Source organism: Balaenoptera ricei, chromosome 11, assembly GCF_028023285.1.
Source record: "Balaenoptera ricei isolate mBalRic1 chromosome 11, mBalRic1.hap2, whole genome shotgun sequence".
NCBI classification, from domain to species: Eukaryota; Metazoa; Chordata; class Mammalia; order Artiodactyla; family Balaenopteridae; genus Balaenoptera; species Balaenoptera ricei.
In genome coordinates this window covers 2,538,074-2,821,411 of record NC_082649.1, presented here as the reverse complement: position 1 = coordinate 2,821,411, position 283,338 = coordinate 2,538,074, and the positions used below count along the sequence as shown (strand labels likewise).

Sequence of the window (283,338 nt, the reverse complement as noted above, 5' to 3'; positions counted from 1 at the left end):
ATTATGCGGCTGCAGGATGTACAACCACCAGTGGATGGAAACTGCAGACTCAGATTTCTGTTGAACACAAATCTTTGTGCTTGGAAAATTAAGTCTGTTTGAGCATAGACTGGGGTAGGAGACGTCTGCTCCAGATGGCTTTGCAAGCGGCCTCTTTGAGGGGTGCCCTAACCCCTAGGCTCCAAACACACATCAGTGGCAGACAAAGCAAAATCAGAAAAGTTGCCATGAGACAGCATCTCTCAAAATCAAGAAAACCTTTCCCTGGACTAGAACCCAAACAGAGCCAGTCGTGCCGGGCTCTGATCCTCAGGCAGGTGACACAGACAGAAATGCTTCATCTGGGGAGCGGGACCAAGCCGGCCTGTGTGCTATGGGAAAGGGCAGCCTGGTCTGAGCGCTTCCCATGCTCACAGCCAACAAGCCACTGCACCCGGTCCACGGCTACGGAGCTGCCGCTTGATGCCCGCACCTGGTCCAGGCCACTCGTTGGTTCCGTGACCGCATCCACCTCCAGTGTCACGTGCAGTGGGAGCTGGGGGAAGGGGATGCGGGGCGGAGGGGGAGCAGGCCTCACAAAGCTGCTCACCCTCGTAAGAGGAGCGAGCACAGAGAGGAAGCAGGCAGACCAGACCTTCCCGCCACCCTCCCCAAGGATGAAGGCAGAGATAACTGCCTCCCGGTCTTCTAACTGGTCTTGCCTCCACCCTTGCCCAACTCAGCCTATTTTAAACAGATAGTCAGAGGGATGCTGGTAAAATGGGTGCATTTCTCTGCTAGAGTTTTCCATGGCTCCCGTTTCTTTCGGCAGAAAATCACAGCCTCTCCCGTGGACCGCACGCGCCTCCGGGGCCTGGCCCTGCTCATCGCTGCTCCCGCCTCATCTCCTCCCCCACTCAGAGCGAGGCCAGACTCTCACCCCCTGCAACCTCCCCCCCACTACGTGCTGCGCTCACCTTCATACTCTGCATTAAAGGTGTGCTTCCAGGACGGCACGTGAGCATTCCTGGGCGCTCTGAGGCCCCGCCCAGACCTACTGAACCTGAGTCTGCATTGAACAAGGCCCCCGGGGATCTGCAGGCACGCTGAGGTTTGAGAAGCACGATTCCAGCAGGCAACATAATTTACTTCTTTGTGATATTTGTTGTTCACGGCCCTAACTCCCTGTACTAGAATGTTGGTTCCACAGGTTAGAGATTTGGGTCTGCTTTATTCACGAAAACTCTCAGAGGCAAAAACAGGGCCTGGCACAAACGTAGGGTGAGTGAGGGTTTTCCTATAAATATTTGGAAACGCATTTCTTTCCACATTACCTGTAGGAGCCAGACATCAGATTAGTAGTTTTAGATTTAAGTCTGGTGGAGAACAGTGTAAAGTTAAGAATTTATTTTTTTATTTCTTTACTTCTGGGCATTCAAAAATATCAGCTCACCGAAGAATATGTTCAAAGGATAAAGCACGAGGAGGGGTTGGGAGGGGAACAAATGTGAAACCGTCTAAGACCGTAGAAATGTACGGAAGAAAAAGAAGCGGAGAAACACGGACAGCCTGTAGCGTCTGTCCTCGACGTGTCCCCGTGTCTGCAGCTGCTGTCCCCTTGGTGGGGCAGCGGGAGGAACCCTTCGTCCTCACCTGTCTGCGCAGTGAGCCCAGCGGAGCCAGAGTCTCTGGGGCCCCCTTGTTCCGCGTCCTGGGAATCCACCCTGCCGTCATCCTGTGAGACCCTCACGCTCACCACTTGGGGGTGAGGCCCAAACCAAGGAAGGCAGACGTACGGGGACCTACTAGGTGCTCACGCTGTGGCCCAGGCTGTCCAGAGGGCTCTGCTGCGTGACCCTAGCTTTGCGGGCTGTTCAGTGACGTCATTGGGAGAAAAGTTTTCGGATCTAACGAATTTGGGAAGCACTGAGTTAAGTCAAGTTGTATGTGTTTCTTTTACGTAGTGCTTCTCAGAGTCTTATGCAAATGTGCCTAGGAATTTCCAAAGAAGACAATATAATGTCAGGCAGCTCCCGTACTTATTTGGCCATGCACCTCCTTTTTATAAAGAATTATATTTTGTGCAAATCCAAACTACGATAAGAGATGCCTGTCACACCAGTCAGAATGGCCATCATTAAAAAGCCTACATATAATAAATGCTGGAGAGGGTGTGGAGAAAAGGGAACCCTCCTGCACTGTTGGTGGGAATGTAAATTGGTGCAGCCACTATGGAGAACAGTATGGAGGTTCCTTAAAAAACTAAAAATAGAGAGCTACCATATATGATCCTGCAATCCACTCATGGGCATATATCCAGAGAAAGCGCTAATTCAAAAAAATACATGCACCCCTATGTTCATAGCAGCACTATTTGCAATAGCCAAGACATGGAAGCAACCTAGGTGTCCACCGACAGATGAATTGATAAAGAAGATGTGGTACATATACACAATGGAGTATTACTCAGCCATAAAAAAGAATGAAATATTGCCATTTGCAGCAACATGGATGGACCTAGAGATGATCATACTAAGTGAAGTAAGTCAGAAGGAGACAAATGCCATATGATATCACTTATATGTGGCATCTAAAATATGACACAAATGAACTTATTTACAAAACAGAAGCAGACTCACAGACATAGAAAAGAAACCTATGTTTACCAAAGGAGAAAGAGGGAAGAGGTAAATCAGGAATTTAGGATTAGCAGATACAAACTACTAAATATAAAGTAGATAAACAACAAGGACCTACTGTATAGCAAAGGGAACTATATTCAGTATCCTGTAATAAACCATAATGGTAAAGAATATGAAAAAGAATATGTACATATGTATAATTGATTCACTTTGTTGTACACCAAAAACTAACACAACATTATAAATCAGCTATACTTCAATAAAAAAAAAAAAAAAAAAAGAATTGTATTTTGGAAAATACCTCACAAGTGCAGGATGCAGAATCACTGGCCACTTGGCCCGGCCCATCATTTCACAGAAGCGGACCTGGGGCCTGAGAGAGGTGAAGTCACCTGCTCCAGGGTCCCACAGCTGACACTATCTCAGCTGAAGTAAAAGGCAAATTATTTTTCAGGTATTTAGTTGACCGTTAATTCACCTTAACCAGTGATTTTCATAGAGAGACACAGACTTGAGGGCAAAAACAAGAACGTGAGAAAAGGGGCTTTCAGGTAACGAGCTTTCTAACAGCTAAATATATGCTATTATTCTAATCCCAGTGAAGAAATACATTAGAGAAAAAATCTTCACATATATTGTACTATCAAGTTTGAGGGTTATGTTTCTTATCAAGATAAATAAAATTGAGGAAACAGAAAAAAATAATAAACACAATTATTAATTGTAAATTTTCTCTAAGAGTTATGATTCGGTCTAAAGCATAATTATAATCTTTACCAACCTCCTAAGAGTTGATAAAATTTAGAGTAAATTGTATAATAATTTGGTTTATTATCCTGATATTTTTTAAAGCGAGATATAATATTTTGACCATTATACATGTGCTGACAGGACAGTTTTTAATCCCACCACTTTTACACTTAATGGTAAAAAATTAAAATGTTGAATCATCTCCTGGCTACTGTATAGCACAGATAACTCTACTCAATAGTATGTAACAGCCTAAATGGGAAAAGAATTTGCAAAAGAATAGATACATGTATATGTAGAAGTGAATCACTTTGCTGTACACCCGAAACTAACACAATTTTGTTAATAAACTGTACTCCAATATAAAATAAAAAGTTAAAAAAAATTAAAAAAATCATCTCCTGGCCAAATTATCAGAAATTCAGAATTAGTGGAAATTGTACTCTATGTACACCTACTGTGGGAAGAGGGAGGCAACAATTTTTTTGTGTGGGGTCCCTACTATATAAACAATATGAGTCACTCAAAGCCAGCCTGCTGGCATCATTTGGCTGCCCGATTTCATGTGATGCCATGAAAGAAGTTGGGTACCAGCCGGTGAGAGATTGTCAGGAAACCCTCCAGGATGACCTTGCTGTGCAAGACCCAGAGCTCTGGGCATCTGGTCAACCCTAGGCTGAGGACGGAGGGTAGTGGGCTGGAGAGACTGTCCCAAAGGTAGAAATGAGGTCTGGGACCCACACGGTCTCAGACCAGGCTCAGGGTACCCTGCCATCCCCAGCCTCCACAGGCGGGAGCCAGCTTGCCTGGATCAAAGGGTGGTACTGACTTTATACATCAAGGATGTAAGGGAAATGAATATATGAAAATTCAATATACTCACAACTTTCCAGGACTATCTCTCTGGGCAGTAATTAAACTTGGAATTGAAAATCAAAAGAGAAAGGACTTCCATTCCTGTCAAACCTTCGTTTTGAATCTCTTTGATGTGAACCACTTGCATTTCCTGTCTCATTCACCACTGTGATGTTTCCTAAGAACTCTCTGTGCTGCATTGCTGAAGACACGTTTCTAACGGAAGGTAAGGCAACAACTGGCCTTTTTCCGTCACCGCAGGAATTTTTTAAAGCATATCTTTCAAGTTAGGCACAGCAGCGAGCCAAGCTCTGAGGATCCATTTTTCCACCCGTGGTGACATTAAGGACCATGGTAATTGGAACTTGATGGAACAGCACCTGGTGTCTATGCTCGAGGGTAGGTGGGTACCCAGGCCACAGGCCTGTAAAGTCACCCTTCTCCTTCGTGCGACTACACCGGCATCTGTGGGCCCTGCAGCGAGTTCTGAGTAATGCAGGACGTGGAAAGGGCTGCGCCCTCCGGCCACACAGCAAAGAGGGGGCATGATGAAACTCGGTGCCTGGCCCTAAAATTCCACCCCAGTGCCCCCACCGTGCCAAGCAGCTGTCCCCAAGGCTGATTTCCTGTGGGCAGAGCACCATCTGGCAGCCAGCCTGACCCGGCAGGCGGCAGGCTCAGCGCATCTGTGTGTGTTTCGATACCAAATGTACAGAGCGATCCCGCCCATAAAAACAAACATTGGCTGTTGGGTCACCCGTCTTCAGAACAGGATCAGACCCCAGGACCCCAGGCTCTGCCACACTAAGGTTCCAGGCCAGTGGGGTGGCCGGGGCGTCTTCTGTCAGGTGTGTTTGCTGGTTTTTCCTATTTCCTTGTGGTCCATCCTTTGTGTCTGTCTGCCTGGATCCCAGGGGCGTTTCTGTTGGCCGTCCCGGCCCCCGTCCTGGTCCCTGGCCTTGCCGACTGTGAGGGTTTGCTGGGAAGGCTGCTCTGGCGGTAAAACCAGCAAGCCCAGAAGCAGCCTCGCCCGTGTCCCTCTCTGCCTTTGTGGACACCAGCGTCACCCAAGTCACCCCGAGACAGCTCATCCACATCAGTCCCAGGGAGGCCGCAGGTCGCCTTGAAAGGATGTGTTTCTAAATCCCATTCAATATGAGCAGCTGACTCATGTCAGCAAAGCCTACCAAGAAAGTAGAAGAACTTCTAGATGTTTCCCTGGCAGGAAGCCTCATCCCCATGCTGCTTCGAGAGAGCTATTCCCTGTGAGTAGGAAGGAAAATCTCTGGAGAGAAAATCTGCTTCCCTCCTCGCCTTACAGACCATAACCTGGTACCTCTTTCAAGCCTGCGCTCATCTCTCTCCCCTAGTGAGGCCTAGCCTGACCTCCGCTCCACTGCCCCCAGCACATGCACACTGGACCCCCCGCCCCAGCCCCTCCCCGCTCTGCTTCGTCCTTTTAGCATTTATCTCCTTAAAAATGTCCCTATTTACCAAGCCCGTCGTTTCGTTTACCGTTTGCTAAGGTGAGGGGGCGCAGTCTGCTTTGTCCCCTGATGTATCACCACAACCCACGACCCCATCTGCCCCTAAGAAGATGCTGGTGGATATTGGTGCCATGGCTCTCAGACGGAGAAAAAGTGAAATTAGATTGTGATGGGGTTTTTAACTAGTTAAGACGTCCTACGTCCAGATTTTTTAAAATAAAATACCCAAACAGAAGCACGGGATCATATCCTATTTTATCCTATTTTAATGAACAATTTACTTATTCAGACTCCATATCATGCAGACTCTATTCTGGATACAAGGAAATAGAGAGGAAATGGTGTGTGTGTGTGTGTGTGTGTGTGTGCGCGTGTGTAGGGGATGGAGATGAAACCAGAGGGCAGATCCAGAAGATGGGTCCCTTCATATCAACCATGAGCCTGAGGCTGCTCTGCTGTAGCTAACCCTAATCCTTCAGACCAGAGCTCTCGTCCCCTGCTACTGATGATGTGAAAACCTCCCATGGGGTCTGGAATTGCCCCAGAGCTGGAATCACCACGTATCACGCATTATTTGGTCCATAAAAATGAATCTCTGGGGGCAGGACATTTCACAAAACTTATTGAAGGTGACAGCTGCCTTGGGCAAGGGTCCTGGGGCCACTTCCTCAGGTGTGGCGTGGCCACTGGGGTTAAGGTTTTGTACATCAAAGCCCGTCATCAAGAGAGACACCCTCAGCCTTCCCTAAATGACAGTTAGTCTCCTAAAAGAGGAAACCAACGCCAGCTTCCATTTGTTTAAAACAACCATAGGGGAACCAGAAAGTTATTTAGAGCTCAAATGCTTTCACCCCTTTCCTCCTGGTTTAGCTGTTCCACGTGCAGGGTGAGGAAGAACCTATGATACAGTGAGACGAGTCCAGATTTTAGAAGCAGGGGCCTGTCCTATAACTCTACCACCACACCAGCAGTTACCTGGAGCGAGTCATTTAACGTCTCTGGTTCTCTCATCTCTGAAATGAGGCTGCCTGGAGCTAACCCATGAGTTCTGCTTCTCCTACAGCGAGTCCCTCAACCTCAGTCTCCTCATCTGTAAAATGGGACCAGTGCCTTCTTCACACAGCACGATGCTGGCCTGGAGCAGGCACACAGTTGTCTGTGTTTCCCTTTCGCACTTCCCGTCCCTGCTTTTCCCAGTGTGACGGTGCTCCTGACGCTGGTGTCCATTCCCTCCCTCGCCTTCCTGACTGTCGGGAGCCTCCTAATGGAAACTCTGCAGGGGGTAGAAAAATACTGAGAAAAGCTACATCCAAGGCTCCCCACACCCTGCATTCCCAGAGGCTGGGATTCAGGAGAAAAGTCCCTGGGGACCTATTCATAGAGACACCCACCCCCCAGTGAGCTCCTTCCGCAGCCCCCGGCTGCATCATCGAAGCCCCATGACAGCCTCATACTCCAGACGGATGCTTTTCCCCCCTCCTGTGGGTTCAGGGAGGCTGCACAAGCCTTCAGTTACGGGGGCCGGATTCTGACCCAGGCGTGCTTGACTCCAAAGCCCACGTTCTTTCTTTGGCTCCCCAGCTACACAGCAAAGGTGGCTCTGCCTTTAAGCCAGGCCGCCAAATAAAAAAGCCCCCTCCGCCACTGAGCCGGCTGCTGGAAGGTGCCCTCTGACCCTGTGCGGGTCCCGTGGGGATGGCCAGCCCCCCCCACCCCCGGCGGCCTCGCTGTCTCCCAAACACCCAGCAGGGGCAGCAGCGTCACTTGGGAACCGGTTGGAAGTGCAAATTCTCAGCCCCATCCCAGACCTGCCGAATCAGAACCTCTGGGGTAGGCCCCGATCTGTCTTCACAACCCTCCAGGGGGCTCTGAGGGGCTCAGGTCTGAGAACCACGGGTGCATGACACCAGGCCCTGTGTAACTTAGCTCCAGGCTGTCGGAACAGGGACTTGAGCTCAGAAGCCTGACATTCTGAAACACCTCGGACCACCCACCTTGGTGGGGAGCCCTGACCATCGGCCTACAGTATGCGCGGGGTTAGGGGGGCACAGGGGCCTGAGGACAAGCTTCTGTTCCCAGCAAGAAAAGACGTTGCCTCCCCCAGAATCAGTGCCCAGCCAGAGGGACCAGCCAAGTGAGGCCCGGTCCCTGGGGGAGGGTCAAACATGGGGAGCTCGTGGGCAAACACCAAATGCAGAGGACCAGAGAGGGTCAAGGTGAGAGCCATGGGCCATGAGAGCAGAGTGGAGGTGTCTAGAGGGGCCACGAGCACAGCTGGAGAGAGACCCCGGCCACCTGCTGCTTAGGAGGTGGACGCAGGGCACACGGGGTGTCCGGAGCTGAGGTGGACCCCAGCTAGGCAGGCAGGACGCTTGCCAAGCTGGCTCAAGGCAGGAATGAGTGGCCAGGTGTCTCCTTGATTATTCTCCTGTCCAGTCCTTCCCTGGTCCAAGGTCAGCACACAGGTGGGGAGGGGCAGCGCTGGGAGGGGGGGTGGAGGTGGAGGTGAGGGATGAGTCCCTTTGCCAGAATTCCTCAAACCGGGATGATAATCAGAAATGTCACTTTCAGTGGACATAGCTGCTGGGATAATGAAACGCATGATATTTGCCGTGAGATGTAACGTTCAGATCAAACAATAAAACACACACGAGCATTTTTATTTCTCAACATAATGCAGTGAAAGAAACCGTATTTTCAGCCGATGCTCATCATAAGCCAGAGGTCAACCAACCCCTTTCTATGCTTTTCTGGAATCACGTGATTCAGTCCACATCTCAGGCCAAGACAGGGGAGAGAGTGGTGACAGCCCTGGGATTAGGAGAGGAGGACGGTGCCAAAACCAATTGGAAAGCTTTTATCTGGGACTACCAATTCTTTGTCATTTCCCCCTTACAAAATGTGTCACCACGCAACGTGAGATTAGAGCAAAATTACAGATTACAATGAGAACATGGTCCAGGCAAGGAGTTTCTCACTGGCAATACTCTTTTTTTTCATTTTATGAAAAATAAAAATTTTTCATTTTATGAAAAAAAAGCCCTATATTAATAAATTAAATTATTTTAATATTTGGTACCTCATTGCTATGTTAAATATCATTTATTAAAACGCCTTTAACTCAGGAAATGTTAAAATGAAACGTGAGCCCCCGTGCAAATCAAATTTAGATCATTAATTCTGACGTTAGTGGAGAAGCATTGCCAGGGAGACGGCGCTGGAATGTTTTTATCACAATAAGCGCAGCATCTGCGGGTGGAGGCAAGGAGGCCAAGAGAAGAGGCAGAAGACGGTCGGTAGAGGGGACACAAGGGGGCGGCCTCCGGGCACAGGGAAAGCGGGAGGGCTGACTGGAGTGAGGAAGCCGGTGGTGGAAGGTCTGAAGCCCCTTAGCGTCCCGAGTGACTCAAGGATGGTCCTGGGTGCCTAGACTGTTCCTGGGGGTGGGCACTGCAGGGGATGAGGCTGGACGAGCAGAGAGCTGGAGGCCGAGCTGGTCTCCTCCGTCCTCCAAAGTGCTGCCCCCCAAACCACTCTCCACCCTCAGCCAGACCATCCTTCATCCCTACGTCCCTCCTCATGTCACGTCGAGGGTGACATCCTTCACGAGGCTGAACGGCCACTGACCTGGTCCAGACCTCCCTCCAGCCCCGTCTCCACCCACCCACTCCTCGGCTGCAGCCTCCCCGACTTCTCGAAGGACCACAGACCGTCCGCAGGCCTCCTGCCCCTGGAGCGCCTGGCCTGCGGCCTCCCTCCTCCCCTCCCGCTGTGCGCTCTCCCTCCTCCGCAGCGGTCCGCTCAGACGCCCCTCCTCACGAAAGCAGCTCCTCAGCGCGGGTCACACGCCCCCTGCCCTGTGCCACGCTCCTCACGATTAGGCGTGAAGTCCGTGTCTGTGGACCGAGGGCAGGAACCCACTCCCGCCTTGCACCCCCTCACCCCCCAGGGTCCCAGCAGGTGCTCCGTCTGTGGTGAAGGAAGCGGGGGAGGAACAGCGGAAGCCCCTTTGGTCCAGTCCTGGGCTCTCCATCCTTCCACCCCCGCAACTGGCCCATTACCACAGCCTCTCCTTCTGAGGCAGGTGCCCCCTCCATGACGAGCTCTGCTTCTGGGGTCAGAAGCCCGAGATTCAGACCTTCTGGCCCCACCTGTTACCAGGTGACCTTGGGCTGGTAATGAGTTCCTTCCAAACTCATCTCGCCATCTATAAAATGGGCTCGCAACCCCTCCTCACTCACCCAGCTGTGGGGATTCCGTGAAATGCACTCAACCACGTGGACAGAAAATACTGACATTTATTGAGAATTTGCTATTTGCCAGGAACTATTGTGAATTTTCTGCATGTATCGTCCCATTTAATTCCCACGGCAACCTAACTTCCCCGGTGGGGAAACTGAGGCTCACAGTCACGGCAGCACGTGGGGGACAAGCACGACCCCAGCGGCCACTCTGCCCTCGGAGTCCTGAGCCCACGCGCTGTTTACAGAGTCAGGGAACTTCTTAGAATAACCACAAAATATGAAGATCAGCAACACCCAGAGGAGTTTCCCGCTTCACTTCTCACATCAAGGCGCCAGCTCCCTGGACACCCGAATGACTGTGGACACAGCTCCCGGGGGCTCCGGGAACAAGCGCTCCCGCTAAGAGGTGAGGAGACAGCCGTGACCTCCCCACGCTCTAACCAGCCTCGGGGAACTGGTATGCTCCTCAGAAAAGGCCAAGGAGGAACTCGGTCAGGCCAGCAGGAATGCCTTCCAAGGGAGGCTGTCCTAGTGCTTTTCTGGGACCCGCCTCTTCCCAGCAAGAGGGCCCAGACTTCATCCCACCATGTCCCTGCTGAGTGTCCGTGTGGCTGGCTGGGAGTGAGAGGCTCTGGAGGGACAAAGTAATTGGAGTACAGAAATCTATTCTTCAGCAATACTTGCTGGAGAATGAAAGAATGAACAGTCAGTCAGTCGAGAGCTGATCAGGGGACCATTTTTAACACGATGGAAACAATGAGATCGGATGCCTGTCCCGCTGCTGCATTTGGACGAGGCTCACAAGCACGTGAGTCTTTTCCACTTTCCTTTGTCTTTCTTTCTCCAAAGTTTCTTTTCAATACATCTAGACTGACCCAAATGTCACCTGTAAGCCAAATTCTATTGACAATTTTTCTTATTGGCTTTATAGTTTATTATGATATTTCAACCCAGCATCATCAAGTGTATCAAGAGGAGAGCAGGCTTTTATTAAATAAGAATCTGCGTTGCCTATGGACACTTCGGTTGCTTCCATGTCTTGACTATTGTAAATAGTGCTGCAATGAACATTGGGGCGCATGTATCTTTTCAAATTAGAGCTTCCATCCTTTCCAGAGTATGCCCAGGAGTGGGATTGCTGGGTCATACGGTAACTCTATTTTTAGTTTTTAAAGGAACCTCCATACTGTTCTCCATAGTGGCTGCACCAGTTTACATTCCCACCCACAGTGTATCGACAGATGAGTGGATAAAGAAGATGTGGTACATATACACAATGGAATATTACTCAGCCATAAAAAAGAATGAAATAATGCCATTTGCAGCAACATGGATGGACCTAGAGATGATCATACTAAGTAAGTCAGACAAAGACAAATATCATATGATATCGCTTATATGTGGAATCTAAAAGAAATGATACAAATGAACTTATTTACAAAACAGAAATAGAGTCACAGATGTAGAAAACAAACTTATGGTTACCAGGGGGGAAGGGAGGGAGGGATAAACTGGGAGATTGGGACTGACTTATACACGCTACTACATATAAAATAGGTAACTAATAAGGACCTGCTGTGTAGCACAGGGAACTCTACTCAGTATTCTGTAATGACCTACATGGGAAAAGAATCTAAAAAAGGGTGGATATAGGTATGCGTATTACTGATTCACTTTGCTATACAGCAGAAACTAGCACAACATTGTAAATCAACTATACTCCAAAAAAATTTTTTTAAAATATGATACAAATGAACTTATTCACAAAACAGAAACAGACTCACAGACATAGAAAAAAAATTTATGGCTACCGAAGGGGAAAGGGGGGAATAAATTGGGAGTTTGGGATTAAAATATACACACTATTATATACAAAATAGGTAAACAACAAGGACCGACTGTATAGCACAGGGAACTATACTCAGTATTTTGTACTAACCTATAATGGAAGAGAATGTAAAAAGAATATATATATTTATATACATATGTATAACTGAATCACTTTGCTGTACATCTGAAACTAACACAACATTGTAAATCAACTATATTTCAATAAAATTTTTTTAAAAGGAATTTGTATTGCTCAGACTTGTCTTTTAAGCCTATTCTGGGAGGTAAATCATGAATCAAGTAGAAGAAAGGCCAGTGTATTGTCATCTTTTCTAAAACATTAAATACTGAGACCTCATTTACCAAAAGTTATCCTTGCATATATAACTCCCAGTCATTTCTCATATAAAGTTTTATTAAATTCTATAATTCAGTGCCATTTTCTCTTGAAGGAAGATTTATATTTTTGTAGACTGTGATGGATAAGGTAGTAGTTAAGAGACCCCGACATCGCACGGTGCATTTATGACCTCGGGCAAATTACTTTACTCCCTTGGTCTTGGGTCTCCATCACCATGAAATAAGGAAGAAAAATAATGAGTCCACCTCACAGCACAGTGTAGGGCATATTAGAAGCACACAATAAATGGTAGCTGTCATTATTTTTACTTCAGCTTTATTTTTCTGTAAATTGGAAAACAGTGCGAAAAATGATGGGGAAGTTTTTATACCAAAATTTTTTTATACCTAAAAACACTTTTTTCTTCTGGTCTTGGGAATTAAGAACTCATGGAGAACAAATAAGTTAGGAGAGGAGACAACTTCTTCCTTCAAGCCTATAAATAAACAAATCCTTATTTAACGGCTGTTGAATTTAGATTTTTCATTCTTCCCAAGGAGTCCAACTTCAGTTTTCTGAGAATACAAAAGGCAAGGACTCACTATAAATCCATGTGGAATGACATGAGATGTAAATGTGAGGGTTATTCTCTGATGATGCCTTATCTTTCTGATGGTTTTTGAACAGAATCAGTGTCTATTATGGTTGTTAGGGAGGAAATAATCAGCTAGAGCCCATCTAGATCTTCCCCCAGACATTTATTTGTGTTCTATTCAGGCTCAAGCCTTACCTCATTAATATAAATGAAAACCACTGAAAAAATCAGAAAAATATTCTGCAGGATTTATTATGCTCATTGGGAAATGTTTCTGATCATGCCTCATCCTCAGGAGTATTTTAATTCCAGCTTCTGTTGAGCGTCCAGCATCTGTCACCCACAGACCTCTCTGGGTACCTCCTACCTGAACAGACCTGTGCCACATACTGGGCATGAAAGGACGAGTATGAATCAGCCCCTCAGAGCAGGGTCATGGCAGTCAGGCTCCGAGGTGACCCCCCATGAAGCTGACTCCTGGCATTCGCATCCTTGTGTGCTCCTTCCCACACTCTGGCAGGGTTGGTCTGTGTGACCAAAAGTACAGAAGTGACGGTGAGTCCCCCAGAGTCCAGGGTATTAAAGTCATTGGCTCTGCCTTGCTCTCGTGGACCCCTCACTCACGGAAGGGGCTGCACATTGCACTGTGGAGACCCCCCACTCCATCAGGAACGGGGAGGATCTGAGGCCGCGGCATCTCCGGACACAGCCCAGGGACTGAGCTTGGAAGCAGCTTCTCCAGCCTCAGTCATGCCTTCAGATGAGACAGTCTTGCTGACGGCTTGACTGCAACCTCGTGAGAGACCCTGGGCCAGACTTTCTTTGGAAAGAGAGAGAACTTTAAGTACTGATAACTTTCCTTCCCCAGAGCAGATCCCATAGGTTTCTTTTGGCAAATACATTTTAAGGCATCCTTTTCTGGCCCTGCCTCCACGGCATATAGAATTAGACCGTGATTATAAACCCAAGAAACAAAAACTGTTCAAAAATGAGTGCTTAAAAACAAAACAAAACAACATCTGTCCCTCTGCCTGTCCCCCGTGGGGAAGGAGGGTGGATACAGGGTCACAATAGCACAGTTATGAAAATTTTGCTTTTTTACTGAAGGAAAGTTTGACCATGGAAAACAAATTACAAATTTCATCCCAAATCATTAAAACTATTAACTCCGAGCAATTAAAAACATTTTTTTAATTAAAAAGAAAAACACCTGCCCAAGGAGGACCACGTTGAGTTGCGTTCTCAAGAACGCCAATCCGAGGCCTAACCCTGATGCTCTCCGAGGTCCCTCTAAACAGCAGAGAACAGTAGGTTCTCATGAGCTGCCCGCAGCTCGGGTTGAGAAGGACGCCGAGGCCACTTGTGGTTCATGGTCTCTGCGGTGGCAGAATAGCTCCTCCACCGAGAGGCAGAGGCTGCCCTCAGGACACCTGCTTGGGCTGCTCTGGCAGCATCACCCCTGCCCCATGCGACCTACAGCTTCTAACCTGCCATGGGAAACGGAGTGACCATGTTTGCAACTAAAATGCGGGCGCGCAGCCTCTGGGTGAGGCCCTCCCGTGGGTGAAATTCTTCGGTGCTTCCACGTCTGTACTCTCTGGCCCCCAGAAATCCAGACGGGGTTCCCACTTGTGCCGGAGCAGCCTTGACAGTGACCTTCCCCCAGGCGGGGCCGTTTGTACACACAGCAGCCGGTCCCTGAGACCTCAGACAGTCTTCTCTGTACTGGTGACGAATCCTTCCCCCCACCTGCCTGCCCACCTGCTGTTCGATGCATGGGAAGGTGATGCCAGGACCTCAGCCACGGAAGTCTACGACATCCTGGCGTTAGCAGTGAGATCTGGTAAGATCTAGGCCTGCCTCGGCATCACATTGTACAAAGTTATTTAATAAAAAGGCAGGGCTTCCCTGGTGGCGCAGTGGTTGAGAATCTGCCTGCCAATGCAGGGAACACGGGTTCGGGCCCTGGTCTGGGAAGATCCCACATGCCGCGGAGCAACTGGGCCCGTGAGCCACAACTACTGAGCCTGCGCGTCTGGAGCCTGTGCTCCGCAACAAGAGAGGCCGCGACGGTGAGAGGCCCGCGCACCGCGATGAAGAGTGGCCCCCGTTCGCCGCAACTGGAGAAAGCCCTCGCACAGAAACGAAGACCCAACACAGCCAAAAATAAATATAAATAAATAAATAAATGTATAAAAGATAAATAATAAATAAAAAGGCAAAATTTCACATTCATTCATTTGACAAATATCTGGTGACCACCTACTGTGTACAAATGCTTGAAGAGTAGGGGACAAAATGAACCTGGAGCCCTTCCCAGAAAAACGACAAGATCAGCGTGAACTCCGATATTAGAACTGAAAAAATAAACAATGAGATAAAAGCAGATGAGACTCTGTTCCTTACACAGCCACGCTCCGCCTGTCCTGGTCTTCGGTCGCTAACACAGACGTTGTGTCTATGTGTCCTGGGGGCCTTAGTCTCCTCCAAACCCACCTGCAGGAGCGAGAGGAGAGGCACCAGCCCCCGTTGTCAGGAGCCGGGAGTGCTCACTTGCTTCTTTTTAGACTTCAGGGTTTGTTTTATGAAACACACACTTACATACACACACTCACCACTTCTCTGAATAGCAGCTAAATCTATAGCCTGCTCCATTTGGGAAAAACAAGAAAATGCCAGGTTCGCTGGAGTTTGCAGATTACAGAGCAGGGCTAAAATAGCTGCTTTCACCACTAGAGCAAAAATCGATGGGCCACCTGTGCTCTTCCCACAATGGAAGCCTTTAGCTTTCCAACAGCATGTGAAGCCTAGCGCCTGCAAGCTTAAAGTGTGTTGCCAGCAGCTGCAAGCTACCTTCAAGGCTGGGAAATATCTCTAAATACAGTTACCTGTGCTCTGCTGAGCAGGGAACGGTCACAGACAGAGGGACTGTGGAATTCAACATCAACATGTTTTTAATGATGAGGATAAAGCAGACCACATTACAGGGAACAGGAGAGGCCTGCAAATTTCAGTACTGTGGAAATTAGATACCACAAAAATATAGGATTAATAGCTAGAGCATAATGAGAGGAGACGGGCTTTCTCAAAACATAGCAAGAGGAGACGGGCTTGGAAATTTGCATGTGTCACCTTCCCTACCCCGATTAATATTGATGGAGGAGTTTGTGAGGGAGAACCACGGGTCTAGATGGTACCAGTTGCAAGGGAGGTGCAGATTCTAGAGCTGTGTGGACAGCGTGGGAATCCTGACACCGCTACTTACTAACTGGGTGACATTTAAAAATGACATAAGTTCTCCATGACTCACGGTCCCCTGTAAAATGGGCATACTCGTCGTGTTATACTATTAGAGCGTTGGGAGAAGTAAATAATGCAGCTTCTGGGAAGCACAGTACTGTTCTGTCTCCTATGGTAGAATCAGAATCCTCCCCATTCTCCCAGGTCCTTCCCCTCACCTGGAAAGACCCTGCAGAAGATTGTGTTTCCAAAGACAGCTACACCATGTCTCCCCTTCCAAATGCTCTTTTGCACTGCGACCACATTACTAATTATTCCAGACAACCAAATCGCTCTTTCTAAACATTGTTTTGCAAAGGTACTATCATTCCAACTTGAGATGCCAGGAATACACTCACCCTGGTGCAGCCTCGGCAATAAATCCAGGACTCCCGCTGCCCGCCCAGGAACCCAGAGTGTGGGGGGTTAGGGGTAGAGGGGTGACCAGGTGTCCTAGGAGTTGCAAGAGGGGAGGGGATTTGCACGGCTTGGGCAGCTGTTCCCAGGTGGCAGGAATTTGTTCCGAGTGCCTCTAGAGGATTTGCGGGAGTCGATATGAAGTAAGTATTGTAACCAAATGTAGGGTAGAAAAACCATAGCAGGAAAAATTAAGATGTGTATACTTTCGAGATGGTGTCTGACAACCCATCAGGACTGTGTACCTAGTGACGTGGCTTATTTCTAACAGTAGCCACAGTGTATCCCAATAAGTGATGGCTGCAGGTCCGTGTTGAGGAAGGTGAAATCATCTTACTCCGTATTAGTAATGCCATCCTTGCTGTGGGTGTTCCCTAGACAAGCCCGTGCCTTGACTAGATCACCCGCCCTGCCCCGGCACGACTCCACCTTGAGTGTCCCAGCCTCCACCTGAGACGCAGGGAACTGCTGAGCTGGCCCTGCTTGGAATGATTGTTCCTGTTGCGTAATTGGAAGTACATTTACATACAAATTAGCTTCTGAAGGCCATGTGTTACCTGTGGGAATCTGCACCACGATTGTCAGTGGCCATTTCGAACTCGAGAGCCATTGACTGGAAGAGCTTTGTGATGCAATTCCAGCAACCAGGCGACGCTGGGAGGGGAGCTGGCAGCAGTATCCCAGACGTGGCCGGGGAGGGGACGGTGTCGTCACTCAGCTCATGTAGGGAGTAGTGAGCCGGCTGCCATTACTTTCCAATGGCTCTGTTTGGACCGGCCAGCAACTTAATTTAAATGGCCGTTGTGCCTTTAAATTTAAATATCATACTTGTGATGAATTATTAAGCAGGAATTCTTTCCAGTTACTGGTTTTCCTGGTCCTCCTCTACCCGCTTTTCCTCCTTCTCCTCCTTTTCCTCTTCTTCTTCTTTTAGTATTTTATTTTTATATTCGTGTGCATAGGTCCATATCTGGCTATGGATCCCTGCTGAATGAAGGAACGAGTAATCTTGGTGGGATGCAAGGTGTTTGAATAATCTACCTTCATTTAACAGATAAGAAAATTGAAACCGATTTCATGATCTCATGATTTCAGTCATTAAAAGGTATTTAAATATACAGAAAGGTACATTTAGTCTGTTAAAAATTTGGGGGAGACTTCTGAGAATGATAATGATATTGCCTATGATTTTAAAAAAAGAAACGTAAAAAACCTCCCCAAAGGAATCTTAAGAGTTATAACTACACTGGAACTGAGGAAATCTTCTGTGTCATTTTTCCCAACTTGAAGAACTATCAGCAGGATTGAATACAGTTTGGGTTGAATTAAATGCCATCCTGATTCACTGAAAGACAACGATGTAATACGTTGAATGAATCTGCTGGGGGATGGGCTGGGGAGGGGGCCGGGAGCCATTGGGACCCCTCAAAGTCTCTCAAGCAAAGCAGCTGGTTGCCCTCCTCGATTCCAGAACATTCTCCGGTTAGCACCTTCCCTGGGTGGGAGCGGAAGTACAGATGAGCATGCTCTACTTTGGGATCGGGAATTACACACTAACCCATCCTAGAGGCTGAGGGTGCCCTACCAGCCCCGACTGCAACTTATAAATACGATCACACAAAGGCAATTCACTAGACTCTGGAGGAAGATGAGGAATAGCACAAATGGCTCCCAATTAAAAAGATGCAGAAAACAGAAGAGAATCTTTTGTAGATTCTGATTCGTGTTCACAGTGACGTCCAAGAGGATAAAACCACCACCAAAGGCTCCCGTGGAAAAGAACCCCCTAGAGACATGGAAAATAGTTGTAGAAAGAAAACAATAATTAAAGAAGTACAATATTTAATCCAGGAACCAAGCCGCAGAAAGAACACTGTTGAAAATACAATTCTGGAGTTGATCGAGGAACTGAAGAAGGTGCCCCCCAGGATAAAGAGGCAAAGGGGTAGAAACTGTGAGGGGGAGACAGGAAAAGAGCTCCGAGGATACGTCTCACAGAGTCAGCAGCCAGCTCTTTGAAAGCAGCTGCAGAAACAAAAAATATACACAACGAGCAAAGCCAGTATTCAGAAATACTGAACGATCGACAGTAAAAACTTTTATTTCCTTTGAGATGGCCCTACCCAACCCCAAACTTTATGTTGCATGCTCACGGGCCAGTGAAGACAATCCGAATCACCCACAGGGCTTTCTCCCGAACACCTGGGCATTCCACCCTAAAGAACCGTGTTGCGACAGCTCTGCTCCAAAACAGTTAGCTCTGTGTGCCAGACCCAGTCACTCCTTCCATGTGACACGGAGAGGAAATCAGCGTCGCCCAAAACCCAAGCCATAGACCAACCGCGCCCTGAGCAAGCAGCCTGTAGGAAGAAGTCCTCATCCCCCGAGAACAAGCACTGGTCTCACCACGGGTCAGCCTTTATCCAGATTCACAAAAATTCACTATACTGAGCAAGACCCTTGACATCAGTCCGAAGCAGCTGCACTTGGGTTACTTTCCCCAAGTAGATGAGTAGATGCTTTTCTTACATGACAAAAGTGTTCACCGAAACGTACTTTCAAATAAAGAGCGGTGCACCCTCCCAAATCCTTTTCTTCTCCTTCCTAAAACATTGAAACTGCGGCAACTGCCAGTCTTCACCTTTACATGTAATGTTCACAATTAATGAGTTTGAAACTATTTTTGGATCTGTCTCTTTTTCGAATTTCTTTGGAAATATAGTTGATTTACAATGTTGTGAGTTTTAAAGTATTTTTAAAGGAAAGAATGGGAGAGGGAGAAATATGAAGAAAATTCCAGATTACTTAACAAAAACCAGGCGATAAGAGAGGGAAAAGGGAAGTAAATGCATGTTCAAAATCTTGACTATGTGAAGGCTGGTGGTTATGAATAATGTCTAATTCTTGGCTTTGAGAGAAGAAAGTAGGATAAAATATGTTTGTAATAATTTAAGGGTAACCACTATTGGGATAACATTTAGATGTAATTTTTCACACCACTAGAGGAGAAAAAAAGACATAAAATGATCAAACAAGGAAGAGGCAGGAAAGGTGGAAAAAAAGGAAGCAACACGACATCACAATGAACATAAAACATAAAATAAGATGGCAGGAGAAAGATTGAATGTATCATTAACACAGTAAATAATATGCATGGATAAAATTATTCTCCTTGCTCTGTCTTACATTTCAGAAGAAAAGAACAGATTAAGTGAAAGAGAAAAAAATCAGCTAGCTGCTATTTTTAAGGTGCATACCGACAACAAATGATAAAGGAAAAAGGTAGGAATAAAGAAGTGAGCAAGAATATATCAGGAAAATGCTAACAATGGCAAATGGCAAAAATATTAACATGATACAAGGTACACTTTAAGGTCAAAACATCAAATAAGGCACAGAGGAATTTTAGTGATGAAAGATATTATCCCTAAAGAAATTGTAACAGCCATAAACATTTACACACTAAACTACATTGCATGGAAATACTTGAAACAAAAAAAATTTTAGGAATTCAAGAGTATTTTGACAAGATCACGATGAGCTTTAAGATTTTATATCAAAATTTAACAAATCTAGTAGAAAAAGGCTTAACATGATTAGAGTACTTGAATTACATAAGCTTTATTTAATACAAATACTATGTTTGTATAAAACAGAAAATCTTTTTAAAATGCTCCTGGACTGTTTACGAAAATTGTTTAGAGACTGTGCCATAAAGAAAATCTTGACAAATTCATGTTTTGTCCCCCTTTCCAGAATTCATGTTGACGTCCTAACCCTCAGTACCTCGAAATGTGACTGTGTTTGGATACAGGGCCTTTAGGAGTTAATTAAAGTTAAATGAGGTCGTTAGGGTGGGCTTTAATCCATTCTGACTGGTGTCCCTAGAAGAAGAGGAGATTTATACACATGAAGAGTCTCCAGAGGGATGACCTTGTGAGGACACAGGCAGGAGGTGGCGTCCACAGCCCAGGAGAGAGGCCTCAGGAGAACCAGCCCCATGACACCTTGATCTGGGACGTCTAGTCCCAGGGGCCAGGTCTTTGGTGATGTGAGGCTCTCCCCAAACCAGTGGGGATGTGTGTAGTTCACACGACTCTGCCCCCATAGAAGGCCATCCACTCCCCAGCACCCAAGCGGAAGCAGAGAGATGAGATCCAGCGACGGAAGAAAACGGTCTGTGTGGAGCTCACAGAGCCCAGCGCTCTGCACAGAGCACTTCACTGTCCACTTCAGGCATTTTCTCCAGCAAGTTTGTCTACGTGCCATTTGAGCCCAATAGGCTACTTTAGAGCTTAATCTTTACCTCAGCTGTCGCTCAACAGGACAGCCGGGGCATCAAGTTTGGAGCTGACAGAGAAATGCACAGAAAGGTCTCCAGAAACAGAAATGAACGTGTGTGTGCGTGTGTGTGCACGCGTGCGTGCACGTGTTCACTTTGTGGACTGAGAGTTCCCAGCCCCACAGCTCAGCCCTCCTACTTGGAGACTCCTCCCCCGACCCCCTAACTTACATCCAACAGCAAAAGAAGCAACAAAAAATTACCATCAGTAACTGAGCAGGACGGGAGCTGGCCCTGCTGCCGGGGCTGTGCTGTCCGTGGAGTCCGCCTGACGGGTCCACACGGCCGGGGTCCACATGGCTGGCGTCCACACAGCCAGGGTCTACACGGCCAGGGTCTACACAGCCAGGGTCCACACGGCCAGGGTCTACACAGCCAGGGTCTACACAGCCAGGGTCCACATGGCCAGGGTCTACACGGCCAGGGTCTACACAGCCAGGGTCTACACGGCCAGGGTCTACACAGCCGGGGTCCACACGGCTGGTGTCCACACGGCCAGGGTCTACACAGCCAGGGTCCACACAGCCAGGGTCCACACGGCCGGGGTCCACATGGCTGGCGTCCATACGGCCAGGGTCCACACAGCCGGGGCCCACACGGCCGGCGTCCACACAGCCAGGGTCCCCACAGTTGACGTCCATACAGCCAGGGTCCACCTCAGCCAGGGTCCACACGGCCAGGGTCTACAAAGCCGGGCTCTACACGGCCGTGGTCTACAAAGCCGGGCTCTACACGGCCGGGGTCCACACAGCCGGGGTCCGCCTCAGCGACACGCAGACCTGGCCCCTGAGGGCCACCTGTGGGCTCTTGCCCCTCCCCGAGGACGCTGACCGACAGGGAGGCGAGGAGACGAGAGATGGGCCGGGAGCCCAGGAGGGAAGGGACAGGGGTGTCACCTACATGGCAGCGAGCCAGGGGATTGGCTTGAAGGAGGACCTTCTGCTGTTCCTGTCCCCTCAGAGCTGTCTTGCGTTGTGCAGAAGAGGCGCCTTTGCTTTCCCCCTACAGGGCCGAGCCCTGGGTTCGCTGGTGGGATGTGTGTGATGCGGGGGGGGTGGCTTCGGCCCAGAGAAGACGAGGTGCTTTGGGTAAAGGAGGGAACACAGAGCACAGGGGGCCCTTACTTCTGCTGCCTGTCTCGGTCTCCGAAAAGCGCTCCCGGCCTATAGCTGCCACGGCCCACCTCGGGGTGGCCACATCTACCTGCGGGACAGCCGGGCAGGGCAGAGGCGGCCCTGGGTGGCCGCAGTGTCAGAGGGGCGCGGACCCTGCATGGACGGACACCCACGGGCCAGCCGCAGGCCTGTCGTGGCCACTTGCAAGGATCCCACAGCAGAGCCCAGGGGAGCAGTTGAGGGGCCTGGACGCAGAGAGAGCTCTGGGGCCTGCAGCCGTGGCAGGCGAGGCTCCCTCTGCCAGGGGGACACCAGTGGGAGGCCGGAGGAGACCGACCCCAGCACAGCGTCCACTGCAAATGCCAGAGGACAGCGTCAGTGGGGGCGTGGGACGTCCCCCGGCAGATGACGCGGCCCAGGAGGGCCAGGTGGAGGGCCAAGGTCATTGATAGCCCCCATTTTCTACCTGTTGGACAAGGAGAGAGGCAGGAAGGGGGAGGGAAGTCAGTCTGAAAGTCTGGGCATACCTGCCCAGAAAAAGAGAATTATCCCAAGAAATCGTTTACATTTTCAGATCAAAACTGGAATCACACTGGACATTAATTTACATTTTTAATTTAAAAATAGAGCTTAATTTTAAATGTTTCCCCTGCTAACCAGTGGGTAGGGCTCAGAAGGAAGACCAAATTAGATGTAGATAAAGACATGAACCTAATTTTCTCAGCACCACTGAGCCGCAGTGTGAGGTAAAGGTCTAATAAGATACCCAGACCTTTACCTCTGGGAAGCAGGCTGGGTCCCAGGGAATGGAGGCCCGAGGGCGCGTGGGCTGAGGGATGTTTTCCCTCCCACTTTGTACACCCTTTACTCTTAAAATAATTGTTCAGATCTGGAGAGGCATAAAAAGAAACACCTGACAAATGCTTGGAAAGGCAATTTCTCTCTTTTGTACGTTTTCCCCATTCCACACTTCCTGGGGTCCCACCACCGTTTCCTTTCACAGGCCCTGTAATTAACAACCAATGTTCAGTTTCTAACTTTTCTCTCAATGATCAGTCCGACAAGAAACTGAAACTTCAGTTTTCTTTTCCTTCTTTTTAATCTTTAAAGTCTCTTTTTTTTGAAAGTTTGTTTCTTTTAAAGTTCCTTTTGCACAAGGAACTCCCAGTTTTCCCTTCTTTTCCACCGCATTTCCTAAGATCTACCCATCACTCTTCACCGGCAGCAAGTGACCACAAAGAAAAGCAGGGGAGTGTTCCTGTGTTTGTTCCACCCAGCATTTTGCTCCTGGCAATTGTTTACTAGGGGAGAAATCTTATTTAAAAGATATTTGGGGTAAAGGGGTTTCCCTGGTGGTGCAGTGGTTAAGAATCCACCTGCCAGTGCAGGGGACATGGGTTCGAGCCCTGGTCTGGGAAGATCCCACATGCCGTGGAGCAACTGAGCCCGTGCACCACAACTACTGAGCCTGCGCTCTAGAGCCCGTGAGCCACAACTACTGAGCCCATGTGCCACAACTATTGAAGCCCGCGCACCTAGAGCCCCGTGCTCCACAACAAGAGAAGCCACCGCAATGAGAGGCACGCGCACCGCGACGAAGAGTGGCCCCCGCTCGCTGCAACTAGAGAAAGCCCACGCGCAGCAGTGAAGACCCAACGCAGTCAAAAATAAAATAAATAAATAAATATTTGGGGTAAAGGACAAAAATAAACAAGCAGGCCCCCCGGGCCCCCCGCCCGCCTCGCCCTCCTGTCTTGGGTTTGGGCTTCGAGCCTGTGCACTGCTCACCACTGGCCCCGGGGGGGCGGGTCTGGGAATCGCTGGGAATCACGCAAGTCAGGGTGAGCATGCGTCTCCCTCCACACCTTGGGCTCCTGAGGGGCTAGGGAACCCGTGTCCCTCTGGGGAGGGCGTGGGGAGGGAGCGGAGGGAAGGCGAGGGGAAGGAGGAGAAGGAGATCTTCATTTAGCGCCGTCTACCTTGTACGTGCGTGCCAGGTGTCACCCCAGGTAAGTGTTTTCACACAATGTATCTCAATTAATTTTTTAAGGTGGATTTTATTTTTTTATTTATTCCTTAGCAGCTCTACTGAGGTTTATCCCAAACTTTTACATCCCATCCCCAGAGCAGATAAAGAAATGAGGCTCCAATTTTTTTTAAAAAGGAAATGAGGTTCAGAGAAGTTGAGCAACTTCCCCACTGTCACACAGCTTTTAAGCCAGGAGCAGGGATTTGATGCAGTTCCCTGACTCCACCACTTCCACCACCAGAGAGGGAAGGAAATGTGTTCCCAGCTGGATCCGAATGGCTTCTGTGGGGAAACCATTAACAGGAATGTGAGTAGGGCTCAGGCACACTGCTGCCTCCTTTTGATCAAAAACATTGTCAAACCATGTGATTTCCCTTCACACTGGATTAAAATCCTACCCCGCCTGACAGCTGCCTGCTTGGAACCCTTGTCCATAATCCGAACACTTTACTTCCTGAAAACAGTGGCCTGAAATAGCAAAGATCAAAGGGCACTCCTTCCGCGCTGTGTGTCCCCTGCATGTGCGTTTCCCGTCTGACTGTACTGTCCCAGCAGCCCCCAGCCAGCATTCGTTTGGGGGCCTGCCCTGCTTTGGGGTCCCCTTCAGCAATCATGGCTTTGCGGCCACTTGCCTGGAGAACGTGAAACAAACACCCTTACCCTCTGCATCCATGTGGTCATGAATGCCCACGTCCCGCCACTGCCAGCCCGTGGGCTTGGACCCTTGGCACACCCTCGGGTGGGGTCCTGGAGACCCTCTGGACCATGGGGTTTCCCACTCTCCTCTGGAAACTCATGGACACCTTTGGGGGACCATGTCAGCCACCGGTCGTTCAGGTGGGGGTTTGGGGTGATTCCACCTCCGTCCGAATGCCTCACTGATTCATTTATTCACCCACCCAGCACTTTGAGCCCTTTATTCATCCAGCACAGATTCATGGAGCCCCCATAATACACCTAGGTTCTCGTATCGATCTCTGCTCTCCGTAGATACTGCTCCAAGGCCAAGGGTTAGACGTCAAGGAGACGACAGATATAGAAAAATATAAAACAATATATTTCCTTGAAGAGTCCAGAAAAGACTTATACTGTAATAATTTGTACACACTCTGTAGTGAGAGTGAGGGGTGTTTTTCTTTCTCCTGCCTTTGAAACAAGGACCACAAAGGAGTGCAGACCGAGACTCGAGGTCAGAACGAGGTTGCCAGTCCAGCCCCTCGGTCCAGGCTGTGCCAGCTCCCCCGCGGCCGATGAGAACTGGGGATCTGGAGTCCCCAGGGGCACCTAAAATGCTAGTCTTCATCATGGCCCTTGTTCTGAAGCCTCCACTAAATATCACCTGTCACCCTCCACAGCGACAAGCAGAGCTCAGGAGCCCCGCTTTTTACAACAGTTGTGAAAACCACACATTGAAAATTAAAAAAGGTAATTCACATGACCCCTGAGCTCAAAGGCTGGGTCTTTTTCTACAACTATTGTCTGGATCAGGGGCTGATACTGTAACCAACTCCCCTGATCCTGGGATGTGCCACCCCCCGCCCGGGGTGGGTGGGAAATAGTAACAACAGCTAACTTTGTGGGCGCCCTACCGTGTGCCGGTCCCTGAGTCCTCAGCATCCGATCCCTCGCTCACGACTCTGAGCTAGAAGCCACTGCTATTCCCGTGTCAGACAGGAGGCGCCTGAGGCACGGAGAGGTGTGTTAACTTGCCTGCGGTCCCATAGCAGAGCCAGGATTCTAACCCAGGCTGTCGAGCACCGGAATCTATGTGCCTCTAAGAAAGAAAAAAAGAGCACTTAATTCCCAGCTTTAGGCCCCTGTAAGATGCTCGTGTGCCCCAGTGACCTGTGAACTTAGGTTAATGATAGAACAAGGGGGCTTATTCTGCAATTCAACCCATCTTCCTGACCTAAGAACTCAAAGAGTAGTCACTTTTCTTTAAATTTGTTTCCAAACTCAAATGGGGCCATCTTCTTTTGATATTAAACTTTGATCTTGTATTCTGAATAATAAATTATAATCTCTTAGAATCATACAACCTGAGATATGGTTTCATCCTCCCACCCCCAAGGAATACGATGTGGTTACTGATTATTCAGATTCTGCTGCCTGCGTCCTCTCTTGGGTCTTGGAGGGCCGGGCAGTTTCTGGAGACCGTGGCGGGCATACATTTTGGGATATTCCACACTAAAGTGAAGAGGAGGAACTCTTTGGAATACTTGAATAACTCCCTTCAAGGCTCTCCTGAATGTCTATTTTTTAATTGATTGTATCTGAAAAGAAACATGATGGTGAAGGTAGTAAATATACAGCCTAATGCTCCCAGATGGGAAACAGAGCTGAGCCCCGCCCTCCCTCAGTGGTCTGGCTTCCCCAGAGGGCACACTCCCACCACAGGTGCGCCCTCGGTGACTGCAGAAAGCAAAGGTGGCCCCGGGGGACCCGACTCACCAGAGCCCAGCAAGTGCAGCTTCCCGGAGAACCCAGCCCAAAGCCTGACCCCTTACACTAGAAATGGCTGTTTGGCTTTTCTTCCAGGATTGGAAGAAATTGCAAGAAATTGACCACTCTGAGCTCCACGTTCACTCCTGGGAAATCAAAGCTGAAAAAGCCCTTTTCTGCACTTAGGGGTTGGTCAGAATGACGCTGTCATCACTTCGGGATGACTGATAACACCCCGACAGATGATTAACGTTCAGCAAAGCCAGCTTGCCTCCTAGCTTTGGGCGGGGGGACCCATTGCATTGCCGCCGTGGGAACCCTGGTGGCCTCCGCTACGACGCGCACCTTAGGGAGGGGAACAGGGCACAGGGGCGTTAACGCACCTCCACCAAGCTAATTGCCTCCCTAATCCTCGTTGCCATGCGGAGGTTCAGACAGACGGTATGAAGTCTAGGTATTTCTAACTAAAACAAAATGAAGACAGTAAATTTTAGGTCACTAAGTGTGGAGTCTGCTGGTAGAATTGGGACCTGACGTGACAGAGGGACACAAACCCACCAAGTTCACAGACACAGAGCAGGGTGCGGGGCCGTGAGGCTTGTCTCTGGGCCTCTGCCAGCCTCCCGTCCCCGCAAATATTGAAGATAAAATGACTTAACTCTGGACGTTCCTAAGCCGTGGCTGCTTTGGAGCTGGGCTACTGTTCGGAACTTGCCATTTGACGGGAAGGACCGCTTCTCGGGCCTCAGATTCATAACCTTTCTCAGCTGAATCCCCCCGAGGACAGAGGCACGCATTTTCCCGGGTGGCCCTTGGCTGAGTCCCCTCCAGGAATTGCCTACCACCAAAGAGAGTCACTTGACTGAGGTCACACCACCGTCCTGGGGCGGCCACAGGCCACGGCTGATCACACGTGCCACAGCTCCCGAGGGCCATCGGCTCCAGAGTCCCCCGTGGCAACTAAGCGTCCTGTGGTGATGGACACTCCTTACCAAACTCTGCCAGACTCCTTGGAGCCCTCTTCCCAGCCCGGCCTCGGCCTTGGCCTGAAAACACGTGAACAAACAGTGACGTCATTTCTAACAGCTCAAGGCTGCATCCGCAGGGGACATGAGGCCCCCTCCAAGTGCCTGCCTCAGAAAACTCAAGTCCGCCAAAGAACTGACCCTTTGTTCCAGCCACACCTGAAGATGCATCCCGTCTCCCGGTCTCTGCGGGAACCTAACTTCTATAAACGCCAATTAGCAACCCCAGGTGGTGTCACTTGGACCCACCTCCCCTTGTAGATTTTCACTCCCCGACTCTGCTGAGCCCTATCACCCCTCCTTGTCCCCTACCTCTCCATGTGAAGCGCCATCCCCTCTGTCCACCTCTGTACAAAGTCGTGTTCATGCTGGACTCTTCTCCCTATGGCAATATTTATTCCTGATTAAAGGCCGTCCTTCCCACTTGAACTCGAGCCCGACTCTGTGTATCTTTGACAGTCACTGTGGCATCTCAGTTCAGCCTCCCCTGAACTGCCAGCCTCCCCGCTCTTGCCTGAGTACGTAATCATCAGCACCCTTCCATCACGGTCACCACCCCATCTCTCCACCCGGAATTCTCCAGGGCCCCTTTGACCCTAAATCCAAGTTTAGCTCCAGGCCAACTCTTGTCGCCTCCCCGGCCTCAAACCCACATATTCCTCATCTAAGAAATAGCTGATCATCCATGTGGACTCCCTAGCGTCCACTATGTCAGCTCCTAAGTAACTCAAGTGCAGGTGCCTATCCCCACCTGCTCTGCAGCACTGCTCTGGTTGAGCTGCCATCCTCTCCGCCTGCCCCACGTCCTCCCTGGTGCTTTCTCTGCAGCGTTAGTGGACAGAGTCTTCTTTACATGCAAATCTGATGATGTCACTTCTCCCTGTAGCCCTGGGGACAAAGTTCAGCCTCGGTTCCCTGGCTCCCGAGACCCTGTGTGGTTCACCCCCCACTCCTCTCCCGCTCACCCCTCACCCCTGGACCCAGAATCTGATGCTTCAGGAATCAATGCTTCTTTTCTGTTGCTCAGATTCACACCGTTTCCTCTTCACTGGGATGGTCCCTTTCCTCCTCTGCAACTCTCCTCCCTGGACAGCCTGGCCAATGTGTGCTCTTCCTTCCAGCCACAGCTCTGAGGCCACTTCCTCCAGGAAGTCTTCCCTGATCTCTCAAGTCTGGGTGGAGAGTCCTCTGCTCTTGTCACCCCTTAGATGACCCCACTCAGGGCTTTTCATACCGGGTGTCCTGGCCTGTTCATTTCCCTGTATCCTCCACTAGATATGCCTGTAAACTACATGAAGAGAGGATTTGACTTTGATTCACTATGATACGTCCATGAAAACCTCAGTAATAGGCACTCAACAAAAATCTGCCAAATGAATCTGCCCATTGGGAGGACTCAATCAAGTAATTCAAAAAGAGAGTGTGTCTGAAAGAACCTGCCCCCACTTAAGACCCTGCAGGCCAAATCCGGCCCACGGCTTGTGTTTGTAAATAAAGTTTTATTGGCACATGGCCATACGCATAGGTTTACTATTGTCTGTGGCTGCTTTCCTGCTACAACGGCAGAGTTGAGCTGTTGTGACAGAGGCCATCTGGCCCATGAAGACTAAAATATTTACTATCTAGCCCTTCATGGAAAAAACTTGCCTCTCCCTGGTCTAGATCTCAGCATAAATAAGCCTGATTCCAAAATGAGAAAAAATGTTTATTAGCCAGGGCTCTGCGTGGGGAATCGAAGCACAATCCAGTTAATTCACCACCCTAGCAAGGGCTTCCTTTATCTGTATTATCCAGATAATCTTATCAACCACCCCCTTCCTAAGATCCTTGGCAATAGACCTCTCCCCTACAAAGAGTTAATTAACTCTTTCAGGCTCTGCAATGGCATCGAGAAGCCCCTTGTCTGGGGTCTAATTGCTCTCTGGGGGCCATAAAAGGTTTAATTCACCCTTAAAAAGTAGAAAATTTTGACCTATTTCGTTGTCAGCAGGTTCTGAATCACCAGGCCAGCTGTGTGGGCTCACAGATTCAAAGGTAGTTCCTTAACTAGAGGCCCCTGGAGGCCTCTGGAACCTGTGGTGAACTCACAGCTGAGGGCGGGTTAAGAGCAGTTAACCTCATACCTGGGGCCCCAGGACCAGGTGCCCCAGGTGCATCCTGTTTCTAGATTCACACTCACCCCTGCCATAGAACCACAAGGAGGGCGCATGTTCCCAGCCAGAGCCCTGGGTAGGTGTCCAAGTTTCCCTCCCGAGAAGTCCTGCCCTCGGGAAGTTTTGCTTTGTAATGTGAGCAAGTCCTCTTCAGCTGGGCAGTGACCTCTGAGTCCAGAAGGATTGCTTAGCAAATAGCCTCTGAAGTGAGGTCAGTAAATGTCACAGGCATAGAGGAGCAAACGACGGTCCCCCATCGAGGCTTTGAGGAGCACGCATCCCGTTGATGCAAAGATAAAGGAGACCCCATGTGACCCCTGTGACAAAAAGGACACACACCGAGGTGCAATTTCACCGTTACTGACACTCAGGAAGACAGGGTTTCCCAAGCCTGAGGGACGAGCATCACCCCTCACAGCAGAGCAGGTTACGTCCGGGTTCTGGGTGGGGAGGGAGAATTAACGTCCAAGTGCCAGCTCATTCCTGTAAGGATGCTTTTTGTTTGTTTGTTTGTTTTACTATTTGTCTGTTTCGTATTTCCCAAAACTATTCTTACTTTTTTGCAGTTGGTGTTTTTTCCCATGGATGGGCTCAGATAATCAAGATAGTGATTAAGGTACTATTTCTGGGAATAACAAAATGTTAGGTGGCAGGAAAGCATATGTGGTCCCTTTAGCAAGTAGACAGCATCCTCTCAGTCAGATGGAAAGAAATGCTCGGTTAGGGCCCCCGCTGTGCGAAATGCGTTATAGGTGTCACCTCCTGGGGTCCTGTGAGCTGCCTGATGGTGACACACACACCCATAATACAGATGAGGAAACCAAGGCCCAGGTAAGTGAGGTGCACAAGGTAACTTCCTTAGGCTGGGCTCCCTCCCAAGCAGAGCCTGAGACAGACTTGGGTGCAAGTAGGTGACTTCGGCATCAGAGCCCAGGAATTCGGGCAGGGGACTGGGTAGGGAAGGAGGAAGTGAACGGAAGCTCATGTTGTTAACTGTTGAAATGCAGGCAGGATGCCTCCGAGAACCGAGCGGGGGAAGTGTGGCCTCTCCAGGGCAGAGAGCAAGCAGGCCTGCAGGACATGCCCAAGGCAAAACTTATCAGATGGTCCTGAGCTGTGATCCGGGGGCTAAGGGTGGGATTTGAGACCACAGGTGCCTGTTCTCGTAGCAAGCCAGGAAGAATCCACGTCTGGCGTCTCTGTCTGGAGATCACCCTCCACACCATCTTCCCACGCTGCAGGCCCTGGTCAGCAGAGTATCACCTGGGCTGTCAGGAGGACAGGGGCCTTGCCTGGCGTGGGCTGGCTGGCCACCTACCTCCTTGGTACCTCACTTCCCTGTGTCGTGAGGAAAGAGGCACACGGCCCTGCTGGCCTGCTGAAGGCATCCCGCCTGGATGAAACCAGACACACAGCAGCCCGAAGCCACGTGGGGTCCTGCGGGCTGAGCCCTACAAGGCCCTGGAGAGCACGATTCCCGTGCGGCCTGAGCGCCTGGTGCCCCCGCTGGCGTGCAGAGGGCACCGGGTAATTGCGCACAGTGGCCTGCACCCAGCACTTCCAGTGTCACCTGCTGTCAGGTGCTCTGGGCTACCTGCTCTCCAATGGGCCCGTTAGCCAGCTGACCACACACTTGCACCTTTGAGATCCTCAGCGCATCCTTGCATCTCGTTGGCCCCGCTCCCCTTAGAGGCCGGTGCCCCCGTTCACCCCCCATGTGCTGAGGAGACCTGGTCACTTCTGAATGAAGGCCAAGTGACCACCTAACGCAGACAGGGACCCTCCGCTGAGGACCGTGAGGGTTTCCAGGCCCGGCAGGGTTGAGTCAGCTTCTCATGGGGAGGAGCCGCTGCCCCCTCCTCACAGCCAGCATTGGAAATGGGCTCCATTGTCACAAAGCAGGGCGGGGGCGGGGAGGAGTCAGGGGACAGAACCCTGCTCTCCAGCGGCTGCACTTTCCTGCAACCCTGGTCTGAGACCACAGACCACCTGCCCTCTTCTCTCAGAAACACGATCACGATGGTCCAGGACCCGTCCAGGGTTTCATAGGAACCTGAAAATTGCGCCCCGAATGCCAAGTTTTGTACTTTGAGTAAAAGGCGTTCCTAAGAGATTTTTCTGAAAGAGAAAATTAAAAGCTCCTGCTAAAAACACTTCTGTGCTTTTTCTTTTTTCCTGCAAAATTGCAGCTGAGCAATCTATGTGAGCTCGCTGGTAGGGAACAAATGTGCACTTCATGGAAGCCTAGAATTTGTGGGACTCGGCTCCGCAGTCCATCCAAACCTTCTCCTGGACACTCATGCCTCACAGATTGGCTGATCATCCTAAAAATATTCAGAGACACTGTGGATATTCATTTTCATGTAAAAGGATATTCACTCGCCATTCCTCGAAGGCCTGGCACTGCCCTGATGCAAAGGTGAAGAGACCCAAGCCCTACCTTTAGGGGCTCACAGCTGAGGGGCAGGGGGACAGGGGACAAACAGTATATAATAGTTACAACACAGTGGGGCAAGTACTATAACTGAAGAGAGTTTTGTTTTAAGTGAAGCACAGAGGAAGGGCCGTGCTAATCCCACCTGGGAAAATCAGGAAAAGAATGAGTTACAGAGGGGACATTCCAGTTGGGTCTTGAAGGATGAGTATGAGTTTTCCAACAGGTGGGGTGGAAGGGGGCATGTCAAGCAGAACAGGAAGTAGAGGCAAAAGTTTAGAGGTTTAAAGCACTGTGGCATATTCGGAGGGCTTAAATAGTTTTCTGTGACTGGAGCATGGGGTACAGGAGGCGAGGGATGAGAAATCAGGCTGCTGCATGAGCTGAGGCTGGAAAAGTCAGCTGGGACCCCACTGCGATGATAGCTTTGGGATGCTTCTCCCGGGGACACTGCCGGCTGTGTTAATTATTATATGGAGACCAGGATTAAACTAAAGGAAGTGCTTAGATTAACCAAAAATGCAGTTTCTACCTCACCTCCCTAACAATAAAAGGAGGCAGAGATTTAAGAAGCAAGGGACTCTTCACCCCAAATATCTTCTCTACCAACCTGACCCAAGACCGGAAATGTCACCATCTGAGGCCAACCCTTTGGGTCAGAAAGCTTTTTGGTCTTTGATATCCTTAATAAAAATGCAAGTATCCTGGAGGAGAAAGTACCTGAATCTTTGTGGTTTATTCTGCGTTTCCCTGATCACTGGTCTGGGAGCATCTTGTTCTGTTATTGGCCATTCACGGTTCCACTTCTGTGAAATGCCTCTTCAGTGCACTTCCTAATTTTTCTGTTGGGTTGTTTCTCATTGATCTCTGGTCATTCTATGTGTCCTCTGGTTGCTAATCCTTATCAGTTACACGAGTGGCCAATATCTTCCCCCAGACCGGTGGCTCATCTTTCATGAACACCTGTATCTCTCCATTAACACCTCACCTGCGATCATGGACTTCTGTGCCTGACCGATGCTCAAGAGCTAGCTTAGGGCTCAAGACAGAGTCCCTGGCCTGGAGGGAAAGGCAGGCCTGGCAGAGAGAGGATAAAGCCCGGGAGCCTGATGCAGCCCTGCTCGCCACTTTGGGGCCTGGCATCTGCTCGCTCTCTGCCAGGCTCGGCTCCTGCGCCCGGAGGCTCAAGCCTCGGGAACCTTTTCTGATCTCTGAATGCACCGGCGCTCTCGCTGCCCCAGGGTTTCCCATGCTGTTCCCTTGCCAGAGCCCCTGTCAGACTCCGCCCCCAGCCCACTCTGCCGGAAGGTCCCGCTGGTCCATCACTCCTCCCCCCGAGTCTCACCCCAACCCGGTTAGGGTCCCTCCCGTGGGCCCCTGGAGGAAACTGACTCACCCCTGCAGAGACTCACTTTTATTCCCTGCACGTTGATCTCCCCACATGGATTCTTCACTTCCGTGGGCAACGCCTTCTACCTCTTCTGCATCTCACACCATATAGCACAGGACTCCACACGTGATAACTAGTTAATACATTTCTTTAAAGAACAGAATGACTCGATAAAGGTAATTTGGAATGTAATGATACTTTTTCATTAGGCTTCTCTGATCACTGCTTTAAATCAACGTTTGCATTGTAAGTCTAACATTTTTTATAAAGACCCAAGATAGTTTCAGTGGAAGTTGGAACTTTCATCATCCCTGTTTGACCCTGGAGGTGGCCTTCCGTCAGGGATGACCTGGGTGGTGCAGTGACAGAAGCAGCCCAGACCGAGTCGCCATTGGAGGAGAGCTACCCTGGACCCACGCTGGACTTGGATGTGATTGCAAGACGAACCACTGTGGTGTTAAGCCTTTACGGCAGCCAGGGCTCACTTAATTTCCCTGGCCAAAGAAAATCTCGTTTTGGAATTGCCTTTGAAATTTACTTGGAATATTGTCACTGCTATCAAATCATCATCCTTTGAATATGAATGAATTCATTGATACAAGTCAGTTCAGCAAGTATGTACTGAGCACCTCATGTGTTTGGGAGAGAATGACGGGGCCAGAAAGACACCTCTGCAGCAGCTACACCTGGAAGGCCAGTGGAGGGCGTGGCCAGGAAGACATGGAGGCGAGGGCTGGAGTTTTAAGCCCTAAAGCTGTTTCCTTGGAAAACACCGTATGGAAATGAGAGCCATTCAAATCACAATGTCGAATAGCCTTATTCCCTGCTCGAGGGGTCCTGCTCCCCTGGCTTTGGGTGGGCGCCCACCCAACAGGCCGTGCAGCCTGCAAGGGAACTTGATGGCTTGAGACCCTTCCCATCCCAGGAGGGACATCTGCAGGTTGAGTTGTTCAGACGTGCCGTTGTTGGGTGGCCACTGACCACTGTTGTGCCTCTGTTTCCCCACGGACGACCCAAAGAAGAGGATAGACCGCTTTCTGCTGTATCATCGGGCCACGTGAGGATAAGGAGGGAATGTCAGACGAGGGCTCTGGGCTCGGAAGGCTTGTTGTGATGAATAAATCATGGCAGGTATCGATGCGTGACTGATGAGGGCTGCGCTCCCAGCCCTCCCCAGACTGCTTTTTCAAAAAATTCCTCCCCCAAAGGTCGTATTTAGTAAGAGCGAAAAGATAAAATTCATGGAGAAATGGGGGGACATGAAGACTGCTTCGCTGGGGTAAATAAAACAGTTTACACAAATAGAATAACCCAACGATGAGTGACCCGAGATCCTCAGATCCTGGCAGCACGGCCGGCCCTGACAACTAGGGTCACTTGAGGAGGCCGTGCAGACTGGCCCAGCTCTCTGTCTCACAAAGTACCCTGCATGGTGGTGAGATCTATAACTTTGCTATAACAGACCTCATAATTCCATTCTGGACACCACGCACAAATGCTATTACCCTACCCTCTCCTTGGAGGCAGGTAGGCTGAACTTTTCTGGGATCCAGTTTCATTGTTCCATCTAATATATAAGAAAGGATCCGACTGACTCTGAGATACCTTCCAGCTCAAGCCTTCTAAAATTCCAGTCATAAAGCTCATAACTTTCACTTATTATCTCCTTTCAACCTCACAACTAGCCCTGGTGCTAGTTCTTTTCATTCCCATCTTACAGATGAGGAAACTATGGCACAGAGAGTTTAAGTAAGCTAAGAGAAGGCCACACAGCATGTGAATAGCAGAGCCAAAAATTCAAACCTGTGTCTTTCTGACCCCGGGATCTAAATTCTTAGCTATTCTGCTGAATACTGGCTGTCATGGTTCATCTGATGCGTCAACTTGACTAGGTTACAAGTCGCCCAGGTACCTGGTTAAATGTTATTCTGGGTATTTCTGTGAGGGTGTTTCCAGAAGAGGTTGGCATTTGAATCCATAAACTGAGTAAAGCAGATTGTCCTCCTCGGTGTGGGTGGGCCACATCCAATCCACTGAAGGCCTGAAGAGAAAAAATGGGGGGAAGGGGGCGTTCTCTATCTCTCTCTCTGCCTGACTGTTGAGCTGGGACATGGATCTCCTCCTGTCCTGGGCCTCAGAATGGGACTCACACCATTGATTTCTCTGGTTCTTGGGCCTTTGAGTTTATGGGACTTCTCGGCCTCCATCATCAGATGAGCTAATTTCTCATAATAAACCTCTCTGTAGGTGATAGAAAGAAGGAAGGAAGGAGGGAAGGAGGGAAGGAAGGAAGGGAGGGAGGGAGGAAGGAAAGAGAGAGAGAGAAAGAAAAAGAGACAAGGAAAGAAAGAAAGGAAGGAAGGAAGGAGGAAAAAGGTATAGAGAAAAATAGACAAATAGATATAGGTATAGATATGGATAAAGATATAGATATAGAGATATAGATATATAGACATAGATCCTATTGGTTCTGTTTCTCTGGAGAGCCCTAATATACTGCCTCTCAAACAAAAATCATCCCTGGTGGTCCTTTTCCTCTTCGCCAAGTCCCTAGGATAAGGATGATGGGATTAGAAGTCTGAGTAACAATACCTTCATCCATCTACCCAGTCAGCATTAGTTGCTGTTATTATTATATTAGCTGCTATTATGTCAAACATCAGTTCAACGTAAGTTCACTATTAAAAATGAGATGGCTTTACAGAATTTCCCGTCCCAATTTTCAATAAAAATAAGAAAAAAAAATTTAAGCTGGCAAAAAAAAAAAAAAAATAGAGAATTTCCCAGCAGCACCAAGGAGAAAAAGAGTATAACCCAAAAAAGTACATTTAAAAAACTGGAAGCCAAGGAAGGGCGGCTTCCGGAGTGGAGCACAGGGCATAGACCCAGCAGGGCCATCTTCACAGCCCCCGTCCTGGAAGCCACACTGGAGGGTCCACCAAGCTGAGAGGAGGGCTGTCTCTCTCCTCTGAGCGGGTGGAATCAGTTGTGAGAGAGAAACGGGTAAAATAGGGAGGAGGGTGAGCGAGGGCTGCGGTCAGGCTGCAGGAGAGCACGCTGCCCGAGGGAAACGCCCCGGATCCCGGGGTCCTTCCCCATGGGAACAGGGCGCACTCTGCTGTGAGGTAGAGCAGGTCCCCTGGTTCATGAAGGAAAGGCCAGACAGTCCAACAAATATACCCGATCATGTCAATCCAAGCCCTTCCCTCCACCCATGCAATTCTCCACGGCAACAGGAAGAGAAACAGACTTCAAACTGCTTGTAGAGAAAAACAACCTAGTCTCAGAGAAGGAAGGAGTCATGTCAAGTCACTGCTTTAATTCGGGGCAAACAGAATGTCTGGAGGGAGCTCCTCAAGCAGGTGTCAGATGAAAAGGACCCGCTGAGCAGCTATGCCAGCATCTGGCACAGAGGGAGGGAGGGAAGGGGGAGAGGGAGGGGGAGGGTGGAAGGGGAGAGGGGGGACAGGGAGGGGGGAGGAAGGGAGGGGAGGAAGGGAGGAGGGGAGGCAGGGGAAAGGAATTCACCAAGAGTCCAAAGATGAGGAGATAACTGCGGAGAGAAAAGGGAGAGCACGCAGCTAAAGGCACAGGTGGCGAACAGTGAATCTGTTTAAAGATAAAGCGTATGTCACACACCATAAGAACTATCGTTACCAAACAGGCTGTGATTGATGTAAACCTGGACAATGTAAAAATGACTGTATTAGTCTCCCGGGGCTGCCATAGCAAAGTACCACGAACTGGGTACAACAGAAATTTCTTGTGTCACAGTCCTGGGTGCTAGAAGTCCAAGATCAAGGTGATGGCAGGGTTTGCTCCTTCTGGGGGCTCCGAGGGGATCTGTCCCAGGCCCCGCTCCCCGCTTCTGGTAGCTGCCCGCAGCCCCTGGCGTTCCAAGGCTTGTAAACGTCCCGCTGCGACCTCAGCCTCTGTCTCCACGCAGCTTTCTTTCCTCTGTGTGTCTGTGTCAAAATGTCCCTCTCGTTGTAAGGACACCAATCACTGGATTAGAGCCCACTACTTACAATCCAATATGACCTCATTTTAACGTGATTACATCTGCAAATACCCTATTTCCAAGGGAAGTCACATTCACAGGTACCAGGGGTTAGGACTCGGGCATGTCTTTTGGGGGAACTCAATTCAACCAACAATAATAATATATAATATATAATATAATAAATAATATTTATTATTTTCTTCAATAAAATGAAGAGGAAGAAGAGAGAAAATGGAAGCAGCATTTGGAAGGAGACGATTGATACTACCTAAAGTCCAGACATACAGTATAGACCACTATAGATGTGTATGCACGTGTGCTCAGTTTTCTGTAATCTCTTATACTAAGAGGAATAATCTCTTTTGTGGTAAAGAAACATTTAAGTCTCAACAACTTTATTTTTGTCTTTTTATGAAATAAATAAATTTTAAATGTAATGATTCGTATTCTTTCAAAGACCCCAGTGACTGCGTCAGAGGTTGTTCCATTAAGCAATTCTAATACTAAGTTCCTCCCTGACAACCATCAAAACCATCAGAAAGTGTATCAATAAGCCAGAGCCCTAGTTATATTTGAAGCCCTCGCAGCTAGCAGCATGCCGGGTACATAGCTGCTGCTTAATGTTTGCTAAATTGGATTATTTTTTTGCTAATTATGCAGCCATGTTGTACCGGATAACATACAACAAAGCCAGTGCCCATATGCCCTCTGGAATCTTGCACCCTTGGAGGTACATGGTGTCCAGTTTCCAAGGACTACATTGTTTCATTTGTCTTTTGCACCCAACAGTCTGACTCTGGGAGGTTAATTCCAGACAGAGCTGACGGGGAGAGGGCACATCGGTCCACAGCTGGGCTGAACCCTGTGCAGAAAAGGAAAATGAATCCCTTCTTCTTCCCTGGAGTGTATTTCATGTCCCCTGATTTAAAGTCGTATTCTCTGGCAATATAGTGATTTCATCCCTGGACCAGAGAATCTGCTTGTAAAAAGCCGGGGGTGATACCCACCAGCTCCTGGGGCTCAGTCCCTTCCATGCAGATGTATCCTTGCTCTGTTGAGTGCAGCCTGGCTCAGAAGTAAGCAGATGCTGCTGCTGACAGAGGCCACCAGGCGCCCTGGACATCCACAGACGGTGACCCGCCGTGATGTCCACTGTCCTCCCTCCCCTCCCACGCCAGCTCACCTCCAACCTACTCGGAAGGCAGCGCAGGGGACTCAGGTTTAGCACGGAGCTGGCCTTAGCTGTTACTAACAGGCCCTTGGGAAGGAAAGCCGGGGCTGCATGCCTCATGTCTTTTGATCTGCATCCGTCGGGTGTGAATGGCTCTCTCCCTCCCTCCCTACCCCAGTGCAGTCGATGTTCTGCTCAATTACAGATCCGGGGCCTGACAGGTTGTGTCTGCCGTCCCTGTGCTGACTCATCCACCAAGCCCATCAGGACCCAAGTGCTCCCTCCTGCCTGAAAAGCCACTCTCTGGGACGTCCAGCTCTGGCCCATCTTTGCTCCGATCCCCGCAATGTCACGTCTGTCATCTCCCAGAGGGGTGTTAACGCAGCAGGCACGGAGGTTGCAGAACTCTGGTGGAAGGTGGGCAGGAAGCAGCTGTGTCCCTCGTGAGTATCAGGATCATTTGCTCAGGAGAGGGAAGCACAGACCCTGGTGACCAAGGTCGAGGGCTGGAGCCAATACATGCTCTCCAAATAGCTTGATCCCGGGGTGGGATTTTGTGTCCAGGTTTGGTTTGATTTCCTAATTTTCTAACCTAACTAAGAAGAACTGCGGGGAGGGTGGAGAAAAATACATACTCATTTAAACTCTTCCCTAGTTGTCAAGTGACCAGCTTCGAGCTGGCTGGACCTCAGAGATCACTGTGCCCAGCGCTCTCTCCACGGAGGAGAAGACAGAGGGATGCCCAGATGGGCCATGGCTTCCCCAAGGAAGGTCCCACGGTGGGACAGTGTCCTGTTCCAGTCCGGGGCTATTTTTTTGCCTCCTTGGAGAGTGGTCCCTGCGCATAACCATCCGAATTCGTGATGCTGTCAAGTGCTTTACTTTGCAATGTCTAAGGTGTGAACCGTCAGCTGATAGTGATGCCAGCGGAGCCCTGTTTGGGAAGGGAAGGCTCACTTCCTTCCACACGTTGGCTGTGGGTGGTCACACTGCAGCCAGGGCGCCCCGGGTAGGGCCGGGGACGGCGCAGGAGCTTCGTCGTGGAGGACTCCCTGGGGATTACGGGAGCGGAGGCTCTTATCTGACTCCCAGTTATGGTTCAGAGGCAGAGGACGGACAAACCGGCCCCAGTGGAGATTTTGAACGAAGGGAAGGAGCAATTTGGCATCCTGCATCTTGAGGTCACAGAGCACCATGATCTCTTCTGAAAAGTTCTCTGTCTGGTCTGTGGAACTCTCTGCAGAAAGGCGGTGCTTGGCTCCTATTAGTTCTGTTCCCTCGGTTTGCAGTGAAGTTGGGAGGAAGGGGGACGACAGGGAGTAAGGGGAGATACAGGGTAGCCTGTGGGGAGGTAACGGGAAGGAGGTGATGGGGAGGGAGGGGGATGGGGAGGGAGGGGAGGGGGGAGGGGAGGGGGAGGGATGGGGAGGGGGAGGGGAGGGGAGGGAGGAGGAGGGAGGGGGAGGGAGGGGGAGGGAGGGCGGGGGTGAAGGGGATGGAGGCAGTGGGGAGGCAGTGGGGAGGCAGGGGGAGGGGAGGGAGGGGGAGGGGAGATGATGGGGAGTGGGGAACTTCCCTCAGCAGGCCTGGCTGTTGCACTGTGACCCTGAAGAAACAACAGGTTTAATCAAGCTGAAGTTTGGGGTTTCAGGGGACACTGGCTCACAAACTAAGGGGAGAAGGTGGGTGTCAGGGACTCACAAAGCCAAACTGCTCCTTCAGGGTGAGTCAGCCCAGGTTCTCTCAAAGGAGAATGCAGATAGGCTATTTGGTGGATCCGTGGGCAGGAAGTAATAACGTGAGGGAGGAAATGGAAGACCTCCCAGGTACTGTCTTTAAGGTGTGCAATCGCAGGACCATGGACCTCAGAGCTGAGAGCCACCTGCCTTAGAGGCCATCCGCCCATCCGAGCACCCCGGGTAAGACTCTGCTCCACCCTCCCCCTTTCAACAGTTCCGAGAGAGCTGGTCTCCTTGCGGATGGACCCCCGTTTCATTTGGGGGAGCTCTGATTGTTAGAGCATCATCTTCATACGGAGCGGGACGGGCTACCCCACGTCTTCTAGCCTTTACTCTCATCCTTGCATGCAGTTCTCAGAAGTCAGATTATTACACTGCTGTGACACAGTTTGGAGACTCTGTGTGTGTGTGTGTGTGTGTGTGTGTGTGTGTGCGCGCGCGCGCACGCGCACGGGGAGGGGGAACTCCCACATCGTTTAGACGTATAATCTTGGCAATCCCGGAGAAGTAGCAAGCAAGCCAGTGATTTATTCAGTTAGAGGCTATCAATGACTAATTGTAAATGATTTCATAGTCTATTTGAATTTATAAATCCTGAATTTCACACCAGGGAAACAAGCTCTTCCAACATTTCAATGCTAACATTGGAAATATTAAAATCAACCTCAGAAGAGTGATTCACACCTGTGTGGATTGTCCTCTGCTCAGACACGAGCTCAGCTACATCATAGTGTGTTTGTTGAACTCTTTAGTTGAACGTCATTTATCCTGTTAATTCGCTCTTGATACGGAAGTCCCACCAGGGCTTCCCTGGTGGCGCAGTGGTTAGGAATCTGCCTGCCAATGCAGGGGACACAGGTTCATGCCCCGGTCCGGGAAGATCCCACATGCCGCGGAGCAACTAGGCCCGTGAGCCACAACTACTGAGCCTGCGCGTCTGGAGCCTGTGCTCCGCAACAAGAGAGGCCAGATAGTGAGAGGCCCGCGCACCGCGATGAAGAGTGGCCCCCGCTCGCCGCAGCTGGAGAAAGCCCTCGCATAGAAACGAAGACCCAACACAGCCAAAAATAAATTAATTAATTAAAAAAAAAAAAAAAAGAAGTCCCACCAGAGCTCAGACTTAAGATGCAGGGAGGACGGGGCTGACGTGGGAGGGCCCGGCTCCTGTGTCAACCTTGTAAAGAACATTCTGGTGCTTCTCAGACCTACAGAGCCCAGACCATTGCCAGGACGGCGCCAGACGCCCAGCTGTGACTTGTCCCACATGGTCGTGGAGCACCACCGTCACGTCTGGCTCCACCGTCTGACGCTCAGGATGCGAGGACAGGGACCAGCACCTCCGCCAGCCACGCCCCTCTCCGTCCTGGCAGCCTCTGCCCTTCCTGGCTGCTCTTCAGAGGGCACAGCAGAAAGCCCTCCTCTTTCTCACCGGGAAGCAGGGTCAGCTGGAGGCTCCTGTGGGCCCCGAGAGAGCTGACATTTCAGTGAAATTGAATATGATTCCCCGTCTATTCCGAGGCAGAGCCGAGTGCCGCTTCCAGCCCCCCTCCCAGCCGCCCCTCCAGGCGAAGCTCGAACTCGACACCAGCTCTCCTGGAACTGTTGAAAGGAGGCTGGTAGAGCAGAGTCTTACCCAGGATGCTCAGCTGGGCAGGGACCTCTGCAAGGTGACTCCCAGAAGGCGTTGTCTGTGATTCTAAAACATGTGGAAACTGCCGAGTGGCCGGATCCGAGGACCTGGCTAAGTAAACCGATGACTTTCCCAACCTGGTGGAATCGCCTGTCCCTGTGAGAAGGAATGAGGAAGCTCCCTGAGAACTAAAATCATAATATTTCCCGGACACATCGCTGAGTAATGACAGAATAAGTGCAAAGTCTGGTATAATTTGGTGTGCTGACTTTGGGGTAAGAAAGTAGGAAACAAGAACACGCATTTCTAAGTTCCTGTTTTTGCAAAGAGAAAGGAGCCCAAAGGCAGCAGGAAGCAGGGTTGAGGAGCGTGGTGCCAGGCGGGTAGGAGGGAGACATCTCAACGCCGGCCCTCCCTTCTGCTTCCCTCTATGACTGCGGTGCTTGTTCCAAAGGATGGAGAATAAAAGATACGAGGATGAAGGGGAGGCGGAGAAATGGACCATGGTGCTGAGCCCGAGGGCACAGAGAGCCCTCCTCCATACGGGTGTCCGGGTCGCAGCCTCGGCGGCCAGGGGCAAAGAGCCCGGGGTTCGCCATAAAGCAGACCTCGGATTGAACCTCAGTGTTTCTGCCTTCCCACTGGACAATGACGTGACCTCTCTGAGCCTCAGGGGGCATGCCAGGGGAACGGGGGTCTTCTCAGCACTGATGTCACCGTGTTATGAGGATGGATTAGGTCGCTGCCATCCTTAGAAAGTGCTGGCTCATAGGAAAGACAAGACATTGCTGTTTGCATAGCTTTTAGGCAGGTATGTTGAAAGGTAAGAATTTAACGGCCCACGTCAACTCTTTGTACAGAAAATTCTCCCTGGAAAATGAAATTACTGTCTTTGAAATAAATACCGAGACTTCTGTTTTGAGATGCGGGCTCTTTGCTCAGCTGTGGCTCCATCATTTAACAAGCACGACCAGGAGTCGGGAGGGGGGCACACGCCACGCTGGGCCCGCCCTGCCCCGGGGTCCCCTCCTCACTCACCCTCTCCTCGTCTCTCGTGTCCCTTCCTCCCCATCGGCCTTCCTTCCCCTTGGCCTCGGCAGTCACAAATGACCCGAAAGCTAAAACCAGGGGTGACCTCCGGAGACCATCCGTTGAATCCACTCAGGTCGCAGACGCACAAACCAAGGTCCAGCAAGTCTGGGTCTGCCCCCGGCCACCGCCGCCAGGGTCGCAGACCAGGACCGGAGCCAGCTTCCCGTAACGGGCCCTCTGCGCTCGGCTCCCGGACGCCAGCTGACCCCAGAGACCCCAGGCCCTATATGGGAGGGAAGCGTCATCTCTTCACTCCTCATTCGCGTTCAGAAAGCAGCCAGGTCCGGAATCACGTCGTCATTTGGGGTTTAAGCGAGATCAGTGCCCCATGCCTGCAACTCAGTGGCCGCCTGACCGTCAGCGGTAGAGACGGAGCCCATCACAGAGAGGCCCTGGGGTCCTGCCCGCACGTGGGAGGGTGTGGGCAGCGGGGGCCCCGCGGGACCCCCCGGCGTGTGGCCCAGCCAACCGACGTCTTCCTCCACGTACCGTTTCCCCTCCGGAGAGGCCTGGCAGCTGCGGAACAAGAACCGAGCTCTAGAGCGGACGGAGCGAAGCCCAGGCAGGGCGGCCACCCCTCCGCCCAGGGGGACGGAGACCCCCTGCCAGCTGCTGTGCGGGGGCGAGGGGTCCACAAACAGACAGAACTGTGGCAGCACACGGAGCTCAGGTGCGCAGGACGGGCCGCACTGTCCTCTTCCTCAGTCTCGTCTCTCCCTCGAGTCTCCGCTCTGCTTGGAGGCCAAAACCTCAGCCCCCAGGACCCCTCGCTCATTCCACAGGAAACGCAGTCCACGCTGGGGGGCCCGTGGCCTCCTCCACAAGCGGGCCTCTCGGGCGCTGGCGGGCTGGGGGTCTGTCTGAGGCCACACTGCCCGCTCCCAAGCGCACCGCCTCTCCCTGCGGGCCCTGGGCGTCGGGCTCAACCCCAGCGGCCCCTCCCGCTCAATCCGAGGGCCCTGCGCTCCCTCCCCGGCTTGGCCACACACTCTGTTTTCCTTCCCCAGCGCTGAGGCCCCTGGGGCTTCAGTAACTCTCTCGGGCTTCTTTCCTCTTGGGGCTCGTGAAGAGATGGCACTTCCCATCCCCTGGACACTGGGGGACCCTGGGGCATGTCAATGAAATGAGAGCAGACCTGCCGTCCGTCACTTCCAGGTGGAGACTTAGAAGAGCCCGGGAGCCGGTCACCCCCTCGCTGTACCTCGGTCGTCAGAAATGCTTCACGCGGCGGCCTTTCCATCCCTCCGGGTCTTGGGGTGACGACCGGGTGAAGCAGACACACCCCTTCTCAGGAGGGACGTGCAGCCTGAGCAAGAGATGAAACTTCATCACTTTAAGCCACTGGGATGCGGGGTGTTACCATCACACACCTAGCCATCCTGACTAACACAGGGGGATGGAGGTTCAGGGCCAGGAGGTAAGGGGGGTGCTCGGGGGCCTCGTGCAGCCAGCACGCTTGGCTGTCACCTGCCCTCTGCTGCTGCCACAGTCCACACCGCAATGGGCTGGGGTCTTCTCTACAAGGCTTGCTGTGACCCCAGATTTCTCCTGGGAGTGGGGCACGAGGCCCTCCTACTCTCAAATTCCCAAACTTTTTGGAGGCGTCTATTGTCATTTCCCACCAGAGGTCTGGCCCACAGAGTGGAAAGTCGAGCGTAGTGCTGCCTCTAGCGAGCCCGCCCTCCCCGGGCCCTGCCCTGGACGCTGGTCTAGTTCCGAGGCCAGGGCGCTGCTGGCCGTCCGCCCCTCCGAGGCACTGTTCGCGGCCTTCGCTTCACGCCTGGATGCTTCAGCGCCTAAACTTTTCAGTTCTGCGGCACACGCTCTTGCAGACCAAAAGCTCTTTTCTCAACAAGACCATCGCCTCTGAGTTTCCTTTTTCTTTTTAAAAATTATCAAAGTGATACATCTACACAATTAAAATCAAACAGAACCACAAGTCTCGTGATGAAACACGGCACCTCTAACGTTTCTATTCCACTGTTTACGGCAGTAATTCTAAATGTTATCATTAGACCATTACTTTCTGATTTATTGATCTTAGACATTATCCACTGACTTCCTGTCATGAAAAATGAGGGGTTTGTCCCCGCCATCACCTGGCCTGCAGTGCCTCCCATCATGGGACAGATCACCTTATGAAAACCAGGAACACGTGATTTAATTCATTCCTTACACATCTTTTTAACTCTTGCCCCTGGATCTAATGATAGTTGTCATTTTGGGGTTAATCATTTTTGTTTGCTTTGTTAATTCCGCCTCCAACAGCATCATGAAAGTCCTCTGAATACTATTGTTTGCCTACGTGGCCAAACACAGCAGACATCTAACTGACCAGCTCCAGTTTTCCTAGGATCCGTTCCTCCTAAACCCTCCCTCCCGGTCCTCCACCGCAATCCACACGGGATCGCGCTCGGCCTCCGCGGCCCTGCCAGCCTCAGCCTGGACGCTCTCTGCCTCTGTCCGGTTTTAGATGCTTTGTTCTCTGGAGCCCATGCCTTCCTCATTCTCTGTTTTGGTAGCACAGCCTCTAATAACTCACAAGAAAGGGTGCGTGACATGTCAATATTTTTAGACCATGAATATCTGATAAATGCCTTTACTCTACCCTCCCTCTGGATGGATGCTTGGGTACGTTGAGAATCATGTCTCCCTGGTCCTCTGGCTTCCATTACGGCTTTTGAGAAACCCTCCTAAAATTTGCATACTCTTGTCTTTGTATGTGACCTTTTTTTTTTTCCCCCTCTCTGGAAGATTTTAGGGTCTTCTCTTCCTCCCGGTGTTTTAATATCTCAGCAAGGTGCCTTAATAAGGGTGTCTTTCCATTCATTGTGTGGCTCAGTTTTTGGACCTTTCAGTTTAGAAATGTGTGTATTTCGTGGTTGAGCTGTACACTTACAATTTGTGTACTTTGTTACATCTCAATAAAAATTTTAAGAACAGGAAAAGAAGAGTCCGTTTTGGAGCTCAGAAGCTGAGACGGGAACTCTTCAGCATCTGTGTTCCCTCCCTGTGTCAATTCGTGCCTCTGGAGGCGAGGACCCAGGCCGTGAGGAATTACGTTCACCAAGGGGCATGTGTGTGGGAGAAACGGCCCCGTGTCCCAGAACTTGGTCTCGCCTCTCTGTCCTGGCTCATTGAGGCCTTACGGTTGCCCGCGAGGTAGGTGTGATTATCCCCATTTTACTGATGAGAACATTTAAGTAACTTCCCTGAGATCCCGCGAACTCAGACTTGAACCTGATGTGGAGTCTTGCTGACCCCACCGCTCACCTTCTTAATCGTGATGCTCGAGGACCTCCCTGGGGAATTATCCAAGGGCAGGGAGGAAAGAAGGGAGAACAGACCACCAGCTGCTGCCAGGAAACGCCTGTGCACCTCCATCAAGCCTGGACTCCGGATCGTCTGCTTTTTATTTTCTCTCTTTCTCTCCCTTAGGGAGAGGGTGAGTGTCCCAGGTAGACTCAAATAAAAATCCAAGCTCCCTGAGGCCAGAGAACAGGATTTCCGGACGCTTTGTTTCCTCCGTAGAATCCAGCAAAGATTAGTGATGTGTAGAATGTATTCTGCAATACATTCTTAGGGGACTAAACAGTCTAATCATTCTCCTTCCCACGTGATTCTAAGGTTAGGGTTCATGGGCTCTGAGCACATCCCCATAAACTCGGAGTCAGAGAATGCCCTGTTGGCCCCTTTCCTGTTCAAGGGTAGGTTTCTTTTTTTTTTAACTGCAGTACAGTTGATTTCCAACGTTGTGCCTATCTCTGCTGTACAGCAAAGTGACTCAGTTATACACACACGTACATTCTTTTTTTTTATATTCTTTTCCATTATGGTTTATCACAGGATATCGAATATAGTTCCCTGTGCTCTACAGTAGGTCCTTGTAGTTCATCCATTGTAAATGTTAGTTTGCATCTACCAACCCCAAACTCCGAGTCCCTCCCTCTCCCTCCCCTGCTTCCCCTTGGCAACCGCAGATCTGTTCTCTATGTCTGTGAGTCTGTTTCAAAAACAGATTTCTTTTGAGGGTGACCTGGGCTTCCTTCATAGAAACATGAAGTGTAAGAAACAAACAACTGGGTCCCTGTGGGTTTTCCCCATCAGACTGGGAATCTTTCTAGCTGATCCCAGCTAATCTGCCCATTTCTTCTCCAGTTCCGTGTTGCAAAGGTAAATGAAGCACTTTGGTTTCTCTGGTGACACAAAGTCTCAATGAAGAGGACCACTCACTGCTGGAATAGAAATCTGCAGAGAAAGGAGGTAAATATTTCCCTGATAAATGAAATCTTCAACTGGATTTTCTTTCTGCAGTTATATTTGCTAGCTTTGCAACATAGTGATTAAGACATGAAACCAATTAAACTCTGGGTAACTAGTCACATTTGCTTGCATATGTTTTTTAGAAGCGCACACACAGAATTAGTCTGAACCAAAGGTGTAATTTATTTGTCTGCCATCTGAGTCACCAAGTTCCCTCAGGGTATCTTTGAACTTGTTCTTTCTAAATCTCTTTGGAAACACAACAATGTAAAGCAATTATACTCCAATAAAGATGTTTTTAAAAAAAATCTCTGTGGAGTATTTTTTTTTCAAAACATGTGATTTATTCAGACATAGAAAACAAACTTATGGTTACCAAAGCTGAAAGGGAGGGGGGGGGGGATAAATTAGGAGTTTGGGATTAACAGATACAAACTACTATATATAAAATAGATAAACAGCAAGGACCTACTGTATAGCACAGGGAACTATATTCAATATCCTGTAATAAACCATAATGGAAAAGAATCTGAAAAAAATACATATATATGCACATATATATGTATAACTGAATCACTTTTGTTGTATACCTGAAACACTGTAAATTAAATGTACTTTAATAAAAATAAATAATTAAAAGACAAAATACCCATGTGGTTTTCTAGAAACAGGCTGCCCAACCCAGAACCCAACCTGTTCCATATTCTCTATTTCAGAATTCGCTCACGTGACTTAAGAAACGTTCAGACCACGTGCTCTGTGCCTTTACGGCTCCGAGTCGGTGCGCAGCGGTGACTTGTTAGCCTGGCTGCTTTATCACAGAAATCCGAAACGGCCACCCTCCCTAGAAGTGCCTGTCAATACTGGACGGTTGAAGCCAGGAGGCTGGATAGACTGTTTCCACACACCGTTCAAAGCTCTTGAATTCTATGGCTCTTACAGCAATGGGCAATATTTTACCTACAGTTCAAAAGAGGTTTTCTTCTTCAACGTTTATGCAGCTTTCAGCCTCGAGCCGAAAGAGCATCAGAGACGGACACAATGATTAGAACCCAGGTACGAGACCACAGTTTTCTTCCACACCAACAACGCTTCTGGAATATTCGTGAAGCTCTATGTTGTGTGGCCAAGAAGACAGCAGAGCTGAAGCTGCGGGTGGGCTACCACTGAGCACGTGACGGGGGGGTGAGTTACCCCACCTGGGCCTCAGCTTCTGCAGGTGTGAGACGGGGAAACACCTGTTTGGCCCTCAGGAAGCTGTGTTTGGTTTCGAGTGATGGCATGCCTGGTGGAAGCCTTTGTAGGGTGTGAGGCTGTCCGGACACAGAACGCTGTCACGAGACCTTTTATTACTGCTCTTGCCTGGTCTGCACAGAGAGGTCTGCAAAGGGACCCATCGTGGTGCAGGAAGAGAATGTCAGGGCGCCTGGAATGCTTTACTCCCAAGCTTTACATTTCATTTCTTCTTTGGGCGCATTTGTGGAGCGGGGCGCTGTGCGTCTGAGGGGACCCTCTCTGGCTCTGTTCCAACCTCCTGGCTTGACTTCCTTACCTGCCGAGGCTGGAAAGCTCCAAATCCACACCTCCCGGGCCCCTGTGCTGCCAGCAGCAATGTCTGTGCATCAGCCGCGTTTCAAGCTGCTGTCAACTGGACGCTGTCACGTCTGTCCTACACACGTGTCCCAGACAGGCACCCGGTGACGGGCCTGAGTCACCCGGCCCGGGCCTCCTGCCCTCCTTGTCACCCTTGCCCCGCCCCCCCTCCCCCAGAGTGCACACCCCAGCCCTCCTCTGTGGGCTCTCACAGTCCGGCCACTGGGGAAGTCACCGGAGGGAGGGCTCCACCCACCAGCGCTGGGGAAGTTTCCCTCGGGCAGCCAGACCGTCGGTGGAGGGGCAACGGCCCTGGGTCCAGGGAGAGAAGGCCCTTCGTCTTGCAAAGGGCATCACTCTGGTCCAATCAGGAGGGAGAACCACGCAGCAATTTGAAACAGGCGAACTTTCATAAAAAGAACTATTAACTGTACCAGGGGAAGGTAGTAATGAGGGATTGGCTAGGAAGAAGTAAAGGGAGCTCCAGAAAGTACAGGAAAAGCAGATGCAAAGAGCAGCGATGACCCCCCCAGGGCTGACAGGGGGCCAGGAAGCAGCTCATACCCCACCCCGGGCTGAGACCTTCTCCCCGCTGGCCAGGTCCCGGCCGTGGCTCAGCCAGTGGCGGAGAAGGGGCTGGGGTGCTTCACTGGTGGAACTTGCTGGTAGTCTGTCCTCGAAGGTGCCCCAGAAGGCTGATCATGGGGCTGTCTCACTGGAGTTACTCCATGTGAAACCTCCAGGAGCGGTGCTGGGGACTTGCTGACCTTCGGTGCTGCCGGCTGCAGGACCAGCCCAAGCTCCCGGTCACAGAGCAGCTCCAAGGAGGGAGGCTTTGATGCAATAATTGGGTCTCGGTAACAGTCCACCCCTTTGGCCCTTTGGCTTCCGTATTCCCTCTCACACACACTTGAACTTGTGTAGAACTCTGTTTCCACCTAGCGAGACACGGCTATCCTTCATGCGAGTGAGGAAGCCCTCACTCCCCCCAGCAAACGAGGAGGTACACGGCCCCGGGAGCCATTGTACCCACGGCCAGACAAGCTCATTACTACTCAAGTCACAATCCCGCTGACCATTCTGTCACCTGAAGCCTAAACAGTAAAGTTAATCTGTATATGAAATAATAATAAGGGAAAGAGGGGAAGAAAATGGTTGTGTAAAGGCACACACATCCAAGCAAGGAGAACGTAGGCAAGGCTCTCAGTCCTCCTGTAACTGGCCAGGGTGGGGATTGAGACAAGAGACCCAGTGGGAGCTTCCTGACCCCATGACCTCTTGTCTGTGGCGGGGCCGGAAGCTCCTTCGCCCGGCCGTCCTGCGGTGTTTTTCTAGAAGTCGTCTCTCGGACTCTGCAGCTTGTTCTTCCAGATATTTGTGAGCATCTAATTTCCCGTATTAAATCCCTTCTGTTGAACTTTCTCTCATCTGCAACTAAACCCTGTGCATCACGTTTTGTAATTAACATATTTGCACAATAGTGTAAATATAAATATATTTGAGGCACCTGCTTAGTTTCTTTCAACTGATGGATATATATGATTTAAGAGTTTTTAGAGACTTGTGCTAGAGAGCGTGCAATGGTTCCTGGTTGGCATAACAAGTTTTGTGGAACTCCTGGAGCATGGTAATGGTCATCACAAAATGACACAAGGGGCTTCCCTGGTGGCGCAGTGGTTGAGAATCTGCCTGCTAATGCAGGGGACGCGGGTTCGAGCCCTGGTCTGGGAAGATCCCACATGCTGCGGAGCAACTGGGCCCGTGAGCCACAACTACTGAGCCTGCGCGTCTGGAGCCTGTGCTCCGCAACAAGAGAAGCCACGCTAGTGAGAGGCCCGCGCACCGTGATGAAGAGTGGCCCCCGCTCGCCGCAACTAGAGAAAGCCCTCGCACAGAAATGACGATCCAACACAGCCAAAAATAAATAAATAAATAAAAATTAAAAAAAAAAAAATGACCCAAGCTCAAATTTGCTGTAGGCTGATGAAGCGTGTATCACAGCCCTCTGCCACGGCCATGAGTGATGGGTCAGATCCATAGGTGTGACCAGGTGTTTGAAGAAGTTGCCCTCATAGGGAAAAATACCTTGAAGTGGCTTTTTTTCTTTCAGTTCACCCCTGGATCAAATCTCTCTTTCCCATGCCGAGATTATACATCTCAGACATGTCTTAACCTTTTTGATTTCAGTGAATGGTCTTCTGGTACAAAAAGTCTGGTGGGATCTAAATCAAGTCTTTTGTGTCAATTTCAGTCTTTTGCAGGAGGAAGGAAGGAAGAAAGGAAGGAAGGAGGAAAGGAAAGGGAAAAGGAAAAGAGAGAGAGAGAGAGAAAAGAAAAAGAAAACAGAGACACAAGGCACCTGGCACTTGAGCAGGCCAGCTTCCTAGAGTTTCACCACCTCACCACCCAGAGCCCTTTTTTCTCTCCCACAAACGTGGCCTCCATCCAGGAAGCCTTTCCCAGCAGAGATCTATTGCTTTCAGGCTAGCTTTGTGTGGAAAACAAATAACTTAAGGGCACCATAAAAGCTTATTGATTATCAATGGTCCACTCTGTGGTAGGTACTTAGACAAGAGGAAAAATGAAAAATAAAAATAAGCCCCAAGTTTACTTCTGCAGAAAGAAATGGACCAAATACCAATACGGCACCTTCCCAGCCCAGACCTTTTCTTGCGCTCATTAAAATTCAAAAGCAGTGACCCAAGTGTGTCCTGGAGGGGACATCCCAACCTCCCCTGACCTCTCTAGCCTCCTCTCGACCTCCAGCAAGGGGCCTCCAGGGGAAGAAGGGAAAGGAAGGCAGTGGTTCCAAGCTTGAGCATCAGAACTCGCTGGAGGGCTTGCAGGGTCCACCCCAGAAGATCTGGACCAGCATCAATGCCCTGCGTCTGGAATCAGCTCCCAGGTGAGGCTGAGTTGCTGGTCCAGGGACCACTCTTGGAGAACCAGTGGTTTTCAGGCAGTAAAGCAGAGTGGTGAAGAACACAGACTCTGAAAGTCAGACTCTGCCTCGGTCCAAATTCTCGCTCCACCCTCACTGTGGGACCCGGGACAATTACTTACTGAGCCTTGGTTTCCCCACCTCTAGAACAGGCATCATGGCAGTATGTGCTTCACAAGGTCATCAGGAGAACTGAGTTAATAGAGACAAAGCACTTAGCACGGCACCTGACCCGGGCACAAGTAGGAGCTCATACAAACTTCTAATTTTGACGATCACTGTTTGTCCTATGACCCCAGTCTGGCCCCGAGGGTCCTGTGTGTGAGCCTTCATCCTCCTCAGCCCCGCCAGTGTCTGGGCCCCAGTTTCCTCTCCCATAAAATGGGGGGGTGGGTTAGTTGACTTTCAAGGTTCCTTTTCATAGAAAGACAAAACAACTTCTGAAGCTTACAGGAAGCCCTCTGAATGTTCCCACACTCTGACTACACCGGGCATACCTTCTTGTTTAATTTTCATACGTAACAAGCACGTGAGCCCCGCTCAGCTTAGTGTGACGGAGCTGATTGTGTGTGAACCAGCCCTTGTGTGTTTCTTCTCTTTCTCGGGGTGTCACCGGCCTCCCTGCTCGGTCACGGCCGAGGGGAAGGGAGGGAGCTGAGCCGGGGGCTGCACCCCTGCTCGTGTGTTCCTTGGGGCAGCCCTGCAAGGTGGTGGCCTTGTCCCATTTTCCAGATGAGGAAACCAAGCTCAGGAAGGCGATGAAACCTGCTCAAGGTGACCCAGCTGGCGGGCAACGACGCTAGGACCTGAGCCCCACTCAGAGGCGGGTGTGAGGCGCTGGGGCTGGAGAGGTGGGAGTGCAGACACACACAGACCAATAAGCCAGAGCCCCAGGGGGTCCAAGGAATCAGCGTGGGCCTCTCAGCGCAGCTGCCCGACCGGGTCCCAGGTCTACCTGACACGGCCCCAGCATCACCCGTTCTGGGCGGGGTAACGGCACCCTCATCTCTGCCCCAAAGCTGCACGGGAGGGCAGGGCAGGGGTGACCAGCTGCCCCTCCCTGCTCTTCCCTCCGCCCAGCTACTCCCCCACCCGAGGCTGGGAAGCTCCTCCGCCTCTCCCACCCGCCCCTCTGCCCGCAGGTGAGGTTCCTCACCTCTGAAGGCCTGGCCGTCACCTCTGCGGGGCCCCTGAGACCTGCGCCCACCCCGCAGTGACCACCATCCCAGCGCCCACAGGTCTCTACCTTGGCCCCTGGGACTTAAAGCACCGTTTCCCTCCACTACCTGAGCCCCTATCGTGGGCTGAATTGTGTCCCCCTGCCCCCAGATTCACATGTTGAAGCCCTAACCCCAGGAGGTAATTAAGGTTAGATGAGGTCGTATGGGTGGGCCCTAGTCTACCACGATAGGTGTCTTTATAAGAAGAAGAGATGAAGACACAGACCCATCTACCAGCCAAAGAGAGAGCCCTCAGGAGAAACCACCCTCTGACACCTTGATCTTGCACTTCCAGCCTCCAGACTGTGAGGGAATGAACTGTCGTTTAAGCCCCCAGCCAGTGGTCTTCATTACAGCAGCCCTAGCAGACAAGGTACCTCGGCTTCCCAGCCCTGAAACCCCGCCCCCCAACAAAGGCAATGAACACCTTGGCCTCTTGGGGATTGGCTGCTGGTCATCCCAGAACTCCTCACACCCGGGGAGGCCCCAGTTCTTAGGAGGCCTTGGTGGACAGGCGTGCCCTGAATCAGTGGATGAGTGTCAGATACGAGCTGCCTGATACCTCGTCCTAAAGCCCCTCTGCCTGCCCCTCACCCAATACACGAGATGCCCTGCCCAGAGCCGTGCTTAAAAAACAACAGGCAAAGGGACTGCCTGGAAACCCACAGGTGTGTCTTGCGCTGAAAGATGCTTTAACGAGCTGACCCTGCCACCAGTGGCTGGCCTGGCCGTGCTGTTCTATTGGATACCAATCCCTGATGTCGCGGTAAAATGAAACGAAGCAAAGCCACTTCGTAATTTCACCTAAGCACAGACAAAAACAAGGTCACTGTGACACCCACAGAAACCCTTTGTCAGCTAAAGCGAGTAACTGCTACTTTGCCAATTACAGCGTTATCTTCAGTCTCGCCTCCTTAGGAAGGCTGGTTGAGATGCCTGGACAAAGACACGCTCCCACTCTTGCAACAGCATCTAACCTCCAGTCTAGACCAGTGGCAGCTTCCTAGATGCCCCCAATCACCCACCTCCTGCAGCGGGTCCCTTCCAGCCCCCTCCCCAAGATACCCGCCATTCCCGTGGTGACGTTCCCCCTCGGGGCAGCTGGTCACGACCCCGCCTGTCCGAGCACAGATGTGCCCAGGGGTCTCGGCCTGCAGCTCCTGGACAGTGCCGTCCCCTGGCTGTAGTTTGATGGGATAGAATATGCTAACTGCCAGATCTGGGGGAAGGGGTGTCGAGAGGAAGGTACGGTGGGGAGCTAAAGACTGAGAAGAGGTTTGGCAGTTTCCAGAGGGGAGAGGAGTCTGCAGACTCCGGTCGGCTGCCGCTCTGCGGGCATCACTAGCCTCTCCTCCACCTCCCAAGAAAAGCTTCGGGAACGTCCATGTTATTTGTCGAGCTCTATCAAGTTGGGTTTGGGTTCGGGGCCGAGCGGGGCTGATCTCTCAGTAACTGGCTGGAGAGACTGGGCTGTGAGGGACCCTCAGGAGAGGCAGGACGACCCCGAGGGGAATTGCTGACCATCCTCCGTGGTTCCTTGAGTCCCGGGAACGCAAGGCAGCCGTTCTCAGCCCTCCCAGCGCCTTAGAATCGCCCAGGGAGCTCAAGAAAGGTCCTCACGGCGCCACCTCTGGGCCCAGGTGAGCTGGCCTAGGCTGGGCCTCCCAGCTGTTTCCACCCTCACCTTCGGGAATCCTTTCCGCGGGTCCTGGAGCCACATTTCAACAGATGCGCTTGTTTAAAAAGCGGCCTTAATTGCGAGGATTTCAACCACCAGTTTCAACGGTGGGAAAATATTTGTGGACAGACGTGTGTCTTTTGTTCTCTAAATAACAACAGAATGAGGTCATTTTGGGGCTTTGTAAGATCTTACCAGAAAGTACGGGGGTGGAGCCGTGGGCCGCGGTGTCTGTTCCCTTATTCAGGACAGAGAAATGCATCGAGTTGTGTTCCAGGTGAGACCCGGCTCCCACCCCGTGCACGACCTGTAGCACCCTCAGGGGGCAGCAGAGAGGCATTCTGGTGTCGCGGGTGCTTTAGCAGAGCAAGGCGGCCCGGAGGGGGGCCTTCCACTCCCGGTCCTTTGGGCGCAAGACCCGCTAGGACATTCCCAAGACCCGGTGCTTGAAAATCCTCAGCTACATCCACTCGAGCACCAGCCTCTGACGGCCTCCCGCGCTGGCAGTGAGGGCAAGAAGCCTGGGATCCGGTAAATGGGAGAATGGCATTTCCACAATTCGGTAAAGAGTGTTTTTTTTTTTTAAGTAATTAATTAATTTATTTATTTATGGCTGTGTTGGGTCTTCGTTTCTGTGCGAGGGCTTTCTCTAGTTGCGGCGAGCGGGGGCCTCTCCTCATCGCGGTGCGCGGGCCTCTCACTGTCGCGGCCTCTCTTGTTGCGGAGCACAGGCTCCAGACGCGCAGGCTCAGTAGTTGCGGCTCACGGGCCCAGTTGCTCCGCCGCATGTGGGATCTTCCCGGACCAGGGCTCGAACCCGTGTCCCCTGCATCGGCAGGCAGACTCTCAACCGCTGAACCACCAGGGAAGCCCGAGTGTTTTTTTAATCAGATAGGATTTGAAAAAACAAAGCAAAGATGAAACGTGCCCCCATTGAACAGTTTTACTTTTGTCTCTGTCGAGGTGTGACAGGTGAGCACAGGGCCCGAGCGCCTTGCTGCTGGGAACGCGCGTCACACGCCGCGTTGGACCTGCCTGCCGACTGCGATCCCCTCCCTCCACCGTGAGCCCTTCGTGTCCATCAGAGCGTCTCAGGGTCTAGCACCAGGCCTGGCACACGGCAGCATCTCGGCCGTGAGACGAGGTATAAGCCCCCGGGAGGGCCGGGCGTCTGGTCTGTAGGGTTCGCTCTCTGCCAGCACCTGGCACAGAGGAGCTAAGCCACAGGTGACGGAGGAACACCAGGGCATTGAGGACGCCAAAGTCAGGTTCTCACCACCGAGAGGCGCGCCCGTGATTTTTCATTTACCCAGACTGATGCAGCTTTAGCAGGAGGGGGGGTGGGGAGGAGCGGGGAGTGTGGGAGGATGGCAGTGGGGAGAGAATGAGGGAGGATGGGGAGGGCGAGTGGTGGTGGCCGTGGGAGGCTGGGCGGCTTCGACCTGGACCTTCACCCTCCCCTGGAGACAGACCGGCCCGGCAGCCCCTGCACCACTGAGGTCTGAGGGTCGCAATCCGAGCTGCCCTCCTGCGGAGGCTGCTTCTGCAGGGATGACTGACGCGTCCTCTTGGCAGCTCCTATGTCTCACGCATTTCGGCTCCTTCCCACGCAGTCCCCTGATGCTCCCAGCCTTGCCCTCAGGTGACCTGAGAGCCGCCTTCTCCCTAACCAGGAGCCCCAGCTCATTGTTGCCACTGGCAGACACCCCGGGCCAGGACTGCACATCCTAAATAGGTTTAAAATAGCGGAGCTGATATTCTGGAAACTGATTAATAACCTGCTGTTTGCTCAGCTCAACTGCCTAAGTTGAAATCTATTCCTCTCAATCGACTGGTGCCTGTGGAACACCTGCTGGGAGTTTGGGGCAAAAGAAGCACAAAGTGGTCCACGTCGGGAAGCAGCTTCCTCCCTACCTGGGGAGGCTCCAGGGACGCTGAGGACGGCAGCTAGGGCTTCAAGGTGTGACGTGGATGCTGAAGGTGACAGCAGTGGAGGGGTCTGGGGATGACTGGGGGCAGGCATCAGGTGGGGGAAGGTAGGTGGAGCACAGAAAGGGGGGCACAGGGGCGGGGGTGACTGTGGGAGCAGAAGATGGAGGGCAAAGGGTCTGGACAGGGGCGCGTGCTGGGACCACTGGTGGACAGGGTAACCAGCTGCCAGCGGACGTGGAGAGGCAGGTGATTCAGAGAAATCAACCTGCTCAGCAGGCAGAATAGAGTCCAGACCAGAGGCTGCAGGAACACTGAGCAGAGAGGAGCAGGGCAGGCACGAGGCGGAGCAGGCTGGGCGGGGGCAGCAGGACGGGGACGGGAGAGAAGGACAACTCGCAGGGAAGACAACAGGACGAGGTAACAGGCTGCATGCAGAGGGTGAAGAAATGAGAGCCTTTCAGGCCCCAGGAGGCGAGCGATGTAAAAGGGTCAGGGCACATTTTAGTGGAATGAGAATTCGCTGGAGAGTTTTCTTCTTTCTTTGTTTTAAAAATATTTTTATTAGTTTTAAAAACTGTGAAACATACATAACATAAAATTTACCATTTTAACCATTTATGTGTCCAGGGCAGCACATCACATTCACAAGCACATTCACAGTGATGTATAACTGTCACCACCATCCATCTCCCACAATGATGCTCTGTCCCCATTAAACACTGACTCCCCATTCCCGCCCTCTCAGCTCCTGGCGGCCCCCATTCCGCCTTCTGTCTTTGTGAATCTGACAACTGCTGGAACCTCATATAAGTGGAATCATCCAGTATTTGCCCTTTTGTATCTGGCTTATTTCACTGGACATAATGTCCTCAAGGTCCATCCATATTGTGGCCTGTGTCAGAATTTCCTTCCTTCTTTTGGCTGGATCATATTCCATTGTGTGTATGGACCACATTTGTTTATCCATCATGCATCAATGGACACCTGGGTTGCTTCCACCTCTGGGCTATCGTGAAGGATGCTGGTATGAACATGGGTGTGCAAATATCTGTTCCAGCCCCTGCTTTTAATTTCTCTCTCTCCTCTCAAATTTTACTCTAAGCGAACCAAGCCACCCCTTCATTCGGCTTAGAAATCTCCTCAGCTAAACATCCAAGTTCATCACTTGCAAGTTCCACCTTCCACTCAACCCTAGAACACAGGCCAGCCAAGCTCCTTGTCACTGTTTAACCAGTTGCCAATATCACACTCCTCGTTTCCATGTGAGCCTCCTGAGAACGGCCTTTAACATCCGCGTTTCTACCAATATTCTGAACAAATGAAGTGTGTTCCCCGGTTCCATCCAGGCAGCGTGTCCCACAGCCCTCGCTGTGGGTGGCTGTGACTTCCTGGAATGAGCTCCTGACTCAGTCCGGCCACCTCTGCTCCCATCCTGGCCCTGCCTGCTCGGGAAGCCGTTTAACCACGATGGGTCTCAGTGCTGCCGTGGTGGGGCGTGGGGATGGCGGGACGTGACCTTTTCCCAGGCTTGTCGCAAGGGTGAAACCAGCCACGAGTGCGGAGGCATTTCAGTGCCCGCACACCTAAGGGGTTCCTAGTCATGCTTCCGGGGCCTACGTGGCCGGACAGTCAAACCACCAAAGCCCACGTCTGTGCTCAGCCGTACTGGCCTCTTGCCTGATAGTAAGTGAGGGAGGAGTGGCATTCTCTTTCGGGGCAGGGGGATCTTTTTTAGAACAGAGACCAAGGATGGCAAATACTGGGTTCCAAAGGAGTCTCAGCTGTGTCCGGTCTCCACCTGACAGGGTGATGGTGTCCACCAAAGGCATCGGGGGGAAGAGGCCAGACTTAGCCCAGACCCCCCGGGGCTCCGCTGGCCAGTCACCGGGCTCCTGTTTTTCAATTTTCTAGGCTCTCAGAGACCCCACCACCACCCTCCAGTGCGGGGATTTGTCGTCCAAAGGTACAGAATCATGATGGCACAATGTGGTAACTACCGCTTAATGATTAAACCAAAGCCGACCGCCGTGTCCGTCCTCAGTATCCGCAGAAACGAGCAGAGAGCCTCACGTCAAGCGAGTGTTTGATGAGTGAATTCCCGCTAACAGGCGCGAAGCACCGCCAGCCTTCACACCACCAGCCTTCACACCACCAGCATCCGTGCCCTGAGTTACAAAGCAAAGAGCACAGGAGACCGCCACACCTCAGCCAAGGCAAAGGCCAAGATCGTTAAACCCATAACCAGTTACAAGCAGACTTCCCTGTGTTCCTCACTGCTCTGTGCTCTGACGGCCCTTCTTCACCCGTGCTGAGCACTCCCCACGTAGCACGGTAATGACATAATTCTGCTTTGTCCCTCTCCCTAGACAGGGAAGCCCTTGTGGCCCAGGAGCCCTTATTAGTCTGCGTTGCCAAAGCCTGGCGCACCCTCTCCAGACCTTAGAGGAACAAGGAGGGTGTTGTCAAGCTTCCAGAGCGGGAGATGCCAGCGACATCTTCCTCTTCTCATTCCTTCCCCCCGAGTCTCATCACCTAAGGGTACCAAAGCTGCCCTGCTTGATTTATTTTGGTCTTTGTGTCTGCAAATGCATACATTAGCTGGCTTTTGAAAAAGAGGTGGCTATTCCAGAGGCTGGAATTAGATGTTGCTTTAGATGTTTGCAGAGCGAATTGTGGGATTAGAAAAATGCCTTTATCCGGAACAGGAATTGTGATGCTTCCTATTGTTTAATGTAAAACATGAAGTAAACATAATTCACAGTCATTTTTAATGTCCTGGTGCATTTCAGAGCCCCATTTAAGATAAATGATTTTCAAATGCCTGATGAGTCTGGTTTGAAAGCCTCTGTGGAATTGATGTACTATAATGTACTCAGATCATTTTAAATCCAGGCCCTGCTTTGATATTTGCCTCTCGTTGCCATCATGGATGGAAAACGTAGACATCAGGACCAGAAGAGGGTTCTGCTGAGGAGGGGTGTGGGTGGGATGAGGGAGAAGCGGGAAGGGAGAGCGTATCTTTACAAAGCCACCAGGCACATACGTCAACATTTGTAAAATCACGGTGGTACAGGCTTATATTATTCCCTGTACTTTTCTGAATGTTTGAAACATTTCAGAGACAGAGAGAGAGACTCTTCCAGGGGTCTGGAGCAAGGCCACCCTGAGCCCCTCTCCGAGCCCCAGAAAGCCAGAGCTACTCAAAGTGGGGTCGGCCAGCAGCTTTGCAGAAATGCAGACTCTCAGGTCCCGCCCAGCCCCAAAGATTCAGAGTCTGCATTTTAACCAGCCCCAGATGACTCCTAGACACGTGAAAGTGCTCCTGTTGCCTCTTCTCTCCTGCCCTGCCCATCACCTCCCAAACTCCTAAAGCTCGGAAGTAGTTCAAGGATATTTTAAGATATCCTTGAACCCCTGCCTAGGTCAGGAGTTCTGTGATGCCCTACACCTGCTTTTCTCAAAACATCTGGCACTATCCCCAGCTGCTACCCAGACTGTGAACTCCCCAGCGGTCCCTTCAGCCTTTGGGCAGTTGTCCTGTCACAGCATATGGCACGTGGCGTTCGGTTCAACGAGTGCTTTATGAATGAACAAGAATACACAGTTTTAGATATACCCGTCAGGCCATCAACCAAACTGCAAACGGTTCATCCAGGGAAGGGAAGTGCCTGGTCCTAGAGCACATTAATGCATGGAATTAATTTCTTACCATCTTTTTTGGTGCTAAATCTAAAATAAATTAACTCACTTTAAAATTACCCGCATTTTTTTTAAAGTGCACGGTTAAAATTTTGTAGCAAAGTGCGATTTTTTCATGGCACATCTCAGTAAACTGACATTAAAAAGACCTCTACTTCGCGAACTCAATCTTTCGAGATGTCTTGGCCCCATTTGAAAGCCTGAGGAAAGATGGGAACTTCTCCTCAGATAAATGCACACAATTGGCATATAATTCCGGGTCCACCGACCCCAAGTAAAGAGCTCTTGCCCTAAGTCGACAAGGCCAGGTCCGCCGCCCTCACCTGGCGCCGTCCTGGAGTTTCCCACTGTCATTGGAACAAGACGTGTCCGTAGACATCCCCCCACGTGACACTCTGGGAAGACACCTCGTTTCTCTGGCTGGGAAAATAACACGGGCAACACACTGCAAATCATGACCACCTTAAAAGCTCTTCCCATCGCTGGCTGATAAAGGGATGCTTTGAAGGGTTTTACGTTTGGTTTAATCCCACAGTTTCCCCCTGTAGGTCTAGGAGACAGGAAGTTGCCACGGGGATCAACATTTACTGGACAGAGGCCACCACGGGGACCAGACAGTATTTTATCAAGTGGCTTTTTTTCTTTAGAGACATCAAAAGGGGCTTGGAAGCCATCAGCAAGGCAGTGGAAATATTTGATTCTATTCACAAGCACCATCTAACCAGCACGTGGTTTATGCGTAATAAACAAGTAACACCCAAAGGAATAGAGAGATGGGAGGAGCCATCGCTGAGACTCTGATGATGTAAGGAGCCCAGATCCTAAGGTCTCACCACTCCAAGCTGTGCTCATTTCCCGCAAAGAAAAGTCCAATGCCGCCCCTCTTAGCAAGAAACTGCCAGTTCCTTCAGAAAGTCATTTCCCCTGACATTCAGTCACTGCACCTGTACTTTAGTAGAATAAGAATAACATTGATCAATTGAATGATAATTCAGTAATAATTGCCTAGTATTGAATAAGAATAATAACATCGCATGGAGAAACCTGAACGAACTTTTTGGCCAGCCCAACAACATCATGGGTATTTGCACCGCATTTAACTTTGCAAAGCTCTTTCACTTTGTGTCGGTCCAGCAATTTAATTATTTTGCCAGAAAGAAAGAGGAACTTCTTCTTCCCCTCAGGCCCACAGCCCCTGACATGTCCACACAGCCCCCGACAAGCGCCCACAGAAACCAAGACCCGCGCGGCTGTGAGCTGGTGTTGAGCCTCAGAGCCTGTTTATTGCCTTATTAGCGTCTCCGATGTTTGTGACAGAAGTCAGCTCTCCCAGGACTCTGAGTGCTGAGGTCAGAGGTTGATTGAAAAAGACTCAGAAGCTTTGAAAAGGTTTAGAAATCTCAAGCAGGGCAGAGTTCATAAGAGAGGCTGGCCTTTCCAGAAGAATTGCCTTTCTTTGGGGGCTTTGTATAATTAAGCTCAGGAGATAAAGTGAAACGTTGGGTGAGTAGCATTTTTATTTTGGATTTTAATTTAAGTATTGCACTGATGTTTTTAAAAGAAGCCAACTTCCTCAAAATATCAGGGGGAAAGGTTGTGGCAGTTACTTAATGGCTGGTTAACCAAACTCATTGGCATTACCAGGAGAGCCGCGGGGATCCTGGTTGGGACAGCTGATTTGCCTGGTTTTATTCATCCCTTCATTCCCCATTTACTGAGCCCCTACTAGGTTCAAACGATGAAGGATACACCGTCGAATCTTCAGAGAGCTTCAAGGTTCAGGGAGCAACTCAGAGAGACCTTATTTTAATACATTCAAGCTATCTGTTTCCAGAGAAATGAGGTTGGAGGGAGATCAGGGAAAGTGCCCTATTGATTGTGTGTCAGTCGTTTTACAATTGACCCCGGTCGTCCTACACAAACTCAGTTTCTAAGGAGCAGCGCCCAGGATGTGTTCACTGGGAATCAGACCTGAGCCCTAGTCCCGGGTTGGCCTCCGATGGAATCTTCGGTTTGGTCAAAGGAGTTGATTTCCCTGGGCCTCAGTTTCCTCTCCCAGAAATCGAGAGCCTTAGAGTCAGAAGGCTGGAGGGTCCGCTTAGCTTCCTCGTGTGTTATCATCCAAAACTATATCCCTCGCCCGGGATGGGGAGAAGGTATTGATTTTTTTGTTTTCTTGGAAGAAAACCAGCCACGATGCACGGGCAAACACATTAACCAGCTCGCCCCTGAAAGAGCTGCTTCTTCCTTCTTCCCTCTTCCGTTTGCTGGGGGCAGGGGCACGGGCGGCTATTTGCAAAGCTTCTGAGAGGCCTTAATTGGTGAGCTCACACTTGGGTTTAATGCAAAAGAGCCTCTCTTGGCAACAGAGAGCTTCAAACAGTGAGGCCCAGCGCCAGTGTAGATGCTGCTGGGATCAGCATTGAGCCCAGAACCCACGGGGCTTGGGTGGTGAGAAGTGGGCTGGAAACACCTGAGTCACCCTCCCGCCTGGCCTGAACGGCGACCAGCAGGTGAACCTGAAGCTACTGAAGATCCCTAGCAGACTCTCTCGATGAAGGTGCTTTGTGTGGAAACTTGCCAGGCAGGATCGGCAGGACCTCACACCCTGAGATCTCATTAGTTGGGGACATGGACGGTGCCCATCACATGTGTTCTCCTTTGAAAGGGAAAAAACTGAAAATCGGAGAAGAGAGACCCCAGAGGAATCCTTTCATCTGCCCAGTTGGAAAGCTGGGCTGAGTGAGAGCAACTAAGAAACTGCCTTTTTGTGGAGGACACAAAACCGCCTTTTTGTGCTCGAGGGATGATTTAAATTCTTCTCCACTTCCTCCCTGGGTTTGGACACGGTGTCACCCTCATTAAATGAAAACGTGAGGGATAAACGCTCAGCAAAGATCAAAAGGGAGTGTGGTGCTTTCGAGTGAGGATGGAGCAGACGGGAAGGCCTTCAGTGGGACGGCCAAGCCTGTCACCGTCACCATCACCATTGCTGGGGAAAGGCCTCCCCTCCCTGACAGCCTCCTGGGCCTCAGAAGAAATTCACGACCCTCAGAGCCACGTAGGACCACACAGGAAACTCCCTCCTTACTTCATAGTCAAAGTCATTTCAAGCTCCACAGGATGCTTCTCAGGTTAATCACTTTACTTGGTTTCAATGGACTTTCAGCCACTTAAAATCAAGAGTGTAAAAAAATTTTTCACAATTGAGAAAATTCAAAGAATGTGCTGCTCCAAATGCAATTTCAGGAAATGAGGCGGAAAGTTTCGAACAATAGCAGCACCTTCCTCACAGGTCCATTGTTCTCTGGGAAGAGGAACGACTCGTGTGCTCATGTTCTGATCATTTAAAAACATGTTTCTAAATGGGACCTAATTAAATTCAAAAGCTTTTGCACAGCAAAGGAAACCATACACAAAACAAAAAGACAACCCACAGAACGGGAGAAAATATGATGTGACCTACAAGGGATTAATCTCCAAAATTTACAAACAGCTTATGTGGCTCGATACCAAAATAACAAAAAACCCAATCAAAAAATGGGCAGAAGACCTAAACAGACATTTCTCAAAAGAAGACATACAGATGGCCAAGAGGCACATGAAAAGGTGCTCAACATCACTAATTATTAGAGACATGTAAATCAAAACTACAGTGAGATATCACCTCACACCAGTCAGAATGGCCATTATCAAAAAGTCCACAAACAATAAATGCTGGAGAGGGTGTGGAGAAAAGGGAACCCCCCTACACTGTTGGTGGGAATGTAAGTTGGTGCAGCCACTATGGAAAACATATGGAAGTTCTTTAAAAAACTAGAAATAGAGCTACCATATGACCCAGCAATCCTACTCCTGGGCATATATCTGGAGAAAAACTTGCTTCGAAAGGATACGGGCACCCCAGTGTTCATTGCAGCACTATTTACAATAGCCAAGTCATGAAAGCAGCCTAAATGTCTACCGACAGAGGAATGGATAAAGAAGATGTGGCATACACACACACACACACACACACACACACACACACACACACACACACACACACACAATGGAATATTACTCAGCCATAAAAAAGAATGAAATAATGCCATTTGCAGCAACATGGGTGGACCTGGAGATTATCATATCATGTCTGAAGTGAGTCAGACAGAGAATAACAAATATCATATGATATCGCTTATATGTGGAATCCAAAAAAATGATACAAATGAACTTATTTACAAAACAGAAATAGACTCACAGACTTAGAGAATGAATTTATGGTTACTGGGGGGAAGGGTGTGGGGGGAGGGATAGACTGGGAGATTGGGATTGACATGTATACACTGCTATATTTAAAATAGATAACCAATAAGGACCTACTGTATAGCACAGGGAACTCTGCTCAGTATTCTGTAATAACCTAAATAGGAAAAGAATTTGAAAAAGAATAGATACATATATATGTTTAACCGAATCACTTTGCTGTACACCTGAAACTAACACAACATTATTAATCAACTATACTACAATATAAAATGAAAAAATTTTTAAATAAAATAAAAATATCTGTTTCTATATGTAAAAGTCTCATCTGATGCAAGGCATTAAGGTCATTTTTTAAAATGAACTAGGTGGGGAAAAAGGTAAAAACATAAAATAGAATTGTAGGCAATGGAGTTTAGATTCTCATTTTTTGGATCTTTTCTGCAGAAAGGGTCCTCCAGCATCTTGAGGGCGATACCCGGTTCCCTTGACCACTCAGCCCAGCTCAGGCTCCAGCCCAAGAGGGCAAATCCCTCCAGAACCTCCAGGGAAGGGTGAGGGATTGAAGAAGTTCACCTGTGCTTCTGTTTAGTTCCGTGTCCCTCCAGCCCAAGAGGGCAAATCCCTCCAGAACCTCCAGGGAAGGGTGAGGGATTGAAGGAGTTCACCTGTGCTTCTGTTTAGTTCCGTGTCCAACAGTGGGATTTTCTGAGCATCTCACACACAGAAGACGGAGGGGAAGACACAAAATTTTGTACTCCAGAGACTTTTCAGTGGGAGAATGTTTCTGAACCCAAAACAAGGGGGAATCAGGCACGTTTCTAAGAAGCCTTCACCGTCTAGGGCTCTATTTTGTTCACTGACTAAGGGTTGATGCTGAAATGACTAGATAAATGATTCCTGAGAGATTAAGGGCTCAGAGATGTCCCCCAGGGAGGGCGGTGGGTGACAGTGCTGGCCTGAGGAGCTATACTTACTACAGGGCATTTTCCTGTAGGGGAGCAATTTGGGGTTTCCCAAGGTCACCAGTACTGGGGCAGAGAGGAAGCCGGCTCCAGGAACAAAGGCAGGGGTCAAGGAGGCCCCTGGCATGACTTTCTGTTGAGAGGACAGGAGCGGAGCAGGGCAGGTGCTGAGCGCAGCGGGCTGGCTTCCTGAGTCTGGCAGGAGAACAGTCTGAGCTTTGGAGTCCTGGCTTGCGTACCATGTGACCTCGGGCAAGTTACTCAACACCCTTGAAGCCTGCTGTCCTCACCTCCACAGTGGCCTTCACAGGGGTGCAGGTGCTTCAAGTGAGGCAGCACACGGGGAAGGGTGGCAGTGATTGGGGTGGCTCTTGAGTTTGTTAGGAGCACGTCCTATCTCTGGTTCTGTCAAAGATGCAGAGCGACAGGGCAGGCAGGGTGCAGCGGGGCCAGGACCAGGCTTTAGCTCCACCAGGGGATAAAATCGGGACCAGGGAAGCCTGGCCGGGGCTGCTCCTGGGCGGGGTGGGGAGGTGGACGCGACCCTGGACGGCGGGGTGTGGCGGTCCTCCACACTTGGTGATGTGGATTTAGCCCCATCGACAAGATTGAGGACCGGGTGGCCTGCCCCTGGGCAAAGAGGCCACTGGAGATTTGGGACTTTACCCAGAGGTCAGGCCCAGAGTCATCCGCTACCAGGAAGTCTGACCGCAGGCAGCAAACTCCAGCTCTGTGTCTATCAGGCCCGGCTGCAGAATTATTTAGCAGAGCTAATGGAATGAACTGTCCTGGGGATTCCAACCTCTTTTCTCTGTTTGACTGATGTTGGATCCGACCCCAGTTTGTGGGGATGCGCAATCAGATAAGCTCCTTCTGGATCTCTCAAGGGGCTGGGGTCAAGATGACCACTTCTGACGGCACCTAAATAATCCTGGATATTGTACAATTGTTCACTCGTCCAAGTTCCCCGCTCACATGATCACATGTGTACCTCGCAACAGCCCTATGTGACAGGTGATTGGTAGGTAAGGCAGGTGTTATGATTATTCCCACTTTACTGATGAGGAAAGTAAGGCTCACACAGGTGATGAGACCAGTTCAAGGTCACACAGCCGGAAGGTGTGAGGTCCGGAGAAAACGTCAGGAGGTCTGACTTCAGATGCTCTGCTTTCTCCATGACGGGATCCTGCCAAGCGTTTGGGGGGCTTGAAACCTTTACGCTCCTTGACTTAGGCTTTGACGCCTGGAAGCAGACCCTGGAATGAGGACGCAGGCAAAAGGGGGCGGGGGCCTCACTGCCCCCCACTCACCTGTCCCAGGTTAAGGGGAACTGAATTCCCAGGGCTTCCTGCTGACTTGGTCCATGGGTTCCAGGCGTCCAAGAGCAACGCTTTGAGGAAAAGTCTCCGCTGGGGTTATGGGGATATATGTATATGTATAGCTGATTCACTTTGTTATAAAGCAGAAACTAACACACCATTGTAAAGCAATTATACTCCAATAAAGATGTTAAAAAAAAAAGAAAAGTCTCCACTGGGGGCTGATGGGATGAACATCCTTTAAAGCCCGCCTCCTTTCCCCAACCCCAAGCCCTCCCAACAAAACTAGTTACAAGGGTCCTGTGGGGTCTGGGCAAAGCATCCCTCTAGCCAGGAGGCCTTGGAAGGTCCTGCATCCCAATCACGTGATGCCGGCCACGTGAGTAGCACTCCCCCACATGCTTTAGGGGAAAGTGGAGTTTAGTACCTGGGAGTCACTGGTGCTCTGTGGGTGGTAGTTCCCTCTAATTTATTTGATGAGTTATCCCGAAAAGTGGAGGATTCTCTCCTGACAACTTGTAACTAATGTCTCATCCATTTTCTTTCTCAGATTAAGGAGCCTGAGTGACATCAATATATTTAAAAATCTAGAGTTTGCACAACGTTTCTAACAAGCACAGAAATGGCCATCGTTGTTTCTGCTTCTGGTAACTGCGCCTGGGAATCCTGCTACTCCCCGCTCAGGCCTGCGGTTCAGACCAGGCTAAGGCCACCTCCACACATGTGACCAAGCCTGGCCAGAGCCTCACAGCCTGGGTGCCATGGTGATGGGCTCAGAAAGAGCACGGGACCCGCCAGCAACAGTCAGAGCTGACAAGACTGGCTGGGATGTTGTTGGGATGTTTTAGAGAAGAGCTGCCTCTTTCTGTGGGAGCTGCCAGGGTGAGTGAGCAGGGGACACGCCACGTGGAGCCTGAGAATGAAGGTGACAGAGAAGAAAGCAACCTGGAGGTGGAGACAGAGCAGGATTCAGCCATGTCTAAAGCCATGTCACCCTTGGTCTTTTTGGTTACATAAGCTAGTAAAGTCTCTTTTTTTGCATAAGTCAGTTTGCCTTGGGTGTATAGTTTTCATATGAAAAAAATACTAATGCACTCGCAGTATTGGTCATTTCCTGTCGATGTCTTGCTATGTAAGCAAGTATGAGACCCTGATATGCTGCCTAAAATGAGTCCACTTCCAGATACTGACGTGTAAAGTATTCACTTCAGCTCAGACGTACCAACCAGCATATTCAGTGCCATCTCCCCATTGTCACTTGTGTCCTCAAAGAATACGAGCATTATTCTAATCTAAGAACGTAAGCTGTTCCATGCCAGCTCGGATGATGCTCTATCCAGCCTGGGTTCTTTGTTCAAATAGTGGCTATAAGGACACTGTTTGTGAGTTAATGACCCAAAAGGTATCATTTTCAAAAGTAAGATATGACTTATCGTATAACCCACCAATGCTGCTCCTAGATACTTACCCAAGAGAAATGAAAACATGTGTCTACACAAAGAACTGTATCTGAGGGTTCAGAGCAGCTTTATTCCAAGTGGCCCCAACTGGACACAACCCAAACGCCCATGAACAGAGCAATGGATAACAAGTCCTGCGGTATTCATACAATGGAACACCACTCAGCAGTAAATACAAAGGAATAAAGTACCAATACGGGCGACATGGGTGAGTCTCCTAAGTGTTATGCTGAGTGAAAGAAGCCGGACACAGGACAGCCTGTGCCTGGTTCCATTTACTCGAAGCTGAGAATAGGAAAGACTCACCTGCAGTGAGAGAAGCGGGCCAGTCACTGTCTAGGGAGGTGAGGGGGCCGGGGATTGTCTGCAAAGAGGCTCAGCAGAACTTCTCTGGGTGATGTCTGTATCTGGATGGGGGTGAGGGCTTCGCAGGTGTATACATCCCTGGACTGTGCATTTAAAATGTGTGTATGTAAAGTATACCTCAATAAAGCCATTTTCTAAAGTGAGGTATTTCCCTAGGATTTTCTTAACGTCCTTTCAAAACTCCTAATGTTGATATTTAAAATAGTCTTTTTTAAAAAATAAAATTTTATTTATTTATTTTTGGCTGCATTGTGTCTTCATTGCTGTGTGCAGGCTTTCTCTAGTTGCAATGAGCGGGGGCTACTCTTCCTTGCGGTGCACGGGCTTCTCATTGCGGTGGCTTCTCTTGTTGCGGAGCGCAGGCTCTAGGCACGCGGGCTCAGTACTTGTGGCACACGGGCTTCAGTAGTTGTGGCTCGCGGGCTCAGTAGTTGTGGCTCGTGGGCTTAGTTGCTCCGCGGTATGTGGGATCTTCCCCGACCAGGGCTCAAACCCGTGACCCCTGCGTTGGCAGATGGATTCTTAACCACTGTGCCACCAGGGAAGCCCCTAAAATAGTCTTTTGGAAAGTGCAGTTTTTTCCTCCCCACGCTCTTCCCTACTGTGTCTTTCTCACCTGTGAGTCTCCTCTGCTGCTCACGGAAAACACTTCACCTCCGGTCACCACATGTGGGAGGTTTTCTCCCACATCAAGCAAGTCTCTGTGACACCAGCTGGGGGTCCTACACTTTAATTCAATTCAGACACTACTGACCCAGAGTTATCTTCGGATCCCACCGATTAGGGCTCCGTCCCACAAGACGGCACCCCTCCCCACACTGCAGATGCCAGCTATCAGCCCAGGCCGCCCGCCACCTGTGCTTCTGACCCACCAGCTACAGCAGGGGCCCCCAACCCCCGGGCCACGGGCTGGTTGTTAGGAACCGGGCCGCACAGCAGGAGGTGAGTGGAGGGGGAGCAAGCGAAGCTTCATCTGCCTCTCCCCGTCGCTCCCTAATGCTCCCCAATGCTCCCCGTCACTCCCCATCGCTCACATTACCACCTGAACCATCTCCCCACCGCGGCCCCAGTCCGTGGAAAAACTGTCTTCCACGAAACCAGTCCCTGGTGCCATAAAGGGTGGGGACCGCTGAGCTACAGAGCGGAGGTTGCAATGACCTCCTTCTTGAGTTTGATTAACTTGCTAGAGGGGCTCACAGATGTGGAAAGGCTTACTTACCTTTACCAGTTTATTAAAGGATATAGTAAAGGATACTGATGAACAGCCAGATGAAGAGATGCACAGGGCGAGGTCTGGGAGGGTCCTGAGTGCAGGAGCCTCTGTCCCCCTGGAGTTGGGGTGCGTCACCCTCCCCGTGTGGCTGTGCTCACCCACCTGGGAGCCCTCTGAACCCCACACTAGCGGGATTTTCCCCACAGAGTCTTCCGCACGTGGGCATGATGGGTCATTAACTCCACTTCCGGCCCCTTTTCCCTCTAGAGAAACGCGGAGGGTGGCTTGACATTCCAAGCTTCTCGTCCTGGCTCGGTGTTTCTGGAGACCAGCCACTTCCAGGAGCCCACCCAGTCACATCATCAGAACAAGAGATGCTCCCAGGGTTCTCGTCACTTAGGAAATTACAAGGGTTTTAGGAGCCCTGTGCCGGGAACCAGGGGCAGAGACCCATAGATATATTTCTTATTATTTCACAAAGAGTATCGTCAAATTTTATTCTATAAATGCCATAATTAAATCATAAGATGGAAATGCCATGAGGTCCCTACACCTTCACAAACGTGTAATTCTCCCTGTACCTCGGTGCCTTCCTTCCTGCTGTTCCTTCGGCTGTTCCCTCTTCTCTTTCTGGCAAAATCCTATCTATCACCCCACTCTTCATCCATTCCAAAAATATTTACTGAGTGCCAGGCGCTGTGACAGCCAGGGGGGCTCCTGAGGCATATACATCAGGGCTCTGTCCTTTAGGGACATACACTAGAAAATGCAGTTTTACTTGAATGCCCTTAAATTTATATTCCCAGCATTTTCTGGTTGATGGAAACACTCTTGTCAAAGACCAATAACCTGGAGGCTACGGCCGCTCTATTCTGTTCGCTAAAAGCGGCTGCTTATTCCACACCCATGAATTTTGCAGCCTCCCTGAAGGATCTATGTTAACTTTAAAGAAACGGAATCTTTGAGGTTAACAAGGCAGCAGGAAAAAATACTGAAAAATTAAAGGAAAACTTGGATATAAGTGCATTTCTGGGTCAATGATCAAAACTTGATAAAAGATGGAAATGTAAACTAGAATGAAAACAGGAGAATCTGAGCAGTTAGTCGTCATGACCCTCAGACTGGGCTCAAGGCTCATCCTCTACGCCGCCAGCCTTGCAGACAGACCAGAGACTGGACCACAGCAGGCACATTTAGTGCTGTTGGTGTCTTTTTAACATTTTGGAGTCGTTTAAAAAATCACTTACTAAAACAAGCTTTTTATTAAAATTTATTTTTCTTTTTTTTGTTTTTTTCTTCTGCTCCCCCATCGACTTTGAGTTCCGAACCATGAAATCTTTGATTAAAAATATCATCACAAATTGTAAATCAACTATATGTCAATAAAATTTTTAAAAATGTATTATCGCAAAGATAGAACCTATTCAGAGGGAAATTACTGATTTAGAGCTTAAAATGAAATCGTGTTTGGAAAGAGTATTAAATCACCGTTTTTAAAACACTAAAATTTTTATTTTAGAATATTTTTAGGCTTATAGAAAAAGATTACAAGGATAGTACAGAGAGGGTCCATATACCCTAGGCCTAATGTCCCTGTTATTAACATCTTACATTAGTCTGGTATATTGGTCACAACGAATGAGCCAATACTGATACATTTTTATTCATTAAAGTCTATAGTTCACTCAGATTTTCTTATTGTTGACAGAATGTCCTTTTTCTCTTCCAGGATCCCATCCCACTTGATCTTCACGTCTCCTTGGGCTCCTCTGGGCTGTGACGGTTTCTCACACTTGCCTTGTTTTTGATGAGCTGGGCAGTTTTCAGTTCTGGTCAGGTATTTTATAGAACCTCTCAGCTGGGATTCGCCTGGTGTTTTCCTCCTGCTTAGAGTGGGGTTACGGGTTTGGGGGAGGAAGACCCCAGAGGTAAAGGCCCTTCTCATCACACCAGGTCAAGGCTACACGCTCTCAAGATGACTTGTCCCTGCCGATGTTGTCCTCTTCGGACGGAAACACTGTGGGCAGCCCACACTTCATGAGTGTTGAGTCAATGCTCCACCTTCTTGAGGGTCATGTGCGTACACACAGTATCTACAGTTCTTCCACAGGGGAGATTTATCTCTTCTTCCCCATTTCTTTCGTTCTTTATTCAATCATTTGTTTATATCAGCATGGATCTGGGGATAGTTCTTTTATACTTTGGGTTATTAACCAACACGACTTTATTTATTTTGTTGCTCAAATCAGGAGCTTATCCCTTTGACACAGCCCCATGGTTGTTGTGTTAATTTCTCCTGTACAGCGAAGTGACTCTTACACACACACACACACACACACACACACATTCTTTTTCATATTCTTTTCCATTATGGTTATCACAGGATATTGAATATAGTTCCCTGTGCTCTACAGTAGGACCTTGTTGTTTATTCATCCTGTGTATACTAGTTTGCCTCTGCTACTCCCAAACTCCCATTCCTTTCCTCCCCATCCCCTCCCCCTTGGCAACCACAAGTCTGTTTTCTATATCTGTGAGTCTGTTTTTGCTTCATAGATATGTTGATTTGTATCATATTTCAGATTCTACATATAAGTGATATCACAATGAACATTCTTAACCACAATAAGGCAAACGTGACATCTGTGATTTTTAGCAAACAAAAGCCAGCCTCCAATTCTAGATCAATTTGTTATACTAATTGTTTTTAAACTCAATAAAAGCATTCAAAATTAAATTTTAACCAAGCTTTTAATTCGGCCCTATCAATCACATTTACAATTGAATAGCTTTTTGCATAAAAGTCTTATCTTCACTTTGTTAATTCTTTTCACTTGGTCTTTCGATCAGGAAGAATGAATTGGCTTGTACTCCACGAGTAAGTAGTTTTTCTCAAGATATTACCTGTAGTTCTTTTTTTGGCGGGGGGGGGGGGGGGTAGATTTTGACATTTTTATTACTTCTTCGACAAAACAAAAATAGCTTTTGCATTTTCATTTATGATAGGTTTTGTAAATGTCAAATTCCTTGTTAGTCAAAGTTAACATTCCAAAAGGCAAAGAATGATGTAAATAATGTTCAAGTGTACACGAGTTTGAAGTAATTTCATATCACTTTCTCCCATCCTCCAAAAATCAAGATAACCCACTTTTCAAATAGCTATTTGAAAGAAATCAAACTGCAGTAAAAAAAAGAAAAAGGACATGATATTTTTAAATATATCTATCCATATTTCAAGTATAAAGAAAAAACATGAGCATACAGGTAAAAAAACCAATGTGAAATCCATTTGCTTTGATTGCTTTGTACATTTTAAGTTAATTAACCCTGACACCAATTCCTTGAAACTAACTCTTACAGAATTATGGAGGATTTAAAATTAGATTTCTGTCAACTTTAGAAGTAAGCTACATATTTTTTTTCCTCCTGCTATCTCCAAGGAAATAAAATTGTTCAAGTGCAAAGGTGATTTGTTTGTATCTTTTATTTCTTCTTGTTACTTTCTCAATTTTAAGAAAATTACAAACAGACAGATTATTTAACATGCTTTCAAAGGGAGAGAAATGGAGATCAGTGAGTTCGGGATACTAACATAAATTTAGGGTCACAGTCTCAGATGTTCTCCGGGGCCAGACAAATGACGTGTACTCACATCCCTGTGTGCCCAGCAGAAACAAGGCGAGCTGGAGAACTCCTGTCCTTCCATTGCCTTCCAAGAAAACACGGCATGACAAGGGCCAGGACTTCTGCGATGTACTTAAAAAATGTTCAATCTCCCGATTTTCAAATGTTGGCAGTTATTTTTCTGGAAGCATCATGTGTAGTCTGTGAGCTGCTTTTGGCCTACAAACCGTCCATCTGCAGACTGATAACTGCCCACAAGAACTTCACATTGGGAGCTAATCCACCAACCACAATAACTTCCACTAAGACATAGAATTGTCAAGATCATGTGAATTCTCCTGCTGGCTGATCTGAGCACTATATTTGAGAGACTAAACAAACATGAAAAGGTTGCTTGGTGACTTAAGAAGCAAAGTAAACAGAGATGGAGGATCCCAACAGATAACATCACTCCGTGATAGTAACTGGATATACTCATTTATTCAGCAAATACATATTGCCTTGCGTGTGCCAGGCCCCAGAAATACAGCTGAGTACAGGAACAGTCTAGAGGTAGGAGGCAGTAGATAAATAAGTAAACAAGAAAACTAGCACTTGGTGAAAACTACAGTGCAGGAAAGTAGACTAGGGTAATGTGATAGCAGGTGCCTGAGTGGCTGCCGTATAGGAGCCAGTGAACCTGGCGGCCATCAGAGTTTCCAGTTCTTTCTCTTTGCTCTTTTGGCTCTAGGTCCCTCCGTGAGGTCACTTTTTGTGGTATATCTTAATAAATTAAAGGCCAGTTTAACTGCTACCTTTTAATCTTCCTGACTAGATTTGGGGGGCATATTGATCCAAGAGGGATTTAGGGAAACCCCTAATCTAATCAGCAATTTAATTACAATGCCTGGGTCAGTGCTGCAGCTGTCTAATTCCAAACATCTTATGTGGCTTCCTTTTAGCTTGAGTTTTAAAGGGTACCATTTCGAGTGTGTCCCCAAATCTTAGGAATGTACCATTTGAGGATTTTTATCACCTTTTTGAGACAAGAACTAATAACAGCTTGGCAATGAAACTCCCCCCCCAGGGCTAGGGCTTCTCCCACCTAAAAATGCATATTGACAAATGTCTTTTAAAACTCTTTCCTATGATTTTTTCGCTGTTTTTTTGCTTGCTTTGTTGAGGTTTTGTTGTTGTTGTTGTTTACCCTGCCTTTTGAAACGGAGAAATCCTGGAGTGTAAAGTCAGAAGATCTGGTTCCAAGCCAGAAGTTTGGCTCTGCTGTGGGCAACGCCCTAACCCTACAGCTTCATCTTGAAGACCCACCTCTTGGGGGTCCCATGAGGACTGAGTGAGCGCTGTGTATCAGAAAGCCAACCCTGCAAACTTCAATCTTTACCGAAATACTGAACGCTAACAAGTGCTTACTGTTAAAATACGTGCAGGTTTTGAGACCCATCTCTCGGAGGTTTGGTGTTTCCTGCGCCCCTGCCCCTGCGTATCTAATCTCCCCTTCTCAGCCACACCCGAGTCCACGACCTCCCCCGCCTCCAAGGCCCGGGGCGCTAGAAGGCTTTTTAAAGAATTCTCTCTCTGGTGTGCAAGTATTTTAAATTGTAAGTACGTGTTGCCCATAACAAAAAAGAACTGCAGGTTAAAAATGTAAGCAAATAATGGAAATGCAAGAGTACGTTCAGTATATGCAGCTTAGAGTGTATTCTTTTGGAAAGCAAAAGCATTTCTCCCACTCCCCCCCCCACCCCGCCCCAAACAAGGCTGGAAATGGATTGCTCTATCTGAGACACCCATTAATAAACTTCTCAGAACGTCAAGGGTCCTATCACTGGGCACGCCTGGTGAAGGGGCCCGCCGGCCCGGGCGCGGGAGGAAACCTGCGAAGGCGGCCGGTTGCCGCAGGGCGCTGTTGTTCACACGGCGCTGCCCAGCGCGGTCTGCGCGGGAGTGCGGGCGAGGAGGGGAGTCCGGCCGCCGCGTGTGCGCCTGTGCGCTCCGCCGGAGACCGGAATGCATCTTGGGGAGGGGGTGGGGAACACCAGCACCGTTCACGGTCATGTACATATAACTCGGTGTTGGCAATATATCCTTCCGGCCTCGTGCTTACATAGCATTCCTCTGGGAGTGGGGCGAGAAATGGCGATTTGGGAGTGGGTGCTGCGGTCGGTCGCGGGTGACCCGACGCTGCGGGTCACCCACGACCTGAAATTGGCAAATGCGCCCCCTCGACTCGAAAATCAACCGGGTCGGCGCCTCGAAACAGCGCAAGAGGGTTGCTCCCGAACGCTGGCGACCCTTGGCCTCGGGACCTGGCGTGGGGTGCGGGCAGCTGGTGGCGGGCACTTGGGAAGAGAACAGAGGTCACCGAGAGCCGGCGCCGCGGGAGCCGAGCCTGAGGACCACCCGGTCACCCGCTCAGCGCGCGCCGCCCCCTCCGGGCCCCCAGCCTCACGAGCCCGCGGTCGTGGCGCCTCCTCCTCTCCCTGCCGGGGGCGGAGCGGGGCCTGGCGGGGATCCTCGCGCCCTGCGGCCGGGCATCCTGTTTCCCCGCCCCTCCCCGGCTGCTGCGGCGGCGGCGGCGGCGGCGGCGGCGGCGGCGGCGCGGCGGGCCGGAGGGGGCGCTCGCGCGCAGGAGCCGGCGCAGCAGGTGCCGCGTTACCTCCACCGCGCGGGGGGAGAGGGGGCGGGCCGGGGCGCGGGAGGCGGAGGGAGGCTGGGGAGCCGAGCCGGGGATCGCGGCCGGCGCGGCAGGCTGGTATCGAGCTCGCGGCTTCCGGGAGGCGCCGGGGTCGGATAAATACATCCCGGGCGCGCGGGGAGCGCGGAGCCGCCCGCGCCACGCTCCGCAGGGCTCCCGCCGGCACAGGCACAGGCACAGGCGCGGCGCCGCTCCTCCTCCTCCTCCTCGCGCGCCGGGCGCGGAGCCGCGGAGAGCGGCGGGCTCGGCCGCCGGCGCCCGGGCCTCTGAGCCGATGAGCGGCGGCGGCTGAGGGCCGCGGCCTCTGCCCGCCCTCCGCCCGGCACCCGCCGGGGCCGCAGCCGGGGCGCGGGTGGCCGGCCATGGGGGCGCAGTGACGCGCGCGGTGGCCGAGCGTCCCTGCGAGCGGCGGGCCCTCCTCGGCGGCGGCGGCGGCGGCGGGCCCGCGCGCTCTGCCCGGGGCCCCGCGGGAGCCTCCGCCGCGCTCTATGCGCCTCTGCGGGCGCCGCGGACCCGGGCCATGGCGATAGACCGGCGGCGCGAGGCGGCGGGCGGCGTCCCTGGGCGGCTGCCGCCCGCGGCCGAGGAGAACGGCGCCCTGCCGCCCGGGGACGCGGCGGCCTCGGCGCCCCTCGGGGGGCGCGCGGGCCCGGGCGGCGGCGGCGACATCCAGCCGCTGCCCGCCCCGCACGCCGCCGGCGGCCCGCACCCGAGCCTCCTGTTGCTGGACTACGACGGGTCGGTGCTGCCCTTCCTCGGGGGCCTGGGCGGCGGCTACCAGAAGACCCTTGTGCTGCTCACCTGGATCCCGGCGCTCTTCATCGGCTTCAGCCAGTTCTCGGACTCCTTCCTCTTGGACCAGCCCAACTTCTGGTGCCGCGGGGACAGCAAGGGCGCCGAGCCAGCGGGGGTCACGGCCACGGGCCGGTGGGGCGGCGGCGACCTGGCCAACTGGACCACCCCCCCGACCACCCCCTTCTCCACCGCCGCCTGGGGGACGGCGGGCCCCCTCGGCAACGGCAGCGGCGCGGAAGGGGGCGACGCGCCGCCCCTGCCGTCCCCTCCGGACAAGGGGGACAACGCCTCCAACTGTGATTGCCACGCGTGGAACTACGGCATCCGCACAGGCCTGGTCCAAAACGTGGTCAGCAAGGTAAGAGCCGCGACCGCCCCGGCCCCGCGTCCCCCTCCCGAGCGCTGTGCCCTCCGCGGTCCTCGGGCCCTTCCCCGCGCCCTCGTGCAGACCCGGGTCCCCGCAGTGGTGCGAGCCCGCGTGTCCTCGCACCTCACGTGGGCTTGCTGTCCTTCCATCCCCCAAACAGATGTGTTTGCCCGGGTGTGAAGCCGGGCTCCGGCAGCCCTCTGCGGTGGCCCTGCCTACCTACGCCAAGGGGCACCTTAGCCTTCCGAGTTGGCACCCAAACTCCTGTCCCAAAGCACACACGAAAGGGGCGCCTCTCTCTCTGCAAAGGCTGGAGCTTCCCTCCCCCACCCTCGAGCTGTCACTTCGTTCAGGCAGGGGTGGCCCGCAGAGGGCAAGGCCTGATGTGTCACCAGCTGGCCCTGGAGGATGCCCCTCTCAAGGTCTGCCCGCTGGAGCCTGGCCCCGGGCTCTGCCCTTTGCTGGGCCAGCTGTCCCCAAGTCTCCCACAAAGAAATAGCCTCTGCCAGAATAGTCCCTATTCCCAGGTGTTCTTCCGGGCACGCCTCAGCCATCCAGTGCTGGCTTTGGAAACAGACTAAAGCTGACTAAAGAGCTCAAATTGTAGCCGGAGAAGCAAACAGCTTTTGAAGATTCCCTTTCGGTTTCCCCAAGCTCAGTCCTCCCCAGAGGTCGGCGTATTTCACGTTGGACTTCGCCACCCCAGTGTTCCCTCAGGTGCCTTCTCGGGACTGTAGCAAACACCATTGGAGTATAGGAAGGATGCTAAGAATTTGTGGTGTTTCGGGACCACCCCTGCTGTCACACAGCAGCCCTTTTGTCCAGGCGTTGAGGTCAGATCCTGGCCAGCTTTACCTGGATATCTGACTTGCTCCAGCCCAGGGGGGCCCTCTAGCAGAGGTGCTGCATCCTGGGAAATGGAGTAGGAGTGTTTGCGAGAGATATGTGGCCATCATAAAGGTGGAGAAGGGGCAGTGCTAGAAAATCAATGCCTAAGACATCTACAGTTTTCTGGATTTCTTAACATACAAGAGAGATTGTATGCCAGTGTGTCAAACAACTTGTGTTATTGTGCCCCTTCTGTGTTTTAAATAACTAATTTGCCTTTCAAAGTAAGTGTAGACCTTTCTCCCACTTCTGGGCAGTTCTGGGCAGAGTTCGAAATGCTTTGTTTAAATGCCAGACTGAAATTTGACAGTTTATAATAATCTATGTGCATGTATCTCCCCCCCACCCCAAACGTGTGTTAGTAAACAGCTGTGCCTCATGGATATGTAAGATGAAACTCTTACATCATCATGACCCTTGTCTTCAGCTTGTACCAGCCTGGCGAGAAATGAGCTGGCCTCCGGGAACTCTCTGGATTAGCTGTTAATGGGGAGATGCTTCTAGCTTGGTTCACCTTGATCCCGTCAGTCAGCCTGTCCTTTGCCAAGGCGTTTCTGTGACTGTTTCCCATCGATGGAGGTCAATGTCTGGTTGTTGTTTACCACACGGAAAACTTAAGAACAGTGACTCTCTTAATACTGTTTGTATGTCTGTGAAAGTAAGGATTTGCAACGTGTCAAATACTTTGAGCCTCTTTCTAAAGTACAGGAGGAATGATGTAGATCGAAGCAGATGTGTGTAGAGGGTACTCTGTTCTGGGGTCACAGGGGAGGCCAACTTGGAAGTTAGGAGTGGGTCAGAGCATCATCGTCCCAGTGGTGGGGACCGTGCCGTGGATGGTGGGAGGAGAAGGCTAGAACAGTTCTTGAAAGCAGGCTATGGAGGCGCCTTGGAGAGCTGGACAGGTGTTCCAAGTAAGCACTCGAGGGGGTCAAAAATGGCACGAGGGTGTGCAGCATGGCTTGGGGTGCGTCAGTTATATACAGCTGACAAGGCAGTCCGGGAGGTGAACACTTGGGGGCAATAGGTAGAGACGCATTTTCCTGTAAGATAAAGACTAAAAAGGACATATTGATTCTCAAGCACAAATAAGATCTAAATAAAGGACTGTTCTGTTCCATTAACCAATGCTTTCAAAAGCTTTTTAAGCACATTTTGGCAGGTACTGAGGCCAGCTTTCTCCTCTGATGGCGGTGCCCGCTGGATCCTGTATCAGATGTACAGACGTGGAATGCATATTGTGATGGGTGCTGATTCCAGAGGTCAGGTGCCTGTCAGCTTGGCTTGCAAGTGGAAGCAGAAGTGGCAGGCTTCTCCTTCTGTCCGTGGATGAAAGTTCAGGGTCTGAGAAGTTGCCTTTTGTACCCTCTTCCCCCACTGAGCGCCGCGACCTTCCCCTCACAAGGAAGCGCCCCGTGCAATATCTTTATCATCAGACTTCCTCCAGCAGGTGTGTGCCTCCCTGCGATAGAGGGCCTGTTCTCTCCCCAGGTATTAGATGGGGAGGGGGATACAGAAGAACCACCAGGCACATATTACATTATATTAAATATATGTTCTAGATATATATCATTAATATCTATATCATATATTGTATAGTCTAGTATACAGGCTATAATAGCACTTACACACATGAAACTGCCAAGGCAGATAGAGTCCCAGGTCGTTATAGTTAAAAGGGGTCTTGGAACTGACAAGAGTCTCTCCCCTCCTGGGTGGCATCCCTGGCGTGGCTGTGCCTTGCACGGAACCCCATTAGCTGGTTAGTCTTCCGTGCAGAGAGTCGTGCTTTTTGGTGGACATAACTCGGGTCATCTCATGCCTGTTTGTGCAGCTCTCTCCTCCGAATGATTCTTTTTCCTTCATATAATACATGCTCAGATATCTGAGGATACCCAAGTACTGGTTTCTTCCCTGGCTAAGAAATCGCCAGCTCCTTCAGTCCTTCCATACGGGACAGAATTCGCCATTCTGATGGTTCCACGTGGCATATGTATCTCTTAAGCATGGCACCCAGAACACAATAGGCACGGCCTGTGTGTTCTGATCAGAAGAGAAGACATTGGTCACTTCACTAATGAAGCTTACAGTCGATCATTAAGGCTTTCCATAGACATGTCATCTGTCTGCCTCGGGGCCTCGATGGGATCCCGTTATGTCAGGGCTTTCTCAGCCTGTGCTTGTGTGACGTGGGGTACCATGTAGGTTTCATCTTGCTAGTTTTGGGTTGTTAGATCTCTCCTGTTAGGATCTTTTTTATTTCTATTTTTTGCCTTGGTCCCTGGTATTTGTTGATCAGAATTTGCAATGCCTTCGAAATCGTAATAATGATGATGACGCCACCTTTCTTTTGTGCTGCCCTATAAAGTTTTCAAAACATTTTCACCTGTTATTTCCTTTGATTAAGAATGTTGAGCCGTCCGAGGCAGTCTTAACACTGAGTGTTGTCTTGATTTTAAGTCCGTTCACCAGCCTTGAGTGGACCAGAAAGTTGGTCCTCAACTTCCAAATGCTGTTCATTGCTCTGCGTTTTATCCCCAGCCGCGTAGAAAGATCATCAGTGCTTAACATAACTCTGCTGACTTATACTCCTCCCAGTAATATGCATGGTTTATCCTGCATTGTTCAGAGTGAACCCTTGTTGGTTTCTAATGCTCTCCACTTCCTTGAATAACCCCTAGAATTTTGCCTACCATCAATGTTAGCAACACTCTCTTTCTGTACGTGAAATTTAAGATGTTTGTTTATCTCCAGTCTTCTAATATTTTTTCTGTTCGCCAAGAATTCTCACAGATTGCTGGCCTTTATCCTGTAAGTAACCTGAGAGTTGTTTAAATACCCCAGGAAGTAATTTGAATTCTTTTTCTGGGGCTCAAGATGAGAAGTTATTTAAAGTGACTCAGTACGATTTAATTAGGGTGAAAAATAATTACAATGTCATCGCAATAGGAATATCTTTAGAAAGAACTCACCTGTAGGTCATCCTAGTGTGGTTTTATTTCGTGTGTCTACTATATACAACACAACAGTGAACATCTTTGTGCAGTGACTGTGTTTAGAAACTGACTGAAATAGACAATGCATCACATGGGACCAAAAGCAAACAGTAAAAGTAACATTTCTCGCCATCTCTGCCTCCAGTTTCCCTCTTTGGAAGCAGCCATGGTTACCAGTTCCTTATGTATCCTTCCAGAAATATTCCAAGCATATTTTCATTTATATGTTTTTCTCTCACAAGCTGCTCGTATACACTGTTTCAGGCCTTTTGTTCACCTGTGTTGGGGATGGGTGCTATCAGTACAGGGAGCCCCTCGCTCTTTTCTGTGTAATAATTTAACAAGTCACCCTTCAAGCGGGCATTCCGGTTGTTTCCAGTCTTTGTTATTACATGATATACAATGAAACTCCCGCACACATGAAACTTCTAGAAGTGGAGGGTCACACTGGGCTACATTTTAATTCTGACAGATGTCAAAGTGCTCTCCATAGAGATCTTATTGCCCTTTCACGCTTCCATCCATAAGGTGTGAGGCCCCACTCCCACACCCTCCCTGACCCAGGGGGTTGTCATACTTTTAAATGTCTCCTGGTTTGACATGTGAGAAATTGTATTTGGTCGTTGTTGTCATTTGCATTCTCTTGTTAGGAGGGAGGTTAAATATCTCTGAAATTTTTTGAGCCACTTGTGTTTCCTTTTCTTTGAACTGTCTCTTTGCATCCTTTGCCTTCTTGTGTGTATATTGGGGGGGGGCATTATTTTCTTACTGATTTATAGGGGTACTTTATGCATAAAGTAAATTAAGCATTTTGGATGTTTTGTAAATGTTTTTCCCTGGTTTGTTGTTTGTCTTTTGATTTTGTTTATGGTATTTTTGTCACGCAGAGACTTTTGGTTTGGATAGGGTCAAGTGAATCTTTTATGGTTTCTGGGTTTTGTGGTAGATTTAGGGCTTCTATAATCCTGGAATATTAGGGAAAAAACACACATTTTCTTTGAATATTTTTAGGATCTCAGTACCTTTTTGATTTGGTGTTGTAGGTGTCAGATTTGCTTCTATTGAGGTATTAGGATGAATTGCTAGGAAGGGAAATAAATGTTAGGTCAGTGGGCATAACAGCATTTCTCACAGGCTTTGACTTGCTCATGACGAGCTCCTAAGCGTAGAATCTGGTGTGGTCGTCACTGATGGAGACACCGAAAGTTGCACAGTTGCTAAGCAGCTCTTCCATCTTTTGGGGGACAGTGTTCGTCCCCAGGTCTCACCTTTCCTTCATCTTCTTGCTCTGGACCAGCTGCAAAACCTCTTGTCTTTAGCATTGTTTTGCAAGTCTCAGTTCATTCTGGCCTTCAGTCCCAGGCAGGATCGAGTCAAAAGTTGATGTCACTTAAAAACACGTTGGGCACCAAATGTCAGTCCTGGTGCGGGAGCCGGCTGGGCCACACATTCAGGATGCAGGGCTGGCAGCTGGGAGCCGGCTACGGTGAGAGCATTTACACCATGGAAATCTGCAAACACCGCACACCTGGGTCTGTTTTTCTTCCGAGAAACAGTTGTTAGGCAATCATCACGCCACTGAGTGTGAGCCTGGGCCACTCCTCTGTTTTTTCCTAACCTCTCCTCCCCTCCCTCCTCCCTCTCTCAGACGTGAGTGCGGATTCTGGGCCAGGCTTTGTGCTTCCTGTTGGGAATGCAGCGCTAGGCTGAGACAGCGCAGCACCCACCGAGCTGATGGACTAACAAGCGAGGCACACCTTAACTAATCATCATCACTTTTTAATTACAAACTGAGTTAAGTGAGTGGAAAGAATGGGAAATGAGAGAGAACAGAGAGCCTGGCCCAGACGGACTGGCCTCAGTGATGAGACTGAGGCCTGAGCAGGAGAGAGGCAGAGGAGGGGGTGGGGGGGGGTGTCTTTCCCTCCGAGAGGGAGTGGCATCTGCAGGGCCTTGTGGCCTGCGGGAGCCTGGGGTTGAAGCGTGCAGGGTGGCTGGGAGCACGGGGATGGGGTGACTCATAGCCATGAGACGATGAACTCAGCCAGCCGAGGGATGGGTAGGGAACGGGGGCGCCCAGGGAGAGCCCGTGGGGTGAGGACGGGGCTGGCGCTGACCCTGCTTGGGGCCCCACGGATGGGCAGGGGGGAAGCCGGGCCTGCTTCTGCCGGAAGGAGGCCACTGGCCCGAGGGGGGGGGGGGGCCTGAGGAGGAGCCGTGGAGAAGCCCACTGGCCAGCAGGTTCGGACCAGGCCTTGGGCAAGTGGGTCTGACCCTGTTCCCGGGCTGCTGATTGGAGAAGCACCGGCCCTGGAGGGTTCTAGCATCTTCTCTTGCCCTCTGGCTCAAAAGGGGAGGGTGCTAATTAAATTTCCATGGGGCCAGAGGACCCTGAAATGGGAAGCCATCGGCTAGAACTGACTTCATTCAACCAGCTTCACCTGTGCCCAGCACCCAGTGTAGGTAAAAGTGTGCCCTGGGCACAGCGAGCTGTGGTGTTACCTTCGAGTCCAGAGTTCAGTTCAGGGAGGAGAACGAGGCTGGGGGTCACTGACGTGTCCAGAGCCGTAGCTGTAGGGTTAGAATTGCTCACCTGCTCACCCTGCAGGGTGTTTTTGCCTCCGCCCCAGGGGCCCCGCCCGGGGGAGGGGGGATGGGGGGGACCTGCCCTTTCTCTTCATCTTTACTGGCCAATCAGAGATGGTCCTGCTGCTGCCTGAGGATGGGCGTGGCCGTGTGCTGTTACCTGCGGCTTCTGTGGTGGGCTGTGCAGGCCTCTCGGGCAGTTTCCCTAATCGTTGCTCCTTCTGCCTTCTGAGCCCACTTCCTGGAACCCTTTTGTCCTTCCTTCTACTTGCTGGTCCCTGTTCATCCTTCAGGTCCGCACGCAGTGCCCCCAGCACTGGCTGTGTGTCTGTCCCTCTCCCCAGTGGAGGTGTGCCCTTTACCCACCGAGTCCTCACCAGAAGTGTCTGAGCTCACCTGCGTTGATGTCATGAGAAGAGCGGAGCTCTTTAGCTTGGCAGGTGTGGGTTATGACCCGTTCATCTGCAGGCACCTCGCGGGGAAAGTGGGCTCAGGGCTCCCCTCCCCTCCCCTCCAGGGCGGCTGTGGGGCGGAATGGGAGCGCACACCCCCCTCCAGGAGACACCTGGAAATCTCAGATTCCTTTCTTCCTCTTCTGTGGGGTAAGGACTGGCTGAACGAGTCAGGTCAGAAATGCTTAGATGGGGAGGACCTGATAGGCCACACCTGGAAGGGTGGTTGATTCCATGGCCGTTCCGAGGTGTCTCTTGCCTTTGCCCAGAAACTGATGACCTGGGAAGCCAGGTGTGCCCTTCAGGTGGGACGCTGCAATGCAGGTGGCCTGAGGGGTCCCGCCAAGGTTGACCTCCAGGGGGTTTGTCTGAAAGACCCTTGAAGGGGTTGGCTGGTTTTCAGAGTTCTCCTGTGAAAACAGAGCAGGTCTCTGGCCGCAGGGCTCAGGGATCTGAAAAGGAAAGGGGCTTCCTGGCCGGCGGGGCCCAGGATGAGGTGGGGTACTCTGTCAGTTGCTCCTCCACCTCCACCGAGGTCGTGGGCCAGACATCTGAGTCCGTGCCCTTCGATGGAGGACCGTCTACCGAGTTAGAAGTCTGGATTAGCTGTGCTGGGGGGAAGCGGATTGGAGAGAAAGTGGAATTGTAAAGGGGGGCAGAGGGTAACCCGAGCCTTGACCGCAGGCATCAGGGAGCTGCCTTCAGGGCAGGTACAAACGGGGGAAGGGCCAGGCTCTGTAGAGAGGCCTCTGCCCACCTGGAGTGTTGTCCCTGCTGGGTCTGTAGGAGGCATTGACCCTGACCTCCGTGGTCCACAGACTTGGCTCTGTGGTCTCTGCTTCTCTCAACGTTTACCCAGCGCTGGTCATTACATACGGGCTGACCACCCCTGAGACAAGTGGCCTAGAGATTCACAAGCCTGCATTTCTGGGAAAGGGGGCAGGGTTATGGGCTGATTTAAGTGGATTTCCCCTACAACAAGTCGTTGTGAAATAGAACACCGCCAGCGGGCTCTCAGGTCATCACTTGCACTGTATGACATGCTGTCAAACCCTCTCTTCTCAGGACTCGTTTGGTTGCAAGTAATGAAAACAAATTCCAAATTACATTAATTAACAAAAATAGAAAAGAAATTGACAGGAAAGATGCAGGGATGGCTCAGGAAACCTAGGCTGGGATCTGAGACCAGAAAGTGGGACGGGTTGTTTCAGAGCCCTTTTGGAAGCCGCATCAGTTTCTCTTGAGATCAGCTTCCCCACCCCCGTCCAGACTGGCTTTTGCTCACCTGGTCCCTGGTCAGGCAGAGGCCAGCACCCCTCTGTCCAACACCAGATTCCTGGGCGCAATTCCGATGTCCAGCTGGGGCAGGGCAGGCGGGTTTCAGAGCACAGCGTGTAGTTACCCAGGGCGGGGGGACCCCTGCAGACCATGGGGTGGGGGGCAGCAGTAGCTGTTTTTCAATGGGGGGTGGAAGAGACTAGAGATGGATCTTTTTGGCAGTTAATGGAGGATAAATGAATATTGATGATTTAACCCTTAAATGCTTTAGACAAAGTACTCTTTTTCTTCTCAAAGACTCAGGGTGGAACTTACCCGGCTCCTTAAGCTTAGTGTGGAATTGGCAGGAACACCCCTCCTGAGGCTTCTTTTCTGGAAATAGGTATAGATGCCCTCAGCTATTAGCTCCAGATCAGAGGGGGCTTGGAGCGAGCCCCTGGGCAGACGCTGAAACACGCAGCAAAGCGTTGCCCCACCCCCTGCCCCACTCAGGGCGGGTCTCCTGGTCTCTCCAAACCTTTCTTCCAGTCAGGACCAGCCACGAAACTTGTGGTACCCCAGTGCAAGATGAAAATGCAGGGCCCCTTGTTCGTAAATGATTCCCAAGATCGAGACGGCAGCCGCAGAGCGTTAAGCCACATGCGGCCCTTCTGAGCTGGGCCCTGTTCCTGGGGACCGCCCCCCGCTGCCTGTCACCGTTCACAGAGCCGGTGTCACCACTGCAAAGCTCAGCAAGTGTTCCCCGCGCCTTTCTGCGTCTTCTTCCCGATTTCACGTCCTTCTGCTTCTCCACTCCTTTGCTGTGTCTTTTTCTCGGTTCCTTGCAGTGAAAGTATAACTCACTTTTGCAGGGCCTGTTTTGCAGAGGCACAGCCCTAACCGGTTTAGTTCTGGGTGTATAGTTAGATTAGGACCTGCAGTGGCACCAAGGAGCCAGGAGGCTTCTTACATTGGAAACCCTGCTCCAGAAATGAGACAGTTTTCTTATCTGAGCAGTGAACCCATAGCTGAGTCACAGGAGCCTGTGGGAAGGAATGTCAAGTCATAAGAATGCTGGTTAAGTGTTTATCAGCCTTTTTTTTTTTTTTTTTTTTTTAAGTGGGGAAGAGGGTCAGTCTTTGTATAACTTAATCCTCCTGCTAGCGTGATAGTCACACTTTATTTCTTAGCAAAATTTAAAGACTAAGTGTAGGGCTTCCCTGGTGGCGCAGTGGTTGGGAATCCACCTGCCAATGCAGGGGACAAGGGTTCGAGCCCTGGCCTGGGAAGATCCCACGTGCCACAGAGCAACTAAGCCCATGCGCCACAACTACTGAGCCTGCGCTCTAGAGCCCGTGAGCCACAACTGCTGAGCCTGTGTGCCACAACTACTGAGCCTGTGCTCTAGAGCCTGCGAGCCACAGGCAGAGCATTAAGCCACATGCCGCCCTTCTGAGCTGGGCCCTGCTCCTGGGGACCGCCACCCACTGCCTGTCACTACTCCTTCAGTAGTTGTGAGCCCACGTGCCACAACTACTGAAGCCCAGGCACCTAGAGCCCGTGCTCCGCAACAAGAGAAGCCACCGCAATGAGAAGCCCATGCACCGCAACGAAGAGTAGCCCCCGCTCGCTGCAACTAGAGAAAGCCTGCGTGCAGCAATGAAGACCCAATGCAGCCAAAACTAAAACTTAAAAAAAATAAAGAATAAGCGCAAAGGAGACAGTGTGCTGTAAACCAGCCAGAAGCCTCCCAGGGGTCATATTAAATTATGGATGCTTAGGCACTCAGCCCCATAATTTGCACTACAGACTGTTTCCTCCCAGATTAGATTAAAAGCTGCTTTTCCTGTGTGTTTAAAAGATGCTTTACAAATTGGGCACCCTTGATTGCTTCATCCTAAGGAACTCCACTGTTCCCAAATGGATATAGATGAGCATTTGCAGCAAACACAAAGTTTTTGTCCATCTTAAAAAAATGTTTGTGTAACTGTGGTAAAGTATACATAACATGAAACTGACCATTTTAAGCATTTGTAAGTGCACAGCTCAGCAGGATTAAGTACATTCTCAGCGTTGTGCAACCATCACCTCCATCCTTTCCAGAACTTTTCCATCTTCCCAAACTGAACCTCTGTCCCCATTAAACACTAACTCCCCTTCTCCCCCACCCCGGCCCCCAGCCCGCACCATCTAGTTTCTGTCTCTGTGAGTTTGACTACTTTCAACCCCTCCTATAAGTGAAACCATTTTTTGTCCTTTTGTGACCGGCTTAGTTCACTGAGCCTCATGTGGTTCATCCACGCTGTAGCCCGTGTCCAGATTTCCTTCCTTTTTACGACTGAACAGTAATATTCCATTGTGTTTACACCACTTTTGTTTGTCCATCATCCGTCAGTGGACACTTGGGTGGCTCCCTCCTTGAGGTTCTTGTCACAGGGCTGCTGTGAACATAGCTGCTGCCCTACGCTTTGAGGACAGTGACACACAGCCCCTCCCCATCGGGCGACCCCACACCGCCTGTGTTGAGCCTGCCCTGCTTCCGCTCTCGGGACATCTGCTCCGTGGCAGGCCTTGCTCCGGCCCGGGGAGTGACCCAGGTGGACGGAAGCTCGTCTGTGCCCAGAGAAGGAGCTCCTGGTACAGCCGAGACCAGTGTCAGATGGAGGGCTCTGGGCGTGCTGTGGGGCGGGAGCTGAGGCATGGGGCACAGAGGTGAACACACCTGGGGAGGCCTGTGCTCACCGTCCGGGGGGCCGGGGAGCAGTGCCGCCCAGCTATCCACGCCGCGTCCTCGGGGTCCCCCAGCCCTTCCATCCGTCCTCCACCCTCGAAAACCATGGCCGTGGCCCCTCCCAGGGCTTCTGACCAAGGGCCTGTCCCTCTCGACGTGTCTGCCCTTGGGAGGTGCCGGCTCTGCCTGGTCCCCGCCTCGCCCGGGCCTCGGGGTCTCGGTGCCACAGCCGAGTCAGGCTGGTGATACCAGATCCGCAGACGGCTTCAGGGACGTCAGGCGACCTGTCTGTGGCCTTAGCGGTGGCCATTCAGTCCTCAGCTGTATCAGGACAGGTGCGCTGCCTGGACTTCCCATCTGTCTCCTAGCGGCTCTCCTCCTGGTCTCCTGCGAGAATCCTTTTCATCACTCACCCGTTAAGGTCGTTCCCCGCTGTCTTAGCTCCTTATGGGCCGAGAAACAAGCCCCACAGACGGGGCGGCTAAAGCAACACACATTTATCCCCACAGTCTGGGGGCTGGACGTCCAAGATCAAGGCGGTAGCGGGGCTGGTTCCTCCGAGGCCCCTCTCCTGGGCTTGTAGACACCACCTCTTCCCTGTGTCCTCACACGGTCATCTCTCTGTGTCTGTGTCCTCATCCCCTCCTTACAAGGACAGCCCTGTTCAATCAGGGTCCACCTCAGTGACCTCATTTTGAGTGAATTACCCCTGGAAGGGCCCATCTCCAAAGAGTCACATCTGAGGTGCTGGGGGTCAGAACTTCAACACAGGAGAGTCTCTTGGGGGGTGAGGGGACACAGTTCAGCCCGTTAACAGCTGAGTTCCAGCACACAGCCTGAGGAGGGCGGCCCCAGAGCTCTGCCTGTTCCTGGATATCTCCGCAAGGCTCCAGGCCTGCATGATCCATCACCAGCAAGACTGGCCGTGTCCTCTGGTCTCTGATCTCCTCCACCCCCCTTGCCTCAAACCCCAGCACTTTTGTCCTAAGTCGTAGCTGATTGGCTCTTTCGACCCCCCTGCTCAGTTTTCGCTGTGCTCCCTGGCCTTTAGGGCGGAGTTGGGCCTGGTTGGCGGGTTTTCGCGCCCGCCGCCTGCCTCTCCGGCCACTGTCCCCACCGCCCAGCACCGGGACCCTGCGCTCTGGCCCCGTCCCTTCCTCAGGCAGCCTCAGCCTTTGCACACGGTGTTCTCCCTCCCGGAGTCCGCCTCCTGGTCACCCCACCCCTTCTCCAGGCCTTTCCCTGTGCCTGGGTACCTGGCCCTGGTACGTGCTCGCCGCGGCGAAGGTGGCCGGGGGCTGTGGCCCTGCCGGTGTGGGGTGTTAGCCGATTTAATTCTAGGACGGCAAGAATAGAAAGAGGACAGAATCACAGGTCAACTCAGGCCTGAAGCCCAGGTTCAAGGAGCTGCTGAGGACCATGAAGGGTGGTGTGATGTATCTCAAGTAGCAGCTCTTCAAACTGGAATTCATCCTGGGCTCTGGAGCACATTATGTCTTTAAGCCAGTGTTTTTCAGAACTTTTAGTCACAGAGTCTTTCCTTCTAATGAAAGCTGCGTATCGACAGAATTGGTCTTTCTGGATCTAGGACTGGGGGCGGGGGTGGTGTCTGGAAAACCTAGACTCGCTTGGGGAACTCGGGGAAATACCTGTAGGACCCAGGCACCAGCTGTTTAAAAAAGTTCTAGGATATCCCCACGTGGTGCGGTTCTTCCCCAGCGGACACGTGGCCGTGTCTGGAAACATTGTGGTTGTCACGCGGACGAAGGGGTGCTGCTGACGTCTGGTGAGCAGGGACCAGGGATGCTGCCGTACGTGGTACGACATGGGACCGCCACCCCCCGCGGCAAAGGGTGATCCAGCCCCAAATGTCCGGAGCGCCAGGTCTGAGACGTCCTGGTCTGAGCTAGTGTAGACGTTCGTTGTGTTTCCTGACCCCACCCAACAGATGGCCAGGGCTCAGCCCGTCTGAGACCGAGGCTCCCCTGTGAGCCGGGCAGGGGCTGCAGAGTTGCCAGGAATGACCACTCGGCTGGGCGCTCTGCCCCGTGGAAGGAGGGTCTGCGGAGCGCACGAGTGCCGTCAGCCGAGCCTCCGCCCGCCCGCCCGCGGCCAGGCTTCCGGGGCAGGCACATCACATCCTGAAGCACCAATCCGTGCGGTCTACCTGCGAATGGATGTTGCTGATGACCCCGTCACTTGTTAAATAGGCCCTTTGAACCTCTGCTTAGAATAATGGTTCATTACTTGAAAGGGAAACATTTATTTGCAAGTAAAAGTTATTTATCTTCTAAATGGCTCTAATTCGGACTAGCCTTTTCCATAATTCCCATTAAGGTGGTTTGATAGTGTTTTCAGGGACAGGCAACGAGAGCTGCCCTGTGGGACAGAGACGCCGAGCGCTCGGGGCCGGAACGGAGCGTGAGCGCTGTTTACGGTATCAGAGTAACTGATCAGGGCGACCCCCCTCGGTGCAGACGGTGAACCTGCAGTGGTCCTAGTGTGACATCCCCCATGACACGTGTGCCTCCGAAAGTCAGCCTGTTGGGGGGCGGTCACTGCAACTGCTGGCCTGGGGCCTGTCCACTCACCAGAGCCGACCCCGGGCCCCACCTGCCCGTCTTCCCCAACCAGCGAGATCTTTCCCTCCTTAGATGCTCACAGCGCCATCTGTCTGTCTGTCCCACTCGCTGTCCTCCTTCTCAGGGGTCTGTGCTCGGCCCCCTGGTGTCCCTAGGAAAGAACTATCCAAGGCTGCGAGCGGGGAGACCTCGCCGAGTGTTCTGGGGCTGCGGAGTGTCTTAGCTGGCTCTCAGAAGTAACGTTCACATGGGAAATAAAGATGCCTCAACCAGCGGTCACCCAGTGAGAGGTAGAGAAAAGTGAGAAGGTGACGCATCTTGTTGGGGCCTGTGCACAGCTTGGAAGCTTCTGGAGCTGTCGCATGGTGGGCCAGTTGTCAAATCTTCTGGGTTCCAGGGTAGGGTTTTGTGTTATTTCATTGTAAAAGAAGATTTATTTTTAATCTTTTTTTCTGGAAAGTCCCAGAAGAAGCTGCTTTTCAAAAATGGATATCATCAAGGTTATGAGAGTATTTTGAGGTTTTTTTTGGTTTTTGTGTGTCTGCTGATAACAGGTTTGAATTGAATTGTGGTTTAAGTATAAGCAGTGGTTTCTCTCCTTAGTTTCTCACCTGCCATCTTGTTTTTCCCCATTTGTAGCTCTAGTCCTCTTTTGACTAGAGTTTTGACTAGGGTCTCAGACAAGTGATTAAAGGGAGGGTGGCGAAAAAAGAAAAACTAGAGCCTTGGTTGTAGGTCTCGCTCCAGCAGCAGTTTGGGGGAAACTGAAATGACCTGAGCAGGCAGAGGGTGACCAGAATTTAAAGGCTCAGTTTACTATACCAAGAGTAGGTTTTTCAGTCTCCAAAAGGCAATTTCTCCTGTTGAGGGGGAGGCCGTGATCCACAGTCTGATGGAATCTGTGCGTAGAGCGGAGGTGGTGGCCTAACTCATCTGGTTCCCGTTCACGTGGGGAGGAGACCACAGGAGCAAAGTCCAGAGGGTATGTCGTTCACATGTTTGCTGGGCAGCTCTGTTTGCAGAGTGCCGTGTTGAGAGCCTCTGAGTCACGCCCTGAGGATCAGGTGGTCCCGGGAGACCGAGGAGAAGGAGAGCAGTGTGGGCAGGGGGGAGCCTGAGCAGGGGGTGGCAGTGGGGAGGGGTGGAGTGTGTGTGTCGGGGGTCAGTCCTGGGTGGCAGGAAGTGGGAAGGAGCTCTTGTTTAAACCAGGAGGAGATAAGGCGCAGAGCTGTGAAGGTTTGAAACCTTGGGCATCAGTAGGCATGCTGTCGCTGCAAACAGCAGAAAACCTCAGAGCACACTGAGTTCTGAAATACGCAGGACAACTTAAGACATTCCGGAGGTCAGGGATGGGCCAGGCCCCAGTCCACAGTCTTTTCTGCGTCTCTTCCTGGCCTTCGTCAGTGCTGGTTCATCCTAACACTGTGCAGTGAGAGGCTACTACTACTTGGGCTGCCGTGACAGAGCACCACAGACTGGGGCTGAAACAGCAGGATTTCTTCCGTCACAGTCTGGGGGCTGGAGGGCCAAGATCAAGGTGTTGGCAGGGTGGTTTCTACTGAGGCCTCTCTCAGCTTGTAGATGCCACCTCCTGCTTGTGTCCTCACAGGGTCATCTCTCTGTGCGTCTGTGTCCTGATCTTTTCTTCTAAAGACACTGGTCGTATTGGGTTGTGTCCCACCCTAACGACCCGTTTTAACTTAATCACCTCTTGAAAGCCTTGTGTCCAAATTCAGCCACATCTGAGGTGCTGGAGGTCAGGGCTTCAACAGATGGCTTTTGAGGGGACACGATCCAGCCCGTGGCCAAGTGCCGAGGTCCTCGTGTTGGCAAGGTGACGCCCCCGACGGTGGCTCTCTGAGGCCCCAGCCCCCTCCTGGCCTGGGAAAGAGGGAATGACAGCGTCTCCTTGCAGCCTGGAGCGTGGGTCCTCCTCTCTTACCTGCACCCCCTCAGGTCGCATACCTGCCCTGGACTCACTGGGGGTGCTCTGTGCGCGCCGGGGACGCCCCTTCCCCGAGTCACGTGGGGCGGGCACCTGCACAAAACTGGGTTCAAGAGGAGTGGGATCGGGGAGAAGAGGGGCTGTATGCATGTGTGCAGAGGACCCCAGACCGTCTCTGGCGGGTGAGCAGAGGGTGGAAGGTTTCTGAGCCAGGTCGTGGCAACATGTCCCGGCCGTGGTCTGGCCACTCACTTCTCCCTGTTATCAGCGTCTGATAGGTGAGGGACCCCAGGCTTAGAGGCCAAGGGGCTTGGCCAGGGGCGCGGCGTTCCTAATCCACGAAGCCGGCATCCCAGACACGTCAGTCCCACTCCGCCACCTGTGCTCCCTCCACAACACCAGCACCCCCCCCCACCGCCCCCGTTTCTAGAAGACAGACCGTGTGCCGGCGGAGAGGAGGGCCGGGGCCACCAGCGTCTGTGCTGTGGGTGATGGCGCCCGGCCACACGGGGTGGGCAAGGGGCAGACCAGACTCACTCGCGTATCAGGTGACAGGAGGGGGCCGGCCCGGAGCCTCAGAAAGTCCGACGGAAAGTCCGGGGCGTCAGCAGGCTTGGCTCCCCCCGGGGGCTCTGAGGGAGGGTCCGTCCAGGCCTCTGGAGCGGCCTCGGTCCCTGGCGTCCTGGGCGGGGAGGCACCAGTCCAGTCCTCCATCTCCACCTGGTCTCCCCGTGTGTCTTCACGTCATCGTTCCTCTACCTGTGTCTCTGCGTCCACGTTTCCGCGTTTTCCAAGGGCACCAGCCGTGCTGGATGAGGACCCACGCTGATGACGTCATTTAGCTTCATCTTCTCTGTGAGGACCCTTCCTCCCTCCCACACTCACGTCCTGAGCCGCCGGGGTGAGGAGTCACTTCGCCAGCTCTTACTGGGGCGACGCAGCTCCGCCCACGATGGCGTCCTTGCAGGAAGACAGAGCTTCTTATCGCTGCAACACGGGTGGTTCTGTCCTTCACGTCAGTTTTGCAAGAAGAGTGCTTTCCGGCCCATTGGGTCTGTTGTCGAGTGATGGATCTGCAAGCAGGTGGCTGCAGCGGCTGGCATCCAGGTGGTGACAGAGGGGGCGGGTAACAGGTGGCTGCAGATGGTGGCGGGAGCGCCTGTGGGCGCTGTTCACGGTGAGGGAGAAGGGGGAGGGGCCCTGGAATAAACAGCACCTGTGCGAGTCGCTCACTCCGCCCTGAGCACTTGGCCTGGAGGTCGTCTCCTTGAGCAGAAGGGAAGGTACAAACAAACGCCTTCGCTCCGGGAGGGTCAGCCAGCCCTCTGGGCTCCGTCACAGCCCCTGCATCTCCTTCCCCGTCGCCGCCTGTCACCAGAGAGCTGCCGGAGGGGGGAGGAGACGGAAGCCCCGTCAGCTCTGGGTGCTGCTTCCTCATCTTTGGGGACCCGTTTAAAACAGTTTCCCAGATATTTTAAAATGGAGATACAATTAACATACAGTAAAATGGGCAGATTTTAAGTGTATAGTTCAGTGGGTTTGGACCCATTTATCTGCCCCTTAACCACCACCTAAATTAAGCGGCAGCGCGTACCCCCGCCACGGAGAACTCCCCCTGCGCACCTCCCATCGCCTCCCCCCAAGCGGCCTGCGTGCTACTTTCCCCCAGCACAGCCGGTGCCGCCTGGTGCGGAACGTGGCAGACACGGACCCGTGCAGGACGGGGCCTGGGCGTCTGCCGCTCGCACCCGGCGTCACCTGTGAGGTTTGTCCACGTTCCCACCTGCGTCAGTAGTCGCTCCTCCTCGTGCGGCTGGTCCGCCCTCCATCGCTCGTGTGCCCCGCGTTCGGGTTCTCCCCTCACCTGTCGGTGGACTTCGGGGCGTTTCCTGTTTGGGGCCGTTACGCGTAGATTGCCATGACAGTGAAATTCAGTACTTCGTAAGCCATTCCTACTCCTCGTTACCTTTCAGTTCTAAGACGTCCAAGTGGACAGAATCGGAGCAGCTAGTGGGAGGCCCTGACTTACTTGTAATCTGGGTAGGTTTCCCTCTTTCCCTTTTCTTCCTGGGGTTCGGAAGCAGGAGCGACAGGGTGCCTGTGGGGGAGGAGCTGTGGCCTCCGAGACGCAGGAGTCCAGATGCAGTTTCCAGGGCCCGAGAGTGATGAGGAGGCCGGAGGAGTGGGGCCGGGGGCGGGGACGCACGTGGGCGGGATTGCGCGTGGGCGGGAGGAGCCACACCTGGACCGGCCGCGGCCAGGACCCCAGGGCGGGTACCAGGAGTGCTGTGGTTTTTCACCCCGTCCCCGGGGAGCTTGGAGCAGCAGGGCCTCCTGCCGCATGTGGGAACCGAGCTGGGAGCCCCGCACCCCTCCTGGCTCAGGAAGACCTGGGTAAGCCTGGTGAGGGCCGACGGCTCTGGGGTTAAAGAAGCTTGGGAGCGAGAGGCCAAACAAAACAGCCGGTGTGTCCGCCATCTCCCGGCCACGGCTGAACACAGAGCGGCGGCCCCGTGTGTAGGGACACTCGTAGGGAAGGGCAAGGGGAGCTCTCTTCCGATGGACCTGCCCGGCAGCATCCTGCTTCAGGGGAAGGAGGGGGCTAGGGCAGTGTTTCCCAGCAGGGCTGGGGCGTGGGAGGGGAAATCATCCCTCCCAATCTCTCCCTTCCGCCTACAGACCTTAAAGGAAGCAACGAAGTGCAGGCAGACAGTTCCCACCATTTTTGAACCTCGAAAAACGTGGCGTTTTCCCCAGGGTTTTCACGTTTGTCCGTGCTTGCGTGTCGCTGGGCATTTCGTCGGGCAGAGTGTTTGCGTCCGTGCCTGCGCGTCGTCCAAGATGATCTGCACTCGTGTTGAAGCAGGTGAAGGCACCACTGATGCACTTGTGTTGAGGCAGCAGTTTAGGGACTGGAGGCCCCGCCGTGTTCAGCAGAGAGAATGCGTTTATCCCGATGGCTGTGGAAGTTACTGAGCCGAAGGGGAAAGCGAGAGGCGGCTTTCCTGGGCTTGGGTAGGTGGCGTTCTGAACGGCACTTGTGCACAGTAGCCAGGAAGCTCGGTTCCTTTAGGTTTTGTAAACGCAGTCCCATGATTTGAAAAAAAAACAAAAGACCTTGTGAAAAATGATTTTACACGTGGCTTTTTCACAGTCTCGACTTGACCACAAGCACCGCGTGGTTGTAAGAACCGGGGCTGATCCAGCAGTGACACGGTCCCGTGCTCGGGGGCTGTGCTGAGTGCAGCAGGGCGGAGGGAAGGCCCTAGGCTCGGGCAGGAGACCTGGGTCTCCATCCTGGGCTCCTCACCACTTTTCCACTCAGACCTCCAGCTCCTGGAATTACTTGGCCTCCTGGACCCTAATTTCCGAGGTGGAGATGCCGCTCATTGCGTAGGCTTTGCAGGGATGAAAGGAAACGACCCACATGCAGGCTCCATCTCCACAGGGTGTGAGCTCTGAGACCCGTGCTTCCTCCGAGCCCTTTTCTCGAGGAGCCCCCACTGGGGCTGGGAGGGCAGCTGCTCTGACGCGTCGTACGAAGCGCCGCAGTTTCCCAGCCGTTAACTCAACACGTTTAAAACAAGACGTCTGGAAGGTCTCAGGACAAAATTACGATCAGCCCTGGCAAATGAGCCTTCATGGCACGTGGGGACCCTGCCTTCTCACCTTAAGAAAACGTCTGGGCAGCTGGTCTCGGCTAAGAGGTAAAGCAGCTCACGCCAAGGTACATGTGATGATAGAGCTCATCCTTCTCCTCGGGGCTCATCCGTATCCTGCAGCCTGTTCATCAGTGGTGGATGTGTGGCCTGCACCCTCGTGCCCACCCATCGGTGCGTCTGTAGACAGGCTGGAGCCTGCTTGGTCCACGCCCCACCCCCTGGTCACTCTCTCCCTTTCTCTCCTCCCCCATCCCCTGAACAGCGGACTCGGGGATTTGGTCCCCTTCCTCTGAAAGGCTGCCAGGCTGGATCAGGGTGTTTCTAACAAGAGCAGCATCAAGCAAGAGCCAACATGAGGTTTGATTTCAGTTGACATTTGAAGTCCATTTAAAGGTTGGTTTTGATGCATTTCCCCTCTGTAACGTGGGGTTCAGGGCCTCCGGGTCTGCCCCTGCCCCACCTTCTCCGCTCACCTCCTGACCCCCTGCCCGGCCAAGAGGGAGAGTCCTAACTAAACAGAGCCCCAGGCCCTCTGATGTGCTCGCACAGCGCCTTAAGTTCAGCTGTATTTCATTTCTTACTCACGGCCTGTTTTCCACCCTTAGACCCTCGACAGCAAGGACAGCACTTTGCACTGTTATTTCCTGGGGTCTGGCACACAATAGTGACCAGTAAACAGCCATTAAATATGGAAGCTGTGCCGCCCTCTGAATACGCAGATGAGTCCCCGATGGGCCTGGACCAGGGTGCTGGCCGCGGGCGGGGACGCAAAGGGAGGAACCTGATTGCATGAGGACAGAGCCTAAGCGCCGGGAGCCTGGCTTGAGCATCGTGGGAAGTGAAGCCCAGGGGAGGAAGCAGGCGAGTGTGAGGGGCGGGAGGACTGTCACGCTTCCTTTGCTGACGTCTCCCTGCAGGGAATGGTCTGGGCCTTGGAGAAGGTTGTCCTGAGACTCTAACGCGTAGGACTGAGGATCTGCAAGCAGGAAGTGGCTGTCCCCGTGCTTCCTGCTCTTCGAGGGGGCGTCCTCTGTGTGTAAGCCAGACAGAACCCTGACTAGTCACACCTTGGGTTTGTCATTGTTAGAACAGGAACGCAATTTTATCTCACTTTTTTTTTTGGGGGGGTAAGATATGTATAAAATAAAACTTAGCATTTTAACCATTTTTAAGTATATAGTTCACTAGCATTAAGTATCTTCACAGTATGGTGCAACCATCACCACCATCCATTTCCAGAACTTTTTCATCATCCCAAACGGAAACTCTGTCCCCATTAAACACTAACTGCCCCTCCCCCCTCCCTCTGCCCCAGCATCCACCCTTCTACTTTCTGTCTCTGTGAATCTGACGGCTCCAGTGATCTCATATAAGTGGAATCAGACAGTACTTTGTCTTTTTGTGACTGGCTCATTTCTTTGAGTGTAATGTCCTCAAGCTCATCCATGGTGTAGCCTGTGTCAGGATTTCCTTCCTTTTTAGGGCTGAATAGTATTCCATTCTGTGTATACACCACATTTTGTGTAGCCATTCATGTGTCTATGGACCCTTGGGTTGCTTCAACTTTTTGGCTATTGTGAATAACGCTGCTTTGCACATGGACGTACACATACCTGTTTGTGTCCCTGCTTTCACTTCTGTTGGGTACGTAGACTACGTCTTAAAGGGTCCATAAGCACCACTGGACTTGGGCTGACTGAGCGTCCTCCTGCAAGAGAGGCGGCAGCGTCCAGTGCAGGTACATGTCCTTTCGAGGAGGGTGAATTGTACACAGTGAGTGCTTTTTGCTGTCATTGACCTACATATCGTTTCCTAAGAGTAGTGAATGTTTGTCCATCTGTTACCAATTAGCCTTTATAATCTCTTGCAAAGACAGAGAAACATAGTTATCGTTTTTATTTTCTCTGATCAAAGGTAGAAAACAAATTCCTCAGCTTACTTTGAATATCCTTTGACACATATGAATAGCAGCCCTCCTCCCCTCATGTAGATGCAGGCGTAACCAAAGTGTCTTACCCCAGGCTCAAAATCCCAGAACTGTCATATTATAACTGGCGTTGTGATCGTCTGTTAGGTCGTAGGGCAAACAAAATATGCATGGCAACATCTCTTATTCTGCAGTTCAAAAATATGCCCTTCAAAGTGTGTTTGTGGGGTGTCCAAGGCCTCCTGAGTTTGGGAAGCGCAGCCGCAGAGCCCCCTGTGCAGGACCCATGGCGCGCAGTAACGGTGAAGGCTCTGAGAAGTCCTGCAGGGGAGACGCCATCTTCCCTCTGACTGACTGTTACTGCAGATGAACACCTGTTGGTGCCCTTTCAAGCACCTTCAGAAAACGCCTCAGCTGCTGACTTAGAAGTGAATGCGTCTTAAAGATGCAGCCCCACAGGGGAGCACAGCCCAGTTGAAGGTTTCGTTTATGGACCGTTCCCTCCTCTCCTGCTTCCCCTGTGCCTTAGAGAGAGGGGAAGGAGTGGAGAGTGCCCAGTGGGTGGCCTTGATGGCCCTGCGACGAGCTTTGTAAAATCCGCTCTTGAATCAGTGGTTGATGGAGGGTTTTCACTTGGCAGTCTGTGAAGGGCACCTTTCCAGAGCATGCCTTAGGCTGGGATGGAATTCAGCTGCCCTGGCTTAATCAGCAAGGCCACGCCCACCAAGCCCTGAACACAAGGCAGTTAATACTGTTGCAAGAAAGAGCCTGGTTTCCAAAGGTTCACGGAAGGGGCTGCCGCACAAGTTCCTGCGTGCTGTACTTCCAAATGCATCCGTAGCAGAAGACACTGTCCCAGGTCCGTCCCCAGTATGAAAGCCCATGTGGTTCTGACCGGGCTGGCGGGTGAGGAGGGTGAGAACATCCACACAGCCGTGGGGGGGCCTGTGAGGGAGGCCACCTGAGGCCCAGTCTGGCCACTCGCAGCCGCTTCGGCCCAAGGGGTCTCTGCCCCCTCCTTCCCCTTCCAGCTGAGTCTGTTACCCGCTTCCCTCTCCCACCCGGCCGGGCCTGATGTGGGTCCCTGGGGTCTGTCCTCAGGAGAACTGGCTCACGGCAGTGCGTGGTGCCCCTCGAGGAGCTGATTCTGGCTTTGGCTTAAGAATGCTTTGAGTTTTATTCGAGGAAAATCTTGGAGAACTGTCTGTCCTCTGTTAACTTGTCCCTCGGGATGTCGGAGGCCCCTGGAGTGGGTGGCAGGGGTCCTTCCTCGGGCCTGTATCTGCACATCCATGTCCCGCTGAGCCCCGGGCAGCCGGAAACAAACTGCACTGTCACCTTTGGCTGTCACATTGCCAATTCTGCTCAATGTTCTGGGGAGATTAATAGTTGGCTCAAGGGAAAAAAACGTAAACACCCTTTTGGGTATAATAGTGTCGCTAGCTGTTGAGAACCAACCTCCTTTTTCTCCTTTGGGTCAGAGAAACAGTATATTTAATGACTGTTGGTAGGATGTCTGGGACTTGGGGCTGATGTTGTCCCGTCTGCAGCTGATGAGATCGAAGCGAAGGGCGTCGCATCCGAGCTCTGGGGAAGGACGTGAACGGCGTGTAGACCCCGTGTGGAAGGGTGCCGGCTCCCCGTCCAGTCCCTCCCCACTGTGGACACAACTGTGCCCTGGGGGCATTTTCTGTGCTTGCCTCTCCCACTTTCTGTTCTGGTGCCAGCTGTGCAGACAGGATGTACAGCTAGAAAATACCCCTTCATTTGGATCAGTTAGGGTCAGCCTCGGTGAATAACGCAGACTCTCAATATCAAAACCCTTTTTGAAAGTAGTTTTATTAGCTCTCCTTCAAGTGTTACCAACAGACATAAGCCCCGAAGGAGCTGCTTAAATGACAGACAGAATTAATGAGTAATAATCACCAGGCACATGCTTTATATTAATTTTGACTCATAAAAAACCTATACTGCAAGTTTTATGACTCCTATATCATAGACGTTGCAACTGAGGCCCCAAGGGGTGAGGTAACTCACCCGGGTCACGTGACTAGAATCGAAACTCGGATCCATCAGCTGGAAATCTGTGCTCTCACCTCGGTGCCCGGCTGCTCCCGGCTGCTCCTGGCTGCTCCTGGCCCAGCCCCCGTGGTGGTCTCTGAATTCCAGGCCTCCTGCAGGCTCTTGTTTATCTGATGATGCGCTTCTGCGGATACCCTGGTAAACTACAGCCCGGCCCAAGAACAACGGAGGAAAAGGCCAAATTGGTAAAAATTCCCCAACTAGTGTTCTACTGGACCTTTTGTGAGTTCAGCAGCTGAGAGTTCTGTGTACCTTGTTTTAGCAGGTTGGTGTCAGCTGTCTTTGTGGAAAAGGTGACCATTTAGATTCACATTTGTACTGGCTCTTTTTTTGTTTTTTAATTTTATTTATTTATTTATTTTTGGCTGTGTTGGGTCTTCGTTTCTGTGCGAGGGCTTTCTCTAGTTGCGGCAAGCAGGGGCCACTCTTCATCGCGGTGCGCGGGCCTCTCACTGTCGCGGCCTCTCTTGTTGCGGAGCACAGGCTCCAGACGCGCAGGCTCAGTAGTTGTGGCTCACGGGCCTAGTTGCTCCGCGGCGTGTGGGATCCTCCCAGACCAGGGCTCGAACCCGTGTCCCCTGCATTGGCAGGCAGATTCTCAACCACTGCGCCACCAGGGAAGCCCCTGTACTGGCTTTTAATTTGAGTCAGACAGAGCAAACAACATCCTTGTTTGAAGAGGCCGTTTCGCCTAATATTATTCACGTCCTTTCAAGATGGTGAGACCAATGTTGAAACAGGGAGAAAACTGGTTTAGCTTCTCAACTGCTCTGATTTATTATTTAAAAAAAAAAAAAAAAAAAAGTGACTGTTGGACAAGAAGCCCAAGAGTTGGTCTCAATTAGAATGTTGAGATAATTTTTAGAAATTCTTTATGTTTAAGGGCTTTGGACCAGAGTGAACGTGGTGCCGACAGATGACCATGAGGTTGGGAGCTGGACCACACACCTCTGTCCTGCTCGGCAGTGATGGACTTGGGCGGTTTGCATCAGGGCCACCTATGAGGAAGTGAGATCTTCCACAGCAGCCTGGGCTGGGGTCCAGCAGCCCCAGGCTTTTTTTTTTTTTTTTGCCGCGCCGCGCGGCATGCAAGATCCTAGGTCCCAGACCAGGGATCGAACCCGTGCCCTCTGCAGTGGAAGCAAGGAGTGCTCTGGACCGCCAGGGAAGTCCCCAAGATTTTTTTATTTTGAGCAAGTTACGTCATTTCTCTGGGCTTCAGGCTTTTCATTTCTAAAATTAGGAGGTTGACCTTGACTTTTCCCAGTATTTTGATACTAAAATTCTATGAAAAATAAGATACTGGGATATTATTTTTAATAGATGCCTTTGAGTACATACCTGCTATTCACAGGGACTTTACCAGCTATTTTTGTTTAGTCATTGTAACAATGAAGTAACAGCAAAGGTTGTCCTGCTTCCACAGTCATGCTTTGCTTCCTTGTACCTGAGGTCTTCTGAATACCAGGCAAGACAAATGCTGCAACCGATAACAATTTAATATAAACCACAGAATTGTTTATATTTGCATGAACAAGGGCTGTTTCTTTGAGTTTATTGGGGTGGGGGAAGAACATGAGTTTTAATCAGACATGGATTGATAATCTTCTACTGAAAAACCATTTGACTTTGGACTAGTTGATTCCCCTCTGCCTCAATTTCCTCATCTGTAAAATGGACTCACTGGTCATAAGCCCATGTTGTAGGGCTGTTTCGATGCCTGAATAAGATGCTTAGTCAAAGCAGCCAGCAGAGCCCCAAGACCATGGCAGGTGCTTAACAAATGTTGAGACAATATTTAATTTATATAACAGATTTGTTCTGTTAAGAGAGAAATTATTCATTGTTTTAAATAAATTTCTCATACCCTGTATTCTGTGGGCTTTTATAATAAAACTAGAATTCTCTTTCCCTTGCGGAAAATTACTAATGGTGAAAAGTATGGCAGAAACACTTAAAACTATATTGCCTGTATAAATGTTGAATAATACGTAATTATGTATTAATTATTTAAATCCTGTTTGAAGAAATAATCACGGAGAGAAAGAGGGTTGAGAAGATGCATGGCACAGTGAACACAGGCAAACACAGAGCATGTCCACTTCCAGAGTGGCAGCTCCACGTGCTGTCCTGCCCCGTCCCAGACATCAGCTTAGAGACTGAGGACGTGGTCCCTTTCTTCAGGGACTCACGGTCGAGTGCTGGGGTCGGCAGACTTTCCCTGTGAAGCGCTGAATAGTAGACGTTTTCTGCTTTGCAGGCCGTGTGTTCTATGTTGTCACCTCTGTGCTCGGCACACGCACTTGTGCACCAGCAGAGACGGTGCCCCATCAAACTCAACGTGCAGAACAGGGGGCAGGGCCACATCGGGCCTGCAGGCTGTAGTTTGCCAACCCCTGAGCTGGTGAAAGAAAGATTTGTAAGCAGCAGGCAATTATGATATGTTCTGATAAATAGTCTGGGTGTTTATCCTGAGTACAGGTTGTTATAGGAGTACAGAACAGGGGCACTAGGAAGAGGAGAGCTTCTCAATTGACTTGATTAAATATGTGGAAATGTATTCTTTGTATCTTTCTAATTTTCTACCCCTTGTAATTAATTGTGTGCTTACAAAGCTACTATACGCCCATTGAAAGGAATAATGCCAGGAGTACAGAAAGGCTGCCATTCTCCAACCTGCAGGTGATCTACAATGTTAAATAATTTTGGTTGAAATGAGTTTTATCCATTGAGCCAGGAAAATCGGGGTGTGCATGGATATTGTAGGACAGGCAAAGGGCCCTGCGGCTTTTGGGGAGCTGGGGGTTCCCTGGCGTGGCTGGACCCTGGCAGGGCAGGGAGGTGAGGAATGACTTGGCCCAGAGGCACTTCTCGGGGCTGAGAGAAGTCAGGGTCACAGCTGCCAGGCAGAGGGGAGGGACGAGGCATTTGTTTCCGCAGGTAAAAGATAATTTTCCTTCTGCCTCCGAGTTCTTCCCGATTGATCACCTGGTCATCACATTCTTCTCATTCCAAGGATTCCCTGACCCTGCTGTCCAAAGGTCTCCACACTTTGCTCCTTTCCAGAATTAGTGTGGCTCTTTTAAATGTTCGAGTCCAGTTTTGTTCCTGCGCAATACTAAAAGATCTCTTCTAGTAACACATGTAGCAACTGTGTAATTTCTCGCTAAGAATCTTTCAGTTACTTAATATCAATTACGTGGGAGAAGCCGGTGTGTTGAATTCACTTAAGGCGTGAATAGTTCCCTGGGGTTGAATGTTTAGGGCGGTGGAGTTTTTTGTTTTTTTTTCTTTCTTTCTGGTTTTGCAATAGTCCTCTTTAATGTATAGGGTTTACTATCAATTTCCCTTCTTAGAGGTAGTAAAATAGGCATTGCAGGATTTGGAAAGACTCTCCAAGGTTTTGGTTGATAGAAGGTCGTTGCTTATTTACCGTCTCTGCTGCCTGTGGAATATAGATTCAGCACCACCCCCCAGTGCCATAGTGGACATCGTGGCACATTCATAAGGACGTTTACTAACGTAAACCTCTGCTCAGAACTGTACAGTGTTCCTTGTTTCCTTTCAGAAAAAGTAAAGGAAAATTGAGAGCCTCGTGTTACCTCGCAGAGATGGTCCTACATCCACTACTCAGGGCCTGTTTAGGTGGTGAATTTTCTGTTTCCTTTTTAAGTTAGCTTTTTAAATTTTTATTTATTTATTTTTAAATTTGAAGTATAGTTGATTTACAATGTTGTGTTAGTTTCAGGTGTACGGCAAAGTGATTCAGTTATACATAATATATATGTATATATCATTATATTCTTTCTTTCATTCTTTTCCATTATAGTTTTTTACAAGATACTGAATATAGTTCCCTGTGCTATAAGTAAGAGGTTTTATACTTCCAGCCCTTTAAAAATGGTCAAATTCAGTAAGAACCGGGAAAGCCCCCGAAGGAGACCGTTTGAAGCAGTTGTCACGTCCGTCTCTCTTCCTCCACACCAAGGTGGTACTACAGCCAAAGGGCAGCAGGCGTAAGAGTCGTCACTGGAAGGAAAACAGAACAAGACCGATCACTGAGTAAGGGTTAGGGTGAGTCTAAAATTACTACACTAGTCCAGAACGGGGCTACGTGAGGTTGAAGAAGTTCACCAGCTTTGACACTGTGGCTTTGGACCGGTTTCCTTTGCACGAGGAGAGAGCGGGTTTGCTGGTCTCTTCCGTGGAGCACCAGCAGGCTTGCAGTAGATTTTTGGTTCAACTGTTTCCCTGAGCGTGCTGTGTTTGGGTTTTTGGCACCAAGTTGGTTGGGGAAAAAGAAAGTGGAGGAGCCATTTGAGCAGCAGTTAATGAAAAACAGGGAAACAAAACTAAAAAGAAACCCAAAAACCTCCCAGAGTATCTGGCAAGGTCGTTCATTATGTCATTTAAGGAAGCTCGAGAGAGTGCCAGCCCTAATTGGCAGTTATGTTGGCTGCTGTGAATCTCCTAAAATTGGAGGATGAACTTAGAGGCAAAAAGCAGAGAATAATTTGGGGTTTTCAAAATATGCAGTATTTCTTGAGTTTTGATAACGTCTTTAGCAAAAAAAAAATCCAAATGCTACTAGATTAAAAAAAACAAAAACAGGGCTTCCCTGGTGGTACAGTGGTTAAGAATCCGCCTGCCAATGCAGGGGACACGCGTTCGAGCCCTGATCCGGGAAGATCCCACATGCCGCAGAGTAACTAAGCCCGTGCGCCACAACTACTGAGCCTGCGCTCCAGAGCCTGCGAGCCACAACTCCTGAAGCACAGGCGCCTAGATCCTGTGCTCCGCAACAAGAGAAGCCACCGCAATGAGAAGCCCCCGCACCGCAATGAAGAGTATCCCCCGCTCGCCGCAAACAGAGAAAGCCCGTGCGCAGCTACGAAGACCCAACACAGCCAAAAATAAATAAATTAAATAAATCCATTAAAAAAAAAAAAAGAACCGCTGAATAACACAGACCCGCATAGGCTGCCTCAGTGTTGAGCAGCTGATTGTAGCTAATGTGCTTCATGGGTCCAGCTTATGTGGCCAGCCTTCCAGGGTGTGTGAGTGTGTGTGTGTGTCAGGGGGGGTATTCTTGCCACTTCTATTGTCTCCAGTTAAGAACACAGAGCAGGGCAAATCCTCGGTGTATCAAACAGTGGTTCATGAGGGTCTGCTGAAATACCACCTTAGGGGGAAAAAAAGGTTGCAGAAGAATGCTGACCCTGCATTTCTGTAAATTCCTCCACCTGAGTCAGGAATTTTGTTTTATTTAAGCTTTTGAAGTTTTAAGCAGTGTTATCCCCTTTGCAGTCTGAGCAGAAACTTTTCCGTTTATCTCTACTGACTCCTCAGGGTTAGAACAGATGTGCGTTGTGACTGGTAAAACCCTCGTGGCTTCTAATGGAACAGCCTCAGATGGGGATCTCCGGCACAAAAGATGAAACTTGGGGGAAATTTTTCACTTAGTTTGCTAAAAAATGTTTTTGGCTTTAGTCAGTGAATATTAACATCATCAGTACTCTTCAGGCTCCAAAGATGTAGTTTGTTTTTAGTCATTTTCCCAACAGGCTTCCGCTAGGCCTGAGTGTTTAGATTGTGTTAAAATGCATATTCCTGAAAAGGTGAAAAGGTTTGTTTTTTTTTTAATGATTTGGTCTCACCCTAACTACGATCACTTCCACCTACCACTGTGGGTGGGAGTCTACATTACTTTTACCTCTACTTTTTTTCTTTCATTATAAGGCTTATAGATTAACTGTAGAAAGTTTGGAAAAGTCAAGAAAAGTATAAAATCGAAAATAAAACTCAACTCTCCACAGAGATAGTCACTTTAAATATTTTGGAATATCTTCTTCTAATTTCCCCTGTGTACACAAATATCTCCTCTATTCATGGTTTTTTATTCTGAGCCTTTCTCGTACCGTTATATCATGAGCATTTTTCTCAATCATTTGCTTTCAAAAGCAAACATTTGGGGCTTCCCTGGTGGCGCAGTGGTTGAGAATCTGCCTGCCAATGCAGGGGACACGTCGAGCCCTGGTCTGGGAAGATCCCACATGCCACGGAGCAACTAGGCCCGTGAGCCACAACTACTGAGCCTGCACGTCTGGAGCCTGTGCTCCGCAACAAGAGAGGCCGCGACGGTGAGAGGCCCACGCACCGCGATGAAGAGTGGCCCCCGCTTGCCGCAACTAGAGAAAGCCCTTGCACAGAAACAAAGACCCAACACAGCCAAAAGCAAACATTTTCATGCTGTATAGTCTTGCTGGATGTCAGGCAGGTTCCCATTTCTTACAAGTTACAAACACTGAGCACCGTTGCACCAGGACATCTGTGGGCATCAGTCATAGCCTCCTTGGGAAAAACTTCCAAGAAAGGGAATTGCTGGGATAAAGAGTGTTCACGATTTCAAGTCACGGGACGCATGTTACCAGACGGCCTTGCAGAAATGCAGTGCTTCGTTTACACGCCCAGCACAGATTTGGTCCTCTTGGTTTCTCCTGCGTTTTTGGGAAACTAAAAAAAAAATTTTTTTTGAAAATAAAATATTGAGCTTTGATTTTAATGAGTGGAATTGAGCATTTCCCAGGTGTTTTTTTAAACCATTTGTTTCATATTTTGTTAATTTGCCTGGTGCTTTACCCATTTCTAGTAGGAGTATCAGTCTATATTGTTATGGAAATACTTACTAAGGATAGTAACCCTTTGGCTGTTGTAGGGGAGGAGAAAACCTTTTTCCTCTCCCCTCCTAGGTTCTGTGGCTGGGGCCCTGGGAACTAGACTGAAGGCAGCTGAACAGGAGGGAACCAGGGTTCATTGCCAAGTGCAGCTGGGCACACAGGAGCGCTTGGTGACCAGTAACTCAAAGGGGTGGTCGGAACTTGGGCTCACATCTTAACAGAAGGACAGTCCGTTTGTACAGAAGTGAGGAGATAGAGGAAAAGGGGTTGAGGCTTTTAGGGGTGGCAAACTTGGGAAGGAAATATATGGGGGGAACTAACGGAAGACGAGGGTTGTTTCAGTGAGGTGGTTTTTAATTTTTATCTTATATTGGAGTACAGTTGATTTACAATGTTGTGTTAGTTTCAGGTGTACAGCAAAGTGATTCAGTTATACATATTTTTCAAATTCTTTTCCCATTTAGGTTATTACAGAATATTGAGTAGAGTTCCCTGTGCTTTATAGTAGGTCCTTGTTGATGATCTATTTTATATATAGTAGTGTGTACATGTTAATCCCAAACTCCTAATTTGTCAGTGAGGCTGTTTGCAGATGCATCTTGGTGCCGACTTTGTCTTCATGGCCATAGGACTCCCCCGGGAGAGGGGGTTTATGGCCTTCTTCATTTCTCAGAAGTCTCTGCTTTTAGGCAGATAGGGATGCCCTGAGAAGGCTTCTTTCTGAATCTGCTGATTCTCATTTGCTCCAGCTCAAAATCATCCTCAGGCCAAAGTGGCATTTTTGGGGGGGTGACACATTCTGATCCCCCTTCCAATATATTTTACAAATTTATCTCTTTATAATTTTGTTTATGGTATTTTGTTTATGCATGGAGGTTTCAAATAATAAGTAAAATGAATAATAATTAAGGAGTAACAGATAAACTGTTATAAAATCCATCATCTTTTCCTTAGGTAGTTTTATTTCTCTTAGTTTTTATCCTTAGGGAGTCTCTCTCCACTTCAAAATTGGATAAGTAATCTGTTTTCTTCCAGTTTTTTTATGTTCTTGTTTTGCATTTTACTTTATCATAGTATTCATTATTGCTGAAAATAAGATTATCTTCCTCATCTCCCATTTATCTTCCATCTTCTTTAGAAACTTCATTAGTTTCCTTGATGAATATTTCTCCCCTCTGGCAAGTCAAGCAATTAGATTATTCCTTTGAAAATAGTATAAATTTTATTTCTTTTAACTTATCTTTAAAATATATAGGTAGGAAAACAGTCTACCAGATTTTCTGTAACCACGGCCTTTTTTAAAAAAACAGAACGTGTGCAGCTAAGATTGAGATCACATTCTAGGGTCAGTTCCCTCACCGTGCATCGTCACAGTGGACCATCCCCGGTCCTGGAACAACGGCAAGGGAGGCAGGCGTCAGACTATGTAATGGGGCCATGACTTCTCCGCTTTTGCGATCTTGTTAAACCTGCTGACGAAGTGCTTGACTAGAGGGCCGTTCTCATTGTTGTGAAGGGAATGGATTTGAGGGGTTAATGCATGGAGACCCCTGTGTTAGTTCAGTGGGGAGGCCCCCTCTCCTCTTGCCCTGCACACTCCTTCCCAGGGAGATCTGGTCATAAAATCAGCACTCGCCCGATTGCAGGAGCGGCTGAGGGCTGACTGAGCCTCCTGAAGGGTGCCTGGAGCAGCTCCCGAGAACTGGCCGCTCCCGGGACCGGGTCACAGTTAGGAGGCTGGGGATTCAGGAGGTCACTGTCCAACCCAGGCTCTGGGATCACACCTGGGCCACCTGCAGACCAAGCCCTGCCTGATGTGACCACCAAACGGATGTCCCACCTAGTCCCGGCTTAAGGCTCTTCCTAATTCAAGTCACCCTGGAAATTAGATCGAGGCTGTGCGCTGCAAGTTAAGTGCAGACGACGGGCAGAACCTCAGTCACATGTGAGAGCTTAGCGGTAAGGGAGCCCGGAAGTGGTGTTTTCCAGCCCACACTGCAGGAACCCACACCAAAAGGGTGATGAGTGAACCCCTACGCGTCCCCATAAATCAGGCTGTCCGTGGCAGAGGTGGAGTGGGGGATGGGTGCCGGGTACGCTAGGAAGGTACCCTCTGGCGTCGGTGGTTGATGGGTGTGAGAAGAGGGAGGTGACAGGTGATGATGTCAGAGACAGAACCTGTGCCGCTGAGTCCTGGCTGTGCACAGGTTAGGTTTCTTAACGTCCCTTCGCCTTTGCTTAGTGAAATGACCGATTGCCATGTCTTATCGATAGTGGGACAGATTTCGACAGCGAGGTGATCTCAAAGTGTCCTCATACTTCTGAAATTCTTCTGGAGGTTGTACGACATCTGAGCATATTTTATTTTCATCAGAAGTGGGGCGATCGGACAAGGGCTGCTGTCCCCGTGGATTCCCAGCCCTACCTCACCTTGTTTATGGAGTGGACCTCAGGGGGCCTCCAGGCTTTAGGGGTGTCCAGCAGGCCCCGAGCAGGAGGAACTTTATCTTGGGGAGCCTGCTGGGGTCTGGAGTGGTTTTCTTGTTGACTCAGAGATGCTGTCTGCTCCGGCGCCTGATTGAAGGGTTAAGGCGCCAGGTGGCTGCCTTGTCCTGGATCCTCCCCCCACCCCGCCCCCCAGGCTGGGGACCGCGGGGCCAGCAGGCGCTGCTCACCAGGCTGCCTCTCCCTCCTGGCCGTGGGAGCGGCTCTGTCTCCTTCAGCTGTTTCAGTTTTCCACTCCCGCCTTGTTAATTGATAGAGGTTGCCCTGAACATCTGACTAGGTAGCAGCTGCATTGGGTCCTGGCTGCCCAAGGCCAGGGCGAGTTATCGTTCAGGGGCCTGAACTCACAGCGGTGTGGGCAACCCGCTCCGCCCCAGATGCCTTTAGGAACATCTCTTCTGTCTCCTGGCCATCTCGTATAAGCAGAATGTGCTCCTTGGCCGCACTTAACCAACCTCAAGTAAGCTCATCAGTGAGAAGTCTGGGTGGAGACAGGAGTGACTGATTCTTGGGCCACAGAGCCAGCCGCTGGTCCCCCTTCCTCCCCTCTCCCTTCCCCCTCCCCCTGGCAGCAACCTGGGACCGGGCGTGTCCTTCTCCTGCCGGGAACATGCCAGGCTGAGGTGCAGGAGGGTGTGATGTGATTGGGATTGTAACGATTATAGGTGGTGTAAGCACCTCCTCGCCCGGAGGAACCAGATAGGCTGGTAGATGTAGCTCTTAGCCTTGGAATCAGTTACTTTGTGGGCAGAGTCCTGTGCTAGGCAGAGTGGAGAGAAAACAATTCAGGAACAGCCTCAGAATGTACAAACCAGGCTGGGGAGACGGAATATGTGCACACTGGTACTTCCGTGAGTGTTGGTTTTCCAGGCTGGCCTCCAAAAGGCCCCTTAGCTCACACTCTAGTTTCTGAGCCGGCATTTGCCGCACGAAGCACTGACCAGCCCTGCTGTGCATGTTTCGTGCGGCCTTTGGCCTCACCATGCTCTTGGGGGTTGACTGTTTGAGCCCTGGCCCAGGCCTGGGAAGCTCATTCACTGTATTCAAAATAGCAGAGAAATGGCAGGCCAGGGCGGCGGTGTTGTCACCTGGACAGCTTGTTAAACCGCTTGCTGTGCTTCCTCCAGAACTTCCCGTTCGGGGTCTGCCACGGGCCCGAGAATGTGCATTTCTGACGCCTTCCCAGGTGATGCTGGTGCCGCCGGTCCCTGGGCAGACATAGGGGGGTGTCACCCCTGTAAAGAACTCCTGTATCTGAATTGTTAATGATGAGGTTACGTGCAGCCAGCAGTGCTGGCCCTGGATGTGTCCCAGGGAGTCCAGGGAATGACGTGGCGGGCAGCTGCCTTCCTGCTCTGTCCAGGCCGGCCCCTCCGTCCGCAGTGGCTGGTGCAGAAGCTCGGCTTGTCCCAAAGCCCGTGGAAGCCGAGACCCCATTTGTTTGCCCCTCGGGCCCAGACGTCAGTTGCTTGCGGATTGAGGGCTGTGTCTTCACGTGTGCTCCACTTGGACACACGTCACTTCGAGGGAACAGATGTGCATTTCTCTCTCACTTCTGCAAAAGGAGGAAGGAAAAATTGGAGGGTTATTTTTATTTATTTTGCTAAATAATAAAGCTTAATTGTAAAAATAGTCTAAATGTTGTATTCACCGATTGATTGGCTTTCTCTCCAAGTGGAGCAGGTAGCTTTAGGATGTAATGTGGGAAAACACAAGGGACATTGATGAGGAAAAAAAGTAAGAATGCTTAGTTAAAGTTGATATTTCAGTATTTACTGCTAACCCTCTTATTTTAAGACGACTTATAAAGTTTGGGGAGTTTTTTGGGATGGAAACACAGAGGTTGCTTTTAATTTCCTCGTGTTACTGTGATACCCCGTGCAAAAAGCTGGCAGGGGCTTTCCACCTGCAGGGCCGCGTGACAGCTGTGCCAGTGATGGGGGATGCCCGGCCTGTGGTGGCAGGATGGAGGAAAGACTCATCCACAGATGTCATGGGGGGTGTGAGACCCTGCAGACTTTTATCCTCTGTCCCGGGCTAAAACATTACACCGCCTTCTGTGGGCAGATTATATTTCTCATTGTTGGATTTTCAAAAACATTGAAGAGACTCTTAGCGGTATGTGTGACACAGCCTGTAAAGGGTATCATGACCCTGAGCGCAGTTATGTGTTGCCCTTATGATTGACAAGTGGCCTCTGTGTGTGTTTCTCTCTGATCTGTTTTCTATTTGCCCCTCTCTAGTGGGATCTTGTGTGTGATAATGCCTGGAAGGTCCATGTCGCTAAGTTCTCCTTACTGGTTGGATTAATCTTTGGCTACCTGATAACTGGATGCGTTGCTGACTGGTAAGTACCCACACGCCCGCCGCACAAACCCGGGAGCCACAGCGAGCCTCTGCTGCCTCACGGGGCACGGTCGGTGTGAGCTCACCGTGACCGAGGCTCTCCTCTGCCCTGGTGCTGGTGCCACAGCAGAAGCCTGTAGCTGCCACCTGCAGAATTCAGAATGAAAAGAATTGGCCGGTGCACAGAGCAGACCCTTTTGAAGTGAGAATTTAAATTCATTGCAATTCCCCGGCTGCTAGAATCTAGCAAAACCAGCTCGCAGCCTGCAAGCCCATCTCCTCCTGACCGTCAGAGTGCGGTTAGGAAGAGCCTGGGGACGTGGCTTCGAGGCTTTATGGGCTGGGCCCTGAGCGGGTGGGTATACAAGAGGCGTCAAAAGATGGGGAGAGGACACGCCGGACTCTCTTGACCCCTGAGAACTGGACGGTGGGGCTGTGCCCGTGAGCGCCCTGAATGCCGCACAGATCTTAGAGAGGGGCAGTCCTTGTAGTCGGCTTGGCCAGCAGATGCCTGTGCGGGTCCACGGGGAGCTGGACCTTGAAAAGTGGGCAGCATGTGGGTAATGGCTGGGCGGTGCAGGCAGAGGGGCGGTGACCAGAGGCGAGAATGAATACGCTTTACTTGGGTGGGTCAGGGGCCAGGTGTGTGGTTCAGGGTGAAGTGACAGGTTGGTCGGAGGGCGATGGGGGGTAGTCATGGTAATAATAACAGCGACAGTGGTAGCACCCCTCACTTACTGACTGCCTGCCGTTGCCGGGCACTGTGCTGAGTGTCTCCGTGGATTAGGACATCCCATCCTCACAGCACCCCGTTAGGAAGGTACTGTTGTTACCCCTGTCTCACGGTGGAGAAACGGAAGCACGGACGTTTAAGTAAAATCCCCAGGTTCACTCGGCTTTTAGGTCGGAGAGCCAGGATTTGAGACTAAGCTGGTGGTGGCCCCAGAGCCCGGCTCCACGGGTGTAGACAGCTGGCTGGTGCCCCAGAGAGCGCCTGCGGGGGCAGAGCGGCGGGGGAGCCCAGGGAGGCCCCTTTCAGGTTCTAGAACTTTCTTCCCCAAAGCTAGCGCCTGTTTGGGAGTTCCTTGCATTAACATGAAGTGTGATTTCCTGAGTGTTCAGAATTTGCTTAATCATCGTTTGGAAGTGCTTCTTAAGGACATACTCCCTGGAGATGGTAACAGAGACGCTGTCAGTGATCTCCGGAAACCCACAGCCCGCCCTCGCATGGGGTTTGGTGGTGGCTTTTCTTGGGGGGTGGAGGCGGGGAAAGGGCGAGGGTTTGGGGTTTGTTTTTTTTTAAACCAAATACTTGAGCTTAAAGGTCTTCAGAGTGAGCTGTACTGACCTAAAAGATACTCTAATCCCAGTGTTTTAACCACAAGGACTTTTGTTTCCTAGAAACCTGCATTGAAATAGGTGGGGAAAGCTATAGTAATATAACCATGTCACTTCTTTCTAAAAACACGGACTTGACGGAGGTTTTAGTGTCCTGATTCCTGAGAGATTTAATAGGGGAAGTAAATACGGACTTCGACCAACAGATCTGTGATGGTTTAAATTGTTTAGACGTGGTTTTGTGGTTTCTTACTTCTTGCCCATCCATGCCGTTTGGCCTCCCTGACCGCACGCCAGGCCTGGGGACAGAAGACAGGAGAGTTTGGGGTCTTCCTTGGCGAGCAGCCAGAGTCTGATGCCGTGGCCGCTTCACCAAGGTCGCGGTGGGTGGGCAAGGGGCACCGGGAGGTCAGGGCAGGCAGCTTGTGCTGGGGCTTTCTGCACATGTTGAGTGGGCCTCAGTTCCAGTTTGAAAGTTTGGTGTTTTCCACCCTTGCCTGATTTATTTTTGGCATTTTACTCCCTGCTAGAGCCTTGCTTCAAAGGAGATAAACACATGTAGAGGGAAGTCCAGATTTCACAGCCCTTGGCACCGTTTCACGGCCGTGTAGGGAAGTTGATCAAGTCGTAGGTTAAGCTAAGACCGCAGTCAGCGTCTAAGAAAACTTTATAAAGTGACTGTTTTCCGCACACGTTCTATCTGGGACTGGACAGTATGTGCTGTCACGTCACGCGATAGTTTAGATGGAAGAGGAGGACTGGCCCGGTCAGGGTCAGCGGCTCTCGCCCGATGACCTCGTCCCCGCTCCTTACTGGGTCTTTTGCTGGACATCCTGAATTTCTCATCCAGCCGGTCCCGGGAGGCTGCCTTTATGGGCTGCACCGCAGGCCTTCTTGCCCTCTGGCTCCCGGCTGAGCCTGGCCAGCGGGGCGGAGGGCGGGGGTGGCGGAGGGCGGGGGGGGAGCACCGGCTGGAGATCTGAGGGAGGGGACAGCGAGGGGACGGCATTTCCCTCCCCTGCTTGGTCTCTGTAGAGTTACCATCAGTCAGGGGCCCCCTGCACCCCGTCTCTGAGCTCCGGACTGTCCTTCCCCCCGCTCCCTGCTGTCAGGAGCCCCAGCTTTCTCTCCCAGCTTGCCCACCCTTTTGTGAATAATCCCTCCATTAAAATCTCCTTGGAGTCCTCCGTTTGAGCGGGACACCTGTGTCCCGTTGAGACCCCGTCGTATTTCTCTGGGGCTGCTGTCACAGTTACCAGGCACTTGGTGGCTTGGCTGAGCTAACTTACGGTCCTGTAGTTGGCGCCAGGCTGAACTCAGGGTGCCCGCAGGGCTGCAGTACCCCTCTGGGGGTGCTAGGAGAGAATTCACTTCCTTGCTTTCTCCACCTTCTCGCGTTCCTTGGCTCCCGGCCCACTTCTAGTTTCCGAGCCCGAGGTGGCTGGTCAGGTCCTTTTCACAAGGTCATCTCTCTGGTTCCCTGCAAGGACAGGCTCTCCGGGTCCTTAGATTGGACCCACCTGGACAGTCACCTCACCTCAGGCCCTTCACCTTCGTCACGTCTGTGCAGCCCCTTTTGCCGTGAGAGGTGACACAGTCACAGGGTCTGAGGATTAGGACCGGGGCACCCCCGAGGCCGTTATTCTGCGCATCACAGATCCTGACTGCAAAGGCTCTGCATCACAGATCTGGGGGTGCGATTTTACCGGTCATCTGGTGGGGGAGGGCCCCAGCTCTGGGGCAGCCGGTGCGCACTTGAACTCCAGTGCTTTCTAAATCACTTGCACGTGTCTGTACCCGACGGCCCTTCCTGAAGAAAGCACAAGGCTTGTTTGACGGAGGCTGGTCTTCCTCAAGATTCCATCCTTCCTCAGGGAGCCTGGATTCGGGGCCGGGGGCTCTGGCTCTGAGGACCATGTTTGTCCCACAGTTCCTAATCCTAATTAATTCGCTTAATGATTTTAGCAACCATTTGGGAGGGAAAGATTTAGAATCATTTCTACAAGTTAAAAGAAAAAATCCAGGATCTTTCCTAAAGTGTCAGGACAGGGCAGACCATGTCTGGTGGGCGACAGGGACGCAGGACGCGGGAAGGGGACCCACGAGCTGCTTGGTGCCCTGTCCGTCATCCCTGTTAGTGATCCCAACACACTGCGATGCAGGACGGTTAGCCCCATGTTACAGAGAAGGGAAGTCGAGGTAAACAAGAACGGGTAAGTTAGACTTTGTTTTCCTTCATTTCAGGAGACCCAACTAAGCCATGCTTAAATTTATTTCTGTAAACGGGTTGGGTTTGGACCAAACTACCTATAGAGTCTTTGCTGATAAGGGCTTAGTGACCCCAGCACAAGTCAAGGGAGGTAATGGCTAAATCTCGATAAGAAGGTTGACTTGCGTTGCGTTGAGCTCGCAGCCTTGGCCCCCTTTCTCTAAACCAAAGTGACTGATGCAGATGCCCAGAAGCCTAAGGGATTCTGAATGAAATTGTGTCCTGTGGTTCCAGCCCCCAGAGTTTCTAGAAATTACATCCATCTCCTGCACAGGGCAAGGCCGTGCACTGCTGAGTATTGCTTTTTTCAAAAGCAGCTTTATTGAGAGATAATTTACATACCATAAAGCTCCCCCATTTTAAGTCCCCAATTCAGTGAGTTTTAGTATATTTGCAGGGTTATGCAGTCACACCACATGCTGAGTCTACAACATTTCCATCTCCTGCCCATTTGTCGTCACTGCCATTCTCACCCCAGCCCTAGACAACCACGAATCTACTCTCCATTTCTCTCCGTTTGCCCTTTCTGGGCATTTTGCTCCTAGGTGGGTGCCTTGTCCTAAGTCTAGGTGTTTGGGGTACCAGGCGTGGACTTTGTTCCCTTGGCAGATGGGGTCCAGTTGCTCTGTGAGCTTTCCTTCCAGTTCACTCTGGCTGTGTCACATTCATCTGTGTGGTGGAGGGTTCTGCTTTATTTGGGACACGTGGCAGGTTAGCTTGGGAGGGATGGAGAACAAGGGCCTCCCCGTCCCAATGGGCCACCGCTCCCCGCTCCCCCCCGGGCCACGCCTAGAAGCACATCGCCCCTGGTGGTCACCGAGCTCTCACCGGCTGGCGCTGCGGCCCACCAGCCCAGGCTGCGCGCTGCCCTTTCCCGAGATGCAGAGGATGGGCCCCTGGGGGCTTCACTTTCGGGTCCGCACCCCTTGTGTACAGGCCAGGCTACCTTAGTTTAGCCTGTGATCCCTTAAATTTTCTTCTCATCATATAGTTGAAACCAGTCGGCAGCCGGCTTGGCCCTTGGCTCCACCGGGCCACGGGTAAGGTCGGGCCAGGCTAGTTAACAGCCCAGAGAAACGACTTGAAGCCACTTGCCCGGGGTCTGTGTTGACCCTGGAGCCACTTCCAAAGGTCAGCAGCTTCTGAAGACATTGAATGTTGGGCGTGTCAAGGTTGGTGTGTGGGGAAGGTATTATTGATTGTGTTGAATTATCTCCCATGTACTTGGGAACAGACTCGACAACAGGACGTGGTTCCCGTCCCTCGTCTGTTGTTGTGCGGTACTCTTGACCTGTGTTCCCTAATCGACAAGTCGAGCGGGTGCGTGCATATCCCCCGGGGACCTTCTACCCCTGGGCCTCCCCGGGTGGGTCCAGGAGGGATACAGACTCGGTGCGGTGCTCATCCAGCACCCAGCGAGCGCCGGCGGTCCCAGGGATGCCGTGGCGTCCGCCCTGCGGCCCCACCCGGCGGTGACGGCTAACCGTGTCCCTGTCCGCGTGCAGGTTCGGCCGGCGGCCCGTGCTGCTCTTCTCCGTCATCTTCATCCTCGTCTTTGGACTGACCGTGGCGCTGTCTGTGAACGTGACCATGTTCAGCACACTCAGGTTCTTTGAAGGATTCTGCCTGGCTGGAGTGATTCTCACCCTGTACGCACTACGTAAGTAGGAGCCTTCACGGCGGGTCTTGAAGAAATGAGGGGACGTGTGGCCGCTGAGTGCTGCGATGCGGGGAGGCGGGGGGGCGGGCTGTGGAGGCAGCAGCTTCTGGAGGTGCGGACCACAGGCCTCATCTGCTGTGAAAACACTTGTTCCCACGTTGCGTCTCTAACCCTCCCTTCAGCCCGAGCTCCAGCTCAGGCTCAGGGCCCGTCGGAGGACGTGGGGGGCTGCATCGTGGCCCGGAGAAGTGGGGATCGGCCCGCAGTGGGCATGGACGGGCTTCTGCTTTCCCCCGGGATGTTCTGTGCTCACGTTCCGTGCACTGCCAAACCTGGACGTATCTGGGCATCCCTGCGCTTGGTTCCAGAAGAGCATACCAAGTGCCTGCTCCAGTTTGGTCCGGGCTCAGTGTTCTGAGGGACTCCTCAAGAGTGTTTCTTGTCTTTTTGTCTTTAAGACTGCGCCAGGTCCAGGCTTCTCACCTCCCCATGTGGCTTAAGTGCTCTGGACCTGAACCCTAAACACTGGTGCTGGGAGAGCAAACGGCAGTCTCTTCAGGGTGAAGAAAATTTCCATCGTGTTTGTGGCCCTTTTAACTCTCCTGTCAAGGATGGTTGTCTCACTTCTTTGTAGTTGGTGGTTCCTAGCACAGGGCCACAAGCCCACAAGAAGAAGGAAGGTTTTAGGTGTTTACTTATTTTCTAGTTTTATACTTTTTAATCACAGTGTGGAAAGAACTGTTAGGACTAATGTAAGATGATTTATGACATGTTTTCTTTTTCTTTCTCTTTGACAACATAGGCAGGATAGACTAAGTAGCAGTTTCCAGTGGGGTCAATAAGGATAGCTCTGATTATCTTACAGTACGGCTCTCTTAGTTTAGTCTATGATCCCTTTAAATAACACTTTTAGATAGCCTCGATTTTGTTCCCTCACTGTAGAGAACAGAACTATAGTCGATTATGACGTAGCTTTATAACCACAGAGAATAAAAGGGCTACAGACGTGTTCTCCTAAAGTCACTGTTGACAGTTCTGTTATCTTCTTCTGACACTGAATTGAATTGTGGTTTCCTAGAAATCACCGTTTCCAGGTTATTTGCATTTATTTTGGAACCCTTGCTCTTGGGGGTTCTTAAGGAACGTACGTGTTCCAGGGCAGTGGGTCGAGGTGATGTCTGTTCGGAGGGTGTGTTTCTTTGAACAGACGTCATGGGCGGGGTGGGCCTGAGCGCTTCCACTCAAGGAGCCTGGGCCGTTCTCCATCCCTGCCCACCCGTCCGTCTGTGCAGAGCAGCGGCTCTCGCGCTCGTTCTGGAGGAGGGTCTGGGCCCTGCTCTCAGGCCCCCTGGCCCCATGTTGGTTCAGGTGCGTGGGCGTCTGCTCTCCAGGCCGCCATCCCCGCGGGGCTCCGGTTCCCCCAGGAGGACATCCGTCCTTTGCTTCCTCGAGGACGCTGTTCCCAGGGACGGCTCTGCACGCTGGCAGAATGGAACAGCTGCGCTTCAGACACTTAGCAGAGAAATAACCTCCATCTCACCACCCCGGTACTTAACCACATTCCGTGGAGAGAATGTTCACGGAAAAGAGCCTTAAAGCAAAGCTGACATATCGGTTTTATCTTGCATGCCAACTGCTGGCAGAGACCTCAGAGGACCTGGCGGGACCCTTGGGGCCCAGCGGGAGAGGAGCCTGACCTGTTAACCCTGCCGGCCTGTGATAAGGAAGGAGGGCAGGGGGTGGCCGGCCCTGGCCATCTCTGCAGACTCCCCTGAACTCAGCCAGACCTGGAGAGAATTTCCCCCAAACGGCATCATTTCAGCCTCACATAGAATCGCCATTGTCCCTGTGAAATCTGTTGCTGTATGTACTGTGAAAAATGAAGCTAAGGCTGTTTTTTCATGAGTTTACACAGTGAGCTCTTTATAGTAGAACGTTCTCTGACATACTTCAGAACCATACGAAGAGCGTGCTTATCCCGGGAGACGGCTTTGCTGTTATCTTACCGGCACAGATCATGTAACCCAGGCATCTGCAAACTTTTTTCTGTAAAGGGACAGGTAGTAAATATTTTATTCTGTTGCAGCTACTCAGATCTGCCGTCGTATCCTGAAAGCAGCCATAAGTAATATGTAAATGATTAGATGTGGCCATGTTCCAGTAGGACTTTGTTTAGAGGCAGATGGTGGCCAGATTTGACCAGTGGGCTGTCATATTTTAGCCACTGATAAGTGATTCTCTCTCTTTCCACTGACGCTGGGAAGCTTGGAAAGCTTAGAATCTGATCTAGTATGTGTGTGGGCTTGACAAGCTGAGCTTTAAATGCTGGCCTCTCTCCTAGTTTTATTTGAAATTTTCTGTTTTCATTTCTCCTTTGTCCCATTTTCCTGTCTCCATAATTTAAGTATTATTTTATTATATGGATTTCTGCACACAGTCTTAAGTTTTCTTGGAAATGAAGCAAGGCGTAAATAAATAGTTATGTTTTCTTAGATTGGGATTATGAGTCAAACGTCAGAACGAATACCATTGCAATGAAAATTTCCAAATATCCACCAGTGGCCCGTTGTCCGAGTTAATAACGATATCTGATATAGCAAAATTAAAATAAAGCAAAACGATATAAATGATTACTTGGAGTTCGTTGAGATAATATTTAAACAGCGTAAATCAGGAAAGCTAAGTTTGGGAAAGGAGACTCATAAAAGGAAATAGAGTTGTAACGGGCAGACAGCATTGGGGTGGGTGTGCTGTGTGCTGGGCTGGGGTAGCCCCTCTGGCTCTGGCAATCTTGGGAGAAGGCAGGCTGGTGACGAGAATTTAAGAGACCAGCTCTCAGTCCGTAGCGCAGGTGACTCTGAATTTCCTGATTAGTGTGCTTGCTAACATGTTATACACTAGTATATATGCTTAGTGAATGCTTGGGAATTTGTTTTGCTTAAAGGAAATTCTTCATAACCCTGGTCACAGGGTCGAAGTATTTCTTGACTCTAAAGAAAAGTTTTTACGTTGGGGAGGTTGATTATTTGGAAGATACATTTTTTACGGTCCTGACATTTTCTCCCCCTTCAACTGGCAGGTTTTTAGCTTACTTAATGCATCTGCTGGAAAGGTCTGAATTTTCTCAGAAGAGACCTGGATATCGTTGTTTTTTCAGCCTTGCAGGTTCTTGGCATTGTAAGAAGGGAGAGTCATGATTTTTGCCGACTTCGTTTCTTGCGGAGCTTGCCATGAAGGTGGACTCTTCTTTTTGAGACGTGATACTGACATGTGAAGGTTTTGTGCTTTTACGTGCAAGGCCGCTTAAGGTTTTTCCTGTTTTGGAATTTGTCTAAGGTACATTCCAGTGAAAGACTCTCTCCTTGAAACTTTAGTTTCCTTCGGCTCACCAGAAGGAGATGTGGTTGTGTAATTAGGACATAAACTGGAGACGGTTGGCATCTTCCCAGGAGTCTGTACCTGTAAGCATGTTGGCAGGAGCCAGAGACAGCGAGCCATGCTGAATGGTTAGTGGCAGCTACAGCCGAGCTTCCTGCCGCCTCTGAGGCCCCACGAGACACTGAAATAATTAAACACACTTGGGCCACCCTGGTGGCTTCATTGTAGCCCTTTAGCTCTGGACCCGAAAAAAAAAAAAAAAAAAAAGGTAGAAGGTCTTGACTTAGCTGGGCCAGCAGCAGGGAACCACAGACAGAGAAAAGAAGCGAGCATCACATTTCCTTATTCGTTTATGAAAAATAAAGTCTTGTCAGAGACTAAAGAAATAGACTCTTTTCAACACGGGCAGGTGTGATTTGTTGTGGTGTGAATTCTTTTTCCAACAAGGATTCCTAACCTCACAGACACGGTGATGCAGCTTTTGTAAAGGTGTGTCCTTGTTTAAAAGAAGCCCCGAGAGGTTATAGCTTTTTGAGTTGACTTGATATCAGATGTAAAAAGTCCTGGGGGAGAGGAATGATTTTAGCATACTTTTTTGAGTTTCTCTCCTCGTTTGATCTCTGTCTTCCCCGCCCCACTTTTAGCAACCTCCCCCGACCCTGAGCGCAAGTAATGAGCCCTGCTTTTTGCCAGCAGAGACCATGCCTTACTGACGGTGGGTGAATGAACATTACTTTTTTGTTTTTGTTTTGTTAGGCCTAACTGTTGTTAGGCCAAAAAACAAAACAATTGTTTTGTTTTGTTTGAACAATTTCCTTGAAAAATTAAAAGCTTCATGTTCTCATTATAATAACCCTCCTCAAACCCAGACAGCATACATAATTGGACGAATTTTACACATAATCAAGGAGTGACCAGAAATTTCACAGGTGACTAAGTTACTGATTACTTTGCAAAATGAGGAGCCAAGTCTTAACTGGTAAATAATCTCTGAGAACCTTGAGTTTGCTCTGGGTGGGGTGATGTTCTGTTCTCACGAGCTCGTGAGATAGATGACGGATCTGGACTGAGGCTGCGTAATTTCCATCGTGCTGCGTGACTGTCTTCCTCGCGATTGTCTGTGTTCCTATAATTTGATGTTCTTCTGAACTAATATTCCTTGGGTCGTATCTCAGTCGACAGGGTTTCTGAGCATCAGAGCTGTGCTGTACGTTAAGAAGACAGTCCACTGAACCGTGGCACCAGGGAGTGAGTCACTGAGCTGTGTGGTCAAGTATAGGTGACCCCAGCTGGCTGATGAGCAAATATTGGCACTGAGTTTGGGTGAAGGGTCAGTTTCAGTGTAAGTGACCCCAGCTGGCTGATGAGCAAATATTTGCACTGAGTTTGGGTGAAGGGACAGTTTCAGTGTAAGTGACCCCAGCTGGCTGATGAGCAAATATTTGCACTGCGTTGGGGTGAAGGGACAGTTTCAGTGTAAGTGACCCCAGCTGGCTGATGAGCAAATATTGGCACTGCGTTGGGGTGAAGGGACAGTTTCAGTGTAAGTGACCTCAGCTGGCTGATGAGCAAATATTTGCACTGAGTTGGGGTGAAGGGACAGTTTCAGTATAAGTGACCTCAGCTGGCTGATGAGCAAATATTTGCACTGCGTTGGGGTGAAGGGACAGTTTCAGTATAAGTGACCCCAGCTGGCTGATGAGCAAATATTGGCACTGCGTTGGGGTGAAGGGACAGTTTCAGTGTAAGTGACCTCAGCTGGCTGATGAGCAAATATTGGCACTGCGTTGGGGTGAAGGGACAGTTTCAGTATAAGTGACCTCAGCTGGCTGATGAGCAAATATTGGCACTGCGTTGGGGTGAAGGGACAGTTTCAGTATAAGTGACCCCAGCTGGCTGATGAGCAAATATTGGCACTGCGTTGGGGTGAAGGGACAGTTTCAGTATAAGTGACCCCAGCTGGCTGATGAGCAAATATTGGCACTGCGTTGGGGTGAAGGGACAGTTTCAGTGTAAGTGACCTCAGCTGGCTGATGAGCAAATATTGGCACTGCGTTGGGGTGAAGGGACAGTTTCAGTATAAGTGACCCCAGCTGGCTGATGAGCAAATATTGGCACTGCGTTGGGGTGAAGGGACAGTTTCAGTATAAGTGACCCCAGCTGGCTGATGAGCAAATATTTGCACTGAGTTGGGGTGAAGGGACAGTTTCAGTATAAGTGACCTCAGCTGGCTGATGAGCTAATATTGGCACTGCGTTTGGGTGAAGGGACAGTTTCTCGTGAACGTGTGCCTGGCCATCGTCATCTGTTGCCTCTTTCTTCCCCCCCCCCGCCCCGTCTTCGGACGCCTGGGTCTTCCCCGCCGCCACCCTCGGAGCCACTGCCCCGTTCTGGTGGGACCAGCTCTACCTACAGGGCTTTGTCCACCAAGGAAGTGAGTCAGAGTTTACCCAGCGCCTTTGACAAACATTTATTTTTAAACTTCAGAAGAGTTTTGGTTCGATCCAGGTTCAAGACGGCATGGTTGGGAAATCAGAACGGACTTAGGTTTCCCCATCTGTCTTTTTCTTCACGGGAAACACTTTCCTAACCCACAGGCAGACTGTGACGAGGGAGGGAGCAGATGTATGAGAGAAAGGTAACGAGGCCTTGGTCCCCTCACCTGCCTTCCCCGTCAAGCCTCCCAGGAACCCCAGCGCTCTCGGGATGCTGCCGTAGGGCAGAGGTTCCGGCAGGTTGGTCCCATCCTCCCGAGGGGTTGAGGTGGCACAGCTTGGGGCCCTGTGGCTGGTCTGAGACTGGAGGGCCGAGTCGTCCAGCAGGGAACCAGGAAGCGCCGCCGAGGACGGTGTTTCTCGGAGTAGTGGCAGTTCTGCAAATAAAAATGATGAAACCTCTCTCCCGCTTCTCACGTACTAGCCGCTACTTGCATTTATATGGAGACTTTTCTCTGAAGAAAGTGCAAATGTCTGTGTGTCTCTAGGGCATGTGAGGATATGTTGTGTCACCTGCATGTCAAAGGTGGAAATACGAGGGCAGAGGAAGGGTATGCAGCTGGTGGCATCACTGAGGCCCAGATGCCCAGTCTTCTGCTGGAAGTTGGGACAGAGGTTCGTGTGAGTGGGCGTCAAGTGCATATTCCTTTGGGTGTTTCGAATTTGGTGAAGAGAGTCCTGTCTCAAAATCAGCGGAAAAAATAGAAAATATTTAGGTATCTGGCGTTCTAAAATGAGAGTATTTGGATGCCTTTTCCCCCCCGCAGTGGAGGATGTTATTAACGCTGTGTCCATCCCTGAGGACTGGGTGTTTCCCAGACTGGGATTCTGGTGGTGCGTGAGGGCTTCGTTTGAAACAAGCTGCTCACACACTAAAAGGGGAAGGAGAGAGATGTGGAGATCAGGAGATCCAGGTGTAGCATGAGCTCCATGGTGGACCGACCCTGTGCCTGCAGCAAACTGCTTTATCTCTAAGCTTCTGTCTCCCTCTCTCTCAAGTCAGGGCACAGGTTTCAAAGCGTGTCCCGTGGAACCATTTGTGGAGAAAATGGGTAGAAAACAAAAACAAGTGGATTCTAGGTGTTAACATTGACTACCGCTGTCAAGATAAGGCCACGACAAAACCAAGTGGAAACCACCGCTGCCCCCGTGCTTTCCTGCTTAAGCATTCCATGGCTTTTCATTCTAAGCTCAGCCAGGAGCCCCTCCCGGTGCTGAGGGTTTCATAGCCCTCAACAGGGGCCACGAAGGGCAGGAACCCGGCGATGCTAGGCCCTGAATGGTGTCCTTCTCCGGCCCGCGCTGGCAGCCTGAGTCGCTGCTCTCTGGAGGCTGCAGCGCTGAGGGGCTGAGGCCAGAGGTGACGTGGGAGGTGAGTGGGGGGGGGGGGCAAGCTTAGCAGTTGACTGCGTCCCCGTCCCTGTGGCTCTTGGCCCTGCCTTCTAGGCCACAGCTCCACCCCCCCCCCACCCCCGCCACTTCTGGGAAAGCCTTTCTTGCCCACTGCACCCTCCTTTCTCGCCACACATTTGCCAGGTGGGCTCACAGGTCTGTTCCAGGGATCCCGTTAGACGCCACAGGGTTTTCTTCTCTCGTCTGGAAAGACAGGAAGGGACACAGTGCTGGAAGCTGTGCCGACTGGAAGAGGGGGTTGAGGAGAAGTAAGAGAGCGGTGTTAGACGGACTTTGTTTTGTTTTTCACTCTTGAAACAAAAGGGAGGAAATGAACGTCACCTGGAAAGCAAGTGAAAAAGACCAGGCTTCTTTAAAAACGTCCAAACGGATCTGTGGGAGATGAAATCGTGACTGGTTTGCCCAGACTCCTGTTGACAAAAAAAACCCATAATCTTGGCTGAGAGAATAGAGAGAAACGCAACTCCCGTGACGCAGAGCCCTGAAGGCTTGCTCTCAGCGACCGTGTGCCTCTGTGTCACGCCAGAGCAACTCAGCTTCAGGGAGTCTCGGTTTTGTTTTGGTGGCTCTCGTGAAAACAGGACTGCTTTCTCCTCACTTATGCACTCAGCAAGCATTCGAGGGCTTACTAGGTGCCAGGGGACCGTGATTAACTTGAGCACTTACCGGGTACCTAAGTCAGGGGCTGAGCACGCAAAGGCAGACACACCTTCCTGCCCACCGGGACTCAGAGTTTAGTGAGGGAGATGCAGGGCCAGGCCCCGGCTGCACTGAGAGTGTCGGAAAGCAAGCCCGAGCTGTGAATTTGCTAGGGTCAGGGGGAGTAGGTGTTAGCTATTTGCAGTGGATACTCAGAGGCCAGAGGAGCCTAGAGCATTCTGGGTACTGTGGGTGATCAGGGACCAGCTGGAGCCTAGTGCATTCTGGGTACTGTGGGTGATCAGGGACCAGCTGGAGTCTAGTGCATCCTGGCAAATGTAAGTGATTAGGGGCCGGGTGGAGCCTAGTGCATCCTGGGTAATGTGAATGGTTAGGGACCAGCTGGAGCCTAGAGCATCCTGGATAATGTGGGTTATTAGGGGCTGGGTGTAGCCCAGAGGCTGAATCATGAATAGTGAAGCCTGGGAAGGAGGCTGGAACAATGCACAAAAAGACTCTGTCCTCCGTGACCTTGGGACAGTGCCAGGCTACTGCAGGGTCTCAAGCAGAAAGGTACCGTTTTAGATGCACGTTTTGGGGGGATTGCTCAGGCTGGGGCAGTGGAGAGCAGACCAAGGAAGCAGGCCAAGCTGAAAGCTGCAGGCGGTTGCAGCATCTGGGTGAGGAAGGAGAGCCTGGATGAAGGCTGTGGCCACGGGGAAGGAGAGACTTTGAGGAGGTGGGACCTGAGCTTAGGTGACTGGAGAAGGGAGTGGAGAGGACCTGGTGACCAGCTTGGGCACCTGGATAGGTTTTCCTCCAAATGGTGGGGTGAGGAATAAAACCCAGGCTTTCAGATTCCTAATCCTATAGATTTCGAAGCCACCGGCCCCTCCCCTCCTCTGGCAGGTTTGCCGGGGGAAGATGACAGCTTCAGTTTCAGATATGACGAGTCAGGGGTGCCTTAGGGGCATCTGGGGTGATTGATTTAGCAGGTGACTGGCTGTTCAGAAGTTCAGGAGCAAGGTCCACATGTCCTCAGCATCAAGGTAGCAGTTACAGGCCCCGGCATAGCTGAGTTTGCCCAGAGCCTGTGTAACATGAGAAATAAATGGGTGGAGGAAGAGGAACCAGTGAGGGAGGTGGGAAGGAGTAGCCTGAGTGGTCAGTGGAAAGTCAGAATAGCCTGATAACCAGGGCGCTAAGGAGGGGCCAATGAGAGTGTCCAATGATGCAAGAAGAGGATTGAGAAACAGCCCTGGGATGGAGCAATGGTCGCCCAGTAGGTCAGAGGTAACCGGGGCAAAAGCAACTTCCATTTAGTGATTAATGTAATCTAAATCATTTCAAGCATAGGTTTTAATTTCTGTCTTCCCCAGAGGGATACATCTTGTCCTCATGTCAAGTATTTTAGAAAGAAAGTTACTTTTTTTGGTAAGATGTATGTAACATAAAATTTACCATCGCAACCGTTTTTAAGCGTACAAGTCAGTGGCTTAAGTGCATCCACATTGCTGTGCAAGAAAATAACAAGTAAGTGTTGATTATAATTGGGTAGAAAAAGTTGAGTTTAGAAGGCAAATCAGTAATGAGTCTTTTCTTGAAGTCACCTGAAACAGTGCATTCTCTTGGCTCAATAGCTGGGAATTCAGAACTGCAGTTGAACTAGAGATGCAGTTTTGTCTTCCAAGGGATGTCATGTTGCTCACGCCGGAAGCAGGGTCTGCACACTCGCTGTGCGCCCACCCGCCTTCTCGTCCACACGCACGCATGTGTGTGTCACACGTCAGCAGCTGGGAAGATGCTGGGAAGGGTTTGGTGTTGGATGTAAGCCAAGCCCCACCGCTCGCCCAGTGTGATCTTGGGCGAGGTGCTTAAAGACTCTAAATCTGTTTCTCACCATGAAGGGTGGTGCAGAGAGTTGAGAGGATGAACATAATCGCCGTCAGTAAACCACGAAGATCCAGAGAAGTGTGGGTGGGCGTGTGTGTTCGTGCACGTGGTTCTGTGCGTGTGACGGCCACCGCTCTGCTGAAAGCAGGAATCCTGTGCTGGGATCATCAAGCCTTTCCTCTTCCAAAGGGCCTCATCCGAGGGCTTCCCTGAGCTCACAGCAGACTCGGAGCACTTAGCTGGAGGGGAACGTTGGACTGGGGCTGGCTAGTCGCCGGGGGTCACGGAGGAGAGTCACTGTGGTGGGGACAGGCGGGGTAAAAATCCGCTTCATAACCGTTTCTCCAGCAGCTGGCTTAATAAACCACCTCTCCTGCGACATCCATCCAGAGCCCCACCGGCTGCATTTTTAAACTCCGAACCACTTCAGGGGCAGGAGAAGATAATAAACTAAAGGAAAGGTTCTCCTGGACAAATCATACAAGGGGCCCTCGGCTCTTCTGTTGGACCCCAGTACCTGGGTACCCGTCACACCCAGAACACTCCATTCCTCGCTGAGAAAGACACAAGGAAATGGAACACTGGCAGCTGTTTTCAAGATCTCACACACATTTTTTTAAAATTTCATACTAACTGTATAAGGTAGCTCCTACTAAGACCCCCATTTTACAGATAAGGAAACTGAGACCTCTAATCCCCGGGCGAGTGGGGCCTTTCAGGAGGAGCTAGCATTGACTGGACTTTACAGTGTGCCTTGATGCTGTGCTGAGTGCAGAATCAATAGTTCAGTTACTCCACCCCTTAACCCTATGATTTGGGCACCACTGTTATCCCCACTTTACAAATGGGGACCTGAGGTGTAGGTGAGGTAACTGGCCCAGGACCACAAACCCAGAGATGGAGGAGCCAGGACTGGACCCCAGGTCTCGGTGGCTCCAGTGCCCATGTTGGTAACTGCCATGTTGTTCCTAACAGCCCTAATATCATTTTAAATGTGTACAAATATCCCATAAGGAGTTTGCATTAGTTCTTACAACTCCTAAATGACTATAACACCAAAGTGTTAACGACCTCCAATTCCAAAACCAGTACGATCCAAATTAATGGCACTTGAATGTGATGGGTGAGGGTCTTTTCCTGAAACAGAATCGCCCGTTCAGCCTTGTTGGGTTAAGCAGCAGAAAGACATGGCTTCAGATCCAGTCTCACATTTAATCTATTTTGGCATTTGGACTTGAAAATTCCCAGCGTCCGGGATGCCTGTTCACGTAACTTTGCTGTCGAAGATGGTGTTAACAGCTTTGGGGCTTTGCCCGCATGGAACACTCATCCTTCATACCCACCACGCCTCGGCCCCTCGACGGCCCTGCTGACTTGCCTGCTTCTCTTGACCATAAAGTGAGATTTGTGGCATGATTAAAACATTAGCTAAACAGGCGCTTAGTCCAGTGCTGGCCGGGGCTGAGCCGGGAAGCCATCACTACGTCCTGTGTCCTGGCGCTCCTGTGCTGATGAGCATGGCCTTTCCAGGGACGGCCTCAGCCTGGTCACGTCCTGGGGTGCTGGACACCGTGGTGGCTCCCGTCTCCTGCTGCTTTGTTCAAACCACGCTTAAGCCTGCCTCTGTTCAGCCAGCCATGGTGACCTTCGGCCTTTGGACTGTAAATCTAGACACGAACGTGGTCTGAAATCTCAGGTCCCTGCTGGGTTCCGGGCTGCTCAGCCAGACAATCAAGGTGATGCTTGTGTGAATATATATGGATTTCCATTGACATGAGAACACAAAATTTAAAGGTTCCTGCAGACCGCCAAGAACGTGTCCTCAGGTGGCCAGAGACGGGCCTCCCCCGACTCAGGAACCTGCGTTCTAGAGTCTAGAGTCCAGCCCCAGCCGGTGACCCTCTCCCTGTCCTCGTTCCTGCCGCCCTCAGCTCCTCCCACCCCCATCACCGGGGGGATGGCTTGGCTCCGGCCTGCCCCCCGCTCCCCGTCCCTTTCCCCGGTCAGCTGCCTCTCTGGCCTCATCCTGCATCCTGAGGACCAGGCACCTTCCCAAGAGATACCTCTGTCCTCTCACCCAGGAGCCTGGCCGGCGAGTGTGACCTCTCCACAGGGAGTCACCGTGGGGGGCTGGGAAAGTTTTCCCCAAGGGCTGGGGCCTCCGAGGGACATGGGTGCCGGGTGCGGTGTCCCGGCGTCACTCTGTAGGCGGAGGACAGCCATCGCCGGCTTTTTGCGAAAGTGTTTGCTCCGTTCCGTGCTTCGGGGAGAGAGCTCTGGGGGCCTTGCCCTCTCATCCCATCGTGGCTGGCAGGTAGCAAGAGTTTGTGCCGTTCTAGTTCTCGCTAGTTCTAACCAGTTTGAACCAGAATGTCCTCTTTGTCACGGAAGGCGTCCCTGCAGAAAGTTCAGTGGAGAGCCCATCGTTGAGATCTCTCTTTCCCATGAATGAAATTTACCAAGGCCATTCCTCTTCTTGGCGCTTTTGTCATGGAAAAGGTGGTCTCCTCCGGAATCATCCTTCAGCATCCGTCCTCGTGTTTCACCCTGCTCCCGGCAGCGCGGGCTCCCAGCCACGGCCGGGGATTGCTGTTGCAACTTTGATGTGAGCCTGGAGTCGTCGGGGTGTCGGCTTGCTCTGGGGTACTCAGATCTCTCTCTTTAAGAGAGTGTAATTGAATCACAGAACACGCCACCCCGGGGGGTTAAGGCTGACGTCCCAGGAGGGGATCGCGGTGCCCAAACCTTGTTTTTCCTTTGTGATCGTCTCCCAAAAACCTGGTGCTGGTCTCTGACCCGTTCGTTTATTTTCTGTTTCCCTTGTGGGGTCACCGTAGGGTCTTATTTCACGTTCTCTCCAGGGGATAATTGTTCTTTTGGTGTTTTTCCAGGCTCTTCTTTTTGGCATTTTCCCCATCCACCTTGTGACAGTAGAAGCAAGTGTTTGCACAGTTGGCTTTTCTGTCTCATCACCGCTGCTTTGGCATCTCTGTGGGGCTGGGGGGCCAGCAGGGCGGGAGGGGTTGCTGTCTGCTTTCAGCGGACGAGAGAGCATCGCTTAAGGCTCCCATCCTTCTTCAGGGCTGATAAGGCAGCTGAGAATAAAAGAAGAGTTGAAACCTCAGGATAGTTACCTTCTGAAAAGTTACACAGACCTCTGATCTCTTCAAATATTGGGAATTATTGTGAACAGTTTATAAACATGAACCTGAAGGATTTGGGTGAAGGAGTGTGGTGGTTACACGTCTAAGTTATAGAAGAAGAAATAAAATGGGAAAACACACGCCTTTATTTTCTCTCCCATTCTCTCTCACACGTCAGGCTATGAGACAGAGCCAATCCATCATCATAAACTCTCTCTAAAGAGGTTTAGACCAGAGCTTTCCGAGAGACCTTGCAGCAGGGCTGGGAGTGTGCTCTGTCTACGTTGCCCGGTGCTCTGACCCCACCGCATGTGGCAGCTGAGCAGTGACATGTGGCTGGGGACTGGGGCACTGAATCTGTAAATTTAGTTAATTTTCATTAATTAACTATAAGTAACCGCATGTGGCTAGCAGCTGCTGCTTTGGTCAGCGCTGCTGGAAGCTTGGCGTTGAATCATCTCGGGATGGTTTATTGCGCCAGCCCTGACCTCCCTACCAGGTTCCACAGCCCTCCACGCAGCTGCCTGGTGGGAGTCCCGCTTGGCCCTTGAAAGCGTCTCGGGGTTAGTGTGGCTGAGACAGAGCCCTCGTCCGCCCTCAGCCTCACAGCCACGGCCGCCGCGTCTTCCCAACCTCAGTCCAGACCCTCAGCCTCACGGCCACGGCCCCCCGTCTTCCCAACCTCAGTCCAGACCCTCAGCCTCACAGCCACAGCCCCCGCGTCTTCCCAACCTCAGTCCAGACCCTCAGCCTCACAGCCACGGCCGCCCCGTCTTCCTAACCTCAGTCCAGACCCTCAGCCTCACAGCCACGGCCGCCCCGTCTTCCCAACCTCAGTCCAGACCACCGACCGCACGGCGGCTCCGGCCGAGGGTCTGAGTCGCTTTCTCCCCTCTCCCCCTTGATCAGCAAGTCCCTCTGATCACCTGCTGAGGCCCTCGATGCCCTCCACCCCACCACAGCCCCCGAGGCAAAGCCCTTCCATTTCTCGCCCTCAGTAGCTTCCTGCGCCGTCTTCCTGCTTCCTGCTCATGCCGCGCAGCTGATTCTTCACTTACAACCAGGGTGACACCTGTGCATCGGAACCAGGCCTCGTGCGCATCTACTTCAAACCCTCTGGGTTAGTTAGCCGTGGCTTCACTGCGGAAGCCTGAAAACCAGAATGACGGGGGTTTAAACAAAGTAGCTGTTTATTTCTACCGTCACCGTAGTCATCCAGGCGGGCGTGGACGGTCTCCTGAGCCTGGGGCCCGGACCCTCCCTGTCTGCTAATCCTGCCTTCACGTCCACATTCCAGCCAGCACAGGGGTGGAAAACAGGAGGCGGGATCGCCCTTCCCATTAAGGTCACTGCTCGGAGGTCGTGGGTACCACGTCTTACATCCCCATAGTAACCTGCCCACACCCAGCTGCACGGGGTCTGGGAAATACCGTCTCATCTTGGACAGCCGCAAGCCTGCAGGAGACCCGGTGGGCTGCTGGGGCATGACCCGTGGTCCTTGCCACACCCTCCAGTGGCTTTCACCGTGCAGCCCAAGGTCCTCACTGCAGCCTGTGTGGTCCCGTGACCTCACTCTGTATTCCAGCCAGCCTGACCTCCTTTCCATCCTCTACGTGCCAGGCTCTCACTGCTTCCTCGGGTCACTCTTAGAAGCCTCTCCCTCTGCCCGAGATGCTCCATCCCAGACCTCTGCAGACCTGGCCATGTTCTGTCGCCATGATTCTGCTCGTATGATGTCTGCAAAACTTTCTCAGACCCTCCATCTAACCATCACCCAAATTATTCCTTTAGGACCACCTGCCTTTTTTTTAAGCATCTACCACCCCCTGGAAAGATATTTATTTATCTGAATCTCCATGAATATCCCCCCTGCCCCCGGCTCTGGAGTAGACTCTGCAGAGCACGACCTTCCCATTCTTTTCCCCTGTATCTCCGGCACGTGGGGCTGTACCCGGCACAGAAAGGGTGTCTAAACGTGAGTTGGGTGAATGAATGAATTCATGGAACGTGATGAAAATCTGTGCAGCTCTGTCACAGAGGAGAAGTATGTGTGTGGCTGTAAAACATGAAAGCTGGAAAGGCTGGAGTTCTCTTGGTCCCATTCCCGCCTATTAAAGATGAGGGAAAAGGACGCGTGCTGTCACGTAGGTGGTTATGAAGAGGAAAGGTGATAGCTGGGATTTCTCAGGAAGCCTCGTGAGCTAGACGGCTGTGGGCTGGATGCCAGAAGAGTTGGCTGGGCTCAGAACCGACGGCTCAGCCCTGCACTCCCACGGCTGATTGATACGGGCTGCTAGCAGAAGAAGGTCTCAGTGACCCTGTGTGCAGACGACGTCTGACTGAGCACAAAACGCGGGGCTGGCCAGCAGGAGCGAGGACGCAGGTCCCCGTCCTCCTTGTCTTCACCACGATTGGTTGCCTGCCCGCGAGTCACTGCTGTCGCCTTCACCGTAGCTCCGTGGCGGGGAGGGGGGATCGCAGCCCGTCCTGTACCCTCTGCCCGTGGTAGGTACTCAGGAAGAGCTAAGAGATGGGAAGGGATCTCATGGGGGGTTTTGGTGAGTCTGTAAAGAGTCAGGGTGTCGCTTCCCCATCCACACAGCTCACCAGATGCACTTAAGAGCGGACCCAGCATCTGCAGTGAACGGTCTGCTTCCCTCGCGTTGGGCGAGCGGGGCCCTTAGGCCGGACTCCAGCGTCGGTGTCAGGGTCCTTGGCTCCGCTGCTGTCCGGCCGTGGTTTCACAGGTAGCCAGCGTTTTATTTAAGCTCTCAGGACCTGAAACTAATGTTTACGCAATAAAGCAGAGCTGCCTAGACTCTGTACCTTCCCTTAGGGTCTAGCGATGCACACCAGGCTCGGGAGTGCCAAGGGTCCTACGCGGGATGCAGGCCGGCCCCCAGTCTCCACCCCGTCTTTCACAGATGAGACAGATGGATAGTGAAATGGGGCCAGGGTGGCCGCGGGGGATACGCTTAGCCCAGGCCCCTCCTAGGAGGTCGTAAACCTGCAGGGAACGCTGAGTGTGCCCAGAGCTCTGGGCCCCTCGGAGCATTAGGTTTACTTCCGGCTCCCAGCTCCTCCCGTGGGAGAGCCTGCCGGGGAGGTCATTGCACACGTGGGTAGAATTCTTGGCCCGCACGTGAAGGGTTTGCACTAGGACTCGACTAGGCCCTGGGCAGGAGGAGGAGGGGGCAGGTAGGGGACCCAGGGTGTGCCTGGATCGCTCTGCATTCTTACGTTGTGGGTGAATCTTTAAAACTCGGATCAGTGCGCTTTGTGATTTGAGACCAGTTACTTGAGAGGCTGAATGTATGTAAAATGTCCAGGTGTTCATGCCTTTTTCTTCTTCAGGATCATTGGATGAGAGGTTTAGCTTAGGCCAGGAGGTGTGAAAAGAGCCTCATTCCCTTATTCCTGACGTGACTCCCAGCTGGCAGCTGTTCCAGATGACGCAGCAGACTGATGGTGGCAGCTGGCCTGGTGACACCGTGCCAGGAGGGGGGGGGCTCTTCATTTCATCCAAAATGGGGCCTTTTTTGAAACACAGCATTGTGATGTCCCTTTGATCTATGGCCCACCAAAGCTGGCTGAATATTATTTTTTTTAGGACAAATGACATCAGGGTTGCGAGTTAGTAAAAAAAGGCACATGCTGAGGGCAAATCTTTAAAACTGGCTCCAGCAAGGCAAACCCCTGCCGGCAGGCGTGGGGTGGGTTTCGAGCAGCTGGTGACAACCTGAAATGCACGCGTCCGCACCGTCTCCCCTCGTGCCGGATCTGCGGGACTTGATAGCGATGCCTTCACAGGTCAGGAAGAACCACCTGGCCCTGGGTGTCTGCTGCACAGGCCCCCGGCCAGGTGGCCGTGCAGGGGCCCCATCCCCCCGATGAGTTGAGACCTTTGTGAGCCTGGACGAGGCTGTGATTGCAGGAAAACAGCCTGAAAAGGGGGAGGAGGGGGCGGTCGGGGAGCGGCGGATGAAAGACGCCAGCCGGCTCTGTCTAGACATTTACCCTGCCCTCCACCTCCTGTCCCTCCTCAGAGACGCTTCCCTGACAGTTCACGCAGAATCCGCCAGCTTATTTCTCTTACCACACCCTGATTCTTGGCGTTCTCTTTTTTAAAAAATTTTTTAATTGTGTTATAAAGCACATAATATAAAACTTACCATCTTAGCCATTTCTAAGTCACTGTGTTGTGTTAAGTACACTCACGTCGCTGTGCAGCGGTCACCACCATCCGTCTCCCGCTGACACTCTGTCCCTATTAAACGCTGTCTCCCCCCCCCCCAAGTCCCCGCCACCCACTTTCTACTCTCTGTCTCCGTGCATCTGTCCCCTCTAGGGACCCCACATCAGTGGCATCACACAGTACTTGTCCTTTTGTGTCTGGCTCATTTCACTGAGCATCATGTCCTCAAGGTTCATCCGTGTTGTGATATGTGTCTGAATTTCCTTTGTAAGCCTGAGGAGTATTCCATCGTCTGTCTAGACTGCGTGCAGTTTATCCATCCGTGGACATTTGGGTCGCTGGCACCTTCTGGCTTCTGTGAAGAGTGCTGCAGGGAACACGGGTGTGCAGATATCTCTTCGAGACCCTGCGTTCAGTTCTTTTGGGGGTGTGCCCAGAAGTGGGATCGCTGCATCATATGGACTCACTGTTTTCATCCGCAAGACCAGAGTGTTGGCCCTGGCCCGCTCTGAGCCCCGGGCTGTCTCTAGCATTGCGTGGCCTGGCCACCGAGGAGCAGACCCCGCGGGGTGGGTGTGACCAGCGGTGCCCGTCTCCTCTGGGCACGAAGAACAGGCTGTCTCGGAAGAACCACCAGCCTCTTGTGGCCGCTTTATTTGGAGCCCCTCCCCCGACTCTCCAAACAAGCAAACTTTTTAAGGGGGGACGGGGAAGAACGAGTCACAAATGCCCGCTTAACCAAGTTCGTAGCTGTGGGCTTTGTTTACGGTTTCCGTGGAACAAGTGGGTTTTTCTTCTTCCTTCTCTGTGTCTGGGGCTGAGGCTTGTCTGCCGTCCTGCAGGGCCTCCTTGGGGCCGCCACCCCACAGCATCCCTTCCTGCTTCCCTCTCATCTTCCCTCTGGTCCACTTCTGAATGAACGCCTGGGGAGCTCTCTGAGCCCTGGTGGCACCAGTGTTGTGTTTGTTGCTAATGTCGAGCCAGGGCATTTAATAAATCCATTTGCCAGGTAATTAAAGACCTAGGAGGAGTGTGGAAAGATGCTATTTTTTAAGCCTATTGAGATCTCCTCTTTGTGTCCAGCAGGGACTGATGTTTAATGGGGAGTTTGAGACCCGCATCATTCAGAGTGCGATGCACTTAACGTGGCAGCCTCCTGCTTGAATTCAGAGCTGGGGCGCTTGTCGCGGTGTCTCGGTGGCCGAATGGATTATTCTGTGAATCTTCTTTGGAGAAGGTGAGCTGAAAATAATTGGTGACCAAGTCTGCCCTCATGACATCCCAGCTGTAATGCATCTCTCTGTCCTGGTAACAAAGGGTTCTCTGAGGAATACTGTTTTGAGGACAGGGGTTTTTGGTTGGGGGCCAGTAGCAGGCACGTGTGTTTGGTACCATAATGGGGAGGACACAGGTTCCCTAGTCTCTGGTCAGCACTTGTACCCTCAGAGGACATCCCTGAGGAACCCAGAGCCTTTTAAGGGACCAAGATGATTAGGGCCACAGTGAGGGGCCGGTTGAGTCTGTAATATTAAATCAGCAGTTGTGCAGTTCAGTTAAGACGTCCACGTTTTGGAACTTTTTGTTTTACTGTGGTAAAATATATGTAATGTAACATTTACCGTTTCAAACCTTTTTAAGTGTACAACTCAGTGGCATTAAGTATATTCCTATTACTGGCATCACCACCATCCATCTCGGAATAGTTTTCATCTTGCAGAACAGAAACTCTGTCCCCATTTAGCACGAACTCGCCATCCGCCTCCTCCCAGACCCTCACACCCACGTTCTGCCTCCTGCCTCTATGAATCTGACAACCGTAGGGGCGCATAGAAGTGGAATCATCTAGCTTTTGTCTTTGGGGGCTTATTTCACTGAGCATAATGCTGTCAGGGTTCATCCATGTTGTGGCCTGGGTCAGAATTACCTTCCTTTTTAAGGCTGAATCATATTCCATCGTGTGGATGCAGCACATTTTGTTTATCCATTCATCCGTCGATGGTCGCTTGGGTTGCTTCCACTTCTGGACTGTTGTGAATAACGCTGCTGTGAACGTGTGTGCACAAATGTCTGTTCAAATTCCTGCTTCCAGGTCTTTTAGTTATATACTGTGAAGTGGAGTTGCTGGATCATATCGTTTTGAGGACTTTTAAAGTCGCTATCTTCTTTGGAGACTATCTGGTCTAACTTCCTACAAGCATAATAAGAGTTTATGTTGACATTTTTTCCAAATAGAATTAACAGGAGGCAAAAAACACCGTCATTGTTTAGTAATTAAGTTACAAGTTTGAAGTAGGTGGTGGGGTGATGAAACCAGAGAGAGTGCTGTTTTTATGTTTTATTTTCTTTGTAGCATTTAATAATAATAATAATAATAATAATGATTATTATTATTATTATATATGCATGTTTCTTCTTGCCACTAGAGAAATGTGCTTTTGAACTGATTTTCCTACCGATATGATTTTAAAATATTTACAGCATTCATAGTTCCACTTATCTGTTCTCTTAAAGAATTAAGAAGCTTTTAGATAGAATGCTTGTTTAAAATGGGTCTCGTAGATTAAAATCTGTTTTCGTAAAGTTGACATGTGTTAGGAGAGTCTTTGTTTTAGAGAAGGAGCACCTGCTTTGCAAAGCGTCGCCGCTGGAACGTCTTTATCGCTGTAATCCCTACTGGTGCACTGATACTTCATTCAGCGTGCAAAATATTGGTTTACACAGTGTGTTCCTGCTCGTAACGGTCCATAGTTGATACCCTTCAGCTGTGTTACGAAGGGCCGTGTGGTTTTGGCCTGACACCTTAGTTTTGTTTGTGTAGCTGGTGGTGCTGTCAGTGACAGGCAGGGACCAGCATTGCTCTCAACCCCGCAGAAACCCAAGGGGACGTCAGGACAGCAGAATAAACTGACGTTGCCACAGCAAGAAGACTCTTTTTAGAAGACGGCTCTGACCGTGTCTTTTCACTCCATGGCTTCAGTCTTCCAAAGGCTCACGTTGCTTTGGGAACAAAGTGCCCGTTTTTCACGGCGGCCTGTGAGGCTTCTCAGTGTGGCCTGGGGACACCCCCAGCCCTGCTTGCCCGCTGCCCCCTCATCTGCTGCTTCAGTTCCTTGAAAACTTCGTCGTCTGTAGCACCTCTGGACTTCTGCACAGGTGCTCTTTGCTGGAACAGCCTTCTGCGACTTCTTCTCAGGGTGAAATTTGCTCAAGTCCTCAGGAGACAGATGCGCCATTTTTTCCAGAGATTTCTCCCGGCATCCCCCTCCCATCTGAGTTGGGGGCCTTCCTCACTCATCACAGTGAGTCTGCTTTCAAAAGTCAGTTTGATTAAATACTGAACAGACATAAAAATGCCAACAAGTCAGATATGAAGGCTTCTGACACCAGGCACGTTTGAGGATTGTGACCATTGCTTTGAAATGCCCCGTGTGTCCCTTCCCAGCCACCCAGGTCACTCCTGCCCTCCCGGTCACCATGAGCCTGGCTTTTGTGTTTCTCCTTCCCTTGCTTTTCTTCATAATTTTGCCTCATCTGCTGGGATCCGCGAACAGTATATCATTTAGCTTTGCATGCTTTTCAACTTTTGATAAGTGGAATCTTGCAGCATGTGTTCTTCTGGACGTTTTTGTTTTCACTCGGCGTTTTTTCCCAGGTGCGTGTGTGTGGCTCTTTGCAGCTGTAATGTGCTCATTTCACTGCTGTGTGAATAGCCCACCACTGCGTGACCCCCTAATTGATTTTTCATGGATCTCTGTTCTTCTCTTTCCGTTATGCCCCGTCTTTATCCCAACACACAACTTTAAACTCCCACAGGGCAGAGATTGCGTTTATCTCGCTCACTGTTATGTCCCAGTATCCAGCACGTAAGAAAGTATTTAGTAAAGGAAAGCCACGCCCTTGGTCAGAGGGTCTGCCAGGGACGGTCACGGGCCACCATACCATCCTTGTGGGTCCAAAGCTCTTTCCTCCCTACCCCTTCTCCTGCCGCAAACCCTAGACCAGGGCTCAGCACGCTTTCTGTAAAGGGCCAGATGGGAAATATTTTAGGCTCTCTGGGCCGTAGGGTTTCTCGCGTAACTACTCTGCCGTCGTGGCACAAAGCAGCCACAGACGATGCGTAAACGGATGGGTGTTCCAATAAAACCTTATTTACAAAAACAGCCATTGGGCCGAATTGGCCCCCCCCAGCTATTTGCTCACCGCTGCTCTGGAGGACTTTCCTGGTTGGAGAGGAAGACAGTGAGAGGAAGCCCCCCCCCCCCCCCCGATCACACCGTGCCGTCTGGGGGACCCTCGCCTCTGGTCCAGATGAGGACAAGCAGAGTGGGCCGCGGCCAGAGGGTGAGGTGATGGGTTCCCGTCCGGGGGAAAGACAGCGGTTTCCAGGCCGGGACCGTAGCGCACCTTCCAATCAGCCTGCTGTGTGTGCGTGTGGAGCCTTGAAGACAAAGGCTGCTTGGCCTCTGAGGTGCAGGAGGGGCGACAGGGTTTGGACGGCCACCTCCCCGTCCTTCCCGCGACCCTTCCTTTCCCGATTCACCGCCAGCATCTGCGGCGGGAGCCTGGCTGGCTGTGTGTGCAGACAGCGGAGGGTCAAGCGTGCAGAATGCATTCGGCGGGGGGGAAGGCATCGCCTTATCGTTGTTGAATTGAGCAGAGCGGCTTCTTTGAAGCGTTCCAGGTACAAGTGGGGGATCGACCTTGACCAAGCTGTTTTCCTGACCCTGACCTGGCCCCTTGTGTTCACAACGTCAGGGCAAACCTGGGAGAACGTTGCAGGGAAAGAGGGCCGGCTCGGATAGACAGATTCTAATCCTGGGTCAGTCTTGGTCTTTTCCTTATTTAATGGGGGTGCTTACACCCACCTCCCAGGTTACGTTAGGAATGTGACTTCCTCTTTGTGGAACAAATTTGTTTGAAACTAATGTGGCCAAAGGGGGTTAGGTGATGAGGAGAAGAAAAAGAACAGTGGCACCAGTGCCTGTTGGACGCGCCCCTTCACCCCTCATTCCACAGCACAGCGACCGGGGTCGGGGTGGGGAAGGAGCCGTCACCCTCCCCGCTTGCGAGACGGTCGCTTGGCCAGAGAGGGAAGAACTGAGGCCGAGACGCAGTGAGTCTGTCTGGGGAGCCCGTGCACTTCACCCCGACGCTGTCCCTCGTGGCATGGAGGTGACGCCGTGCGCTGGGCTGCTGTCGCGCTGCTCAGGTCCTGAAGCCGCCGCGGGGCCCACCGGCTCTCCTGCCGTCCGTGGTGCCCAGCCTTTGGCAGAGTAGACAGAAGCCGCCCTAGTGAGAGATGCTGGGAAAGAGCGGGGTGTGAAACTGAAGGGGCTGAGCCCCCGCGGTGAACCCGGGGCTCAGGTTAGTGGCCGGGTCGGCACTGCAAAGCCACCTCCCGCGACGCAGTGGCAACCACGGCAGGGACTCGAGTCAGTCCCCGTCGTGGTCCTGGGGCTGTGACAAGGCGGGGCGAGGGGTCTAGACACATCTCAGGATGCAAAGCGCCCAGGAAGTCGGGCCAGCCTCTTCACGTGTGATGTGTATTTGAAGCATTTTCGAACAATCAGCTCCACACAACAAGGTGTGGACGTCGTTGGTGCCTTTGGCCAATATTTCCCTTGAGGTTGGGCAGGTCCCCGTGTCTGGTTCTGGCCCGTGAGCGGTGAGCAGAAGTGACGTGTCCCTCCTGGGCCGGAGCATTTAATTACCTGCGAGAGACCTGGGGGCTAACTCATAACCGCGCTTTCCACCTGACCCCCAGGTGACAGTGGCGATCCGAGCCCTCCGCCAGCCCTCACTGGGCACGTAGTGTACGCGGGAAATGGCCTTCTGATCTTTTAAGCGTCTGAAATTATTCAGAGTTTTTTGTTCCTGCAGCGTGATGTGGCCCATGACTAACACACCACCCACTGCGGGTTTCTCTCTGTGCAGACACCCTGCTTGTGCCACATTTTTTTTTTGGTTTTTATTTTTTTTACGTCAGTGAGTTAGGACAAGCAGGAAAGAACGTTAGTGTTGAATTTGGGTAGAGTTTTGTAAAGAATAGATAAGACGTTCCAAAAATAGGGTCTAGTTCCACAGGACTTGGTATGTGTTGGTAAAGCTACCAAAACGTCTTGTGTAGTGATGATGTCAGGACACGTTTGCTTCATCGGTCAGGCTGTTGTCAGGGGCCCAGAGGTACAGAAATACTCTTCACTGATCGGCCCCTGCCTTGCGTATTCTTCTTACCAATCCCCGTTACTGGGGTTGGAACTGGTTCCTCATAGGAAGACCCTCTCCTCACTTCTTGCCCAGCGACGTCAGGCGTTCCAGGAGGACTGGTGTGGGTGTCGTGCTGAAGAGTGTCGTCCCTGTGTCCCCGTCCACCTGAGACTCGTCTAAACATCTCCAAAACCTGCTTAACTTGCTGAGTGTGGACAACACGTTCGCCCTGTCGGCCTGTACGCTTTGTGCGTTCGCACGTCAGTTGCTGCTCCGGCCGGGACGTGTTTTCTGTTAAGTGTCTTCAACAGCCAGCGTTGGGGTTCTGTTCTCTTCACCCTCCCCTTCTCCCTCGTCGTGTGCTTCACATTTTCTCTTGCTCACACATAGGTGTCCCCTCTGTCTCTGTCCCTCCACCAGCACCCCCCCCCCCCGCCCCCCGACAAGCATTTAAACGGATCCTGTTCTAAGATCCCTGACCCTGGGGAGACACGCGTTTTTCATCATCCCTGGTGAACAGAACTGCGGGAACGCTTTGAAGTGCTCCAGCGGGGCACGGAGGGGGTCGGGGCCCTGAGCCCACCCAGCTGCGGTCTTCAGTTTGAATCGCATAGTCTCTGCTTTCAGCTCCATGGGTGTCGGTTTTCAGCTTGTGTTCAGGCTGACACGGAGCAGGGGCAGAATTAGTGGGAGAAATTTAGTCCCGAGGGAAAGGAAAGATGGCAGCATTCCGGTCCCCACAGGTGTGTTTGCCTCTGTGTCACGTAAGCTGGAATTTCCAACGCCGGGTGGAAACGCGGTCCACCCTCCCCTCCCCCACCGACAGCGTCCCACAGCATGAAAAATAAATTCCATCCCTGACAATGGGAAACGTGCCCTGAACTTTCTCAGGGAGCATTTGGTGATTTTTAACATTTATAGATTATCATTAGCAAGGTGGGCCTTTCTCTCCAGGAGCTTCCCATCTGGCGGGTTGTAAGACTTTTTTGCAAGAAGAAGGAGTGCGTTTAGGGCACAGGGACTGCATCCCTGCGGCAGAGAAGAGGCGCATCTCGATTCCGGCTCTTGTCTGCTCTGCGCGCCAGAGCACGGGGCTCGTGTCTGGGCAGGCCGGGTGCAGGGAGGCTCTCCAGGGAGCTTGTGAGGGAGACCCACATCCCGGAGAAAACGGGGCTGCCCCAGACCAGCCGGTCCTACGAAGACAGGCCTGCTTGAGCTGCATCTGAGCGCCCAGACCCCAGTCCAGCTCATCCATCGTATGAAAATCTACACTGTGAGAGGTTAAAACACCCAAGGCCAGGCAGGTGGTGTCTGAAGCAGAGTCAGAACTCACACCCCGTGAGTCGCAGTCGAACCCCCTCAGACAGGGAGGGGCTTGTGGTTGTCGGGGAATATCCAGGAAAGACAGGAAAGGGCGGCTTTTCTTTTTTTTAATATAAATTTATTTTATTTATTTATTTTGGCTGCGCGTGGGCTTTCTCTAGTCGCGGCATTGCGGTACGCGGGCTCCTCGTTGCGGTGGCTTCTCTTGCTGCGGAGCATGGGCTCTAGGCGCGCAGGCTTCAGTAGTTGTGGCTCGCGGGCTCAGTCGCTGTGGCTCGCGGGCTCTAGAGCGCAGGCTCAGTAGTTGCGGCTCACGGGCCTAGTTGCTCCGCGGCATGTGGGATCTTCCCGGACCAGGGCTCGAACCCGTGTCCCCTGCATTGGCAGGCGGATTCTTCACCACTGCGCCACCAGGGAAGCCCCTGGAAAGGGTGGCTTTTCAAGGGAGGTCGAGGCCTACGGCCTGAGTAGGAGTAACAGCAGGGGTCACTGTGTATCAGCTCGGCAGGAGTTGTGCTGATACCCGGGCCGAGGTTTTCGCGTCCCTCTGCCTTTACTTCCTGAGAAACCCCTCCAAGCCCTCACTGCCACGCTTGCCGGACTTGCGGCCCTGGAGCTTCTGACCTCTGGCACCTGCCAAGCGTGGACCCCGCTAGAGGCTCGGGCAGCAGAGCAGGAAGTGGGGCGTCTCCGGAGCCGTGGGCGCTCCTGATGCTGGGGGAGCCGGGCGCCCGCGGGGCTGGCACCACGTGTTGGCCGCGGGCCGTCGCGGTGCCGGGGGAGCGGACCCCCTCGCAGGTGCGCGTCTGGGCCGTGGTGGAGCCGCTCACAGGAGCCGCCTGACAGCTCGTCCCCAGCCGGGCAGACTGTGGCTCTGTGGGTGCGCGGGGGCCGCCAGGCCATGGGGACCGGGCATCGCCATCAGGAGCACCTGGAGAAGACAGGCCTCCCGCCCAGGGGCCACTTGCGCCTGCCCGAGGGTCTCGGCAGCCTCCTGCCCGGCGCCCCGCCCCAGGCGCCCCCCTCCGGGTGCTGCTCCCGCCGCCCACCAGGCGTCTTTCCAGAGCACAGCTCGGATTCTGGGCAGCGTGGCTTCACCCATGGGTCACTGCGCGGTGCCCTAGAGGTGACCGGCCCGAAAGCCAGGGATGGAGCGGCCGCCCTCGTGTTGCCCACAGACCTGAGAGAGAGACGCACCTCAGGGGCAGCTGCCCAGCCGAGAGGGTCCGAGGGGCGGGGCGAGGCAGGGGCGGGGCGGCGGGGGGGTCTCTCAGCATCATTCCCCTTGTCCCCTTCCCAGCCCCTCCTCCAGGCTCTGCACCCGGCCCTCTCTCAAGCCTCTGTCGCACCGTCCTTACACCTGGAGTGCCCTCTTCCTCCTCCATTTGCATCTCCAGATTCCCCGGGGCCAATCAGAGGCCCTCCTTCCCGTCTCTGTTTTTACACGTGGAAGCCTTTGCAGACGTGCCCGTCATCCTCCCAGGGGCCGCACGGATCTTCTCTGTGTCGTTCAGTTAAAGGACACTTGCTGCCCGTGAACACAAAGGGCAGATCTTCCCGCCCCACCCCATCCCCCCAGGCTGGGCAGGGCCCGGCTGGCTCTTCTGAACTCCCTGCCCGACTCTACCGTCGCCTCCTTACGGTCAGCGTCCTTCTCTCTCTTGCTGGCCCACACGGCTCATGTGTGTCCCGTTGGTTTTTGTCTAAATGACCCAACACAACGTGCATACAGTGACCTGCACCTACATGCGCTGAACTGTATCTGACAGACACCAAGATATTTGTGATGCAAGTGAATGAGTTAAGGATGGATGCAGGTGGCTGAAAGTCACCAGAAATTCAAGAGAAAGGAGAGCAGCGTGTGCATTGAGAGACGGGAGACCTTCCTGTGGGAAGGGGGCCTGAGACAGAGTATTTAGTGCCAGGGAGACAAGAGGGCACGTTCTATAGCGAGAGGATGTGGAGTGACCAAATTGGGGCTGCGAGGGACGAGGAGGGGTGGCAGAGAGTGGTGGGGCTGGGAGGGTCTCTAACCCGGCTGGAGAGGTGGGCTTCAGCGGAGAGCCATGGCAGGGTTCTCTTGGCACCGTGATGTGGTCTTGGCCTTGCCGTGGTTCAGTGACTTGCTCGAATCACACAGTGAAATGAAGAGGGGGAGGGGGAGGAGGCGCCGGGAGTCCAGTCTCTGGTCCGGCCTCTCACTAGCCTCTCGCTCTGAAATGACGGCACAATGAGCGTTTGTGTTCTGAAGCCCGCATTAGCATTTACTGCTGCGCTCTTACTGGCACAATTGTTTAATAAAATCTGCAGGATCTTTACTACCTCAAATGCAGTGTGTTTTCCAAAGAATTATATACCACTACAAAATATTCAGAGATGAAATATTCTAATGCCTGCTAGAAAGTGAACGGAAATATGCATGGCACCAAATGAGTTTATTTCTACTATTAAAATTCCTAGTGTATCAGCCACTTTAAAGGCAAATCCAAGTAAACAGATGAAGCGTGTGGTTTCCTCTAAGGGGAATATTTTAATGAGAATAGGGACAGTTGATAGACATTTGTATCTGCATCTCTTCTTTCTGCCCCATTAAACCAGAAATTGGTCTTTGCCAGTAGTGACCCAATATATGTGTACAAGGCACGATAATTAACTGCAAGGGGCCAATTGCAGAATTGCTTACCCTGTCATATTTGCTACCAGCCTTGTATATTCAGTATACAACCGTATAATATACACATTAGAGGCTAAAGTCTCCCTCCCTGGATAGAGAGACTGTGCACAAAGCAGTAAATCACATCTGCAGAAAATAGGTTCTACAGTCGGACTGAGCAGCTTCTCCCCAGAACTTCTCTCTCTGCCCACGGTCGTGGCCTTGGCACTTGCCGTGGGCTCACGTTGGTCCCCGGGCACTAAAGCTCACTGTAGGGCACAGCCACCTGGCAGGTGAATGATTTAGTTAGACGCACAACTGTGCTCAAAAATGGAAAAGCAATTAGCTCCCCGAGGGTCAGTGGCTGATACTCTATTTCAAAACACAGAATGTGCTCAGATACAATCCTGAGACTTAATCAGCTTTGACCGCAGTTGTAGAAGCAGTATTTTGACGGGCGGTTTGTTTGAAGCTGGGGGGTGCTGGAGGGTTAACGGGTGACCAGGGTGGATAAAGCAGCCGTCAGCAAGTCTGTCTTCTCTTGGGCTTGCTTCTCGTTTTTTCCTGCTTTTTTTTTCCTTGTAGCTTACTGTCATTTAGAGTCTCACCTCTAGTAGCTGCTAAGGTTATTTTTTCCTTTAAACATACTTTCCTGTGTGAAGTAAAGAATGTCTCTGATTTTCTCTCTTCACTTCCTTACCCCCATCAGTATCACCGTCATTCACCCAGCTTTCTGCGCTGGCTCTCGGGCCATCATGAATACCCCACCGATGTTAGTCAGATACCAGAGTCCATCAATCTTCTCTTTAGAAATGGTGCTTAAAACCCACAGCTACCACCAATTCCAGTCCAAGTCTATTAGGATCCTAAAGGTTCAAGTGGGAAAGGCTGAGACTCTCAGCACCGCCCGTCAGCTCAGAGAAGTCGCACTGGCCGAGGTCTTACACATCTAAGCAGCAGATGTGCTGTGGAACCCGCCTCCGGTCTTGGGCTCCGGCTGCATTTCTCGCGTGTTCACATTGTGCTGAGATTCCTTCTGCAGCTTCTCGACTCCTCCGCCTCCCCAAAGCTCTGGCCCGTCCCTCCCTCTGCCCCCAGATAACTCTTACCAAATCTCACTGGCTGCCCTCCGCTGTTTAACCCGAGCTTTCCATTGAAGGGTCGTCACGGTTTGATTTCACCCAGTTTCACCTGGACGCATCCTTTATTCTGGCCAGTCGTCTCTCAGGCCTCTCACCTTCTCATGGTCATTGCCGGGTCCACCTCTTTGCCTGCTTTGCTGCTGCCCCATGAACGCCCGCTTTCCCTTCTGACTGTTGGGAACTGACCATTAGAGATCCGAGTGTCCGCGTGTTCCCCGAAACCTAGATCACAGTTCTCGTCTGCGCTGACCCCCAGTCCCGAATGGTGACTCCCTCCCGTCCGTCTGCATCTGAATGTTTGCCGCGTGCAAAGCGTGGTGCCCTGGTGGGACCCAGAGTCACACCAGGCACGGACTGGCCACACGGCTCAGAGGGTAGCGCAGGCAGTAGAACATGCACGAGGTCATTCTGAGGCTTGGGTGGAATATAATAAATACTGTAGTTTTTAAAGGGGTGGGTGAAGTTGGGCCAGGTGATACCGGTTCAGATTTATGTCCTCGTCCAGAGAGAGGCAGTTCTGTGTCGTGGGTGAGAACTTGGATTCTGAAGCCAGAGGACGTGTTGCCAGTGACCAGTGTGCGACCCAGGGCGGCTCTCAGCAATTTTGTGGCCAGCTTCCTCACTGTAAAGATGGAGATAATAAAGGCGCCTGCCCCCTGGGGTTGCTGAGGATGGACTGAGTGTACATGGGAAGTGGTCATGGCAGGTCCCAGTAAGTGCAGGCTGTTGTCACCTCTGTCGTCACCGTTACCATCTCCTGGGCCATCTCCTACCCGAAGGACAGAAATCACGAGGTCACCTCTCCCAGAGAAGCGTGGAAGGGGTGCTTGATCAATGGAGCTGAACACAGATACTCTCTACCTGGCTTCTCAACGACCTTTGCTTCAGGGCCGGCACAGGCAGCGGCCTCCGTCCAGCACCTGGTACGGCGCCGTTTCAGAAGGATGGGGTTTTGAAATGAAACAGCTGAGGGTGGCTGTGCCGGAAGCCCCAGCCCACCCCGGGGACTGAGGATTTACAGAACTCAGCATCTCGGCTTCTAGTTTGGCTGTGATTCACTGCAGGAAAGGATACAGAGCAAAATCAGCACGGGGCAAAGTCCAGGAGAGGCCAGGCCCGAGCTCCAGCATCTGCTTCCAGTGGAGTCACGCAGCCGGTACTTCATTCCCCAGCTGTGGGCTGTGACCACACGTGTGAGATGGCGTCACCAGGAGCTCATCAGAGACCCAGCGCCCAGGGATTTGATTGGAGGTGCTCACATCGGCCCCCTCTGCCTGGCACGGACCAGCCTCCAGGCTTTAGAAGGAAGCAGGTGCTCAGCGTGAACCACCCTGAATGCACAGTGTAGGTCCCAAGGGCCATGCTTGTCGGTCAGGAAACCAAGGGACGACTCCTGAAGTCCCAGGTCCTGGACATCATGTCACATCCTCTTAGCATGGCGCCCACCCTCCCCTGAACTGGGCAGGATTCCCAGTGCAGCCATCAGGAGGGTCCTGCAGCCGAGATGCTGGTGCCCCTTGCCATTTTTATTCTGCATCTGAGGCTCCCATTTCCTGTTACTTCCTGCTGCAGTCATGCCCTGCATTGAAGCACCAGAGGGACAGAATGGCTGGCCTGTTGTCCTCTGACCGGGGACAAGGTGCCTCTGTGCCCGACTCCCGGACCTTGCCGTTTCCTACTCAAAGTTCCAGCTGTTTCAGCTTTTGCTGGGCATTCGTGCCCAAGAGGCAGAGCTCAGACTCTGGACGGGGCTGCCCGTGTTCAGGCCCAGCTGTGTGAGCACAGGCTAGGACCTCTCCTCAGTTTCCTCTTCTGTAAAATGGGGATAGGAGTACCTGCCTCCGAGGATGGCTGCGGGCTTAAAGGAGATACCACATTTCATTGGTTCTAAAATGCAGTCGTCCCCCCACCCCAACACCACCACTGCACACACGTTTTAGCATTTGTGAAATCAAGACACATCTTACAGTCGATGCTGTGTCAGAGGTTAACTGGCAGCTTTTTCTGTCTTGGTGGTCCGTTCAGTAATGGTGCGTCTTAAAATCGATGCCCTCGTAGATTAGATAAAATACTATAAAAAGCACGCAGCACTTAACACCGTGCTGGCAGGAAGCTTAGCCGTTATTTCTGTGATCAACAAGGCCACCTCTCCAGGAAGGAGATCACCTGGCATTCGTCTAGTGCTTTCTATGTTTAGGCATCTAATTGTTAGAACCCACGAGACAAAGATTCTCATCCCCATTTGAAAGATGAGGAAAGCAAGGCTCGCGACATCCAGGCAACTCACCTTCCCTCACAGAGCAAGGAGTGGGCGGACCCAGGAGTCTAGCCCAGGGATCTGCAAGCCACGGCCACTGGCCACGCTCGGCCAGCTGTACATTTTATATGGTTGGTGAGCTGTGAGTGTTTTTTCTATTTTTTAGAAGTCGTAAAACAGAAGAAGAAGATGCATATTGGGTGGCATGTGAAAACTGTAAGAAATTGAAGTTTCTGTGTCCATCAGAAGAGTTCTGTTGGGCCCGGCCCTGCCCACACGGTTCTGTGCAGGCTGGTGGCTTTTGCACTGTGGTGCCAGCATTGGGTGGTCCTGACAGATACCATGTGGCCCGCAGCACCTAAAGCACTCGCCATTTGGCTTTTGACGGGAAAAGCTGCCGACACCTGGTCTGGTTCTCGGCCCGCCGACCTGTGTCTGTTGGAGGAGAATCTTGTTCATCTTTGTCTTCCACGCTTGGCAGCCACTCAGCCGGCGGCGGCTAAATCGAATTTCTGTAATCGCTCCTGAGTCTTGAGCGTAGATCTTCAGTCGCGCTGGTAACCAGGGCACCAGATAAACCTCAGAATAAAATGCTCATCGGCTCAAGGAGAGAAAACCAGTTATGGAAACTCTCCAAGACACTTTTCCAAATAAGTTCATTTTTGTGTTGCAGCATCTCTTAGAGAGTAAATGAAATAAAGCGATTCCCTTCTAACAAGGCCACGTTCCCGGGAGCCGCGGAATGGGTAAAAAAGCCCCAGGGAGGACCTGTTTTCAGGAAATCGAACACTTGGTTCCGTGCTGTCAGCCCTTGAAAGGCCTGCCACGTGGCTGTAGGACTGAGTGCAGGTGGTGGGGTGTCAGTGGTCAGGAGACCCTTCGGCAGGTGGGCGGAGAAGTGAGTCCACGATGTCCTGCTTTGAAGGCCCTGCTGGTTTCAAGAGGTCGATGGAGTTATTGACACTCAAGCAGGATCGATGTTCCCTCCCCATTAAATGTGTACAAGGCAGGCACGAGGAGGCACCATCAAGGTCATCGGGGAGCTTCCTCAACATGGAGTTTGAGCCTGAGGTCGGGCAGGTGGGCCCACGGCCCGGTGAGCGAGGAGCTCCACGGCCTTGACCCCAGGAAGGAGCCTCCTGTGGCTGCGGGGCCCGCAGGTCTGGACCAGCACGGCTGGCTGACGCCCTGGGCGGCGCGCCCACCCCGATGCGGCTTTCTCTCAAGTCAGGGTCCCGTGGAGAGAGCCCACTCTTTATGCCGTGCAGAGAAAGCTTCATGAAATCAGAACCAAGAGCGGGGCCCCCTGCCCTCGGGCGTCCGCACCCACCCCCTCTGCCCCTTGTAAGACCCTGGGTTCCTCAAGGACCAACTCGGGATTCTTCAAAATGTGTTTAAGCATTTAAATTGTCTTACTAAATGATTTCCATTAAAGTCACTTCCCAAAAGAGCTTAACTTTAAAAAGACTTGTTGCATTCCTAGATGTGGTTAACAACCTTTAGTTTTGTAAAGAAAGTCAGTGGAGAAGTTTAGGGGAAAATAATTCCCAAGCAAGGCATCCTTAAAAATGGAAGCATAGATCCCATAAAATGAAGTTCAGTGGAGTACACTATTCCAAGCCCTAATCGTCATCCTAATCAAATTGGAGCTATTTTCTCATAATTTGCCTCTTCCTCCTGAAACAAAAGTGTGATGTTAACAAATATTAATTGTTCATATTATTTATATTAATATTAATTGTATACCATAGACTGAGTTTTTCTTTTTTTCTCTTGAATTTGGAGGTGTACCTGTATGTGATGGAAATTTTCACGAGAAAAAAAGTTATGTTTAAAATATAATATTTTAAAAACCATTTCTAATATCGAAGCAATAGTGTTTCAACACACAGATATTTTAAGTATGAAGCATTTCAACAGTCTTTGGGTTAAAATGCTTGTGTAGACTGGCCCAAGGCCCCTAAAAAATGTGGCCTCAAATTGAGAACCTAAACATATGTTTACACCATTATTTCTTTTTTTTAAATTTTTTTTTATTGGGGTATAGTTGTTTTACAGTGTTGTGGTAGTTTCTGCTGTACAGCAAAGTGAAGTAGAGTTCCCTGTGCTCTACAGCAGGTTCTTATTAGTTATCTATTTTATACATATTAATGTATATATGTCAATCATTATTTCTTTTTTTAAGTGAAGTACAGTTGATTTACAATGTTGTGTTAATTTCTGCTATGCAGCAAAGTGATTCAGTTATACACACATATATATTCTTTTTTATATTCTTTTCCATTACGGTTTATCACAGGGTATTGAATATAGTTCCCTGTGCTATACAGTAGGACCTTATTGTTTATCCATTCTATATGTAATAGTTTGCCTCTGCTAATCCCAAACTCCCCCTCCATCCCTTTCCCGCCCTCCTCCCCCTGGGCAGCCAGAAGTCTGTTCTCCATGTCTGTGAGTCTGTTTCTGTTTCATAGATACATTCATTTGTTTACACCATTATTCCTAATAAGCAAGTTACACATGAACTTTTGGGAAACATTCATGAGGTGGATCTATCACTTTGAAGACAGAGTTGCAGGAAAATTACAGGGAGATGATAGTGATTTTCAAAGTGCTTGGGCTACAGTCCCTTTCATCTTTTTGTGTTGTGGTTCTTTTATTTTTAATTAGGGTCCCTGCAGGGTGCGAAGCAGGGATTCACATGTTTTTTCAGTTCTCTTCTGCCTGGAATGTCCCCATCTGTCTTCAGAAGAAATGCTTGAAGGAGACTGGAGGAATTATCAGCTAGGCTAAATTATTCATGGGAATATTAAGAAGGAAAAGGTATTTTCCTACCAAAAAAAAAAAAAAAATGTAAACCTCCCACTTTAAGTGACAGTCGGAATTAGGTTAAAAATAGAGCATCTCTGGGAAAGACCACAGGATTTTCATTAGCTCATCTCTCTGAGCAGCTCTGACGTGTCAGCAGGTTGGTCCCAGGGGGAGGCCAGGACTTCTGTGCTGCACACATGGTTTTCCAGTAGGTTTAAGTAAAAATAGGAACCAGTGTGCAAGCTAACAAGCCTGCTGCCTGCGGAGCCCACCTCGGGAACAGCGCACGGGGGGATGCAAGGGCCCCTCGTCCACTCCGCGTTTCCGACGGCTCTTGTTCTCCCTCCTGACGCACCCCTTCCACGACCAGTAAGCCCCCATTCTATTGCAGTCCTTTCGCATAACATATTCCGTTGGAGGATGTTTTAATTTCCCTGAAATCTTACAGATGAAATTGCCCATCCTTGCCTTTCTTCCACTTCTAATCGCTCTGACCCACTTTATGTTGAAATGTGGCCAATTTGACAGAAATGAAAGCTCCTTTTAAAAGCGGTGCTTCTGAGTCATCTGAATCTTTTTTGGGTCAGAGACCCCTTCGAGAATCTGATGAAAACTGTGGGTTCTTCCCCTGGAAAAATGCATATTTTACACCCACACACCCATACAATCTTACAAAACTACAGAACATTCACGGCTACCCCCAAACACATCTGTGCCTCCCAGGCTGAAGATTACACGGCTCTGGTTGGGCGTGAGGGGCAGGGGCCCTGGGGGGAGCCTGACTTGTGTCGCCAGCGCTGGGATTGTATGGCAGACGCATCACAGGAAGGGCCAGGGCAGAAAGCATATTCCCACGGTGTGGGTCTAGCAAGCACTTTGTCACAGAGAACCAAGGATTCAATTTTTGGTCAAAACCCCCTGTTTCCAGAAAATACCTTGTGTCCAAATGGGAGGGACGTTAAGTGGTTGCGACTTTTGACCCCAGGAGGCCTCCCGCCTCTGCCCTTCATTCACCCTCGGTCACCTTGACCTTGCGGGAGCCCCGGGAGGGCCGTCCACCTGTTCTGGGTGATGGGCCTCTCGGGGTGTCCGTGACAACGCAGAGATCTAGAAGCGTCTGGATGAGGCCAAGACAGCATCGTAGGACTTGGCGTCGGAACAGACGTGACCAGCCCAGGGAGAGAGGTCCTCAGCAGGAGGAAAGGGGAAGGGGGTCGCTCGTTTGAGCCCCACTCGAGGTCACTGGGACACGGGGTGGGCGAGGGTTTCTGATCTCCTTCACGTCACGTGACTAATCTTTCACGGTTAACGAACAGTCAGGAGTCGCCCGACGCTAGCAGACGTCCGCCTGGACTCACTCTCGGCCCATCTGTCCCCGCGGCCTGTGACTTTGGGTGACCTGGTTTGCCTCCCGGGCCCCGGGCCCCGGCCTCCTCTCCTGGGAGGTGCTGACGCGCGGGTTTCCTCTTGGAGCTGCTGTGAGGCAGGTGGTAAAGCTGTGCAGTGAGCGCCGGGCCCCTCTCTCCGCTCTCTGAGCCCTGGCCGGGGTGGCCGGAGGGTGCACTGCCTTCTGGGGGCCTTGGGGTGAGATGGCCACGGAACCGTCGGCAGGCGCTGCAGAGGCCTGGCCCCCCCTGCCCCGGAGGACAGCCCTGCAGGTGCCATCGGACCTAGCTCGCTGATGCCAGAGGTGACGGTGGGCAGAGACAGCCGCCTTCAGAGACCACCGGCGAGCCACGCCTGCCTGACCCTCGCCTCTCATCTCAGGACGGTTTAGGACACTTCCTCCGAGCGCTGCGTGTGCTTTCTCTGAAGCTCTGCTCTCATCAGGAGTTCACGGGGTGGTTGAACGACGGCCACGCTCGCCTGTGCATGGGGTCCACACACCTGCTCCTGCCTGAGACTCGGGATCAGCCCCTGCCCCTTCCTTGCAGGGCGATGGCTGCATCATTGGAAAGTCTCGGCGAAGTTTTATTTTTGCGCAGAGGATGGGGTGGGAGACAGAGGCCGCTGGATTCTCCTAGATTTCCCCTGCCATCGCTAGGACCCCTCAACCGGAGGTCCACGGTGGCTTCTGCCGGGAGGAGCCCTGTAACTTAGTGATAAAACTGATATTTGGGCCGGCTGTTTCGCTTGGGAAAGGTCAGAGTGAGTTCTGTGGACTTCAGCAGTTGTATAGATCCTGTGCAAGGATTCTTCCACGTGAGATATCCTGAGTACCAAACAACTCAGGAAAAGTTACTCTTTATGTATTACTGGTGGTAGCAATAACAAAATAATAAGTTATTTGCTGAGGCAGGAACTGCACTAGACAGTTAACACACATTAACCCTTCCCCCCATGATACTGTGAGTTAAACATTTACCACCATTTAGCAGAAGTTCCCAGAACAACTGGGATGGAAGACCCAAACCCCAGAGTTTTGGCAATGGAACCAATGACAGGCAGGGTCACCACCCCCTCTCGGGACCTTGGCCTGTGTGACCTCAGCCGCTGACCTTCAGACGCCTGCATCACTGTGACATGCAGGTCTTCACCTGGCCATTAGGATGCTGGTTGGGGTGACCCAAGGGGTGTGAACTTAGGAGAGAGGACAGGATTCGGGATGAAGTAGCCATTGGCACAGACTTGACTCGTCCAGCCTTTTAGAAAGATAAAGTATGACGTAGGAACCTTCAAGCTCCTTACAAAGGGAGAGCTTGGGGGACCCCACACCCCTCCCTCAGAGCACCATCTGACACCTTGTTTTGGTAGAAGATGTGTTTGGTCAGAGGGTGTGTTTTGTGAGATGCAGTCACCAGGCTTCTTTGGGAGGAAGCCCTGATCTAGACCACAGCTGGTTCAGGCTGAAGTCACTTGAGCAGTTTAACTTGGGGTAAGTGTAAGATGCATAGAAGTAGGAAGTCCATGAACTATGGAAATGTGGGACGTGGGATGCCGTCCGTGGCCTGGATGGAGGGCCCAGCCTCGTGCTCCTCTGCTGCCCACCTGCACTCCCTCTTACTGACCCGCTGCTTCTGCCCACACCCGGCTCGCGACGCCCCCTCCCTCCATCCCAGGGAAGCCTGTGGTCTCCGCTAGAGGATGCACCTCGTAGGGGTCCCTGCACCTCTGTCCCGTGTCGCCATGGAGGGCTCAGCTCATTTCCTTAGGAACTGGGGTGGTGTCTGGGCTTAGGTGGCAGTGGACACAGGGATAAGTGGAAACGTGGAGATGGGTGTGCGGAATGAGATGGTCAGGGTTGACCTGAGGAGGTGAAAAGTGACCTCTGCCTGCTGCTGAGCAGGTGCCTGATGACATCTGGCCACCAGGACGCAGTTCTCTAGTTTAAGCCACACGGGATCCTTGCCCTGAGGATGGTAACGCAGCAAGCTCCCGGAGTCACTTCCGCCTCGTGGTGACGGAGTTTATCTGATCCCCCTGAAGGGAAAGGGGACAGCGGGGACCCTGGTGGGTGGGGCAGCTGGGCACAGACCGGGTCAGAGCTCCAAAGGCAAATATGCCTACTGTCCATTTTTTTTGTTTGTTTGGAAGGGGATTTTTTTTATTGTGGTGAAGGACAGTAATGTAAAATTTACCATTTTAACTGTTTTTAAGTGTACAGTTCATTAGCAGTAAGTACGTTCATGTTGTTATACTACTGTCCACCTCCAGAAGCTTTTCATCTTGCAAAACTGAAACTCTGTCCCATTAAATACCAAATTCCCCATCCCCTTCCTTCCAGCCCCTGGCAACTACCCCTCTACTTTCTGTCTCTGTGAATTTGATGACTCCAGGGACCTCATTTGAGTGGAATCAGGATTTGTCCTTTTGTGACTGGCATAATGTCCTCAAGGCTCCTCCATGTTGGAACATGTGTCAGAATCTCCTCTCTTCTTAAGATTGAATAATATTCCGTTGCACGTGTAGACCACATTTTGTTTGTCCATTCATCCATCAGTGGGAATTTGGATCAGTTCCACCTTCTGGCTATTGTGAATAATACTGCTGTGAACATGAGTACGCAGGTAGCTTTTGAGTCTCAACTTTCAGTTATTTTGGGTGTACATCCAGACGTGGAGCTTCTGGGTCACATGGTAATTCTGTGTTTAACTTTTTGAGGAACCTCCCTACTGTTTTCCACAGCGGCTGCACCACTTTACGTTCCCACAAGCAATGCACAGGGTTCCTGTTTCTCCACATTCCTGCCATCCTAATGGGTGTGATGTGGTATCTCATGGTCGTTTGTATCAACGTTTCCCTAACGATTGGTGACGTTACGCATCTGTAACCTGCCTGTTGGCCACCTGTAGGTCGTCTCTGGTTTTCATTTTGTTTTAAACTTGCACTCAGGATCCTTATTCAGATGGATGTTTATGTGTGTGGCCTGAGAAGAACCATTTGGTGATGAGGGATGAAGGCGCCAGCACCAGCCGGCTGGCTCAGCAGTATCTGTGTCTGCCTGGTGGTGGCGGGTCCTCCGCAGGTGTGCCTTCCAGCTTGTCCCCAGGTCAGGTGGGTCTCAGTTGGCGCGTTCCTCACCTCCCGTTCTCGGCGCCCAGCCTTTTCTCAGTTGAGACAGTCAGTGATTCTGGAGGCAGCCTGTCCGGCCTGTGACCCGTCTCTGCGGCACTGAATGAGTAAGAGTTTCCCTCTTGGCAGTCGTGTAACTTGCACTCCCTGTCCTCCTGTGGGCGCACAGGGGTGGGCGTGGGGAGGAGGGGCAGCAAACCCACTGTGGAAACAGGACAGGTGGTAGAGACCTGGCCAGGGGGACGGAGAGCAGAGGCCGCCCAGGACGCGTGGCCCAAGGGCAGCCAGGGCCTCCGGTGACTCGGCAGCGTCCCCCAGACAGACGCCTGCCTGTCTCCGGGGCTCCGCCCTGCAGCGCCTTCCCCGCAGAGCCGTGGCTCCTTCTGGTGGTGGTGGTGTTGATGAAACAGACCCTCCTGGGGACTTCGGATCCTGATGTCCAAGCTGGCCCTCGGCCTCTCCTGCGCAAACCCTCTTTCCGGGAGTGAGCTGCCTCTGCCGGACCCTCCTCTCAGCCCCTCCTCCACCCCGTCACCCACAAGGCGGGACAGTCCTGCTTACTTTCCACTGTGTACCAAGGTCTCCCCAGGGCTCCCTCCCTCCCCCATACACCCAGCTGCCTGATCTCATAGTCTCGTGCCTCCTTCGTCAGCCCCCTAAGGCCGACTCACCCATCGCGCATCTCCCCCGGCAGAGCGCTTCTGCATGGCCTCTACTGAATAAGCAGACGGGGTGCGTTCATTGTGCACTGCTAGCCTTCTGTTTTCCGTGACCCACCATTATTCAGGGTTTTCTCCAGGTCAAGAGCTGGGCATGGGGCTTTGAATAAGACCACAGTCCCTAATCTCAAGGAGCTTTTAATGTGGTAACCAGAAAGGTTGACTCTGAATTTTTGTTTATGATTCACGTTTTTTGATATCTAGAAAGAGGTAAACAGCACAGCATATGGAGCTCAGTTTTTGAAGTAGTTAAGATCCGTGACTGATGCCAAGCCTATAGGGAGCTGGGAACACACACCCACTCTGGGGGGGGGGTCACCTCCTCACGCTGCCTGATCAGGGGAGTGGTCCCCGTGCTGTCACCGGGCCGCCTGCCTGCTTGACCTAAGAAAGCCGTCTGGATAATCATTAGCCCAGACTTTCCGAGGCGGCCGAGGAGGGCCCTCCAGCTGGTTGTTTGCACTGGGGGTTTTGCCGTGCTTTTTTTTTTAAACATCTTTATTGGAGTATAATTGCTTTACAATGGTGTGTTAGTTTCTGCTTTATAACAAAGTGAATCAGTTATATATATACATATGTTCCCATATCTCTTCCCTCTTGCGTCTCCCTCCCTCCCACCCTCCCTATCCCACCCCTCTAGGTGGGCACAAAGCACCGAGCTGATCTCCCTGTGCTATGCGGCTGCTTCCCACTAGCTATCTATTTTACATTCAGGGTGAGAGAGTGTCATGGACATATATACATTGCTGTGCTTTTGACCTTTGCCTAAGGTAAGGAGGGGTTTGTTTGGCAAAACCAGTGATAAATATTCCCCTGGGCTTTAAATGCCACTGGACTTCTGAGACTCGGGGAATGTGGTGTGACTCTGCACGAGGTGTGAGCGTTTCGTGCAGTGCCTGCCTCGCTTCTCGTTTGTTGTCTCCTCCAGGCTGTACTGCTGGGTCCTCTGCAGGCTGTGTGTGGTCCAGGCTGCTGTAGCCTCCGGGCTGGCCCCGGGGGTGGGAATCTAGAAGTCTGTACTTCTGGTCCATCCCTGTGTCGATGAACCAACCTTTGAAGATGCCATTTCCCATCTCAGAAATGGGTGGAATACCCAACATCGTTATTCATAGGATGTACTGAGGGCTTATGAGGTCGCTCCTCTCAGAATGCTCTGAAGGGCCCAGGTGTAACCGAGCACCTTCCTGTGGGTGGCTGTTGATGTCACGGGCCCGATTTCAACACCCAGCGGTCCAAGCCAGCTGGTCCTCGCTGCTGAGCAGAGGAGGGCGGAGACAACACGGTTACAGCGCAGCTCCAGACTGGGGGAGAAGCGTCCTACGCGGACGGGGTCCCTGCCGGCGGGTTCGGTTCTCAAATGAACACTCTGCCTCTTGGCTGAAGTGTGCCCAGTGGAATGGAGACGCTGACGGAGGGCAGAGCGTGGTGCCTCCTGTTAGGGTAGGCTGTATTTGTAGCAGCGGGTGAGGAAGTAAGAGGCTGCCAGGACCCCTCCTCCGAGGTTTCCCTTCCTGAGAAGGCTGCTGGTGTCTCCAGGACGGGGCCGTGACCCTTGACCTTCCTGCGGGTCGGCTAAAGCTCTGCCTTAGGACCCAGCTCCGTCGGCCGCTGCGTTGCTCACCATTGCCTTCTGAACGTTCCAGGAGCCCGAGGTCCCGCTCCCGAGGGCTGGCACGTGTGGGAGAGGCACTCAGGAGAGGGTGTGTGCTTCGATGTCTTTTATCCGTGGTCACTGGGAAGTATTCCTGATGTCACACAGGTACACACCCCCTTCCCAGACTCAGCAACAAAGCACCATCGTGCAAACTAGTGTGGATAGGATGGAGAGCAGCGGTGACCTACTGTAGAGCACAGGGCGCTCTGTGCAACGTCCTGGGATAAGCCCTAGTGGGAACGAAGATGAGAAAGAATGTATGTGTGTAACTGAGTCGCTTCGCTGTACGGCAGAGATTAACACAACATTGTGAAGCAACTACACTTCAATTTGTAAAAATAAATAAATGACTTTTAAATATAGATGACCAACAAGGTCCTACTGTAGAGCACAGGACACTCTGTGCAACGTCCTGGGATAAGCCCTAGTGGGAACGAAGATGAGAAAGAATGTATATACGTGTGTAACTGAGTCGCTGTGGTGTGCGGCAGAGGTGAACCCAGGACTGGGAACCAGCTCCACCTCCAGTACAGTTTTTCTGAGAAGAATAGTCTAGCCGCCCCCCACCCCGCGACTTCCTCCCCCCACTCGTCTGGAACCCCCGTCACTCTGTCACCCCGTGAACTTCCTTTCGTCTTAGCCCATCTATATGCGTCCCTAAGCTGTATCTAGAATGCTGTGTGGTACCGTTTTGCCTTTAAAAAGAACACTCTAAATAAGTGGTATCCTATGTATTTGTTCTTCTGAACTTCCTTTCTTCCTCTTTTAAAACTCAGCACTGTGTTTGGGAGGTCCCCCCGCATTGACAGGGTGGAGGGAATGAACTGGAGCCACGTTGGCTTTGATGGTCGGGTCGCTGAGGATTGAACTTGGGCCTTGACTTAAGAAATAGCAGTTGGGGCTTCCTCGGTGGCGCAGCGGTTAAGAATCTGCCTGCCAATGCAGGGGACACGGGTTCGAGCCTTGGTCCGGGAAGATCCCACATGCCGCGGAGTGACTAGGCCCGTGCGCCACAACTACTGAGCCTGCGCTCTAGAGCCCACGAGCCACAACTGCTGAAGCCCACGTGCCTGGAGTCTGTGCTCCGCAACGGGAGAGGCCACCGCAGTGAGAAGCCCGCGCACCGCAACGAGGAGTGGCCCCCGCCCGCCGCAACTAGGGAAAGCCTGCGCGCAGCAAAGAAGACCCAACTCAGCCAAAAATAAATAAATAAAAAGAAATAGCAATTGGATGCAGTGGAGGAGCCACAAAATCCTGTGCTTCTGTTTCTTACGCATTGAAATGAAATTCTGGAAGGCACGGCAAGGCTGGACAGGGCAGCTAGCGACCGAGTCTGCAGCCTGGGAGCGGGGCTGATGGCGGGAGTGGGGTTGCGAGGGCCCAGATCAGACCCCATCCGTAATGTCACCGATGTGACCTCGCTCGGGCCTCTGCCTTCCCTCGGCCTGCGGCCCCTGCCCCCTTTCTTTCTGTTGTACAAATGGTGAGAAGGAAGGATGGTCATGTTGCCAAGAATAAGTCATGAAGCATCTATGAACAGGAAACTTGGCTTCCCCTTATTTTTTTTTTAAGTTCAAAGGCATCTTACCAGGCACAGTAAGTTCATCTCTTTCCTCTGAAACTCTTATTTCTGATTTTCAGTTTGAAGATGAGGAAATTGATGGTATTGGGGCCCCTATTCATCTTGTTTTATTTCCACGATGTAAAGGTGAAGAGATGCGAGTCAGGATTTGGGGGAAGATCCCTTTTTTGATCGGTGAGGGCAGTAACCGTGCAGAGAGGGTGGAGGACGGGAGCCACAGACAAGGATGTGGATACTCCCATGTCCTACAGGTGGAGGCGCTATTTTTTTTCTTGTTTTAAACTCAATAATAGAAGAAGCCTCAGTATTTTTCCTGTTTCCTATTTAAAGGAAAGGGTGCAGCACAAAGGCATCCGAATGCATCATGCTTTTAGGGACAGAATCAGTGCTGTGACCTGTGACCCTCAGCTCATTACATTTCTATGATCCCATCTTACCTGTGGACTGACACAGCTACCTTCTGTGTGACGTGGGAGGACATGACATTGAATTATGAGATTCAGCGACCACGGTGACTTGGCCCAGGGCGGCCCCTTCCCACTGTAGACGTGCACTAATGACTTGAGTGGTTGGTGGGATGTCAGCGATGGTGCAGATGACGGAAAGCTGGGCAACACCTCCCACTCCTCCTCTCGCCCCGACACTCGTAATGGGGCATCTGCTGAAAAACACAGACTGAGTTTCCGTTCCTCCACTAACGAATGGTCCATCCATCACTTATTGAGTGCTTGCTGGATGCGGGGCTCTAAAGATGAGAGGGTGGTGTATGGTCGTCGAGGCTCAGGGTCTCGGGAATGACCGTGGCGTCTGGCCACACGCAGGACTCGCATGATGGAGACACAGAGCAAATGCACTGGGGGTGCAAGACAGGCAAACTCCCAGCCTCTCCGGAATTTTCTTCCCTCCCCCGACCCGCCCTCATGTGAAGGCAGGAGAAGGGGGTCTCTGAGGGCCTCACTTGCCAGCTTCCAGGCAAATGTGCGTCTCTCATTGAATTTACCATGAAGGGTCTTGGGGGCAGTGTCTGCCATCTGGTGCCCTGACTGCCACTGGGGGAGGGTCCGGTCCGTGTGGCAGGCTGAGTGGTCTGTGTGTCTCTGGCCTGGAATTCTCCCTGAGCCTTTCATGCAGCTCGTCTTGGCCGTGCCGACTCTAAGGGAGGACTACCTGTGATCGTCATCGAAATCCCCACGAACCACCCAAGTGTGCCGGGGAGGTTTACCTTGGCACTGGAAGGTGACTTTGCTCCCTGCCACCCCAGACAACAACAGCAGCGCGTCCAGTGAGGCTGCCTCAGGAATGGTGTGCTCCCCAGTGTCTCCCTCAAAAGAGCAAAGCAGCCAACCCGCGGGAGATCGGGAAAAATCCATGGCTGGGGCTTGGAGCCTCTGCATGTGTCACGTTCAGGGGTGAGCTGGGGTCCCAGGAAACGTCCGCCAGTGGAGGAGAGGGTCTGCTCTGCTGAGCAGGGCCTGGGGCTCCCTGAGCCAGGGCCCTCGGGAACCTTCACGTTTGGGTGGCTGCAGCAGGGACAGAGAACCGTGTCAGAGCTTCAGTAAAGGGTAAAGAGGTACAGCCTTTCCCCCCGAACCCCGGGAAGGCAGCGCTTGACCAATTTGGTGATTTAGGGACAAAAATCCCAGCCGCTCTAGCCTTCTGTGTTCAGTTGAACCTTCTTCCTGATGTTTGACTCTACGTGATCTTCTCGAGGGTGGTAAACCCCTAATCAGAGGAGTGTGATGTTTTCAAGCCCAGCACAGAGGGTCTCTGTCCGGTGTGATCCAGGCCCTGAGGCCGGATGACGAGAGATCTCAGGCGACGCCGGAGGTGGTATAAACTGGTCCGCTCCGGGGGAGGGTGGAATTGGGAACTGGGAGAAGTGGAGGCAGAGACATCTCCTAGTCGGGGTTCTGGGTGCGGTAGGGGTGCTGGAAGACGGCGCTTCTCTTTCGCGTTCAGGCGCTGGAGGCCAGGTGAGGACCCCAGTTCTGTGCCTTCTGTAGCCTCTGCCGTCGAGTCTCCAGGAAGATGAAAGCGTGTTCTTTTCAACGGTAGCAGTTTCTCTGTGTAGATTAAGCAGAGCGGTGGCGAGACCTCACATCACCTGACGTCTTCTGGGACCAGTCCGTATTTGTACACTGATTATATTTACTTTCCGCCTTCATTTTTAAGTAAGACATTCTGCCCTGCTCCTCGGCCGCCGAGTTCCGTTGGAACAAAGCTACTCGCCAGCGCTGGTTCTGTTGGCAGGAAGGTAGGGCGTCTCCCCGACGTCTGCCGCCCTCAGCCTGTCACAGGCCGGGCCCGAGTGCCCCCAGACTGTTGGTCAAGCTCAGTCTCAGCAAGCCACCCCCTCAGAATTCTAGTTTTTGTAAGTACCTGTTAGCACACTAATCGTTCTCGGAGCATAAACTTGCTGCTTAGACCTCTGCAGTTTTCACACGATGTGGGAATATGATGGAAGCACCCAGGGGGTTCCCTTTTCCATGATGCAGGCGACTCCCCATAGAGGTTTCTTACGTAAAGGTGGAGAAATGAGAATGAGATGGAGGCAAAGACCAGAGCCTCTGGAAGTTAAATCCTCAGAGCAGCTTTTCCTTCCCTTTTGTTGTCAACCATCGTTATAGCTGAAGCATGGCGCGCTCTCACGCTGTGTGAGTGTGTGGTGTGTGTGGTGTGTGCGTGACTCTGCTGTGTATTTGTATTTTTGTGTGTGGCGTCGTAAGTGTATGTGGTGTGTGTGTGTAGTATGTGACTGCGTGTAGTGTGTGTGTGGTGTGTGTATGTGTGTGAGTGTAGGCTGTGTGTGGTGTGTATGTGGTGTGTCGCGTGTGTGAGTGTGTGCTGTGTGTCTGTATCTGTGTGAGTGTGGGCTGTGTGTGCTGTGTCCGTGGTGTGTCGCGTGTGTGAGTGTGTGCTGTGTGTATGGCGTGCCGCGTGTGTGAGTGTGTGCTGTGTGCCTGTATCTGTGTGTGTGTGTGGGCTGTGTGTATGGCGTGTCGCGTGTGTGAGTGTGGGCTGTGTGCCTGTATCTGTGTGAGTGTGGGCTGTGTGTGCTGTGCATATGGTGTGTGTATATGTACGTGTGTGAGCTGTGTGCGAGTGAGGCTCCCACCCTCCCGTCCCCACCTGCCCTCTCCGTGGTCCCCCAGGCCCGGCCGTGCCCTCTGCTCCGGTCGCCCACCTGCCAGCAGCCCTGCCTGGCGCGGGGGAGGCCTGGGATGCCTTTGTTGTGACTCGGTTTCAGAGTCGGGCGCTGCCAGCCCGGCCTGGGGCGCCACAGCCCTGAGCGCCCCTCCCTGCCCTCTCGCGGGCCACGGCCACAGGGAGCCGGGCAGCGCGGGGGCCCCGCTGTGCGCAGGTGCCCACCGGCCTCGGCACCTTGGACCCCGCCCAGGTGGCACGCATGGCTGATGAACAGCCCTTCGAGCCTGGGTCTCCGGCTCACTTTGCACAGAAGTATCGAGTCCCCTTGGCCACCGGTTTGGTTCCAAATGGCAGCAGCGTGGCCTCCCCAAGGCCAGCTGCTGTGGGCAGCGGCGGGGTACGAGAGGGGCTGCCGAGCCTTCAAAGGGGCCAATGGCACATTCCTAGGCCAAGGCCAGCAGGGGCACAGGGGAGAGGCTTCTGGAGCTTCTGGGGTTGGGGGATGGGGGCAGGAGTTGGAGCCACAAAGGGACCCTTTGTTCGACTGAAGTGACTCCCCCCCGCCTCTGACTGTGCAGACGTGGCCGAGTGCCCCTTGTGGCCACGTCCTCAGACGAAGCCCAGGGTCGTAGCTCAGCAGCCCCCCCAGGCCCTCCCCGCCCCACGCCGTCAGCCAGGATCAGGCCCCTCTTCCTCTTACTTTTCCTTCTCCCTCCTTTGTGCACCCCGAGCGGCTAAATCCCCAGGCGTTTCCACGTCCTCGGATGATGCTGGACAAAGGCCCGCGGGCTGCAGGGCTGGCGGGAGCTTTCTTTCCTCTCCAGTGTGGGCCTCACAAAAGCTGGGGCCTCCCCGCGCTCACTCTTTCCTGCGATTCTATACACGTGGCGTCAGCCTTGGCCGCGTCGCTGTTGGCAGCCGTTCCAAGGGAACTTTCCATCCACAGTGGTTTCTTGAATGTTAAGAGAAATTGGTTCTCATCAGCCTGGTGTATCCTCTTGTGGAGGAAATGCAGGCTCGTGATTTAAGTTCCAAAAGGGCTGGTTTTTAAAACAATCCTTTTCTCCCACCACAAGTTAAATACCTCAGTAAGAGAAGAGCATTAAAAATTAAAATGCCCTCAGATGACTAGCTCACTGCCCTCGGAGTACGTGGTGAAGGGCCCTCCTCCGACACCCAGAGAAACTCCACTGCTGCCTCTCTGAGGTGACAGTAGCTCAGCCTTCTTAAGGACTCTGTTCTCGTAATAAAAATCACTGCGCTGTTCAAGTGATATTACTGATCATCCTGTTACAAACGGAAGTAAAAGTAAAATATCCTGTGACCCTGGCAACACACTTGACAGATCGATCTGACGGTCCAGTCTGCACCTATCAAAGCTTCAGAGCACAGGCCTGCAAACTTCTTCTGTAAAGGGTCAGAGACTCAGTCTTCAGGGCCCTGCGGGCCAGCAGTCTGTGCACTAGCGCGAGAGCAGCCAGACAGGCTGGGAGTGAGCGCACACGGCTGTGTTCCAGCCCAGCGCTGTCGGCAGACTCTCACATTCAAGTTTCACATACCTTCCACACGAGACATATCCTGCTTCCTCTGGTTGTTTTGAACCCTTTGAAAATGTAAAAACCGATTCTAGTTCACAGGCTAAATACAAACAGGTGGCGGGTTGTACAAAGCCAGGCAGCGGGCCGGATGCAGCCCGGGGTCACAGTTCTCGGAGGCCCTTGTGCACTTGTTTCTAAAGCGATCTGAACCCTACCCTAAAGCAGCATTTGGAAAACTGCAGTTCATAACGCATTAGGGGGGTTACCAAGTCCATTGGGCAGATCCTTCCCAGCATTTTAAAAGGAAAAGAGTAGAATTGAGTGCAACACACATAATAAGGGTTAAGTACTGCGTCGTGAACCTTTTGCCGTGTGTGTGTGTGTGTGTGTGTACGGGGTCACAATGCTGCCGAGTACTTGGACAGAATTTTATATCGACCGTGGCCCTCCCCACCCCCCAGACCTTTGCGTACCCCAAGGGACGCAAAGACTCAGAATCAGTGGAGTGCTGATGTCAGGGGGGACGGAGGGGAGTGTGGTCCCCCTCCTTCCTGTATCCCAGGAATCAGGATGTCCAGCATACGTCTCTCTCCTAGGTCTGTAGCCTGAGAGACAGAAGCAACGAGCAAATATCCATCCTTAACTTACTAGGTTGTTTGGGGCACTGACCGCTAAACATGAATTTCCTGCTTTCGTGTTTTGCTTATTTCAGTAATCCGTATTCATCTCTCTGCTCTTCTGTCTCCCCAGACTGAGTGATATTCAAAGCATTGGTCGGGTATTCAGTATTCTTCGCCAAACAGAAACACAATCCTGCGTGGGAAGAGGGGTGATACAGTCTAATCTGATAAAAACAAGTCATGCCAACCATGGCTGTTTGCCAGGCCGTGAGGAGGTGGAGGTGGAGAAAGGAAGGAATATTGGGCGCTATAATTCAGGGCCCACAGGAGATGCCCTGTGGGTGATCCACAGCCTGGAGAAGGTTCCAGAAACTCCAGGGCCGCGGGGCTGCCCTGGGCCTCTGGCTTTGCCTGTTGGTGGTCAGTTGGGCTGAAAAGTCTTCGGGAGGTGTTGATAGTGATGGGGCCGGGGGAGAGACAGACCCTTAGGTTCCTGCTCTGGGCCAATTCTAGAAGCTGGGGGGGGGGGGAGGGGGAGGGGAAGGTGGGGATGGAAAGACACTGGGGTTCCCATGGAACAGCCCTGTGCTTCCCGGTGGTTGAAGGCCGGCTCCCTGGAGGGCTGGCGATCTCCCAGCTCTGAGGCCGTAGGGTGCCCCTGGCCCCGTGAGTGGGCTGCTCCCACGCTGGGCTGTCGGAAGAAAGGCTCACCGCCATGCCCTTGTTCTCCTGCTCAGATGGTGCTTTGTGGCTTCCTTGTTTACCCGGAGGGAGAAGCGTTTACTCTCCTGAAGAGATCATGAAAGGTTAGCTTCTATTTCCAGGGTGGTGATGAAGGCTGAGGTGACAGGGGAGGGAAGGGGACTCGGTCACTTCCTGCCTGGAACAGAGAGTCTGAATTTCGCAAGCATCCTCTGTCTGGCCTCAAGGGGCAGCTCCGGGAGGTCGGCTGGGGGTTGTCCCCTCATGGCTGTAAGGTCCAGTGAGTCTGTGCAGGTGGAAGGTCTGAACCGTTTTCTCCCTGGACAGTCTCCCAGTGGGTCTGAGGGAGTGACCATGGCCGTGCTGAGGGGCTGACCTCAGGTGTGGGGAGCAGGAGAAGGCACCACGCCCAGCTCGGTATCCGGAACGGGGTGGACGCCCAGTGGCGATGGCTGAGTTACTCTGGGCAGGACGGCAGGATGCGGCATGCCGTCACCAGGGCCTGCGTCCCACGTGCGCACGCGGAGACGCACGGGCAGGACCAGGAACCGGGCAGTGGCCTCGCTAGATCAAGAGCCCGGAGAGAGAGGAGGATGCGAACGTGCAGGCAGCAGTGGTGACTTCAGGCAGTGGCCACAGAGCAGCCGAAGCGCCTCCCTGCCTGTGGGAGAAGATGGAACGGCAGCTCCTGGGGAATAGAACCTCTGCCCCGGGGACGGTGGCAGGTGGGCTTTGGTTCGGGGTCAGGGCCCCGCAAGCTGGGGTCGTTGTACTAGGCGGTGGTCAGAAGCCAGCTCACGCCCTGCCTTGCCCACTTCCCTCCTCCCATGGCACAGAGAACCTGTCACGTGCAGGCCCTGAGGAGGGGACACGGTATTAAAGACGACAGAGGTATGGGCTCCTTCCCCCTGGAGCCTCCGGTCCAGGCACGTATCGTACAGACGATCAGATTTGTGTGTCCCCACTTGAGACAGTGCTGTGAAGGGGGCATCAGGTGGCATGAAAGAGCCGGGAGCCTTGATGTACGTGAGGGAGCAGGGAGAGCACAGCCTGAGGACACGTCACGCGTGCGGGACCGGGAGGCTTCGCCAGGGAAGGACGGGAGAGCGGCCAGGCAGAGGCCCCGGGCTGGGGAGGGCTGGCCTGTCAGGGGCGGACAGAAGGGCTGGTGGCCGCGGCCTGAGCGGGGCCGGACAGGCGCCGCAGGCCCTCCTGGGCCATCTCCTGGGTAAAGCAGGAGCCCCAGGTGGAGATGAGAGGAATAACGAGGTCATCCCAGACTTGGTCCTAAAGAGGCGACTTTGGCTGAAGTGCAGCTGGGAAACTGGGAAGTGGGGAGGTCCCGGGGAGGCCCCTGTGGCTGCCCAGGCAGAGAGGGGGAAGGGACGGACTGGGGGTAGAGGGCGGTGGAGAGATGGTGGCCCGGCTGGGAGAGTGAGGCTGGGGTCGAGAAGAATCACCAGGTTCCCATCCTGAGCCTGCGTGAGAGCAGATTGCGCCGGTGAGAAGGAGGTGCTGGGAGGGAAGCAGCTTGGGAGACGCAGAGGCCGGAGACCCGAGGAGCGTGGGGATTCCTGCAGGGCTGGGTGCTGCCTCTGTGGGAGGGGAGCCCGGCGCAGCGCGGCCTCTAGGGGGACGACACGCAGGTCAGTCAGTCCAGCGGGGTCACCCAGGGCTGCTCTGGGTCGGGGACACGAGGAGTGTGAGAAGGGACCGGGCCCTCGAGACCATTCATGTCCCTTTGTGGGGGGCAGTGTAACTGCACAATGTGGGAAGCAGCTAGAGAGTAGACAGGTACATGAATTAATGGGGTCAAGCCTCATGCAGCCTCAAAACCTCGTTTGGGGGACTATTTAACGACTTGAGGAAATGTTTACAATGTCCTACAAAATAAGGAAAGCAAGCAGATAGCCAATTTTGTTTTTTAAATTAATTCTTTAAAAGATTGGGAGGAAATACATTGGAATCTGAAGGCCGGGCATTTGGATTATCGGTCATTCACTTAATGTATACTTCTCTGTGTTTTCAAAATTTCCCCCAGTGTCTGTGTCTTTAAGGTTGAAGGTTAAGATGTGCTAGTCCCCCCCCAGGTCCCGGGACTCCAGGCTGGATCGTGGAAGGCTGGCTGTGTTCGTCCTGGGCATCAGCAAGGGCAGAATATTTCCAGTGGGAGGGTTGGGGGAAGCAGGGGATGTTCTTGTGAGCCGTGTGGTGGGAGATGGGAGAGGGTGATGGAGGGGACCCTGCCTGAGCTGGAGCAGGAGGGATGGAAGAGGGTAGGACAGGACAGTTGGATCTCAGAGGGTCTGCAGGAAGGAAGCTTCCCGGACCCACAGACTGAGTCCAGGTAGGGGGACCCTCAGCCGGGGGCGGGGGGTGGGGCGTCGAGGGATGCGTAATTAACAGACGTAAGAAGTCAGGGGCCCGGCTGACTTTGGGGTGGGGAGGCCCGTGGTGAGTTTAGCTCCAGATGAACCGTAGTGGGTTTTAGATGTGGCAGAAACTGGCCAGCAGGGAAGCAGAGGTGGGGCTTAGCTGGGAGGGCAGTGCTGGCGGGTCAGGTGGCATCGTTCACGCACAGGAGGGGAGCCGTGTCCTGTAACACAGGGGAGCCCGTCTCTGGCCCTGCGCACCTGGAGCAGGAGAAAGTTTCAGTGGTTCCAGGCTGAAGAGCCCGTGAGTTGTAAGTGGAACAGTTTAAATGCTGAAGGAGAAGCCAGCTTCATTACCCAGCTCCTGGGGGCAGAACGGTTTGTACACAACAGTAGAAACGTACTCTGCGTTCAGCTGCTTTGACCTGGGAGCTCACGCCTCACCCCTGGATACTCACAGGTCCCGCGTCTTGTCCTGCAAAAGGCACCGTGTTTGTAGAACGGTAGGCTACGTGTACTTTCCTTATAACTTAAAAGTGGGCCCTTCCCCTCTGAGAACTGTTTTCTTTGGCTGAATGAAGGTGGGCTGTACGAAAAAACACACGTCTTGGCATTCGAAACTCCCTAGCCACTGAACACCTCTGTGTGCTAATTCCCCAAGTGTCGGAGCCCGGAGTCCACTGGACTCGAGGATATAACAGAAGTGACGCTCAGTGAAAGTGTGTATGGCATCCTGGTGCAGCCGGATGTCCTTCGCGCTGGGACACACGCGCGTATTTATGACAGGCTTAGCAGTGGACCTTTTGTCAAATACTGGCTGATAAACAGCTGTTTTCTTTGTATAAAGGAAGCTTGCTCGGTGTGGGTTTGCTCATTTCCTGATATTAAGGTTTATTGAATGATTTACCTAGGGCGGTGGCTATTTCTGCCTAGCTCCCGAACTGCCAAGGGCACAGCGTTTCTGTGGGTTTACGTCTCGGTTTCAAGGCCTCAGCAGGGGAGAGTTGTAAGAAGCTTGTCTCTGCAGTTACAAGCGCTGAAAGGGGATATTGAAGGGTTTCGTTGGAGGCATTTGTGCCTAAGGATCACGAATTTTAACATGCTTGAAGTTTGAAATTGGTTCTTTCGAGACATGCTCTCCACTTCTACCTCCAGGAAAAGGATCTTTATGCATCTGTCTGTACATTCAAATTAGTTTCCTTTAACCTTCAGCAGATCTCCAGACGTCCTGGAGTTGCTCTTAGCTGTCCCGGAAACGTAGAACCCGTGCCGTCTGGTCCAGAGCGCAGGGTCCTCACCGCGTGGTTGCCTGACACCGTCGTGGGGCTCCTTTTTAACTTTCAGTAGAGCGTTCACTGGGCTCGTTGAAGGGGCCCACTGGGGCTTCCACTGTGTCTGTTGTGCTTTCTTATCTTCACTCAAAAAGAAGTGGAGAAATACAGTAAATGTAAAGATTTGACCAAGCCAAGTGTTTGGGCACACAAGTGTTTTCTAGTATTTCTTATACTTTCCCAGTATACTTGAAGTATTTCACAATTTAAAAATAATCTTTTAAGTTCAGTTTCCCCCTCCTTCCTACTTACATATTCTTGAGAATGTTGGCAAAGTGTCTTTATTTCGACACTTGGACATCAGATTCTAGATCTGTGCTGTCCAGTAGAACACGTGAAATGTGGCTAGCCTAACTCAACAACCGAATTTATTATTTTATTTAACTTTAATTAAGTTTAAATTTAAAAAGCCTTAGGTGGTTACCGTTTTGGTCAGGTACAATTCTGGAAGAAAAAGCTGTAGAAACCAGAATATTCCTCGAATGCTGTCAGAGACTGGGCTGAACACTCCAATTTGTGTTCCATTTCTTAGCAAAAATCTTCTTTAAAGTTAATGAATCCAGCATAAAATTTAGTGAAGGAAATAATATCCTGAATATTTATAGAATGTAGTTTTCTTCTTCTGCCATCTCGTACCCTCCACTTGTCCTTTTCCAAATAAAATGTTTTTCTTCCTTCTCGTGTGGGAGAGCTGCTGGCTGGTCGGCACGAGTGTTTGACAATGATGAGCTCTTTGCTGGGCCTGACTCCACGCCGGTCCCCAAGGTCATCCATCAGTGTCGTGATGTTTGGAAGCAGATGGACAATTCAGGAGCAAGCTATGGGCCCTTAGACATTTGGCTGGTTGCTGAGTGTTTCATTATATCTCAGCAAACACGGGAGTGGGCCCTCATGGATAAGCTTAGCCAGTCTGGTTAGCGGTCATGGTGGTAAATTGAGCGAGTCTTACTGAAAAGAGATGACTAATAGGCAGACAGTGTCTAAATGGGACTTGTGTGCGTGTTTGGAGGGCAGGGTTGTCTGCTTTGTTCTTAAAGGATACATGTGATGTTTAGAATCCAAAAGGTCTGGATTCAAGGTCTAGGTACTGTAAACCACATGACCCGAGACCTGTTTGGTCACCAGCCTCTTGGGGCCACCCTGTAAAATGGGAATAGGACAAGAACGTGGTTAGGAATAAAGGCCGTGATGCAGGTGACTGTGTTTCCTAGGGAAAGGGTCCAGAATGTGCCACGGTGGCATAAGGAGTACTTTGGGCTGAAGACGTTTGAGAGTTGGCAGAAGCAGGAAGAGGCTTTCTCTGCACTCGCCTTACTGCCTAAAAGCAGATCTTCTGAAAGAATTCAACTCCCATAATCCCCCTTTATGGGAAGCTTCCTATCCCGGGGGCGGGTGGCGCGGGTAGTGACTCCTGTCACCAGAGATGAGAAATTGCATAAACAGACTTTACTAAAGCAAACCTTACTTTCCAATAGTTTCTTTCATCTACGTAGTTGGCATTCATTTCTCACTATTTATTGCCCCTTGAAATCCTAACTCCTTCCTCATGTTGAGATGGTGTATGAGCCCCAAATTCTAACTGCTTCTCTGAGCCACTTTCTTTGTGAGCCCCCGAGTCCATAGTCAGCAGTGAACTTTGTCTTTTCTCTTCCTAATCTGCCTTTTGTCAGTTTAATTCACAGGCCCCCAGGAAGCGCACCTAAAAGGGTAGGGAAGAGGTTTCCCCTCCCCTGCAACAGTAACAGGTGAAGGTGTTATTTGTCTGATGGTAGTCTGAGACCGATGAAGAACCCCATCGGTTTTGCTGGAGCTTGATGACAGAGGTACATCAGCATCTCCTGGGCGCCCTGCTAAACTCTGGCTTCTACCGAGGAAGTGTCTGATTCTGTAGGTTTGGGCAGGGGATCCCGGGGGGGGGTGTGATGCAGAGGGTTAAGGGAACCATCCTCTGAGGAGCACTGCTTTGGGGGAACCTCCGCGTTTAGGAGGACCACAGGTGCGGGGGTGACCCCGCATGGCCTCGTTCATAGTTCCTGGGGCTCTACTTCATTCTGCATTTCAGTTTTAGTAGTTGGTTGCCTAAGTGAATTGAGGTGTTCTTTTCAGTTTTGCTTTATGTCAATGTATGAGCCATACAATGACTTTCTGGAGGAGTTGAACAATGTTAAGGAGATTTATATCCTTTAAATATCACGCTGTAATGGGTTTAATTTGAAATTCAGGGTCCCATCTTAAAATGCTGATTGAACGTAAGTTTTCACACAGACATACCCAGCATTTAAACCCATATTATTTACCTAGAGGAATAAAATCCTAGGTTAGGTGTTACGAAACTTGGGTTACCTTCTTAACTCTCTTGGGCAGGTTGCTTCCCCTGTCCATGAATCGAAATACATTTAATCACTTGGACCCTAGAATTTGTTCAGGAAATGAGAGAAGTACGTGGAGATTTAAGTTATATGATTTTTTAAAATCTATTAACTTTTCTTTTAAGGAATTTACATTATTTGTTCTGTGTAAAGCCCGTCACTCGAATTTTGATTTTTCCCAAACCAGATGGAGTCTTTCCCCGCTAGTAATTAATTCCAAGCACAGCCCCACCCTGGCAGGAGGGCTTTGGTCGTGATAGATGATAAGTGAATAGTTTGTTTTCTGCCCCTGTGCCTCTTTCTCTTCTGTCAACTTTGTCAAAGGTGGCCCAGCATGTCTCAGAGGTGCTGGCTGAACACGTACCCCAGACTCTGGGGTTGTTTTGTGTGACAGCATTTACATTTGATTGTCGCCTGATACCACAGCAGTGACTACCGGTGACTGCAGCATCACATCCAAAGTGGGGTGACTTCTGTGCTTTTATGTTCTGGACCAAAGAAGGGGGGAGAGAGGGAGAGAGCAAACAAAACAAACCCACCTTGGAAGTTTCCTGGAGCTCTGACAGTCATTATACTAACAGTGAGCTTCAGGTGTGTCCTCAAAGCTTGACCTTGAAACAGACTCTTACACCATATGAAAAGTAGGCTTTTGGAATAAAATTTTTTTTTTTAATAAGTTTATTTATTTATTTTTGACTGTGTTGGGTCTTCGTTTCTGTGCGAGGGCTTTCTCCAGTTGTGGTGAGCGGGGGCCACTCTTCATCGCGGTGCGCGGGCCTCTCACTGCCGCGGCCTCTCCTGTTGCGGAGCTCAGACTCCAGGCGCGCAGGCTCAGTAATTGTGGCTCATGGGCCTAGCCGCTCCGCGACATGTGGGATCTTCCCGGACCAGGGCACGAACCCGTGTCCCCTGCATTGGCAGGAGGATTCTCAACCACTGCGCCACCAGGGAAGCCCGGAATCAAATCTTTTAAACAAACAAACAAAAATTATAATTCGGTGGCAGAACTTTTCCAAACTTTAAATCCCTTGTAGCTGACAAGCCGCCTCTCAACTTGAGAGGAGGGATGCTTTCTGGGAGACTCTTCCCACTGCAGCTCACAAGGGCACCCGGGGCAGGTCGGCCTCTAGAGAGCCTCAGCGTGTGGGTCCTGCGCTTTATAAAGCGCTGTGTGTCCTGAACATGCCTCCTTCAGAAGCAAGAACTAGAGCGAGCCGTACAATCCCTGACTTCACGCCGTTTTGAATGGTATGAAACGGTCGTGTGTGTGTGTGATTGTGATGTGAACGCCTGCGTTCACGGGGGGCGTGAAAGATGCGGCTCCCGGCCGTTCACCATTACCCTTCAAGAAGGAACGTAGTGTGAAGACACTGCTCTTCTAAATACAATTACTTAGAACCTATAGTGCCTCCAGGGCCGCTTTTCCAAATGCTAAGCGTGTCCCTTCCAAACGGAGCCCATCAAAACCCACAGACAAATGTCTTGGGACCTCTCCCATCCTCGCCTTCCGGGGCTGTCCTTTCCCCGTGGCCCATCCATTTCCACGAGGCCTGTGCTGTTGCTTGCACATTTGCTGCGACAGTTGTCTTCTCCCTTTTCACGTGGGGCCTGGAAAATCCTTGCTCACCTTTACACAGTGGATCACGTAGAAAGGCCCTTCCTCTGTATACTATGGTTAGCATTCCCGGCACTTTGGAGGTTGCCATTCTCATGCAGAAAGTCCCCAACTTTCACAAGAGTTATAAACTTCTACAGAAGTTCGTTTGTTTCGTGGTTACCTGGAACTAAAGGGGCGTTTTGCGAGAGCCCCTGCGGTGGCCGTGAGCGTCTCCCGCAGCCCCGGGGCCGTTGGACCGAGTCCCTGAGCTGGTACTCGGATGGGCTGTGTCAGGCGCTGGGGCACACCAGCCCGGCAGCTCACCCCCTGTCACCGGTCCTTCCAGCGGGGACCAGTCACACTCTCCCGCGACCGCATGAGCGTGTTAAGTACTCAGCTCAAGACCACGAGGCTGGTACTTGGCAAATGGAAAAATCCAGCCCATTTCAGCGCTTCTGCTCTCCCCGTTGCCGCCTCCGGGCTACCTGTCTTGCATGATGCTGTTTCTGTGGGAAAGGAGCGGCCGGCAGGTGGATTCTTGCGGACACAGTCCTTTTTAATTTCGTACATCTGCAGAGGGAGGCTGGCCTCGGGGCAGATATTCCTCAAGGTCATGAGCTGGAAAGCCGAGACTTCACCCCAGGAGGGACGGGGCCAGGGCTTGGGAACCCGGCTGCACCTGGCGAGTGATGGTCAGTGTCTGTCCCTATCAAAACCCGTGAGCGTGGTGCCAGGTTATCACATTGGGGGGGAGGCAGGGGGAGGGGAGGGCTGGGGAAGGAATGCCGGTTTCATTTTTATCGAAATTGGGGCAGTTTTAAAGGCTACGAACCCCAGTTGGCAGGAGGCTGACTTGCATTCTAGTCGTGGTGGGAATGAGAGCCACACAGCTGTCTGTCACCTGAGGAGTGACTGACCACTCTCCCCCCTGACCCCTCCGTCCCCTCTGCCAGCACGTCCTCTCCCACCTGGTCATCTGTGCCCTCCACCAGGTACATCAGGCTTCAGTCTGGGGGTTGCTTCCTCTATCGAGCCCCCTGGACCCACAAGCCCTCCTCCTGGAACCCCTTCCTGGGGTCTCTCTCGCCCCCTCCACTCCATGCAGTTACTCTCGATGGAATAGTGACTCTGGGCTAGAAAGGTCCGGCGTTCTCAGACAGAAGAAGAAAACCCAAAAGCCTACATACATCTCCCTGTGGGATTGAGCTCATCTTAATGCCTCCACTTTAAATTCTCTACAGACTTTTCCTTCTCTAACAGCATTGTTCTCTTTTGATAATTATGACAAAGATGATCACACACTTAGGAAATGTTACAATTTTGAGGATGCAACTGGAGGGGAGGAAAAAAACTTTTTTTCTCTGCCCTCTTAGGTGTAGTGCCTGGGGCCCTGCAAATTAAACTGACAGAAGACAGATTCACAGGAGGAAAGGCATACGAATTTTGTTTGATGTTAATATTTTAATTTTTATGTGTACACAGTTCTCACAGAAAAAGAAGTGAAAACCCAAAGAATCAATCAGGCTTGAAAGCTTATATGCAGTTTTAACAAAGGGTGTAGAAGTGACAGGACAAAGGGAAAGGGTCTGGGCTTCTAGGGGGAGGTGAATTGTGCAGAGGTACGTATACGGGGGACACTCGTGGAAGAGGAGGGCTCTCCCAGGGAGGCGTGTGAAGTGGGCTCAGATGGGCCCCGTCCCCAGTAATGAGTCGTCCAGTCTCCTCTTCCTGGTACAGGGGCAGGGGGGCCTGCACAGAGGAGGCTGTGCCCTGTCTCCCGGCGGGAGGGAGGAAAGCAGAGAGCTTTTGCTGCCTCTGCTGGTTTTCCGTTGCCTTCAGCTCAAAACCAACCTTCCGCCAAAGCGTCACGTTCTGATCCCCTGCGCAGCTTTGTAATCTTCTCCAACGTTCCTCCTACAGAAGACAGAACTCAGTAGCAGAGGGAACGCTGCGGGGCCACTGGGGCAGAGCCGAGCCCGGGGCCTTGCTGGGCCCTCGCCGGCGGCTTACCCTCCGTGGAGCCTTTACCGGGTCCGTCCCTTTCCCTCCTGTGACCTTCCCTCCTGTGACCTTCCCTCCTGTGACCTTCCCTCCAGGCTCCCCAGACTCAGCCTCCTCCCTGCCCAGCTGTGTGTACACAGAAGATTGTTAACACCCGCGAGGAGGGGGTCCTGCGGGTGCGGTTTGGGGGCATGTGTAAGGCGCCTGGCCCGGCGATGTGAGAACCCAGGGCAGTTCCGAAGCTCCCCTGGCCCGTCCATCCCATTCGGAAAAAAAGATAACTACCTGCCTCGTAGGTTCCTTCCAAGAGTAAAAAGAAAAGGAAAGGAAAGGAAAAGAACAGATGCCACGCGCGTGCTGGCGGAGCAGGCCGGGCTCAGCGGTGACAGCTGCCCCCCCAGCACCCAGGCAGCAGCCCCTGAACGCGCTGCCACAGGTGCCGATTCCACTGGGAGCCACGCGGGCAGGCGGGCGTGGCCCTGACCAGTCGGCTGCCAGCTCCTCTGTGGTCGGCAACTCCGAGGGGCTCCTTGCATCTGAGACCCACCTGCCCGGGTGCGGAGGTGCTGTAGAAGCTGCAGTTCCTCACGTACCCAGCCCTTGGGCTCCCGGGGAAATGGGTGCCTCCCTTGCTTCTGTCATTTCAGCGCGGCATTTTCTGAGCGTCTGCTGGGGGCTGGGTGCAGCGCTGGACGTTGAAGAGACAGGGAGGCGCAGGCGTGGTTGCTTGCAGCAGCCTCTGCGACCTTTCTCTCCCCGTGAGTGAAGCCAGCGGGCCGGCAGCGCGTGGCGGACCCTGGCCCCCGCCGAGTTCCGTGCGACCCAGACAGAGGTTTTCTTCTAATTGAATTTGAAGGGCTTTACACAGAGCCAGCGAGCCGTGATTCGCTGCAGGCTCACCCTTCATCCCAGGCCGGTTTGGCACGTTTCTTACCTGCCTGGCCTTGGACTCTGCCAGCCCCGCTGGGTGTTCGCTGAGTTTCCCTTCATCTGAATTAGGCTGAGAGTTGAACTTCTTTGCAACTCCAGGTCTTTTAAGCCTCTGCCTGCCTTGCCCTGGGGGCACTGGAAGAGCTATTTTCTTCAGTGGGAAAGAAAGTCACACATATGGTGATGGGGAAAAAAGCAAGCATGTAGTCTCCCCAAGGCCTGCAGGCCAACAGGTGTTCGAAGCTGCAGTGTAGCCTTGAGTTGTGTTAGTTTTAATACGCTAATGCTGCAAAGGGGACATTGATAAGGGATCTCAGGGCTAAGATGTGTAGAACTCTCCCTACGGTGTTCACAGCGCTGGGTTTCAGAGCGTGGTCCCTGAACGCGCAGCACCTGCATGGCCTGGGAGCTTGTTAGAAGCTCAGATTCCGGGACCCTGACCCAGACCCCCCGAATCAGCGTCTCGAGGCTGGGGCCCAGGAATCTGTGTTCTGTTATCTTTAAAATTTAATGATAAAACAGTGCTACCTCCTAGGGTTATTAGAAGGATTGAGTGATGTGATATCTGTCAGGTCCGCTGTAGGGCTTGTTAACACGGGTTGCCGGATGCAGCCCCAGGTACGGATTCAGCAGGTCTGGAGCAGGGCCCTAGAATTTGTGTTTCCAGCACGGTCTCAGGTGCCACTGCTGCTGGTTTGGGACCACACTTGAGAACCACTGTCCAGAGACACTGTCCCCTGTGTGGTGAGTCATCAGGAAGAACTTGGGGAGCTGAGACAGGGTAGGGATGGCTGTTTTGTGTGGGGTGGTCGGACAGAGCTTCCCTGATCCGGTGACACGTGGGCGGAGGGAACGTGGGACACTCTTGGGTGGGGGGGGTGTTCCAGGCACAGGGACAGACAACAGGTGCAGCAAGGAGGCCAGTGGGTGATGGGCAGGGGAAGTGGCAGATGAGGTCCGAGGGGGAAGGGGCTGGAGAACACGTCAGGCCTCAGGTCACTGTGAAGGCCTGCTTTTGCTCTGAGCACAGTGGGAGCTCTCAGAGGTGACGTGACCTGTGAAATTACCCATCGCCTGGTGTGACTGTGGTTCCTTAGTGCTGCCTTTTCTGAATGGCCCTCCCTGGTGAATAAAAGTTCTTCTGTACAAATATAACTCAAGGCGAAAAACAACGTGCAGTGAACGACAGAATTAGAAAATCTTGCACCCCTGATGAAATCACTGATGTGGGCCTTGCCCGTCGGGGGATGTTGAAGCCAGGAGGAAGGTGTTGGTGAGTGGCGCCGGATGGGAGGCTGAGACACTACCACGTGAGTCTGTTGGTCAAGCTCAGCATCTTCCAAAGTAGGTGCCCCTCCTGGGGGGCGGCAGCAGGAAGCACAGGCCCACCGCGAGCCGTTCTTACCGAAAATGTTGCACCTGAGTCCAGCTGGACCTTCAGGTCTAACTTACTGTTCAGAGATTAAAACAGAGAATGAAGGAACAAGTCAGCACCCCACGGGAAGTAGGTATTCAGACAAAACCAGAGCCCGTCTGGCCTCTTCAACAAGACGGCGCCCTGGGAAAGGGGATGGGGAGGGGCTTTTCTAGATTGAAGGAGACTTAGAGCCAAGCGTATGAATTTCGTTTGGACCTGGTGTTTTAAACATACATCCATAAAGAGATGTTGGCGGTAATTGAATAATTGGAGCATAGACTGGAGAATAAATAACATTAAAGAATTATCATAGAGTTTGTTAGATGTGATGATGGTATTGGTCTTTACGTAAGAAAATACCCTTTTTATAGAGAGACGTCTGTGGGCTTAGAAGTGAATGATTTCAAGAATTTGATTTAAAATGTTACAGGAAACAGTGAAAGGAAAGTGGCAGAAGAACCGAGAGAAGCAAAATATTGATCATTGCTGACCCCACACGTGGTCTTTGGGGATTCGTTACACGATTCTCTCTTCTTGGTGAATGTATGAACTTTCAAAAGTTTTTATAAATGCAGACATAAGAGAAACGGGAAGGTACAAAGAAGAGGCACGTGAGAAAAAAGGAAGACCTTGTTTAGAAAGACTAATTGCTAAGAATTCCTTCCTGTTTAGGAAGAATATGCTAAAGAGTGAAGTACATTTACCATTACCAGGTGTTATACAGTAATGATACTGTGACCTCATGTTGAGATATATTCTGTTTACCATAAACCCAACCCCTACTTTCCTGACTGCTTGTCAAGCTCATAAAACAACAACAATGTCGACAGTGCTGTTGAAGAGAAATAAGAGTTGGGTGATCCTGCCTGCCCTCCGACACCTGGGGAGCTGTGTGCCGCTGATGTGAGGCAGAGTTGGAAGTAACCTAGGACGGTTCTCTTGGGCCACCTTCCCCTGAGCGTTCACATCTGCCATCTCTGAGGACACTGCTCGGATGCGTAATCTAATGATGCAAACATGATTGGTCAGTAAGTGCGATTTTGACCCATAGGATGGATGGTACCAAAGAAAATGAGGATTGTCACTTTGGAACTGGCAGCCGGAAACCTGTGTTCTGGACCCGAAAATCACCCACTCTCTGTAACTGCTCCTTCACTCAGCTTGAAGGTGCTCAGCAGACGCAAAATGCAAGGATTTCAGTGGCCCGGAGGCTGTTCTGATGTATCAAGTCCCTTCTCTCGCTGGATTTTTCCTCTCTCGCTAAATGCTGCGAGACTGGAAGTGGTATTAATTTAAATTCTTAAGCGTGTACTGCTGAACATCAGTCACTGTTTGTAAACAGAAGAGATTGCTAAGCGGAAACGTTAGTGAGCATTTAAATCCTTTTTCCTCATTTTGAGTAATTATAATGCTCGTTTAAAAGAAACACAAGGTGATAGAAAGAATTCGTTGTCTGGAAAGGACACTGGGCTCCGTGGCTCGTACTGCGTCAGTGGGCTTTGTGGGCAGTGTTCCCCCCCCAACAGCGATCAGCGTGTGAATCTGTGAACCACGATGAGCTCCCGTGTAAGACCAGCTTCTGCAGACTTACTAACCAATCTCAGCTACCGTGACCCTAATTGATTCCATCATAGAAATGTAAGGAAAGAGGAGCACAGGTAAGGAGCACAGATAGACGGGAAGAGTCCATCACGAGGTTCTTCAGGTGACAGATACCTGAGTCCCCGCTGTGTGCCAGGCACCATCCCAGGCTCTGAGGAAGGGCAGTGAGCAAAGCCGAGGAGGCCTGACCTCCAGGACCTCAGATTCCGGTGGGCGCGGCAAAGAGGCCAGACCCACCACCGGGGACTCCTGTTGGAGACCTGCCTGCAGCCAGGCGGGGGGGCGGGGGGGACACCAGGGGGACGGGGGACCTAGCTTCAGTTCCTACTCGGTTCCCTCCTTAGCTGTGTGATCTTGGACAAGTCACTTAATCACTCTGAGCTTTAGGGTCCTCTTGTGTAAAACGAGCATTAAAAACAGTACCTACACCAGAGAGTTGTGCAGACTGAGTTTAACGGATGAAAAATGCCCACCGACGTGTTTAGCCACAGCGAGGGGGAGCTGTGCCTTAGCCCAGCGCTGCAGACCTGATGGGTAACCCAGCAGGTGGGTCATGTGGTTCTTCTGCATTTGAGCATTAAATGTTTGAGTCTGTGTGTCTGGCAGGCACTGGAATGTGATTTGTAGGAGATATTTACGTTTCTGTATTGTTTTATCTTCGTTTCTCTAAATGGAGGGGGTTTTAACCGTTCCGCTGGGTTGGCAGGTCCTAAATTGAGAGGAAGAGGAAGTTTTCCACGGGGAAGGGAAGACTTGGAGCCGTTGTGATAATAGCAGCCTTTTACAGTCACGCCCTCAGATGCTATTTGAGTCTCCATGACTGGCGATTTCAGGCGCTCTTGCTATAATAAGGAATTCCAAAATCACATGTCACAGGTCTATTTTCCGGGGTTCTGGGGGCCCCGTGTCCTCAGCCAGGGCAGTAATTAGAGAGTGGTGTGTCCCATTCCGGGCCAGCTTGGTGAGGGCAGGAAGCAGGGAAGAGGAGAGAGGCCGGCGGGTGTCGGGGCAGCGGCCAGTGAGCACACTTCCCTTGCTGGGGAGGAGCCCGGGCCCGGGGGGGCATCAGCAGCCCGGAGGCTGGGCCGGGCCAGGCTGGAGGGAGCCGGTGCCCAAGGTGGGGGGCCGCGATGCCACCCCCTTCCATTTGGCGGGTTCCCTTCCTTCTCCTTCGGGCGGTTTCTCCCCAGTGGCCCCTCAGCTACTCGGCTGATGACAGAGGTGGTTGGGAGGATGGGAAGGGGGCTCCGCGTGGAAGGACATGAGTCTGGCCCAGTGGCCTCTGAGTGGCCTGTGCTGCTGCCACGGGGCTGCGAGGGGCCCGGCGGCCCTTGGTGGGCTTGCCCCTTCGTGGGGATGGCTGAGCCGCTCAGCGGTGCCCTGGGCTTTGATGGATTTCTCACTCCCCGGCGGATCCAGAAGCATGTTTAGTTCTGGTGCTTGAACACAGTTTGGGGGAGACTGTCCTTTCCTGAGCCCGTCTCCCTCCTCCAGCGAGCTGAGTCCCCCCAACCCCCGTCCCAGGTGGGGTGACGTCTGGGTCCAGCCACAGTGACCCGCGTGGCGCCCCAGGGAAACCGCAGGGGCTGGCGCTTCTCGAGAAGTCGTGGGGACAGGAGCAGGGCTTGAAATCCTGCTGGGCTGGCTGGGAGCGTGTGCTGGCACCTGCGTGCAGGCTGGTTTCTTGCCAGTCCAGACTCCCTGTTTCTTTCCTGGGGACCTGGTGCAGGAGTTCGTGAGGGTGGGGGGAGGTGGGTTTGGGCCTCACAGCCAGAAGGGGAGGCGGAGGCGGCGAGAGCGGGACCGTCACCCAGGGAGACAGTTCTCTCCACTCAGCCCCGTCAGCATCCCCTGGAGAGCAGAGGCTACTGACGTCCAGGAGTCCTGTCACAGGGGCTTGTGCACGCGTATCGTTTTGTCTGTTCCCACTGAGTTTTGCCTAAAACCCAGGATCGTTCAGGTCCCGCGTGGGAGCACTTACTTTACTGGCGTTAGTCTCTGGGGGACATGAGCCCACCCGGAGCCGGACCCAGACGGCCTGAGCCTGAGGTCTGTAGGGACGACAGCCTTGAATGGCGGTTGGATGTGCGTCACCTCGTGGCCGAGGAACGTTATCTACTTTGTAGGCCAGGAAGGAGCAGCACAGAGGCTGGGCGACTTCACCCGGACGGGAAGAGGCAGGGAAGGGGTCCCACGCCTGCCGTGCGCCCACACTGGCGCCCCAGCCTCTCCCCTGCAGGGCCCACTTCCTCCTCGTTCTGTGTGGATGCCCTCAGCCAGCTGCATGTGTTCCCTCCTTACGGCCGACTGCCATCCAGAAAATCCCTGGAGACTCATTTCAGAGCAGCTGGGAGCACTTCGAGATCCCAAGAAAACGTAGACTCCCAGACCTGCAACAACATACACAGCTTTTTAAAAATGCACTTAAGGGGCTTCCCTGGTGGCGCAGTGGTTGAGAATCGCCTGCTAATGCAGGGGACACGGGTTCGAGCCCTGGTCTGGGAAGATCCCACGTGCCGCGGAGCAACTGGGCCCGTGAGCCACAACTACTGAGCCTGCACGTCTGGAACCTGTGCTCCGCAACAAGAGAGGCCGCGACAGTGAGAGGCCCGCGCAACGCGATGAAGAGTGGACCCCGCTCGCCGCAACTAGAGAAAGCCCTTGCACAGAAACGAAGACCCAACACAGCCAAAAATAAATAAAATAAATAAATAAATTTAAAAAAAAAAAAAGAAAGGATAAGGGTTGAGTGCTCCTGTGCGCAGAGCCGGGATCAGACCTTCCTCGGGTAGAGCCATCTACCTGCGGTCCCCACCCCCTCCCAGATGCGGGGACTTAGGACGTTCACGTCCTGATGTATTCTTTCCTCTCCTCACTTCAGAAAAGCTGACTTCTCATCATCCAAAAGGAGCATGTGATTAACGGCAAACCCAAAGTGCCTGAGGTTCTTTGATAATTGCTTTTTCTTTTTTGAACATCTTTACAGGCACCTTCAGAACACAGTTGATTTCAGGCAGTTTGGAACGAATTCCTGGTGAGTCAAGGCAAAAGGGTCATTGTAAGTGTCATACCCGTGTCCTTACATCAAACGGCTGTGTTTTTCCATTGCCTCGGCAGGAATACTAAAATACTGTAGATCTGCTGGAATGCTCTACGTTTTTCTACGTGATGAGATAAAGCAAAATCTCTGCTAGGATTCCTAGCAAAACAGAAGCCCTGGAGAGGTCGGGAAATGATTTTACTTATTCCGCTCTCATAGACGTGTGCCTGGGAGACAAAAGCATTTCTCCTGCTATGGGTGATGCCCACGGTTTGGGAGAAGCACAGTGAGCCAGTGCTTGTCAGGGAGGCGTCTGGGGCTCTCGTTAGAACGCGGCTGTGATGCTGGGGGCCTGGGCGGGGCCTGAGGCTCTGTGTGCCTAACAAGCTCCCAGGTGACACTGATGCGTCCGTCCGGGTAGCTGGGAGTTAGAGGATCGCTCGGGCCCCTCGCGGGCGAGGCAGGAGAGACCCTGTAGGAGGAGAGCCATGACAGGGCAATCATCGTCTGAGCAGTGGTAGCAGGGAGGGTAGAGGGAGGAGGGGCCAGACTGGAATCATCTGCCTGTCGCGGGGCGATGCTCCTTTGTCGCCCACAGACCTCGACCTGGGTTTGGGACGTTGCCTGTGATCCTCGGTGTGACAGCACGTGGTGTAGACTGATGTGTGGGATTAGACGTCCCAAAGGGGGCCTGGGGGAACAGAACGATAGCTGCAGATATTTTCATACTTCCCGCATTGCGAAATCAAAGAGCCAGGTGGGGAAGAGGAGAGCCGCCAGCCCCGCGCAGGGCCTGTCGAAACAGCGAACCCGAGGAAGTGAAGCCATTATGCTGTCTTGACGTCACCTCTCGGAGTGGCCAAGTGCTGAATTTTCTCATCCGACCCTGACCTGTGCCAGGCCTCAGACCATCACACTCGCCCTGGCTGATGCCGAGTTCTGGTTTCCATAGCAGCACATCCACTGCTTGTGCTTATTTAATACGTGAAAACTGGAACCTGCAACTGTTAGTCTTCTCTAAAAGACCCTGATCTCTTTATTATTTTTAAGAGCAGAAATGCCAGATGGGCAGGGGGAAGGGATAGTTAGGGAGTTTGGGGTCGACTGTATTTAAAATGGATAACCAACAAGGACCTACTGTATAGCACAGGGAGCTCTGCTCAATGTTATGTGGCAGCCTGGATGGGAGGGGAGTTTGAGGGAGAATGGATACATGTGTATGTATGGCTGAGTCCCTTTGCTGTGCACCTGAAACTATCACAACATTGTTAATCGGCTATACTCCAAAATAAAATAAAAAGTTAAAAAAAAAAAAAAAAAGGAACGCCAGATGTGGGGTAAATACCTGAGCCCCGCTAGGAAGTAATCCTTTATGTGAACCTGGCCTGGGCGCTGAAAGGAACAGCAGCACAGTAAATGGCCAGGAGAGAGCTGTTTGATCCTATTTTCTTAATTAAATAGCAAAAGTTCTCTATCAGCAAGGCCAGGTTTCTCTCGCGCTCACAGACGGCTGTGATGCTGACCTGTTTGTCTGTGGCAGGGCAAGGATGGAGATTCTGGTGACCATTATTCCTTACTGATGAGCTGCTGTAGGTATTGGCTGGTGTAGAGCATGATCCTTGTTAACGCCGATTCCATCCTGTGGCCAAATGTAATTTGCCTGTTTCGCCCCCTCTCATCCGCTTCCCTTCTTACTGCCTTTTGACCTCTGACCTCTGCTCTGGCCTCTGGACAACCAGCAGATGGGCTGTAGCCACTGATCTACGAACAGTCTCTGGATACAGAGGCATGAGAAGTATTCTCTCCTGAGGGTCTGTCTTCTTCTTTTTTAAAAAATCATTTTAACTATGCTTTTTTTAAAAAAAATGAAAAAAAAGCAAGCTTTAGGGAATCCTGCAAATTGTTGAGGAAGAATAGCAAACAAATTACAGGCTCTATAGGGGGAAAATATATAAGACCCAGCTGCATTTTCTAGTACTGGGGACTTTTATTACAGGAATTCATGTAGTGGGTATGCACTGGTTGTCACTTGGGTGCTACAATTTAAGGTTTTGTGACCATCTTTTTTTACGCGAGGTCAAATTAAGAGCATAGATTCTTGCAAACAGGAGGGACCGTGCTGTCCTTGACATTTATTGAAGGCAGACACTGGTGTTTTGGGAGCTATGAAGGTGAATCAGACCTGCCCCTGCTGGCAGAGCCGTCATCTGAGGAGGGTGTGTGGGAAGCCCAGGTCACGGGGGGGCAGCAGAATTCTGAGAGGGAGGGGGAGCTTGGGTGAGATCCGCCCTACGTGATCCAGTCTGCTTCACGGTTTGGCTTGTGTCTTGTTCAGAAGATCGGTTGGGTGCGACTGACCTGTCTTGGTCTCACGTGTGAGTGGGTTGCTTGGAACTCAGAGTTCCCGGAGCACTGGGACGGAAGGAGGGGTGGCGAGGCGGGGGGAGCTGGGCTGGGCTTCCTGTGCCCCGTGCAGAGGTTGGGAGGGCCACGTGGTCCAGCAGCGGAGACGGAAGGAAGGGCGGCAGAGGGGGCTCAGAGACGCCGAGAGAGCAGAGGTATGGGGGCCGCGTGTGACGCACACGCTCGGTCTCCCCGCGAGGCAGCACCTCCCAGTTCCTGGGCCGGCCGCTCTCCATCACAGCGTTCTTCGGCCACGACTTGCTCTGTGGCCCTGAGCAACGCTCTCGCTCCCTTTGCAAGGGGAGCCTCAGCTCGTGCAGCTGTCAAAGCGAGCATCTCAGCCTTGACGTACCACCTTGCGGTCCTTGGCCAGATGGGAAGTGTGCTGGCCCGGCGCTCATGGCTCTCCTGTCCCTTCTGTGTTGCAGGCATAGAGCTCTGCCCCCCGGGAAGACGGTTCCTGATCACGATGGTGGCGAGCTTCGTGGCCACGGCGGGGCAGCTCCTCATGCCCGGGCTGGCCGCCCTGTGCCGAGACTGGCAGGTGCTGCAGGCCCTCATCATCTGCCCCTTCCTGCTCATGCTGCTCTACTGGTCGTGAGTACCCTCCCTGCCACCCCCGGGCCGCCTGCATCGCGCCCCAGGGCCGCGCCCCGGGCTTGGGCCCCGCGGTCCCCAGACTTCCCGCCAGTCTCAGCTTGTGGTTTTTTTAATGAGGGAATTTTCCTCTCTTTTTAAAAAATTTCCTCTTCTAAACGTTTCATCTTGGAAGACATTTTAACATACACAGAAGTAGACGGAGGAGCGGAGCGAGGCCTAGGCGCCCCTGCCCGGCTCCAGCGACCTACCCGCCACGGTCAGGCTGAACACACGCTTGCTGGGTGTTCGACATGACTTTCATGACTGGGTCTGCAAAGGGCGGGGTCTTGTGTTGGCAGGGGAAACGTGTTTGGAGGTGTTCAGGGGAGATTTAGCAGAGCCGCTGTCCCCTATCTCCTCTGGGCTAGGGATGGGCAAACGCCGGCCCGCGGGCCAACTCTGGCCCGCTGTCTGTTTCTGTAAATAAAGTTTTATTGGACCACGGCTGTGCTCACGTGTTTCCACATGTGTCATCCGTGACCACTTTCATGCCACGATGGCAGAGCTGAGCAGATACAACCAAGACGACGTGGCCCTACAAAGCCGAAAACATTTAGTCTCTGGTCTTTTGCAGAAGAAATTTGTCCACCCCTGCTCTGGACGAGCCCACTAGGCCTTTTAGAACCGTGTGTAACTTTTAGTGTTTGGCTTGCTGACTTTAGGGAAAAAACAACTGAACACACTGGCCTGGCCTGGGGGTATGACCTGGGCAGCTAGATGCTTTTAAACTCCTCAGGGGATTAATGTCTAGCCAAGGTTGAAAAACACCGCTCTCGGATAGAGAGATGTTTACCCGAAAAATGAGCGTTGTACCCTTTCTGTAAAAACCTCTTTTCTTTCTTTCCTTCCCTCCCATCCCCATTCTGTGCCAAACTCTCCCGCCGGCCCGCACCGGGTACAAGGTACTGGAGAGGAGATTTTACCCGCTACACTGTGTTTCTATTATTTAGTCACTAATGAAAAGCCAATTTGTGGCCAGAAGTCAGTTGTGTCTTAGCTTTAAGTGCTCGCCGTAGTGGACACGGCTATTAATTGGGCTTCCTTTCCTAAGGTGTGGGGGAGGGGAAGAAAGTGTGACCGTGCAGCTTAATAGGCTGGCCCCGCTCTCACCCCGGCAGCAGACCCCCAGCAGAGAAATCACATGAGCCAGACTCACGTGTCTTTTCCTCAAGAGCCGGGTTCTCACTCACAGTGTCCTCAGAGCCTCGGCAGTGGTGGGGAGGCGACAAGGACAGATGAGAAAAAGGCCACCTGCCAGGAAAAGCGTCCCCCACCCGAGGCTGGACGGCAGCCGTCCCGCAGGAGCCCGCGTGTTTTGGGACATCCTGCTCTTTCCTGCAGGGTCTTAAGAGGCAAAGAACGAAGTCGTTCCCCAAAGCAGGATGGAGTGGGCAGCCCTTCCTTATATCCCGAAGGAGGCTCTTCCTGGTCCTCCCCTTGCTGCGTCCAGAGCTGGGCTTTGCTTGGTTTGGAATTTCAGGACATTTCCTTATTTAACACTTGTTTGTATCGTGCTTGTGCCAGATGCAAATGGCAAGCACTGTATAAATAGTAGATCGTTCAGTCTGGGCATTTCATGGCCCCATTGTACAGATGACAAAGCTGAGGACACCCAGCTGACCCTTGAGCCCGGAGTTGTGCTGCCTCCCGCTCTGCAGTCAGGAATCCCCCCACCCCCCTCCTCTGGCTTCCTGGGCTCCACTGCGCCCAAGGGCAGTGGTGCTGTCTGCCGGCCCCTGGAGACCAGCCTCTTGGAGACTCACACACTGTTAGGATAGGCAGCGTTCTCTCCATCACCTCCAGGCTTTGCGGCTCAGCCCAGGCTCTGCTCCCACCTGTCCCAGGTAGGAGGACACCTCACAGAGAGAAAAGGCAGAGAAGGGTTTCCTGGAGCAGGTCTGGGGGCCTGGCCCACGTGGGAAAGCATTAGGGGTTTTGTTTATCTTATTTTTTTATTTTAAATTTTAAAAATATATCAAGGTTTAGTGTTAGGCAAGGTAAAAATGTTCATTTATTTATTAAATCCATTGTAAAACATAAAAAATAATTCTTTGAAACACACAAATGTAAAAATATGACTTTATGGTGAAAAGGGCACCCAGGGTACTTTGATAAGTGAGATGTGTGTGTGGACAGACAGATGGACAGTGTCCGGAGGCACCAGGCACCCCAGTACGGGGTGGACCCGCTCCACCCACCCGTGTACTTGTCCCTTGTGTTACTACGTAAGGCCCCTGACGCATGTCCCGCCTGCAGTAGCGCTTGCAGAGATCAGCTACTGCCCTTACTGTTACTATACCCCGCCTTCCCAGTGTGGAAGCCTGGATGTATCTGGGGCCAGTCGAGGGAATCGCGGTGAGAGGTGTGTCCCACCTCTGCCTGCAGCCGTGAGCGGCTCCTGGGGCGTCACTGGCTTTTAAAGGCCATTGAGGTGCCCCCTCTTTCTCGCCCCCTAATGACCACTCTTCCTCCCCTCTGCTGCGGTAGAAGATTTGTCGCAGAAGGCTCTCTGGTTTGACAGGATGAACTGGCCTCTGGGGAGGGCAGTGAGCTGCAGCGGCCAGCATGACCGGCTATTGGTGACAGAATGTTGAAAGTCACTCTTTCCTTTAAGAGCAAGTATTTATCGCATGTGCCCTGGGTTCCGGCAGCCTGCTTGGTGCTTTGGAGCAGCCCTAAGGAGCAGGTGTGTTAACGGGGCCATAACGCAGAGCACGTGACATAAAGTCCCCGGGACGCAGGGTCAGGTCAGGAGCACAAAGGAAAGGGTGCAGATGAGGGATCTTCTGGTCCAGGTGGAAGCTGGGAGCACCCAGGCACACCAGGTAAGAGGCGGCATTAACCAAATACGGACACAACGCTGACCTCCAGCGCAGGAAAGGGGGTGCTGGGGCAAAGACCCAGGACAGCATTCAAGCTGGAGTGACACAGAGGCCACCGCAGGACAGCTGAACCAGAAAGGGGCCCAGGGACCTGGGTTAACCCCTGCACGGGGCCCGGGGCTGAGATCTCAGGCCCCTTCTGCACTTAGAACTGAGCCCCCGGGACGAAGCCGGGCCCCAGAGCATCAGTGATGACAGATCTCTGCGCAGCACAGGGCCTCAGCTCCAAAGCTGGCCAACTGCCCCCGGCCGTGGGCGGGAAGGATTCACCCTGAAGACATCGGCGCCTTGGAGTCTGCACCACACGTGGCTACATGTTCCGTTCCAAATTCCAGCTGCTCTCCAAGGCTGACAGAAGAACCAGGGGGGCTCGCTGGAACCTCAGGGTCAGAAATGAAACCTCCGTGGGGAATCGCTGGAGCCGAGACTCATGTGGAAGAGAATTCTCACCAAGGATGAGCTCACCGAGCCCAGGGGACCCATTACCGAGGCCAAAAACTATACTTCAGGGAGTTTGTATCTCAGGAATTCTGCAAAACAGACCAGTCTGAAAGAGAAGTTAATTCACCTCATTTATTATAAGTAGTTACCACGTACGCACACCGCATGCCGTTCTAGACACGAGGGATTCTGGATACTGCCGTGCACGTCACCAAACCTCTGTCCACTGAGACGTACTTGATGGGGTGATGGGGGGGCCCACAGCCCATAAATCATAAGTCAGCCAATAACATGCTTTCAAATAACCAGCACTAGGAAGAAATGGAATAAAGCAGTGGGATGAAGAGGAACGAGTGGGGGTCAGGAGCAGCCTCTCTGAGGAAGTGACCTTTGGGCTGAGACTAAATGCCCGGCACATGGTGACAGCCAGGGCAAAAGCTGGCTCCACTTGGCTTTTTGTGGAAGAGGCAGGCGGTGGTCAGTGTGGCCAGAGCCCGAGTGGCCAGTTGGGGCGGAAGATGACCTTGGACACAGAGGTGGGTCAGACGTGGGGGGCCTTGGGCGCTGAGGTTCCTCTGCCACCTGAAAACACGCCAGCGGTTGAAGCGGGGCAGGGCTGTGCCCTGAGAGCCTCGCTCTGTCTGCTGTGGGAGCGGCCACAGGGCAGGGCGGGTGCTGATGCTGTGCTGGCGGGGGGGGGGGGGGGGGGGGGGGGGGGGGGGGGGGATGGTGGTGCCTGCTCTCCAGTGGGCGTGGCAGTCACCTGACGGGGTCTGGTTCCAGGTCTGTTCTGCAGGAAGCCCTGGGAGGTCTCGTTTGTGGATCTGCTGGGGCACAGGTGGGTAAGAGGGCGAATGGCCCGGGCTTGGACCGGCTCCCGAAATGGGAGACTGGGGGCCCCCGAAACGTGGAGCCCCGCTGGGGAGCAGAGCATAAAGCCCCGAGGGAAGAGTCTGAAGGGCAACCGAAGTGAGAGCGGAGCCGAGGGAGGGCCTGGCAAGGGAGGCTTTTGATCTCGAGGGAGACGGAGGAGCCGCCGAAGGGAACAGCTTAGCGACTTGGTTGAAACCACGCCCATGCTGAAATGTAGGCTGTATCATTATCCAGGGCTGGGGAGAAGACAGCTCCCAAGAGGAGGGGGCTCCCCACGCCTTGGCGGGGGCACACGGGGAAGCACCAGGGCCTCAGGAGGCCGAGGGAGAGAGAGGAGGTAGGCAAGAGCCGTCCTTGTGGTTTCTGGGGAGAAGGAGGGGTGAGGCAGGTGTGCAGGCTTGGGCTCTGCTAGTCTGAATCATTTCAGTGGAATCTGGGGCGTAGGGCTGTCTCAGTTTTCTGGTACCCGGCCCTGGCTGATGAGGGCAGGTGGGCGGTGGCCAGGGTGTCAGAGCCCACAGAGGAGGGGGCTCGGGATGCATCGGTTTTGCATCTGAAAGGTGCTGTCACGGGGCAAGTTGTTTGCTATCTCTAGGAATCAGCTAACCCTGGGAGGAGCAGCCCTCCCTCCCAGAAACATCAGAAAATACAGAAAACAAAAAGGCATGATTAATACACAGCCCTAGGGCGGCTACAGGGTTACAGAATGCTCTGGAATGAAGTGAGCCTAGGGCTGGAGAGGCAGCTGGGAGAGGTGGCAGCAGCAGAGGTACAGGTGCCTGGGGACTGGAGGGGCTTGGCAGGGGGTGTAGTGAGCGCAGGCGGGGTCTGGAGATGGGGGTGTGATGTGCAGATGACTTGTGCCCCGGCAAGTGGAGCTGCCCGGGAGGTGTGAGTTACCGTCGTCCTGTGGGCTTTAGGTGGAGGGATAGCTTCGGAAGCTGAGTGCTGCAATGCTGTGCTTCAGACGGCTTCTCAGAGTCAAGTTTAAGCGCCTTGTCGTGAAGCAGGAGCAGAAGAGGGGGAGCCCTGGGCGTATTTCCCGCCTGGACGTAAACCCCGCCCCAGCTCCTGGTGCTTCCACCACAGATGCCAGCACCGGAAGTTAGACCCACACAGCCTGCGCACTCCAGACCCCAGCACCGGACAGAAATGCTGGTTCCTGCTTGGGCATTTGCTGTCACTTGAGAAAGGGCAGCAGAGGTTCACTGCTAACCTGGAAGGAGGTCATACTGATCGATCTTTTTTCCGGAATAAATGTAGAATTCTTCCAGGGCCGCAGAATACAAGAATGATGGCGACTTCAGGAAAAGCTCTGCGTAGACACGCTGCGGGTAGCAGTAACGCCAGGATGGAGAGAGGCTGCCTGGCTGGGCTGCGGCTTCCCAGTGTGCGGGGCACACAACAGGAGTCCCTCGGGGGCCGGGCCTGCTCCAGGGCACGTGCTTGGAGCCAGAGGGCCTCCCTCAGCCCGGAGCCCCATGGGCACAGCCTGTATTCGGGCTGTGTTCGGGGGTCCAGGCGTGTGTGCAGTGAGAGCATCAGGGAAACTGCGGGGTGGGCGATCAGGAAGGTGTACACGGAAGACGTGACCTCGGCTTTCCTGGGTGGGACTCACTGTTGAGGAGTGAGACGGGGGAGGAGGTGGTGGAGGGGGCCACCCACGTGGCATCTGCCTGTGGCGTTTGGGAGGGCAGCCCGGGAAGAGGCGTTCCGGGACGTGGTGGAGATGCTCCGGCCGCTCTCCCAAAACGCCGGTGCGTGCCGTCACCGCCTCAGAGCGTCGCTGTGGGTGCCGAGTACCTGTGACGCTCTGTGAGAACGAGCAGGTGCACGTCTGCTTTGGACCTGGCTTGTGCTGAGCACGGTCGTGACACCAAGGCAGCGAGGCCTCTCCTCAGGCAGCACCTGCCAGGTGTCGGTGCCACGCGCCCACGCCCCTGCCTGGTGGAGCAGCTCACGAAGGAGGGCAACCTCACGTGCCTCCTTCGAGGCAGGTGCACCGTCAGGTATGGCGACTTGAGCACATCTTAAAGTTTTCAGGACACGCTTTTCCCGAGATCAGCTGCAGGTTTCTACGTGCGAGGCTGTGTCAACCTGATATTTTCGGATTAGGTACAAGCTGGTGGTTGGTGGGATTATTCCTGTTTTTAGCTGGGGAAACCAAGACAACAGAAAGCTGCACCAAAGACACTCACACGTGTGGCGCGTCTTTAAAAACTGGTTTCTGAATGTCAGTGGTTCTCCGAGTGTGGCCACCGGGCCAGCATCACCGCCACCACCTGGGAACTTGTTAGCAGCACCAGTGCGCAGACCCCACCCCAGGCTGAGGGAGTCACAGTGTCTGCGGGTGGTTTGAGGAGCCCTGCAGGGGTGCTGGTGATGGCTGAAGTCCCAGGGGGCTGCTGTACACCAGGCTGCCCAGTGAGAAGGAAAAGCCAGGCGTCTGCTTACGGGGTAAGGGACCTGGTCCACTTCCGGTAAAGTGAAAGATGTTGTCAAGGAGTGAAAGGAGATGTGGGTTGGCTGGGGTAACACACCCTTCTTCTAAGAAGCGGTTCTTGGTTCTGCAAGGACGTGAAACAGTTGCCGTCCTTGAGGGTCTGTGAGATGCCACACAGGACCCAGCTGCCCAATCCAGCTCCACTGTGAGTCATCTCAGACGGCAGACGAAGTCATAGGCATTCCTGGAAGTGACAGACGAAGACAGAAAACCCTCAGTACTGAATCCAGTGATTTTTATCTGCACTATGAGAACATAGACCCACATGCCTGGGAGTCTTCAGCTGTGGCCCGTGGTGGAAGTTGCTGGGAGGGAAAGGTCCCACCTTGCTTACCTGTCCTAGAGCCTGAGTGTCCCTCACCCCTGCAGGGAGCCTGGGTGCGGTTTCCCTTCACACTCCCCAGACTCCCAGCCAAGTCCCTGGGGAGGACGGGGTCTCACCTGAGACTCACCTGATGTGTGTGTTGCATGAACTGCCTCGAAGTTTCGAGACGTGTGAAGATGCTGAATTATTTACCGAGTGCTGTTGGCAGTCAGCGTGATCATGGGAAACGTTCGGGAGAACGAGAAGAAGAAAATGAACACTGTGGGAATAATGAGGAAGTTAGGGAAAGATCAAGCTGCGCTGGTAACATTGGAGAATAAGCAGTAGTATCCATTCCTCAAATGGAAGATAAACCTTGAAACCCAGGACATTCGAGAGGGCTGACCTCGGGACTCACTGGTAGAGGAGAAACAATTAAAACCCTCGGGAAAAAGGTATGTGCTAAAAGCGATCTTAATTTTTAAAAATTTCAAGAAACAAGCCATTGTATTGGGTTGACCAAAAAGTCCGTTCGGTTTTTTTCCTGTTAGGATGTTATGGAAAAACCCAAGCGAACTTTTTGGCCAAGCCAATAAAACATTTCAGGGGCCTCATGTTAGATAAATATCCAGAAAAAAAAAAATTACTAACAATTCCAATAGATAAGCGCTCCTAAATATTACTTGGCTCTTTTAAATAGCATCGGAAACATTCTGGCCAAAATAAGACTAATTTTTAATGTTTCTTGAGGGGTTTGCTCTGAGTCAGACCCTCTGAAGGAGGTTCCATGGCGCATGGAGAAATCAAGGCACAGAGACTGGTACCAGCACTGGTCCAAGGTCAGAGCCAGCATGAGGGTCGGTATATACATGCATCCCAGCGGCTGCCAGCCTTTTTCTCTTGCCTGTACACTTGAGGGACAAAACACCTTCCTCCATCAAAAACAGTTTTATTTCAGTAGGGGGTCAAAATAACACTATGCAAGCAGGCGAAACAAGGGCCTCGGGGCACCCCGCACACCAGCAGGGAGACTGGAATCAGTTACACCATCACCAAAGGTTAAGCCTCACAGGACGATGTTTTCCTTCCAGGAACGCGGAAGAAGTGAGTCATAAAAGGCATGTAGCCTCTGGGAGCTTGAATGAATCTGCAGTAATTATTTGTACAGGTTATCAGATAGTTCATTTTGGGAAAGTTTCAGGAAACTTAGAGCAAACAAAATTTTTTTAGCCAAATCCTGTTTGTCTACAAATTATCTGGATGGGGGAAGACTAGGTAATACTGACAAAGGCAAACAGAGACATAAAAATGATAGCCCTGTATGTCAATCATAAGCATAGGATGAGCAATTAAAAGTGAAATCAAAATGTTCTCTAAATTGGTGTTTGGGGGATTTGCTGATGGTGTGCAATTTTCAGGAGCCCTCAGGCCAGAGGCAACCCCATTTTTGCCTTCTGAGTGGGCAGAGATTCTGTAAAATACTAGGAACCCCTGCAGTCAACTGAAATGTTTCCAAGTAGATGTGGAGAGAGGCGCTACCACAGGGTCTGGTCTCCGCTCTGAAGGCCAACGTCACTGACCCCAGAGCCACACCGTGGTCCACGCGGACCCCGTGCCTGGCATGTGCTGCAATGTTCCATCCCACTCCCCTGCCCACTCCTAGGAGACTGGGGGTCGCTTAAGGCCAGCTTGAGGATCTCTGAGCCTCGAGACCAGGCAGGGTTCAGGCAGCGTGCGTGCGAGCCTGTGTGTTCAGATGCGCGTGCGCGTGTGCCTGTGCGTGTGTGTGTGGTGGGAGCAGTGAGGTCGAGCTGTTGGCCGCTGGCAGAAATTGAGGAAATGGCCCTCTGGTGACAGGTGTCTAGTGAGAGCTGCCAGGTGTTTGCCCGGCTGGCAGCTGGCAAAAGTCCACGTGGACGGATAAAGAGAGAGGGGCCAGGTTCCAGCCCCCGTCGGCTGGCCGCAGGGACTCTGGCAAAACGCACGTCCAGCCCCACAAGGAGGGGGCGTCCTGGCCGGGAGTTGGTGTGGCCTGGCCTGTCCTCGTGACTGTTCCTTCGGAGTCGGGCGAGGTGAGTGTGGTAACGCAAGAGGCCACCTTCCAGAGCCGGGTCCGAGGTCAGGGCAGAACCAGCAGGGGCCCCCCGATGGTGAGTGGCGTTTGTGGCCTCGGTTATCATCCTGTCGGGACGAGACTGCAGCTGCAGGTATGGGGAGGCTGGGCCCCCGGGGAGGGTCTGTGGAGCCCCCTGTAACTGGTTGCTGATGCAGAGGTGCCGACAAAATTCCAGTTAGAAGCAGAACCACACAAAGCCTCGGTTCCTTCTCCACTTATCTCCTCGAATTGTTTTTCAACATCTCATTTTATTTGTATCATTCGCAAAACTGCCAAATTAACTCCCCTACCGTCTTACGTTTTAAATGCCCCGTGTGCCCTACGCTGTCTTCGGCCTGACCATCGTGCACGTGGGTAAGTTAGTGAAAGGAGCAGGAGGAAGAGAGTCGAAGGAGAGAGAAAGTGGAAAGAACCACCTCAGATGAATTCCAGGTATTCCCGTGGCTAGTGGGAACCGAGGAACATTTTAAATGTATCGCAGCCGTTATACACTGTTGTACATTCCGAGTGGCTTAGCCTTTAAAAGGCCAGCTCCGAAGGCGTTTTAGGAGCCAGCTCCGTTCGTCCTGGCAACACCTAAAGCAGCATTAGGATATTTGTTCAAGTGCACTGCGTGAGCAACATTTTTTAACTTTCAGAAGAGGTCACGGTTACCATCAGCCCCTTGAAATAAACTAGGGAGAGAATGTTGGAGCTGGCGGGAGGCCTTGGTGTGATTCCACACACCCCACGCCCACCCCATTCTACAGATGGGGAAACAGAGGCCCGGAGGTTTAGGTGACTTGCCCAAGGTCACGAAACTGGTCTATAAACCGGCCTCCTGATATAGTCCCTCCACAGTTTTGCTGTAGTGGAAGAACTCTAGAGCTTAGGCGTGTATCATTTTGAAAAACAAGAGATACAGTGTTCCAAATTTATGTGACAGATAAGCTAGTGGGGTGGCCATTTAATTATGAAAGAATTCCTTGTTCTACAAAGATTTACAACAAGAGTTGATTTGCCTTAGGAAGACTTTAGGGTTTAACCATCCTAAGAGCCAAATTTTCTTTAATTTCATACTTGTCCCTTTTCCCTAATTTACTAAATTTAACTCAAGTCATGAACTTGACTGTTTTTAAAGAGCTAATTCATATCCATTTGCTCTACCCTGAACTGAACCTACTTACTTTTTTTTTTTTTTTTCACACCAAACAGAACTAAAGTTTAAAAAAAAAATTCAACTGAAAGCTTATCTACCGGAACCAAGTATATATTTTTGTAAGAGCTTTGAATCAGAAACTTGGGATATTCCCCCAACTGGTGTTTAATTCAGTTCTAGTCTCTGAATTTTTTCATTTTGAAAATCTTCACAGAATGTCATAAGTTTGATACTTGGTAATACCCCAAAGCATTAACAGCTAGAATCACCTCTTTAAATCAAAGCACCCTTAGAACAACTGTCTAGGACTCTTTTCACATACACGTTCAGGGAAACTTCATCTCTGCAAAGCCTTTCACGGCTGTGCTCCTCCAACTTCACTTATGTGCTTCCCTCTATGTTTTCTAACCTGTTTGATAGAAGCCCCTCCCTGTGAGGCCTTTATTAATTTACATGTTTTTCCCCCCGGCAGGCTGATCATCATGTTCAGTACACATTTATCCCATGAGTGCGGTGATGTCACATCACCAGTGTGAGAGCATACCTGTCGACAGGTGTGTCACCCAAAACTAACTACATCAGAAACACAGACAAAACAACTTGAGGGTAAAATTAATTTCAAAGAGCATTAGCAGTTAGCCTTACTTTCTGTGCATATTTTCTTTGTGAGTAAATGTTCCAGTTCGGTGATTTGAAGAGAGAGACACACTTTGACTGTAGAGCATTGGCAAGCGCAGGTGTTAAATGGGTTAGCTGGAAGGCAGCCTGCGTGGAATCGTCGTCTGTGTCAGGTCCTCCAGTGGGGTAGAAGGAATACTTGCTTTTATTGTTAAATGTTAAGGAAAAAATATCAACTTTGTAGTATTATGAAAGGATCACACTATCACATTTTAATTTCTGATTCTTCTGAGAGACCATACAATGCAAGTAAAACAGATCCAGGAATGCAGGTCAGACGCACTTGAGACAGAGCCAGATAACAGAAAAGGCAGGAAGGAAGACAAAGATGGGAAAGCAGATCAGAAGCAACACGTTACTATTAAATCATAAAGTGTCGAGGTCTGAAAAGCATGTGGTGCATCAGAGTCCTAAAGAGGGGAAGCCGGCAGGGTCCTCCCGTTGGAATGGCTTCTGATGCTCAGCTTGGAGGAACAACCCAAGGGCATCGATCAGAAAACAGGGAAAGGACTTCCCTGGTGGCGCAGTGGTTAGGAATCCACCTGCCAATGCAGGGGACACGAGTTTGAGCCCTGGTCCAGGAAGATCCCACATGCCGCGGAGCAACTAAGCCCGTGCGCCACAACTGCTGAGCCTGTGCTCTAGAGCCCGCGAGCCACAACTACTGAGCCAGCGTGCCACAACTACTGAAGCCCACGCGCCTAGAGTCCGTGCTCCGCAACAAGAGAAGCCACCGCAATGAGAAGACCGTGCACTGCAACGAAGAATAGCCCCCGCTCGCTGCAACTAGAGAAAGCCCGCACACAGCAAAGACCCAACGCAGCCAAAAATAAATTAATTATTTTAAAAAAAGGTTCTTCCTTTAAAGAGAAAAAAAGAAAGGAAACAGGGAAAGCTTTCTCTCTTGATACAGTAACATCATTTACATTGGTACCATTGGAAAAGTAGTTCCACATAAATAAATTTTCCATATAATTCTTTAAGAATCGATACTTTATTGTAGCTATTTAGGGTGGGCATCTTTCTAAAATATTTTTTCCAGCTTTTTAAGTAGTACTGTAGGCCTGAAGTGGGAAAAGTGACGCTGCCCTAGGGATTCAAAGGCCAGGTCCCAGACCTTTGAATCAGTGCCACCGGGGAAAGGCTAAGTGCAAATCAGAGACCCCCTCGGGCTTCAAGTTCAGATGTGTGACTCTGCCTTCTTCTGTGAGTGATTCCAGGGTTTTCGTCATGCCAACAGACACACGTGTGCTGCGGAAGTGTGATCCTACAGCAGGGTCTGTGGTGTGGGGTGCAGTCCGGTGACCCCGGGCACGGTCGGGAAGCCCGTGCCTCCCCACTTGGGGGTTCCCTGCTGCCCCCGCCCAGCCTCTCTGCCCCTCACCGCCTCCCCGACCCCCGTCGCCGCCTGGGGCTTCCTGACCCAGGACTCGGATGTCTGAGTGAGCCTGGGGGTTCTCCTCTGAAGAAAGCCTGGGTTTGCAGTGCATCCTCTGTAACCTCCCTGGCGTTCAGTCAAAGCCTCTTCCTTAAATTTCCGGTTCTTGGCTTTCGTGGAATAACCGAGGCCGCGGGGTTCATGGCCTGTAGATCCAGGCGGAGGTTGGATGTTCTCGGGATGCGCTGGGAAACGAGGTGGCTCAGGTTGTTCCGACTGACCTGCGTTGGTGTCCCCAGTGCACAGGTCGGAGGTGAGCGTGGCTTCTTCCCAGGATCTCGGGGTGGACACCACCGTGCGCACCCCTGGGGTGACAGTCTCCGGACCACCACGGGGGCGGTTGTGTGCCCATCTGGAAGGAAGGGGATTTCGGAGAGCGTAACTGGCATTTTCCACTGAAGGTGGGGGCAGCGTGACAGCGGAGGGAGCACCTCGAGATAAACGGGGCTCCAGTGGTTGGAAGGATGTGCACCCACGGGGCAGGGGTCAGCTCGGGGCGGGGAGGGCAGTGCAGGGGCGCCAGGACTGGGGCAGGAGGTCGGCGGAGGGGGGCGGAGTTCGCTGGAATATTTTAGTTTTTAAGTAGAGAAGGGGTTTATCTGTGATTTGCTTAATTAAAAATTAACTTTGTGGCTGAAGTCTTGAAGCACAGCTTCCTCACCTGTGACTCATGCCTGCTGCCGGGAAGACCTGGCGGGTGACGCGGGCAAGGCGGGGGGGGGCGGGGGGGGGCACCATCCACCTGCAGCCCCGCCACCGCCCGTGGGGATGCTGACGTGTCCATCGGATGCTCGCATTTCTGCAGGGAAGTGTCTGCATCTCAGGAGAGCGATGCCCGAGGCCGACGCCCATACCCAGTAGGTCCCGTTCTGCCTCAGGGAGTTCAGGTCTTTTCCCAAGTGAGTTAAATGAAGAGGTTTTAGATTTCAGAATCTTCTGGATTCCGGAATTGTGAATGAGGGATCCTGGACCTTCTAACCATCCTGAACGTATTTCGGAGCCCTCAGGACCACGTGCCTTGGGGCGAGAGGTCCATCAACCTGTGACCATCCTCAGGGAGGGGATGGGACTTCTGCCCAGGGCTCTGCATTTGCCCTTCCTGTGCCCCTCGCTTCCCGCCAGGGGCTTAGGACTTGAACTGGACGAGAAGAGACTTTTAGTTTTGCCCACATCCTCCCGCAGAAGCCCTGGAGCCATTGAAGCCCTGGCTTGGAGGGATCACAGCCTGAAAGTCTCCTGCGTTCAAATCCAGCTCTGCCCCTTGAACCTGCTCTGCCTCAGTTTTCCCATCTGTGGAAGAGGGGTGATAATAGTTCTGCCACACAATGCGCTTGAGAGAACCAGATACTTCCAGCTTTCAAACACTCCTGTCTCTCCACCCACTCGGGGGACCACTGCCTGTCCCCGTAGCCATCGCCCCTTCTGGCAGCAACGGCAAAGCTCCCTCCTAGAGATGCCGCTGTGGCTTTTATGCACATTACTGTGTTTGCAGAGGTCATCCTCAAGGTCACTTTTTCTTACTATCCACACGTGAGGGTCCACCAGCAGACGTGGGCTCCAGCTGCCTACCGTGCTCTTTTATTTTTGTTGAAAATGTTGGGTATTTCTGAGGCTCAGCTACACTCCTGCCAGATCCTGAGCCAGTGGCCAGTTTTTTAATTTTCATGGTGTTACTACATTATGTGCCTGTCAGCAGACATTTCATTAAATTCCCATAATGTGGCCACACTGCACATTATCCAAGCTAGAACCGCCATCTCTGGGCTTTCTCATAGGCTGACAATTCAGCGAGTTGTTTATGACTTTGCAGCAGATTTAAATACCCAGAGGGCACCGTGGCATCTGGAAGGGCTGAGGAGGTGGCGGGGGAACAGTATCTCCCAAACCCCAGTCATGGGAGCGACGTCTCCGCACGCGGGGTTGGTTTCTTTGCTGCATCCCCCGAGGTTAAGGATGTGGGGTCCTGGGTCAGACTCCCTGGCGTCAAATCCAGCTCTGCATTTCACCGCCCTGGAATCTGGAACACGTCCGTGAGTGCTTTGCCTGAGTTTCCCCATCTGTGAAGTGGGGATAATGTTACTACAGCATAATGAGCTGGAAAGACGTAAATTCATGGGAAACGTGTAGAAGGGTGAGTGTAGGCCAGGCAGGCGTGGGGGCGGCGGCTTGCAGTGCCATCTGCCACCAGAGACGGGGCGTGTGGCTGGCAGGGTCCTCCTGGTCCCTGTGCCCAGGCCTCCTGGGGGAGCCCTGTTTCTGTGCTCGGGTTCATTCCAGTCCGAGGGCTGCTGTTCCTCCATAACCTCGGGTCCTCCCCTCCCTGGGCCCTGCCTCTCTCCTCTCCTCCTCTTTCCTCCTCTCGGAGCCAGGATTCTGGTTGTACCAGTTTGCAGTAACACAGACTGTGTTTTCTCAAAATGATTGAATAAAATTAGAAGTCAGTGAAACAAGATTGCAACCCCGCCACTACCCCCTCTCAAAACCGGTATGTTTGGAAATGTTATGTATATATATGAGATACGTCTGTCTGTCTGTCTGTCTATCATAGGTAAGGAAAAATCCTGATAGAAATCACAAAATATTTATAATCAAATCACAGCAAGAACTACTTATCAAAACTTGTGAAATGTTGCTAAAGTGATACTTAGGTGAAGTTTTGAAGTCTGAAATGCATATATTAGAAAAGAAGAATTAAAGTTAATGATCTATGTGTCTATCTTAAGAAATGAGAAAGTGACACTAAACCCAAATAAGTCAGAAAGATGGATGGAGATAACATAGGTGAGAGCTATAGGGGTAGGCATTTGTGTTAGGTTATCATTATAAAGAAAAGATCTGATAAAATATGGCAAGATGTTAATATCTGTATAATATTGATGTCTGTTATGTTATATTCTGAGTGTTTCTGTTTGCTTGAATTATATTCAAAATTAATTTGTAAAAACTAGAGGCTAGTAAAGCAAACATTAACTTTTATTATTTAAAAAAAAAAAAAAATCAGTGCTTACAGTTTGAAACCTGTGTTTTATCAACTTTCCAATATGGGCTCCTGGGCGAAAAGACATGAGACTTTCTGAGCCCGTCTTAATGCTCCGGCCGCGCCTCACCAGGGTGGGCCCCCAGCTCGCCTGCACCTTTGTGCAGCCACGTGGGACGGTGGCTTTTTGACTCTTGGTGACAACCCAGGTCTCCCAGCGTAGATTAACACTCTGATCAGACCATCCCAGTGTACCACTGAAGTCAGCTGTTTCTGCAAAATACATCATGAACATTTAGAAGCTTGATTTTTGTTCAGACAGGTAAGGGAGTGACAGCCGTTACATCATTAGTGATGTGACTCTGAAATAAAAATTTACCACTGATAGCTTTGGCAGCTTCTGGCTTACTTTGATTAGCGGCTCCCCCGAGCTGGTAGGACAGGTGTTGGGTAGTAGCAAAGATAACTTCTTATGAGCATCAGTCATGATTCCTTGACACTCTGTAACTGACATGAACCACAGGGACCCCTGGAGCGCTGGGCCCACAGAGGCTGTGCTGTCGTCCCCAACCTTGACTTCCAGCTTTTGCTTCTTCCACTCGGGTGCCACCTGCTTCAAATCAAGTCCTGCGGGAACACAGCCTCCATCCCTGGGCATGTGGCAGTGGCTGGTTTCTCAAGAGACCTTGTGACCTGCAAAGTCTAAAATATTCACTATTTGGACTTTTACAGAAAAAGCAAGCTGACCCCCTGCTCCAAACAGGCACATGGTTCTCCTTGACGGACTCGCAAATCTCGTTATAAACGTAAAATTACAAATCGCATTGATGAGACAGTAGTTTGGTTTGTTTGTTATTTTTCTGATGGGACTCTTCACCAGATTTCATCCTAAACACGAACAAACCGGCAAGGAGTCTGTTGCTAATTACACTTGAAACCATCACCCACCTCAGGGAGGCGTTCTGGGCAGTTGGCAGCAAGATGAAAATAATTCTACAGTTGAGCCCTGGGAAAGCCTCCAAATGTTCAAAACGGAAAGTGCCTGTCAGGTTGCTAGGATGGGGGGGCATTTTTTTTAAACTTAAATTCATTCTATGAACATTTGGTTTTTTTTTTTTATAAATTTATTTTTATTTATTTATTTTTGCTGTGTTGGGTCTTCGTTTCTGTGCGAGGGCTTTCTCTAGTTGCGGCGAGCGGGGGCCACTCTTCATCGCGGTGCGCGGGCCTCTCACTATCGTGGCCTCTCTTGTTGCGGAGCACAGGCTCCAGACGCGCAGGCTCAGTAGTCGTGGCTCACGGGCCCAGTTGCTCCGCGGCATGTGGAATCTTCCCAGACCAGGGCTCGAACCCGTGTCCCCTGCATTGGCAGGCAGATTCTCAACCACTGCGCCACCAGGGAAGCCCGGAACATTTGTTTTTTTGAGACAAAACATCACAAAAGCAGCCCTTCAATGAATTGCTGGAACGTGCTTTAGTAATCCAGCGCTCTGGTGAAAAGTATACACAGATTTCTTGACACAGCTGGGAGGATACTGCTCCCTTCTGCCTCATTTTAAAAACTGCAACTTTTACACTTTCTAAGAGAAAACCAGGAACATCCAGGGCCACGGTCTTCTCTCGTCTGCTTGGGCCAAGAGAGAGTCCTGAGCCCCCGCTGGCCTCCACCGCTCACAGACGGATACCCGGTCCCACCCGGCTGGACGCTCCCAGCCCCCGACAGAGCTGCGCCGTCACGCCTCACCCGATGGGAAGACCCTCACCCGCCCCCTGTCTCTTTGCAGGATCTTCCCAGAGTCCCTGCGGTGGCTCGTGGCCACCCACCAGTTTGCGTCGGCAAAGAAGCTGATCCTACGCTTCACACAGAAGAACCGCATGAACCCCGAGAGCGACATCAAAGGCGTGATGCCTGGTGAGCATGTGTTCCCTTCAAACCCGCAGCCCCGCCAGACTTGGGGGACCCGCCACCCATCCCGCTGGGACCGGGAGTCACCCCACATCACCCCTGGTGCCTTTGTTGCCCAACCAGCTGTCCAGCTTCCTGTGACGGTCGGTCCTCAGATAGACCAGGAACATGGCCAAGTCCAAATCCAGAGGGAGGCATGACCTTGCGTGCCCCTGCTCCTCGGGGGAACCTTGAGGGCTGAACCGCGCCTGGCACACAGGCTTGCCTGCCTGCGGTTTGGTGCCGGCAGTCCTGGCCGGGGGGCGCTGGCCTTCGCTCCCTCTCTCTCCCAAGCAGGACCTTCAGAGAGCTGCTGTGTTGTCTGTATCTGTCAGGACCTATTGGTTGGGCCTCTGAGGAAGCGGGAAAGTTCATATCCATAGAATCCCTGTTTATCAGGAACATCAGCACGAGCTAGATCAGATCCATGAGAGCACCTGGAGGGTGTTAAAATCCAGACTCCTGGGCCCCTCCCGGCAACCAGAGATTCTGATCCAGTAGATCTTGGCATGAACCCTGAACATTGTGTGTTTAATAAGCACTAGAAGTGATTTATTGTGACCTGCAAAGTCTAAAATATTGACTATTCGGACTTCTACAGAAAAAGCAAGCTTCTAATATCAATATTAGAAGTGTATTGATATTAACTTAAATCTTTTCACAGCAGTTCTGTGCAAGGTACTGTAATTATCCCCATTTGCAGATGAGGAAACTGAGGCACAGAGAGGTTGAGTATCTTGCCAGAGGTCACACAGCTAGTGAGTAGTAGCGCTGGGACTTGAGCCCAGGAAGCCCAGCAAAAGCAGCTTCCCTGTGCTGCTTCCGAGAGAGGGAGATGGACGTGCTGGCGTGGCGGGCAGGGGGAGGCAGGGGTGAGTGGACCTCGCTCCTTTCAGGCCTCGTGTGCTCCTTTTGGAGTGTCTGGCTCTTGTCCCCAAACTTGTCCAGGCCCATCCATTAGCAGGTCAGCGCTCTTAAGTCAGAGTGCCTTGTTTCTGGCATTTCCCTAATTAAATCACCACACTCCGCTTCTTTCAGGTTAAAATATTGTCTGGGAGAAGCTTGTTTTCTCCATCCTAATTACGCTGATTCATTCCCTCTTGTTTTGAGAAAGTGGTATCCTCGCTCAGGAGCTGGGCTGGTGCTGGTCTCTGTGCTGGGGGGCAGGCAACAGCGTGCATGACGCCCCCGACTCGGGGCTGGGGTGGCATGCGCTCACGCCCCGGGGCACGCAGCTCTCACCCGCCTCTGGGTCTCTGCTCCCTCCTAGCTGTCAGGCGCACGGTGCCGGTGACATGATGGCACCAGGGCAAAGCTGGAGGAAGGCGGGTGTCTGTTTCCTCGAAAGTGGCCCCTTGCACCTCCCTAGGCTGGACCGGTTTGCCTGCTTGAATGCTCTGTCCCAGCATCTTATCTAGGCCACCGACCAGCAAGCATCCCGTTCCCAACCCAGGCTCTCACCCACCTTGACTATCCTCCCTGTTGCCCCGCCCTCAGCCCTGCCTCGGGGGCTGAGACGCCATACAGGCGTTTGACCCTCATCAGAACCTTTCCGATGGATCAGATCGTCCCTGCTTTACATACGGGAAAGGGGCCCCAGGAGGCTGAGGGTTCGAGGCACGGCTTCCCCGCTCCCGGCATTCCCTCCACGTGGAAGGAGCCCCCGAGAAAGAGTGAACCGGCTCCCCTTTTCCTCCTTGGACATGAGCCAGGTGCAGGGAGGGGGTCCCCGGCGTCAGGCCCTCTCCAGGCAGGCTGACCCGCAGGGAAGCAGCCGAGTCCGGCGTCACCAGGTCAGGCAGCGAGTCTGGGGGGTACGAGGCCCCCCGATCAGGCCCGCAGGGGCTTTACCCGAGCCCTTCTCGGTAACCGAGCTGGGATCCCGCCCCACGTGCCTCACTCTGTCTTGTCCGTCTGTCCTGAACCCGAGGTGAGAAGCGGGTTCCTGTATTGGGCCACCTCACGGTCCCCAGCGTCAGGTGACTTGCACCAGTCACTCTCCAGCAGGAGATGAAGCCAAGGCGGCCCCAGGCAGCCGAGCCCGGCACCCTGCCTCGGACCCTCCGCGCCTACTTCCTGCTCCCGCGCCAGCTCCTGCAAGAGGCCTCAGGCCGGCTGGAGCCTCGCGCATTGAGAGGGAATTTCTGGGGTCAGCAGGTGTCCCCGCAGGCCCAGGAAGGAGTCTCCGCAGCGGGTGGGGGGAGGCCAGGACGGTCTGGGTCGGCCGGAGCGCGGGGCCAGGAAGGCCTCACGGCTTCTTGCGTCCAGTCCTCATCACGTCCATCCACTGACCAGAGGAGAAACTGAGGCACAGAGTGAGGAGCCTCAGCAAGGGGTTGAAAGCTGGGGTACCGCTCGTGGCCCCCCCAGCTCGGGAAAGCGGTCACTCACCCGGCCAGCCCCGGGCCCCTGGCTGCACATTACGGGAGCAGCTGAGACGCAGGGAGCAGGGCGCGGAGGGGGCGCGGGTGGAGCAGGAGAGGCCTGGCTTCGGAATCAAAGAGGCTCGCCTTGGCTTCTGTCTTGGAATCTCTCTTCTGGCTCCAAGTCGAGAGGTTGGGAAGAGGCCCAGAGAGAGGAGATGCTTTTAGCTGTCATTTCCTTGGTGTTCAGAGTCTGATCTGCTCTCAGTGCCCCCGTTCACTCCCATTATTCCCACACGTGAGGACCTTAGAAAGTCCTGAGATTTCTGGAGAAAGAGAACTGGAGAGACGGGAAGGGCTCTCGTGCTCACCCCAAGGGTCTCAGAAGTCACGTTGTGCTTCGTGTGCTCAGAGCTGGTGGGGTTTCATCCCAGAGCAGACACGGTGCTGGGGAAGTTCTGTGGTGGTGTCGAGAGGCTGGGGATGCATGTGACAGAGACAGCATGCCAACAGCCCCGGAGCGGTTAGTGTAATTCCGCTTAGAATAATGCAGTTACCTCTGTAGACTACAGTCAGCTTGGGCTCCAGAGTTTAATGCTTTAAAAAAAGAAAGAAAAAAGGTCATAATGACAGTTACTACAGCTTCTTAACATCTATTTCATACACTAGAAAGTATCAGGAATTAAGTTTGAGCTGCATTACCAAAAAAAAAAAAAAAAATTTAAACCTATATAGCCATGCGCATGGACATTTAGTTTTTCTTCCTGGAAGATTTCCATGGTGGGCGAGTGTGGCTGTGATAAATAGGTTCCTGACCAGTTTCACAACAGTGAAGATACTCAGATCGTTGGATCAACGCTATGTGTTAAGCATGTTTCCATGCTCTTTAAAAGTTTTCTAGTGTTTTGACCGTGGGGAAAGTATGTCTGTGAATCAAACGAGCCTGTTTTGCAGAGAGGATGATAAAGGTCAGGAGGAACTCAGGAGCTGAGCGTCCATGGACGGATGGCCGAAAGGCCAGCCGTTCTGGCTGGTGCACAGGCCTCCAGCTCTGTGCCTGAATATTGACACGGAAGAAAGTTCTGGAAACTGAGGGAGCATGGTCTCCTTCGGACGTAGGACAGGTGTCCCCTTCTCCCTTCTGCACCCCAGCTGGTGACACTGATCCAAACATTTTTTTAAATAAAAAACTAAACCGTTATGGTTAAGCAACCTGTTTTTCCTTCCAGCTGTAACTAGTGAGGTTGGTGACCCTCTCACCATTGGATGGCAGGGAAGAGGTAGGACGTCCAGGGGTGAGAGTGCCCCTAAGAAGTACAGGGAGGGGGACACACCTCAGAGACCCCCCGAGGGGGCTGCAGCTCCTGGGCCCCTCTTGAGGCAACCCCACTTCCTCCGGGCCTTCCCACCCCACTGCGTGCTTTATTTTTAGTAAACTTGTTTTGGATTCATCTTAGGTTTATAGTAAAGTTACACAGAGAGCACAGAATTTTGAAAACCCCCCAGTCAGTCTCCCTGTTGTAACATCTCACACCCCCTGCACCTGTTACGACTGGGAAACTGCCATCGCCGCACTGCTGTCAGCCCAGCTGCAGCCTGGACCGGACGTCACCCCCAGTGACCCTGCCATAGGATCCCACCCAGGGCTGCCTGCTCCTCTCACCTCCCAGCCGCCTATGGTCGGTGCGCTGTCAGTCTTTCCTTGCTTCCCCTGACCTCGGCAGTCTTGACTGGTTAAGTCTCCTTTTTCTTCTCTGGCCCCTGAGAAGGGGTCCCCCCCCCCCCGAGGGCACGCGCGGCCAGGGGAGCAGGGACAGACTCGGGGGCCGAATGTGCGGCGTTTCTGCTCACAGACGCCGGGAGATGGGGAGGCTGGGGCGTTTCCTCGTTGCACCTTCCCTGTTGCACCGTCAGCCCCAGGACGGCGGCAAACCCCTCGACCTCGCTGACGTGGGCCTGGCGTCTGCTCAGAGCTGGTCTGAGCCCCCCGAGCAGCTGGGTCTCGTGACCAAGCTGTAGTTGGTCACGTCACCTGAGCGGAGACGCCGTCTGTCTGGCTCCAGCGCGCACATATGTGCACGGGCCACGCCTCTGCACGCGTGCGCACACGTGTTCATCCAGTCGCTCATTTCTCCTCCTAACATGCGGGCCGTGCAGGGGCAGCTGCAGAGGAAGCAGCCTCAGCCTGTTTGGCCCACGGGGTTGGTTTGGGGACCAGAGCAGCGCGTGCATCTCCTGCTCCCTGAGCGGAGGGATCAGACTCCGCAGGAAGAGGACCCCTGCCCAAGCCCGACCAGGGCCTCCGCGCCCGCCAGCGGCCTCCGCAGCCCTTACCGGCGGACGGAGCCCACGCGGGTGGCTGCTTTGTGTGTCCCGCCGCCTCCCTGCGGGCCCCGTGGGCAGCTGCACCTGCCAAGTCAGTGTCTCTGTGGCGAGTTTTCTACCCTGAGAGCCAGGCCCTACCCCTGCCTTAAAGAAAAACACTCTCCTTCTCCGCGCATCGGGCTGTCGGTGGGGCTGCCGGCCCGGGCCTGGCCGAGCGTGGCTCACGGGTCCCCTCTCCCTGCAGAGCTGGAGAAGGAGCTTTCCCGGAGGCCCAAGAAGGTCTGCATCGTGAAAGTGGTGGGAACCCGGAACCTGTGGAAGAACATTGTGGTGCTGTGTGTGAACTCGTGAGTCACGGGCGCGGGGCCGGGGAGAGGCAGCGGGGCCGGGGAGACGCGGCGGGGCCGGGGTGAGCCTGAGCAGCCCCGTCAGAGCTTCTGAACAGCTGTCTGAAGGGCTACGCGTGCCGGCAGACGCGGACCCCCAGCCTCGGGGCAGCCCGGCATCTCCCCCTGCGTGCCACTCGGGCCGCACAGACGCGTCCTAGGGGGACGGGGCTGCCGGAGAGCAGGCTCACGTCCAGGGACGTCCTGGGAGCGGGGCTGTCTGGCCGTGCGCCTCCCGGGATGCACCTCCCCGCGAGGCACAGTGGGGGGGGGGGGGGCTGCGGGGGGCGGGACCCCCACGTGGGGGCCTCCAGGCACCGTCACGGGCGAGGGGACCAGGCTGCTGAGTGTCCTTGCTCCCTGTGTGGAGCCAGCGCCTGCAGAGGCCCCGACCCCAGGGCGCCGCGGGTGGTGATGGGCCGGCCCGGCCCTGGGTATGACCTCCGCACCTGGCCAGAGGCCCTCCCGCCTTGCCAACCACATCCAGCCCGGCGCCCCGGGTTTGGACCTGCACCCCTGTGGCTCACGCCGTTTCCTGCCAGCCCGGTCCCGCGTTCAGTGTGCACCCGCAAGCCTGTGCTGCTGGCTCACAGCTCAGGAACCCTGCCCTTCCCTGCTGCCCACGTGGGGCCTCGTTCAGGGTCACAGGTCGTCTAGGCAGTAGGGGGTTAGAGGTCACTGGGGGAGGGGAGCTTGCACCCTTCCGCGCACAGCCTCAGGACTGCCGTCTTTGGTAGAGAGCAAGGCCCGGGGGCGCGCCTCTGGCCCTACGTCCCCCAGCTGCTCCTATCACAGCAGCTCCATTTAATCAGCTCTCAGGATTGGGGTTCCAGGTTAAATAATTTGGGGGAGGATACGAAACATGCCAGCACCAAAGCAGTGGCAGAGCCCGGATCTGACTGACACCTCGTCCTGCAGCCGAGCGGCCGAGGCCCGGGCCGGGGAAGGGGCAGCGGCGCCGCACGCCGGGTCGGGGCCGAGCCCTCAGGCCTGTCTCTGCACAGAGTCGGCTCCAGCCCGGCCTCCCGCTGCCCAGTCTCAGGCAGACGCCGGCTGGGCTAGTGGGACCGTGTACGGTGGGGTCACCTCTCCAGCGTTTATTTTGGAAAAAACACACATGGTGACACAGACAAGATGGGGAGTTTCCACCTTAGTGACCCTTGTTTTGGGGAAAGGGGAGCCAATCTCTCCGGCTTTGTTGTGGCCGGAGGACCTCCTTCCACCAGAACAACAAGGTGGGAGACCCGCCCTGAGACCAGGAGCCCCGCCGAACTCACACCTGTTAGGCTGTCCAACGTGGCCCGGGGGAGCCGGGTCTGCCTGTCCCCAAGGGGAAACGCATGGGTTTGGCGGAGGGCGGCTCCCTCCTGCAGGGCCGGGTCTGTAGTTGACCTTGGTGCGTCCTCCAGGTCTGCTGAAAGCAGGGAGGGAGGCTGGGAGAGAAGGGCGTTTCAGCCCAGGGACGGATGCAGGCGCTCGCAGCCCTGCTCCCACGGGGCGCGTCCACCGGGGCCTCAGAGCCCCGCTGCCCCGTGCTCCCAGGGAACACGACACATCTTTATTCCCGTTCCCAGAGTGGACATCCGTCTGGGCGGCTGGGACACACGTTTCCCTGCAGGTTTTTGTGACCCTGTGGGGCAGGAGGGGGCTGAACCCAGGGCGGGGGGTTGGGAAACGGTAAATTAAGCGTTGAACAGCCTCCACGACCAGGTGTCCTCACCGGCCTGACCCCTCCTGCTCCTCCAGGCCACGTGAGCCGCGAGTAGCAGCGAGAGGGGCTGGAGGAGCCAGTTCTCGGGGCAGGTCCCCGAGTTTCCGGAACCCCGGGAGAGGCAGAGGGGTAGACGGGCGGCGCGTCTTAGAGCTTGTGCTCACCCGCTGCGCTGTCAGCCTGTCTGCCCGCCTGGAAAGTGGGTCTGATGGGCCCCCTCGGTGCCCATGCTGCGGGGTCAAACGCAGGGACCCTGGGGGTGTCTGCCTCACACCCGGATCCCGTGAGAGACGGCGTTTGAGCAGAGGGTCTCCCTGCGTTTACGCCCACGCCCTGCGTACGGCCACGGCAGGCAGGTGGCCACGCGCATCCCTCCCCTGAAGTCCCCTCTGACGTGTGTTCCCCGCCACCTTCCGAGTGGCTGCTCTGCCCCTGGACGCGACGCGGTGTGCCCCGCCCCCGCTGGGAGGTGGTGGCCTCAGGCACTGTGTCCCCGCAGGCTGACCGGCTTCGGGATCCACCACTGCTTCGCACGCAGCATGATGGGCCACGAGGTGAAGGTGCCGCTGCTCGAGAACTTCTACGCCGACTACTACACGGCTGCCGGCATCGCCCTGGCCTCCTGCCTGGCCGTGTGCCCGGCGGTGCGGGTCCTGGGGCGCCGCGGGGGCCTGCTGCTCTTCATGATCCTCACGGCCCTGGCCTCGCTCCTGCAGCTCGGGCTGCTCAACCGTGAGTGGGCCCGGTGCCCTGGGCGGGCGGGGGCAGGGCCTGGCGTGCCGGAGCGGCACCCCAGAGCCCTGGGTGCGTGGGCAGCCCGAGGTGTCCTCCCGCTTCGGGAAGGACGAGCTTTCACTGGAACGCGTGCGTGGGGTCCCCCCTCCTCCCGCCCGACCCCAAGGCTTCCCGGGGCCCTCACAGTCCTGCTGGACGTGATGACCCCGCTGGGGGCCAGGCTCTCCCGCTGTGATCCGTCACATGAGAAGGAACGAAGGACTTTTTCCTCATGTGAAGTCAAGGGCGAGATAAATACATTTTGACACCCTTTCACTGGGACACTGCTCTTCAGCACGTGTTTCCAAGTTCCTCAGCTGCTCTTGGGGCCAGAGAGTTTCTCACTAAGCGTTAGAAGTAATTTAAAGAAAAGCTAGCCAATCGTGTAGCCCACCCAACTCTAGGAGGCAAGCTCAGTGCAGCTCCTGGTGAACGAAAGCCCTCGCCACGGGGACGAGCCGCAGGGCATCTGACCGCCTGGGGCGAGGCGGGAGTGAGCCGGGCGGCTGAGCCTTCTCGCCCAGGACCCTGCCCCGCAGTGGACTCAGGCGCCGCGGGGAACACGTGGCTCTGAGGGCTGCCCTCCCCCTGGAGCTGTCAGAGCTCGACCAGCGCTGCTGAGAAAGTCAGAAGCCTGCAGTAGTGTTTCAGGTCTGCGTGATGTCCAGGTGGGGAGGGAGTATCCAGAACAGAAGGAAGAGAAGGAGAAAACCGAGGACTTTCTCTGCCTTGTTGGGCAAACTGGATTCTAGAATAGCCAGTGTCAGACTCAGGAGCAGTTTTCTGACTTGGGCAAGTTCACGTGCATTCCACACCTTGCTGGGAGACTGGTCTCATTTTCAGCCGTGACGACATGGGGTGTGTCCCCTGGTGGGGCCACCCAAGCTGCCCTTCGGGGAGTCTTCTGCAGCTCCCGCCGGTTGGGCAGACGTGCAGGGGCACGGCAGCCCCGGGGCTCACAGCCGCCCTCTTAGTCCCGGAGCCGGGACGCCCAGGAGACCGGGCACCGTGGGGACCAGGCTGGGAGGGCATAGCGATGCTGTCTGCCGGGTCTGCCCACAGCACTTGGTGCCCCGAGCACAGACCAGCAGTGACTTGAGTAACTTTGGACACGGCGAGATTCCCCCTTTGGCTTGAGGGCGGGCGCTGCGCGAGGGCCCCTGCTTTCAGGAGCTGGCGTCCTCCCCGGGTTACGAGGCCAGAGGGGCCCAGCCCTCCCTTCCGAACAGAAGGAGCTCCGTTTGGTCAAATGCCAGCCCTGATGCCCTGGACCCTCCCCCACGTCTGCGCCACGTCCCTCCTGCTCTCTGGCCCCTGGCGGTGTCAGCTGGGGTCCCCGAGTGGGCCTGGCGGGCTGGCTGCAAGGCCACCCCCGCTGGTCCCGGAGGGGGCTTGCTTAGAAACCAGCCACGTGGAAGCACGCGGTGGTAGCTTCCGTCCGACCTGCTCTCTTTCTCCCCTCCCTGCCCGCCCTCCTCCTCGTCTGCCGCCGTTTCTGCGGTCCAGTGATCGGAAAATACAGCCAGCACCCAGACTCAGGTGAGCCGGAACGCACGTGCGGCACCGTTGTCTTTTTTATTGCACCTGCAGGGCGTTTTCACAGAGACTCACAGACCTGTGGTTTCCCTTTCCTCTCTCTCCCCTCCCCCTTTCACCCCAAGAGTTGCAGCTGAAGTTGGCCGTAGGTTGGACACTACACGCATCCACTTGTCCTCTCTGCCCGTTGCGCCTCTAGAAAGTCGGGCCGCCCCCCCCCGCCCCCTTTGTGCCCGGCTTGCACGCTGCCCTCGCCCTTGCCCCTGGCACCAGTGGCCAGCACAGCCCAGCAGCCTCCACGGTGATGCAGGGCCTTGGGGACAGGCCTGGGCTGGGCCACACGGCCCTGGGGGTCTGGCTGACCACGCTGCCAGGGGAAGCAGCCGTCCCCGCCTGTGAGCGACGCAAGCCCGCTGCTCTCGGCCTCTGGGACGGCATAGCCGCTGCCCCGCACGCGACCCTGCTGCGCACACGTGCCTGGCCTGACCGAGCCCATGCCTCCCGGGCTCCCAGTGCAGCCTCGTGGGGGACTGGGCTGCGCCCCAAACGTGGGACCCCAGCGTCTTGCTGTGCCCTCCTAGCGCCACCTGGGGGTGAGGTCAGACCCGGTGCCACTGGCAAGGTGCTCAGGTTGGTCCAGCTCGTTCCCTCCAGGCCCATAAGTTCTCCTCTTGGGGTTGAGTTCTCGTTCCCCTCAGTCAAGCCTGGGCTGCCCTGTCCCTTGTATTGGACTGGTCGGGCCTGAGGCCAGGATGGCCAGGCTCTCTGGAACCAGAGACCTTTCTCTGGAGCTGAGCCGGAAGGCTGGATAGGAGGGCGTTGCCATAGCGTCGGGGAGACCACCAGCCTCCCTCCCTGCCGGCCGCTCGAGGCTACGGCGTCCGGCAGAGTCAGCCTGAGCCCCACGTTTTAGAGCCGCAGGGACTCCCGGGGGACCCGACAAAGGCCCCTGCCAGAAGGGCTCTGACCTCCCACCCCGGGACATGCCGCTGCATCCCCCGGGCCTGCACCTCAAACCGGGCAGAGGGGAGGAGGGAAGACCCTTCGTCGGCCCCAGGCCGCCCTCCGCCCCGCTCCCCTGCTCCCTCCGCCCCCAGCTGCCTCCCTCCCCTCCGCCCCCCTCACCACCCCCTGGTCCTCCCCCAGGAATGAGCGACAGTGTCAAGGACAAGTTCTCCATCACCTTCTCCATCGTGGGCATGTTCGCCTCCCATGCAGTGGGGAACCTCAGCGTGTTCTTCTGTGCAGAGATCACTCCCACAGTAATAAGGTGCGTGGCGGGCCGCCGTGCAGGGGCGCGCTTCTTCTGAGGACACGGGGGGCGGGGCTTCCCGTCGGGCAGGGCTCCCGGCGAGTGAACCACCAGCTCTGCTCTGGCCTCCGGACGAGCTGCGGCCCGTGCTGGGCGTCAGCTCCCAGACCGCTGTCCCGCCCTGGCCCCCAGGGAACCCGGAGTCAGGTGAGGGCTGGACCCGGGGTCCCGTCCAGGCAGCTGGAGGGAGGGGGAGCGTTGAGCGTTGCACAAGCAGCACGGCAGGGCCTGGAAAAGGAGTGGAGTGGGAGGCCACTGGCTTTACGCCTGTGCTCCAACCCAAACGCCGTCCACTCTCCTAGGAGGACTCAGGAAACTCTGTTTCACGTACAAAGCAGAGTAGAAAGGGCCTTGGTTTTCTGCTGGCCTGAGAGGCCAATGTCTCCAAAGAAAGGCCCCGCAGAGAAAACCCAGCAAGTTACATCACTGATTCGTTTGACAGATATTTGTTAGGAACCCCCGTGTGTCCGGCAGAGGCCGAGTGTGCAGCCCGGCCCCCAGGAGGCCGCGATGGGTCCGGTGTCTGAAAGGCAGGGTGACCTGCACTCAGCTGCCTTTGCTCTCCTGGTGGGGGGGGGGGGTGTCTGCTCTGTCCGGCGCCGTCCGGGCAGCGGTACGCGGGCGGGCACACCCTCTGGTGCTGTCGAGGTTACAGCGACACGGAAGGGTTTCCTTTTGGAAAGGGCATCGCCTCCCTGCCATCTCGCTGTCTTCGCGGTAGCAACTGTTGTGACTTTCGGTCGAGCTCCTGAGCTTGGTGTGGGAACGCCATGAGCTTGCCCAGTGCACACGCTCTATTAAAGTGTAATTGGGAGCATGGCAGTGAATCGGCTGTGGGCTACCGCCCAGAAGCCAGCACGACGGCACCGTTCCATCCTCCCTTTCCCACGTGGGCGACAAGCAGGGGCCAGTCCCATCCAGGCAGGACGCCCGGGACTGACCACCCGGCCCCGGTGCCGGGCTCTGGGAGGAGGCCACGTCTGCAGGCGTCACGCTGACGCAGCATTTTCACTGGCCTCGCTCTGATTCATCCTCCTGGATTCTTACGTACGCACGCCACGCCTCAAGGCTGCCCCATACCCGGGGAATAAAATGGCAGGGAATTGTGCATTTAAGAAAAAGCAAGCCAGTGCAAGTAATTCACCCGGGTTCAGCCCTCTGCTTAACCTGACATGGGAAGTGAGCCTGGAGCTCATTTCATGCGGGGACGTTGCAAAGCACCCCAGGCGGACAGCAGCCCCTCGGTGTCTTTCTTTACCCGGTTAATGTCCTTCCTTTACCAAGGAGCCCAGCAAGGAGGACTCTTTCAGGAGACCAGAAGTCGAGGTCAGACCTTTGCGTGGCTGTATCTTTCTCTGGGGGTGGCCACCCTCCCCTCCAGCAGTCGGCAGACCTCGTGAATCATCGTTAGATTTTGCTGAAAAAAGCTAAACAAGCTAAACTGAAGGAAATGCAGTATCCTTTTCCTCTCTGAGGCAAACCTGCAGAGATTAGTTTGGGGATAGAAAATGTTCTCGGGGTCAGCTTGCCAGGATGACAAGCTAGAAAACATGTTCACTTGACCCTAGGTGATGCGTTTCTAGTTGCAGAGGAAGGAGGTGAGGTCCGGGGGGGTCTCCTGGTGGGGACAGAAGGCTGTCTGGTGTTGCCGGCGAGTCACTCCCTGCGGGACACCCCTCGTCCCGGCCCTTCCTTCCATGTCCGCCCAGGGACAGTCCCCACGGAGTCGCTGGGAGGAAGTGGACTTCCTGCCCTCCCCCGACTTCTCACGGGTGAGCCAGGAGGAGCTGGGAGGGCCGCCCAGGTCTGTGAGCTTCACGTTGCCTAGTGCAAAACTAGCCTTTTCTACAACACGGTGTTAAAAACACACCCTCTGAACAAGGACAGTAGCGAAGGTTAGGGGTTGGCTAACGAGAAGCAAAGAGGAGGGTAAGAACTCCTTTGCACAGAGCCCGGGGGACGTCGGCTGTCCACGCATGACAGCGGTCCGGCGCGCCCACCCAGACGCTGACGGCGCCCCTCCCCGTGGCCTGCAGCTACAGCAGGTGCTTCTCGGTACCCTCCCCTTGGGCCTCGGCGGTAACGGGGGGGCCCGGCTGGTGTAGGGGCAGCTGGTGGCTTTGGTGTGGCAGGCCCAGTGTCACCTGGAAGCTGCAGGCGGGTCGCTGAGGCCTCGCTGTCTCCGTGTGCCCTCACAAAGCGGGTGGGGGGGGTGGGCAGGCGCTGGTGGCAGGGACGCATCCCTCACCTCCCGACACCTCCTCAGGCTCCCTGAGCGCCAGGGCCTGGCTGCGGGGTATTTCTTCCTTTTTTACTGAGATATAGTTGATATACAATATTATATGTTTCAGGTGTACAACATAGTGATTCACAATTTTTGAAGGTTATTATATATTAATTTAAAGGTAAATTATAAAATACTGGCTATAGTCCCCGTGTTATACAATACATCCTCGTAGCTTGTTTCATACCTAATAGTTCGTACCTCTCACCCTCTACCCCTATATCGCCCCTCCCTGCTTCCCACTCCCCACTGGTAACCACTAACTAGTTTGTTCTCTGTATCTGTGAGTCTGTTTCCTTTTTGTTGTTCCCTAGTTTGTTGTATTTTTTAGATTCCAAATATAAGTGGTATCATAACAGTATTTGTCTTTCCCTGACTTGTTTCACTTAGCATAATGCCCTCCAAGTCCATCCATGTTGCAAATGGCAAAATTTCATTCTTTTTGATGGCTGAGTAATATTCCACTACATATGTATACCACATCTTCATTTGTCAGTAGACCTTTAGGTTGCTTCCATGTCTTGGCTATTGTAAATAATACTGCTACGAACACAGGTGCATGTATCTTTTTGAATTAGTATCTTCAGTTTTTTTGGATGTATGCCCTAAAGTGGAATTACTGGATCATATGGTAGTTCTATTTTTAGTTTTTTGAGAAACCTCCATACTGGTTTCCATAGTGGCTGCACCATTTCACATTCCCACCAACGGTGTACGAGGGTTCTCTTTTCTCCATATCCTCGTCAACATGTGTCACCTGTGTTCTTTTTGATGACGGCCATTCTGACAGGTATGAGGTGATACCTCATTGTGGTTTTGATTTGCATCTCCCTGATGACTAGCAGTGTTGAACATCTTTTCATGTGCCTATTGCCCACCTGCATTTCTTCTTTGGAAAAATGCCTATTCAGTTCTTCTGCCATTGTTTCAGTCGGGGTTTTGTTTGTTTTTGATGTTGAGTTGTATGAGCTGTTTATATATTTTGGATGTCAACCCCTTATTGGTCACATCATTTGCAGATAGGGTCTGCCATTCAGTAGGTTGTCTTTTCATTTTGTCGATGGTTTCCTTTACTGTGCAAAATCTTTAACTTTAAAAAGTTAATTACGTCCCATTTGTTTATTTTTGCTTTTGTTTCCTTTGCCTGAGGAGACGAGCCACTTCACCTCCTGACCCCTCCTCACCCGCTCCCTGGCTGCGCACCCCCTTCTCCGGCTGAGCTCTTCCCTCCCCTCAGGTGCCCACCCCTTCCTCCAAGCATCTTCCTTCCGGAGACCTCCCTTCTGGCTCCTCCCTGTGCCCACCCCCAATGGACCCCACCCGCTGTCACTGCTCCAGACACGCCTCAGGAACGGGCACCAGGGACAAAGATGGCCTGTGTGTCACGTGACATGAGCGGTCGTTTAGCTCGTTTTAAAATTTGCGTCATATATATATATAAATGTTTATAACACATGTTCAATGAGTGACCACAGGCCGAGGAGATGATGGGTAGTCCTCACCGTCAAACAGCAGGAGGGGGACAGACAGGACAGGGGACAGCCAAAGCACACAAGACGCATCCCCCCACAGCCCCAGACTCGGGCCTTCAGCGGGCAGGGAACCTGCGTTCCTGCGTGGCCTTGGGCACGTTCTTCAGCTGGGCTCATCTCTGCCCCAAAACAAGACTAGTCATGACGGCCTTCTCGTGGGGGGACCGGTGGGGGACAGACTGTACACAGAGGGTCTGGCCACAGTAAGTGACAACTGGTGGTGTTAATTATTCCTACCTGAATATTTTTGGCAGTGACATTTATTTCTGTAAAGATCGGCAGAAATATTTGTTCCTCCTTGACTTCACAGAAAGGTAGTCAAGACAAATTAAGTAATACGGAGAAGGAAGTGGAAAACAGGAGGTTTGTTTTCTGTGTTCAAGACGCTGGTATTAACATGTTAAAAGAATGATTTGAAGATTCTTTTTTTTGTTGTTTTTGTTTTTTTGTTGTTTTTCTTTTTTTTTTTTTCTTTCATTCTTTTTATTTTTTTCTGAAGATTCCAGAATTCTTAAGTCAAGCTTGCTACTTCTAAGAAGTCTGCCTGTATACCTATCTTTCTATCCTCAAAGTAACTTAGGTATTATTACTAGTAAAATAAAGACAACCAGTAAAAGCCTTTGAGCTCCGAAAGCACGAGAAGGCAACCTTGCTCCAGGTTCTCCTTTATCTGCAAATCGAGGCGGCTGCTCTCCTGTTTAAACCTAAGCGTGTGCTGCCCTCTCGTGACAACCTGGAGAAAAGCAGAAAATGTACAGAGTCAGCATTTGCAGGGAGAAAGATGAAGTTAGCACCTTAGAACCAAGCACGTAATGATCCCATTCTCTAAACTGAGATTTCTAAAAGAAACACAGATCCAAAAATGGAATACCAGATTCTGCCATAGTTGTTCCTAATCTTATTAATTTCAAGGTCTCCTTGATAGAAAACCAACAGAAAATTGCTTTTGTGGAAAAAAATACATAAGGCTATATTGCATATTACATATGCATGTGTACATGTATCGCATGTTATATATATGCATCTGTAGATACGTCGGTACTTTTTAAAAACAAGTCATCGAACCCTACCATAAATCAAATATGTTCCATCTCTTTTGACGTGACTTGCTACCATGACATAGTTCACCTGGACTCTGAGGGGACGCCAGCTCCTTGCTCAGGAATTCCTTGTGGGCTGTGCACTCACGTCCCTGTGCACTAACCACGTGAGCACTTTACTGCTCTGAGCGGGGAAGCCTCTCTCATGCTCATCAGCACCACCCCACTCAAGTCACAGGAAGGTCAGGCAGACACGTGGGCAGTTTTGTTTTGGTTTTTTTTTAATAAATTTATTTTATTTATTTATTTATTTTTGGCTGTGTTGGGTCTTCGTTGCTGCGAGCGGGCTTTCTCTAGTTGCAGTGAGCAGGGGCTGCTCTTCGTTGCAGTGCGCGGGCTTCTCATTGCGGTGGCTTCTCTTGTTGCTGAGCTCGGGCTCTAGGCACACGGGCTTCAGTAGTTGTGGCACGAGGGCTCAGTAGTTGTGGCTCGCGGGCTCTAGAGCGCAGGCTCAGTAGTTGTGGCACACGGGCTTAGTTGCTCCGCGGCATGTGGGATCTTCCCGGACCAGGGCTCGAACCTGTGTCCCCTGCATTGGCAGGCGGATTCTTAGCCACTGCGCCACCAGGGAAGTCCCATGTGGGCAGTTTTAGAGAAAATGATGTCTCACTGGTATCAAAGGCCCGTGAAACACGTCCTTTATTTCCGGTGCCCCATATAATTCCTTGCAGCCTCCTGTGGCTTCCTGGAGTGGCCAGACTCACAAGGACTGAAGATCTATTTCAGGTGCTAGATTATTCACCTTCCAGGTGGAGTCAGTCACACTGCTCTTTGTAAGGGTCATCATATTCACTCTGCCCCATTCACTGGGACAGTGGCCCTCTTGCCGAGGAACCAGGATGATCTGATCTGCAGCATCCCAACATTTATGAAGCACAGTGTGTGCCATGGATGTTCCAGAAAAGAATCCTTGACTGTCTTTTCTCCATTGTACATTCTTGGCTCGTTTGTCATAGATTAATTGACCATAAGAGCGTGGGTTTATTTCTGGGCCCTCTATTCTGTTTCACTGATCTATGTGTCTGTTTTTGTGCCAGTACCATACTGTTTTGATTACTGTAGCCTTGTAGTATAGTCTGAAGTCAGGGAGTGTGGTTCTTCCAGCTCTGTTCTTCTTCCTCAAGATTGTTTTGGCTATTTAGGGTCTCCTGCGTTTCCATTAAAATTTTTAAACTATTTGTTCTAGTTCTGTGAAAAATGTCATGGGTATTTTGATAGGCATTGCATTGAATCTGTAGATTGTCTTGGATAGTATGGTCATTTTGACAATATTAATTCTCCCAATCCAAGAACACGATATATCTTTCCGTCTCTTTTTGTCGTTTTCAATTTCTTTCATCAGTGACTTAGTTTTCTGGGTAGGTTTATTCCTAAGTATTTTATTCTCTTTGTTGCAATGGTATATGAGATTGTTTCCTTAATTTCTCTGATAGTTCATTGTTAATGTATAGAAATGCAACAGATTTCTGTATATTATGTATCTTGCAACTTTACCAAATTCATTGATGAGCTCCATAGTTTTCTAGTGACATCTTTAGGATTTTCTATATATATTTATAGTATCATGTCATCGACAAACAGTGACAGTTTTACTTCTTCCTTTCCAATTTGGATTCTTTTTATTTCTTTTTCTTCTCTGAGTGCTGTGGCTAGGATTTCCAAAACTATATTGAATAAAAGTGGCAAGACTGGGTATCTTTGTCTTGTTCCTGATCTTACAGGAATGCTTTCAGCTTTTCATTGTTGTGTATGATGCTAGCTGTGGGTGTGTCATATATGGCCTTTACTATGTTGAGGTATGTTCCCTCTGTGCCCACTTTCTGGAGAGTTTTTATCATAAATCGGTGTTGAGTTTTGTCAAAAGCTTTTTCTGCATCTATGGAGATAATCATATGGTTTTTATTCTTCAGTTTGTCAGTGTGGTGTATCACACTGACTTGCAGATATTGAAAAACCCTTGCATCCCTGGGATAAATCCCACTTGACTGTGGTGTATGATCCTTTTAATGTATTGTTGGATTTGGTTTGTTAATGTTTTGTTGAGGATTTTTGCATCTATGTTAATCAGCGGCCTATAACTTTGTGATATTTTTGTCTGGTTTTGGTATCAGGGTGATGATGGTGGCCTCATAGAATGAATTTGGAAGTGTTCCTTCCTCTGCAATTTTTTTGGAATAGTTTGAGGAGGATGGGGGTTAGCTCTTCTCTAAATGTTTGGTAGAAATCACCTGTGAAGCCATCTAGTCCTGCACTTTTTTGTGTTTTGGGAGTTTTTAAATTACTGATTCAGTTTCATTACTGGTAATTGATCTGTTCATATTTTCTATTTCTTCCTGGTTCAGTCTTGGGAGATTGTACCTAAGAATTTGCCCGTTTCTTCTAGGTTGACTATTATTATTGGCATATAGTTGTTCACAGCAGTCTCTTATGGTCCTTTGTATGTCTGCGGTGTTGGCTGAAACTTCTTTATCATTTATGATCTTACTGATTTGGGCCCTCTCCCTTTTTTTCTTGATGAGTCTAGCTAAAGGTTTATCAATTTTGTTTATCTTTTCAAAGAACCAGCTTTTAGTTTCGTTGATCTTTTCTATTGTTTTTTTAGTCTATTTCATTTATTTCTGCTCTGATTTTTATGATTTCGTTCCTTCTACTAACTTTGGGTTTTGTTTGTTCTTTCTCTAGTTCCTTTAGGAGTACGGTTAGGTTGTTCATTTGAAATTTTTCTTATTTCCTGAGGTAAGCTTGTATCACTGTAAACTTACCTCTTAGAACTGCTTTTGCTGTGTCCCATAGGTTTTGAGTTGTTCTGTTTTCATTTTTATTTGTGTCTAGGTATTTTTCTGTTTCCTCTTTAATTTCTTCAGCGATCCATTGGTTGTTTAGTTGCATATTGTTTAGCCTCCATGTGCTTGTGTTTTCTGCAGTTCTTTTCTTGTAGTTGATTTCTAGTATCATAGTTTTGTGGTCAGAAAAGCTGCCGGATATGATTTCAATTTTATTAAATTTCCTGAGGCTTGTTTTATGGCCTAGCATGTGATCTGTCCTGGACAATGTTCCATATGCACTTGGAAAGAATGTGTGTTCTGCTGCTTTCAGATGGAATGCTCTCTTTATATATATCAATTAAGTGCATCTGGTCTCGTGTGTCATTCAGGGTCAGTGTTTTCTTATTGATTTTCTGTCTGGACGATCTGTCCATTGATGTGAGCGGGCTGTTGAAGTCCCCTATTGTGTTACTGTCAATTTCTTCCTTTATGTCTGTTAACATTTGCCTTATATATTGAGGTGCTCCTGTGTTGGGTGCATAGATACTTACAATGGTTATATCTTCTTTTTGGATCATTTTATCCATAATGTGGTATTCTCCTTTGTCTCTTGTAATAGTCTTTATTTTAAAGTCTATTTTGTCTGATATGAGTATTGCTACTCCAGCTTTCTTTTGATGTCCATTTGCATGGAACACCTTTTCAATCTCCTCACTTTCAGTCTGTGTGTGTCCCTAGGTCTGAAGTGGGTCTCTTGTAGACAGCATATATACGGACGGGTCTTGTTTTTGTATCCATTCAGCGAGCCTGTGTCTTTTGGTTGGAGCACTTAGTCCATTTACACTCAAGGTAATTATCAATATGTATGTTCCGACTGCCATTTTGTTCATTGTTTTGGATTTGTTTTTGGAGGTCTTTATCCCCCTTTCTTCTTTTGTTTTCTTCTCTTGTGATTTGATGACTATCTTTAGTGTTATGTTTGGATTCCTTTTTCTTTTTTATGGGTGTATCTAGTACAGATTTTTGACTCGTGGTTGCCATGAGGTTTTTATATAGCAGTCTATATATACATGTGACCGTTTCAAGGTGTTCATCTCTTAATTTCAAGTGTACTTTTAAAACTGTGGGGCTTCCCTGGTGGCGCAGTGGTTGAGAATCTGCCTGCCAATGCAGGAGACACGGGTTCGAGCCCTGGTCTGGGAATATCCCACATGCCACGGAGCAACTAGGCCCGTGAGCCACAACTACTGAGCCTGCGCGTCTGGAGCCTGTGCTCCACAACAAGAGAGGCTGCGATAGTGAGAGGCCCGCGCACTGCGATGAAGAGTGGACCCCACTTGCTGCAAGAAGAGAAAGCCCTCGCACAGAAACGAAGACCCAACACAGCCAAAAATAAAATAAATAAATAAATAAATAAATAAATTTAATTAAAAAAAAAAAAAAACTCTGCATTTGGGACTTCCCTGGTGGCACAGTGGTTGGGAATCCGCCTGCCAATGCAGGGGACACGGGTTTGAGCCCTGGTCCAGGAAGATCCCACATGCCGCGGAGCAACTAAGCCCTTGTGCCACAACTACTGAGCCCGCAAGCCTAGGGCCCGTGCTCCGCAACAAGAGAAGCCACCACAATGAGCCCGTGCACTGCAACGAAGAATAGCCCCTGCTCACTGCAACTAGAGAAAGCCCATGTGCAACAACGAAGACCCAATGCAGCCAAAAATAAATAAATTTTTAAAAAACAAACAAAAACAAAACAAAGAAAACCCTGCATCTGTACTCTTCTCCCCTCATGATGACTGCTTTTGACATCATATTTTACATCTAATTGTTTTGTGCATCCCTTAACTGCTTATTGTGGATATAGATGATTTTACTACTTCTGTCTTTTAACCCCCCTACTAGCTTTGTTTGTGGATGACTTCCTACCTTTACTATATGTTTGCCCTTACCACGTAGTTTTTTCATTTCATAGTTTTCTTGTTTCTAGTTGTAGCCGTTTATTTTTCTTCTAGAGAAGTCCCTTTAACATTTGTTGTAAAGCTGGTTTGGTGGTGCTGAACTCTTAGTTTTTGCTTGTCTGTAAAGCTTTGATCTCTCCATCAAATCTGAACAAGAGCCTTGCTGGGTAGAGTATTCTTGGTTGTAGGTTTTGTCCCTTCATCATTTAAAATATATCATGCCATTCCCTTCTGGCCTGCAGTTTCCACTGAAAAAACCAGCTGATAGCCTTATGGGAGTTCCCTTGTATGTTATTTGTTGCTTTTCTCTTGCTGCTTTTAATATTCTGTTTTTATTTTTTGGTATTTCAATTGCAGTGTGTCTTGGTGTGGTCCTCTTTGGGTTGATCCTGTTCGGGACTCTCTGTGCTTCCTGGACCTTGACGTCTGTTTCCTTTCCCAGGTTAAATAAGTCTTCAGTGGTTATGTCTTCAAATATGTTCTGTGCCCCTTTCTCTCTCTCCTCCTTCTGGGACCCCTATAATGCAAATATTAAGTGCACTTGGTGTTGTCCCAGAGGTCTCTTACACTGCCCTCACTTCTTCATTCTTTCTTCTGTTCAGCAGGAGCAGTGACTCCCACTGCCCTGGCCTCCAGCTCAGTGATCCGTTCCTCTGTATCACGTGGTCTACGGTGGACTCCTTCACTTCAGTCACTGTGGTCTTCATCTCTGTCTGGTTGTTCTTTATATTTTCTGACTCTTTGTTAAAAGCTTTTAACTCCTCGCTCTGTGCATGCATCCTTCTCCCGAGTTCTCTGATCATCTTTACGATCATTATCCTGGACTCCTTCTTGGGTAGACTATCTCCACTTCACTTAGTTGTTCTCCTGGGGTTTTACTTTGTTCCTTCGTCTGCAGCATGTTCCTCTGCCACCTCATCTTGTCTGAGTTGCTGTTTGTATATGACGTATGTGGTGGGTTACGTTTCTCGACCTCGGAGAAGTGGCCCTCTGTAGGAGACATCTTATGCATCCCAGCAGCACGCTCCCCCTCATCACCCAAGCTGTACGCGCTAGGGGTGCCCCCATGAGGGCTGCGTGGTTCCTTCTGTTTTGGAGGGCTGACCATGTGGGTGGTCTGGTGGGCTTAGTTGGCACCCGGTCTGGTTGACTGCCAAGCTCTGCCTTGTGTGGAGGCCACTGGTTGGTGGGGGCCTGGTCAGGAGGCGGCTGACTGCAGAATCCCCGGGGGCCCTGGGGCTAGTGCCGGGTCACTGATGGGTGAAGTCAGGGTCCAGGCGACTCTGGAGCTGTTGACCCCCTACTGGTGGGTGAAGCCAGGTCCTGGGGTTAGTGCCAGACTGCTGGCAGGCAGAGCTGGGTCCTGGAGTCTGGCTGCAGGGCCCAGGGATCTCAGAGCTGGTGTAGGATCGCCGGTGGCCGGGGCCAGTTCCTAACACAGTTGGGTATGGGGTCTGAGGTGTCCAGAAGCTTGCATTGGCCTGCTGTGAGCAGCCGAGGTCTGCAAGCTACAGGATTGTGGTTTTCTTGCTTCCGGTTTCTGCCCCGTGGTGGGTGAGACTGGTCTAGAGGCTCGTGCAGGCTTTCTAGCAGCAGAGGCCGGCACCTGTCAGCTGGTGGGTGGAGCTGAATCTTGGCCCTCTGGTGGGCAGGGCCGTGTCCAGAGGTGGCTGTGTGCTTAGGAAGTCTCTAAGCAGCCTGTCCGCCGAGGGGTGGGGCTGTGTTCCCACCCTGCTGGTTGGCTCAAGGCGTCCCAGCACTGGCACCTACAAGTGGTTGGGTGGTACCAGGTCTTGGAGCTCATGAGCCAAGACGGTGGTAGCCAGCACCAGTGTCCCCGTGGTAGAAAGCTCCCAAGTATGTCTGCCACCAGCATCTATGTCCCCAGGGTGAGCTGCAGCTGCCCCCTTGCCTGTCCGAGAGACTCTCCAAGTCCAGCAGGTATGTTTGGCCCAGGCTCGTATCGAGTTACTGCTCTGCCCTTGGTCCCAGTGCACGTGGGATTTTGTGTACTCCCTGTAACAGTGGAGTCTCTGTTTCCCCCAGTCCTCTGGGACCCCTGAAAGCTCCCCATCCCCGGCCTTCAAAGCCACACACCCTGGAGGCCCGTTTTCCTGGTACAGGACCTGCAGGCTACAGAGCCCGACGTGCGGCTCAGAACTGTCTCCCGTGGGAGAACCTCCGCGATGTAATCGCTCTCCAGTGTGTGGGTCGCCCACCTGGTGGGGGTCATGAGCCTTGATCATCTCGCACGTCTGCTCCTCCTGCCCGTCTCATTGTGGCTCCTACTTTATGTCTTCAGTTGTAGATCTTTTCTGGCAGGCTCTGGTCCTTTTTGTCGATGGTTGCTCTGCGTGCAACTGTGAGCCCGGCGTGCCCATGGGAAGAGGCGAGCTGGGGGGGGGGGGGGGTCTTTCGGCTCCACCACCTCGGCAGCTCTCCTGTCGACGTGTCCTTAATGCCTTCTTTAACCCCCGGCCGCCCTCCCCGCTTCTAAATGAAGAGCGAGCCTCGGAAAAACAGCGTAAATTGATACAGGGTTGAGAAACAAAATGTTATGTTATTCACGGCGAGTGAGGCCGGTTGTCCCCTTACGGTGGTATTTATTACAGTCACCTTTCAAACTAAATGAAGTAAGAAGTTGTGGGCTGGCGAGGAAAACGTTCACTGAATAGCGGTGGCAGTAGATGCAGGAGGTGAAAGGGGTTGGGGGGAGCTGGCCGTGCGCTGGTGCTGGGGCCCCGTGCCTGTGGGTCCGACCTGCTGCCGACCTGTGCGCTCCCCGCAGGTGTGGCGGCCTGGGGCTGGTGCTGGCCAGTGCGGGCTTCGGCATGCTGACGGCGCCCATCATCGAGCTGCACAACCAGAAGGGCTACTTCCTGCACCACATCATCTTCGCCTGCTGCACGCTCATCTGCATCATCTGCCTCCTGCTGCTTCCCGAGAGCCGGGACCAGAACCTGCCCGAGAGCATCCCTGACGGCGAGCACTACACGCGCCAGCCCCTGCTGCCGCCCAGGCGAGGGGAGCAGCCGCTCCTGCTCACCAACGCCGAGCTCAAGGACTACTCGGGGCTGCACGACGCGGCCGCCGCGGGCGATGGGCTGCCGGATGGCACCACGGCCAACGGCGGGCGGCCCATGTAGCGGGGCCCTGGGGGCGGACCGGGCTGAGCGAGGCCACGGGCGGGCCCACTCTGCTGAGGCCGGCGTGGGGACCCCCGAGGAGCCCATGTCTGAGGAAGCGGACTTTGCAAACGACCCTTCGAAGACTTTCCTCTCTGCCATTAAACGTTTGTATTTATTTTGGTCATTTTTACAAGAAGCACTTTATTCCCTTCCCTTCACGGATCTCGAAATGGAGCCACCTCCTCGGGAAGAGGGACGCGGTGGCCGAGGACACGCTGTAAGGACCGCGCAGCCCAGGCTCCCCGGGAGGTCGGCCGCGCCCTCAGAGCCAGCTGTCCCCGAGGCCGCGCGGAGGCCGCGCGCAGAGACCGACCAGCCACCGTCTGGAGCACTCCCACAGCTGCGCTTTATTCAGACTGAAGTGTCAATGGTTAGGGTTTTGCTAGAGTCTGTATGGTTTCTAAAGGTTTTTTCTGTAAGGTAAGAGCTTCTACTCCATGTGCTGGGGGAAAGCAGCTCACAGTATCATTAAAACCAGCTTAGTCTTTCCTGCAAGATCAGCCTTTTATACTTGATGCTGGAAGCTCTTTGGGGGAAAAGCTTAACCATTTCACCAGAAATCCTAATTAGTGGTGGCATCGCCCCGGTCTTCCAAGCAGGTCTGCCCAGCTCAGCTCCCGAGCAGCAGACGCAACGAGTCGGAGACAAGTTACTGTATCACCCCTCCTCCCGGTTCAGCTCCAGCAGAAAAGTCCCCTCTTGCAGTCAGCTTTTCTGCCAGCACGACTTGAACACACGGCTACTTCCTCAACTAAAACCAATAGGAAAATAACTAAACAGGCAACTAAGGCAGCCCCCCAGGAGGGAGGGGTGCTCCCGCAAATACGGCCCGTCAGCCGCGTCCCGAGCACACACCGCGCAGAAATCACCAGCTTGGAGGCCTCGGCTCCGCTGGCCGCCGGCGGAGACCCCAGAGCCTGCGGGGGATGGCCCCGTGCCCTCTGCTTCCATCAGCACGGAGCTGGGCCTGGGGCGAGGAGCGGGCCCCTCACCGGGGAGCCCGGCTGACCGCAGCCTCCGAGAGCATCAAGACCAACTGAGAGAAGCAATAACTCACCAAAGCTCGAGCCCCACCCCGTCCCCGGTGTCCGAGGGTTTTCGTCGTGTTCCTCACTTCGTCTCCCTGCCTTTCCAGGTCAGGCTCTCTGCACCTGTCTGGAGCCGTTTCACAGGAAACACGGGAGATGCTGAGAAACAGCCCTCGCTGGCCAGGCAGGCACTGCCTTGTGGCAGCGCCGGGACAGCCTGGCTTCTTCCTGGAAGGGTCCACCTCCCCACGGTGCCTCTGCCGTGGGCTCTTCTTCCAGGGAAGGCGCGGCCCCGGGTCCGTGGGAAGCAGCGAGGGGACTCCCAGCCCACGGCGGCGCGGACCCCGAGGCCCAGGCGTCCCCGCTCGCCTCCCGTCCCCTCCAGTCTGTCCTACCACCCCCCACGGCGCCCCTACAAGCTGGCGGCCACGGGGAGGCGCCGCCGGCTCGGTGAGAACGTCGTGAGGAGGCGAGCAGACCCGCAGGCCTGCGTGGCGCCAGCAACTGAACCGCACGGAGCCAGGAGCCCCAGCCCAGCTGCTCGGGGCCCTGCCTGGTGTCTTGAGTCACGTCTGTCCTGTGTTTCAGCGTCCGTCCGCATTCACCTTAATCTACAAGGCCTTTCTTCACACCTGTGCAGCTCGAGTGCCAAACCTGGGAAGTACCTCAGCCTCTCTCAGCGTGCCGGCCGCAGGGCCCCCGGTCCAGGGCGGGACGTGCGGCGTGGGGCCAGCGGGGTCCCTGGGCCACACCTGCCAGGTGTGTCTGCACCCACCACCCCAGCGCCAGGGCACCGTGCAACCAGGCTGCTCGCCGGACCCCCGGCCGTGCGTGCCCTCCCGCTGGCCGTGTAGACGTTTAGGGGTCGTGCTCAAGCTGCAGGGGGCGGCCGGCACCTCCAGGAAGGCGGGCACAGCACTCCCAGACCCCCGTTCAGAGGTGCATCTTAAGTGACAACAGTAGACGCTGGTCCCACGGAGCCCAGCACCGTGTCCGCAGCGGTCAGGCCAGCTCGTGGACTAGGAGAGAAGCTGGCTGCGAGGGCGGGGCTCCCGGGACCAAAGTCCGGCAGGTGTGAGGGAGGGGAGGTTCCCGGCTCCCCCGCGGCCCCGGGTCAGGCTGGGCGCCTGAGGGACAGCTGTGAGTGTGGCCAAAGCAGAAAAGCTTCCTGTGGGCTGAGCCCCGTGAGACCCCACACCACGTGGGCGAGGCAGCCCCAAGCCCAGCCGGGGCCGGTCCTGCCTTGCTCCGTGAGACCCCCGTGGTCACGCGTGGACCCCTCGGCCCAGGTCCCTCCGTGCTGAGTAGAGAGACGCTTCTCAGGCGCCTGCCGCTGCACGTCCGCCGCCCGGCTCCCCCAGCCCGCCGCCCGGGAAGGTCCAGCTCGTCCTCCGGCATCACGCCGCACCCCCCCGTCCCAGCCAGCCGGGAGCCGGGAGCCCCTTCCAGCGAGTCGGGCACAAACATGACCCTCCTGCCTTCGGTTCCTGTCTGGAAGTCGGTAACAACGCATCCGATACCCTGCCTACTAGCACCCAAGACACAGAGTAAACGTTTTAAATGTTGCGTTTTCTGAAAGACTGTGTGACCACTTGCGACTCGGGGCGGGGGGCTGGCAAGCTGGCCCGGCCGCAGAACAGCAGGAGAAGGAAACCGCCCAGAGGAAGTACTGCCCGCAAATAGCACTTCCTGGCGCCGCACAAGGGCGGCCGAGGTGCCGCCGAAGGACACGCCCCTGGGCCGCGGGGTGCTGGGGGTGCCCTGGTGGACCAGCAGCCCCGGGCCGGAGGTTTCAGCGTGAGGACCGTGGGGCCCGCGGACGGACGGGACGCCTGGAGGTGCCCGCTCCCGGCGCAAACCCGCTCCCAGTCCTGCCCTGCCCTCCCACGGTCCTGTCTGCATGACGTCACAGCTGTCGTACCCCGGGGGGAGATTTGTATGTAAACGTACAGAAATAAAAATGTTGCCCCATTAACAAACTTCCTCTGGAATGTCTTCCCTACCTCATCTGACGGTATCCAGTGAAGGGCACTTCATGACCACTGGCTACGAGTAATAAACTCTGTTGATTCAGGTCTCGCTATGTCCCTACTTCAGCGCCTGTGTAAACCCAGCCTCGGCTCTGCCCCCGGGGGACCGCGGGTGGCTTCTCTGCCTGCAGATTCCCCGTCGTAAAGGCGGGCAGAGGCAGAGGAAACATCCAACTGCCGCTCGTAGACCCCGAGAAATGGGGGGCAACAGCAGATTTCAGAGTTCTTTTCTCTTGTGTGTGGATGTCCTGCGAATCTAATCCGTGGCCTGAAGGTTCCTAGACAGGAAACGATTCTGACACTGTGATTCGGTCAGGAGAGACTGAGAACCCAGAGCTCTCTTTAATGTAGTATTTTTTAACAAGAAAGCAGTATTTCTTTAATAAAGTATTTATACCAAACTCTCCTCTCCATAGCCCTGATTTTGCGTTACTTGCTCTTCCTAGAAAGGTGCCCGCTGTGCTTCCAAACCACGACCGGCCGGGGCCTTGCAGGTTAGCGTCCTGAGCCCCAGACCTGGTCCCCGGAAGGGCCTTTCCGTCCCGGCCAAAGTGTCACCGCTCTGGCTGCCTGCACGGGCTCGACACGGGACTTGCCACCCATCGCGTGAACCGTGTCACAGGGCCCGAAACCGTCCGCCTCTCATGACAGAAGGGGTCCACGTGGACCCCAAAGCTCAGAGAGTCCTTTGCCTGTAGTCCTCGGTCTTGGCTGCGCCGAGAAGCACGTGGGGGGCTTTCCAACCCCACAAAAGCTGGGCCTCCGGCCGCCCGAGTCTGTGGAGGGGAACCTGTAAAAGCTCCGCCAGCAATTCGACCGGAAGTCAAGTTAAGAGCCACTGACCTGAGAAACTCCGGCTTCTGGAAAGGAGCACACGTTCCAGAAAGACTGGACTCCTCCACCTGAAGCGGCAGGAAAAGGCCAAGGATTAAGACGACGCAGCAGGGGCCTGGGACCTGGAGGAAAGAGGGGACGGAAGGACAGACAGGGTAGCAGGAAGCCCAGGGAGGGGCTGACACACTCGGACCCGTTCAACAAAGAGGGTAAAACCGTGACCCAGGTCCTAGGGGCCACAGCACCAGGGTTTGCGAAGCATTTCCAGCAATAACCCAGCCAGGTGAGACCGTCCCACTTCACAGGTGAGGAAATGGGGCCCAGAGAAGTGAGACTCGGGGAGCAGCGGGACGCAGGGACACACGACAGAAGGACCTCACAGACCTCGGGCCTCAGGCCTGACGGAGTCGTGACTGATTTCCCCTCCGGGGACGGAGAGCAGCCCCTCCGTCCCACAACGGCCCCGATCCCCTCCCCCCAGGGCCGCGAGGAACCTTCCCTGCCCTTCGCCTGCCTCCTCCTGCAGGTGCAGCCCTGAGGCCCAACTCCAGTGACGGCGGGAAGACCGACCCTTTAGAAACAAACGTCACGCGTGACCCTGCTGACGGCTGGCGAGACCCCACGCGTTTATTCAGACGTCCGTCCGGGCGCGCGCGTCCGCGTCCTTGCTGCCGCCTCGGCTAGAACTTCTCGGGAAAGGCCTCCATTTCCTCCTTGATCCTGTTTTCTACCAGCAACGTGAAGCTGCTGTCGGTGTTTGGAAGGTTATAGCTGACAAACACCTGTTTGCTGGTCTTCCTGGCTGAAACGAGAGAAAGCACACGGACGCGTGCGACCCACTGCGGGGAAAGGCCTGGAAGAGGAAGGCGGGCTTCCAGGGAGAGAAGCGAGCTCTGACACCTGCGGCGTCACGGGCAGCTGCTGCAGACCAGACTACAGGCACCGAACAGCGGTTCTGAAGGCCCGGTCCCCATGGCCACGGCGCCGGGACCGCGTGAGAGATGCAGACCCTCGGCCCCGCCCAGACCCACCGAGTCTGTTCTCGGACTCCACCGTCTGAGACCCACCGCTCTGCACACGAGGCTGGCTGGTTGTGCTGCTTTTTAAAAAGCATAGATAATGTGCAAGTATTTAAAGCACTAAGGTCCTGGGACTTCCCTGGCGGTCCAGTGGTTAGGACTCCACGCCTCCACCGCCGAGGGCCTGGGCTCAATCCCCAGACGGGGAACTAAGATCCCGCGAGCAGCGGGGCACGACCCAAAAAATCTGTCTATACTTCAGCACCGCCCCCTCCGGCAACTCCCCCCGCCCACAGAGGGGAGGCGGCGTTCCTACACATACGCACGTGCAGGCGCACACGTACGATTGCTCAACGCGATGCGAGAGACGCGTTTTAGCTCCTTTCTACGGCACCGTTCACGGCTGACGTGAGCTGCTCCAACCGCCAAGAGCACGCGCGCTTGCACACCCATAACCTGCAGGCAGGACAGGTCCCGAGGACGAGCCAGGCGGCACCGGCACCGGTCCCCTCTTCCTCTTCCGGTGAAATAGCTCCTCCCTGGGCCCCACCCCACAGGGGGCAGGTGCAAGCCCCTCCTCCCCCCACCGAAGTCAGGGGCTACGTCAGTCCCATCGGCAAAGGCAAAGAGGTGGGGAAGGGGGAGAGCGGGGCAGTCGAGCCCCAGCCGCTCAGCCTGCGCGCATTCAGCAGCAGGAAAGTCGCCGGCCCCGGGGGCCACTGATTCCAGCCCCTCCGCGAGCCAAGAACCATCCCGCCTGCATGGGCCAGCCGGCAGCCCCCCCCGCCCCCCAGAGCCACACAGGGCAAGGGGTCCCCGTCCACACCGAAGCCCCCAGCGCCCCCAGGCCGTTCACCTCTTCCACACAAGACACTGTCTCGGGGCACCTGTCTCTTCTCAGCACCCTCCAGACAACCAACGGCGGTTAATAACGCATTTTCAACTGCAGGTGACCTCCCTGCGGAACGGTCCCCTGTGGCCTCAGCACACGCGTCGCCTGTCCCCCTGGGGTGCTGGCATCTCACCACGTGTGCCCGTCCCTGCTGGGCGGTGGCCGAGGGCTGCAGGGTTTGCCGATACAGGCAGGTGGGAGCCTCCATTAACGTCTGACTTTAGTTAAGTTAGAAAGAATGTATTTTTTGGTCTGTGTTGTTTCAAATTATGCAGATTATAAATCGATGTAAGCCACGTGAATGTTAAAAACAGCCCCAACATTTGCACAAAATGCCCCAAAAAAGAAAAAGAACCCTAGTTTTCGCACACAAACTGCTTCCAGGCCTCATCTCAAGGACACCGGGAGCCCATCTCACTTCACTGGAATAACCAGCTGATTCGTGGCTCATCAAACGAGCTCCCGCCGCCCTCCTCTCCCGGACTCTCCACACTGGGGAGACCCACTGGTCCCAGCTCCACAAACCAGCAGCCTCCCTCCCTCCTCCACCAGGCCCGGCACACGGGGCCGGCCTGCTGGGGGTGCGTCACCCCGAAACGCTGGCAAATACGCAGTGAAGCAAAGGGGCATCAGGCCTTCCACCTGCTCTCACGTGGTTCACAAAAAACTAGCAGCTCGAACGTAGAGCAGGAATGATAGCGCCTGGGAGTCCGGGCGAAGGCCAGGCAGGAATCCTTTATATCTGTCCTGTGGCTTTTCTGTACATTGTAAATTGCTTCCTCATAAAAAGTTACCAAAATAACTTACTAGCCAGGCTGCTCTAGCTTCAGGCTAAAGGACAAGCGCAGTGGACGTCCCTGAGACACAGCCGCCAGGTCTCTGCCGCATCTCATGCGACCTGTGGGCCACCTGTGACAGCCCCGGCCCTCGACGCACTGGCGGTGCCTCCACCGCGTGGCCGCGCTGTCCACACGCGTGCGTCCCGGAGCGACTGACACACACATCCCCACTCCCCCGAAATCAGGCTAACAGGGCTGTCAACACAACTACAAAATAAGCTCCTCAAAATCAGGGCCCGGGCCTCATCGCCACACCCCAGCCGGGACCCGGGGCTCCGCACGTGGCTGGGACACTGTGAACACGAAGGCCAGACAGGGGACAAGGCTGCCCTGCCGGTCAAAGTCCCCGGGCGCCTGGGACCACCCGGCAGTCATGGGTACGAGCTGGGGGCATCTTTACCTGAACCACCTGGGCATCTGCAGGATGCGTGTTTGGGGTGCAGGGGGGCTGGAGCCCTCAACCTCGGGGCCCTGCTTGACGCCCTTTCACGCCCCCCTCAGGCCAGGCCGAGGGTGAGTTCTAAGCGACATCACCTGCGGCGAAGGGCGGTCCCTCCTGCTCCGCGGGGCCCCACCGAACCCCCGGAGGCTACCTGGGGCCGCTGCCCACTAGGCACTGTGGGCATCACTCGCCCTCTCCTCCCACGAGGAGCAGCAAATCACCTGTCACCGGTCGGCCTGGACGGCAGCCAGGGCGACACGGGAGCCCGTGGGGAGCACAAGCCCCGAGCGGCGCTGGTACCAGGTCAGCTCTCGAGGAGCCCAGTGTACGAGGCCTTCCTTCCCGCAGAGACCGGAGGTCCGCCTCCCAGACAGAGCCTTCCTCCTCCGTGACTCGCCTCCCGGCTCCGCTGAACAACGAGGTCCCCCCCCCCCCCAGGCACTCGGGCAGCTAAGCTGCAGGACCTACCTAAGCGCTGGGCGAGGCCGGTGGACGTCGTGTCGGACATGTCCCCAAGGAGGGCAGTGGACACTGGGATGGGGTCCTGCAAGGAAAACAAAGGGTAGTGCTGCCCCACCTGCAAGGCCCAACGCTCCTGGATCACCTGAGCACCCAGGGTCCCACGGCCCCCTTCCTGTCCCGGGCTGGCCTCCCCCTGCTGTGGGCCTGTGTGGTCCTAGTTCTGCAGCCTCTCCTGGCAGCAGGCAGGCCTGCCCGGTGAAGGGCTGGAGCAGCCCAGAGGGGCGGGGGCGCCCCAGCAGCTGACAGGGCCTGGAGGTCAGCGCAGGCTCTGGACTTTCGGAAGGTCTGAGCAGAGGAATGACGATACTGACTGCAGCCCACGGAGAACTGGCCGTAAGGCAGCGCCGAAGGCTGAACCACGACCTCCAAAAGGTACGTCCAGGTCCTAACCCCTGGCACCTGTGCAGGTGACTTTATTTGGAAATAGGGCCTTTGCAGGTGTAATTGAGATGTAAGTTAAGGTGAGAAGGACCCTTCATCTAGTAGGACCGGTGTCTTCAGAAGAAAGGAAGAGACAGAGGCACACAGAGGAGAAGGCCTGTGACACTGGCGGCAGGACTGGGGGTGACCAGGCTGCCAGCAAGGAGCACCAAGGTGCCAGCAGCACCAGAAGCCCAGACACAGGGGACGACTTCTCCCCCAGAGCCTCCGGGAGGAACCAGCCCTGCTGACACCTTGATTCAGGCTTCTGGCCTCCAGATCTGGGAGGGAATCAGCCTCCGTTGTTTTCAGCCACCCAGTCTGTGGCACTTTGCAACAGCAGCTCTGAGAAACCTATAACGTGGCAAAGGGGGCCTCAGCCGCGGGGAGGGATGCAGGCTTGGCCCAGGCAGCAGGTGAGAAGAGGCTGGATTCTGCAGGGTCTGCTGACGGCAGTGCCTACTGCTTCACTGACACTGGGCGCGTGGAGCGTGGGAGGGGGGATCCAAAGATGACCCCAAGGTTGGGACGGAGCTGCTGTAACAGAGAGGGGCTGGCTGCCGGAGGAGCAGGGGCGGAGCCTGGAACGCCGAGCGAGAGATGCCTATTACACTCGCCAGCGAGACACGGGAGGGGAGGGGAAGGGCGGGAAAGAGGTCTGGGCCGGAAATGTAAATAAATGTGGTCAACACGGAGCCGGCAAGAAAAACAGGGGCAGATACCACCCCCCAGGGCGAGTGTGAGCGGACAGCAGAGGTCCCACGAGGGAGCCCTGACACTCCAACCAGAGATGGAGAAGGAGAACCAGCCGAGCGGCGGGACGCAGCTCTCCCCGGGTGGGTAGCGCAGCCCTCCCCGACCCCGGTCCCGGGGAGCCCCAAGCGCCCCTCCCCGGCCCGGGACAGCCCTGGGGGCCACCGAATCCGCGGTCTCCCCGGCGGGCCCCTGGTGGGCACGGGGCGCGCGCCTGAGGCCCTCGGTCACCGTCCGGCGCCCCCCCCCGGCCCGGCCTCTGGGACTCCATCCCTCCCCCGCATCCCTAGCCCCCTCCTCCCCCTCCCCGCCTGCCCCTTCCCTCCCCCCCGGCCCCCCTCCCCACCCACGGCCCTCCCGCCGCACTCACGTAGCGGGTGCACATGGCCACGGAGAGGTTGCGCAGGTGCGGCGTGGCCCCCACCCACAGGAAGAGCGAGTCCGTCAGCCGCATGACGTGGAAGTGGACGAGCTGCTCCCACAGCCTCGCGCTGAAGTTGTGCAGGGAGACGTTCCTCCGCGCAGCAGCCCCCGGCCCCTCCATGCCGCCCGGAGGCCCCGCCGCACGCGCCGGACCCGGTCTAGCCTCGCCGCCGCCGCCAGACCCGAGCAGGCGAGCGCCGAGAGGTCGAGCGCGCCTTCGTTTTCGACCCCGAGGGGGGGCGGGGCCTGGGGCGGGGGCTCGGGAGTGGGCGGGGCGGATCCCGGTGTGGGCGGGGCTTTCCGGGGAAGGACGGGGCCCAGGTGGGACGCCGGAGGGACGGGTCCCGGGAGTGGGCGGGTCCCGGAGTGGGCGGGGCGGGCCGGGGGCGGGCCGGCGTCCTTGCGGACAGCAGTGTACACTTGTGGGAGCGTCTTACCTGGTGGAGACGCGCCGCCCAGCAGAGGGCAGCGCTGTTCAGTCGGTGCCGCAAGCACTCAAAGCAGCCTCCTCCGTCCCTCGTGCTCGGTTAGATTTTCCAAAATCCTCCTGCTCCCAGCAGCCCCGTAACAGCAGGAAGCCTTGAATGCAGCTAGCCGTGAGGATGGCAGCGATATGGGAAAAGCTCTAGAAAGGAAAATTGCATGGACTGAGTTAGGGGGATGGGTTGGCACGCCTTCGGACCCAGACCCCCCGAGCTGATGTCCTGTACAAGCGTGGGCCTTGGCTAACCGTTCAACCCCTGAGACTCAGTCTCCCCATCTGCAAAGTGGAAGTAAGAACGGGTGCCTCTCAGAGGCGTGGGAAGCAGGTGAAAGGGGGCCACTGTCATCCCTGCTGGGGACCTTGACTTGTAGTCACTCTGGGACACTCGGAGTTGACATAGGAAGGCTTCAGTGTGTTGGGAGAGAGTGTTTGTGGTAAACGCACACAGCGCCCATTTTTGTCAGATTCTGTTACAACTGACTGTTGGGTTTTTATGTCAGAACTATCAGAGTTGTGCTTTTTAAATCTCTAATAGATCTAAGTTGACTAAATTGACATTTAAGAGTATTGTTAAAAGTTTGTTCCCTTCACTAATTATCAGTGATTCAATTATGTACTTGATTTTCTGGTCAATAGTTTCTAACAGCTTTATTAAGGTATAATTAACCTACAATAACTGCACTATTTACAGTATACGAATTGAAGTTGTGACACGTGTGTAACTCATGAAACCATCCCCACAATGCAGAGAAGGTACATGTCCATCACCCCCAGAGGCTTCCTCAAGCCCTTTGTAACCCCTCCTGCCTCCCCCAAACACTGTGCTGTACTTGGTCACTAGTTTGCATTTTCTAGAGTTTTATGTAAATAGACTGTACACTAGGTGTAATTTTTGGTCTGCCTTTTCACTCATCACAGTTATTTTGATACTCATCCAGGTTGTTGCATGTGTCGGTTGTTCCTTCCTTTGTGTTCTGCTGGGTGGACGCACCACTGCTTGTTTATCCCTCACGTGGTGATGCCTATTTGGGCTGTTTTCAGTTTGGGGATATTGCAGTCAAACTGCCATGAACACATGTGTACAAGTCTCTATGAACATATGCTTTCATTTCTTGTAGTTAAAGACCTAGGAGTAGAATGGTTGTACCATGTGTAACTTTTTAAGAACCTGACAAGCTGTTTCCACAGTGACTGTACCCTTGTATGTTCCCATCAGCAGAGTATGAGTTCTGGGTCCTCCACATCCTCATCAAACAGCCAGGACTGTATCAGCTGCTTGGTGTGGTCAGTCTTTTTCATTTTAGCCATTCTAAGGAGTATTTCAACGTGATTTTAATTTGCATTTCCTTAATTATTAATGAACCTCAATTTACACTTCACACCATACGCAAGAGTGAACTCAAACTGGTTCAGAGACCTAAACGTGAAACCTAAAACTGTAAAACTTCCAGAAGAAAACATAGGAGAAAACCTTTGTGACCTTTAATCAGACAAAGATTTCACAATAAAACACCAAAAGCATGATCCATAAAAGAATAAATCGATGAACTGGACTGACGGAGCAGGTGATGTCACCCACACATCAACTCTAATACCCTCTAATGCTTTGTCCCCTTAGAAGACAAACACCATTTTTAAAACAGAGAGTTTCTCTCTAAAGAGTCTTGAAGAGCTGTCTGGGGAAACTAAGGCAACAAGCTAACACCCTGTTGCCTCCTGTTCACCCCTCCACAAGCAGGAGCGTGCTCTGCCCCACCGGTGGGCTCAGGTAACCGCTGCGGAAGCCACATGACCCAGCGGGCAGGGCTCACAACCTCCAGGCCCCCCATCCTCAGCTGCCCCTCAACGCACTGTCCTGTGGTCCCCAGATTGCACCCTCTCATTTACCTTGAGGACTTTTCTCCTCAAGTCCTAATGCTACCCAAGCCCATATTCAGCAGATGACCCAGCTTCTGAGTTTACAAAGAAAACAGAGGTCATCGGGCTCGATTTCCCCAACTCCTTGTCCCTCCTCTCAAACCCTTACCTTCATGTGACCCCATTCCTACCTCCTTCTCCCCCTCATTAAGCAGGAGATGCCCCTCCCCTCGTCCCAGGTTGGTCTCTCCCCCTGTGCTCTGACCCTGTCCTCCTCCACGGCCTCAGGAACCCACTCCAGCAACCACACTGGCTTCTCCAAAGACTCTGAGATGTGCCACCCAGACCCCTTCCAGAAAGGACGGGTTGTCCCAGCTGCTGGCAACGCCATTAGCAGAGAGCCTCCCACTGGGGCCTCCTGCAGTGTCTGCACGCCCTCCCCAGGGCAGCCCACACCCAGTGACTGGCAGAGGCAGCTGTGTAAAGGCCAGGCCGTTTCGGCCCAATGCAGGACAGCTGTGATGGGCCCTCTTCGCTCCACGGTGCCCACGGAGTCAGCTAAGGGTATAAGGTGCGGGTGATACAAGGCTAGTAGTCACCCTACACCATCACAAAACATTGAGGGCGGATGATCAGCAGTCACCCTGATCTCGTGGTCCCTTGCTCCGTCTCTGGGAACCAAATAACTGAAGAGGTGACCAGGTCCCCTGCAACACACTGTGACCCCCAGCCCTTCCCCAAAGGGACCAGTGGCCATTTACTCAGGTAACGGTACACTCGGGAAAGAGGGAGACCCAGGCATTTCAAGGGTCAGAGCTGGCGCTGAGATCTGAGGACCAGAAGTGCCATCACTGCCCTCCTGCTAGTGCGGGGGCCTACAGGAACCAGACGATAAACAGAGTGCTGGCCAAGGGTCCACCGGGTCTGCAGACCCATCTGGGGCCATTCGCCTGGTCCCTGAACATGTAATTGGGGTGGACGCACTTGGAAGTTGGCACGCCCCCATACTGGGTCCTTGGCCTGGGGTAGGAGCTACCATCGTGGAGAACGCCACGGGGGAGCCTGTGATACTGGCCCACCTCAGCCAAGCAGTACTGCATCCAGAGGAGGATGGAGCATTGTGGATCCAAAGGATGCAGTGGCGGTGGTCCTCCTCCCTCTCTACTTCACCAGCTGAGGCTGGAAGACGGCGATAGACCACCATTAACTCAACCAAGAAGCAGTCCCAATTGCAGCTGCCTCAGCAGCTGTGGTATCTTTGCCAGAGCAGAATAATAAGTCTTCAGGTACATGGTAGGTGGACCAGGATTTGGGAAATGCATTTTCTCTTCCGATCAGAGAAGAGGAGCAGAAACAGTTTGCATTGACATGGATGGATGACAATATTCGTTTATATGAACAGTACTCATAGCCCAAGGCTGTGTTAGCTCTCCACCCCCTGACAAAATGTAGTCTGAAGAGCTCTACACTGTCTATAGACATTCCACATAATATCACACTGATGCATTACATCACTGTCACCTCTGTTTCACCAATGCCCTGTCGTCCTCAGCTCACACTTACGGCTGTATGCAGGATCCCATAAAAATAGCTGAAGAATGGGGTAAAAGCCTGAGCTTGGTTTTTGGATGGGTCAATGCAGGCTACAAATGGATGGCAGTTGCATTACAGATTCTCTCTGGCAGCGCACCTGGTCATCTACTGTGTGTCGACAGAGCAGTAGCCCAAGGTTAGAGTATGCACAGACTCATGGGCAACGGCCAGTGACCTGGCTGGGCTGGTCAAGGACCTGGAGGAAGAAAGACTGGAAGATGGAGGACAGGGAAGTCTGGGGAAGAGGCGTGTGGATGGACTGTCCCGGAAGTGTGGCGATCACTGCGTCACGTGCTATCACCCAGCAGAGAACGTGCACCACAGGCGACAAATTTATCAACTAAGTGACAAAATGACTCCATCACTTGATGTTGGTCGGCCCTGTCTGCCACCACCCAGGGCTGGCACAAAGGGCCAAGAACAAAATAGCCACGGTAGCAGAGATGGAGGTTCTGCAAGAGCCAGCAGCACGGAATGCCACTTCCCAAAGTCGATCCTGCAACTGCTGCCACCAGATGTCCTACTGGCCGGGAGACCCAGGCCCCAGCCCTTCTCTGGCGCTGCTCCCCAAGGGTGGGACCAGGGTGGTGGTGACGGGCTCCTTCCACCCAGAGGCGCCAGCGATTTGTTCTGATGGGGGCCACATTCCAGGTACAGGTTTGCCCTCCTGTCCGCAGGGCCTCAGAGAGCGCCACCATCCAGCTGCTTACAGAGTGTGTCCTCTGCGTGGTATTCCACGTAACGTCACTGAGACAGTGAAAGAGGTGGGAGAGTGGGCCCAGACCCACGGGAGCCGCTGGTCACATCACCCTCTGCCACCCACAAGCTGCCGCCCACCGGAGAAAGAGGTGCTCAGAGATGGTGAGGATGGGAGCCATCCCCCAGGACGCCCCACACAACTGGAACCGAAGTGCCTCCCATGGTGCCATGTCCCCAAGAGGAAGACCTCATGAGCCAAGGACGCCAGGGGTGGCAGCAGGAGCAACCGCACTCACCATCCTCCCAAAAACCCATCTAGGGGACGGTGCTCCCCAAACCGTCACTCACCGCAGGATCAGAGCCCCCAGGGGACATGGCAGGAGTCCGTGAAGCTGTTGCTGTGTATGGCTGTCGCTAGCACTTTGGGCTCCTTGTGTCCAGAGTCCCGCAAGTCTCGAAGCAGAGGCGGCACCCCAGCAGGGAGGTGCACCCCGATGTCAAGAGGCGGTTAGGGCTGTTGTCACCCCCAGGGGTAGGGAGGAAAATGTCCTGCTCCTGGGTGACCTGCCTGCGAGTCATTTGGTATCCCCTGCCCAGTTGTGACAGTAAGCGGACCAAAAAGCACCTCTGGCCTAAGGGCAGATCCCCCTTCCAGGAAAGAACTGTCACTGGGCCCTGGGGTCTGGGACCTTCAAGTGTCACCCCTCTTGATTACCTCGGCTGCCGAGAGCCTCCTTGCCCAAAGGTCTTTCCCGGGGGCTCTACAGCCATTTTAGCTCCGGAGCCCCCCATGGGGTTGTTGCCAAGCTGGGTCCTTGGACTCTTTAATCTCTTAATCAATAGAAATTGATAAGAGGCCAGACGGGAAATTCAGGCAAGGCTTTATTGGACTCTTGCTACAGCGCAAGTTAAGGAAAACAAGAAACAGGTGCCCTTGCTCGCTCCCTAAGTGGGCGAGGGGGCGAGCCGGTCCCTTAAACGGGCTAAAGGGTGGAGGTGGATGAGTGGGTCTGGCCGGAGTATCTTAGGTGGTGTGCCCACCCGCTTGGTGACGCCGTGTGCAGGGGGCACGCGCAGGACCCTGCCCTTGCTCCCGGCACCGCAGAAATGGCAGCTGGTTTGTGGTCTCTTTGTATCTTGTTGTTCATAATTTGCCCCAGCTGCGTATGCGTGCAGTTACCTTTAGTCCCTTATACTTTCTATTCTGTTGCTCAAGGAGACATTTGTCCAGGTGCCAGCTCTGCAGCAAAGGGTCCCAGTTCCCAGGGTCAACCGAGGCTTTGGGGTCTGCACCTTCCTGCTCCCTTTGCCCAGTCCCATCCTCTCCCTCCTTCCATGGGTGTGGCTTCCCAGCGTCCTCTCTCATCAACATTCAGACTCAGCTCTCTGAATCTGCTTTCTGCAGAACCCAGCCCGGGAGAGCTCCTGCGGGGGCCTGCTCTCATCTCACCTGGCACTTGCCCTGGGCAGTTACATCCAGGGACCTGACCTCGCCCATCACCCACTCTCCGGAGTGTGACTCTGCAGGCGGCCTTGCTCGTCTTCGAGCCGCACACATGCCTCCCGACCAGCACCTCCTAACCGTGCCCAAGCACCTGGACCCACCATCTCCACCCTCCGCCGCCCCCGCCCCCAGCCCTCTCCCTCCTGTCGTCCCTACGTTGGTGAATGCACACCTGTCCCCCGCTTTCCCCACACAAACTCAGGAATCCTCTCTATTTCTGCAAACAGTGCAGACGTCGCCCACGCCCCACCCCGGCCCTCCCCCTGCACGCCCCGCCCTCCGTCCTGGCACAGACCCTGCCCGTCTGTCGCCTGGGCTGCCGCTGTGGCATTCCGACTGGCTTCCCCGCCGCCTGCTTCCCCGGCTCCCAATTTGTCTTTCTCACCGAACGAACGAACGAATGAATGGAGAGATGGACTGAGTGAATAAACCTGCCCACGTTACTTCCCCTAATTGTTCTTCAACGGTGTTCAGACCTAACACCTTTGCAGACATCAAGGCCCCTCACCTCCTGACTTGATGCCCTGCTGACAACAAGCTCCACGAGGCGGCCAGAACCCACCACCTCCGTTTGCCCTGTGCTCCACTGCACGACGTGCCCCTGCCCACCCCAGCTTTCCTGCAGGGGAAACCCCGGAGGTTTGCCCCGACTCTGCCCTTTAAGGAAGCCTTCCCCGCCTCGGGCAGACGGGCTGCAGCTTCTCCTGGCCTGCCTTTTTACCGCCCACAGAGCAGTCGTTTCATGCAGTGGCCTTTTTCATGCCCATCTTCCTTCTCAGGAAGCTCCTTAAGGGCAGCTAAGGGGTCTCTCATCTTCCGGGCGGTAGCCAGCGGGGGCCCTGCACGTCACAGGCAAAGCAAATATTGATTGAGTGGTTGACTGAGTGAGGAAATGCGGGAAGAATAAACAGAGAACTTCTCAAGGCTGCAGGCCCCAGGCCTGGCCCGCCGCTCATTAGCCCTGGGCCCCTCTGCTAGGTCTCCGTTACCTGAGCTGTAAATGGAGAAGACTGGCTTGGATTATCTCTAGGGCGCCTTCTAGGGCTAATACCCTGTGAAGATCAGATAAGAATGCAGAACCGTAACCAGATCCTTCCATTCCAACCCCAGCAGGAGGGTGTAATTCCGCAGGGGACCACAGGGTGGCAGGTGGGAAGGAGACGGGCTCCACGCAGAGTGGCCTTGGCTTTGCAAAGCGATGGGGAGGGCCTGAGTTCCTACCCTCAGCTCGGGGAACTCTGTCAGGGCCAGGCTTTTCTCTAAACTGTGCAATTTTAGAACACTCAGATGAAACAGCAGGTCCTGTTTCCCAGGTAGCCCACGGCCCACAGAGGCAAAGGCCCAGCAGGAGGCTGTGAAAGAGGCCAGCCTACCAGCTGTCTGCTTGAAGAGAGGAAGGTGCCCCGGTGTTTCGACTCATCCCTCTCTTCTTTCTGCCACCGGTTTGGGTTGTGAGCTTTGGTGTGAATTTCATTCACCAAGAACCAAGAACTACAGGGTTTCGATGATGGCTAAGAGAACTGCCCATGGGGAGGACACCTGTCAGCTCCCCACCAAGTGAGGAAAGGTGAGTCCTGGGTTCGTGATGTGCCCACCTGGAGATGCAGCTGCCCCCGGGCACGTGCCCAGTGAGTCACAGGAACATCGAGGATGTTTACAGCATCACAGGATTCTCTCACGAGATCCTTGCGCCTTTAATCCAAAATCAGACCCAAACTCTGTTATATGCCATGGTTGGTAATGTGGTATCTGGGTTAGTAATAGATCAGGTTATGCTGTGGTAACATTTTAGCCCTGAAATGGCAGTGCCGTGATGTAACAAACTCTATCTTCAGCTCAGGATGTATTTCTAGCTTGGGATGCAGGCAAGGGGGTAAGAGGTAGGGTGGGGTCTCTGCTCCACGTGGTCCTTCAAGGACCCAGACTGCTCCTTGGGTCACAGCTGCAGGGTTGGGTCCAGCCTTTCGATGCTCCAACTTAGAAGTGACACATCACACCCTCTCGTAGCCCATTAGCCAGAGATAGTCACCTGTCACTGCCTACCTGCCGGGGGTAGAGGGGTTACAAGCTGTGGGGGGCAGATGGAGTGTTTGATGAGCACCAATGTCCCTGCCACAGTGACAAAACAGATCATGACTTACTGAGAGCCTCTGCATCTGCCAACCAGCATTGTCCAGATTTTCCAGAGGCCTGAGGTCAGGAGGCGAGGCCCAAAGCTGCGTCTACCACCCCAAGTGCTTGAACTATCTGAGTCATTGTCTAACCCGAAGAGTACATGATAACCCGCAGCCTACTCCAGATCTGTTCCCCCACCAAAGCCGACGAACCTTCTCCAACTGAACTTAAGTCCACCTCCGTCCTGTGCCTGTGGATAGAGATTAGCCCTCCTCACACACTGGCCCTGCCTAACCTCCAGGGCACCACCCAGAGGTTTGTATCTCTGGGTGATGCCCTGGAGGACTCCGCCCCCCTCCCCTGCTTCCGGACTATTCCCGCCAGGGCGTAGACACGTCCTTCAAACCTATTTTTGTCTCCCCATTGACTCTGATCACCCCCACCCCTGCAATTCCTCACCCTTTCTTTCCTGAACTCACTCCCCTGGGCTGCCCTTCCCGTCACCGAGCTGCTGCCACTGAGGCCGCCAAAGAGCCCGGCGTGTCAGAGCCGGAGCCCAACACGGTCTCCTCCCAGCCTGGGCTACAGTGGCTTCCAGGCTGTCCCGGGCTGTCTCTCCCTCGTGCTGGGTCACAGTCCCAGCCTCCTCTGTTCTGGGGTCCACCCTCTCCCCTAGCTGCTCTCCCTCTCGCCCCCCAGCCCATAGCTTACGAAGCTCCTACACACTGACTTCTCCCAAATTTGTGTCTCTGGGGCCAGCCTCCTTCCTGAGCCCCAACCCTATAAGGTCAGCTGCCCACCCAGCATCTCCATCTGAATGTGCCTAGAGACCTCTAACTTTACAAGGGTCCCCCAGGAAGCCTGCCCCCCACCCCCGCTGTCTCCCCCCTCGGAACGCGGCCCCTGATTCGTAGGTGTTCAGGCATCTTCCTCTCACACCTGCATCTTCCTCTCACACCTGCGTCTTCCTCTCACACCTGCGTCTCCCTCTCACACCTGCGTCTCCCTCTCACACCTGCATCTCCCTCATCAGCAAATCCTACTAGCTCTCTGCATCACCTCCGCTGTCGCCTGTCCTCTGGACTCAGGCACTAACCTTCTAAATGGTCCCCCTGCCCCACCCTCATCCCCTTACCATCTACTCTCAACGTAACAGAGTGAGTCCTTTAAAGTGGCTTTCCTCTTACCTCATTTTTGAAATAGGAGGATTAGATTCTCCAACCAAAATTGCCTAATATGAGCAGTCTGTTTCCAGGGAAGTCTTCCAGAATGTTCCCCTTCCTGGGGGCTATCAGAACCGTTCCTATTTCTTTTTTAATTTCCCCTGTCAGTCCTCGAATCCCCCAAAAGCTATATGCCCAGTGCGTCCACCTCTTCCCTGGCCTTCCCCGCCCAGTCTCCACAAGTGCAGACAAAATATTTGTGCTGGCAGCAGCTGTCCCAGAGCTTTCCTTAGCTCGCAAAAGAAACCCCTGCCCTAGTCCTGATGTCATCAGGCTCTGGCACCAAAGGAAAATTAGATAATCCTATCAGTTTGCTCCAGAGGGAAACAAACCTTAAAGTGGGCAGACACAAGTTGTCACTGTGATCACAGAATCATCCGCCCTGAGATTTTTCTGTAACTCTTTGAAAGATGTCAATACAGTTTCTTTATCGACTACGCTTCAGTACAGCCCCGCCTGCCCCCACCCCCGAGGTTAACCTGCTCAGCGCCGGCCGCAGACCGGCCTCCCACGCCCTCACTCCACGCCGGACTCGGCAGGAGCCCCAATTCCACCCTAGGACGGAGCAGGTCTGGTCCTTGCCTCTGACTGACCCATGAGCGACGAATAAAAAGGTTCCCCCCAGTCCGGCTGGCCAGGGGAGCAGCCGCGTGGGTGCCCACAGTCCCCGGGAAGGACGACACGAGCCCAGGATTTAGGGGAGCAAAGCAGGAAAGGGGGTTCCAACAAGGGGCGTGGCCGTGTGTCCTCACGCCGGTGACCCCTGCTCCTCCCAGAAGCTTCTAGGGCGCACGGAGCTGGGGGAAGAGCATTTCATCTTGACCCCCAGGCAGACACCAGACGATAATTAACAATGGGGGGTGGGTGCAGGGCCGCACTGTGCGGGGGGCCAGGTTAGTCCGGGCAGGGCGCCGGGCCTGATGGGGGACAATCAGGCGGACAGGGAGAAGCTTGTGAGCCAGGCCGGGGAGCGTGTGTCCTGCAGGCAGAGAGGCCCAGCCGGCGGGAGGGGGTCACGAGTGGGAGACCCTCACGACGATCCTGTGAGGTGGGTGTTGTGACTCGAGTTTTCAAACAAGGGAATGAAGCCCAGGATAGACAAGAGGCCCAGAAGGCACTTGGTCACTGCGGGCGGAGCATGGCCTCTATGGGCACCACCGGGGCCCCCTCCCCCGTCAGGGGGCGGGGCTGAACGCCGCGGGGAGCCAGGGTGGAGGGGGTGCACAGGCTGCGGGGTGTCGGGGGGGGGGGCTGCTCCACGCCGCCCTCCCACGGCAGCTCCCACAGCTGGACATCTGCTGTGGCCCTGAAGGCGGACAGCGACGCTGGGGCCGTGTCACCAACGTCAGTGGGACCTGCTGTCTCTCCTCCCGGACCTCAGAATTCCCCACAATCCCGGTGTTTCCTATTTCAGTGAAGTAAGTGTTGGTCTCAATGTGATTTTACTTTGTGACTCAGCACTTTTCAGATAAGCAAAGTCACACACCTGGAGGGGGACCCTTTTCACGGATGGCGTGTACCCCCTGGGGCGGGGAAATGTGGTCGTCGTGCGTGTGACTGTGTTGGGGGGGGGGGTGACCTGAAGGCTCCGGGGCGCAGGTGGGGTCGGTGGCACTATGAGACTCGCAAGGAAGCAGAGACACAGCTGCCGGCGGAAGATGGAGCTTAATCCCTATGCCCAGCGCCGGGCCCGCCTCTGGGCACAGCCCCTGAGGCTTTCGCAGAATCCTCGCCCACACTTCAGAGCTGAGCCCGCCATCAGCAGACACGGAGGACAGGGAACAAAAGCCTGCGTGTGTGCGCGTGTATGTGTGTGTGCGTGTGTGTGTCTCCTGCTGAAAGGATCATGTGATGCAGGAATCCATCCGCAGAGGCCCTGCCGTGGGGGGGGCCGATGGGGCTGGCCGTTCGGCACGTTGGGGGGTGTCTCAAGAATGTCAAAGCCCCTTCCCCGCCTTGGTGCCCGGACGCTGCGTGAGTCACGGCCCGTGGGCCAGCCCCTCGGCCCCGAGCCCCCTCCTAGTGTGTAGACGGGTCTGCTCTTGGCACAAAGGAGACCTCCTTTGCCCGGAACATGGCTGCTGGGCGGGTCCGTTTCTGGTGTTTTCTTCCTGGCCCTGAAGACGAGCCCAGCGACCCAATAAAGGAAGACGCGGCCCATGAAAGCAGCTGTATTTCGAGGAGAGCGGGGAGCAAGCCAAGGGAAAAAATGAAAAGATCCAGAGACAAAACGCCCATTCACGGGTTCACTCGGCAAACATTTACTGAGGCCATCTGTGCTCCAGGCCCCGCGCTGAGTGCCGGGGGCACAAAGATGCCCTTGAGCGCGCGCCCCGCCCCCGGCTGCCCACCCCGCTCCCCGGGCCGCGAGCAGAGGGAGGGCGGCACCCCTCCATCCACGCACCGCGTCGCAGGGCCGGGAGCGCGGGTGTGTGAACGCGCATCGCACCGGGATGAATGGACCTCACAGTGAGGGGCGCAGACGCATCCAGCGCCGCTGGATTCCTGGTGCCACGGGTCAGGACCGCGGTACTGTCTGGGGCGAGGGACGGAGGCCACCAAGGGGCTCTGGAAGGTGTGCAGTGTCCGCTAGGACAGCCGTGGAGCCGTGCGCTGTGCTCTGAGCACTTTCTGAATCTATCCTTGAATAGCTTAAGAATCTGTGTGTCTCTACAGATGTTTGTGTACTGACTCAGAGAGCAGGAGGCCTTTAAAGGCAGCTGTTCTACATACTACCTTTGCGCAGAACCAGATCTAAACGGTACTGGTCCCTTCCGTATTCACCCCAGACTTCATCACGTCTCCACCAAAAAGGTCTTTATCTCAGTCCATAAAATGCAGCAATTAAGCCCATTGATCCTAATGATGGCCCCTGGCTTGCACAGAGGTGAGTTCCCAAGCAGTTTTTCACTTATTCATGCATATGTTTATCCTACAAACAATTATTGAACGACTACTTTGTGCCAGGCACCAGGGGAACAAAAAAAAAAAAAAAAATGAGGAAGACAAAGCTCTTTCTAGTGAAAGAAATGGAAAAGCAAATAGCTACAATGCAGCTCAGTAAGGGCTGGGCTAAAAGTAAGCAGAGTGACTTGGGCGGTTCACCCAGCGCAGACTGAGCCCTTAGGAGGGCTTCCTGGACACCCAGCGCAGACTGAGCCCTTAGGAGGGCTTCCTGGAAGAGGTGGAGTGGAGTGGGAGGATGCAGAGGAGTCAGATGGACCAGGTGGGAGGCCTGGGCTGGGCACAGGCACCAAGGGGGGGAAAGTGCAGGGCGCTCAGAAGGTGGGGTCAGCACTGAGGACACAGCTGGGGGCACAGGACAGAGCGGGCTCAGAGCCTGTTAAATGGATAGGGAGAGAGATGAGCTGAGAAAGGGCAGCGAGACAGGGGAAAAGGGAGGATTAAATTCAGCCAGATCCCCCCAATGAAAAGCCTCATCTGAGCATCCGGACACCCACTTAGAGTGGTGACCTTGCCTTAAAAAGGGAGGACATTCCGACACAGGCTACAACACGGAGGAACCTTGAGGACATGGTGCTCCAGTGAATAAGCCAGACACAAAAGGACAAATACTTGATGGTTCCACTTCTATGAGGTCCCTAGAGGGGTCAGACTGAGAGAGACAAAGTAGATGGTGGGGCAGGGCCCCATGAGCGAGAGGAATAGGGAGTTAGGGTTTAATGGGGACAGAGTCTCGGTTTTGCAAGATGAAAAGAGTCCTGTGGATGGACAGTGGTGATGGTTGCACAACAGTGTGAATGTACTTGATACCACAGACCTGTGTGCTTCAAAATGGTTAAGACGGTAAAGTTTACGTTATGTGTGTTTTACCAATATTAAAATTTTTTTTAAAAAAAGAAGGGTGACCCTAGCTCAGAAGGTCAAATACATTCACACGATGTATTTAACCAAGTCTCATCACCCTAAGAAGCCTCCACACACTCTGCTGCCCAAACTATACCAGGTCCTCTTGACACAGCCTGGGACCTGGGACCCTTTGCTGCAGTGCTTGCACCTGAACAAACACCTCCTAGAGCACCAAAATACAAAGACACTATAAGGGATGAAAAATAACTGCACGCATGCCCAGCTGGGGCAAATTATGAACAAGGCCAAAACCCAGCTGCCACTTCTGAGGTGCCGGGAGCCAAAGCAGGGTCCTGCGCATGCCCCCTGCACACGGCGCCACCAGAGGGGTGGGCAGTCCACCTAAGCCACACCTCTGATCCGCCCCATCCGCAGCCCATCTAAGGGACCAGCCTGCCCTCCTCAGGGAGCAAGCAAGGGCACCTGCTACTTGTTTTCGCTCCCTCGTGCTGCAGAGTCCTAATAAAGCCTTGCCTGGAGTTCTCCTCTGGCCTCTTCCCAATTTCTATTGATTAAAGAGTCCAGGGCTTCCCTGGTGGCGCAGTGGTTAAGAATCCGCCTGCTAATGCAGGGGACACGGGTTCGAGCCCTGGTCTGGGAAGATCCCACGTGCCGCGGAGCAACTAAGCCCGTGCGCCACAACTCCTGAGCCTGCACGCCACAACTACTGAAGCCCGTGTGCCTAGAACCCGTGCTCCGCAACAAGAGAAGCCACCTCAATGAGAAGCCCGCGCACCGCAACAAAGAGTAGCCCCTCTCTCAGCAACTAGAGAAAACCTGCGTGCAGCAGCGAAGACCCAATGCAGCCAAAAGTTAAATAAATGAATAATAATAAAAAAAAAAAGAGTCCAAGGACCCAGGCTGGTAACACTCCGAGAATCCAGAGCAAATCACAAATTGTTACTAACGTTGCAGTTCTCCTGTAAACTTCTGCATCAACTTCACTTCCAAGGGCCCCACTGGGTCAGTCGCCCCCTTTCTGGGCACTGCCCTCTGGAAGCTGCTGCTAAGAGCCCCCCCCTCCCCAGCAAGGCTTCCCAGCCCAGAAGTACCGCTGTTCAGCCGTTGCCCACCGCTTGCCCAGGCCTGCCCTCCCGCCATCACCAGCCCCACAGCGAGCCCACCTGAAGCCTCAGCACCAGGCTGCGGAGGCCAAGGCTGAAGAGCCACCTCCTTGCCCACAGGATTCCAGGCGTGAAGTCTGTGCTTTGCCCACTTCCACCTCGCAACTCCTTGTACTTTCCTTCCAGTTGCAGCACGGCAGTGCGATTCCGGGTCCCAGTTCTGACGCTGGGTTCTTCCCAACCATTTTGGCACAAGGTCCTATGCCCTCCCATCCCCTCATCTACCGGTGACAGTCGTTCCCAGGCGGGCACCTACCTACTTGGCACTGGGGGCCGCTGCCTGAGCCTCACGTCCACACGTCAGCGACCCGGGGGAGCGTCTGTATTCCCTAGTTTCTCCGTTTAGGTCGCAGTTTGAGCCCAAACTGGACGTTCTTCCCACTCTGCTCTCCCGCTTCGTCTGTGCGACCTGGGCTCCCCTTGGTAGCGTCTTTAAGGCTTCGCTCCAGGTTCAAGAGGACGTCACCACACGTCTAACTGCGTCACCGGCTCCCTGACCCGCGCTTCTCCTGTATCCCGGCCCTGGCCTCCGCACGGCCCAGTCCAGCGACAAGAGCGACAGCAACGCAACCCCTGTGCTCGACGGGCCCGCACCCGCCTGCGGCCCTCCAGGGACCTGCAGGATGGCCGCTGAGGCTGCGGGGCGAGCGCCCCGCCTTCCGAGCCCATCCCTCCCGCGCAGACACCGCGGACACCCTGCAGCCCGTGGAGGAAGGAGCCCGGGGTGGGGGGGGAGCCGCAGGCCTGCAGCTGCCCCTCTCACCGCTCAGACCCGCGTGGGGCCCGAGGCAAGGAGAACCGGGCTCACCTGCCGGCTTCACAGAGCCCCGTGGGCTCTGGAGACTCTCACAGCTGCTACAGGCCTCAGCTAAGGGGCCGCAGTTGGTGGGGGGGGGGGGCTTCAGCGAATCGCCGTCTCTCGGCTAAAATGAAAACCCTCCACGGGGGTCACGGAGCTCCCCACGCCCAGCCTCCCACCCCGCTGCACCCCGCCCCGTCTGCCGCTCACGCACACTTTCCCAGACAGGGCCCCTCCCTGGCACCCTGGCCGACACCGCGGTGGGCTCCTGGCGTGCTCGCCCAGCAGACGCGGAGCCTGGGGCCACGCGGAGTCCCTCTCCCAGGAGTTTGATTGGGGCCCTAGGGAGATTCAGTCTCCCCCTCTCTCTCTCTCCCCCTCTCTCTCTCCCCCCCCTCCCCCCCCCCCCCCGTCTCTCTCTCTCTCCCCCCGTGGCTGGTCTGTAGCAAAGAGGCTTCAAGGTGACAACGGAAAGTAGGTTCACCTTTGCCTTCGGCCTAGCAGTCACCTTCGTGATGACCCTGTAATGACTAAAGATGCCAATTTTTAGGCGGAGAGTTTGCTTCCTTGTTTTTTATTTTTTTTTCCAACAAAATCCCAGACTCAATCGCTTGTTTTCTCACACCAGGATCTATAATCATTCAGAGAGAAACAGAACAGGGGTAGCGGGGTGGGAGGAGATTGGAGGATGGGTTAGTGTCGTTACCGCGAGTGTCAGCGTGACGCACCTGACCGCACCTCGTCTCACAAGCCGTCCCAGACTCACTGTCACCAGGTGTCTGCAACCTTTAATTACCCGTCTGACCACACACTTGATTTAACAGAGAAAAGAAAGGCTTGGAGAAGCATAAAAACAGGATGAACAAAACCAATGAGGGCAAGGAAATAAGGAAGAAAAAACATCAAAAACCAGGAACCATACTTTTCTAACTTGACAACTTCGGCTGCAGCTTAGCTCCAGGAGGGCAGGGGTTTCTGCCCGATTCATTCACTGCTGTCTTTCTGGGCCTAGAACAGGGCCTGACACACGGCAAATATTTGTTGGATGAATTCGGTGGCCTCTAAGTCCACTTTAAAGGATCAAGCTGGGTGTGCCAGCTGCAAGACAGCACCTCCAGAGGCCAAGACCCTGGCCCTGACCCCACCATGGGGGTCCCAGCTCACCCTCGGGAGGAGGCCAGAGCCGTCCCGCTCTCCCCTCCCCGGGAAAGGCCCACCAGGCCCTTTCCTCTGCCCACCTGGGGAAAACGTCAGACCCGGAGTGGCTTTGGGAAGCAAGCTCTGTTTCCTCACCCTCACCCTCCACTGTGACATAACCCACTCTCCCGTGTCCTTCTGGTCATGAAAAAAGCTGGGCCTGAGAAGTCTGTGCACCTTTCAAGTGGCAGAGTGCTAACCCGCTCGGGAACACACCTAATTTCAATCGGTTTCCAGGATGAAGGCAGCGACTAGGACAAAGGAACAGGCCCCTGTGGTCATTCCAGATCATCTGATTCCCAAGTGAGGAAATTGTTACGATGCAAAGGTGGGCACCTCGCTACACTTCAAATTACAATGAGGTTTTTTCTTTCTCCCTCTTAAGGTACCTTGACAACAATTCTGAACTTTAAAAATATTTGTTAAAGGTATTTCATTTTCATCATATTTTCATAATGTTTAAAGTAATTTGCCAACTACTTGAATTGTGGTAACCAAAATAAAACAGGTACTGCTGTAGGCGGCTGCATCTGCAGAGTCTTCTTCATTTGTGGCTCAGAGGGCACAACTTCAGGTCAGCCTGGGAAAATAAAAAATTCGATACAAAAGAGAACAATAGAAATGGGTTTGAAGCACAGGGATGTTTCCAGCAGCCCGTTCATCGTCACGACGAGGGTCTGGGAGACGCCTGACAGTCGTCCTGTGAGCAGCCACGAGACAAGGTCACCTCTGGAGCCTGAAGACATTCCTGAATCTTGCAAAAGGTGGAGGCAAGCAGTGCGGGGCTCTGGGATGGGAGGAGGGCGGGGGAGGCTGCCTGAGGTCAGAACAGAGCTCTGAGGGCCTGGGATTCTAGAGCGGGGCTCTGCAGGGCCTCCCCCCATGTGAGAGCCTGCTCCGAGGGGGCAGTGTTCCCTAGGCCTGGAGGGGGAGCCCGGCGGGAGCAAGGGGTGGGAGACGGCGCAGAGGCCGGAAGCCACCCACGGTGAGGAGGTGTCCAAGCGGACCCCGTGGGCACCCTCCGTCCTCCAGTTGAAAGCCGGGGTTCTCTGAGGCCAGCCTCACCTGTGACATCATCACTGTCAAAGGGAAGAGGTTTCTGGGTTTACTGATGATGGCTCCTGGAGCCCGTGGCAGAGGCACATTTGTTCCAGAAACTGCATATGATCCCCTTGGCCCATCCGCAGATCATTTGGGGCATATCTCTTCCCTAAGAGAAGAGAAATCCAGAGCTGTGGGTACCGCATCCTCGTGGGTGTGAGCAGAGCAGCGGGGAGAAGGGGATTTCTCTCCGGAAGTCACACGTTTGACTGCCTCAATTTCTGTCCTCAGTTGGCATATTTCCCCTCCACTCCAGCGAGAACAGCGGGCCAGCTATCACCTGCTTCCCCCACGAGGGTCAGCCTGGGGTTTTGTGAGATCTCTCTGCTGCCATTCTGCATTCAGTGTGTCTTCTTCCTCTGCTTGTAAGGTTTCACTTCCTCTGCAGCTGGCGGCTTCTGCGTTTCTTTTCCCATTTATACCAGTCGTGAAGCAGCTGCGTTTTCAGAACCCTGTATGGTATTTCTTTTGAGAGAGGTCATTACAGATCTCTGCTTTGTGCTGCAAGGTTTTTTCTTTCATTTTCCAGCAGAATTTCGGCCAAATGTCAGTCCAACTGACCTCTCAGCAGTCAGCTTATGTTGGAAACAAAGGATTTAGCAAAGATTTGTCTGTGAGCTCTTCATCTTCCTCCTTCTCTGGTTTCTTTAAAAATAATGTCACTCCAGTGATTGGCCTGTGCTTCCACTGCAAAATGCAATGATTTAAAACTTCAATTTCCTTTTCTCTGCAAGCGAGCCTCCTCACACATCTTTCTAAGAGTTTCCACGTAATTTTATTAGTTCACTGAGCTCAGAGCATTTCTCATTCCTCCATCGCTGCTCCGCGCTGCTCTTAAATTTAGTCATTTTCTTCGTAAGCCTGGTGGACCGTAGACTTCATCTTTACTAATTTAGCTTCGTTACAGCATTTTGCTGGGGAGGGCCTCTGTGAGTTTTACAGAATTCCTTATAAAAACTGTGTTATTTCCATAGAATTTTGACTTCCCAATAGCTTGTCCTGTTTCTTTCCATGGCATTTATCCTTAGTCATCAAAATAAGAAGCGGATTTTCTGCTGCAATCTGGTTCCTTTCTTCAAGGCCCCGGCGTGTCTCTAAGCCCACTCACCTCCTCAGACAGACTCTTATTTTGCATCCTGAGTTCTTCAAGAGATACCTTTATTGCTTTGATCTTCTCTCTAAAATCTTACAATTTGTTGAGAATTTTATATTTTCATGGGACATTTTTCAATGTCTGGGCATCTGTTGTTCCATCACTTGAAATCTTCTATTCTTTGTAGCAGAGGAGCTTCCAGAATAAACTGGCAAACAACCAATTCCCTGTAAGGAGGTAATAATTCCAATTTACAGGGAACTTGATGATGATCCGGCAGCCTCAGGTCCTTGGCCAGGGTCACTACCAGCATCTTGGAAGAGCATTTCCACAGAACTCCTCAACTGAAGGGCTTCCGTATCTGTTTCTGGGCTATATTCAGAGATACCATTATCTCTTAGGTCACGTGCTTTCAAACAGCCAACCTTTCTAAGATTTATTTCTATTTCTACATTCTCTGGATCCTTTTTTTTTTTTTCTTTCCAAAATGACTCACAGAAACTACATTTCCTCAGTTCTTCTACGTTCAAAAATATTTATTTGTTACCTTTAAAATTAAAAGGCAATGCAACTGGATATACAAATATTTGGGCACACTTTCCTTGAAAATTTTATAGGAATTGTTCTATCATCTTCTAGTATTGAATATTGTTTTAGAAAAGTCTGGACAACTGTGGTTTTTTTTTTTTCCACCTGTGTAAATGACTTGGTCTCTTTTCTGCCTCTAACCCGCTTCTGTGTGGGTTGGAAATAGCTGGGTTCTCTGGTTGCCATATATTCGGGGTATTTTCTTTACTGGAGGAATATTTACTGTTTGCCTGCACTTAGTTTCAGACAATGGGGGCGATATAAAGGCTAATAAGACATGGCTCCTGCCATCAACAGAGGCCTCGATGGGACGAACTCTAATCTCACGCAGAGGTCTTGAGATGGGACAGGCAGCCTTTGCAGCGTGGGAAGAAACTGTGAGAACTCCTCTTTATACTTATTTCCCGTAAAAATAAAGAAATGATACTTTAGTTAATGTTCCCAATGATGCTGGCGCCTCGCAGGACCCTGCATCCTGTGGTTACGTGTTGTGAATCATTCCCTGGAAAGGAGGAAACAACGATGGGTTTACCAACACGTTATCTAGATTTTGTTCCCCTGACCCTCACAACTGGGCGAGGAAGGGGCTCAAAACACTACAGCAAAGAAATTGCAAAGTGAAGATGATATTAGTGATGCAAACACATAAACAAATAAGATGGCAGAGCTGACACTCTGCTCCTTCCATGGGCTCTTAGTCAAGCCCATTGCCAGGTAAGAAAACCATGAGGAGCTCAAGTCTGGCGAGATGTTCGCCAGAATAAAATTAAAAGTTATACAAAAGTGTATTTGAGAGGTTGATTAACTTCTGATATCATTCACAGTACAACTCATACTAAGTATATGGTACCTTGAGATACTGGCTCATAAAAATAAGTATAGGGTACTTCCCTGGTGGCGCAGTGGTTGAGAATCCACCTGCCAATGCAGGGGACACGGGTTTGAGCCCTGGTCCAGGAAGATCACATGCCGTGGAGCAGCTAAGTCCATGTGCCACAAGTACTGAGCCCACACGCCTAGAGCCCATGCTCTGCAACAAGAGAAGCCACGGCAATCACCGCAACGAAGAGTAGCCCCTGCTCGCTGCAACTAGAGAAAAGCCCGCATGCAGCAACAAAGACCCAATGCAGCCAAAAATAAATAAAATAAATGTTTACAATAAATAAATATATACAATTTATGGATAAATAAATATACATATACAGTATTGGGCAATATGCATCCTCAACTCTTTTTTTAATGGGTGGAGGTGTGCAATGAAAAAGCCCAGTGATCACTGCTTTAATGCAACAAATGCAAAACCGGCATTAACCACGTGAAGAAGCCTCTGGCGGAGCAGAGCATCTTCAGTTCGTTGTTCCTGGCAACAGGGGGACGAATCACAGAGAGCTGAGCTGCAGCATGGAGAACAATTGAAATGTCACCGGCTGAAGAAGAGGAGAGGGTAACTCCAGGTCGATGGCACAGCATGAGCAGAGACGCAGAGGCTGAGAAAACACGTCCTGAAAGGAGATGGGCAGGCAGGTCCAAGTCTCCTGGGATGTACTGTAGAGGCAGAGGGTGCAGGTGACCCTGGGATGGCAGATCACCCGGGCTGGAGCAGCCTGAACTCTGCGCTAAGACTGTGGACCACAGGGAGTCCGTGGAGACGAATGAACAAGGAGCCAACAGTGCTGAGATGCCTCTGACACCACTTTTGGGGCAGAAGGAGGAGCAATAAATGATGAAATTGATACTGGTTTTTAAAGTATCTATCTACTGTCTATCTATGTATCTATCATCTATGTATCTATCTATGTATCTGTCTATCAATCATTGAGAAACTTGGGGCACCATATTAGCATCAAGACAAAAAAGGTGCTACTAGAGGGGCTTCCCTGGTGGCGCACTGGTTGAGAATCCGCCTGCCAATGCAGGGAACACGGGTTCGAGCCCTGGTCTGGGAAGATCCCACATGCCGCGGAGCAACTAGGCCCGTGAGCCACAACTACTGAGCCTGCGCGTCTGGAGCCTGTGCTCCGCAACAAGAGAGGCCACGATAGTGAGAGGCCTGCGCACTGCGATGAAGAGTGGCCCCCACTTGCCACAACTAGAGAAAGCCCTCTCACAGAAACGAAGACCCAACACAGCCAAAAATAAATTAATTAATTAATTTAAAAAAAAAAAAAGGTGCCACTAGATATTTCATAGATAGTGAGGAACTAATTCTTTATTTTTAATTGTGGTAAAATGCACATAAACATAAAATTTTCCATCTCAACCATTTTTACACACACAGGTCAGTGGCGTTAAGTTCATTCACGTTGTCGTGCAATCATCACCACCATCCTCTCCGGAACACTTTTCATCTTGCAAAACTGAAACTCTGTCCCCATTACTTACTCCCCATCCCCTCCCCCAGCCCCTGGCCCCCACCATCCTGCTGTCTCTATGAATCTGACTACTCTAGGTACCTTGTATACATGAAATTATACAGTATTTGTCTTTTCATAACTAGCTTATTTCACTGAGCATAATATCTTCAGGGTTCATCCATGTTGTACCAGGTGTCAGAATTTCCTTCCTTTTTAAGGCTGAAGAGTATTCCATGTATGTGTAGACCACATTTGGTCTTTTTGTACATTCATCTATTGCTGAACACTTAGGGTTACTTCCACCGTGGGCTATTGTGAATAACGCTGCTGTGGACAGGGGTGTACAAATATCTCTTCGAAATTCTGCTTTCAGTTCTTCCGGAGATATGTGAGAAACCAAATCTTTTGATACGTTTCCTCTCCAGTGGTTATTTTGAAAGAGGTAGAGGGTTCTCCCAGAGGCACTCTTAATGCATTATTTTCTTGAAAATGTACCATGAATATGTGGTGCCCACTAAAAAGGAGGCTGGACACGTCAAGCCAAGAGCTCCTGCTCAGAAGGTGACCTGTTTCTGCAGTGAAGACATCGTTAATGGAGACCAGACATCTAAATCCAAGAGGCCAAGGGTGTTAACTCTATGTATTTGTGTGCATCTATCTGAACACATGTTTTAATTCTATTTAAGTGGCAAGCAAAGGTCTGGGGCAAATGGTGAGCTGCCTGAATCCCCACGAGCACCCGTGGCTGGTGGACCGGTTTCTACTGGGGGGTCGGGGAGCGGCAGCCCCACAGTCACATCAACACTACAGCGATCTGCGCTGAAACTTGAAATGGCTCCCCTCATACCTTCTGTGTGTAGCATTCATTTCATAAGGAGTTTATTTCTACGTTTGTTGATTTCATGGGCTGCACCTGTCAATCTTAGTATGCTCTAATGTTCCCATTCAAGGGTGGTTTCTACTCTGCTTCTATTTTCCGCCCAGTCTGACTCTGTGTCACGAGGAGATGCCGTTCACCTAGGATTCACAGAGCCCGCATCCTCTGGCCTGCCCTCCCCCAGCCCAAGAATCTTACAAATCCCTGATAGTGTAGGGGAGGGGAGGCCGCTTATAAAAGGGAAGCTGTGCCCGGGAAAGCCGGGGTCCGACTCCCTCTGCCGATCTGTAGGACAAAGAAGGCAAAGCTCTTCGGTGAAAGCTCAGCGCTCTCAGTCTGGACCGAGGCCATTTTAAACCCAGATTCAGTCACCGGCCATGGGAAAACAGCCAGCCTCACGGCGGAACAAAAGTAAATGTCGCCCCACACCCTGCATTCACGGTCTCGGAATTTTCTCTGCTCATCTTCGTCTTTTGTTACCTGGGCCTTCTGGTCCCCATAGAGCCCCACGACTGCGGAAGGACAAGGGCTTGAGGCTCCCACCCAGGCAGCCCTTTGATTAAAGAGCCCCCGGGGCAGCTCTGCCGGGAGCTGCTGGCTTCTCATGGGGGGAGGGAAGGCCCGGGAGGAAACGGGGGACAGTAGGACATCAACAGGGGGAGTGACAAAGCTGAGAAAGCACATGTCTCGGCGAGTCCCGTGAACCCCCCTCCACCACCCCCTCCCCGCAGTCACAAGACAGGGCTGGACCCCTTCCTAGGCCCAATTCTCTGGGCATTTGACTCCTTTGCATAAATGTTAGGGTTGGTAGCTTTCCAATATTTCTAGCTGGAGAGCATTGAGACGAGTAAAAAAGGAAATAATGATGGATTTGCAGTCTCTTTCTTTCGATTCCTCTTCATTCATTGGCTAAGTGTCGGTTGCCTAGGAAACCGCGTGCATCTCGGCTGCAGAGTCGGCTGGCAGGCTACCGGGCCTGTGAGCTGTGTATTAAGTGGTGAATGCAAGCAGGCAGTGGGAAAATCCGAAAGCTACAAGTCTTGCAATTTCAGTGTGTGTAAAAACACATATCTTGCTTTAAGAAAACAACGCTTTAAAAATTTACTACCAAATCAGCTATGTAATGTCCCCTTTCTATCAGACTTCAGTTAATTAACACAACCCTGTGGCCACTTAAGAGATAAATGCAAAATCACTTGAGAATGTGCCCTTGAAAATACTCTGAAAAGTGTGAGAGCAACTAGGATTTTAATAGCTTAGGGGGAATCTTACTCACCTCAGCCACACAATGCTATTCATAAAATAAAGGTTGGATTTTATTTTACATGTGTAGTTTCTACAATGGTCTCAGGAAGGGAAAATATAGAAATGTTAGTGCATCATTAAAGTTAATAGCATGTAAGTGATGATGAAATATACTGTTCTGACGACTTCATGTCTGATGTACAACGACCGAGATGGAGAGGAATTGTGTGTAATACACAGACAAAAAGAAATGCTTGGATGCTGGAGGACCCAACTGAGAGCGATTTGGTTTTTTCTTTGAAAGCCCTTCACCGGCCTCTTCTCTGAGAGCTACGCAGAATAAGGGTGATAAGTGTTGGCAGGTAAACTGAAAACTTCGGGGAAAGATTTGGCTGTCATCAACACATCCTTCCGACGCAAAACCAGCTCCTTGCGAAAATTAAAATGCGCAGTATCATACTCCCAAGTTGGGGAGGGGCCGTGGAACGGTTAACGAGAATGCCCGCTCGGTAGAGGCGGGAATGCGGGCCAGTACCGGCAAATGGTCGGAAATGAAGGCAGGCCTTGAGCCAAAAGTGCTGAGTCCTCAAGGACATCCAGGCTTCCGGAAGGATGAGTTCCAGCCTCGCCTTATCCTAAGCCCCTTCCCAAAAAGAAACCCTGGAGGAAAGGGTCCTTTTATCCACATAATCTTGAACACGCGTTTCCACGCCGGGCACTCCGCGGAAATCTGGCGGTGAAACGGGAGCTGAGAAATAAACCGTTAGGTGCGGGAGCTGGTGGGGCTCAAGGTGCCGGGCGAGGAGCTCATCCCCGGGAGCGCTGCGCTCGGCGCCCGGGCGGGGCTCTAGCCGCTTGGCGCGCGTCCACACCCGCAGCGTGTGTGCGGTCCTCGCTTGGGTCCTTCCCGCGCGGCTCGGTCCCACCCGAGCCGCCACCCCCCAGGTCCGGTGCTGACACCAGGCACAGCCCTCTCTGCCTGGACGCGGTCCCCTTGCCCAGGGCTGGAAGCCGGGAAGCGGGATTCCGACCTGAGTCCTGTGTTTAACTTGCTGTGTGACCTCGGGCATCACTCGCCCTGGACGCTTCTGCATCTGTGGGAGCTGGATTAGTAACTCGGGGCCAGGCCCCAGGTCCTTGGAGCCCCGCAAGCGGGCATGTGGACCGACCTTCCGCCCCTCTGCCCCCCGCCCCACCCCTCCCAACCCTGGCTCCGGCCGCCGCGTCTGGGGACCTCTGTCCCGAGCTGCAGTCGGGCACAAGGGGTGTTTGGGGGCGGCTGGGCTTTTGTTCTCTCTGTCTCTCTTTGTGCGCAGGGATTGGGTTGAAAGCCCCCCTTCCACCCCCAGCGGGAAGGGAGGCGATGCCAGCTTGCTGATACTTCTGGGAGGCTCTCACTCAACAGCTGCGGGCTCCGCTCCGCCGCGGGAAGCCGGGTCATTCGGGCCCTCGCGCCTGAGGATGAAAAGGGGTCACGTCACCTCGCAGAAGACCCGTCAAGGGTCAGGGTGGAGGAGGGGAAGCTTCACCCCCGGAATTGCGGGAGCCAGGTTCCAGCGCTCGCTCTCTCTCTCTCTCTCACAGACACACACACACACACACACACTCACACACACACTCACACACACACGAAAACTAACAAAGAGATCAGCTCCTTCTTGGCCTCTGTAGAAATTGTGGGTTTGAAGGAGTGTCTGGGCTGCGCGTCTGCGCACGCGCGCGGAAAGCGCCTCGGGGTCTCGGGTGACCTCTACCTCGCGGTGCCGCAGTTTTCAGGCGTGTCCCTCACCCGCAGCAGCAGCAAGAAGGCTGGGGACCTCGGGGCCGCCTCGGGGTCCGGCGCCTGATGGATGACGAGAATGTTAGCGGTGGGGCGGGCGATGACCTCCCTTGGAACCCATCCCCTTTCTGGACAATAGATGGACTGAACCCAGTGCTTTTTAAATGCTCAGCTCTGGGAGGGCAGCCCACGCATTTTCCAGCTCTTTGTTCTGCCGCAGCCCCGCCCCCGAACCGCACCCTCTTCTGACCGCTGGACAGTCCAGCCCGCGCGGCCGGCCACACCCACCCCATCCACTCCCGAGGAGCAAAAGCCGACCCGCGGGGTGGGGGGGTCCTGGGTACCAGCCGGGGAGCTGTGGACTCTTGGAGAGGGTCGCGCAGGGCGGAGGAGGCGCGGAGGTCGCCCCACCCCTGGATGCTGCCGCCACAGAGAAGGGGCCCTTGGCAGAGACAAAAGAGAGGACGCGCGGATGCTGGGGGGCGGGGCGGAGGGCACCCTGGGGCTCTTGGGTCTTAGGTGTCCAAGGTCACCGCCTTCAGACCCCAACAAACTGATCACACAGGACTTTCTCCTGGGGCAGCCTGTCCTCTCCCAAGACTCTGTGCGACCGAGGTTCGGCCGCAGGACAGCCGTTGGCCTCTAAGGGCTGGGGAAAGGGGCAGTGGTCTCACCAGGGAGGGTGGCTTAGGGGTCTCCGGCCCTGGGCGGAGGAGGGCCGCAATCCTCGCTGGTAGCGAAACCTGCGCCACCCCGCCACCCCTGACACCTGCCAGCACCCGGGGCACAGCGCTCTCCTTTCTGGCACACCTGACAGCCTCTCCACGGGCTCCAGTCCCCTGGCTCCCCCCCCGTTCAGTGCCAGCTCTCCCCCCAGACACCCGGCCTGCCACCCTGGTCGCCCTCGCGTCGCCGCCCTCCGCCCTCGGTTCCTCCACCCACCCCGCAGTCGCAGTGCCCAGCTTTTCCACATCCCCCCCCCCATCCTAGACAATGCGCACGCCCCCATCCTACCCCCCGCAGCCCCCATGCCTCGCCCGGTCCGCAAGCCTGTGCTGATTGGCCGCGGGCCCGTGGTCCAGCCCCTTGGACGGTCCCTGGGGCCCGGAGCATTACGTCAGCGGGGCCTGGAGAGCGCCAGCCCGAAGGGGACTGGGGTGCTCGGGCTGGGGGCGCGGCCTGCGCGGGGCGCCCCACCCTCCTCGCATAAAAGGCCGAGCCCGCTGGGCGGACGCTCTCAGCCGGCTGGTTCCCGAGCGCGTTCCCGGTGACCCCGCAGTGGGTGTGTAGGCGGACGGACAGACTGACCAGACGCCGACCGGGGCCAGAAGAAGCGAGCCGGCACCATGCGTGAGATCGTGCACATCCAGGCGGGCCAGTGCGGCAACCAGATCGGCGCCAAGGTGGGCGCGGCGCCCGGGTGGGGTCGGGGTGGGGACGGGGACGCCGGCCTAGCGCCCCTCGGGGCTGCGGGCGCGAGCGTGGTCCTGAGCAGGCCCGCGGCTCGCCAAGCGCAGTTCTTCCCGGCTGCTTTGGGCCGCAGAGCGGGACGTGGGCCCGAGGCGCTTTCGGGGGGGATGGGGAGGAACCTCTCAACTTTCTGCTGTAACTCGTTTGGAATCCCGGTCCCTCGGCCCCCCTTTCCTCCCAGCTCTTCTCCTAGCCCGGCACGCGGGCCTGGAGAGCGCGGCGGTGTGTCCGCCGGGCTGTGTGCGCGGCTTTGCGGGCGGGGCCCCGACGCCAGGAGAATCGATTTGACGCGCTCGAACCCGAGTCGAGCTGCGGGGGGAGGGGCGGAGAGCAAGCTTCCCGAGGTCTCTGGACGTGCTTTGAACCTAAAACCCCCCTCCTTCAGCCCCCTCCGGGCCCTGTTCCCTGGCCCGCCCCCTCGGCGCCGCTGGGGTCCCTGCGCGCCCGCCCCTCCCCGCCAGACCCCAGCCTCCTGCCGCGAGCAGCTGTTCGCCCGGGAAACGCCCAGTTTCAGCTCCGTGACATGGCAAAATGCAAAAGCCCTGCGGCTGTGCAGGTCCCGCTGCCCTAAAGCTCCTGAGAGGTTGGGTTATCGGAACTGAGTCGGGGCTTTTCCCTGTGAGTCACGGCCTCTCTGAGGGGTGGGGCGAGGCTAAATGCAAGGTTTTTCTGTGTCTCAGTTTTGGGAGGTCATCAGCGATGAGCATGGGATCGACCCCACCGGCAGTTACCATGGAGACAGTGACCTGCAACTGGAGAGAATCAACGTGTACTACAATGAAGCCACTGGTGATTGCCTTTACCCCTTCCCCTCTCCCCCGGGGACTTACCCCGGGAGTGTGGCCCCAGGGGAGGGTAGACTAGCGGATTTAGGATTCCCATCTTTCCCTGAGGTTTTCCCGCGGGCGCCCCTTTGAGAATCCTGCCATCCTATGTCCTTCTTTGTTTGGGGGAAACAAGCAGCGCCTGCAAAAAGGAAGCTGGTACCAGGCCCTCCTCTCCCGAGCTCCCTGCCTGCAGGTCTGAGTCCTGCTCTGTCCCCGCAGGTAACAAATATGTGCCTCGGGCCATCCTGGTGGATCTGGAGCCGGGCACCATGGACTCGGTCAGGTCTGGACCCTTCGGCCAGATCTTCAGGCCCGACAACTTCGTGTTTGGTGAGTGACTGCCATGGCTGATGGCCTGGGAGGCTCATTTTACGCTGGGCAGCTCAGGGTGGAGGGGTGTGACCGCCTTAGAGAACGTATAGAGTTGTGTGTTGATTTTGTCTCAATATAACCTAAAACAAAATGCCGTTCAACCTCTAATAGCCAGGTCCCTAACCCTCCTTATTTATAATTATGTCCATGACCAAATATTTTAATGTCTGGCCATTTTAACTACAACCTGAAATAATCTTCTCGGAACACTGACTCCCTGAACTCTATTAAAGGGTTTAGGGGAAAAAGGAATTGAAGGCAGTCATCAGGGTCTTATGAAGACTCTTTCCCTCCGGCAGGCCAGAGCGGTGCCGGCAACAACTGGGCCAAGGGCCACTACACGGAGGGCGCGGAGCTGGTGGACTCGGTCCTGGACGTGGTCCGGAAGGAGTCGGAGAGCTGTGACTGTCTGCAGGGCTTCCAGCTGACCCACTCGCTGGGGGGCGGCACCGGCTCCGGGATGGGTACCCTCCTCATCAGCAAGATCCGCGAGGAGTACCCCGACCGCATCATGAACACCTTCAGCGTGATGCCCTCGCCCAAGGTGTCGGACACGGTGGTGGAGCCCTACAACGCCACGCTGTCCGTGCACCAGCTCGTGGAGAACACGGACGAGACCTACTGCATCGACAACGAGGCGCTGTACGACATCTGCTTCCGCACCCTGAAGCTGACCACGCCCACCTACGGGGACCTCAACCACCTGGTGTCGGCCACCATGAGCGGGGTCACCACGTGCCTGCGCTTCCCGGGCCAGCTCAACGCCGACCTGCGCAAGCTGGCCGTGAACATGGTGCCCTTCCCGCGCCTGCACTTCTTCATGCCCGGCTTCGCGCCGCTGACCAGCCGGGGCAGCCAGCAGTACCGCGCGCTGACGGTGCCCGAGCTCACGCAGCAGATGTTCGACTCCAAGAACATGATGGCCGCCTGCGACCCGCGCCACGGCCGCTACCTGACCGTGGCCGCCATCTTCCGGGGCCGCATGTCCATGAAGGAGGTGGACGAGCAGATGCTCAACGTCCAGAACAAGAACAGCAGCTACTTCGTGGAGTGGATCCCCAACAACGTGAAGACGGCCGTGTGCGACATCCCGCCGCGCGGCCTCAAGATGTCGGCCACCTTCATCGGCAACAGCACGGCCATCCAGGAGCTGTTCAAGCGCATCTCGGAGCAGTTCACGGCCATGTTCCGCCGCAAGGCCTTCCTGCACTGGTACACGGGCGAGGGCATGGACGAGATGGAGTTCACCGAGGCCGAGAGCAACATGAACGACCTGGTGTCCGAGTACCAGCAGTACCAGGACGCCACGGCCGACGAGCAGGGGGAGTTTGAGGAGGAGGAGGGCGAGGACGAGGCCTGAGCCCCGAGCGCGGCTGGACGTGGCTGGAGGCCGCGTGGCTGGAGGCCGGGAGGAGAGCGAGGGGGAGGGGGGCTCGCGGAAGGAGAGAAGCATGGGCTGGGGTCACTGCGGCGGGGCGCTGGTTCTCTTCACTGTTGCCCGTCCGTTTTTTTGTTTTTGTTTTTTTTTCCTCTTTGTAATATTGATGACATCCATGTAACATCTGAGATCTTTCTGAACTACTGTTGTAATGGCTCAAATCACATAAACGTTTGTGTCCTGATGGTGTCCTCTTTTCTGTCTCCTTCTCTTTATTAGCAATTTAAATGGCACTTTCAGAACACATTATATTGAATCCTTCTTTCAGAAAAGCGAAGGGATGGGTAAAATCTCACATGAATTTACTGTTCAGTGTGGTAAAACTGAACCAACCACAATCATACCCAATTTAAGAGGGGAGAGCAATCCGAGTTTGAAGATGCCTTCAAGTAAATATGTTATGAGTTGAGAGATGCCTGCTTGAAAGCACACTGACTATTCTCACGGAGAAACCCTACTATACCTTTATTTCCTCTACAAAAAAAAATTTGGGGGGGATAGTTACGACATGCGCACAGCACAGAATTCTAAAGCATAGAGAGTGGAAAGAAAGCCTCTCTTCCTCCTGTGTCTCTTGATGCATTTTCTTCCCCGGACGGCAAGCATTCTTATATTGTTATCTTTCTTGCGTCCTTGCAGAAATATTCCATGAGTCTTGAAACCTATTTAGATTATTCCCTCTTTCTTTCTTCACACGTTATGATACCAATACTGTTCTGCTGCCTTTTTTCACTAAACAGTGTATCTTTAAAATACAGAGTGGCCGCCTCCTTTAACTGGATATATAGTATCCATTATGTAGCTGTGCCGTATTTTATTTAACCAGTTCCCCACCAATGGACATGTAGGTTGCTTACACTTTTATCTTATAGTGCCACAGTGAGTAAGTTTGTGCATATACCACTGTATGAAGTTCTCTAAGTGGAATATTCCGTCAAAGGGTATATGATACTGTGACATTTTAAGTTAATGAAATCCCCTGTACTTAGGAATCACCATAGATTTATAAATTGTTAATAGACTAAAATTCTCAAGCAACCTTTCTCCCAGCAATTATGTTTATACTACATTACAAACTATTTGCACATTAACTACCTTTGAATTTATACGAAATTATAAATTCTGGATTATTGGAGAATTTTACTTTTAACAGGTAAGCCACTATAATTTTCAGTTTATTGTGTTCTTACCATGCAGCTTTGGAATTTGGGATTTGAACCCAACTCTGCCTCTAGACTTGAACTCAATCACCAAAGAAGCTGTGGGATTTTAACAAGTGACTTTCAGTAAAGATTATATGCTTCTGTGGGATCAGTTATACTTTGTCAAAATGTGCCAATGTTCTGCCTTAATCCGGGCTAGTCAGTTTCTCATTTTGGGAAGAGAAGAGTGGAGTGTAGGTAATAAACAAATGTGCAAAACATATTTACGCACCCCTCTAGGAAGAAAAACACACCAAGGAAACTGTAGGCTTATGGTTTTTCTCTAATTTTTAGACAAATTCAAAATTAGAGAAAATATTACTTTAAATCTGACCCTGTGTTTATTTCATTCTACTTGGTTCTATTCCTACTTAAGTGTTTTTTATTTTTTTAAAGAAGAAAAAGAAGGAGGAGGAGGAGGAGGAAGATGAGAAGGAGAAAGATGAGGGGTGAAGAGGCTGGAGTATGAAAACAGTCTCAAAGAAAAAGTGTGAGCAGTGTCATTCTAAATAGTGTGAAAATAAGCTCATTCTACCAAATGCCCCCCAAATGGAAATGAGCAGCAGTTCACCTTCTGAATATTATACATCATAAAAACTAGACCCAGTGATGGGGAGGGTCAAACGGGTCAGGAACCAGTGGATTCTGCTTTAATTTTCTACATTTAACAATGAACAGGCAGGTGCATTTCCTGCTGAGCTAGTGTAAAGCTTCCAACAACCTCGCTGAAGGGGAACATGGGTTTGAAGAGCTCTGATCACTTGGGGCAGCTGCCAGGGCCCCCTGGATCCGCCCTTGGCCATGCCTTCCCACGACCTGTCAGACACACGATGGGTAACTTTGGAGACGAGAGGGAATCCTGCCAGGTGCCTCTTGGCATCCTGTAAGTGTCCTGCTTCTCTTTCCACCTTGTGAGAAAAGAGCGGACAGGAGGCACCCAGCAGGCCAGCCTGCCAGCCCGTCGGCACACCCCCACACACACGCTGCCAGGGCTCGCTTCTGCATGACTGGAACAGGGGTGCCAGACCAACCCGTCAAGCAGACGCTCCAGGGCGAAGCTTTAAAAGCCAAGTTGTATAAAGTGATTTGAAATGCACACTTAGGAAAACACTGCAACAGTAGGAAAATGCACAGAACAACAGCTGAATTACGAGATACTTTTTGAAACTGTTACTTTCGTTTGTCACGTTAGCATCGTGTGCGGGGATTTAGTAGTGGGGGTGACGGTGACGGTGTGTCTTTTCGACACCATTTCTACAAAGGAATTCTTCCAGCCCTCCCTGAGGTGCCACCAGGAGGACATTCACTTCTGGTCAGGCATGGTACCCAAATTACAAGACCCACTGGGATGTGATGCAGGATTCTGAGGCTGGGGTTCGGGAGGGTGAGCTGGAGTCACCCCAAGCATCTGAGAAGGAACGGGAACCCCAACGCGCTCCAGATTTGCCTGCACCTCCGCCTCAGCCCTAAGCTGATGACCTAAGCTGAGCTCCTATTTCATCACTAACAGTGTGTTAGATTAATAGAAATTTGAGCTGAAAGTAACCTGAAGAGGTCATCTAGTTGGACTTCCTTATTTTGTAAGTAAGGAGATGGAGGGTCAGAGAATTTTGTCTCAGTTCACAGAACTTTCTGTACAAATCAGATTTTGGACTCTGTTCTTTTCTCTGTAGCCGCACCTCCCAGGTCCTGTTGTTTACAAGGCCACACGAGGATTGTGAAGGAGGGAAAGAGAAATGTCCTGGCTTCAAGGAAAAACCCAAAGGTGTCCCTGGGTCCACACTCATCCTTCCCACATGGGCTGGGCACAGGGTCGAGCGTTTTGTCTCTGACGGGGTCAGTGTCAGGCAACGCTGAATCTCCTGATTCTGAAACACCACACATATGTCCTACTGCAATTATGGCTGCAAGAAGAATACTCCATCGGGGGTACTTATTGTGAAAATGAGTGGGAAATTCATGACTATTCCTTGGAGTACCGCCTTTTACACACCCCCATTTTAGTTGTGACTTGCGTACTACACAACACTACTTGACAACTATTATAATGCTGATTTATTTCCAGTGTGTAAGAGAAATTCTCTTGCAAGGTCATGCTTTTCTAAATGGCTCAAAGTTGAGCCATTTACTTGAAAAGACTCATTCATACCTGTGTTTCTTAAAGGCTTTTTCCCCTACCTCCCTGACCCTTCGTGCTTTTCTTAAGGCATGCTTGCTGACACGTACCCAGAGAAGCTTAATTTGGTGCAGTCTATTTCACTCAAAATGCTGCATAGTCATTTTTTATTTTTCTATTAACTGAGATATGATTCACATGACACAAAATTCACCATTTAAAAGAGTACAAGTCAGTGGGTTTTAGTATATTCACAGAGTTGTGCAAGTATCACCACTGTGTGATTCTGGAACATTTTCGTCACCCATCACCCACGTGCCGTCCCTCCCTGTTCCCCTCTCCCTCCAACCCCTGGCAGCCACGAATCTGTCTCTACAAACTTGTCTTTTCTGGACATTTCATATACACGGAGTCATACAACATGTGGTCTTTTGTGTCTGGCTTTTTAAATTTAGCATAATGTTTTCAAGGGTCATCCCTGTTGTAGCAGGTGTCAGTACTTCATGACATTTTACGGATGAATAATATTCCACTGTGTGCATATGCCACCTTCTGTTTATCCATCCATCAGTTGATGGACATTTAGGTTGCTTCCACTTTTTAGCTATTAAGACTAATACTGCTATGAACATTCATGCACACTTTTTTTGTGTATGTGTGTTTTCATTTCTCCTGGGTATATACCCAGGAGTGGAATTGCTGGGTCACGTGGTATAAATTTATAGTCCTTGTGACTCCACCTAGGGATGTAGATGCCTTCAAATTTGCCCAGGCGGCCAAGGTGGAACAGAGATCCGATGAGCCTTAGGGTTTTCGTACTTGTGCATCTGTATAGAGTCTTAGAAACAGAGGGAACTGTAGAGATGGCACATGACTCCAGCAGCTCATAAATTAGGAAACTAAGGCTCCAAGTAAGCAATGTCCTCAGGTCACTCTGTCCAGTTGAGGCTGACGTTCAGCTCCTAGCAACAGTGGCTTAGAGTTATTTTTTTTCCTCTAACTTAAAACAGTCTAGAGACACCCAGTCCAGGCCCTTAGCACTACAATATCCTCTTTATTCTCTACCCGTTGCTGCCACTGGCTTTCAACCTCGAGTTCTCCTTGGGCTGCAGGATGGCTGCGGCAGCTCTGGTCATGGTGTCTGGGTTCTTGGCAAGAAGGGGGAAGGAGGAGGGTAAAGAGGCACCTTCTGGCTGAGTAAGCCACTTTAAAGACTTGTGCCAGGAGCCCCCTCCATGGCCTCTGCCTGCATTTCACTGGCCACGTTTTTTTTGCGGGGGGTGCAGAGAGAAGTAGCCTTTTAGATGCGCACACATTATCCCCCTGCCCCCGCCACCAGCTCAGAGGTTCTTTTGGGAAGGAAGAAGTGGAGAATGGACACTGGATGGGTAACCAGAAGTTTCTCCCATAATCAGAGGGGGGCTAAGGAGTGACATTAACCCTGATCTCTTAGCTCCTGCTGCAGGGCTCTCTGTAGACGTGAGTTTGCAAAGTGTTTCATGCCAGGAGTTCCCATTTTCTAAAACAGGGAGCTGAAGACTGAATCAAAGAAGATTCTTGATTCAAATTCCTGGATCAAAATGTTTACTCCTCTTACTTCCGGACCTTCCTAAATTTTAGTCAGCTGATGACAGCACATGCCCATGGCTTCTATAGGAAAATTCCTTGCAATGATCCGTAGTGCAGTGGTCACGTCAGCTTGCACCGATTGTGAACATTTGTTTGGCCAAAGCAATGGGATTTTTTTTCATGAATGTGTTCAATGTGACCTGCACACCTGGTCACTGAGGAGAACGAACCAAGGCGACTTTGGTGAATTGGGTGGGAGGAGAGGGTACAGGGCATACACAGGACATGAGCGGCTGGGGGCCACCTGGGTCACGGGGACAGCCTGCCCAGGAGGACGCTGGTAGATGCCAGGGAACAATGCAAGTCAGTGTGCTGGAGGGCCAGCCGGGGCGGGGTATCTGTGGGACAGCCACTTCCAGACGCAGCGGAGACCCCGGGGGGACAGCTGAGAGGGACGAGCCTTCAGAGGCTAAGACGGGAAGATTCAAGCCTTGAGAAGGTCAGATCCTTCAAAGATAATACTCTGAAGAGCAAACTATACCACAATGAGCCAGAATCAAGACAAGCAGCTGTTCAGCTTCTACTTTCTTTTAGATCTCTGGGCAGACAGGCATGATTTTAGGGTCTCGTTTACAGGAAAGGGGCAGGGAATCAACATTTACCAAGTGCCGACCGCGTGCCAGGAATGTTACTATGGAGACCACAGTGTAGAGGGGACACAGTTCTCAGTCACATCATTTATTAACTCTGGGATCTTAATGAGTCACTTCACCTCTGTAAATTCCTTTATAAAACAGAGTTCTTACCTTACTTGTACGGAGGGTTAAAGGGCATTAAGCTATGTGTAGTGATAAGAAAGTGATAACATGCAGGGTTTATTGAACATGTAGGTTACATGTTTGTCTCATTTCATCCTCTCAGAGATACTGTACAGTTTAGGTGCTTTTCATTGTGTCCAAAATCAATTCAAAATTTACTTACAAAAGGGGTAAGGTTGGGAGATTGTTGGCTCACATAACTTAAAAGTCCAGGGGCAGACCTTTCTGGCTGTCTCATGGCTGCATCTGGAGCCTCTAAATAAGTTCTCAGAACGTCGTCCTTCTCTGTTGCTCTCCTGGCTCCGCAGTTTTGTTGGGCTTCATGCTCAGGCAGGGTCTCCCCACCTGGTGGCTACGTTAGGTTCATTCCACCCTATTCCTAGAGACTCAGAGAAAAGAAGAACCCAGACTGGCCAGACAGATGTTGTGCGCCCATCCCTGGATCGGTCATGTGGTCAGAGAAAAGCAATGCTGGTTGACTAGCCTGGACTTCCTGTCCTCCTGTGAGGTGGGCGAGGACGGGCCACGTGCCCGGCAGTCTCATCCTTCCTTAGGGAACTGAGCGTTCCTGATAGAACTCGGGTTAAGTGACTCGCCCCCAAAGCATTCAGCTCTAAGTGGAGGACCCGTGTATAAATCCCAGGGTTTTCTGACTCCAAAGTGCGTGATGTTATATATAGTTTTAAGAGATTAAAAACTAAGAAAAACAGATTTATCCACAATATTTACCAATTCAGGTCACTTCATCTTTGTGGGTGGATCACATCTCCTTCTACCTGAAAAACTTCCTTTACGTTTCTTGTAGTGCAGACCTGCTGGCCATGAATCTCTCGGCTTTTGTTTGGCTGAGAAAGGTATTTTGCCTCATTTTTCAAAGATATTTTCACTGGATATAGGATTCTAGGTGGACAACTTGTTTTCTGTCAGCACTTTAAAGACATAATTCTATGGTCTCCTAACTTGTGCTGTATGAGATATCACCAATAATTATCAACCTTGTTTCCCTGTATGTAATGTTTTATTTTTCTGTCTAGCTGCTTTTAAGATGCTCTCAAGATAATCACTATTTTCCAGCAGTTTTTTTTTTTTAAATTATTTAATTATTTATTTATTTTATTTATGGCTGTGTTAGGTCTTCGTTTCTGTGCGAGGGCTTTCTCTAGTTGCGGCAAGTGGGGACCACTCTTCATCGTGGTGCGCGGGCCTTTCACTGTCGCGGCCTCTCTTGTTGGGGAGCACAGGCTCCAGACGCGCAGGCTCAGTAATTGCGGCTCACAGGCCTAGTTGCTCCGCGGCATGTGGGATCTTCCCAGACCAGGGCTCGAACCCGTGTCCCCTGCATTAGCAGGCAGATTCTCAACCACTGCGCCACCAGGGAAGCCCTTTCCAGCAGTTTTAAGGTGATGTGCCTTGGGGTGCTTTCCTCTTTATTCTACTTGGGGTTTCTTGAGCTTCCTGAATCTGTGAGCTTGTAGTTTCATCAAATTCATAAAATTTTCTACCATAATTTCTTCAAATATTTTTCCATCCCCCTACTTTATTCTGAGATTCCAATTGCATGCATTTTAGACTTCTTTTTTTTAAATTTATTTATTTTATTTATTTTATTTTTGGCTGTGTTGGGTCTTCATTGCTGCACGCGGGCTTTCTCTAATTGCGGCGAGCGGGGGCTACTCTTTGTTACATTGTGTGGGCTTCTCATTGCGGTGGCTTCTCTTGTTGCGGAGCACGGGCTCCAGGTGCACGGGCTTCAGTAGTTGTGGCTCATGGGCTCTAGAGTGCAGGCTCAGTAGTTGTGGCACACGGGCTTAGTTGCTCCACGGCATGTGGGATCTTCCCGGACCAGGGCTCCAACCCATGTCCCCTGCGTTGGCAGGTGGATTCTTAACCACTGCGCCACCAGGGAAGCCCCATTTTAGACTTCTTGACATAGTCTCACACTTTACTGATAATCTGCTTATTTTTTGTTCAGTCTTTTCTCTGTGCTTCAAGTTTTGACTGCTGTACCTTCAATTCACTGTTCTCTGCTGTTAATCTCATACAAGTATTTTTCATCTCAGATATTATATATTTAGTTTCTAGAAGTTCTATCTGTGTCTTCTAAAAATTTTCCATTTCTCTCCTCTTCACGCTCACGTTTCCTCTACTTTCTTGAGTGTCTGCAGCATACAATACACTAACTGCTTTATGGTCCTTGTCTGGCATTTCATCATCTTTGTCATTTCCAGATCTATTGCTATAATTGATCCTTCTCGCGGTCATGGGCCATATTTTCCCGCTTCTTTGTATCTTTTGATTGGATGCCAGACATTGTGAGTTTCATGTTGTTGACTGCTGGATTTTGTTATGGTCCTTTAAATGTTATGGGACTCTGTTCTGGCACACAGTCCCGTGACTTGGAATCAAATGGGTCCTTTGGAAACATGCTTCTAAGCTTTACTAGGGTAAATCCAAAGTGGTCTTTGGTCCAGGGATAATTTAACCCCACTATTACAGCAACGCCCAAGCATGATGAGGTGCTTCCAATCCAGCTAACAGGAACACAAATCATGGCCAGCCCTGCGTGAGCTCTAGGAACTGTTTGGTGTACTGCTTTCCAGCAGTTTTTCCCCTGTTCCTGAGCAGTAGTCTCCGACCTTGCACGTGCATGTTTGTTCTCAGCCAAAGACACGAGAGGCCCTCTCTGCAGACCCCCAGAGCTCTCTCTGTGACGCTCCTTCCTCTTCTGTTTTCTGCCTTGTGCCCCTGCCTGACTTGGGCCCTCTGAATTCTGATGTCTCGGTCCTCAACTCACTGAGACCACCGAACCCTGTTTGGGTTCCTCCTCCCCCCGTCCCCACTGCAGCCTGGAAGCTGCCTCCAAACCGTCAGCTGGGGCAAAATCACGTGCCAACTTCATCTCCCGTGCCTCCGCGGCCAGTCACTGATTGCCTGGTGTCCAACATCTTGAGAACCATTGTTTCACATATTTTGCCCAGGTTTTTAGTTGTTTCAGTCAGAAGGGTAATCCAATTCCTATTGCCCCATCTTGGCTTGAAAGTAGAATTCCTCTCTTCATTTCCTTTTGATTAAAATGGTGTTGGTTTTTTTTTCCCCCTTGCAACTACTAATTCTCTTACGGCAGTATCTGTCCTGTGTATTTACTCTTGTATTCCTTTTAGTTTGGACTTCATTTATGATTTTTCTTTCTTTTTACTCTTTTTCTCACTTCTTTCACCTATTTAGAAATACTTTTTTTCCCAAGAATCTCATTTCAGAGTTTTTGTAACTTTAATGCATTTTTCTTTCATATCTGTTATCCTTTGCTTGATTTTTTTTTTTTTTTTTTTTTTTTAGATAATTTGAAATTTTAGGTTACAGCTTTCATCCATTTGAATCTGTTGTGTTTTTGGCATACTTTCATTATCTGTAGAGACATTATTCTGCTTATAATTCTTCTTGCTTTTATTAATAATTTTGAATGGGATTTGAGCACGATTTTTTTCTGTTGCCCTTTTTAAAGCGAAATGGGTTTTCCTGTAGTTTTAGGCGTAAAAGAAAGGCCAGGATAGTTTAAAGAGCTGCATGGCTCTATTGCTCCCCCTTGTGTTGTTTTCAGAAAGTGATTTTTTTTTTTTTTTTTTTTTTTTTTTAACCAGCTTACTTTCTGAGATCTGCTTCAATCAGTCTCCCTCCCTCATTTTTACCAGGATCTTTTCTTCCCTTTGATGCTGTTAATCCCATCTTCCATATTATGGACTCTGCTTCCAGCAGCTTTTCTTACTATAAGGCTAGTTCTGAAAGGGAGATTTGATTTTTTACTTTGATTAGGGTCAGTTTCTTGGCCTGTTTTTGATGGGGGCGGTGATGGAAGATGGTTGATGGAGATTCAAAGCCGTGACCCCGCCGCCGTCTTCCAAGGACCCTGGGATCCAGTCATTTCTGAAGTCTCGCTTTCGATCGTCACGCTTCTATTTCATCAACCATTTACTTCGACAAATAATCTTTGGGCACCTGCCGTGTGCGTGACACTGTGCTAAGGATACAGATAGGAATAAGCACACTCCAGCCTTCAAGGAGTTTCCACGCCGCTGGGGAGACAAACAGAAGCACAATTAAGTGCAACCAGGCCACGGTAGCTGCTGTAAAGATGCCATGGAAACACGGAGAAGGCATCAGTGCACCCTCATTGGCTTGAAATCAGGCCAATTTCCATAGAAAAGCAACATTTACATCCCCCCAAACTGGAAGGTCTAATGTGACTCACATATTAATGAGAATCAGGGCTCTCGTAGGAGACGACGGGCTGGTTTAAACGCTAGCTCTTGAAACAGCCAAGCTGTTATTATAGAAAATGTGGCTGTATAATTAGTGGTTTCCTGCACAGAGCTGCGTGCTTCTCCCCATCACCATGAGCCTGGCCTCCCTCGTCTTTGATTTGTTTTCCTCTTCCCCCAGCAATCCTGACAGGTGTCTGGGAAGAAGCAGGGTGGCCGTGCTTGGTGTAGATGCTATCTCCCGCTCTTGGTGGCAGACACCCCAGACTGTAGCTTTCCGTCCTTCTGCGGAAAGGAGTCCGGCACTGAGTCCACCTGCATTCCTGACCCGTGATGAGCCTCCCCCTCCCAGCCCGCATGCTGGCTCCTTGGCTGGCATTTCACACAATTGTACCCCTTTGTTTGGATATTTCTCAGAAAAAGCCAGTGGGTGGATGTGAGTGCTGGCACAGGATGAGGGCAGGCCGCCATCCGCCCAGCTTCCGCCCAGAGCAGTCTTTGTGGGCAGATCTTCATTACACGGCACCAATGTGCGTGTCTTGCTTCTATCCATAAGAGTGAATTTTTTTGGTTGTTTTTGGTTTTTTTAGTGTTGAATCTGGTATTCAATTATGCAAAGGTTGAGTGAGAGATTTTAAGGAGACGTAGAAGATGTGGTTATGCTTGGGAACCAGCAGCACCTCCATGTGCAATGTCTTCCTAGAGACCCAGGAGCTCAGAAGCAAGCCCTGAGGCCAGGAGGCGGGAGAAAGATGATGTCAGCAAGGCCTTCCCCTGTGTCAGCCTCAGCAACAGCACCCAGGAGGGGAGCCCGCTGAGGGCAAGCACCGCCCAAAGCTTTCGACCAAAAGAGGAGGAGGAGGAGGAGGATCGGAGTCTGGGAGAGAAGGGGTCGGCGGCCCCCCGGCCGCCCCTCCGCCAGCTGCCTTAGCTCACGGCCAGGCCTTGAGGAGGTCACTGCAGGGCCAGGCTGCTCCTGGCCTCTAGGGGTTCAGCGACACCCCGACTCCTCGTCCAGGTGAGGAGTTCCCTTTGCCAGATAAAGTCCCTAAGATGAGGTTACAGACTTCCTGGAGGAAATTAGAAATTCTAGGGCTTGGAAGCAAAGGACTTCCAAGCTCCAGGAGTCTCGTCCTGACTCAGTCGTCTCCCACATGGGCTCCCCTCCCACCTCCCCTTCCTGACTTTGACGCTGTCTGAGATGGTCGCCAACCGGACAGACTCGGTCATTCGGGCCGCCGTGGACCTGGGACGGAGCTCCTCTCTCTCTCTCACCCCCGCCCCAGCGGTTCCGTTCTGTCCCCTCAGTTACCCCTAGACCACTGAGGTGAAGGCACCTCCACTTGGGGGCTTCTTGGACAAAGCCTTCAGGGGCCTCTCTCCAGGAGGTCTCAGGCCCCGGCCTGGCACTCCTCCCCCACCCCTGCCCACGTCTCCCGTCCTGTCCAGCCGTCCTCGCTCACAGCTGATTGTCTGTGATAGTTGTGTGCTTCAGTGAGGTCTATGTGTCCCAGGGACACGGGCCAGATCACACTGCAGACTGTGGGACTCAGGGGGGCCCCTCGGGTCCTGGGAACATGTCTGCCCACAGTGGCGTGGATGACCAGCTTCTTTTCACGTCCTCGCTTTCTTCACCCACTTTTAGACCGTTCACTACGTCTCCGGCTCCTCTGAGCCTTTAGCGTGTATGCCCAGCAGGAAGTGACAAGAAATCTTGTGCTGTCAGAGCATCAGGCAGCTCTGCCACCAGGGCCCAGACGCAAGCAGGTGTCATTCCACGTACAAGCTGTGGGAACTGGGCAAGTACTTAATGCCTCCGGGCTTTCGTTTCTGCGCCTACGAAATAGGAACGGTTGTTATGCCTGCCCCGCGGGTCAGATACAGACGCAGCCCCTAGAACAGCGCTTGGTACACGGCAGCACTTGATATTACTATCAGTGGTCATTGTTGTTGCTGACAACATTCAAGGTGGTGAGGAGAACTGTCACCTCCTGAACATGGCGCCCTTCTGGAAGCCCTGGCCATCTCTCAGGAGGCACGGCTGGCACCCAGGTCAGCGAGCAGAAGCTGGTGACACCGCGCACTGAGCCAGGAGGGGAGCGTGGAAACACTCTGGACGCTCCCCAAGTGTGACGCTGAACCATACGAAATCGCTGGGGTCCGGGGAGAAAACCCCAGATTTCTGTTAATGTGACCCCACGTGTGTCTCGAGCAGCGGGGTCTCCCAGGCTCTCCTGACGACTCATCACAGGGGCAAGAGTGTCTGCATCCCCAGGGGCTCCTCAAACTTTAACCTGCCGGCTCTTCCCTGGGGATCTCGTTAAAATGCAGATTCTGACTCAGTCCGTCTGGGGCGGGGCCCGAAATCCTACATTTCTAACCTGCGCCCAGGGACGCACTGTTGCCCCACCAGCCAGGGAGGGGCAGGGCCCCTGGATGATGTCGGTGGGTGTTGAGTTCTAGCTGCAGAGATCCCAGAACAAATGTTTTCCTTGCAGCATTAGCATATTAAAAACAAGATAAGACAAGGGGGTAGCAGAGTCTCTAACACCCGTGTCACACTTCCACACCTCACCTGCTTGAAGGGGTCACAGTCTACCCATTTTGCTGCCAGCACACGAAGCCTATTCAAAAGGATGCTTTTCTTCCCTTTCCTCACTGACCATTCACTGCACAGACATTTACTGAGTGCCTCCACGTGACAGAGGCTGGGCTACTGAGCGTGGGAAAATGTCTCAGTCATTCGGCATCCACACCTTTTTGCTGAACCGCATTTTGGTGTAAGTGCTCTGCCACCTGGCAGGGACTCCTGCCTGTGGAGATGCCTGTGGATGTGACCTGCTTCCAGGCCCTTCGCCCTGGTTGCCCTGCCCAGGCTAGAGACTGCTGAGGACTGGAAATGCTCCAGGGGCCTGTGCATCATCCAGGGAGGTGACCTTTCACAGCCCAGATGTTGGGACAGCATCCATAAACCTGTCCTGACTGACACCAAGCAGGCAGAGGTGGGGACAGGACCGACAGCCCGTCACATGTACAGAAAGAGAGCTGGCCAGGGCCTTAGCTCTGCTTCCCCCTGGAAACCCCTCAGATTTGGATATAATGAGATGAAAAGGGAATTCAGATGCTCCGCAGCTTCTAAAACTAGTTCTGTCTTGCTTCACCGAATGTTTGGAGCAGCTAATCTTTCCTGATTTTGGCAGCTTTGTAACCATTTCACTTTTATGCCCCTGAATTGCTAAAAATCACTTCTTTCTTTTTATGAGAAAAGGGTTTTGGAAAATATTTTATTTGCTTGCTCTTCTCTTGAGACCCTCCATTCACAACCTCCACACCCATTCAAAAACCACACACGTGGAAACACAAAAGACCCCAAAGAGCCAAAACAATCTTGAGAAAGAATGAAGCTGGAAGAATCGTGCTCCCTGACTTCAGACTACACTACAAAGCTACAGTAATCAAAACAGTATGGTACTGGCACAAAAACAGACACATAGATCAATGCAACAGGATAGAGAGCCCAGAAGTAAACCCACCCACTTATGGTCAATTAATCTACAAAAAAGGAGGCAAGAATATACAATGGAGAAAAGACAGCCTCTTCAATAAGTGGTGCTGGGAAAACTGGACAGCTATATGTAAAAGAATGAATTTAGAACATTCTCTAACACCACAGACAAAAATAAACTCAAAATGGATTAAAGACCTAAATATAAGATCAGAAATCATAAAACTCCTAGTAGAAAACATAGGCAGAACACTCTGATATAAATAACAGCAATATTTTTTTGGATCTGTCTCCTAAAGGGAAGAAAATAAAAGCAAAAATAAACAAATGGGACCTAATTAAACTTAAAAGCTTTTGCACATGAAAGGAAACCACAGACAAAATGAAGACAACCTACTGAATGGGAGAAAACATTCACAAACGATATGACTAATAAAGGTTTAATATCCAACATATATAAACAGCTCATACAACTTAACATCAAAAAATCAAACAACTCGATTAAAAAATGGGCAGAAGACCGGAACAGACATTTTTCCAAAAAGGACATTCAGATGGCCAACAGACCATGAAAAGATGCTCAACATCATTAATCATCAGGGAAATGCAAATCAAAACCACAATGAGATATCACCTCCCACTGATGATGTCTCATGATGTCAGAATGGCTATCATCAAAAAGAACACAAATAACAAACGTTGGCAAGGATGTGGGGAAAAGGGAACGCTTGTACATTGTTGTTGGGAATGTAAATTGGTGCAGTCACTGTGGAAACAGTATGAGGTTTCTCAAAAAACTAAAAATAGAACAACCATTTGACCGAGCAATTCCACTCCTGGGTATAGATCTGAAAAACAAAAACTCTAATTTGAAAAGATACATGCACCCCAATGTTCACAGCAGCATTATCTACAATTGCCAAGAAATGGAAGCAACCTAAGTATCCATCAATAGTTGAATGGATAAAGAAGATGTGGGTTGTGTACACACACGCACGTGCGTGCGTGCGCGCGCACACACACACACACACACACACACAATGGAATACTACTCAGCCATGAAAAAGAATGAAACTTTGCCATTTGCATTACCTTCTGCCAAAAGCATCAAGAAACATAAACAAATAAGTGTGGCTGTGTGCCAATAAAACTTAGCTTATAGCACCTTTTTTGTAATAAACTTTCTGTAAATGACTGCTGACTTCTGCTCTGTTACATTAAAATCCATTGGTCTATCCTGCACTTGGAATGGATGATTTTGACCATGCAGATGCCCTGAAAGGGTTTTAGGGACTCCCAGGGGGTCACTAGATCACACTTTGAGAACTACTGCTCTAATATTCTTGTTACACAAGGTAATAAGTTTCTTAAGATGAAAGCTACTTTCAGTTGGACCTTCTGTTTCTTGCAGCCAAAAGCATCTTCGCTGATAAACTCCAACTACCTGTAACCAACTACCTGGGCACTCCATGGTCCAGTCATGTTGACACATACAGTTAACTGTCACAACGGGACCAGGAGGATAAGTCAGCACGAACTCTCTCCTGGGGGACGATAGGGGATGTGTGTATGCGAAAGGTGTGAGCGTGGGTAGATGACAGTGAAGGGGGAGAGCAAGACCCCCTCTCTGGGATGCTCTGGCATCACATATACCGGCTCTAAAGCGGAACCAGCCTCAGGGAGGAGAGGGGAGGGTGAAACCCCCAGTTGACAGAGGGTCTTCTGAATTGACAAAGATTAACCTACATTGACTAAGTTGAGGTTGTCTTTTCTGCCAAACAGAGTCGGGGGCTCTTGAGATAGAAACTAAGGTTGATTTTAGAAAATTTAGGAAACTTTAAAAAATTTTAATAAACATATTTTTAGTTTATGTGCTAAAAATTCATCTTCTCTAACAATGGACATCATCAAATTCAAAAATTTTGCCAACCTGATGAAAAATGATCTCACTCTCATTTTATTTATATTTCCTAATTATCAGTGAGGATAAGCACCATTCGTATGTCACTGGAGGCATTATTTTTTTTTAATTTATTTATTTTAATTTATTTATTTTTGGCTGTGTTGGGTCTTCGTTTCTGTGCGAGGGCTTTCTCTAGTTGCAGCGAGCGGGGGCCACTCTTCATCGCGGTGCGTGGGCCTCTCACTGTCGCGGCCTCTCTTGTTGCGGAGCATAGGCTCCAGATGTGCAGGCTCCGTAATTGTGGCTCACGGGCCCAGTCGCTCCGCGGCATGTGGGATCTTCCCAGACCAGGGCTCGAACCCGTGTCCCCTGCATTGGTAGGCAGATTCTCAACCACTGCGCCACCAGGGAAGCCCGGAGGCATTGTTTTTGAATACACTACAGTGCTTTTGAATTCTGTCCAATTAATGTTCACAAAATAGGATACTCGAGGATCTGAAGATGAACCCATGGGCACAGAAATGGGTGCTGCTATTTTTACCTTTAAATTGAGTAGATTTACAGTTTGTCCAACATTAAGTAGACTGCTTACGGGATGAACTCTTCTAGTTCAAGCTGACCTCTGTCTTTGCGTGTGTGCCTGCTCACCATGGACATTGAACTTTGTTCCAACATGCACCCCTCCCCGCCCACCTTCCTGCTCCCTCCGTCAGCACCTGCTGGAGCCAAGGCCACGGCATCAGGCTGTGTTCAGGATTCTGCTACTTCCAAAGCCTCTCTTCTCTTCCCCAACATTCTAATAAGAGCAACATGCACTTCTCTAAATCTAGATTCCACGTGGACTGAGGCAAATCATTCTCCACGCTGTGCTATTTCTTCTCTATATCAAACAGCTTCCATTTGCTTGCCTGCGGGGGTCATACTCATTTATAAGTTACTTTTATTAAAAACAAAATGCTACACGGGATAAAGAAGGCTGCCTCAAGTCTCACCACTCTAACGCCAAGAGTTTCTTTTTTTTTTTTTTTTTTTTTAATTTTAGCGTCTAATCCTTTCTCAACAACAGACTTTTACATGTTGATAATGTTGTATCATTACCTAAGTATTTCCCTTGTAAGCACTGGACATCCATCTGCTATGTTTAGTCTACAAACATGATAAATCATAAAAACAATGGTATTACAAATTTGCATAATCCTTGGCTGTTTGTAGAATTCGAATATTGTCACATCTCTTTATTTTCCTTTTTTCATTTATTTATTTTTCATTTACTTATGTATTCATGTGTTTATTCAACAAATTATTTATGGTGCTGGGCAATGGGGGTTAAGACAGACACTGTCCCTGCCCTTAAGAACCTCACCGTCTGGGAGGGGAGACAGACACCATCGTGTGATTTCCATGCATTTACCCATTTGAGCCAGGCATTCATGTTATATTTGCACAAGCATCAAAATAGAGAATATCTGTTTTTTAAATGATTTGCTGTTCACATACAAGTGGCCAGAGGAGTGGCTCTCCTGTGTGTGTTTCAGCTGATGGAGTTATTTCCTCAAGGTTATAATAAAAGCAGAACCACGAAAGGGACCTGAAGACTCGCCATCCACTCTTGGGGTTTAATCTCCAGACACCACTCCACCCCTCTTACTGCAGCAGGACGGCCAGTCAGATAAAAATGCTCTTTTCAATGAGAAAGACAATTAAGCACTGAATATGTGAGAACAAGAAAAAGCGAGATAAAAATAGAACACACCAGCCGGCTTTGTGAGACATATTTCTAACGGGTGGATTTGAATGTAGCTTTCTCACCGGAGTCCATCCTTTCTGGACTCTTCCACATGAATAAGGAGGAAGTCGGCAAGACAGTTAAGAAACTACCACTTATTCTAGAGTTTAACTCTAGGCCCGTCATGAGGAAAACTGTTTCACGTCTCAGGCCTAGAACTAATCATTAACCTTTGAAAAAAACTTATTTAAAAAATAAAACTTAAAACTTACAAGCTGAAAGAAGAGCAGCCAACCCTAACCCTAGTAAGCCTTTCTTTAATTTCAACCGTTATTAATGTTTTGCCCACTTTGTGGCCCTGGCTTGTGTGTATATTTTTTGCTGAATTATTTGAACACAGATTACAGACATCACAACACTCCCCCTAAAGTGTCAGAGCACACGTCCTGAGGACAAAGACACCCTCTCCCACGACCGCCGTGCTGTCACCACACCCAGGAAGCGTGTCACTAGCTCACAGGCCCACCTAATACCCAGCTGCGCTGCCCAGGCGTCGTGTGCCGGCTGGAACTGGCTGCCGGCCCTGCCGCCTGGGCGCTGAGTCCCGTCTCCACCCTGCCCACTGCCTTGCAGAACCAAAAGCCCGACTTGGGCATGAGACTATCCAGAGACGTGCCAGGCACCTTCGCCCAGCAGCCCAGACCCCTGATGCGGACGCCTCCCCACGCCCGCATCACCGAGGCCACGTCCCGACCCTGGGGCCACCCGTGGCCGAGCGGATGGGCCACCCTGACGCGGCCCGCACTGCAGCTGTGCAGGCGTATTTCAAGTGGCAAGTGAAGACGTTAATCGTGCATCACAGGACCGGACACAGACGTTCCGACCGGTGCCTGCGCAACACGCTGCCGAGAAAAACGGCTCTCAGCAGCAACGCCCGGGGGCTCACATTTCACTAATATTTATGTCAGAAGAGAGGCGCTCGTAACAGCAAATGCGTTTCAGCTTCGTAGAAAAGGGAAAGGAAATGCTCTGGACGGAGGAAGATCAAACCGCTGAAGGCGGGAGGGAGGGGCTGCCCCATTCTCCTGTTCCTCGCCTATCTCCTCCCTCCCCAAGCCTGTCCCAGTATCAGGGCAGGGGGTCAAATTCCTGAGGTCCCAGTGGCCACCTGCAGGGACCATCACAGGGCAAGCACGATGACAAAGACTCAGCGCCAGGATGACCGGCCCCGTGGCACAGACACTTGCTGGCCCTGGTCCCTGTCCTGTCACTTGCAGGTCAGGGCAGGATGAGGGCCTTGCAGAGCCGCTGCCCGCTGCCCGAGGGGAAGAGGTCCTGGGGTCAAGGGCACAGGCTCTCTGGAGTAAGGAGTTCTCACGGCTGTGGCGCCAGCAAAGGGAGCCTGCTGTGAAGACAGAAAGCCTGAGGGGAAGGGAAAGGCAGGGAGCGAATAAAAATAGAAACAGGCTCACTGCTCCGACAGGCGAGACGCTCAATGAATGTGGTCCTTCAGTGAGCAAAAGTATCTTGCTGGAAATTTAATCCCACCGGCAAGCTTTGGGCTTTCTGTTTTCGCCCACAGTAACGCCCTAACAAAGGGCTGCAGCGCCGCTGATGCAGGAAGAGAGGGAAAGAGTGGACGCTGGATGGACCACCCCCCTTCCTTTCATGCAGACGGTCCTGCGGCTGTGCGGTGGTTACCTAGGAAACAGCGTGGATGTGAAACTCCAGGAAATGCGTGGTCAGGCGGCAGGAGATGCAATTGATTTTTTTTTTTTTTTTGCTGGCATTGCATGATGCCAGGCCATTTTCTTAACCCCTCTGCACCAGTTTCCTCATGTCCGAGGAGGAGATCAGATCTACCTTGTGTGTGTGCGAGTGTGCATGAGCACGTGCGTGTGTAAAGCGCCTCGGCCGG

General features: G+C 52.4%; 3 protein-coding genes and 1 long non-coding RNA gene across 14 annotated transcripts; 2 read left to right on the top strand and 2 right to left on the bottom strand.

Moving 5' to 3' along the window:
• Nucleotides 1-76,662: 76,662 nt before the first annotated feature.
• Nucleotides 76,663-228,972, top strand: SLC22A23 (solute carrier family 22 member 23). 8 transcript variants are annotated; one of them, XM_059937819.1, is made up of 12 exons: nucleotides 76,675-77,349; nucleotides 111,892-111,995; nucleotides 117,107-117,261; nucleotides 184,775-184,943; nucleotides 202,120-202,247; nucleotides 207,213-207,315; nucleotides 209,565-209,797; nucleotides 211,346-211,378; nucleotides 211,501-211,524; nucleotides 212,522-212,645; nucleotides 224,214-224,266; nucleotides 225,114-225,252. In XM_059937819.1, exons 1-12 carry the CDS (start codon nucleotides 76,717-76,719, stop codon nucleotides 225,161-225,163), a joined length of 1,809 nt encoding a protein of 602 aa, XP_059793802.1. In that variant the 5' UTR covers nucleotides 76,675-76,716; the 3' UTR covers nucleotides 225,164-225,252. The 8 variants fall into 8 exon arrangements, with proteins under 8 accessions (XP_059793803.1, XP_059793804.1, XP_059793797.1 ...); XM_059937814.1 differs by lacking the exons at nucleotides 224,214-224,266; nucleotides 225,114-225,252 and adding an exon at nucleotides 222,928-223,444 and having other exon boundaries at nucleotides 76,670-77,349; XM_059937818.1 differs by lacking the exons at nucleotides 224,214-224,266; nucleotides 225,114-225,252 and adding an exon at nucleotides 213,972-214,358 and having other exon boundaries at nucleotides 76,674-77,349.
• LOC132375376 (uncharacterized) lies at nucleotides 159,718-163,242 on the bottom strand. Its single transcript, XR_009505990.1, has 3 exons — nucleotides 163,125-163,242; nucleotides 160,500-160,797; nucleotides 159,718-159,935 (listed from the first exon to the last, which is right to left on the bottom strand). It is a non-coding gene; the product is annotated as an uncharacterized LOC132375376 (long non-coding RNA).
• Nucleotides 205,214-234,934, bottom strand: PSMG4 (proteasome assembly chaperone 4). Of its 4 annotated transcripts, none has more exons than XM_059937826.1 (4): nucleotides 234,663-234,929; nucleotides 233,066-233,141; nucleotides 229,415-229,527; nucleotides 205,214-205,240 (listed from the first exon to the last, which is right to left on the bottom strand). In XM_059937826.1, exons 1-4 carry the CDS (start codon nucleotides 234,834-234,836, stop codon nucleotides 205,235-205,237), a joined length of 369 nt encoding a protein of 122 aa, XP_059793809.1. In that variant the 5' UTR covers nucleotides 234,837-234,929; the 3' UTR covers nucleotides 205,214-205,234. The 4 variants fall into 4 exon arrangements, with proteins under 4 accessions (XP_059793809.1, XP_059793806.1, XP_059793805.1 ...); XM_059937823.1 differs by lacking the exon at nucleotides 205,214-205,240 and adding an exon at nucleotides 217,009-217,236 and having other exon boundaries at nucleotides 234,663-234,932; XM_059937822.1 differs by lacking the exon at nucleotides 205,214-205,240 and adding an exon at nucleotides 221,914-229,347 and having other exon boundaries at nucleotides 234,663-234,934.
• Nucleotides 234,935-261,368: 26,434 nt separating this feature from the next.
• LOC132374278 (tubulin beta-2B chain) lies at nucleotides 261,369-264,514 on the top strand. The gene is made up of 4 exons (XM_059937812.1): nucleotides 261,369-261,621; nucleotides 262,369-262,477; nucleotides 262,735-262,845; nucleotides 263,187-264,514. The coding sequence occupies exons 1-4, from the start codon at nucleotides 261,565-261,567 to the stop codon at nucleotides 264,245-264,247; spliced, it is 1,338 nt and encodes a 445-aa protein (XP_059793795.1). The 5' UTR covers nucleotides 261,369-261,564; the 3' UTR covers nucleotides 264,248-264,514.
• The last annotated feature ends 18,824 nt before the right edge of the window (nucleotides 264,515-283,338 follow it).

What these genes read in the sequence shown, in the direction of transcription:
- LOC132374278 (XM_059937812.1), top strand. Translation starts at nt 261,565, where the DNA reads ATGCGTGAGATCGTGCACATCCAGGCGGGCCAGTGCGGCAACCAGATC. An exon ending in GTACTACAATGAAGCCACTG is followed by an intron (nt 262,478 to 262,734) that starts GTGATTGCCTTT and finishes CTGTCCCCGCAG; the next exon opens with GTAACAAATATGTGCCTCGG. An exon ending in GCCCGACAACTTCGTGTTTG is followed by an intron (nt 262,846 to 263,186) that starts GTGAGTGACTGC and finishes TCCCTCCGGCAG; the next exon opens with GCCAGAGCGGTGCCGGCAAC.
- PSMG4 (XM_059937822.1), bottom strand. Translation starts at nt 234,836, where the DNA reads ATGGAGGGGCCGGGGGCTGCTGCGCGGAGGAACGTCTCCCTGCACAAC. An exon ending in CGGCCTCGCCCAGCGCTTAG is followed by an intron (nt 229,528 to 233,065) that starts GTAGGTCCTGCA and finishes TCTTTCCTCCAG; the next exon opens with GTCCCAGGCCCCTGCTGCGT. An exon ending in CAGAAGCCGGAGTTTCTCAG is followed by an intron (nt 229,348 to 229,414) that starts GTCAGTGGCTCT and finishes TCCCCTCCACAG; the next exon opens with ACTCGGGCGGCCGGAGGCCC.
- SLC22A23 (XM_059937814.1), top strand. Translation starts at nt 76,717, where the DNA reads ATGGCGATAGACCGGCGGCGCGAGGCGGCGGGCGGCGTCCCTGGGCGG. An exon ending in TCCAAAACGTGGTCAGCAAG is followed by an intron (nt 77,350 to 111,891) that starts GTAAGAGCCGCG and finishes GCCCCTCTCTAG; the next exon opens with TGGGATCTTGTGTGTGATAA. An exon ending in CATCAAAGGCGTGATGCCTG is followed by an intron (nt 202,248 to 207,212) that starts GTGAGCATGTGT and finishes CTCTCCCTGCAG; the next exon opens with AGCTGGAGAAGGAGCTTTCC.